Below are 257953 nucleotides of genomic sequence, written 5' to 3' on the forward strand. Positions count from 1 at the left end.
TTGAAAGGCGACAAATTCAGACGTCCCATTCCTCTTTTTCGATGCGTTTGTCTGATCCATTCCAAGCTCCATGTCATAATAACGGTAACTTTCCGCGGTGTTCCTGACTCGACACGTGGACACATTGCTTTGTTTGAGCGCCATCATGGAGCTCCTCCTGTCGGCGGGAATCATTTCGTCGTTCGTTGTCTCGAACAAGCATTTTCGTAAGACCACCTAAAAACGGCGCCGTTTTCTAAAAGCCACAAGAATTCTTCTTTTGGCGCAACAGTAGTAGATTATAGAACCAATAAAATAAAAACCCCACCATGGACCCTCTCCAAAAAATGTGATAATTTAATTCAATTCCATAGAAATTAGAAAACAATTTCTATTTTTTTTTTACATATTTAAAGTGAACATTAACAAAAAAAAAAAAAAAACTTGCTTGAATAATTTCTAGTCAATTGTTTTTTGTTATCATGCAGGGGAAGGTAGTGTTGTGGGATCAGCTGATGATGGAATTTCTGGTCCAACCCGGCAACCTTGGAGCATGAAAGCAACGTCAGACATGGATGGTCGATCAAGAGGATCCGTTGCTGTGCATAGGAGACCAACTTTCACACCCAACAAAAACTCTTCCCATTCCGAAGACTCTGGGTCAAGCTCAAGCAACCCTGGCTCCAACAATTCCGAAATTTGGCCCCTTTGTAACTGCTTCTTCACCCACTTCACTATGTCCTCATCCTCCGTGAACATCACCGGTTTCTTCCCCGTTAGTATCTCCAACAACACAATCCCAAAGCTATACACGTCACCCTCCTTGGTGGCCATCCCACTCGATGCCGCTTCCGGTGAAACATACCCTAAGGACCCAACTGGGGTGGAGGACGATGATGCTTCAGCTGGTGCTGCTATTGTCAACCGCTCCAACCCAAATTCAGACAAATGGGCTTCAAAATCTGCATCAAAGAGAACATTTTGCGGCTTCACGTCTCCATGAACTATTGGCACCGAATGCAAGAAAGCTAGACCGCGAGCTATGCCTAGCGCAATGAGGTGACGCATTGGCCAATTCAGCACATGGCCATCTTGCTGAGAAGCCTCTTGAAGTAGTGTTCCTAAGTTCCCGTTGGGCATGTAGTCATACACAAGAAGTCTCATTTCGGGTGGGCCTGCATAGTAACCACGTAGAACTGTTAAGTTTCTATGCTTCACTTTGCCCAGTGATTCTGCTTCTTTGCGGAAGGTGCTTTCATCTATGAACCCATCAACAAAACGACGAATGGAGAGAACCATTCCGTCTTGGTAGGAGGCTTTGAACACAAGGCCATATCTTCCCCTGCTCAACACGTTCTCTTCGTCGAAGTTTCTCGTTGCTTCCAATGTCTCCGCCAACGTGATCTTGTTGTTGAACATCACTAGTTTTGGTCCCCCGTTTTCCCCACTCCCTCTGCTACCTCTCTCTCCTCCACTACTTGTTGTGGGGCTCCTTTTCTTCTCACCGGTTACCCCTTCTCGAAGCTTCTTGCGCCACCTCAAGAGGCTGTAAACATAGCCACAGCAACACAATGCCAAAAGGCATAAACCAGCCACGGCCACCCCTATGAAGATTATTAGCCTTCTCCTCTTTCTCCTCATTTCATTTGCACATTCTCTGTGCAAGGGCTTCCCGCATAGCCCTTGGTTCATTGCAAACACAGAAGGGTCATTGAATGTAGCACCTAGCATGTGAGGAATCTCACCCTCGAGGTTATTATTAGACACATTGAAATACTCCAAACCAGAAATGCTTGATAGTTCAACCGGAATTTCCCCTATCAATTGATTTGAAGAAAGGTTCAACACTGTCAAATTTGACAATTTTGATAAGGAGCCTGGTATATGACCCGTGAAGTGATTACTATCCAACAAGAGTGAACTCAAAGCAGAACACTCCGATATTTCATCTGGGATATCACCTTTCAACTTGTTGTGTCCCAAATTAAGCTCCTTTAAACGAGAGAGCCGAGAGATATCACCCGGAATGTTACCCTCTAGAAAATTTGACCGCAGCTGAAAAACTTCAAGTTGCGAACAACCACCAATCTCGGGAGGTATTTCACCAGAAACACCATTGTGAGACAAAGAGAGAACCCTCAAAGAACCAAGGAATCCATAAGTTATTGGAATGCTACCAACAAATTCATTTGAGGTGAGGTTAAGATACTGCAAACTAACTATGCTGCTGAAACCCTCAGGAACTTCACCACTCAAACGGTTTTCTTGAAGCGCCACAACTTGCAGACTCGGTAACCCGAAAACCTCAAGGGGCAACTCACCCGAGAGGTTCTGCTTGCTCAAATCCAAAACCGTTAGTCTCATCAAACTCCCCAACGAACTAGGAACCCTTCCTGAAAAGCCACACTGACTCAAATTAAGAACCTGCAAACCCGTCAAGTCCCCAATATTAGACCAAACTTGACCCGAAAAATTGTTATTGCTCAAATTCAAAGCGCTCACGTTCCCCAATTGCATGATCTCCTTAGGCACCACACCGGTTAACTTATTATCACTCAAATTCAGCGTCTCAAGCGCAGAAAGCGTTCCATAACTAGAAGGAACCGAACCGGTAAAAATGTTACCGCCAAGAGACAATTCCTTCAGGTTCGGCAGTTCCCCAAGAAACTCAGGAATTAACCCAGAGAACCGGTTACCCTCAAGATCAAGAACCGTCAACAACCTACAACTCACAATGCTAACCGGAACTTCACCGGATAACAAATTATTCTTCATTCTCAACTCTTGTAACGCGGAAAGGTTCCCAATGTCCACCGGCAGAGAGCCGGCAAAGAAGTTTCCAGAAACATCGAGAAGCTTCAACGACGTGGTCGCAGCGTGGGTCAACCACGTGGGAAACGGCGCGTGAGCAATGCCGTTCTCTTTAACATCCAAAACCTCCAAAACGCTGTCGCATTCACCACTTTGCGGCGTGGAAAAACCCGTGAGGGAATTAAACCCGAGCTTCACGCTTCGCAGGTGCGCGTTGCAGAACACAGACGCGGGGACCGAACCCGAAAGCTGGTTCCGCGAAAGCGAAAGGACTTGAAGCTTGGGCATGGATCCGAGGGTAGGAGGAAGAAGTCCAGTGAGAGCGTTATCCTCTGCGGTCAGGTGCACCAGAGAGGAACAGTTCGCGAGGGCGGAAGGTAGGATTCCGTGAATGTGGTTTGAGTCTAACCATAGGTACTGAAGAAATTGCAGCGTTCCGATGGAGGCAGGTATTCCTCCGGAGAAGCTGTTGTAGGAGAGGTTGATGAGCTGGAGCTGAGATGATTTGGAGCTGAAGTTGGCCGGAATGTCACCGGAGAAGGCGTTGTCGGAGAGGTCGAGGAACCGGAGGGAGGCGGAGAGGTAGCAGGGGACTTTTCCGGTGAGGAGGTTGCGGGCGAGGTTGAGGATTTGGAGGTTGGTGAGGTTTAGAAGCGGAGGAGGAAGGTGGCCGGAGAGTTTGTTGTTGTGGAGGTAAACGGCGCGTAGGAAGACGCAACGCGTGAGAGAAAGGGGGATGGAGGAGTTGAGGTCGTTGGAGTGGAGACTGAGTTTGCGGAGTAGAAGAAGATTGGAGAGAGAAGGAGAGAGTTGACCCGAGAGTTGGAGACGCGGTAAGCGGAGCTGGTGGACTCGGTTGTTGTGGCAGACAATGCCGCGCCAGTCGCAGGGTGCTGAAGGAGTGGAAGGGTCCCAACCGTCCAAGGAACCCAGAGGGTCGTGGAGGCTGCGCTTGAAAGAGGTCAAGGCTTGAATCTCAAACGAGGTGTTGTTGTGTGCCAAGGTTAGGGTGGCGAAGAAGGCGACGAGGGTGAAGCTGAAGAATATAACCGTTGTAGCCATTTGGGAGGATAAACGGTGGTGGTGGTGAACTGGTGATAGTGAGAGCTTAAAGTGGTTTTTGTCTGTTTGTGTGTACTTGTAGAATGGAGAATAGAGAGGAGCGTTTGTATGTTCCTCGCAAATGCAATGGTTTGACGTACAAGTAGAAGAGTGTCTGGTGCCTTTGGGATCTTTACATGAATGAGGTCTGGTTCTGGTCTTTGTGGTCCACGCACTATCTTATTACCTCACCATGTTACTGTTTGTTAGCTGTTTTTCTGCAGTTGAGTTTAACCCTCATTGGTCCTATTACTTATTCAAGGGGGAAGCCAAATTCAAATAACTCATATTTCTCTTCAAACTTAAAATTCAAAATAATAAACATCTTTTTTTATTTCAATTTTTTAATAAGAAAAAAAAATTATACTTTATTTTTATTATCAATTTCTCTCTTTATTTGATGAATCAAATTATTTTGTCAAAAAACTATATTATAAATTTAGTCGATCCATTTTCAAGGTAATCCAGAAAATATGTTGTTGTATTATTATTATTTAATATTTTTATTTTGTAAACAAATAAAATTATTAATTTTCTTAATAATTGTATCGAATTTGGGCTTTTATTTTTTATTATAAAATTTCCTTTTTCCATCTCAAATCTCAAGTACTTAAACTTTCACATTACTTTCTTTTCATTTTATATTAGTTATTTTCTTAACTTTGTCTTTAATTTTAAATAATTTCATTGTGAAAAAAATAATTAATTGAATATCCGGACAATATGATAAAACAAATTTAAACTTAAAAAATTAAAATATACTAACTTATTATTTTTTAAATAGTAATTTTCTTGAAACAGATGGGCTATATACATAAGTAGTGATATTCAGCGAAAAAAATATAAAAATATACATAAGTTGTGATGGTTTCGTGAAGATATGAATTACCATTTAATATTAAGAATGACAATGTTTGCACTAAAGAACAAAAATATAAATGACAATGGGGAGTAGATATGGTTTCGTGAAGATATGAATTAAAATTTAATATCATGAATGAGTGTAGGGTAGAAGGAGGGTGGTAATAACTTGATTAGCTTCCACGACTTCGGTTAGTGAAGGAATGTAGTTTTCATGCTAAAAATTTTATTTTTAAATGAAAGTATTTTAAGATTTTTTTATTAAATTACGTGACTTTTACTCTATTATTTATTTTATTTTATTCTTATTGTTGTTAAATGTTACTATTACTTGAATTTAGTTTATCTCAACTTAAATATAGATAAAAAATTTGAACTTTTACAGATTATTAAATTGAAGGAATTTAGTTTTGTAATAAAATTGAACTTTTTTTTAATGGTGATAAACTTGAGCTTAGTCGATCTCAAATGTAATTATTTAAATTTACCAAACCTTTATTCAAATTTAATATTAAAATTTTAAATTTGGATGTAACATATTAAATTAATAAATATAGAAATGATATGTGTAGTGTGACTCAAATAAAATATTTTCATAATTTCGTTATTAATTTTAATTTTTTATCTCTTTAACTTACGTATAGCAAAATAGTAATTTTTGCATTTTTGACTGATATTTATGAATATACGTGGATATCTATTATTCTATTGAAAAATGAAAATGCAGATTTTCTTAAACAATTGTTTAAATTTATTTAAGTAATTTCAGATATTGAGATAGTGTTTATGGTAACTTTTTTTTAGATCCCAGGAATTAATTTAAAGTTGTAATTAAAAAAAGTTAGTTAAAGTTAGAATTGCTTAGAATTTTTGGAATTTTTAAACTAAAAAAATATTTTAAATTAAAAGTTCTTAAGTAACGTACACTTGAATCATATTATTTAAAATAAATGAGAATGATATGTTCTTAAGTAACATACCCTTTCTTATTATTATTTGTTAAGATGATATTTATGCAAAATATCTACCAATTATATTGTTAACTAATCCCGAAAAATTTGACTAATCAAATTTAATGAAATATTCCCTCTAAATCACTTTTTTTTTTCCTTCCACAAATATCTACCCGTGTCTTATTAAACTAACTTTTAAAATAAAAACTTTTTTTTTCCTTAGAAACTTATTTCGTTCTCTGCTTTATTTTTTCAAAATTTGTTTAACTTATCTTCTCTTTTTAGAGAGAAGAAAATTCAAAATAAGTTGGAATTTAAAATGACCTAAATACCTTATATGTATACAACTTAAACTCGTCCCGTGACCCCCAAAAAAATAACACCCCAAAATTGACATATATCGGATTTACACACTAAGGTGAATAATTTTTCTATCCTTTTTCAATATGTAGTATTCCTTAATAGAAGGACGGAGGGAATTTAGTTTGATAGTTGAAAAGAATTTGAATTGTTATAAATTTTTTAATATTATCTAGATATTTTTGAATTTTAACAAAGATTTGAACTTTGATTTACCGTTAAGTATTAGTCCTTTTTACTGTACCCAACCCTCATGATTATAATAATCTTAATAATAGTATGGATATTTGTAGTTACAATTATACGATTGTTTTCAAAAAAGAAAGGTATGGATATATTGATTTAATTGGAATTAAAGAGCAATGATTATATTCAATTGAATATTTTAATTTTTAATTGAATAAAGATAAATTGCAGAGAAATGAAAAATCATGATGATAAAAATAAATAAATACAAAAATTTAATGAATAAAAGAAAATGCTCAACATATTTAGGTTTTGTTTTTACCAAACACTATTAATCATGTTTAAGAAAGTGTTAACAAAACAAAGAAGGATCAAGTCATTTTAGTAGTAATGTTGAAAGAGTTACTTTAAAAGAAAAACTTTTATTTTTATCATTTATTTCTTTTTAATCTAATGATTATCATGAGTAATTTGTGTGTAGCCATTAGATTAAGAAAAAATAAAAGATAAAATGAAGAATAATTTTTTTAAAATTGTTTTTGAAGTAACTTAATTCCTCTTCTACTAAAGTATCACTGTCATTGAAATAAAAATTTCATTAATTTATGTGAGATTTGTTTTTATAATGTGAGTCTCATTTTATGTTTAATGGGACTTATATAAAATATTTAATAATAAAAAAGCGTATTATAAGAGTTTTTTTTTATGGTTTCCCTTTTAATAATTCTGATATCATTGTCAGTTCACAATCTAGCAGCCTTACGCCCTCTTCAAAATATGAAATTCATGGGAAGTATTTAGGTTAGCAAAAGGATTTTATAATGCTCTAATTTGGGGGAGTGTATAAACAAAAGAAAGAGAACCATATATTACATTATCCATTGTCGATTGACTAAGAAGAAATGATCAACTCCACTTTGTGAAAGATTAAATTCAGCAAATCGGGTGCGATAATAGTGCGTCAATCCATAATAAGTACCCTTTATAAGAAAAAAATGCATTAAAAGTACGGGAAAAGTTTTTTTTTTTCTTTCTAGAAGATGAAAATACGGGAAAAGTTATAAGTATATCTGTATATGCAACGTAATTTATTCATGCTGCTACTCTTTCTGTAAGGTAATTAAAAAGTACAGGATCACATTCAGTTTAAAATCAACTGCAAGATCCCTGCATTTCAAATCCTAACAATTAAACGTAATTTATTCCAGCTGTTACCATTTAATGTATAATCTGTTTTTTTAAATGGTGAAAAATTGTGCAGTTGAATTTTTTTATATAAAATTCGGATACTATCTTTTTTCATAAAAAAAAAGAGGCAGTAAGTTTTTGTCATAAGTTGGTGAATTGACTTTGTTAACCTCTCCTCCAAATAAAGGGAAAATATAACAAGTACTCACGTAGACATATCAAATAGCATTTATAATACATCCGTTATAATTTCATGAACCTATGCATGTTTGCATTGAATAATGTTTGGACTAAATTATAAAAAAAAAATGTTTGGACCACATCCCTTTTTTAGTATCGCATGTATCTTGTAAGGGAAATAATCTTACCTAGATCGAAAATGTTCATAAGAGAATTGTTTTGGTAGTAAAGATTCACAAAATAATAAAGTTGGGGGTTGGGTACATTGTTTTTTACATCCCATGTTATTCTATTTTTATAGTGGGTGTAAAAGAAAATATAGATAAATTAATGTAAAACAATCACGCTCTCTTGCATTTGGTGGTTTAAAATATAAATGACAAATATCACTTTTTGATGTATTATATTTTAGTATTATTTTATTTTGATATATTAAGTTTTAATTTTTTTTTGATTATTCATGTTTTTAAAAATTTTATTTTGATCATTTTTAGGTTTTTAAAAGTTTCCTTTTAGTATACTAAATTTTAAAAAATTTATTTTGATCCTTTATATTTTAAAAAAATTTATTTTAATTATTTCTTCTAATTTATGCTAACAAACATTAATTAACAATCATCACTATCTTTTTAAAATGTATTTAATCATCTATTTCTCTAATCTCTATCATTTTCTTTTACAAATTCTATAACCACTACGACATAAATCATGCAACTAAATTACTGTTCACTCATATATACAAACTTTGCAGCACTATAGTCATCATCAACCAACAAATTACAATCTTCATCCATTCAACAACACCATTACACCACATCACAACCTAATAGTATAGATAAAAAAAAACATTAGGTTACAACAGTGATGAAAAACTTTAAATCTAACATTACAGTAATAATTTTGGATCTTGTTTCAATTTTTAACAATCATTATTTTAAATTAATTAATTTAAAATTTAAAAATTAACAAAAAAATGTTTGCTAAAGAAAATTAATAAAAATATTAAAATAAAACTTTCAAAACATAAAAAATATTAAAATGAAAATTTAAAAAATATAAAAAATCAGAATAAAAATTTTAAAATTTAATATACCAAAATGAAAATTTTAAAAATAAAAATGATCAAAATAATTTTTTTTAAAACTTAATATATTAAAATAAAAAAATATTAAAATATAATGAAATAAAAGTGATATTAAGTAAAATATAAACGAAGGGAGTTCACGGTTCACCCACCCAGGACAGGGAGTTGGTTCTATGCTACTTCTTTCATAAATGGGTGTGTAGGTTAGCCAACATTGTAATCAATGTACGACATCAATTCATGGATCAATGTGAACACAATAAGTAGAGTTGTTATATCAGAGGGTCATATATTTAGTGGGTTTCGTGGCTTGACCTACATGACCGGGGTTGAAATTAATGGTTAGACATAAATAGCGTATTTATTTTTCTTTTTATTCAGGTTTAATTGTATAAAGAAAAGCAAAACTCCTAATTTAATGTTTTTTCCAATTAAATTAAAACTGGTTGTAGTTCATGTTTATCTCTAATGTTAACTTTTAACACTTATATTGTTAAAATGAAATTTCAATTTCAATAGGAAAATACAGCTAAAAGCACTATGATATCTGCACTTATATTTTATCTTATCAGCAAACAATAATTCAATTTAATTGTTTTAAAAAATAATTGATTGAGATATTTGGTTTTCCTAGTATGAGATGTATATTTTACAAGAAAAATGATAGATTTGTATAAATTAAAAAATAAAATAAATAAATAACAATTTTATTATTTACTATATTCAAATCTTTACTTGTTTCCTTTCATTATTTTTTATTTGCATCAATAAAAATCCCTTTATCCTCCTGTATATATTATTAACGCCTAAAGTTACATTATCAACCTATTAGGTCTCTATCTCCCTCTCCGTCAATTTCTTTCATTTGAATATTCTCATCTCATAAAGTGAATTTCACTCTAACATATCTGACATCTTATGTTTTTAAATTTTAATATCATTTGAGTGGTTTAATTTAACATCTTGTGTATTTAATACGCCTTTCAACTTCTTCAATTTCTAATTGAATTTGAGTATTTTTTTTTAAATATCAATAATTAAAAACAACAATATATCCCGATATAAATCATTTATAATAATTCTAAAACATAATTTATATATTAAAAATTATTTATTATAGATTTCAATTATAATATGATTTATATGTATTAAAAAAACGTAAATTCTAAAATGTACGAAAGATAATTAAAAAAAATATAACCTTCTAGATATGAATTTGTGCGTTTCGTGCAAAATAACATTGCTCTAAAAATAAAAAAAAAACCCACAAGTTCTTCTTAGTGGTGACTTGACGGATCGATGCAAACAAATGAATGTTGGTTACGGTAGCAATAACAAAGGCGTTGTTTCACTGAAGCTAAAGTAGTTAATTAGCGCCAACTTTTGGCTGATGCTAATATGCATTTTTCTTATAATAATTTAATAATTTCTCAACTGAGTTAGCATTTTGTGGGACATAATTTAGTAATTTAATAATATGTATTTTTCTCAAGAAAGTATTGAATAAAAAATAAATATATTTAAGTCTTGAAAATGTGAAGATTATTTAATATCCTTTTTATCTGGTAAATACTTTCTTATTAGAGAAGATCAATACTTTCTCCGTTTCATATTGACGTTTAAGGTTTTTTTTATACCTAGATTAAGAAAAATAATTATTTCTTATTAGAGACCAGTTTAATATTTCAATGAAAAGTAAAAGCGTCAATTAATAATAAAAAAATGAATGGTAAAACGAAAATCATATTATGAAACCGAAGATTTTATAAAAAGTTTAAGAATTATTCAATATTTATACAATAAATTAAATAACAATCTATATAACTACAAAAAATATAACAATTTATACAACACTCTTTTTTTCTTTTTTATCTCTTTCCATTATATACTTATCTCATTTTACATTTTTCTTTCTTCCGTTCCTGTCTCTCTTTCTTTTGTATAAATTATTTTATATATTTGTTGTAATAATTCAATTTCCCGTGGTGGAACGAGATATCATATCCGGATTTCTTGGCACAAATTGTCTTTCTTTTGTTTTCTGTTTCCCCCCCTACTGCTAATCTTGGCTGGAGTCTCAACGGAGGGTTTTCTCAGATGGCAAAAAATAGCCTGCAGCCAAAATTATTAGGTTGTTAAAAAAGAAGAAAGAAGGAAGTCCGTAGAAAAAAAATCAATAATCTTATTCACCAAGAAAAAATGAGGATGAAATATGAATTTAGGTATAAAGCATTTACTTTTAATTGGATTAATTATGTTTTTAATTCCTAAATTTTTTAAGAATTTTATTTTTAGTTCTTAAATAAATTTCTGTAACAGAGACTAAAAAGTAAAAAAGTTAAAAAAAACTATTTAAAGATAAAGGTGAAATTTATAAATAGAAAACATAATTAACCCACTTTTAATTAATCACTATCACTGCCATCTTACATTTATTCTCAAATGTACTAATTGAACCAACCTGAATTAGAAGTGAGTGAGTGCGGAAATCAAATGTGTCTGTGTCCTTCGAAGTTCCAAGTATCAGTCTTACTTACGACGGGCTAAGAAGCCAAACCCAAATATTTTCTTTGGGGCATCACCCGAGTTTATAAAACCAACCAGCTTCGCAACAAGTGCTGCACTTTCCCTTACGTGGTTCAAGTCTTCTGTATTCGTCCATAAGCGCCACGCCAACTGCACACTTCTGTGCTTTGACCTCAAATCAATACCCCACTTCACGTAAAGTTCCTCTCTTTCCTTCCTCGTAAACTTCTTATGCACTTGCTTGCTTAGCATTTTCCTCTCACGATTCAGTGACATCAAGCTGTTCAATGAAAAAAGTGTGAATACTGGATATGACAATAATTAGATTAGACACTTTTTGGATTAGTATTTACGTGCCTTGAATTAGGTGTGACATCCGAACCATGTCCTGCAATGTTTGTAGTGCTAAAAAACGTGTCCTTAAGGAAGGACAAACGTCTGAGCTCTACATCAAAGTACACAGAATCTGCAAGTTCACCTTTGATGAGAAGGAAAAAATAGGATCTGTGCACCAACGGTATATTACATGCATCCCAAAGTTGGATTGTATCTCTCTGCTGCCTCTCAAAATTGACACCTATTACTTTGTTCACACGTTTATTGATTCCAGATGTCCTTGCACGTACCTGATAAATAAGTAAAATTATGAATGAGGAGTAGCACAAGAAAGACATGCACAGGAATGCTCATGATTTGAGTATTTATGTAACCATAACCATAACTAATAAATAATTAGATTATAAGTGAATATTATAACTTGTTTTATATAACTAGTTATTATTTTTAAAATATGGGAATATAATTAGTTATGAACAAATTCATTAGTTGATGCCAAAGAGAGGATAATTGGCGGGGGAGATAATCAAACTTGAAAATTGAAATCAAACTGATAAGAATAAATAACAACTACAATATTAATAAAAGTGAAAAAAACAAAAAGCTAATCAAAGTTGTTCTTAGTAAATTATTATTATTGTGGTGATTGTTAATAAACTAATTATATAACAAGATATATCTAAAATCAATTCCATAACCAACCATGAATAAATAAAAAATAAGTTACTTAAAATGATAATTTCTATAAAATTAGTTATAGTTTTATAACTATATCTTATTTTTAAATAAAAATAAATTATTTGAAATAACTACCATAACAATAAAATTGGTTATAGTTTTATAACTATTTTAACTAGTTATAGATATAATTATAATTATTTTTTGAAAACTAAATTCTTTGAGCAGTTCTATATGTGCGTTGGTGCATACCATAATATCATCCATGTCCTTGTTGAATGCCTTTTGCTTAGCCCTTTTATTCATTCTTCCAACAAAATTAAGGACGCTGGCAGTATCCTCCGCATCAGAATCCCAAAGGGATTCTACATCTTCAACTGAAGCATCCCTATAGTGAATTGGAGAATATTTTCGGGAAGAGTTTCTTTTTGCGGCTTGTAACTTCGATTCAGGTAGCTTGTCCTCAAAGCAAACCAAACTAGTAGAATCCGGCTTATCAAGTTGAGGAGGTAACGTAGTTTTAAGCTCTTGCACATCACACCGAGGAGGTGAGGCGGATTCCTGGTCCAGCTTATTAAACCGAGGTGACTCATTCTGCTCCAAGTTACTACTGATCTGAGGATGGGTTGAAGTTTCCTTATCTATTTGAGGAGGAGACATGGCATTCGAAATACGTGGTTCGGATTCAGAGGACCCATTGGATTTCTTAGTGATGTCCACAGCAAGGTCTTTGGTATTTTGAAGGCTCTCCTCAGTTTTTCCCTGCAGAGCACCTTGAGTATTATCTATGGCAACAGGAGTCAACTCTATAGGCTCATTTCCTGAGGATGATTTGGCATTTACATTCACAACTTGTATCATGGGTGTATTTCCTCCATTTTCTTCAGAAACAGGAATGGGGGGCGTATTATTAACATCTGTTTTGTGTTCTGTCTCCACTTCTTTTATTTCAATACATGGAACTTCCTTGTAGTTATCTTCAGATTCTCTGCTTGTGGTCATCTCCTCCCAACCATGACATGGGTCAGGACCAGCAAACGTGGGAGAATTGCCATCCAAGAGAAAGTCCTCTTCAGAATTCGCAGTGTGCAGTAAACTGGATGTTGTTCTGTCCAGACTCTCAGATGCGCTGTCTGTCCTGCGAAGAAGATCGTTAGCAACACCTGTAGATTCTGAGGCGGAATCTTTGTCTGCTCCTCTTAAAAGCCTATCTTTCCCAACAGACTGGACCATATTTTCAGCACGAGATTGAAAGAGATCACGTTGCCGAGTCAATTCTTTTATCTCTTTTTCCATCTGCATGTTTCCGAATTAGACAGAGAGAAAAGGACAAACTGAATACAAATGATCAAAATAAAATGCTCTACACCAAATTTGTCTCCTTTCTATATTCGCATTTTGTAACTATTTTATCTGTGATTGTTAAATTCCTTTCGGCAATGAATGAAAGAAATGATTAAGAGCTAATGACTCATCAAAATTTACAGAATATGAACCCCATCCATATTTCTCACTCTCACCAAGTCGACGATAGAATGCTTTTGATGGGCTATCCATGGTCTGCGTTAGCAGAGAGTACATCTGATTCGAATGCTATAATGAATTAAAGGTCTTGCTAACCGGGGCAAGTGGTTAAAGAATTAAAAAGAAAAAAGAAGTTTTATTAAAAATCATATGAGAATACATTTAAAAATTATAAGATAGTAAATTTTTATGCATCTCAATAAATTTTTTTTATCTTACTTCTTTAACCAAGTGTAGTGGTTAGTATTTGTAATAAATTAAAACAAAAAGAATCCAATTTATTGAATCTGCCCTCACCTGTTGAATCCGAAGTTCTCTCTCCTTAAGTAACATGGTATTTGGGGTGAAGCTCCTCAACTCATTCTCCAATCTAGCCAATTCATTTTGTAGTTGCTTTACCAAAACCTTGTCTGACATCACTAGATTGACCTGAGCATTAGTAGTCACCTGTTTTGCGCAACTAGCAAAAAGCAGAGTATTTCTTGATTGCTCACTCTGGCTCCTTGCAGGACTAATGGTACAAATGATCGCTGTTCTGGCATTACCACCTAAAGAGTTCTGCAGAATGCGAGTAAGCTTTGAGTCCCTGTAAGGTATGTGTTCATTTCTTCCCTTGCTGCATTTAATAATTGTGGTTTAGAATTTAGAGTTTTGTACTATATATGTAATTGATGAAGTAACGAAGGGAAGAAGAAAATAGAAGGAACTAGTATAAAATAAGAGAAATAAGAGAACGTTCATTGATGAAAACGTGGGCTAGAAATATCCAAGAAGTCAAAGATGAACCTAAACAAATAATTTTGGAAGCAGCTGCAGGAAAAGACATACATGCTCCAGTGCCAAATTAAATAAGTCTTGTTTCTCTAGGCCAATCAGTCAAAAGACCGACCAGCATGGACCGTGCTTGGATTAAATTCCCCAAAAATGTCTCTTTATACTAATTGCTAGTTCTAATTTCTTATATTTGTACAAATTTAAATAGGACTAGCATGACTACCAAACAAACTGGGAATCAGGATCTTCAAATGGAGTATTAGTGTCATCAAAATGTCATCGACCACTTCTAAATTTTAGGGGAGCTCAAGTGATGTGATGGATCAAGTTTAGCTTCACCTCCACCCATGTTTGTAATTTTGAAAAATTATTTTGTGATTTTTTATTTTCATTTTAGGAACTAAATTGGGTGAATAATTTTTTCAGAGACTGAATTAAAAATTAAGGAATGCTTAAAAATGTATTTTTCAAAAATAAATCATACTAATATTTATATATTAACATGTATGAAAAGTATTAATTTACGTCAAGATATCTGTTACTTGTGATCAAAATAATTACAATTTTTTAAAATATTTTTGTGGCATTGGTCGATTGAGAAAAACCCGAAGTATGATCTAAACCCCCATCAAAGTTTAATTTCTAGAACCCAAATTCGTTTCAATTGGTCTTGAGCATAATAGATTCCTATCTTCGGAGAATGCAACAAGCATGGGTGTGTAGTGAGTAAGCGAGTTAGTGCGTGAGGTTTCAATCTTCTTGATCCCAATTTACGAGTGGTCATTTTTTGGTACAAAGAAGAAACTAGTGAGTTGTAACATCGCAGCTAAGAAGTCACAAAAAAAAAATCCTAGCTAAGAAACATTAATGTTCTGCAAGAAAGATAATATCAACAAATTGAACGAATTCTGTCGCTTCAAATTTCCTTATCTACCAAAACTACTACACCCACCCATAAACAGAACATTTAAGCAGCAGTTTCAGACTTTCAATGAACTATATCAATATCCTGTCTTTGCAGGGCGAGCAAACTTAAAGAGAATAAGAGACAACGAAATATAAAATTTAAGGGTAATTATATGAACATCTTCACATCACAAGCACTCCATTAATACATATCATTTATTTTTCTCTTTCTTTTTCCCATCAGGTTGTATCACTTATCATATTTACACTTTTCGCTCTTCTCTCTAAGTGTCAATTAGCATGGTGGTGTCCATACATGATTTTTCAACTATGTATGATAGGTGATATAATGTGATACAAAAAGAGATTAAAAAAATGATAACTTTTAATAGAGTGTTTGTGATGTTGAACCCATAATTATCCAAAATTAAACTCAGTACACGGGATGCAACTCTACCTTAGTTTCCGAATTACAGTTCCAAGGCTCAGTAAACTGCGATTTATGTGGCTACCTTCTCTCAATCTTGTGCCTGCTGACATTGCTTGAGAAGCACGCTCACTTCCTGCTAGATCAACAAAATTCTGTACAAAGAAACCAACTCTTCATTTCATCTACGAGTCAATTAACACACAGAAATACTCCTGTATAGGATAAAAAGTGGAAAAGATCATACCACACTGGCAAATAGAGCTCCAGATCTTGCGGTGTCTGCATAATCACGAGGATTACTTTCAACTGTCTGCGGGAATCATCATTTTGAGAAAAGTTAGAAATAAAAAATGAGAAGAATTATCTCAATTACTTAGTAATTTAATGATAAAATAAATACCAATCTAAGAATTTGGTGAGATCTGGAGCTAGTTTCATTCATGGCCGTCTCTTCTGTTGTCCTTTCAGCTACAAGATACATGCATATATGGCTAGAAATCTTACAAAGCTTTAAAATAGTAAAATAGTATAATAGAGCACCCAATACCTGCACATATTGAAAGGAGTTGCTGCAACTGTCTCCTCTCTGTCAGTGTTTCTTCTGTGAGTTTCTCAACAACAGTCCCTTTCTGTTTGAGGCGCACATATGCTCAACCATTCAAAAGAACTAAGCAAGAAACTCTTTAACAGAACAGGGAAATTATGTCACTAAATTTACCTCTGGATCATCTAGAATTCTTAGTGAAGTAGCACCTGCATTGAGAAGGTCTCTGACAGCTTCATTATAGATCTCCATGGCAGAGAATTTTACAACAAATTCTCTGTCTTTATGCTGAAAGCAACAACAAAATGTCAAAATTTCAGCCACAATGAAAGAACATCATCATCCATTTCACTGTAAGGTAAAACCAGGATTTGAATGGTTTTATACCTTCTCTATGTATTCATATATGTCCCTTAAAGCATATTCAGTAATGCCAGACATGGTGTGTGTCTTTCCACTGCTTGTTTGCCCGTATGCAAAAATGCTAGCTGAGATTATGTTTCAGTTTCACCAATGAGAAAGAGAAACCCCTCAAAGCCAACACAGCAATATGCATATCAACACAATCAGGAATTATAGAAAAAGAAGAATACTCACAGTTGATACCCCTAACTACTGAAAGAGCAACTTCCTTAATCCCTTGTTCATAAACCTGCTTTGTATTGCACTTCTCCCCAAATACCCTATCTGTTTCCAATAAAACAGGAATTGTGATATAAATAAATAAAAAATCCATAAAAATACATTAAAGAGAAAACAAATAACCTAGCATTTTGATATTTGTTACGCACCAAAGGCATAGGTATCCATTGAGAGTGGTCGCGGTTCCGCATGGCCGTTGTTCTTGTATCTGATGGTGTTGCCAGAAATGCATTCCCAATCGGAAACATCATGCCTGGCCTTTTCTCTCTCGTTCAAAGGCCTTACTCTTATGGAAACGAAGATTCTCTCTTCCTGGGCATTTGACAGAGCCATGTTTCCCTGCTCCTCTATGACGTCCGTCATTGACGCTGCTGTATCTCTCGTCTTCACCATCACTTAACGCATTATTCGCCTTACACGCACGATTGCGATTGTCGCAACAGCACAATCTGTTTTTGTCTGCCACATTATTCACGTAACACGCTAAACGCAGCGCAGCTTCTCAACCCCTACGGAAAAATGAATCAGAACAATCAAATGATGTCTACGAATTTCGCGCGCGAATGAATGTGTTTAATTAATTAATTAATTAATGCGATGAAGGAATGAATAGAAAAATGTGATACCGTTCTGTGTGCCTCTGTCGCCGGCGGGTGACCGGAGAAAGAGAGAACGGAGAGGAGAATGAGGAAAGGTTAGGTTATGCGGTATGAGGCAAAACCGTTGTTCTTCTTCTGAATTCCGCACCCACCGGCCAGACATAAAACCGTTATCCCCGCTAAAAATTTCAAGTTCATTCACTATTTTGACCCTCAATCTCAACCTTTGTTTTTCCTTCACGTGCCCTATTTCTCTCAACTTTACTACCCCAGTCCTGTTACTGTATAAGAAACAAATACTTATTTGATCAAGACTAACAAAAAAAAAAAAGAAGCTAAATTAGTTGATTTTAATTAATGCTTTCATATATTTAAATTTTATTTTTAAAATATCTATTGAATTAAATGGGTTTAACATGTAAGTCCGAGATATATCTTTAACATTTTAATGAAAAATAAGTGAATATCTAAATAATAGACCTTATGATAAATCAAAGGTATAAAAAAAGTTAACAACTATATATTTGAAAGTAGTACCTGTTTCATATAATTAAGACTACTTTGTACTGTTAAATAAAAGATTCGAATTATGTGATGCAAAAATATCATTGAAACCAAAATCATGACCTCAACAATGTGGAAGTTAAGTAAGATAGCAGTGGTTATGACGATGGCAATATATGCAATATGTACATCGTCAACATTGATACCACCATCCTCAACACCGACGCATGCAAAAGTTAAAGTTAACGGAGGTGATGAATATCATGCAGACGATTATGGTATTTGGAACCCTTCTCCTGGTAACTGGGGAAGAGGCAGGGGCGCCCCCATATTCCTCATCAACTAGAGAAAGAGAAATCATCATGAGTCATGTATGCTTTTTAAATTTGTTATCTTGATAATGATAGTGTGCAAGTGTTCTGTTTATAGAGCTTATTTCTAATGAGCTTTTATACTACACTTAACAGTATTTGCATGGTTCAAAATAAATTATTGTTATACAAATAATGTACCATGTGACGTTTATTAGATCAACAAATAATGCACAACGTTGCATGGTCATAGACCCATACCACTTTGATTTGACCAAGCATTTCACCCTGGATATATAGATCGAACTCCATTTTAAACTCGCATATGATGAAAAGAAGTAAATGAAAGTCGATGAAAAAGTGAGTACTAAGCTCTTTGGGAGTTTTTTGTTGTTGTTGGATAACTGCAAGTTAAAAGAAAAACTGGTAAGAAGGTGCGCATAATGGAACTCCAAATTAACTGTTGGTTTAACTAAGTTTGAAATTGAATTCTTATAAAAGCTGTTGCATTGAGAGAGATCGAGAGAGAGTTTGACCATATATAATGGTATTGTTCCACCAAATATATATATATATAATGGTATTGCATAATTTGATTCGAATTATTCAAAACTCAAGAGAGAGTTAAATCATACATAGTGCTCTTGCATAATTTGTTTGGAATTAGTCAAATATTTAATAGAATATTCCAATAGGGTACGTAATACAACACACTTTAATTTTGAGCATGAATGACACTACTCCTACTGCCGATTCTCCAAGTTGTGGCAATGGGCAGAAAACTAGAAGCCAAGATGATGTGTGTGAAATTATGGAGAGCTCAGCAAGGTTTGAACAACCTTTTGGAGGAGGCGACCCTTATCGGTTACGACAAGAAAATGACAGTTCTTTACGCACAATTCAAGGCAGGGCTATGATGCTCGCCACCATGTGGCTCTGTGGCTGTAGGGCTTGATGTCAAATGGAATGAAATGGTCAGTGTTCTCAGAACACTGACATGAATTTCAAACACCATATGGTATTGTATGTTGCGTTTGTGACGTGTGAATCTTATTTGTTACGTTAGTGATGTGTGAATCTTCACAGAAAAAAGTTTTCTCTCCTTAATGATGTGGTCCAGATAGTTTGTGATGAATGTCTCTGTGGTTTGGTGGTTTTAACAAACTAGTTTTTGGGAAGCTCTCCGTTGCAGAAAGTTTACCTTTATCGTGATATTTTGCAGGAAGCAACGGAGTCTATGGTTGCTTTTTTCTGTAATGAATTCAGTGAGTAAAGAAGGTGCCAAGGAAGAAGAATCTGTAGGTTCTGAAACCAGCTGGGATAAATGGAAGCGTGGAGGTATCATAGGAGTAGCTGCTGTAACTGGACGAACCATAATGGTTATAACTGGTGGTATGTATCTGCTACTTCATCTCTAACTTACAAGTAGATTTATCTAACCCAAGGATGAGATAATATCAATATCTTAAGAAGTATTGAAATGCTTTGACAGGCTTGACTGCCCCAGCTATTGCGCATGGATTGGGTGCATTGGCTCCTACACTAGGCGGCATTGTTCCTGCCTTTGGTGGTGGATTTGCTGCAGCAGCAACTGCTACAGGATCTGCTGGTGGATCTGTGGCTGTTGCTGCATCGTTTGGAGGTGTGGAGGAGTAAATTTGGGTTATATACGTTGTGAAAGCATTCATCATCAATAGAACAACTAGAAATATATACATACAACCTAAATATATTTGTGGCGAGTGGGACTTTGACAGTTATTCAATGTTGGTGAAGTGGGAGAATATTACTAGAAAGAAAGAGACGAAATATCCATCAACCTAAGAAAAGTAAAAGCATCATTTGGAAGCTTCAAATCAATATTTTGAAGACAACTCAAAGATCTTGGTGAAACCGGGAAATATTGCTAGGAAGGGAGAACGAATGCCCATCAACTTAAGTAAATCCAAAGTAAGTTTTGATCTTCTTAAAATCAAGATTTGGAAGCTTCAAACAAAGCGTGGAAACCCAAAATTATTTAAACTGAATAGACAAAATCGTTACAAATAGCTAGCGAAGTGAGAGAAGTCACGACAAATATACCGGAAAAGGACAGCCACAAAATAGGCAACCAAAAAGTTTTATTTTTGTCGTAGGCAGCAGCAGGTGTAGAAGCCATTGGAGAAAATAGGGTGCGCACAAAAAGAACCTGCAACTAAAAAGAAGCAAACAACACCAAGCCTGGAGATGGGGTCCACATGGATCTCGGAACATGGTGAAACTCCTGAGGTGGGGTCGCACGAGGGAGGCGAGATCATAGCAGGAAGCGTTGCCGAAAAGGACGTCGTACGCACTGGCGAAAGGTGTTGTTTGGCGCATCAAAGGGGTCGCGCGTGAGAGCTTTTTCGCCAACGTGGTAGGCCGCCCTACGTAGATCGGTAAAAGGCACGCCAGAAAAAAGGGCGTTAGGCCAGAAACGTCACTGGGAAGTCGCCAAAACACTGCTGGTGGCTGGCCAAAAAATGATGTAGAGTTCGTTGCAAAAGTGCGACGAGTAGAAGGGCTCACCGGAAGAAGGATGGCGAGCGAAATGGCTCACCAGGGATAGTGGGTCGTCGGAAAAGTGACGGCAGTCAGTGGTGACCGAAAAAGTCACTGGAAAAGGAGCAGCAAGTAGAAGGGTCCACTGGAATGCAGAAAACAAAGGGAAGAAGTTCGTCGGAAAAGGTGCGGCGAATATGAATATAAAGTTCCATCAGGAACAATAGGGTCACTCGTGGAGGACTATTTTTTGTTATTCTCTCAACCTGATTCTAGATATCAAACTGAGAAATATTTGTATAAAAATCGTGTGTTGAAGTACATAACAAATACTTTATTACATAATGGTCATCACAATAAATACTAATAATAAGATGAATTTTTAACTAATTCTTACGAGTAGACACAATTTTTTCACAACAATTCTTATAATCTACGACATAGGCAGGAAGAGGAGAGAAAAATGATAAATAATTAAAATGAGTAATACGATGGAGATAAGAGAAAAAAATGAATTAAAAAATATTTGAGAATGTCCTGTAAGTGTAATATAACTCAAATCTTATTATACCTGGAATTAGAACAAGGATAATAACTATTTCACTGAAAGGTGGTAATAGATTCTTACGATATGACAGTCAATGGTTACTATTTACTAAGATGCCCGGTCAGAATTTATTTACTAGCATCGATCGTAGTCTGATATTCTAATCTCACGTCATTAGTTTACATTGTTAAGGACAAAATAGGCAAGTGGGAAATTAGATGAATAATCTGAAAAGAAACTTAATTTACATTGTTTGTTACATCAAAGTAATGAAAATATTCCAAGTATAACTCATTCTCACTCTAGCTCCCTTATCCGAAAACGTGAAACCGGAAGGAAATGCACGACTTTTCATTCATTTTTCACTTCTACAAATCATACTCATTAGAGACCAAAAGCTCGTAAATTTATTTTCAAATATTTTTGCATTCACAGTTTACTCTCTCAAGGATTAGCAGGAATCCAACCTGTACGTTGATCTTCCTGGGATTGAGAATGTAAGCTGTTTTCCATCCTATGCTCAATGCAACAGTTTATTTAGCAATGATTTATTGCTTGAAGGTGCCATCATTTTTTGTTGCTTTGCAGGTTGATGTGACACAACTTATAGAAGGCCATTCTTCCTACTTGCGGATGACAAAAAATCCTGGAGCAGCTTGAATTGGACAACTGTTGTGCTGTTTTCAAAAGTGGACAAGAAAATCAACAGGAAGAAGAGTTAGATTAAAGTAGTTATGAATTGTAAATGTCATAACATATTCGATAGGCTGCCATGTGAAGGATAGTTAACAATAAACCATATAAATACAAGCGTCATAGTGTTTTGTAAATTACTCTCAATTAGTGAATAAAAGAGTTCTCAGTTTTTTATTTTTGTTTTTCTCTTTCTCTCATTCTGTGAAACTTTGTGAGTGAGTATGTATGGGACTACGGGAGTGTTCCAACAAACAATAGTGCTCCAACACCTTGAACTAGCTTCATTTTATTTCCTTTTCTCTTTATTCTTCCACCCTTATCTCCACCTATCTTTGTTTTGCTGAGAGATTATTTTCAAGCTATTTTTCCTCTAGGCTAATGCCTGTTGATTTGTTATAGATACATGCAATACGGTTACGTCTTTTTTGGTAGTGGGTTGGAAACCAAAGTTAAAAAAGAAGAAAAAGACTGGCTTCTAAGGAAAGCCACACCCGAACTATCAACTACCAAAAGATGACTAAGACATGGAGAGGGAAGTGTTGAAGATCTTTATGCTGTCTTCATTATAATTCTTTTTTTTTTCTCTTCTTCAAAAACCAAATGGAATTTTAGAGAAAAAAAAGCTAATTTTTTTTTGTTTTAATATAGAAAACTAAAGGGAAAGAATTTAAAAAAAAACACAATTTTAGGAGTTGACACCAAGATAGTGAATCATTATATAAAAGTTACAAAAGAATGATTAGCTATAACTACATAATCAACTTATTGCATCAACATGGTGTGATCAATTAATAAATAATTTTATTCTTTAAGCATATGATAAAAAATTTCATCTTAAATTTGTGCATATGGACCCTGTTTCATGTAGCGGCATGCAAGGCTCTACGAGAATCAACTTTACCTTATACTGACATATATAAATGGTTAAAATGGACCCAGACACTGTATAATTAAGTAGCAATAACAAAAAACAAAACACTGTATAAGTAGAATTAGATAAAGGTACTCGATCTAGGTATGTGAATTGACTCGCAAAGCACATAATTTGTGATGAGTTGGATCTTAAAAGTGTATGACTCATTTAAATGTTAGCATATAGTAAGAGTTGGTTTGTATAATTCATGAGTTGAGTTTGAAAATGAATTTTAGTCATTCATATAAATAAATTTATTTTTAATGATAAAAAACACAATTGAACACATTTCTTTTCAAACAAAAAGTACACCTTAACCTTGATGGGAAAAAACAGGCCAATACAATAACAACTCTATAATAATAATAATAAATTGTGAAAATAAATTCTCTCAAACTTGCAAGAACATGAGAGAAACACTAATAAAGTATAGAACACAAAATAGATGAAAACATAGATACAATTTGTTTAACGTGACAAATCTCGCTCTCGCTTTCTAGTAGGTATGCGAAAATCACAATAATTTTCAGTCTCATTTTTTATTTTTTTCAATGATTTGTAACTGTTTTGTGCTATTAATTGAGTCTCTCTCACTATATCTCACTATATGTGTTTATCTCTAATCTAACCTCTCTCCACTTAAATAAGTGAAATAAAATGGATCTTTTTATTTAAACCTTTCTCCGCACGGGAAGGGAGAAAAAAACCCAAAAAACCTAAATATAATATTATGGATGGCAGTCTATTATCAGAAACCAACAAGGGATGACCCGTGTGCAGTGTTAGTGGGAGAGGTTTGGGGACAACCGGGGTTGCACTGCCTTCCAAGTACTAAAACATATATTTGCAAGTGGCTCGAGTGGGGACAAAGTGAGTACTAAGGCATCCTATAACATCTTATACTTTTCATTGGGTGGGAACGGATGATGTTGAGTTGTTGATCCGACATAGTAATAAAATTGCCACAACTCACAACTACTACTGCATGCCTATATAAATATATGCTTTAAAAGCGTAGGGGTGCCTATAGTACAAAATATCGTTTTCTGTGGTGTGCTAAATTGAACGATGAAGACTGGCTTGAGAAGAAGTTCTCGGGTACTCTGTCTAATCCTTGCAATTGTTGGGCTTATTAGATGTGACAATGAGGTCATAAATGGCAACGCTTCTTCTAGTCCTAGTCAAGCCAGCAATGCCACATTTCTAACTTTTCCTAGTCAAGTAATAAATGAAGTAGTAAAAGAAAAACACAACAGCTCCTACAACAATAATAATAAAGTCCACGTCAAGAGTACTAGTTGGTATTATGGAGGAAGTGGAGGCGGAGGAGGTGGAGGTGGAAGTGGTGGAGGGTGGAAATGTGGTAAAAGGAAGGGAGGTGGAAGAGGAGTACATCATTATCAATATAAACCATATAATAAGAAAGGGATGTTAGATGAGAAAGAATATAGGGTGGGGGAGTATGCAGAATGAATGGGAAGAACCCGATGCCAGGGCATGAGGTTGGAATGCTCTCTTCATTGTAGTGGACCTCGTTACCATGATTGTCACCATATGTGTAAGGCCTATTGTCGCCGACCCTGAAAATCAATGCTAGCTCAAACCAACAATTCTCAAAATTTGCACCAATCACTCCTCCATGTTTAGTTTCTGTATGTAGGTACCAAAGGCTTTATACAGTTGACAATGATTTCAAAATTTTAGCGCATATCTAGTACTAATTACTAGTAAACCATTTCGTATAAGTTGACATTCCTAATTTTTTTTTATATCCTTTGTTATATATACACTTTTTTTTTCTTCTGTTGTATGATGTATCTCTTTTTTCTGGATATTGATGAGCATTTGGTGTCTAAGGATATTTTTTACACTTTTTTTATATTGCTTGTGTTTCGTTTTCTTTCATTTTCTTAGAAATATTTAGGACAATTTTTTGACAAGGAATTTTTTAAGTTTGCGGTGACTGACCTAGAGTGAGGACACAGGTTTTTAAATTCAAGGAACGTTTACGGAAAATACTTATAATAGTCGTATTATAGTGAATCCTATCAAGCTTGTACTTAATAGATGCTATTCGCTAAACAATAGCATCGTCGTCAGATGTTATAGATGACGATGAACTCTTGCCACTGCATATATTCAAGCTTTTTGGCTTATTTGAAATCTATCAAATCTCACATTGAATCCGTCTATTATAGAGTAAATTGGTATATTAGAGAATACAGGGATCAAGTGGTACGGATTTATTTCGACTTGTGATTTTGAATTAATATTAAATATGTAATTATATTAAATATTTAATTTTTTTATTATCGTCTACAATAATTTTATCTTATTCGAATAAATTATCACGGTAAAAAGTAATTATGGTCTAAAAAAGTATATCTTTGATCGCAATTTTATTGGTAAATTAAAAATCAAAGCTACAAATATGGAATCATACTGTTTTAGTGATTAGTGTGTCAGGTCATCCACTATGTAAAATTGATTAAGACCAAACAAAGTCCACAACCATGTTAGAACATTAGGACTGCAGAATATGTGGAGAACGTAGCAGAGGGTTCCTCTCCATTGGATAATTTTGCAAAGTATATATACATAGTACGTGAATCACCACACTCCGCATGCGGAATCTTTACCTTTTGTGGGGGAAAAAAAAATAGTAATTAAGCTTTTTCTTTTTAAGATAAGATACATTCATTCGCCAAAGCCAAACGAAATATCAATATTTGTTTTACTGAATCAATATATTATTTTATAAATAAAAGGTTCTTTTTTATTTTTAATGTAACTATAAAGTGTAAATGTCTTTTTACATTAAGATTTGGCTTAAATATGAAGATACTTTACGTAAGTTATTGTTTTTTCATTTTACAAATCTGACGTATAGTAAATTTGTTATCTTTAATTTTATAATAATTATTTTTAAAATGCATACAAAAAAATATTTAAGACTTATTAATGGTGTGTAAAAACATTTATATTATATATCTATTAAATTCAATATATTTAAAGACATGATCGCATTAAGTTTAAGGATCTTTTTCATTTACAAGTTATATGTTATTCAACTTCTCTATTAAACTTATCTTCACATTATCAAATTTCATATTTACTCAAAATATAATTAAATCTATTTTTTAAAAAAAATAATGTGATTAGACCATTACTAAATTAACTAGTACGCACTTTCACTAATTACATATTCCAATAAGAAAAAGAGCAAATCCTATTAGAAATAGGAAATTTACCAAGCTATTTGTTATAACCTAATCTCAAATAATTGATAGAGTTAACATAATTTTATTTACTTTAATTAATCGATTTAAAGGTTTGATCTTTAAAATATTTGACTGAAAATTTATTTAAAAAGTTATTTTATAATCAGATCTTCTAACTTTAAGTAAGTCAAGATGATGTATAAATAATTAATGAACTTATACTTTTAAATAAATAAATAATTTCAAATATTGAAGTAAAAATTTAATTTATTATTAATGTAAGTTGATTAACTGAATTTAAATTGCTTTTAATTTGAAATTATTGAAATTAAGTTAAATATGTTTAATTAAATAGTAACTTTTAACCTAACCTAAATAAAGGACAAGGTGATCTTCTTTTTTGGATAGCAAGGACAAGATGATCTGTTTCCAATACTATCATTTATTTGTTAAAAATCCAATCGTCACGTGCACTTTTCGTAAATCAACTCCGTTAATTAAGCACAGAGATTATAATAATGCCAATAGTTGTCAGCATTTATATGCAAAATTGTGAATGTAAAAAGTAATGGAATCATTAAATCACACCATTTAAAATTCAATTCTCAAATAGGTTAAAAATAGGAACAAATTAATATAAAAATAAAAGATAATTCTTGCCTTATAAGTTATGTTAAACTTAAACTTATATTTTAATATAATATCAGATTTTGAGATAGACTCAAATTCATATTTTAAAATAAAATAAAATGAAAAAGCTATTATCATTTAACCTAGCTTGCAACACACTTTGCCCTTCCTTAGTCTATGGAGTGATTCTAATATTTTTTTGGTAGAAATGAGAGAAATAAAATAGATGAAAATAAAAATATAAAAATTAAAAATATGTGAAAGATAAATTGAAAAATAAGGATAAGTAAAAAAAATGAAAAATGGAGATATTTGGTTCGAGAGAAGCAAACAACAAATGAAGAAAAAAATAAAGAGATATGTAAAACAGGTAAAAAATAATATAATGAGAATTCCAACCAATTTCAAAATTATTTGTTCTCTAATTCTCATTTATCAAACACTAACACTTGTTTTCATCTCTCCAAAAGTATTTATCTCTTCTAAACCAAACAATTTGTAAGAGTTTCATGTCAGTTATTTGTTTAGTTTATTGAACTCTGTCTAATGAATTTCTAATCTCTTAAAAATATTATTGAAAATAATGTAAAAGTTTTCAAACATTTTTAATTTTTAATTAAACCTTAAATTTCTTTAGTTAATATTGAATATAATATATTATATGTAAATCAAACTTGTTTGATTTTAAAATTTACTAGTATATTTAAAAACTAAAAACTGAAAACTTTATAACATCCGAATAGAACAAGAATTATAATCTCATCATGTGAAGGAGAGGAAGACAAAGTAGTCGCTTCTGACTTTTTAGAGGTCCACTTTATGCTGATCGATTAGATATATAGTTTCTTAACGCATAGACATTATATTGCAGGATAACTGGAAAAGTTAGGTTCACTGTGTTAGCGACTTTAAGCTGTTGGTAAGGACACGCACGTGCAAACTTCAAGACACAAATTTGACGTTCTGCTATTCATCCTCTAAAATCAGATTCGCCACCGCCAATAACATGTTATATATATGTATATATATCCTAGGGTGAGAGTAGTAAAAGTGTGAGATTCACAAAAAATTTGAAAATTTCTTTTTTATTTGAAGTCAACCAAATCATGCATAACTCTCTCCATGAAGATTCTTTGGTGGCCGGTTATGAACTAATTGAATTAATGTAATCGATCAGATGAAACTACTTAAGATCCAAATATATAGTAATCCTCTAATTAGGCTTAAGGTTGTCTCTTTGTTCTATCATTTTTATAACAAAAGGAAAACAAAAATAACTAGACAAAAGGAAAACATTTGACAGTGCTTTTGTACACTTTCCTGTCGATAATTTATTTTAGTTTTATATTTTCCTTTGTCAAGCCACCACTGTTTTTCTCCTTTCATGAGAACTAGATTTGATACTTTTCTGGCCAATCAAATATCCACAATAATTGTTGACAACGTGATGATCAATAATAGCCTAGTGCTTGATTTAACTAATGCTGTATTTTCATCCGGAACCTTCTCTTTCAAACTATTTTACCTGTTCATGTGGTTTATTGCTGAAGGTCTGAAAAGTCCTTGCCAAAACCAAGTTTAACACTATCATTTTTCACTAATAAATAATCAATTTTAAAACCCAAAAAAAGAAAAAAAAAATGAGGATGGTTGGTTGCAGTTGACCAAGTTCCTAGTTCCTACGTTAAATCAAATCCATTTCCAGGCATTCAATTCTTTTTTCAACCACCATTGGCGTTTAACTCTCTGATAATATTTTATCCCTTTTAACTTAGGATCTGGTAAATGAAAAAGGTGATTAAAAGAAGAAACTCGATCCATTGAAGATAATCCTTTCCCATGACCAAAAGGAATGTCCAGTTAATAGTTTTATTTGATTGATGAACGTTGTTATATACGGATATGTTAAATTATACTAAGTTTTTTACGGCGACTAATTAACCAAGCTTTGTTTTGGCGAATTTTTGTTTCATTCTTTATTTAATTTATTTATTAACCAGTACAAAATTACTCCTTTGAATTTATAAAAATTCGCAAATAAAATTTTCATACCATATAGGATTGCTCTACTATAAATAACAAAGAATCACCAATGATCTCCCCAAAAAATAAAAAGGCATACCTTATGGTTCCTTTTGTTCACTTCTCATTTCTTGGTTTAAAATCTGTTTTCTGAGGCTGTTAAAAAAAACTGTTTTCTGAAACAAGTATTTTAAAAACTAAAAAAATAGTTAATAAGTATTTCTCATCTTTTATATTCATCTTGTTCAATTATTTGGTTTTGCAATTCTCTAACTGAGATTTGAGTTTTAATTTAGCAATTAATCTTAGAATATGAATTTTACGAATTCTACCGTGTACAAGTAATAAAGATCTGACACTATGCCTAAGTTTTTTAAGACCGTGCGATATGATGCCACAAAATTGGATGTATGGGATGTATTATCTTACCATGGGCATGCAGTATCTTAACATGTGGACTTATTTAATTTTTTATTCCGGTTACTTTTTTATTTATTTTATAAACAACAATTTCATGTGGAGGCACAATATTGTGCGAAAATCACTTTCTCACTTCGTGAAGACCTTTTTCTTCCATCTTCTTCTGGCTCCTCCTCTTCTCATCACCCTCAGCGCTTCTACAGGGACAACAATGGTGCCACAACGCCATTTCATGACGACAGTGCGGTGAGGGGAAGGCACAAATCATGAAGGAAAATAAAGTATCACAGATCTATGCAATACGAAGTTTTAATCAACCCACTCATAAATTAACACAAATTTCCCAATAAACAAGATCATCCAACCAACAACTAATGCCGTCAGTTGTTTTTCTTTTTCCCTTTTTCTCTTTCCATCATGACATCCTTAAACCACCGGCAGCCTCCGACCCACGAATCTCCCCATCGAAAATGGACAACAGAAATACCTCCTTTATCTCTATCCTTTTTTTAAGACCAGTCAAACACCACTTAGTCCCCATGATAAGATACCGCATCCACATGGTAAGATAATGCATCTGTACATCCAATTTTTTGGCATCATATCGCACGGCCGTAAAAGACTTACGCATGGTGCCAAACCTGTATTACTTATGCACGGTAGAATCTGCCTACTCAATTCAAGTATAATTCAATCTTTATAAATTTACTTATAAGATAGGAATTATCTTTAATTACTTTTATATTATGATTGATTATATCATTAATTAATGTAAGATTTTCAACACATCCATCTTATTGGACATGTTGAGCATGAAGATTCTATGATTGATCGTTTAGAGATAGTTTAATAATGACAATAAATAGTTTGATAGGTTCAACAACAATCATTAGAACATATTTTAATATCATCTTAAAATATAAATTTAAGTTTAATTCAATCTTCTTATAAAATTGATTTACAAGGTCAAAATTTAGATATATTAGTAATAGATGAAAAATATTCAACAAATCAAGTGTTGATTGATAATGTATATCTTTACTACCTAGATCATTGAAATGAAAATTTTCATATTTAAAAAAAAAAATACTAGTTCTTGTAATACTACCAAAGACCGAAGATGGGGATCAAGGCAAAGGTAATGTTATGGGACCTAACCCAGCTTGAAAGTTGAAAGTGCAAAATGGTGAAGATATCGCCTAAGTCTGCTGCCGGTTCATTTATGCAATGTGAATTAATGAAAAGTGGGATTCTCTTGGAATCGCAATTATGAACAAATATTTTTCCTAATTGGACTAGATTTGCTAGATATTTGTAATTTTGCATGGTCATATGAGAGTTTAGTCCGTCATTGATTTGCCAAGGTTGGCCTCGTGGGTACACAACCCGCAAGCTCTTAATTCGCAGAACTTTGAGTAAAATAAGCTCTCGGAACTTAATTCTGGTTGTTAAGTAAAACTTTAGTTATCTTTTAACATGTAGCAAAAACACAAAAAATCTCAACCCAGAGAGCTCTTAAAACGTTCATATTTACAATTTGGAAGAGATACACCAACTTATCAAGAGAGAAAGTAGCTAGAAGAGTAGTGTAGTTCAGGAAGGGAGAGGGACCAAAAACAAACGAACAAACAAAAATTAAAACAATACCACATAAAAAATACAAAATAAGAGGGGAGAGTGAAATTTAAGTCACACAAAGCCACATAAGGTGGTTAGCTAGTTGTAACTAGCTATATCTGTTTTACCAGAGAAGCCTGGATCTCTTATTAGACACATTGCTGGGAGGACTCATCTGTGGAACTATGAAATTATCATCTCCAAAACTTGATCTAATGCTACCTTCCCTTGTCTCTCTGTACCCACTCTGCCGATCCATTTGTACTGAAGATGGTGGTGCTTGAGGAACCCAGAACCCACCGGGTGAGAAAGAAACCATGTTTCCCTCACCAAACAGCGACAACATGTCATCACTATTCTGTAATTCATCGTCAACGTATTAATCTCAATTCTCAGATCCAATTAAACTATGATCAATTGCTACAAAGAAAAATTAAAATCAGTGAGGAAACAATTTATATGTAAATTTTAAAAAAATTCGTCACTAAAATTTGTGTGATCTCAACGTAAGCAGAAAAAAACAACTTTCGTCACTAAACTTGGTCGCTAATTCGTTAATTGAATAATTGGTGGAAGGCGTTGAATTAGAATAAACTAACCTTGGAGCAAGCAAAGGGAAGAGAATGTGAATCGAGGAAATCTTCGAACTTCATGCCTGGGATAGAGTTTATCAAGTACTCTGAAATGCTGCTACCTGTGAAACCAGGTTCTTCTTCGTTTGTTAGCGAGTTTCCCCCAGGCTTAGGCGGTGACGGTGTTGAAGGAGAATCGAGAACAGGGTTTCTCTTGGGTGGTGGTGGTGGTGGTGGTGGTGGTGATGAATAATCATAAGGCGTGGCAGAAGCAGAGAACTTAATCCCAGTGAGAAGAAACCTGCTATGGTTCTTGGTGAGGTCGTTGGCAGAATGAATGGGCACGTCACACTCTTTGCACAGAATCGCTCTATCTTGCTGACAAAACACGAAGGCTCTTCTCTCCTGCAACAAAGAAACTCATCAAGTCAACGTCACCAACAAAAAAGTACGGACAATTAAATAATGTTTAATGATTGTACGTACCTGGCAAACATCGCAGAGGGGAAAATGTTTCGCAGAGGGGTGGGTGAGGGAGAAGCGTTGGTGTTTGGAGGCGAGCTTGTTGGCGTGGTGGACGCGGTGGTCGCAGCCGTCGCATAGGGCAGCTTCGTCGGCGGTGCAGAAGAAAGAGGCCTGGTGCTTGTTACACACGTCGCAGTGGATCTTCATGACTAGCTCAAAATTGAATTGATTCTGATACTCACTCGATCAGCCACGCTTAAACTAAATACAATACACTCGACACGAGTCAAATCACTCAAGCAAGCAACGCGAGTTAGGGTGTCATGTTTCACGTTCTTACAAAAAGATTAAATATCAAGTGGGGGGTGCTCTATTGACCCAAATACAATACCTTCTTATTCTCATTTTTTAATTTAATTTAGACACACAACTATTTTAATTACACTATTCTCCCCTCCTCCCAAATAACATTTTCTTTCCCTTTATGTTGGTAGAATGCACGAGTTTAGTAGTAATTTTTTTTATCTTATAGAATACATGTATTTTTTTTTTACCAAAAGTAATATTGATTATATTTGGTAAAATATTTTAATTAATTTTTATTTTTTTAATTATAAAATTTGTTTAATTATTTGATAAATAAGTTTTTCAATAATTTTTAATATTTTTTAAAACGTTACTTGAAATAATATTTTATAAAATGTTTGACTTTTAATTTTTATATTTTCTTTCATTTTTATCTTTAATATATTTATTTAATTTTTTTATTATATTTTTAAAATAAATCATGATTTTATTATTTATTTATTATTTTATACTTTTAAATTAATTTAATAATTAATTTTATTAAATATTTATTATTTAATAAGTTAATTTTTTATTTTTTATCAGGTAGTTTTTCAGTTACTTTTGTTAAGCATAATCCTTGTTTAAGCTAGGAAGAATCATTATGGGTGATATTATGGCTATAAATAGATTAAATTATAATAAGGAGAATATTATTGTAAAAGTAAAAGCAGTTCAGTAACACCGAAGAATAAATAAAAAAAATCCACACAAATTCACATGCTTTTAAGCTTTTATTAACTATCACAGTGACGAAGTGTCTAGCGTGAGCATTTGATAAATATATAAATTAATAAACGGAACTTTGGTTTGAGTATACTAGAAAGATGCTGTAAATTTTTTATAATTCCTTCCACGCGTTAGCCATTACATCATGTATTTAATCATATCATATCAGTACTATTAATAAAATAATTATTAACAAGTCATGATTAGATAACATAACAGTAAATCTACACAAATTTTCATGTTTTAAAGTTTTTAACAATCACGGTGACGAAGTCTCCTGCGTAAGCATTTGATATTAATATAAAGGGTTAATGATTAATGTCCTAAAAAAAATTTAACTTTGTTTTAGTTTCCCATTTTAAAAAGGAAAAGGGTTAGTAAACACTTTTCTATTAATTAATATATAAAATGAAAAAGTGATAGAAGAAAGAAAAAGATAAACATGAAAAGTGTTCTTACTCACCTCTTGACTCTGGTTTGATCTCTAAATGATTTTCTTCTTGTTGTGTTGAGCTTCTTTTTCGATGTAAGATACTTGAAAAGAGATTCTAATAGTAAAGTTAGTGTTTGCTCGAGATCTTATATAGTAAATTCAATGTTACTGATCTTTTCTTGTATTGTTCTATGTCTTATAGACGATACTGGCTGAGTTAATAACTCTCATCTAAGGATGACTTGTGTGAAATGGTGGGCGGCTAGATTGTACCAACTACATCTGGGTCCTGTATGATATGATTTGATAATAAGAGTTATAAATAAATAAAAATATCAAATAAGTGTTTATAATATAGTATTTTTATATAATTGCTTTTTATTCTTTGAAAATTTGTTTTTAAACTTTATATTTAATAATCAAGTTCTGGCCCTTAAACTTAAGTCTCTAAATTAATTGTTGACATGCCTAATGAAAGTATATATTAATATTATATATGAGAATATCTTATATGATATAACAAACACATAATTAATATGTATAAGTTACGTAATAACTTATGTGATATAGTTGATATGTGATAATTACCTGAGTGAGTGAGTGATATGTGATATTGATACGACTTTCACGTAATATTTATATATTTGTTATGTGTTATTTTATAATATTTTTTAGAAAAAAATTATACGTTTATTTCAATCTATAAAATGATTAATTTTAGTTTTAACATACATAAAATGACTTTTAATCTCTAAAATTCAAATTTCAAATTCACTTATGTATGAATGTACCAGTAGATAAAAGTGATAGAATATGAAAACATTTCCGATACTATTAATCAAGTGTGAATGTCATGTTGAAATTGCTAGTAAATATTTGTTCAAAAGATGAGCCTAAATTGTCAGAAGTGATAAAATTAATAAAATTAGCCGCTAGTACAAACCTACCCAATAAAATGTAGTACTTAAAATTTTGAACCCAAACTGAATTCAGGTCCTTTTACTCTAGGGTTGTTACTTCCAGTAATTTCAGCTATTTTTTTTTTTTATTCTATTGCATTTTAGAAGTCAAATTCAAAATCTCGTTGCATAAAGTGAGCTTTAATGTTTGGGAACTCTGCTACACGTTGGAGACTTGGAGCGCTTTTTAACTTAGACGGTTGAAGTTTATGAGACACGTGTAGAAATTTATTGAATAACAATAAAAGAGAAATTCAATTTAGACAGCTTAGCTACTCGGTAGCTTGATCCCCTTATCTATTTTTTTTTTAAAAAAAAAAGCTCGATCCCCTTATCACTGCTCTGGAATTAAATTATTAATATTTTTTGTATTATTTATCTAAAAAATAAAATTCTAAGAATAAAAAATAATATTATTATTTTAAAAAAAACTTTCAAATAATATATATATATATATATATATTTTAATTTAATTAACATAAAAAAGAATAAAGACAAGTAACAATTAATTTCAATTACACGAATCCAGACATAACAGTGAAAAGTTTGAATAGATTACATAAAGTCTTAAATGATGTATTTGGACAAAAAATAAATTGAGTTAAAAAGAAAGTAAAATAAAATAACTATTTTGTTTTTTTCTCTCTCTAAAAATCAACCTTTCTCTTTTTCTTCTTTTTATTTTCTCTCACTACTACCATTTCCAGGTGAGTGGATTGGCATTCCATATTTCTGGGGAAACGTGGACACAGAAAGTCCAAGGATCTTTTCGTTTTAAAGCAGGTTTATGGATGTTTTCGTTTTCGATCACAATTGTTATGTAAGAGAAAAAGTTTTTTAAAATAATATTTATTATTTTTTATTTATATTTGTAATAATATTAATGATAAAAAAAATTATAAATAAATTAACAATAATACAAGATTAATTTTATAAAATTAAAATTTTTATTTTATTTTGTTTTTTTGGATAAAATAATTTAGTACGAAAATTATTCACGAACTGGGTGAATATGTTACACGCTATGGTGACCTAATGCATTTATTTATATAAGCGATGCGCCCAACTGTGATATGGTGACAAGTGTTAGAGAATAATTCATAGTCAGCGACCGGTCGACGACGGGGCTGGGAGGTGTGGGACAGGGAGAAATCATAACTTATCAAAATCATATTTATTATTCATTTGAATTAAATATTAAAATTAGTTTATTTTAAGAAAATTGTACCAATAATTTATTTTAATTTGAGATTACATAGACAAGTCCAGTTTTTATGGAATTGGAGCTCGCAAGATAAACACGATCCAAGATCTTGGCTCGACCGATAACCCACGTCGGTTTAAAAAATTGTGCTTAAAGGCATAACTCTGAACACGATGGTTACAGTTAAGGGGGACCGTACATATTCTAATATTTGATGTTGATATAATATAGTTGATGTCTTTCCTTATTGTCTCTTTTTTGGGAAGAATGTGATAATTGATAAGATAATGGCATTTGGCTCTGCTAAAAGACTAGAATTTCCATCGGAATAAGTCATTTGTCTCATTGGCTGCTATTTGTGGGAAGAAAACAGGAATTGAAAATGTTATGGTTGCCTTTTCTTAAAAACAAATACATCTACGTAGACTAGTTGATAACGTTAGATTCGTGGATTAAATATTAAAAATACAGTTTACTAAAACAATTACACATTATTATTCCATGGGATTCTTATGTTTTGTTTGATAGAGAGAAGACAGATAGGATGAACGAAAATAAAATAAAAATGAAAGCATTTAGTTGAATAGAAGTAGAGAAAATAAGGAGAAAAATATAAAATGAGTTAAAATAAATGTGAATAGTACAAGTAGGTTCGAGGATTTTCAAAATTATTTCTACCTTCATTATTTTTACCAAATAAACCTATTCATTTATTTTGTTCTAGTTTCTCGTATTTCTTTCTTCTACCAAACCAAAATAAATATTAACATGACTTATGTCACTACTCAATGTTAATGTTGTTACTTAATAATAAAAACTAAAATTATTAACAAAGAAAAAGTATAAGAACCAAAAGTACTTGTTTAGGTACTAAAGCAATATATTTTTTTTAAAAAAAAGAGATAAAATTAGAGTTAAAAGTGGTGTATTTCAAAATTAAAAGGATTAAAATAAATATTTTTTTACACAAACTAAAATCGAATATTTTAAATTTTAGAGGGGCAAAATCATATTTTTCCTAAAAATTTAAAACAAAAAATATATTAACCGTTAAAAATTGATAACTTTTCTTATTACGCAAAGCTGTCAAAACCCCGAAATTTATATATTCACAATGACTTTCTAATTTTTTATATTGCCCTTTGGCAAAACCTATATATTCCGTACAGGACGAATGTATTCATAAGATATTGTCAATTGTGTTGATCATATGAAGAACAGGAATTGTGGAAAGAAAGTTAAAATATATAACTGCACGTATAAATTTAAATATTTTAGATATTTTTGTGAATAGTTAAGAATGAATCTTGAATATTAAAAGAAGATACACTCTAATGTAATACATTAATTAATTCCGATGACAAATTTTATGCTTCCGAAGCAGTGGTTCAGGCTAGATAAGCTTATCGAGGTTAAAGTTTGTGAGATTTTATTATCGTACAAGCTCTTCAAAAGAACAAATAGTGTAAAAGAAAAAATAACAAATCCATTTACATTTAACATTGCTGTTTTTATTTATGTACCATGGTAAAAAAAATTCTGAAAAACATATTTTAATATACGCAGTTATGATCTCCCAAATAAAATTCAATCAAGAAAAGCAATTAAGATTTTCTTACATTTATATGTTTTCTATTCCCATTTTTATACTAAAAATTAAGACAATTAGGACATTAAGAATTAAAAATTCTAATGTTACAATAGAGCTTTCTTATGTATATAATATAAGTTTGTTTTTTTTTACAAATATCCTTTAATAATAAAACTTTTTTTTAGAAATCAACAGGACAATGGAATTTCTTGTGTATATAAGTGTTTCTTACAAAAATACCCTTTATTAAAATATTTTCATTAGATATATTTCTTTATTCAAATCTTATTACAAATATGACATTCAACTATAAGTTCAAGATATTTTTTAAAATAATCAAATTACTTTTTGAAGACATTGAAAATTTAATTACAAAATATAAAGTAAATAACAATTAAAATTAAAATATAAATAATATTCAAATAGTAAAGAAACTAACAACATTATTTTAATTAGGGGTGTTCACGATTTAAATGAAAACTGATCCGCATATGTTTTTTAAGCTTGGTTCGAGTGACTTTTTGATGAAAAATGGAATCAAATCAAACCAATATTTTATGGTTTGGTTCGGTTCGATTTTTGTAATTTTTACAAAATATTATTTCACTAAAATTTATAATTTTTTTTCATATTTTGAATCAAATTACATTAAAAAAATTATTAATAACAATCTATGAAACTTATTAATATGTTAAACATTCTAAAATAAAAATTTGCAAAAATCTCATCTATTTCTAACATATCTTAAAAAAATCATATGAAAAAAAACTAATATGCATTATATAAGTTTTATATACATGACATTACAAAACATTGTGAAACTCAAATGATATACGTATAAAATATATAACACTAAAGTAATATAAGTATTAGTACAAGTATTGTGGTTTGATTTGGTTTCAAAAACATAAACTGCAAATCGAACTGAACCAATCAATTTGAGAAAAAACATTCAAACAAATCCAAAAAAAGTTGATTTGGTTCGGTTTTCGGTATTTTGTGTGATTTTTTGTTTTTATTTTAGATCGGTTTGGATTTGAATTCTCCTAATTTTAATGGCTATGGTGCTAAAAGTGTTGAGAATCTGCCTGTTCTCCATGAACTTGTCTAGGATTTAGTCTGTTTTTGGATTTTTCCTTTCCTGTTTTTCTTGTTATTTTCCCTCTCTTGTAACCAAATAATATTAACGACGAATGTCAGTGCAAAATCAATCAAATAAATCAGAATGAGGGTAATGAGTGTAGAATCAATCAAATATATTTTTACCTTACACAAAGACACAATGTTGAAAGAAATAAGAGAAAAGGACTTGCATGAAATGTTAGAAACAAGATGTTGTTGTTGCATTCTATTTGTTGAAAATTTTGGATAATGAGGAACTTTAACTAAAAGGGGCATTAATATCTTGCACCTCCCATTTTACATCCTACACCTCCCAAAAGACTATAAAAATACTACTTTACCCTACACCCTCACCTTGAATAGAATACATTTTCAAAATAGCTATTCGAGAATAGTTTTTCATATTACATAATAGTTGTTTTAAAATACAATTTTTTTATTTCAAAATAGTTATTCTGAAAACTATCCTATTCTAATATAGTTGCTTTGGAATAATGGTAGGACCCCCTTTCCTTCTTTAAACTTGAACCCATCACGACACACAAGAGAATGACGATGATCCCAAAAGAGCCCCTCCTGGCTTCGAACCTAGACCGTCCAGCGTCATACAGGTCTTGTTCTCGTCTAAACCTTGTAGAACACTTGGGTGACAGAGGGGAGAGGAAGGAAAGTTATTAGTGCTGAGGGAATTTTTTTACCATTGAAGCTTTTTGAGAGGTAGAGATGAAAATGAGCCAAGCCGCTTGTCGACCTATTTAAGGCTCAGCTTGACTTGGCTTGTTTACTATAAAGGGTCAAGCTCAAGCTTTTTAAGAAGCTTTTTTAGATAAAAAGGCCAAAGTCAAATTATAAAAAAAATTTGTTAAACTTGACAAATCGACTTGTTTAAGTAATAATAATAATATTATTAATAATAATAATAACTATTATCTATACCATTTCTATGGTAGTATGAATGACATAAAGAAGTGACATAAAGTGCTTAGAGAGTTCACTTACAAACAGGAAAAAAAAAAAAAAGACTCAAGTTAAAAAGATAATGCAACCAACCGACAATTTAAATACTTTTATTTGACTATATTAGTATAAATCATCTCTAATCCATATATTTTTTAATATTATGCTCTCTCCTTTTCATTTTCTTTTGATATACTTTGTGTTTTAACAACTTGAATTCAATATAATTTTGTTCATAAATTATTTTTGGATTTGTACATTATTTATACAAAATTTTATAAGTTTCTTTTTTTAGTTAGTATTTCACTAGGTTTTAAAACAATTAATTGGTCAAAGACGTCTTTAAACAGACTTTTAAATAGGCTCGTAAACCAAGCCTTTAAAAAAAGTCTATAACATGTAATGAGCTAAGCTCAAGCCTTGCGTATTCAACTCAAGCCGAGCTCAAACCTAGTAAAACTTGACTTGACTCATGTCCATCCCATTGAGACGGATAAGATTCATATTGGGAGGTGTAGGATACACCTCCCCTAAAAGGGGTGTGTGACCTGTTTACATAATTAACACTTTCCTCCCAAACCAGGAAAGTTGAAAAACTAAGGAGGTGTTTGGTTTGGTTGTTTTCTATTTTCATTTTCACTGAAAACAAAAAATGGTGATGGAAATGTACCTAGTTGGATTTCTGAAAACGTTTTCAGTGGAAATGAAAATAAGAAACAACAAGAAAATGAAAACAATAAAACCTCATTTTCAGTGTTTTCAGTTGAAAACAGAAATCTCATTTCGAGTAAAATGAAATTGCAGTAGCAATGAATGTAATTTTAAGCAAATCAAAAAATACAAAAATACAAAAAGTCAATATATCATACATTTTTAATATTTTTATTTCATGAAAACAGAAAACAAGAAGTCAAACCAAACATGTTTTCAGAATTCTAATCTTTTGAAAATGAAAACAGTTTTCAAAAAATAAAAACAGGAAATGAAAACAAAAAATAAAAATGCAAATCAAACACACCCTAACAAGTTCTACCCGCCAAACACCCTATAAGCCATTATTTTGTTTTAAAAAAAAGATTTCAAGACGATATAGGCAAAATAAAAACACTAATAATTTTACTGTTTTTTATATAACGTTTTTAAAAACAAAGTGATATTTTCGCAATTAAAAGTAAATCAAAAAATAGAAAATAGAAAAAACATTATCTGAACAATAAACAGATGACAAGGTCCACGGCATTTGATTAGAAATGATAATTTTATTACTTGTACAACTACACATTCAAACGCAGTATTTTTTTAACTAAGATCGTAGTTTTCATTTCAGAGGCTAGTGAAGGGCTGAACGGTTCAAAGGTAAACAATAATAAATAGATTAATAGTATGCTGCTTTATAGATTATTTATCATGTGAACCGGGGGCAAAATGCAGGGTTGATAAGATTCAGTGTGCAATTATCTTACCTTCAGGGTTGGATAAATTTACCATGTTACAGAACTTTTGGGTTGAATTATCTTACTTTCGCATGCAAAAGAAAATCGGGAAGAAAGTGCAGAGCGGCAGAAATCCATTCGGGGGAAACACAAGTTCACCAATAAGTGCAATGACATACAACAATAGGATCACTGCTTACCATTTCACCAAAAATCAGAAAGTGCACTAAAAATAAGCACCTTCTGTGTAAGTGGACCCCTTGCTTCATTTACAAATCGACACTAAAAGGTCTGAGAATGGTCAGAAATGTAATCCAGGTACTGCTTCACACGACTTTGATTTATGTCAAATATCAAAGGCATGCCCCTCACCTACAAAATAGACCACTTATAACTACAGAAACTCAACAAAGAATTCACATTTCCAATTAATACTAGTAATCCAACATAGTGCACGTTTGAGCAAAAGCCGGGTAAAAAGAGCAGTGAAATGAAATTCTAAATTCAGTTTATTATTCATTTTATAAAACAAAAATAGACTTGCTACAACAGAGCATATATGGAAGTGAAATAACATTATCTGTATCGTGTCATTTTTGTAACACCAGCTGTATTTTTATATCTCTTTTAAGGATGTCTGGTGAAATTGAAGTAGAAGGTACAAAGAAATCCACGACTCTACGTACTTAATTCAACTAACAAACAAAAGAAAACATTTGCAAGCAGAAGAACACCGTCCAGCTTACATCAACTCCAAAGTTAAATTCTGTAAAACCCAAACACTTGTCTAAGGATCAATGTTATGGCATGCATGAAAAGACTATTCTAGCAGCATTAAATCAAAAGGATTCCAAGTTTGCAACAACACATGGGCATGAACGTACAAAGATGGAAAGAACAAAACTTAACCAATAAGGATAATGATAGACCACAATTACTGAGTTGAATGTTAAAAGGAAAAAGATAAAGTGACAAACACACATGGATGAGGAGGACTGAATAGGATATAAATTATAAAGGAAATAATAATTTTGTTCTGGAACATAAAAAGTGCACAGTGAATAGTAGGAGGTGGGAATTCAGCTAGATAAGAAATGATAATATAAAGAGAAGGATTGGAAGTGCAAGGGGGGCATGAATCAAGAGAACTAAAAGGGAATGGATTTGAACTAAAGGTTGCATGCATCAGCAGAACCTTTGTTTTTATCAGGAAGAGAGAGAGAAACAAGCATTTCCTATCAGATAATTCAAAATGAGACTTGTGCAAATCAATCAAATCTGAAAGGAGCTATATGACCATACCTCAACCAGACAATTGGAATGCAGTCTTTGAGACTGACCAGTGTGCACTTCTTTGCTATTTACAAGGATTGAACTCTTGCCAAAGTTTTTGATGTAGAATGTGCCATCTTTAGCCATCTTTATAATTGCCTACGAGTTAGCAAGGAAAAACAAAATATATTTAAGTCAACTTTATTCGGTAGTGAAGGCAACACCTAACTGTCTATGCCCAACTTATAATATCTCAAACTACACATGACAAAATTAATATTATTCCAACTATTTGAATTTACATCAAGTCAACATCACATTATAAATATAATGACCATTACAACATGCACCAGATGAAGCAGTTTACCCTTATGATCTATCAGATGAATAACCCTGATGCATTAAAGCATACACAGATCCTTCATACACTACATAAATTATATCAAATCACAATGTTTCTCATTAAATTCCTAGCACGGCATTCATTTCTCTTTGAAGCTAAAATTAGGAGAAAAAAGGGGAGAACTGCCGATGTATCAGCAGAACTTTTATTTTCTGCATTTCTCTGATCTAAAACAGCATTACAGCAGTGAGAAAGACCATGCATTATTTTGCTGTTGAAGTATTTCATAAACCATATTGAGGTTATTAGTACAGTGTAACTTATTTTCTGATGTAAACACTGCTATCTAAATTTGAAAATGAGATGTACATTATGCATGTTTTTATCCAAAATCTGTCAAATGCAGCAAAAAGTTGCTGCAGCATTGACATTTAAGTTTAAGTTGGTAAATATAACTAACCTGACGTCGAGATATTGCATTGCCATGCCCTCCTTTGCCCAAGTCAATGTCCACAGGAACACTTTCAGTTGCTCGTCCAAGTAAAACCTGCAGGATGAATTGAGCCATCATTAAAGCATTATCCAATATCTTAAATTCAATTTAAGTATTGAAAAAAAAAATATCCCAGTGCAGCACTCTTTTCAAAGCACATTTATGTTTATCCAACTACTACTTCTTTTAGAGTTTGACTTTCATCACAAAACTCATTCAATAATTTACAAGCAGATTGCTGCCTCAAGTCAGGAACACAATCTGAATAAAACAACCAAATGTGTGTGTGTGTGTAACCATATATATAATGCATGTGAGACTTTTTTAAGAAGTTATTAAAAAATAAATATGAGCTCGTTATGCTTTGAGTGTTTGAAACGGAGTCAGTAAAAAAGATCCCTCAAATGACAAGTTGACCAAGTAACCTGTATACATGCTCAAATACCTCGGGTTTCTTAATATAATGCTTTGAGTGGCGACTGTACAAAATGGCAAATGCTCCATGTGAATCAATGGCTCTTTGAATACAAGAATGGGAACCTTGTTCCAGCCTCATGATAGCTCTCTTACTTTCCACATGTTGATATCTTGATACTAAATTGTAATCAGAATATATATTGTTAGGCTATAATAAAAGAAAGTACACAGTGGTAGTAACAATGAAAAATTAATAAGCTGTCATTGATCTTATAGTGTAAATCTTGTAATCAACCCATTATCAAGGAAAATATATAAACACAATGCATGGAGACACTATGGACATATTTGACAAAATTCCACAAATTCTATATATTATGCAACTGACTTGCAAATCCATTATCACCTTACCAATAAACTGGAGATCATTGGAAAGAGCATTAAAGTATTGCAAGCTCTTGGAATACGAAAATTCCTCAACCCCCCTCTCCCCAAAGTGCCTCACATTTTATCTTTACTTAGCAATTTGTGAAGACATCATGTAAAATATGGGCAACCATAAGGAAGATAAATGAGCCCTAAGAGGCAGTCAACAGCCCAAGTAACTGATGCATGCGCCCCTACCATTTAATTGGGTCATCACTTCATTTTAGGCATCTCCATATCTCTTCTCCAAAGAGAAAAAAACGAAAACAAATAACACAAAGTAACAACAAATAAAATCCATGACTGTGTTATACCTTCCTCATTATAATAAGAATCCTGGTGATCATGAGGATCCAGGTCCATATCAAGTACCTGCAGGAGTGAAGAATGAATAAGTCAGAGAATGGCTATGGGTGCGAAAAAGGCAAAGTTAATTGTTGAGAGAAAGATTGATGCAATAAAACTTACCATTGCCTCTACGTCAGAATAAGAAGGAAGCTCATCGTCACTCTCTATATATTGCTCTTCCTCATCTAATGCTGGAGGATTTGCCACCAGCTCTGACTCAAGAACATCTGAGTATCCCAGTTCAGCACGTTGCAACTCATCTTGAAGTGGCAAGGGTAAATCTTGTTCATTTTTCATGCTAGAACCATTAGGTTGGGGATGATTTCTGAAGTCTTTAGAATCAGCAGCTGATTTCTTCATGAAGGAATTTGCCACATGATTGCTTGGATCCTTTGCCAAGCAAATGCTGGTAGCTTCTTCCTTTTTATTTGCATGCAAAAGAGCATCTGTTGTGTTTGCAGCATCATTTCCACCTAAGCCACCAGAAACAATAACAGAACTCCTAGACACTGTGTGTGCTGCATGATTAGCAGGCAACTCACATTTTACCTTAGAACCACCAACAGGTCCTGGGAAGCAAGGAGATTCCATCATCTGAAAAGATACATGAGGTGCTGCAGGGTTTTTCTTTTCTACATGCATCAAAGTTTTACCTCTTTCACTAGCTCTATGCTTAATAACAGATGAAGAAATTGGTTTATTGGATACTTTGAAAATTAATTTAGATGAAGGGGGAAATATGACAGGAGGCACATCAAATGGTAGAAAAACGTCATCATTTTCTGGAATTTCTTGGTGCTCGGTGTTTATTGAACAGGGCATACTTTCATTAATTAGTTCAGGAAATTGGGGGTCTGTAGTCGAGACAGAAGATGACATTTGGAACTCTAATTTGTGAACTACTTGTAAACCACGAGAGCTTGACCCCGAGTTGTCATCCAATTCTTTGTGACATGAAACTGACTGATTTATAACATGTGCCTGTGAGGCCATTAACGACTCTGTTTCATCCTTTTTAGAGATCTGATCTGAATTAATATCATTTGTAGAATTTTGTAGTAGTGAAGTCAGACCATCAAAGTAAGACTTGTCAATCCCTTCATCTCCATCAACATCCATCAGAATCTGTTCTTCCTCGCTACTGAAGTGGAGGAGAGAATTGGACAGTTCTTCCAAATAAGCATCCCCACAAGCAATAGGATCATTAAAACCATCACATGGCAAATCGTGTTCTTGAATGCTCTCATCTGTCCTCCAGACTGGCATTTCATGAAGTGAAGATAAGTTAAATGATGTTCCACACTCTAACTCTGAATCAAATACATTGTTTTCATCAAACTCAGGACACATATTTCCAGGGTCATTGTTGATATGATCCAATGTGGACAAAGGCATTCTCTCTAAACCATCGTCTCCAATCCACCCATCTATAGCCAATTCATTAGGAACATCCAAATCCTCAACAACTCCATCCAAAGGCACATTGTCTTCAAAAATCTGAGGTTCTTCCTTAAGTACACTCTTTAGCTCGACAGGGAAATTCTCTTCAACTGCATTGTCAACTCCATGGCAAAACACACCAGCAGCAACTCTATCAGAAGCAACATTATCATCCATCAAATTTTCAGGAAAAGCATACTGAGCAGGATCAAGACTTGAAAAATGATTAGAAGTTCCACCTTCAGGCATGCAGTTTCCAGATAAAGGATCACTCCCATGCACTGCATAGTTACCATTTTCCGAATCAACTAGAAAACTTAAGTCCATGGAAGTTAACATGCTATTGCGGATTCTTTTGCACCTGGCATAATACAAATTGCGAACACTCTCGGACTTTCTTGTAGCAGAAACAACTTTCCGTTCTTTCAAGTGTCCAAACCTATAGAACTTTGATGGGAGAGGCGAAGCCGAAAGCTCAAAGTTTGTCATACCGGCCGCGGCTTCAGCAGAAATGACAGGATCATAGAGGAGAGAATACCACCGATCCTGTATCTCTTTAAGACTATATTTTCGAGAAAACTGCACTGCACCTTTCGCAAGCGATTCTAGTGAAGCACCAGCCTGCAATTGTCTCCAAAATGAAAACCAGAAGCAAATAAAATATAGATCTATTCAATATTCAGCATATTTATAAACAGCGTTTTCCCTCGCAAATAATCTAAACATTAAAAAAATGGTTATTATTTTCTCTAATACAGGTCGTACCAAACACGAAATCGATAATGTAGGCGGCGAAAGGGAATATATATATGGAAAAAGGGGGGAAAGGGAAAAGTGAAAGGGAGAACCTCAACGGCGTTCTTGAGAAGAAGATCGTCCTCGGGAATCCAAGAGGCGAATGAAGTGAGAGCTCCCATCGTCGTCTCTCAACAGTGTCTCCGCCTCCGTCGCTCTGAACCCAGCAAAAACCCCTATGTGTGCGTGTGAGAGTGCTTTTAATTGGACTTGCAACGCTATACAAGGGTTTTAGGCTTTTAAGGCGCAAGAAAGAAAAACCCGTCCAACCGCGTTTCTGTTATGATTGACCGGGATTTCTTTTCTTCTTCGGACTCTTTTTTTTGGGGTGAAATTCTAATTTTACTGAAAACAAGATTATGAATGACCGTTCCGTTAAGATCTCAAAATATCTCCTTGTTATTTTTTTTTTTTTACTAACTTATTTATTTGACATTTAGGAGACGTTTGACTGAAAAAAAATCTTTTCATATCCGAAAAACATAAATCCTGATAATCAAGAATCCTGAAATTAAAAAAAAATTAATAAAAATAATATGATGTTTTTATTATAATAAGATAAAAATTAAACTAAAAAAAAGTGAGATTTTTACCTCTTACAGGAAAATGTTCGTGTTAGAAAGTGGATTAAAAGTGTGTATAACGTGAGAAATTAAATTTCTCAAGTTATGAATTTTGGAAAAGTGAAAAATTCTCTCCCACCAAATATTCCTTTAAGTATGTTTGGTAAAAAAAAAAAATTTCCGGAAACCTGAAATTAAGAATTGAGAATATTTATTTCTTATGTTTAATTTATTTTTTAAAGTATAATTTTTTACAAAATTATTCCTATGAAATGTGTAAATCTAACTTTCCTAAATTAAAAAAATATTACAATAAAATATTACGCTATTTTTATTAAATAATTTCATGTAAAAATAATTGAGATTTCTTGTAAAAATATCATGATACTCCATGATTTCAATAAACGTTTATAAAAATAAAAACAAAGAAGAAAAAACATTTATAAGTAATATTTATGATCAATCAAGAAGATTTTATTTGGGATTCTAATTCTCGGTCATGAAAATTATTTCTTTTACCAAACGCCCTTAATAAAAATATAAAGAAAAAAAAAACAAAGAAGAAAATAGCATTTATAAGTATTTCATAGAATATTTATGATCAATCAAGAAGATTTTATTCGGGATTCTAATTCTCGGGTATGAAAATTATTTCTTTTACCAAATTCCCTTAATAAAAATATAAAGAAAAAATTATAATAAATGATGTGATGTCATTAAAAAATAAAAAATAATAATAAATATTAATGAAGTGTTTAAAAAAATAGTGTCCAAGAATATTATTTTTTAAATTAAATAATATCATGAATTTTAGTAAATATTAATCTCTAATCTCTATATTACCAAATTTATATCTTGAGAATTTAATTAAAATATACTAAAAAATTTAAACAAATATATCGACATCCAATTATCAATTAATATGGACAGTAAATTCGTAAACTTTTATATGAATTAAGAATAATTTATGACTAGTTGACATTTTTACATTAAAGGTAAATTTGGTCTAATTGTTTTATTTATTTAAAAACTACTTTATATTAAAGCTAGAAATAAGAATTTAAAAATATAAGTATAAATTATTTGCTATTTTAGATTTTTCATAACTTAAGGGGATTTTAGTATAAAATAAATTGTTTCATACTTGGGAATCATAATTTTTTATGAATTAATAAAATTTATTTGATTGGTAATGAATATTATTAAGAATATTTATTATAAGTTTTTTTTTTTAGAAATCAAAGAGGTACATAATATTTTCATCACTTATTTTAATTATTTATCACATTAAATAATCTAATGAAAGTAACCTGATATGTTAATTATAATATTTTTTTTAAAATTCATGAAAGTTAAATTTTCACCTTCCACGATGGGAATATTGTTGTAAACCTAGTTAAAAACATTTTGAGTGAAACATTCTTTCTTAAGAGTGTTTTTTTAATGGATCTCATATATGAAAAATCAAGATTCTCATTAAATTAAAAACTTCTCTCCTACTGATCAATCTATAAATGTTCATTTACAAGAAAAAACCCAGGTTCATTAATTTGGTGGTCAAGGTATAACATGATAAGATAAGAACATGATACAATAATAGTAATATAAACTTTATCTTACCTAATGCTTGGTGCACACCATGATACGGACCAAATAATGATAAGTGATGGCGGTGGTGACAATGACAAAATGGTGAAATCAATGATGACGATAACAACAATGACAACCTCAATAATGATGATAACAATAATGATAATGATTGTTGTTATGATTGTGATATCGATGATGATGGATAAATGATAGTGAAAACAATGATGTTAATAACAATAGTAACAATGATGATGCGAAGTGGTGGTGGGATGTGGTGGTGGTTGCTACGATAGAGATGACGATGATAATAGAGATAATGAAGGTGAAAGGATGGTGATGATAACTACAATAATAATAATGACAAAGCTAGTTGCAGTGTAGCAATAATAGTAGCAGTGTGAAAGACACAAAGGGATTAATAGAGCAATTATATCATATCATGTTGCTTTCTAACTTAGTTTTCTTTCATAATAAGAAATATACTATACAAAAGGAAGGATTAAAAAGGTAATAAGACAAGTAAATCATATGATTGTTGAGGCACCAAAAAATTTATTATGACAAGATAGGATAAGATAATATTATATGCTGACATGACTCTTTTACTTAAAATATATTGGAATTATAAAATCATTAAAATAATTATATATATATATATATATATATATATTAAATTTCTTAATATCTTTAATCACTACTCAAATATATTTCATCAACCTTAAGCACATGCAATATGAAATTTATTTACAAACTAACTTTTTATTTATGCAAAATAATATTTTATAAATTAATTAAAATAATATTATAATACATATACATTTCATTTTCTTTATATTTATAAGTAGGGATGGGTAAACGGGCCCAGGTTCATGAACTGCCCCGCAGGGTCCACAATCCGCTCGGGTAACAGATCGGTTTTTTTAAACGGTCCATGTTTATATCATATTTTTGGGTCCGTCCCGCTTAACTCGCGGACTATGTGGATTTAGCCTGTGGGTTGTCCGCATTAGGATTTTATTGCTTCAAATATGGAATCATTTGTTGTTGGAGATGTTTAAGTTTCATATTTTAGATTTATTGCTTGGATTTTTTTTGTTAAAATATTATTTATTTTATTGATGAAATTGACTAATTGTTAAGATTTTATTTACATTTGTATTGAACTTAATTTGATTGTGTTGTATTTTTATTAAAATTGAAATTCTTTTAAAACTAAGCCCGCAGACCGACCCGTTTGACCCACGGGGTCCACAGGATGGAGTTGAACTAATTTATTTAGTTTGTGTAAGAATGCGGGACGGGCTGGCCCAGTCTACTGCCAATGTGGACTTATGCAGACGGGCCTTACGCAGGACGGATCGACGTGCTTATCCACCCCTATTATAAATATTTATCCAATTTACTATTTAGGATCGATTGTTTATGAAAGAAACCTGAACGTTCTCTTTTTAATTTCAAACGAAAACACCACGGGGTATATTTAAAGTAGAAAATATATCATAATAAAAATATTTAAAATAGACTTATATATGAAACGCTCTATATAATCATGCATGCTAAACCATTCTCAATAAAAGGAAGCACAACTTCATGTTTATGGTATATGATTAGGCAAAAAGAAAATACAGATAACAGTAGTTGCAATTGAATAATTCACACATGCGTTCCACGGAGAAGATTCGTGAGATTGTTTTGTGGTTAAGTACAAACTGCAACAAGTCATTCTTATTGAAATTTGAGTGAATATGGTATTTCTGGTGGAGAGAGCTTAAGCAATTGCGTACTAGAAAAGTAAAGGGTAAGTGGTAAGATCAGAGCCTGCTCCTCCGCTATGGGCACTAGGATGGCTTGGTTGTATGCTCAATGCGAACATGCGTGGACCTAAATTTGAGAATCCGATCACAGACTCATACTCCCCTCCATTATCTATCAATGCAAAACGTGGATCTTCTGCTTTTGCATCCTTCAAATTAAATACACAATAAAACAATATGCCCATTCAGAATATTATATTTCTTTAATTCAATCTACATACATGCCAGGGATTCGGCTGGAGAGAAGCTGTCAAGTAAATCTGCAATATATATACACACATATCGCATCTACAATACATTTGCTATATATCTTTTACAAAACATGTGATTTTTATTAACTATAACAATCATGTAAATAAGTGTTGAGAGAAGCATTGTTAAAGATTTTACAAGGAAAAAAAAAAACTGTGCGTGATTTATCATGTGGTAATTAGTAGCTAGTGTGGGAATTCCTAGAAATGAGAGTAAACATTTTCCTACAACGGTAGATTTATATCAGGGTACGTTAAGCTTTGTTGAGATATTATTTATTTAATTTAGTTTTGGATGTACTTATCAACAATATACAAAATATTATTCCTAAATACATACTTTCTGTGATAATATAGGTTTGACTGAAGAATCAATGGAAGAGATGATTCACTCTAAATTTAAATTTTAGAGACAAGCATCGAAGGTTTTTGCTGTTGGACGTAAATATCGGAAAAGATACCGTACCACATTTTTTACGTCTAACTATTTACAACAATACTTCCACCATTCTTAATTATAAAATTCTTTTAACTGATTTATATCTCTTAAGAAAAATAATTGGTTTAATTAATTATATTAAATTTATTAATTATTTATACTATCATTTTAAAATTATTTTTTTTATTTCTCTTATTTCTTTATTTACTTAATTATTTCTCATAAATATTTGAAGAGAGAATAATTAAGCAAGGATATGGAGAGAAAAAAATAATTAATATATCTAAAAATTAAAAATTAATTTTATAAAAAGAAATAAATAAATTTTCTGAAAAAAATCTTATAATTAAAGATTGTGAGAATATTATAAAATAACGAGGGAATTATATATTAACAAAGATGTCACGTGGCTGAAAAAAAAAAAAAACAATAACAAAGATGTCACACACGGAATAGAAGCTTTGGTGGTTAAAATGGAAAAGAAAGCATTGGAAATTATTTGTGATTACAAAATACCTAAGTTGAAAAAGAACTTTAATTTTAGTGTAGTACCATATAACCAACTATATTGAACTAACATATCCCCGTATGTCTGAAGGTGAAAAAGTATTGATAAATAAAGTATATTATATAAATTTTAGTCTTGTAAAAAGGAATATACAAAATAAAGAAAGATATTGAAAGAAACATTGGAAGACATCACTAAAAGAAATTTGATTTTGAATAATATGTCTGAGAATTTAGTTTTTAGTCGAGTCCAATAACATTGTGTTATTTATGTATAACTATAACTTTATCAAGTGAAATAACACCATTATTGTTGTTCTTACTGTGTGTGTTTGGGTATGATCTAGGAAGCATTACAAATATTAAAATCAACGAAAACGTATGCTAAAATACGTACCAAGTCATGCAGGAGCCTGTTGTGCACTTCTTTCTCGTTATTAAACTACAAAATTTACAGAAATTTCAATAATCAAATGAAGTGATCGAAAATAACCATCAAATTAAGAAAATAATGAGAGCGGAAACACGTTCACTATTTTTACCTTTTTCCTCTGGGTGTCAATCTGATTTGTTATCACCTTATACTGTCAATAATTGTCAAAATTAAGAAACTTGTTAGCATGGTAAGGTATGGTAAGTTCGAAATCTTCAACCACTAAGGGTTCCTTTAAACAACCAAATTAATTTCTTGAACACGTTTTATTATAAAATTTGCACTAAAATTAATTTAAATATAAACATTTTAATCATGTTCAACAGCATTTTAATATCCTTTGTTAGCAATGCCTTTTTTAGAAAAAAAAAAATGTTTCATACCATCCAATACTTTTATTTTTTCTGCAACATATATACTTGAGACATGTTAACGTGGACAAACAAGCAGATTAAAATTCAGTTATCCAGAGGATCGATATGTCCATAATGATTAAAAATTGAACTGCTCTTGCTCCAAATAAGCGAACTGGAAAAAAGAACACAGATCTACATTTCTTTTTTAATTTTTGATATAAGCAAAAGAATTCATTAATGATAAATATGCTAAATTGAGCAAATTCAATAGAACACAGATCTACATGATACGCCTTCACCGATAGATCGAAAGAAATTCTACCCAGAAAACAAGCAAATTTTGTAGAATATCTAATTTTATATATTTAATTAAAAACATATAGTTTCCAATAATATCTTAGACCCATGTGTTGTTCCTCAAAACCAAACATTATGTGTCACAGGCAATGAATCCTAAAGAACGAAGGGGGGTCCCCAAATTTGAGCAAAAGTTAGACATCGCTAACCAAATAAGTGCTGCAGACACAGCACAAACAAGTTTTTATGTACAAAATTTAAGATCTTTACTCTTGTTTTCAAATAGCATGCACAGGGTAGCTAGCCTGATTGCTCATGTAAAGCAAAAGATAGGAATGTACTAGCTAGTCCTGATACTACTCTTTGAAAAATTTTAAAAAATTATGTTTCCGTAAAAAAATTCCATATTTGCCAGTTAGTTAACCAATTAGTAATGATGTGATGAATGTTAATCCGTTTCATCTTGATATGTCTCTATATCTCAAACAATATCAAGTTCTTAATGCGCTGTACGCATACATATATATATATATATATATACTTGTGAGAGAAAAGCAAAAACTAGTGTATAAATAGGAACATATAATTAATCAAACCTTACGCTCACGAACAACCTTGGCGGCCTTGTCCATTTCTTCCTCAAGGAGCTTGAGATCTTCCATGCCCAGCTCGTTCAGACAATCTCCCATTCTCTGCCTAAGCCATGAACAAACACCAGCAATAAACAAATTAAATAAAACATGTGCATGTGCATATATATAGATCAAGAAAAAAACATTACCAAAGAGATCGATCGAAGTGATGAAAGATATATATACCTAATCTCCTTACGAAGATTCCTATTCACCTCTTTCAGTTTCTTCAAGTTCTCTTGCATATTCTGGGGGACAAATCAACCAATTAAAATAAAATATATTATCAATTACAACTTCCAAAGCAGCAGGCAGAAGTAAATCTGAAGAAAAGAAAAGAGAGAACCTCGTAATGAGAGTTCCAGAGATCAACTCCCAGAGTCATCTGGTATTGATCGAAGAACTGCTTTGTTCTGGAAAAAAGAAAAAGACATAAGAGAGAAGATAGGTAGGTAGGGTTTGTTCGACGAGATAGAGAATAAAAAAAACGTACGAGGTGGAGGGGCTGATGTACTGGTGGAGTTTTCCAGTGCTGGAGAACATAATAATAGAAACCTTGGCATCGCAGAGAACGGTAAGCTCGTTGGCCTTCTTGAAAAGGCCATTCCGTCGTTTAGAGTAAGTGACCTGGCGGTTGGTGTTGTTCTCTATCCTCTTGATCTGGATCTTTCCTCTAGCCATAGCTAATAGCTAGCAGCTTCTTCACTTGCACGATCTGGGGCAGCGATTTCAATTAATGAGGGAAAGAGGAGGTGCATTTGCATTGCCGCAAATGGGAGGCCTCTTTGCCAAATTAGCGAAAGCTATTGCACGCTTTGTCATAAACGTCTTGTGCTCTTTCTAGTTTCATTGTCAACACCAGCTCCCATGTGCACTGTGGGGACCCTTACTTTCCGTCCTACTCCGTCACGGAAACGTAAACCATTCCCCCCCCTCCCCCCAAGTCACCAGTGCCTCACCCCCCCCCCAAGCCTCATACACTTAGGGCAACTTTTCCCTACATCTAATTTCATCACGTATGTTTATCATGGAATAAATGGTTAATTACATTTTCATTTATATTTTATACACTGCTACTTACTTTCAATATACTACATATAGTTTGGTTGTAAGTTAATAGAAATTGCTTTATTATTATAATCTTTGGTTTGAGCATGAAATGGTATTTGGATATGTCACTTTATTTTAAAATGAACCGAATAGATAAGAGAAGATTAATTGAGTGTGTTAAAAGGTGAAAATTATATTTATTTCTCGAAAGAAAAATATTTTCAAGATAGTAATATAATCTTCACTAATTTATTATATTATCAAATAAATGTTTAAAAAGTGAGATATAACATTTATTTTTTATTATGAATTCTTTTTAGTTAAATAAGTAAACTTATAGTTTTTAATTTAATAGAGAATTGTTTAATATTTAATATAAATTATAATTATAATGTCGATAAATATATTCATTTGAATTATAATAAGATTATAATTCATAAGATAATAGAATAATTTTGGATAAAAGTATTTTTTATTTAATGATAATTAGTTTCTAAATAATTTCAATGATAATAAAAGATAAGAATTGAAAAAGTTCAATTTGAGAAGAAATGAAGATGGGAAAGAATAAAGGATTAATGAATGTTCAGTAAAATAAACAAACATGAGTTCCTAAAAGTTACCTATTGAACATTTATTAATTTCTATGATATGAATGTTGGTGTTGTGAGAAAAGTGATTGTGTATTAATCCCAAAATTAACAATGAATTATTTTATTTATAAATTTATAACACCAACGGTGGAATTATATGATGTTGATATGTGTATATAAATATTTTTAAATACATTAATCTAATGTTAATAACTATGTTGGTGTATCTCCCCCGCAACCATATCAAATGGTTACTTCAATTTGTCAAAAATAATTTACTTTCAGTGCTTTACCATCTCACGTGGGAATGAAGTTATGGAAAACAATATTTTTAAACGAAATAAGTTTTTTCAATTACATAATCAAGTTCCCTCGAATTTCTCCTGTCCAATTCCCGTTTGAATGCCTCCAATCCTATCTAAAACAAACAAACTCTGTCACTCATTCCATTTAAAACTGTGATTTCTATAATAAGCGAGTTTCCGTGTTGGCTGCCTCCGCATTGAACACAACGTTATAACCTTGGGATTGAAGATTGATCTGCATGTGATATATATAGCTATATATACCCATGTTATATTGCTCGTAGCTAGGTTTAAGCGTTAAATGAAAGTGAAAGAGCAATTTAAAGTTCAAACATCAAAATGCTTTAGCTTGTCGAGCCCCACTAAATTGGAAAAAAGTTAACGTTGTCGAGGCCTTGTAGTGTTGTCATTTCGAATATTTCAGTACGCCTTAATAGCAAATTTTGAAGTTCTCATTTGCTCTCCTTAATTATCTTTTTAGTTTTTTTTTTTCTTGTTTACCTTAATTAACCATCATACTGGTGTGCGATGTACTCATTAACTTTACCCATGACTAATCACAAAAGTTTTAGGAAATTAATTTATATTAGTATGTCATTTTAAATATTTAAATTGATTATTATTAATTATATTTTATTTTTACTTTATTTTGTACTAGAAACACAAAATATGTTATAATCTTGCATATACAGCAAGTATTTATTATTAATTTTACATTATGAAACTTAATATACGTCACTTTTTCACTTTTAATCTTACATATTTTAAATATTTCAACGCATCAATAATAACTATAATTGATTATTATTAATTATATTTAAAATATGTCATTTTAAAATATGTCATTTTAAATATTTAAATTGATTATTATTAATTATATTTTATTTTTACTTTATTTTGTACTAGTAACACAAAATATGTTATAATCTTGCATATACAATGTCAAGTATTTATTATTAATTTTACATTATGAAACTTAATATACGTCACTTTTTCACTTTTAATCTTACATATTTTAAATATTTCAACGCATCAATAATAACTATAATTGATTTAAGAGAAATGATATTTGTACAACCAACAGAGAAAAAGAGAAAAAAAAAAGAGAAAATTTTGAATTTTAAATATAATAAATGATAAGGTGTGGAAGAGATAAATAAATACAAAAAATAATATTGTATAAATTATTTATAAATTATTATATGTGCAAGAGTGAAATCTGTATCTTAGCCGAAGATATTTTTCTAGGACGATCATCTTAAATTTTAATTACATCTCTCTATGGTCAAATTAATTCTATGCATGTTAATATGGCAAACTTTATAATTCTACGCTGCTATTTAGATATAGCATTATTTTATTCTCTTGATGATATTGAAAAATATATATCTTGTCAATGTCATTTAATGTTTTTCCCTTGCTTTTGTTGGACTTATATTGCAGATAAAGTTTGAGCGTCCGTCGCTCCTATTGTCTAGCTTCCAAGAAAACAATAGAAAAACCCAAGTTTTATATCTGCATTTGAATTAAAACATAAAAAGTCATATACACCTCTACCTAATCCATTTGATTTTGACATGCCAAATTTTGTTTAGATTTTTGGCTGTATTTTCACTCCAGAAGGATTAACCCGACGATGATGCTCTGTGATTTGTCCATCATTTCGCAAGAATAATCAAATAGCATGCACCTTTTGTGCTATTTAATTAAGTATTTATTTCTTTATCGGAAAAATTTGCATTGCTTCCTTTTTTATGTTTAATAAAGATGGTCAGTAAGTGATTAGAACAAATAGTATTTTAAATATGTGACCTTTCAATGGCTATAAGACTATAACTGTTTTCATCTGTCTAGCTTGATTATAAACTAAGGACCTACCCCATCGTTGCTTGATCCGACAAATGAATCGAACGAAAAGATATTTTCATCTAAATTCGAATTAACGAATTAGGCAAAGACATAATTAATTTATAGGAACCAATAAATTATCTCGGAACTTGGTCAACTGGAAGATTCATGAACTTGGTCGTCTTTATATTGAGCTAACACCGTTGTCAAGATGATTCCTTGTTCGAATTCGCTTCCTCCTCGGACTTGCGTGTGTCTTATTATGATATATAAGTTAAAACCTAAATATATCAAAATACATATATAACTCACTTGTTTCACGTTTAGATGAGACTTTTGACATGTTAAAGTTGGATGTCAAAACCAGTATGTTTTACCGTCGTACGACACTGAGAGCATGTTTGGTTTCTCGATATATATATATGGATATTTTTAATGGAAAAACTAATCATACTAAATATAATGTGTTTAAATTCATGCAGCGTATATTCATATAATTAAAAATAACTATGAAGAATTTAAATTGACTATGGTCATTGGCCTAATGGCGGGAGATTTGAGTGAATATTATGAGATTATACGTTTAAATCTCATTTTATGGACCTTGTATGATCTGAAAGTCAAGGGCATATTCTTTGTTTCAAGTGATGCTTCTTTAATTTGGAACAGGAAATTTCTTTATGTTGAAAAGAAATCAATGAGTAAGGTAAGGAAAAACTTCTTGTCCTTAATGACATGGGAATCAAAGAAGAGGTGCTAGAAACATGTAAAAGGTTCAAACGAAAGTTCATCCTAACTTAATCCTAAGAAAATTAAAAACTTATAATAAGGAAAACGAAAACAAATTGGCCCCTATTATATCTAAAATTATAAGGATTAAAATAGATTAAAAAAGTATGTGCAGGAATTAAATTAAACTAAATTAAAAAGTGAGTAGGAACTAACACGAACAATTTCTAGGTATAGGAATTAAAGGGTAAAATTTGTATATCTATAAGAAATAAATGAATGGCTAATTAAACCTATAATATTATATCAGTGTAATGTATATCAATTTTCAATATTATGTATCCAAGTATTGCTTCTATTGGTTTCTTTTCTGGCTTCCTAGTAGTTCTCTGCGTTTCTGTATGGTCTTGGTCTTCCTATGTGCTGTCTATTCCTTTTTCTACACACTATATATATACACGTTTAATTTACGTTTCGACAAAGTGATAGGCAACAAAAATATTCTTTAAGAAAAATGAAAAAAAAAAGAGTGCAAGTTTCAAGAGTGTTGACTGTCTAATGTCTATTGCCTTTTCTCTCGTAGTCTCGTAGCCCAGATAGGGTAAACATAAATGGCTAGAGGTCTGGCTGTTTTTGACGTAACATGAAGCAGAAATCTATAGTCTATATTTATAATTCCCCAAGTAAGAGGTAGCAGTAAGTTTCTGTTGGTTGTGTAGTAGGTCCAGCTGGTAGCAGTAATTCATAGTCATATTTTTCACGTATATATTAATTACGCCCATGTAATATTGTAACATGTTTACGATTGACAACACACACCTAACTAGCTAAGCTTATTTTCTTGTTTGCTCCAACACAGAATAATATAATTACGGACACATGACAGAAATTAAACTATTGCCTTAATATGGAAATTTTGATCGTTGATAATACAGATAGATATAGCGCTTGCATGCACCTAATTATCAATATAATTGTATTACGTACTAAGCGTAATTTGTAATTAAACAATGAAGTTTTGGTGATTCTACTAGTGTTGGTATAACAGATTAACTAATGAGCAAGCTTGCAATAATAGGATCGTTATCTGGTAGAAGCATCTTAGAGTTGAGCAGAGTGAACAACGTTAGAGCAAGGGAGACAAGAACTGAAAGGGCTAACAGAAAGAGCATTAGGATGTGCGAAAATGTTCCTTTGACTTCCTGTGCATAATCCGCTGAAACCAGAGCAAGTGCTGTAATAGGAAAGGAATAAGCCCACCAAGCAACATTGAACCTTCTCATAGATCTCCTGAACAGGGTTGGCCTGCAAATCTGTTCAACACATCCAAATTATGAATATTTCAAGCTAAAGGTTAATAAGAATTGAATATCTTAAAATTAAAAATATAGAAATAATAGGGTATATTATATTAAGAAGTTGAAAATATATAATTATTTTGTTACATTGAAAATATATAATTATTCTTTGACATTAATAAGTAAATATTTTGTATCATAATGTAAAAAAAGTATAAAAAGAAGAAAAATAAGAAATCATGTATTAAATAAATTTTAGTATTAGCTGGCAACGAGGCTCCATGCGCTGCGCACCAGTAAATATGTTTCCCCCGCAACCAATCGGCTGTTGAAATTGAAATTGACGACCACAAATGTTGACTATGAATATATGATAATTAATAAATAAATTTCTCTACCAGTAATCCTGTTTCATTTTCATATGAAAACGCTGGCTACAAGTGAATGAATTCAAATTTCATTTGATAATTAATAAACAAATTTCTCTGCCAGTAAATGTCCAGCTGTACATGTAGGCGTTGTCATTACTTGAAGGATGATCGCAGACAAAGAGATTCGAGATATAGATACCCCTACCATGAGAGAGTATGTATATGATACTACAAATATTTGTTTAATTTATTGCACGTACGGATGAAAACAACCACACTTTAAATTAATTTTACAATGTGAGAAAAATAATTACACACTAGTTATTCAATCATAATTTATTTATTAAAAATTATTAATTTTTAAAATAATTATTTTAATATATTTTTTATCTCTAATAAATATTTAATTTTTAATAAACTTTTATTTTGCATCAAATTTCTAATGAAATAATATTTTTATTTTTGGTCTTTAATATTTTATTGTAGTACATAATAAATTAATAACTTTTTTTTTACTTCCTTATAAATTGATGAATTTTATTTCAATCTTGATTAATAAAAAATGAAAATAATTATTAGAAAATAAATATAAAATTTATTAATTTATCATAGATTTAAAAAAATATTAAAAATTAAAAATAAAATTTTTATTTTATTAGAAACACAGAACAAAAATTTATTACAAAACAAAAATAAAAAATATATATTTATTAGGAATCAAAACACTTATAAATTTAAAATAATTATTTTAAAGTAAGTCAATCATTTGTGATTAAATAAAAATATAAATATGTTTAGACTAGGTCATTTTTCTTTTCTTAACTATACGTAAATCTTTGGAGGCTGTTATAATCGTATACTTAAAATTAATGGAAAGATATTTGAGATATTTATTAAATTATAGTTTTGTATGTTTTTATGATGAAATAAATTACCAGTGACGTGAAGAGGAATAGGGAGAGAAAGAAGAGCATCTTGGAAGCAGTATCAAAGGTGCCAACAATGGATTCCCAAGCCAAGCTTGCCACACTAGGTGCTGCAAAGAACAAGAAGAAAACCGGCCTCAACAACACCGGAAGGCGATCTCCACCGGACAAGCGCTGATAGAGCGTAACAAACAGCACCAAGTAATGCACCATCCCCAGCGAAAACAAGCATACTGCACTCTCTTTCCAACCCATGTTCGCCGCAGCTTGTGCCCCGACCAAGTTCCCTATCACCGACATCTGGCTGGTCGGATTCGCCACCGTCGACAAAAACCTCTTCCCCTTCGTGAACCACTGCCCGTAGATCTTCACGTCCAGCACCACCACCGGCACCGCGAACACCCACCACAGAACCAAGTAGGTTGCTGTTGTTGGCGCCACGAATGGCGCCGATTGAAGCAATAGAAGCCACGAAATCCACGGAGCGAAGAGGTAGTTAACCCCTACGGGATGCAAGAACTCCGCCTTTACCATCTTAAAGTAAAACAAGCACCGTAGGAGGTAAAGAAGAGAGAGCAACACGAGAGCAAAGAGAGCCAACGACCACAGTGCAAGAATAGCTGCTGCGGAAGGAAGCGTGCAAAGAACGCGTCGTAGAGCGGCGCTTGTGTCGTGTGTTGGTGATGATGATGATTCGATCAGTGTCTTCCACAACAAAGCTTGGCCACCGAGGGAGAGGCTTATTCTGAAGTAACCTGCATGGAATTTTGTTAGTATAGAATTCAGGGACGACGTTAAGGACAACGAGGTTGGTTCCTCATTGTTGTTATCGTTGGAGGTGGTCGTGTCTACCACAACCTCAATCTCGGATCGTGAAGCTTGGGTTGCCATGCCGAGATTAAGAAGAGATTTCTCTGATGTGCGCGTTTTGCTTTGTCCACATGCAAGGGTTTTATAGACTAAGGTTAATTAATTAGACCATAAGCGAGCGAGAGAGAGATAGCACAAGTGGGCGTATTAAAAAAAATTATACACTTCCGATTATTTTCAACTTCTTAATATAATATACAAGGTATTTCTCTGATCGATGTGCGCGTTTCTCATTATTTTTTAATTAAACCATAAGGGAAATGTGGTCCTTTCCGATTGCTTTGACACATTTTTTTATTTTATTTCACTTCTATTATACTGTCTATTTTCTCTCTTTTTCTTCTTTGTCGATCTTATTTCTCTTTTCTCACCTGCATACATTCATCCCAAAATAATATGTATATGCATTAGTGCATAACAAGTTACTAAAGTAGATTGATTTCAGCCAACAAGAGTTCTAGGTAATAATCTCAAATTATATCATGTCAAGCCTACTAAACAAATTAACCCTAAAGCAAGACATTATACTTTATCTCATTTTTATCCTAGTCATCAAATGAGCCACAAATAAATAAATAAACAAATATATATATATATATATATATATATATATATATATATATATATATATATATATATATATATATCATCTGTTCAGCAGTGACTTGAAGATGTGTGTTCTATGTTACAATGTTGCGATTTGCGGCACTCTTCTTTTTTAGGAAAAAAAAAAAAACCTCAATGCAGTTCGATCCATTTTCAGCGTTTGAAGGTTTAACAAAATAATAGGCCCAAAGATGCATTTCAAATTGGACCCGAATTGTCAACCCAAGCCTTTGAAGAATTTGATATCTAAAGCCTAGAAAGGATTCCGACCCTGCTCTCCTCATTTATAACACACAGAAAGTGTGTGTTTACATTATATAAATTACTAGATTAATTTATGATTTTTTATCAAAATAATTTATTTTGTAAATGAGTTTATTTTAATATTATAATTTTTTTTTTGCTGCATAAAATAACAGATTAACTTATGATTTATTATAATATTTTTCTTTTACTATTATCCCGTTTACTTTAATAAAATATTTCTTTTATTCTTTTTACTAACCAGCATTTTTATTTATACATTTCATAGGATAATAAGTAATTTAAAAAAATATAAATTATAATAAATAAATATTTATAAATGTAAAAACTATAAACAATATAAAATGTGACATAAGTTTACATTTAATATTATTGAACAATTCTTTTAAAACATTAATTCAATTTTGAGATAGATATAAAAGATAATAGATTAAAGGAGATGGATAAAGATAAAAAGAGTATAGTGTGTAAACTACACTTTCAAATTTCAATTAGATAATTTCATTCTATAAATTGTGTATTTATAATACAAAGGTAAATTTGAAAAAATCTTCAATTTTCACATTCACAACATCTATCTCTTAACTCTCTTCTATCCTTTCCCGTGGCCTCAATTTGGCATGTTGAATTTTGTCTTGTTTAAAAAGTCGATAGACTTTCATAGAAGGCTGCTTTCACAGGATTGGAGCACTTCTCTTCCATATCTACAAGGAAGCCAATGCTTGTGCAGATTTTGCAGCAAACTTGGGCCACCATGGCAGTTTTGATGTCTCTTTGTTTCATGCTTTTGACTCTCAGTTAGTGTCCCTGTTGTCTCTGGATGCTAGGGGAGGCAGTTTTTTTGTCGCGAGTTAGTGTTTTTTTCTTTTCCGTTGATCATAAAAAAAAATCGACAGACTTGGTTACCTTCAAAAGGTTAGAATAAGCTAGGGTGCATGCCATTCAATAAAGTAAAACTAATTAGGAAAATAATTAATATTATAATATTAATAAAATCGTTATAACCCATTTACGTTTTTCTTTATCTTTATAAATAAATACTTTAAACAAGTTTTCAAACTTTACTGAAATAAAAATATAATACCCTTACCAATACGAGATAACAATTTTTTGTAAGGGAGAAAAGAGAAAAAAAGAAAAAAGAAAAAGAATCACGAAAAAAATATAGTAGCCGAATAAAAAACCTTTCGACTAAGTCTCGAGTTTCTTGTTTTTATTTGGAAAATCTAATAATTTGATTATTTGACATTTTATCGTATTTTAATTTAAAGCTTTTCATTTTAATATTTTATTTCTATCTTTAGTTTTTTTATTAATAGTGACAGTTCTTATCACAAAAATTATGTTTTTTTATGTTAACTATAATTATTTTTAACTTTAAATAATAATAATAATTTAATGAAAAAAATAAAATTTTATAAAATAAAAATACTAATTTTACCTATTCTTTTCCTTTTAAGAAAAGTACAAGCATAGAAATATACCTGCAGTGCACACGAAATATCAGTTCCTGCTGCCTGCTGGGGTCACTAGGCAACGAGAGCATAAAAGTTGCGTCAACAAATAAATAATTGTTAACATGGTGTAGTATAATTTACATATAATATCTTTTAGGTATATAGTTAGAGGTTCAATCTATAAGTTTATATGTATGAATGAGTTTGTATTAAAAGAAGTTACTCAATAAATAAATTCTAATATTTCAGGAAATTAATTTTTAACTCTAGAGTAAGAGATACTCTGTCAATCTTTTGAGTAGAAAAAAAAAATGAAAGCAAATATTTTAATGGAGGAAAGGTATGGATGTGTCGTTTTGTTTCTGTTACCTTGAATGAAACATGATGACAATTTATCGGCTGAGAGGCTCCTTAACCTCATAAAGCGAAGCTTATAATCCAGAATTTCCGTTTGAATATATCAAAATTATCAGCGACCATCATTTCACCCACATGCTTGACCCACCCTTATCCTTAGCAATAATAATAACTACTACTACCAACATAGCTAGCCAACCACGTCCAAATAGACTTTATTATTTACAATTAATTAAAACTTTATGGTTTACATATGCTTTTATACCGTAAATTACTTGCTGCGTTTCTGTGTTAGGATATTTCAGACAGACTAATAAGATGCTAATAATAAATAAATAAAAGACTAATAGTTTTATAAAATTAATATTATTAAATAGATGAAAGAGAATTTATTAAAAATATTAGTGGAAAGAATAATTAATGTTACATTAAAAAGTCAAATGCAACATTTATTTTGGTATAATTTTTTTAAAATGTAATACTAATTTTGGAACAAGAATATTAAATAATATACTCTTAGTCAATGATGGAACCTTGATTTTGGGAACAAGAATATTAAAAAAATATAAAAAGATAAACTTAAAGAAATAAAACAAAGAAAGATAAAATAATAATATAGAGTTAAACGAAAAAATTGACAGAACAAACAAACGAGAAAACATACATGAAACTGAAAATACAAGGGATAGATAACACTGGATTTCAAGAACCATTGGTACCAATTGATTGAATCCTGGTATACGGATCGAATTTTTAGTATCAGCAAATTGGGAACCAAGTTGGGACTCTACAAAATTGGGAATTTTTTGACAAGAACCTAAGTAGGTTTCACACAAAAACTAAGAGAGACATTCTGTTAATCGTGTCTAATACGAAATTTCATAAAAACTTTCGAGCAAGGATTTAATGAGTCTATTTATAACTCCTACTAATAATCCTAAATTAGGCCCAAGGCCCAATAACTAATCTACTCATTAAAAGACTTACAAATAATAATAAAAAAAGTAACAACCCATTATAAGTCCAAAAATAGGTCCAAAAATATAATTAAAAACAAAAAATAAATCTTATTCTACAAGTTTGCTAAAATAAATGAACTTCACTCCTTCTTTTTTTTCCTTCGTGAGAGAATTTAGTTTCTTGCCAAGCTCTCCTTGACTTTTCTTACTCCTTGCTCAAGTGATTGTTGTCCCATCTGAGTTTAGATAAGTCAACTCTTTCTCCTTGGATAGTCCTCTATCAGTCAAGGAAGTCTACTTCAAGTGGTTGAACATGATCCATGAATAATTATTATAAATTCTCCGAGTCTTTCTTTTGATTCCCGTAGATAAAAAAAATACTATACTCTTATATAGTTTGGCGTATTATTTTATTTATATTTTGTAAAAACTTTGTTGGCAACTTAATTATAATCAGTGGTGTGCACACTTATAAATATTTGAAAATTTTATGTGGTTTGGAATTATAATCGACTCACAAGTTTAAATATTTTTCTTAAATAATAATATTAGGGACTTAAAATAAAAAAAAATTACTTTGGATTTTGGTAAATTACCAATATTTAACTTTTAAGTGAATGATATAAGTAAAAAGTGTGTTTTTAAGGTATTTTAGTTTTTTTTATGTTTTTTTATTAGTTGAAAAATTTGTTTGATTGTTTGGAAAATAATTTTTTTAGTAATTTTTAATATTTTTTTAGGCGCTACTTGAAGTAATATTTTCTAAAACATTAGTTTTTAATTTTTAATTTTTTATATTTATTTTCTTTTGTCCTTGAACATTTATTAGATTTCCTTTCAATTTTTTTATTTAAGATAAAATTTTATGATTTTTATTTTTTATGTAATTTTATATTTTTCGGCCACTTTAATAAATAATTTTAACAAACACTTATGATTCAATAAAATATATTTTCAAATTTCATCTAAAGTTGTGCAAAATTTGGATTTTTTAAAAAAATTCAAACAAATTTATTTCCGATCCACTTTATAAAATTGATTTGGTTAATCAAACCAGTTTTATAAAGTAGATTAGTTATGCTCTTTTAGGTTTAGCTTCCTTCAGTTCAATTTGGTTATCCATATTTTACCCATATATGAATTGAATTATTTAAAGAACGGAACTAAATTGAAGCGAACTTCTTTTAAAAATGGTTCGATTAACCAACCTACTTTTACAAAAGTGGTTTGATTTGATTTTTTCTTTAAACCAGTTTGAATTTTCAAAAAGGTTTGAATTAGTTCAGTTTAATTTTTTTGAACACCTATATTTTTAACTACTAGTTAAAATTTCAACTTCTTAATAGTTTTTTAACTTTTAATTAACTTTTCAATTAATTTTCACAAAGATATGAGTGAAAATAATATACAATAAGGTTACTTTATCCCCTTAGACAACATACATTATTTTGTACATTCCCTTATACAAATTATGTTATAAATAGTAAAAGGACTATTTATTCCAAAAGATTATATAATAAAATAAAATATAAGTTGTTTTGTCCAATCATATCCTGCCATAACCTGCCATAAAAAGAGTCTTTGGTGTATATGTGAATTATCACCGAAGGGGTCAATGCTTTAGAAAGTCCATGCCAATATGTAATTCGTTTAGATTTCCTTCCATTGATTGAAATTTCATATTAGAGCTTTGAAACACTCCATCAGCAAAATCTTTCACTGGCTTTTTTGTTGTAATGGTGATAACTGAGTCTAAAACCTTGCATATATAATCTAAATCTACCACCACTACACTGAATATAGTGATTTCAAACCTTCAGTTGGTTGCACCTCGTTGGAAAGTTAAATTGGTTAAGTGTAACGGTCAAAACCTTCGACTGAGCCTATCACTACTAGGTTTTGGATATCCAACCCCGTGATCATCCATCATTCGTTTGCTATCATTTCTTAGCATATGGTTATGGACCACACCATGAGCTATATGTATTCTACACTGTCTTCCTACTAGACACCAAGGCTTTTGGGAATTTTCTTCTTTCTAATTGCTGACTGTATTCGAATTCTCTTATGACGAAAGGAATGTTTTTTAAATCATATATTTTTAACTCTTATGAGATCTTCCTAACCATAATTGCTCACCCAACGAGATTTTATCGATGTCAAGAATTGAACCCGTAGCCATTATCCTTTGAAAAGATGAACCCTAACTCCATAAGATTTTCATTTACTATGTACTTACATGTTGTCATTTGCGTTCAAATCCTTGATCAACCACAAGTCAACCATTCACAAACACAATCTGCAAATAAATATGATAACGAATAGATTAAGCCTAAGACGTGTGTTAGACACATTATCATTAACGACTTATTTGCGTAATGTGCAAACCCCCCAAATTTATCAGGCTCCTCCAGAATAATCGGGATATCAGGATATCAGAATGGACTAGTAAAACATGTGAATAGATAACCCAAAAGGAGATAAGAGAATGGATGATACCATCTCACATGGAGGAAGGAGAGAAAGCATCTTGTTATAGATAAAAAAAAGTCATATAATAATAATGTGTAATAAATATAATTAATTAAAATAATGAATAATTATATGTTTAAATGAGGTATTAAAATCAATTTAAAACAAAAATTATGGCTAACTAAAATGGTAATAAGATATGGCATAAAATGTCATTATACCGGAAAATATTCCAAATTAAAATAAAAAATAGTAACCTTTTGAAATATACAAAATATACAACAGCTAGTTTTTTGACATCAATATATAAAATTGCAAATTAGCTGTGGAGAAATTTAAACTATGGCAACCAGGTCTTAATCTTGTTATTAGTTGTGGAATTTTATAAGATGAGAAAACATTAAATTATACTGATGTAATTTTGATAATTATTACATCTTTTTTATGACTTGATATATAATAATTTTTATTGTTCCATTAAATTTTATTTACATTTTACTAAAATTGTCTGTGTCAAATTTTCTCAAAAATTTAATAACAACATCAATAAGATAATCAAATGATCATATTTTAGTATATTTTGGAATATTTATATTACGTCCATTCTAATCTAGATGATCAAGGTAACAAATGATTTTGAATTAATATAAAATTTTGCATATATATGATATATGTGAAAGGAACTTTCAATCTAACAGTGAGTTTTAAGAAAATACCATTAAGTTAAAAATTATAAAATGATGTAATAATTATCAAAGTTACAACCGAATTAATTTAATATTTCTTTTTGGAAGATGAAAAAAACTTTAGTAAAATAATTTAAACTATTAATAGGCACATTTAAAATTTAAACTTTTTTTTCTTTTTTTTTTAAATGTTTGATGGACACACATTATGCTATAATATATCTTGAGATAATAGATATTATAAAATTCATGTTGTGATAAGAAAAAAAAAAGAGAGAAAAAATAATATGTGCTAGTATGATATTTAAAATAAATGAGTATTTGTGTATCATTGATTTTCTGAAAACCTTGAACTCGATCATATGTAATTGTGCTACAAACTTTATTACCGGATATACTATAAATTATATAGCTTACGGTGTATGAATATGAGTCTTTGTTATCGAGTATTTTATTGGGAAAAAAAAATATCTGAAACACTCATTCATAGTTATTCATCATCGAGGTTTATTTCTATTAAAATAAACCAAAGCGCAATATATATTTTTCTATAAAAAAAGAGAGAATATATATAATTTGTGAAACTAATAAAATTATAATTTAACTATCTCTCTCTTAGAAAAAAGAATAAAATTAATTTTGGAGTGAACTGAGAATATCTTTTGATAAAAACTCAATAATTAATCCTTTAAATTACTAAGATTTATTCAAAAGTTTAACTTCTCCCATATCAAATATTTTTCCATAAAAGTAAAACTTTTGATCATATGCATAAAAGATATGATTATTTATCAACTGTATCCTGCTATGTTTGTATAATATAATTAATTTATAATGATGGGAGTGTTAAAATCTCAAAGGAGGAATCACCTAGGTTGCCATTGAAGATTCTTAAGGGTTTAAAAGAAAAGAAGCACGATCGATAATGATGACTACTTAAGCAAGGTAAATTAAATTGTTAGGGCCAGCCCGAACCGACTATCAAGTTGGTCTACAATCCAATCATGATATGGAATCGGACAGATGAAAGAGTATGCGACCGAGAAAGAAAGGGAAAAAAAAAAGAAAAAAAGAACAAGGTTACGTCTTCTCAATCCTTTACCTCTCCTGTTTCCAACAATCATGGCATCATGGGCAATACCTTAAGTACTTAGTTCTTAATCCTCCACTCGATTAGCCAGCAATATATGAGTCAGGATAAACTTTATTATCAATGATTCATTCAATACTTAATCAAGTCTAATCACTTGAGCTTGGGATCTTTAACATAAACCCGTTTGGTTTTGGGATACATTTCTTAATTTAGTGTTGTCGGCCCTGTTGACCAGCTTCAGGGTTCAATTTAATGAAAGGGTCCATCAAAGATTGAGACCTAAGAGAATCATTTTAATTTGTCCACTAATTTGCATAATAATAGTAAAATAGTAGCGAGAGTAGAAAGGCAAGGAGGAAGATATATGATTTGCTTCCTCTGGCCCCAAATAACAAATTAATTTAGAATACAAAGTTTTGTTTTCGGAACGATAGAATAGTACTATCTCTATTTACCATATTGGTTAATTGGGTATAAAAAAAGAAATATAAGATGAATCTAATGATTAAGAAAAAAATAAAATAAAAAATTATAAATTTGATTATCTTTATTAATAAAAATTAATATTTAAACAATTAATATTTATTAATAAAAAAATAACAATTTTTTTTTAAACATGTCAAGACATATCGATTAGCTTAGATTAGACTGTGAAGCAGTGTGTACAGCCGCTCTGCCAGCTTTAGGTCGTGCCTTTACCTCTGTTACCTGGTTTTGTTATATTATTGGGTCAATTATTTACCTGTGTTAAATTAATTACATTGGTGGTTCACGTGATACTGGATCATAGAAGTTTACATTTTATTTTGCATCTAGTACGGTGGACAGAAAGTGCTCCTTTGCTATATTATTTGTTTAGTATTAAAAGTGGATGATGGGAAACTTTTCTAATTTAAAAAATAAGATAAAATAATAATCTTAATTATTAGTAAGAATTGATATAGTTAAATTATAAATCACCTATTGTGAAAGACGAATCAAGTTAGTTATCTTTTTGTGGGTGGAAGTGCATATAGAGGATAGCATTAATCTCATTCGCTATTTTCCCTGTTTCAATTATATATGGTTTTTGAACTAACGAGTTTGTAATGTATATGTGTCTTTTGTTCTTTGTTTTTTTAAAAAAAAAATGACATCTCCCTGAGTTCGAAGCTGTTTAATCCTTAACCTACGCCAAACTTCTTAGTACTCTCTCTCTCTTATTCCAGCATTTGCTGCTATAATTTCGGCGAGAGAAGCAAATTAACAACTACTACTACCATACGACTTGCTACGCACGCAGTAGAAAGTACGACCATCGATTAAGTGGCACGAGGTCCATGAGACAACAAATTTACTCAAGGAAAGGGCAACGTGATTATTGACAACATTGTCAACTCAGAAGAATTATGTGTATAAACTAAAATTATTTTTACTCCAAGTCAACTCAGAAGCATTTCAATGTACTTTTATCAAAGCAATTCCTTTGTTATTTCTCTACTGAGAGTGATTCCATTAATAACTTCACTCTATTTTAAAAATGACATGTTATTCTTATGATTTTTTAATTTAATTTTATGTAAGTATATATATATATATATATATATATATATATATATATATATATATATATATATATTGGTGTTAAAGTTTTTAATCTATATTTTTAAAATTTTATCCAAATTGATTTTTTTATAGGCAAAAGGAATTTATTAAAAGAGAGTACAATGGGGTGCTCAAAATCATATACATCGAGTAGTGAGATTAGGATTTAAAATTGATTATATACATAAATATGTATCTCTTTTACAATTTTAAATTATTTTCTCTTTTTTAAAATTGCATCTAATAATATATCCATTTCCTATACCTGTATATGTTTCTCAATCCATTCAAATTTAGGCACTTAAGTCCTAAACATATTGCAATATGTCAACTATGTATACTATTTTAAAAAAACAATTAAATTAATTAGTTTTTTCTTTTTTATCTTTAAGATATATGTTAGTTTGATTTTTATGAAGTAAGGTGAGTTAATCGTGATTATAGCATGACTCTCGGTATATATATCACCATATGAATATGATCATTAATTTTAATACTAACTCGGTGAAACTTTTTTATGACAAATAACACTGTGAATAAGATGAGAAACGTATGAGGTTAGTTGCTGAGCTAATGGAAGAAACAAAGAGAAATAAATATTTTATCCACCGTTTCATGATATAACAATCATCTATTATATATCAAATGCGAAATAGTCTCACTATTTTTGAGGTTTCGTGTAATGCATGCTCCACGACGGAAGACCTAAATTGGAAGAAAGTTGTTTTAATTAATAATAATACAATTTGGGCAGAAAGTTGGTGCAATCTTAATTTGAACATCATATGCACGTAAATATGCCAAGACACCCAATGAGGAAACAAACGAAGGTGCAACTAGATAAAAAAATATTAATAAACTATCCTCCAAGCACATTAGAATTCAATGCATTTAATTTGCTCCTTTTTAAAATTGCTTAAAATCAACACGCTTCTGGTACCCCACTTGTTACCAAAGCCCGTGTGTGCCAGTTCCATGTAGACGACACGGGATGTATTTCCAGGCTTGTGTCTGGCCAAATTTTGCATCACAGGTGTTGACCTCTCAGCGACGAAACTGTTTTTCTAATGCCCCCATACAAATTTTCCATCAATTAACATATTATTATTGCCACATTGCAAGTCAATCATATAATCATTATGCGAAGAATTTTGAGGTGGAATACGAGGCATGGCCATGGGAAAGATAACAGGTAAACCAAATTATAAATACTCGCCGTAGGTAGGTCACAATACACTACACCCATGACTAATTAACCTCCGCTCATTTCGAAATCAATGTTAAACATTTCAAATTAAGTCAAAAATAAAAATTTACTCCCTCCATCCTATAATCAATTATAATTTTAATCTTTGAAAAAAAAACTAAATTAATTGATATTTTTATTTTTTTTAATGAAATATTCAAATATCTATTTTAATTTTAACATGTAATAAATAATGTTATCTTAGAAAACTTAATAATATATTTATTAAAATTAAGAAAGAAAAGAAAAATATTTATGAAAAAAATCTTAAATATCAGTTTGGCATAGAAGGAATATTGACAATATTTCTAGGGTAAGAATTATGAGAGCCGTTGGATTGGGAGTGAAAGATTTGAGCAGTGATGGAGACGTATGTGGTGAAACGAGCGACGTAGATGCATGTTGATGGTTGAGTGATGCACAGAATTAGTATTAGCATTCCTCAATGGGGAAGACTGCTCCAGAGACGTTAAAAAACAGAAGAAAAAACTATCTTAATTTATGGGGACGGTCAGAGAAAGTACCAGCGGGTTTTCCGGTGCAAGGACGAATAAGCAAAAGCTGGTGATATGACACGTGGAAGAGTAAGGTCCGTTGGATGGTCAAAGCAGAGATGTGGTTCTCTCATCCCGGCCGAGATTTATTGAAACTGAAAGAGAACTGTAGAGAAATGCTGAGTCTTAGTGATAGATTTTCATGTTCCCCCACGCACACATGACACACTCTCTCTCACCCTCATCACATAATCACACTCTCAGTTAGGCATAGCACCATGGCAACAATTACAGAGCCAGCTCGAATTCCTCTTCTGTAGCGTACTAGTACTCTAATTAAGGTCTAAGCAAAGAGGTAGAGAGAGAGAGAGAGATAGTGTTGGATTGGTGAGACCGTATTTCATAAATGAGACTTATACAGTAGAGTAGTGGGTGCAGTTACCATGGCGGCGTAGCAGAGGCTCTAATTCCGTGCCATAATTGCTTCCCAAGAGATTTCAGCCTCACCAACTCTACATCCTCTCTTCTTTTTACTCATTTTTAGTAATTCTTGTTCTTTTTTTTTCAAAAAAAATTACCATTTGTTTTCTTTTTTTGGTTGAGAAACAGTTTCCCCCAAAAGCTGCAAAAACCCAACCCAGCCAGAGAAGATCATATATGAGACACCCAACATAGTAAGCGTGAACAAGACAAAAAAGAAAAAAGACGGTTGGGTCAAAATTACTACTACTAAGCAAATTAACCTAGTAGTGTGTTTGTTTGTTAATTAGTAATCCGAAAATTTACAGCTGTAGCCTGGATCTTTAGGACAAGATTAATTTTAAGATTCGCGAAGGTTCTGTTCTGCTATGGATATTGTGTCTGAATTGGGGAAAATCGTTTTAGCTTGGGGGTGCAACAAATGGCTGGTTTCTTCTCTCTAGGTGGGACACAAAACAAGGAAGAAGAGGAAGTAGAAAAAGGAGACAAGAATAACCTATTGCTGTTGAGGAACGAGGAGATCTACAACAACAAGGGTGGGTTCGAGATATGGCCACAGTCGTCGTCGTCGTATCACTTGAGCAACTACTTTGCGTTTGGAGTGGGTCCTAGTCGCAGGAACAGGTCGGAGGATGTTTCATTGTGCGTGTCGGAGGATGAGTCTACGAGATTTGGATTAAGTGTGATGAGGACTGGAGGAAGCAGCAGCAGCAGCATGAGCATGAACTGTCAGGACTGTGGGAACCAAGCCAAGAAAGACTGCGCGCATCTTAGATGCAGGACTTGCTGTAAGAGCCGAGGGTTTCAGTGTCAGACCCACGTCAAGAGCACTTGGGTTCCCGCAGCCAAGCGCCGCGAACGACACCAACAACTCGCTGAGTTGCAGCTACAACAACAATTCCGTGGAGTAGGAGACAATATTCCTAAACGACATCATCCAGATACTACTACTAGTACTCAACTTGCCTCCGCTCCACAACCCGTTACAGGTTTCAAAATTTCACAATATAATATATGCTTAATGGTTGAATTTTGGTCCATCACTAATTTAATTTCAACCATGTTACTTTTTGAACTAGTCTTCTATATATGACTACATACAGATTCACTGCGATCTCTTCAGGAAACTAATTGTAGTCTCCTATGACTACATACACCTAACTATAGTCTATATTATTTGACTATGAAAATGCAACAACGCCGCTCCATGCTCACCCATCACACGTTTTGGTCTTGTTTTTTCTGTTCCTCACTTTCTTCTTTTTCCATATTCCATCACTGTTTTTAAGTAAAACTGACGAAATTATTTTAGTTCCATCCATGTGAGACGTTGGATATACTATTTTTTTTATAATTATTATTCTGTGATAATATTGGAAAAATAGAGGGCTCAAGTTAGACCTGTCTAGTTTTTTTTTTAATGATTTTAATTCTTTGATGTTGATTAATTTTTTCGATTATTATTACTTAGGGTTAGAGCTGGGACAATTCCCAGCTGAAGTGAGCACTTCGGCGTCGTTTCGGTGTGTGAGAGTGAGCGCAGTGGACGCTTCAGATGAACAGTATGCGTATCAAACCTCTGTCAACATCGGAGGACATGTTTTCAAGGGATTTCTCTACGATCAAGGTCCTGAAAGTTCTTACACTGGTGCAGCAGCTGAGGGTTCCTCCGGTGGTGAACCTCAACAACTTGGTTTTATAACCGCCGCCGCAACCACAGCCACAACAAGTGGGAACAGCCCATTTGACCCTTCACTTTACCCAGCTCCGTTGAATGCTTTCATGGCTGGTACGCAATTCTTCCAACCCCCAAGGTCCTAAAGACGTGTCTATCTATCTATGCGGACAATAATTGAAGAAACCGAGTCTTTTTTTCCTTTTTCTTATTTTTTGGTCATCAATTGAGTCCTGTTAGAATTATTGATTATGGTTGTTCCTCGGTATATTCACTGATCTTAACGCAAGGTGAAGTAGCTAGCTAGCTAGAACGAAAAGCAGTTAAGAATTTGAAAAAAAAATGATTATGGCGATGATTCTAGTGCATGAAATTAAAGGGGCCGGGGGTACTTGTTTTGTGTTATCCGAACGTCAATTCAGATTTTCATCGTTATTTTGATTTATTGGTAAACTCATTGTCACTTTTCAAATCTAGAGCACATATGATACATTTTCATTTTGCCGTGAGTATGTGGGGCTGTGGTGTGTTTTCCATTGACACGGACAGCATTTGGATATGTGTGTGCATTATTATGTTAAGTTTTGTTTTGCTAGTTGATTTGATTTCTTTATAGTATTTTTCTTTTTCTGGGTTAATGTTGAAGGAGCTTTCTGGCTGGTGCTGAACTCGAAGCCGCTTTTTCCCGTTTATCCGTTTGCTTGCCAGATCGAAATAGAACGAAAGTAGGTTTCGTGCTTGGTTAGTTCATCATAGAATTTTAAAAGCTTCTTTTCTCTAATTTAATTTTACAATTTTTTTAAAAACAATATTTACAAGATTTATTGGGAGAAACGGGCCACGCATGGTCCATCTTTTTTTGTCTCCTATGCAATGCTAATTGGTAACTTGGCGTTCTAAAACAATCTAGAGATCGAAAGCACTGGATGGATCACTTTCTATATACCTTTTTCTCCTCGATCAATCGAAATCTGCATAATTATATTACGTATAAATGGAGAATTACAACTAGCATTTACACCAACTACTTCTCTGGAAAACAATAAAATTTAGCCACTGGAATAGACATTGCATGATCCAGGGATGTGACTTCCATATGCTTGAGTTGGAAAAGTGGCCTTCTTTGGCTCATAAACGTTTAATGCTTCTAAAAGTATGTGCATGTGATGTATGTTTATGCATATAAGTGTGTACTGTGCCCAATGATATAGGTCAAGGTACATACGATATGATAGGGCTAATGATACTTTAATAGACTGCTTGTTTTAGTGCACAAGGAAGAATCAGAAACTCGAGAGAAAATTTCCCTAGTTTTGTAATAACTGGCCCATAACATGTGCTACAGAGCCTTCACTTGATTGAGACATACCCGTCTCTTTCATCTACGCTTTCGTTTTGTGTTTATAATAACCTCTTAATTTTTCTTTGTCATGTTCCCCTTCCAACTTCCAATTCATTGATCCTTTTTACCAGTGTTGATTATGTTTGTAGAGAAAGTGATTAAGATAAAGTTGCATGGTTGCGCCTACCCTTTTAATTCTCCCTTCATCCATATATATAGGGAAAATCAACTTTAAAATGTTATGTTTCTGCTAAGATTTCATTGACAATCTCCATGATTATAGTAAGATCTATCGAGTTGACTGAATTTCATGCTTTTTGGAGGAACATCCAGACAGGGAAAAGAAAAAAAGAGTTAAATCTATAATTGTAGCTCAAAGTCTAGTCACTTCTGTTGGCCACATGCATCTATAGAAAAGAAAGAGAGAGAAGAAAACAAAACAAAAGTTGCCTATAAAACCGTTAAATACTCCAGTTTTGCTAAAAGAATTGTATATAAAACGTCAAGTTTTGGCTGAGTTAGCTGATCATGCTCTGAAGCATCACGTAATAAAATCACTCAAAGCCTGAGAATTAGTCTGATAAGGGCAACGCACACGCCACTCATGCACAAATAAAGTAAGATGGAATGATGTTGCATTGATTACAAATCCATTATTCAAATGTCAGGAAAATATTATGTCCAAAATACAACAGTTGTTTTTACTGCATAATTTTATTTTTATTTTTTTCAACAAACTCTTACACAATCTTTTTTAAGAAAAAAAAGGGAAGAAACTCACCTTTCTAATTACTGTCAGTGTATTTGTTTTTCCATTCTCCTAACCCTAAATTCACGTTCACTTAGAAGGAATACTGGAATAGTGCTGCTTCTAACGAAACGCAACTTTGTAATTCGCTCATAAAATTTTAATGCATATACAAAAACACGTTTCTTTTCTTCTTTTTTTCTTCAAAGAAACAAGTGTAGGGCTTAATGATTATACAGTTGTATTTTTTTAATATGTTAGTAAATGCCAGGTGTGTGTGTGTGATATAGAATTGTATCGTTTCTTTTTCATGAGATGATCAAATCCTGTGTCCGGAGTACATAGTTCCATGCTAGCAACGGCTTGCTTTCCCGAATTTATGCATGCACGCAATTCGGACATTCATTTTGGGGTATCTTAATATTTTTTTGGCTCCAATGAAGTAGTTGAAGAAGCCGGGAAAGGGAATAGTAATTGTTGGAAATAATCCAAGCCAGACTCTATTGTTGAGACCTCGCTTCCGGTGTGACTACTCACATTGGTGTTGGATAACTTCACTTAATATCAATTGATTTTAAGAGATCTAACTCAGTCCAAAAATTAGCTCAAGAGGTGAGGGTTGTTCTTCACTTATATATTCTAATGTGAGATTATTTTTAATCGATGTGAAACTTGGATTATTTTCAACAGTAATAAATATCGTCACGTTAATTATCGAAATGTTTTTTATGCATGCTTCCAATAAAGTGACATGCTTTCATACCATGCATTGCTTGCCTTTTTTTCTTTTTCTTTTTCTTTTTTGTAATACTAGATTCTTTAGTGTTAATTTTAAGCAAATCAAAGTAGATATGAGTTTCTTTTTTTTAATTTTTTAATTATTAAAAAAAAGTCATACGAATTGTTGATCTGTATGAGGCAATCCATATGGATCATCAATTCGTATAAGTTTTTTTTAATTTTTAGTTATTTAAAAAAAAACTCATATGGATTGATGATCCATGCAGATCATTAATTCATATGAGTTTTTTTTAAATATAATTAATCTATTTGACTTATACGGATCATCAATTTGTATGAATTTTTTTTTATAAATAAATTTTATTTTTATTTATTTTTTAACATGTTATAGAAATTAATTTTTTTATATGTTAGCAATAGTTTTAACAATTTTATAAATATTGATTTGATAATATTATTTAAAATATACTAAACAACCACCAAACTTCATCGTATATCCTCAACAAAACACGTGCACCATCAACCACAACAAACATGCACCAACGAAAGGTAAAAACAAATTTCAGTTACGAAGTGAGATTTTTTACAAAAACAAAAAGGCTCTATAGAAATGAAAAAAAAGAATATATTATTTATAATCCAAAATGCCTATAACTGTCGGATGTATCGATAAACATACTGGGTGTCCAAAGGAGTTTCCTTAATCACTATTTTTTTCTCTTATGGACCAAGTATGATTTTTTTGTATGTTTTGGTACCTCCGGTACCGGTTTCTATAATATTTTATTCGGCCGATAAAAAAAAATACTTTCTTTCTTAATAACATTGTCTTTTTGGCTATTTAAAACCAGCTTAAGAATTAGTGTTAACAGAGTCATTTGTTCCAAGTGTTTTATGGTTGAATTTAGTAATAAAAATGGTTTAATTTTTGTTTAAAAACTACAAGTATTCTTTATGAACGGCGTCAATCCTGCTGAAGTCATTTGGACTACTATACATTTTAAACAAGTAAAAATAATAATTTTAAATTAACTATGTCCTTAAATGATATGTACTAGGTCAAAAGATAACTTATAAAAAAACCAATAAATATATAATCTTAAAATATTATAATTAAAGTTTACTTAATAATATTATTATGATAATGATACATCATGATTATAATACTAATAATAACTTAATTAAATAAGTTAACTTATGAGACTGAAAAAACTTTTTAAATGGTTTTAAAATATATTTTTAAATAAAATAACTTTATCCTACCTTTTTTTTCAGAGAAACTTTATCCTTACTTATGCCCCTGCTTGGAATAATAAGGATGTTATTAAAAAGTGTGTTATTAATTAATATTTAATATCCGTGCATTAGTTGGGATATTCATTGCCCAGACAAAATTTGTGCCACTTGGAAAACTTCTGAATAACTAACAAAAAAATGTAAATATAATGCTGGCCTGGCCCTGTCTTGTTGTCCACAATTATTTGATGCTTGATACCATGCATGTCTTACAATTGTCAACATGAAATTAACTTCCCTCGTGCCATATAGGAATACTAATATTAATTAAATGTACGCGCCAATACTAAAATAGGACAGTTAATTCGGCAATGACATCTTATGAATCTTAAATAATTATTCACAAATACAGATATATATAGAACTTTATTTAGATGTACTTCTCTGGACTTAATAAACTTCATTGTATCATTCAAATAGTTCAAACTATAAGTAATAGAGTATTTTTAAATCTCTCTATAAAATTTTATTTTATAATAAATATTGAATGTATTTTATATTTTTTAGATGTTAAATATGTTTTTTTTTTTCTAATACTCCCTCCTCCGTTTCTTTTTAATTTTTAGATTTTTTTAACAAAATTGGTTTTTATTTATTTGTTATGTGCAAAATTCTAGATCACACTTAAAAGACAACGGATGGAGAACATTTTTTTTATAAAATGCAGTAAACGAAATACTTTCTTTATAAAATAGTAGAAATATTTACAAAAGATATAATATATATTATTCTAAATAATACTTGTTCTGACTTCTTGTCTACTGTTAGAGTCATCACACACACACACACACACACACATATATATATATATATATATATATATATATATATATATATATATGAAAAAATAAAATAAAAGAGTCATCACATATAAAATATTGTCTACTTTAACTTGCACAGGTCTCACAATTCTGGCTTTAAAAGACACTTTAGTAGGTTAAGGGAAAGATATTTATAAATTATCATTGAACTTCGTTTATTAGCAACGTGAAACTTTTGATAAATCAAAATATTAGTCGATCTCCAATCGAGACTAAGAAGCTAAAGGGCCTTGCAGCCCATTTAATTTTAAGTCTCTCATGATGTTGTCATATGCATGATTGCATCTAATTGAATAAATGTACTTTTCATTAACACTGTCAAAATTAAATTTGTATATTTGTGAGAATTAAGATTTTAGTCATGTTAACGTGTTTATAATGAGTGATTGCGAGATTACTAAGGTGTTTTTCATAAATGGTTTTGTTATTCATATAACATCTCGTCTAATATTTTATATAACAATTTGAAAAAAAAAAAATGTTGCTTTAAAAATAAAAATAAAAATTAAACTCTCCCATCTAAAATCCAAACGTACACAAAAGTTGAAAGGAATACAACTCTCGTATTAATTATATTATCAAGTCAGCCTACAAGTTGCTTTAATCTTAACAGAACTTTTTTTTTTCTAATCTTTGGTGGAGGTTGTTTTTAGACATTTTTGAATTGTGCAATCCATTTGAAGGTGTTGACGTATGATAAAACAAAGAGGATGTAACATATAAAAATAGGTTATGATGATTTATTTCCTTAATAAAAATGTTGAATAATAAAAATTATTTATAATTTATATTAATTACTTTGGAAAAAAATTAATTTTAAAATATTAAATGTCACTTTTAAAATTTTGTATTTTTCTTACATTAACGGTGAGTTTTTAATATTGATTTGATATATCCATATCTTATATCTATATTTGTTTTTATGCCATTATACAAAAACAATCCTAAAATCTCAAATTTTATTTGCACATTTGCTTTTTAGGTTTTATAATTGTGCGATTTCGATCCTTTAGGTTCTAATTATTTGAATTAGGTCCTTCCGATATCAATTATGCACTTATGATTTCTTTATTTATCGTTTGTTAGATATTTAATATTGTTTATTAATGTGGCAGGGAATGATTGTGTGTTGTTTGACACATATATTAACATAACTTAAATACATATTTTTTGATTTTGTAGTATCACAATTGATAACCCATGAGTACCATGGTAATATATATGTCAGTCAACTATCACAATATCATCTAATGTCAGTTTTTTTTAATAATGGTTATAGTTAGATTCGAACCCACATCATTAGGCTCACATTAGTGGTTCTTGTTATTGCTATTTTTAACTACTTCCTCTTAATATTTTATAAGAAACAAATAACTACTTGACACCCTCTACCTTACATAAATATAAACTAATAATAAAAGAAAAAAACCATGCAGAATTAATTAAAAAATTTAAAACACCCTCTACCTTACATAAATACTTTCTTTAATAATGGTTATAAACTAATAATAAATTAAAAAGTTCCTTTATAGTGAGAGTTCTAATAACTTCATCTTATTTTATTTATTTATTTATTTATTCATTTATTTTTTTAAAAGAAAAACCAATGGACTACTGTTACAACTAATCTATCCATTTCTAATTATAAAATATTTTTCAAAAATGTATTTATACCTTTTTATAAGATTATTTTTTAATTTTAGATGTATTAATTATTATTTTTCTTATGTACTCTTATTTAATTATTTTTTCTTCAAACATTAATGAGAAATAATTAAGTGAATAAAAAAAAAAATAATTAACAAATTTAATATGATTAATTAAATTAACTATTTTTTTAAGGAACAATTAATTGAAGGATCTTATAATTCGCAGCAGAAAGAATAATTCATAAAAAACAAGTAGATAAGTCAGTTGAATTATTTAATAGTATCAAAATTTTGAATCTTATGTAAAGAGTACTCATACAAGTAATGATAATATTTAATCACATACATATCATTCAAGGATTAATGTTTTCTCCACCAATGAACATAAATGTGTTGTTAACAGGTCAATCAATAAATACATGCCCTTACACGAAGAATGAATATCTTTGGTAATGAATTGAGGATATAAAAAAAAGATTAACCAACAACATAGTTTAAAGTGAATACATATTTCTTGTAATTAGTAACAAAACAATAGAATCCTTTCTTATTAAGACCTGAGGGAATATTTATTTATTTACTTACTCGTGCGCGCGAGCTTTAGGACGAAAAAAAAGCATTTTAAACCGCGGGTTGGAAGTAGCGGCAAAGATATGATTTGGTAAGATAATTGTAAACGATTTTTTCTTTTTAGTATTTTTCTATAGAACAAGAGCATTTGCCTCACATATATTCAATCATTCCATCTTAGTTATGCATTTTGGAATTCCTGATGGTGAATGAAGGTCGTTTTCTTCCCACGATGAATCTGCTACGGTCGGAGCTCATCGATCCATTTCTTACCTTGGCGATCTCGGCCCCATTCAATTCAAAGATGTGCGACTCCTTTTCAATTCTCATTGTTCTCGTTTTAGATTCTTTTACCATGCTCTGTTTCACTTTTTTCAATGGTGTTTTGATGCCTTCATCCAACTCAATGTTATTTATTTCTTACATTGATAAAATCGATTCACCAGCTCAATGCAGATAAAAGTCCATTCCAGCGAACTTATGCTTCTTAGGTGCCTATCAAATCTCTATCTGCGCTTCCATTTATACTTTACATTGATTTTTTTTTAAAATAAAACCTGTGCCCCAATGCATTTAGCGGGTTCTTGAAGAATTGGAACTCTCTAATAATGCCATAAGATCTGAATAACTTGCGCAATAACTTGGTTTCCCTGCATTACGTGCATGGCCTTATCGAGATTTTTAATTTTTCAATTTACTGTGACCAATTTTTACGATTCATATTTTGTTGAAAACACAACCGAAATTATAGATCTGTTTTTATTTTGATCTCAACATGTTTTAGATGTTCAATGCTCTGTTATGGTGAACCTATGCTGAGAATTTGATTTCTTTTATTGCTATCTTAGGCACATGAAAGAATTCCTTCAAGTAAATATAACTAGGTTCTGTAATAAAAAAAAAAGAAGTAAATATAACTTGGTGACCTTAGGACTTATTTGTATTAAATTAAAATTAAAACAGGGTAAAATTGATTTTGATAGAATTAATTTTGAATTGTTGAACAAATTGGACATGCGCTAAAATCAATTTTAACTACAGATTTGATGTTAGAACATCTGAATGGGAGTTACAATGAGACTGTTCTCTGTCTCGCTCTTTCTCTTTTTTGTGCCAGAGGTATTGGTGAGGCTCAGTGACAAATAGTATTTTTGTCTCTTTAGAAACTTTGAGCTCCAGGAATAGTTTTGTTTTTTCATGCAACATTGAATTGTGAATGTTGCTAAAAAAATATCGCATATTTTGGTACTCCTTGTATTTTGAGCGGTTCAAAAAATTCGTACCATCATATACTAACACTGATATGTCACATTTTATAGTATTGATTTACTGAATTGGAAAACTTATCATTTTATCTTCTAGATTAAAAGATGTGGGGAAATGGCACGTAGGCTACGGTTGTTTAAGGAACAAATGACGAAAGCAGGTGTATCTCCCTCAATGTGGTCAACAAGAGACGATCATTTTGATCTGGAACATTTGGAGGTTGTTGTATGCTCTGAAAACTATCACCCATTCTTCTGTTCAAGAACGCAGTATCATGTAAAGAAAATTTTCTTCATGGTTAGGTTAAACTTGAAGAACTTGAAGGTATGTTTGCTAAGTTCTCCTTTGCACAAATGCCATAATCACTTCTGACACTTGGGTTAACTGTTCATCTTGCTTGTATTTAAATAAAAGTGTATAAGCATTTAAGTTTTGCTATATTATTATGATTTATTTCTGTAGACGTCTTGCTTACGCATACTGTTAGTACAGAATCAAACTTATTCTTGGGCTTGTGGGATGTATCTGATCATAGCTTGGTCTTTTCTTTTCTCTCCTTGGTTGGATAAGAGAACTGCAGTCAAAGTGGTAATTCCTTTTCTGATATATCATTTCAGGTTGGTGAGCTTTTCTCTTCAGCAAAAAATAAGGCTGTAGCTCACCAGAAAGAGCTTGAATTTCAGACAACTGTTGAAGGGTCTATTGACAGTCCATTATTATTGGAACAAGTATAAGTTGCATCTTTGTAGTTTCTGTTTATTACTTTACAGTTTTGTTCTATTTTTCCTGTAGATGACGCTTAGTAAATTTATGTTCAGGAGGAGACGACAACAAAGCAAATTAAGCTGGGGTTTATTGGTGGACTTGTTCATAGGGAAAAATCAATTCCTTTCGAAAGAATTATATTTCGTGCTGCTAGGGGAAATCTGTTTCTCAAACAGGGTGTGATTGAACATCCTGTTCTTGATCCTTTGTCAGGAGAGAAGGTTACTTTAAATTCTTAATTTTTTTTTAAACTGTTGCGGAAATTTAGATATGTAGTTTGAGCACTACATCATTACAGTTCCTCCTTTTATTTTAAAAACTGTGAACTTATAGAGATGAATGACAATGCTACTTTGACAAATTTCTATGTTAAATTATTTTTTTATTCTGGAAATTTACTCTTCTATTGCTACTAGTTACTTCTACTTTCTTAGTCTTTTTTGGTTCATAAAGTCATTGCCTCCCTTTTTACAGGTTCATAAAAACGTATTTGTTGTCTTTTATTCCGGAGAAGAGTTAAAAGTAAAATTCTGAAAATATGTGATGCTTTTGGAGCAAATCGTTATGCTTTCTCAAATGACTCGAGTAAACAATTTCAGACGATAAGAGAGGTATACGTAATTTCTTCTTTTAGGTTTCTGCTTAGCTTTCAGTTGTTGTTAAGCATTAACTAAATGCTTCAGATTGCTGCATCTTGAGAATTTCTTGTCTAATATTAATAAGAGCTGCATATTTAATATGTAGTTTGGGTATTTCAGATGAATGTTTTACATCTTTAACTTTTTTGTAACTTTTGCTAGTTATCTTTCCGTTATGTTTTTCTGGTAACATCTGTCTTGTTTTTGTTCAAAAGGGTAGGTAAAACTTGTAAATTTCAGTGATCTTGATCATCCTTGTTGTTTAGTTGTTAATTGTTAATTTTTTTTGTTTTTATTTTTCTTATCCAAGTTCAATAGTGTCTATACAATGACTTAAGTGAACCATTTTTTCCTAAAGTGCCCTTGCATGTTTGGATGGGATTATTTTGGTGGAAAAAGCATTTCTAAGGGGATTTTTTTAAAATTGATATGTTTGGTAAAATAATCAAAGGAATAAAAAAAACTTCTATGAAAAAATTATCATAAAGAATACTTGGGACAGGATTATAATGGGGATAAAAAGCATTTCTAAGGAGGAAAGTGTTTTTTGTTCTTCAATAACCTATGTATAACTTTGTCAAATCTCAATGATATTGATAAGTCATGTTGTTTATTTGTCGAAATTTTGTTTTTTATTTTCTGTCTAAAAATTGATGATTTTAAATATAAAACCACTTAGTAGGATAAAGTTGACTAACTTAATTGAAATGATTATAAATACAATGAATGAATCCCATTGTTTGGAAAAGATATTCACCATATACGAGAATCTGGATTTATGAAGTGAATTTCTTTCAACTTCCCCACAGTAGTTGATGCACTTTACCCATAGTAGAGTTCTTCATAGACTGATACCGGATAAGGTACAGGAAATAATTATTGCATGAACTTGATAGGTTTCTGGAAGAATTTCAGAATTAAAGGCTACCATTGATGCAGGGTTGATTCACCGGAGCACTCTATTGCAGACAATTGGACATCACCATGGGCAGTGGAGGCTTCTGGTTTGTTTAATTTTAGATCTAGTATTTTCTAAGTATAATTGCTAAAAGACATGCATAGACTATTTGATTGATGTTTCTGTTTTCAGTTTTGCTGCTAAGCTTCTGCAATTAATTTTCATTACAATGCTAACATTTCCTTTCTTCAATTTTAACTGATAGTTGAAGTAGGAATAATCCATTTGTCATACTCTAAATATGCTTAGCATTAATGTGACGAAGAAATGTCTCCTTGCAGAAGGTTGGTGTCCTGTTTTTGCAACAAGTCAGGTTCGTCCTTGAACTATGAATTTAATTTCTGATACATTGTGCATAAACCTACATGTAATGCAGTTTTTACTGGCTGGTATAGCTAATTAGTTTGATTCAATACTTGACAGATTCACAAAGTATTGCAGCGGGCAACTATGGACTGCAGTTCTCAAGTTGGGGCGATATTCCAGGTTTTAGAGACAACGGAATCACCACCTACCTATTTTTGCACAAACAAATTCACTTCTTCTTTCCAAGAAATTGTTGATGCCTATGGGTAATTTACGTAGACCTCAGCATGTGCATTTCAAAATGCATTCCCTTTCATTTGTTTGTTTATTCTGTTATAGCTGAGAATAAATATAGAAAAGTGAAGGCACTTTCTATTAACTTGTGTTGTACCTGGTTATCAGGAATGTTTATTTTGTATTTTTGAAAGGAAAAAAAAGATGTGTCTAGTACAGTCCTTAGCTCTTGAACTTCTTCTCATGTTAATCAAAAGATATAAGAATTTTAAATATTCTTTGCTAGTTTGGTCAAGTTTAAAAGATGTAATTGTATTTTTTTTCACCCTTTTCCAATGCTGTATGATTTATTTTTTCCACTACTTGTGTATATGTTTTTGTTTGGGCCCACTATGTATAGTGGTGGACGGAGAGGGCGACCAACCGGACCATAATCACTTCCAAATTTTTTAAGTGTATTTATGTTGTTAAATAAAAAAAAATAGCCCTTTAACTGTTGTATTGTAAAAAGCAAAAAAATAATAATTTACCAATCCCGTTAACTACTCTATTCCTTCTCTGTCTCAGACATGCTACCCATCTCTACCTCCACTTGGTTTTTTCCTTTGACAGTTTGACACTTCTTTAGTTTTTTCCATCCTTTTTTATTCTCGATCAGATCTCAATTCCTCTTTACTTTCCACTAGATGGATCTCATGTGGCTCTAAATTGTTGATTTGTTGGTGACTATATTGAGTTTATTTTCATTGGTCCACATAAAAAAAATAATGTATGCTGTCTTTCTATTTTCAGGATATGTTGACAGCTATATAAAACCATCAAATTAACCCAACATTATTTCCTACTCCAATGATGTATCTTAAATTTAAAGTAATATACTTTCAGAAAAGCTGGGCACTGGTGTGAGTGTATCTATTCTTGTAGTCAATTCATCCCTAAATATAGGTTTTCAATCCTACAGAGTTTAGAGTGAAGACATGTGAATTATATGAAATTTAGAATATATGTGTTCGGTTAGTTCAATCTAATAATATCTAATATCGTTGAAGTGTTTAGGCCGCAATTATCACATAATCAAAGTCTAATATTGTGGAACAACTTGTACTAGTGGATTTTATATGTTTTCGTTTAGTTGCTTCTTGATTTATTGATAATCTGTCTGAAACTCAAATAATCGCTACTACTTGACAGAATCGCCAAGTACCAGGAAGCAAATCCCGGTGTATACACAGTTGTCACGTTTCCATTCCTTTTTGCCGTAATGTTTGGTGACTGGGGGCATGGCATATGCTTATTACTGGCGGCTTTGTATTTAATGATCAGAGAGAGAAAATTTGCTAGTCAGGTACTTAACTCATGATCATGGGGTATTTGTATTGAATCTGAATGTTCCCTTCTATATTATTTTTAAGCAAGTGTCAGTTTTGTTTAATGTTGTTAATAACAGCAGAAACTTGGAGACATAATGGAAATGGCATTCGGCGGACGCTATATTATTATGATGATGGCCCTCTTCTCAATCTATACCGGGTTGATATAGAATGAGTTCTTCTCTGTTCCATTTGAACTATTTGGACCATCTGCCTATGGATGTCGTGATCCTTCATGTAGGTGGCTATTAGTAGAATTTATTCAACAGGATTAGTCTTCTTTTCTATTAATTGAATTGACTTAAATTATATGTGTGTGCAATATTTATTATTACTGGGATGCTTCTACAACAGGTTTCATTAAAGTGCGTAGCACTTATCCATTTGGCGTGGATCCTAAATGCCATGGTACTGGGAGTGAACTGCCATTTCTTAATTCTTTGAAGATGAAGATGTCAATTCTGCTGGGGGTATCCCAGATGAACCTTGGAATCATAACGAGTTACTTTAATTCAAAATACTTCAAAAACAACATAAATATCTGGTAATAGCAAAAAACAACTTCAGTTTAATGAACGTGGTGTATGGTGTATGGTGTTCATTAATTGGTTTTCCGATGATGCCTCAGGTACCAGTTCGTTCCCCAGATAATATTCTTAAACAGCTTGTTTGGCTATCTTTCACTCCTCATAATTATAAAATGGAGCACTGGGTCGCAGGCTGACCTGTATCATCTGATGATATACACGTTCCTAAGCCCAACTGATGATTTGGGTGAAAACCAGCTTTTCGTTGGTCAAAAGCTCCTTCAAGTAAGAAATTTCAAATTTGATTTGGACACATTTTTCTAATAACACTGAACAGATGCCACATCTGAACTGTCCACTGTTTCATTGATGTTAGCTCGTGTTACTACTGTTGGCAGTTGTTGCTGTGCCATGGATGCTACTACCAAAGCCCTTTCTCCTGAAGAAGCAACATCAAGAAGTAAACTCAACTATTATTTTGATTTTTTTTCATTTTAACTAAATCCCATTCTATTATTTATCACCATGCTTCCTCAGAGGCATCAAGGCCAATCTTACGATTTGCTCTACGGCACCGATGACACTCTTGAATCAGAATCACAAAGTATTGCCCATGACCATGACGAGTTTGACTTCAGCGAGATTTTTGTGCACCAACTTATACATACAATAGAATTTGTGCTTGGAGCTGTTTCTAACACGGCATCGTCTCTACGTTTGTGGGCCCTCAGTTGAAAGCGTTTGATGCGACTCTCTGAATTTTTGTTTTTGGTAATGAAAACAAAATTAACATTGATATGGGCTTCCTGTTTCCCCCCTTCAAATAGGTGATGGCATTGTTAGGAATACAATTTAGGCTTTTTGATAAACTTGCAATTCGTGGATGGCAAGAACTTTGAATAAGATCCCGTGGGCTTTGAAATCCTATGAACTTGCATTTTAAACACTTATTTTTTAAGTAATTACTAATGAGAAGCATTCAGTATATAGTTGATGTTCCTCAATATTTTAGACACTTGTTAGCACAACCCTTTATTATAAAACCGTGCATCTCTAAATGCATCATACCCTTTCATTTTGATTCTTTCTTTGGTTTTTGGTCTTGTTCAGCCTAGCTCATTCGGAGTTGTCCAGTGTTTTCTATGACAAAGTTCTGCTTCTGGCCTGGGGGTAAGTTGTTTAGTTGTGTCAATGTAAATGGTTGGCTATTAAGGTTATTTGATGCATTAACCCTGTATGTTTGTGACTGATGCAGGTATAATAACACTATTGTTCTTATTATTGGCATTTTTGTTTTTATCTGTGCAACTGTTGGTGTGTTACTGTTAATGGAAAGTCTAAGTGCTTTCTTACATGCTTTGAGACTTCACTGGGTAGAGTACCGGAACAAATTTTATGAGGGAGATGGTTACAAGTTCTTCCCGTTTTCATTTGCATTACTCACGGATGAGGATGAACTGTAAGCTGGAAAATACCAGATGACATTTTACATAGAAATATGTCAGTTTTACCTTGAGAACCTGCCATGTATTGTAACTACCCTACATGTCAGCTAAAATCAGGGCAATGGAATATCCATCTTTCCTGTTTGTAGGTCATTACATTTGTAATTGAAACTAAAAAGGCCTGCAGTTTAAGAGAGGAATGAAAGACATTCATTCCATTGCCTGATCAAGTCGGCAACCATTTGAGGTGTTTCCCTAGTGCGGAAGGCATGGCGTGTGCATGCCCTGCACAATCAAGTGCATACTGTACAGTGTAAACTGTAAAGAGATTTTGAAAATAAATTATTTTAAATTGTTTTGACTCGTTAATTCTTTTCCAGACCACATTATCATGTCAAATTACTCTTGTCAACAAGTCAGTTATTCTCACCTGTTCTCTTCTCTGGCAGATTTTTCTTACAATGGCCGTATAGTAGAAGGCATTGGCAATTAATTGTGGGAACACAAATTAATTTTATTCAGGTTACTTGCAATAACTATCGATAACCGTGGGTAATATTTGTAGCTAGACTAGCTAGCATAGAGAATTACAGCATAAAAGCATAAACATGGGCTTAGCAGTTTCCTCCTCCATAACATTATACATCATGTAAATTATTTACATACACACTATACTGGTGCCCCTACCATGTTTAGGCATCCATCCTTATATTTAATGGTTAGAAACATGTATAGCAGCTACAGTTGAGACCATCGAGTCCACCCCACATACATTGCGACCTCTGCAGATCTTGTAATATCCTTCTTCTCCCCAGCTCTCCCCCCATGAATTCTTTATGATCCAGTAAGGCTTTTCCTTAAAACGAATTGGAGCATAAGCACCAGATCCATAGCCCACCAAAAGAACCCCATGATCCAAATGCTTGCCGCAGATGTATGGGCATGAGACGCCACCAATATATGTCTGCATAAAAACTGCATTGATACCAACTGTACCATGCAAAGCAAAAGTCAGTGTTTCTGTAATCAGAGAGAACAATTTATCAATAAATCTTTCGAATAAATCACACTCTCTCTTGTTCTTGGGGGTGGGGACGATCAAAGAATTGAAAGATATTTCAACAATTCCTTTGGGAGCCGTGAAAAAAAAAAGTTACCTGCAAGAGGACCATTCTTGACCAGATTTGCAGCAATTTGTTCTTCATCAAGGGAAACCACACTGAAATTAGCCACGGAAGCAGCGATTTTGCTCTTGTCAAATTTGCAGGGGCCACGGTCTCTTCCAGTGTAGGGATAATCCTCTTCTCGCATTAGTCCACCAGCCTTGAGTGTGTACTCAAATGCAGTGGTCATCAACCCACCGTTACAACCCGAATCACATGCTCCACGCTCTTCCGGATCACACTGAGAAACTTGTACACACATTAATTCACAAATGTTTTCCAAAATCCAAACCAGACCATGAAGCTGGCAAATTTTATTATCTTCCTACCGATGTTACTTGTATTCAAATTCTCAAAAAAGAGACCACAAATTGGTATACATCATGTTGCAATATATCACAAATATAGGTTTGCAAGCGTATGAAGAGCAAATTGGTAAAAAGAGTGTAAACACTAACCTCATGATCGCAATCCACAAGTTGCTGCTCACTGAGGCTCACGAGCCCACCGGTAGAAAGAAAATGGGCACCTTCCAAAGCTCCAACGGCGCTAAATGACCAACACGATCCGCACGAGCCCTGATTCTTGACGCCGGTAACAGCTCCATGGTCGCGCCAATCGAAATCGGTAGGAAGGTCGCTGGTCGGAAGGATCGGAGCCTTCTGAGCGTCGGAGGGAAGGCGGAGCGGCTTCAGGCCGAGGAACTGGCCGCGAAACTCAGCCGGAGTGAGATCGGAGAACCTGGTGACGCCGTGGACGGCGGAGGGGTCCAATTTCTGGTGCGACTTGGCGCGGAGCAAGTTGTTCTTGAAGATACGGAAGCGGTGGTCGTGCTCCTCCTGCGTGGCGTAGGTCTTGGCGAACTTTGTCTTGAAGGCGGAGAAGTGGTGCTCCGCGTTGAGCAGGTGGTGGTCCTCCGCGTCCGGCACCACTTGACGGATCAGAAGGTTGTCTTCATCGTCGATTCGTTCGACGGTGGCTACGGCAGCGGAGAATAGGAGGAGACCGAAGAACAAGAGTGAGAGATTAGCCATCGGAGGAAGAGAAAGGTGCAATGGATATTTTAGCCTTTCGGGAAATTTAATGCACGCTTCCGAGAATATTGTAAACGGATGTAACCAATGAAATATAGACACGTGTTTCTCTGTTATTGGGGTTACAAGAGTTCACTCCTTAGTCTTAGCCCATAAGTTTCAGGCCCACTTATCCTCTTCACATTTTCTCTCCCTCGATAAGTAATAGCAGTTAACAGATAAGACGAAACAGATAATAAATGTCTAAATATTTCAAAATAAATTAAATCTACATCTAATATTGAGCCACTTAATTTAATCTTAAATAAATATTTTTAATTTATTTAATAAGTAAATAATATTTTCTTATTAAAATAAATATAAAAAAATATTTTTAAACAGAAATAATTTAAATAAGCACACTGAAGAAATAAAAATTTACTTATTTCATTAAAATAAATATTTATTTTAATAAATAAATTTAAACAAATTATTTGTATAAATTAACAAAGAAAATTGAAATAAATGAAATTTTACAAAAATTTGTTTTATTTAATTATATGATTATTATTTTTTTTGCAAATCTATTTGAAGTAAGGTCTAACACCTCTTAAGTCATTTTTGCTAACTATCTTTGTGGTTTCATGCCGCTCATATTCTCCAACATTTCTTCTAGGCAAAGTATAGATTGAATTTTCTACAAAGAAATTCATGTTTGTTAATGTTGCTTCAAATAGATTTGCAAATACAAGTTTTCATTTACTTCTTCACGGATCAAAATTCAATTAAAATTTCATCACAATACTTCAAAGTATATACATAATTTATCTATTGTTAACTTTTCATTTACTCCTTCGGTCCCTTTTCATAAGATATTAGTATTTAAATTCATGCACCAGGGATTTATTTAAGTTATATGTTTTTTATATTTGTATTTAGTTTATTTAAAATAAAATATATATGTAATTATCCAACTTATTTTTCTGTGAAATTATATTTGGAACACATGTGTTATACGAGTTTATTTAAATTATATGTTTTTATATTTGTAATTAGTTTTACATAAATAAAATTATCAATTGTTAAAATATTTAATAATATATAGAATATAATTCTTAAAATTAAGAAAGAAGATTAATTAAATTTTATAATAAAAGCACTTTAAGTAACGGTGATCTTTCAGATCTAATAAATCAGTAAAAAAAAATCAGATCCTTATACTAAAAAAAAATCAGATCCTTATGAACGTTAGAATATATTTCATTTATCCAATGGTTGGCAAATTGTGAAGGTAAGATTATACAAAATAAAATGTAATAGTTCTAAAATGTTGAAGTGTTTTTTTTTTTTTTACAAAATTTTGAATTGAATCAAATAAATTGTTGTCAAGCTAATAAAAAAAATATTATGATTCTAAAATGTTCAAGCACTTTTTTTTTACAAAAAATCTACATTAAATCAATTCAATAATTGTTATTAAATTAAAACCCCACAAATATTTAAATATCTTATATATTTTTTGATTAAGTCAACGTTGTTGTCAAATTAAAAGTTCAATCCAATGGTTGACAAAATCTTTAAGTTTCATCTACATACATATTGTTTTAAAATTTTCTTACCTCTTTTTATAAGATTATTTTTTAATTATTTCTTGGATTAACAATTTTTGACCAAAATATCCTTATTTATTTTAGTCTATAAATAATAAATATTATGAATGATCTATTTCTCTTTCTTACGAGGATTGGAGAATGAAAAAGTTTATTTTCAAAAATAAAACTTCATTATTTTTAATAAGCGTGAATTAGTTAATAATGTGTTATAATTAAGAAGATATGGAATGTATCATTCTTTAATTGTATTCGGCCCAAAAAGAGGCTATATTAATATTATTTTGATGAGGTTCAGGTCTAGGTTAAATAAAATTTCTTAGGGCAATGTTAGTTTTTAGACAAGAGTGTGGGTTTTGTGAGGGCATGGAGAAATAGAGAGAGATAGAAATGGATGAGAAGAATTGTTATAGTGGGAGACTCATTCTTCTTCTCAACCTCTCGCTAAGGTTATGCTTTCCCTTTGGAGTGTAGGTTGTCCATATTTTCCATTCGTTATTTCATCTTTTTTTAGCCCTAACTTCATTTGTTTTTGTTTTCTTAATGATCTTATTCTAATATATTCAATGTTGTTTAGATCGATATCACATCTAAGCTTGATACCACATTGATCGTTAAAATTTTAAACTTTTAAGTTTAATTGCTATCAATTTACTTTCGTAATTTTCTCAAAAAATCTTATGCAGTTGTAATTTAAAAAATTACAGTAGGAGTGACCGATCTAACTTGGAGACATTAAAGGCTTATAGATCGCCATGGCTGATGAAGTGCCCTTTGATTGTGGCTTGGTCATGGCAGTGCTCTCCTTCGATCTTCTCCACCCCCAAAGACTATCATTTTGCAATGCAAGTCCTCCCTTTTTTTCCATTCTCTTTTATTGTAGCCTTAATTTTGTTTGCTTTTGTTTTTTTTTTTTCTTGTTTCCTGAAAGCGTTAATACATGCTAACACATTTCGATTTTGTTTGAATCAATGTCACATCTATGTTGGATATACCTAGTCACTCATTAAGATTTTAAAGTTTTAATTTTAGTTGTTATTGATACATTGTCTTAAATTTGTCAAAATCCTATGTGATTGTAATTAATAAAAACACAACAAAGGTTTTGAACCATGGTTGCTATGAAACTCTTTGGATAAATTTTGTATGTATCTATGTTACCAATGTTTTAAATTGCACTTTTTAATGATAATTGTTTTTTTTTTTTAAATCCGTCAGATACGAGTGAGGTGTATCTATGTTACCAAGGTTTTAAATGGTGGTTACAGATTTGTTGCAACTTGAAAATTTATGAAGATAATGGTAGCAAAGACCTAAAAAACTTGTCCACGTCACATTTTAGATGTTAAGAATTTATTCCTATTAAATTCATTATTGAACTTATGCTGAAACATAATTTTTGTTAAAAAGTTTTATACTATTCAATGTTTGAAGTGCACAAGATAATATCTTAAATATTAGAATTATCTTCTCTCAAGTTGTTACCAATGTAATGGCCATAAAATTAGTGATTTTTGAGAGTAACATGCACATACTAAATAACGAAAAAATAAAAAATTTATTTCTCTTTTATATCTTATATCTATAGTTTTTTTGTCTTTATATATTTTCTTTCTTTCTAAATTGTAATTTTATTTTCCTTAATCTTATAAATTCATAATTTTGATTTTTTTAAAATTTAATTGAGACATTTGATCCGACAATTTTATAAATTGACAATTTTAATTACCTGGTTGATACATTTATATTTTGTTGGTTGATAATTAAATGTGATTAATTTAATTATTAAATTAATTATAAATTATAAATTTATTAAAAAAAATATCTTCCTCGTAGTCTTCCATGTTTCTCCGTGTTATTTGTCCCCAAAAATTAATAAGTATCAAGCAATCTTTGCTTCTACCCCTTTTGTTGTAATCTTCCCCATCATAGTCATAACTTACTATCCCTTTAACAACAACAAGCTCCTTGTTGTGTTTGTTGTTCCTCGTAAACTTAGCTACACGAAATTTCTAGAACCAATGTCACGCATAAACTTGTAATGATCACTGTCATGCATGATCGATAAATTCATTCCCAATCCGACACTCATAGTAGATCGACCAATCCTTTTGCTTAATATATAGAAAAGAATAAAAACTTGAAAACTTTGTTGTAACACTCCAACAACAAGCTTGACCCTCACATTATTAAAGATGGAGTGAGGGACATGACGGGCTAAACACAATCTAACATTGACAGTACTTTTGGGTTGCACAAAAACTTCATGTTATCTCTTTGATAGAGACCTTATCACAAAAGCTTGGCAGAGAACTTCATTTCTATCATCTTCTCTTCTTCACAATAAAGCTTTGAATTTATTTTTTTGGTTTTTAATTAACTTAACTATTATACTAATCACAATTAATTGTTAACCGACATAATACAAGTGTATCATATCAGTAATTACTTAGTCAATGCATATAATTTGTGAGTAATCAAAATAGTCAATTTTTCAAAATCATGAAACCAAATATTTTAATTTAAATTTCAAATGATCAAAATTATAGATTTTAAAAGATTAGCAAACAAAAATTACAATTTAAACTTTTTTTGTATTAAGCTGAGAACCTCCTCTGAAGAAAATTTATTTATTAATTGTGGAATATTAGTCAATACAAAATTTTCTTGATTGATCTTAAAAAATAGTATACTAAAAAAATTTGTATATATACTACATTAGTTATAAATTTTAATTTTATAAAATAAATAATTATCCTATACATTACCCAAACTAACATTAATTATTGTATTGATTTAATCTCGCGAAGATGGGAAAGTTCACGGAGTAAACAAAAAAACATGATAGAGCTTTTTGGGCCGAAACATAAGGATCCGGTGTTTTGTTCGGCCCAAGAATAGGTTACAATAATAACGAGGTCGAGGTCGAGGTCAAATATAATTGACTTGGGGGCGGTGTCGGTTTTCAGACACGAGTGGCTTTTGTTACTGCGCTGCGTGCAGAAACAGAGAAGGAGAGAAGAATGGACGAGGAGAATGGTTACAGTGGGAGTAGCAGCTCTAACTTGGAGACTACAAAAGCAGAGAGATCTGTGTGGCTGATGAAGTGCCCTTTGGTGGTGGCTAAGTCATGGCAGGCTCATCCTCCTTCTCAACCTCTCGCCAAGGTTGTGCTCTCCCTTGATCCTCTCCACCCTGAAGAAGACGATCCCTCTGCAGTCCAGGTTCTTCATCTTGTCTAATCAATTTCCATTTTTTTCCCTTAATTTTTTTGCTTTTGTTTTCTTCTTGTTACCCTGAAGGATCAATGCTATTATGTATTCGATGCTGGTTTAATCGCTATCGTATCTAAGTTTCTTTTTTTCGGTAATTTAGGTAAATCACAAAATAAGAGCTAGTTTATTTTTCCTGCGGTGTGTTTGACCAACAAACGACTGCGAAAGTGTGCTTGAAACCACAAATTCTTGGAGTTGATTTGATTCGGAAGTTCATACAATCAGAATTCATTTGTCTCTTAAATCCTTTAGATACGAGTTGTATGTATCTATGTTACCAAGGTATTAAATTTTGGTAGCGATTTTTGTTGCGAATTGCGATCCTTTATATTGCGAAAATTTGTGGTAGTGTAGAACTCAAAAACCTTGAATTTGCGGCTGCAGAATTCAACAATTTGTAATTGCAGATGTTTTCTTAAAACCTTGAATGTTACTGAAGTTCAGTTTCCCTTTGAACTGCGAAATGGTTTGTTTGTTCCACTTTGTTGTTCTGTTGCGTACTCTGCTTCTTGCAAAATGATGTACGCATAGAGAAACTGAGCTTGGATAGATAATAATTGGCAGTGAGGGCATCCAAGACAGGTAATGGGTGGAGCTTGGATCTCAGGATCGATGGTTGGTGGGGGAAGATTTTGTCTCACTGCAACTTCATCACTGACTGGGACATGAGTACATAATCGCCTCTGCCTCCTAGAGTCCTAGTACTACATTCTGTTTTTTTGCCCTCACATTGTGCTCAACTTTGCGCACAGATTGTATTTGCCTCGGGATGAGATTAGAGTCCCAAGTGCAAGATTGTCAAACTTGAGAGTTTACATAAACTCATGGAGCTTCTATAGGCTCAACTAGTAAACTCCTAAGAGTTCACCAAAAAAATCTACAATATGTAGGCATAAGCATAATAATTTTAATGCAAATAATAGTATAATACAAATACACTACATAGATAGATTATACACAACACATTATAATTATAATATAATATACACAACTCAGATTATATCAGAAACCAAAACAGAAACCGGGCAGTTTATTCAATGAAAGTTTATGAGGAAGATGGAAGGGGAAAGAATGGGAAGGGAATTCCCCTTATTTGGGGGTAAAATTTTTACGAAGTTACAGCAAACACTCATATGAAGGAGCTGTTCAGTATGGCACACATGTTTTGATACTGGACATTGGTGCTTGGGATAACAGAGAAAAGTGAATGGAGCTTAATGGACTCACATGAGCAAAATGGATTCACTGATTCAGAACACAAGCTTTGCGTAATTCAGAACAAAGTCTATTCATTTTTAAGGAATTCCAATCATAGTATATGGTTTGCAAATCCATTCATTTTTTTAATAATGAGTTCCATGACATGCCTAATGATTTTAAAGCAAATAAAATCTGTATTTTCATGATTGCTTATTATGCATTTTGTGCTATTTTCCCCTATGAATTTATTGACTGTGCAAGAGGAGCGAAGATTCAGCTTCTAGATTTGTCACAGTATAGATATGTGCTTCTGATTAATATTTGTTGCTTGTATTGATGTAAGAGAGTCATTGATTTATAATTCATAATTATGTCAGTTTACAATGGAGATGGCTGGCTCCGAAGCTGTGAATATGCCAAAAACTTATTCATTGAATATGTTTAAAGACTTTGTTCCTATGTGTGTCTTCTCCGAGACTAGCCAAGGTGAGAATCGTACTCTCAGGTTTATGGTAGTTGTAATTTTTTGTTCATCAATAGCAGTTTCAAAATTATCCACTATTGGAGCAAGGACATGATACATCCATATTAGATATATATCCTCTTGTAGATAATAAAATGTCTATTTAATCTTTTAATTTATATTTTTTAACCACAGCCTTACAAAATAAAAGTTGTATTGCCATCATGATTATGGTTCAAAAATTGTTATTGTTCATTGTGGTGTATTTATGGTAATTAAATTAATTTATTGTTGTCTATTCTATCCGGAGCAGAGCTTGGTAGGGGGGGGGGGGAGCGGGCTTCCCCCGATTAATTAATAAATTTGCAAGATTTTAGAGGTAAATATTATTTGTTATTAACTAGTCCAAAAATTGCTTTAATTTACTTGTATAAATATATATAGCCCATTTTGCAAATCTGATTATGGTCCTTTATTTTCTTTTTTGATTTCACTTTTTCCAAATATGGGATTTTGGTTAAAACTTTTAATCAGTCTACTTCTCTTAGTAAGGTCTTTCTTCAAGCATTCTAGAAACAAAAATTATTATAGCTTTGTGAAGGGTCCCCTTGCAAGTTTGGTTCAAGCTTTGCCACTAATTTTGATTTGAGATTTAAGCCCTGTCGGAGGATGCTTGCTCATTCGGAGTTTGTTAGGAATCAGAAATCAATAAACCAGAAATGTGTTAGGCCCAAGGAGCATGGGCCCAAATTGATACTATGGGTCCAATTGGTACTCTTAACAGGGGGTCTAAAATATGGAAAATATATTCTAGGAGGATGGCATCATGAGGGAGAGGGATTGGTTACGATTCTGTTTTTATCATTCAGCTATTTCTGGGCAGAGGTATTAGTCACCTCTGAAGGAGCTTTGCTCTAGGGATTATAGGAAGATCCTCTTGTAATCAATCATACTTGGTGAATAATACATCATTTCACACTAATTTACCTTTTCGTTCATAACAAAATGAAAATCTGAATAGAATGAAAATACCTCCAGTCCTATATATAAGAAACAATTACCTAATTCATCAAGACCAATAAAAGTGGTTAGATTGGTTATTTTGTCATAAATTTTAATTTTATTCCAATACTACCCATACATTAAATGGTTTTAAGAGGTGATTATTTTTCAAATTCAACCAATGAGTATACCTTGTTTTGTTGATAACTCAATAAAAGCACCCACTTTCATGGGGAAATGAGTGTAATCATTAATAGACATCACAATTAATTAGGGGTAAAAAAGAAATTCAGCAATAAAGTAGTCCTATATTTCTTATAATTAGGACCAAGAAATGTTACCTTTTGTTTATTTTATATAGGACCGGGGTAGTATCAATTGTAAATAGAATAATGCTCCTTACAAGAAAATAGAATTTATGTAAAAGGAAAAATACCAAGACTGCTCTTCCTATTAAGAAACGAGTCTCACCAAGGCCAAAGCCTTCCCAGCACTACCCAATTCTTGCCTACCTCCCATTGACCCACCTCTCCAATATATAGAAATGATTTCCTATCTCTCTCAACCACAAAATCAAATGCCACCTGCTATGTTCTGTTCTTTTATGTCCCCTAACTGTTTCCATCTATCCACTGGCCTCTCAGAGTTTTTTGTTATCATTTTGTTGACAATTATATTAATTTTTCATGTTGAAAGGGTTTTGATATAAACTAGTGAGTATCCCTTGTTTTGTGTGGGGTTTTCCTTTTAAGTATAATTAGAATTAGAATTTAGGGTAAGCATAGTTTAACTGAGACAAAATGTTTGAAACTAAAATGAGGATGTGTGCAGTTAGATTTAATGAGAGTTTGAAAATTTAAAATAGAGTTACAGTAGTTTAAAGGGACATGTGTCAATTTCATTTTCTAAGGGAGATTAAAATCATAATCAATACTCAACAGTGGCAAATAGTGCCACTTAAAAATGACAAGTCCCTAGAATGTTAACAGATAGCCAATTCCTCCACTTCCACGATCTGGCTTGGCAATCCTACCCTTATCTCACCAAAGTGAATCATTGAGTGTGATTGAGATTGCTAGTTGTACAAAAGCACAAGTGAAATCTTCAATGTGTATCTTTACAATTGCAACTTTTTTTTGCAATTCAAATACCTGAGGATAGGTAACATAACCTTTGTTAACTGCTGCAATTAACTATTGTACCAGACATCTTTTATAAAAATAACTTGAATTTGGTATGGCATAATTGAGGCTTCATGTGATTTCAAGATATGATGATTTTTTCTTTGGGATATGACTTGTGAGTATTAACGTTGAATATGTCTTAAGTTTAGAATACTTCTCAAGTATTTAGCATCTGTTATGTATATTAAAAGTTGTTTGCTCTGTATTTGCTATATATGATATAGTGGCTGCTAATCAGTCTGTTATATCACTAAAGTATTTTGGAGTTGGCTGTTCTGAGCCACTATTCAAGACTGATTGTTATGATTAAATCAATAAATTATGCCCCACTGCAAGTAAAAGGACTTAAATGTAATGCAATCAAGAAATTATTTAGGGCTCTGCACCACTATCCCAGATTGACTATTATGATTAAATTAAGAAATTAGGCCACTTTCAAGTAAAGGGGCCCAAATTTAATGGATAGGGGTACATATGAATCAGGTAACCCCATTGTAAATAAGAAAACCCTCCCAATTTAAATCCAAATGAGTAAATGGGGACAGGTACTGGTACTAAATTTAGGTACTGTAATAGGAGAAACCCACGGGTTGGGGACTGAGGTGAGGATAAAGATCTCTTCCCGTATGGGGATGGGGATTATTTTTTCCATACCTGTATCCAGTGCCATCCTTATTGGCAGAACAACATATGAAACCTCCTATATTGTTTTGAAAAATTAATTTCTGTTGTAAATTTGATGTTTATGTTGAGATGGGACTTTTTGGGAAGACAAGTAAATCCAAGATGGAAGGTGCTTGAGTTTAAACAATACAGCCTGTATTTAATTTTAAGCATTAATAAACACCAATGTTTGCTGATAAAAAAAGAACACCAATGTTCTTTTATTTCACAGAAATTTCATTGCGTAATGTACAAATGTTTCTAAGAAGTCATCAATGTGTTATGGTAGTATAATAGAATATGCATGTGAGTTGGTTAAATGAGAGATTTAGGATGAGAAGTGCCAGTACTTTTAAGTTTCATTGGTCTAAAACTCTAAATAATTTGCTTTATCATGACATGGCTAGTGGTAACTGTGAATTGTGATATATTTAATTTAATAATTTAAAATGGATGAATAATACTTGTATATACAGAGTTTTTTCCCCTGTTGTCACATTGAAGCTTAGCTGCCTTGACTTTTAGGTGGCAAGGTTGCAATGGAAGGGAAAGTAGAACATAAGTTTGATATGAAGCCCCATGGTGAAAACATTGAAGAGTATGGTAAATTGTGTCGTGAGAGGACCAACAAATCTATGATTAAAAATCGACAAATACAGGTATTTGTTCATGTTTATTATTTAATTATCCCTTAATGTTTCTTGCTTTCTGTCTATGATTAAATAATTGATTCTTTGGTTCCCTTGATACTATTGGAAGGTTATTGATAATGATCGGGGAGTTCTAATGAGGCCAATGCCTGGAATGATTGGTCTAGTTTCATCCAATTCTAAGGTACATAATGTATAGAATCTCCTATCTCTTGGACATGTTGCTAACATGCTTGTAATTGAGACTCTATCTTTTGCTTTTGCCTGTATGATGTTTTTGGCCAGTCTGGAAGTTTTATTTTAATAACTAGAACATACAAGCATCATGATTCTAAAAAAAAATATGAATTTATGCTATAATAGCACCAGTCATAAGCAATATCTATGATACCATCACAAATACATGTAAATCTCAATGAAAATTCATTGGTGTAAGATGAATAATATTTGTTCCAAGGAGAAAGTTTGATCCCTCAAATGTGTATATGCATGGAATAATTCTGTGAAGTTTTTTTTCTTATTCTTATGATACTCTCACAGGACAAGAAGAAGACACAGCCGGTTAAGCAATCTGATACAAAGAGAACAAGAAGAGATCGGGGAGAGCTGGAGGATATAATGTTCAAGCTATTTGAAAGACAGCCTAATTGGGCCTTGAAACAGCTTGTCCAAGAGACTGATCAACCTGCAGTATGCTTTTCTGCTCTGCCTTTTTTTTTTGGTGTTCTTTTTCACCTGAGTCTAGAGAAATGCTAGCAACACACTCTTTAGAACACTCTACCATTGCTTGAAATTTATTGGAAATCACAAATTTTTACAGGTCTCACTTATTCAATGAGTTTCTCTCAATAGTTTTTAATAAATTTTAATCAATAGTGTAAAGTGTGCTAAAAGTGTGTTAAAGTGAGTTGTTAACACTCTTCTCTTTTTTATCATCTTGGGTTTATCTCAGTGTGTCTTCTTTGACTTCTTAGCTTGATTTTATGGTTGTAGCACACGTGGTCAAACACCACGGCATGTGTGTGCACACACTCCACTCACTGCCCGTCGGCCATCCCCATACACTCAGCCCCCTTTTTCTTTTGCAGCAATTTTTAAAAAAGATCCTGAATGAACTCGTGATTTTTTCTTTTGCAGCAATTCTTGAAAGAGATTCTGAACGAACTTTGTGTTTACAATAAAAGAGGTGCCAATCAAGGAACCTACGAGCTGAAGCTTGAGTACAAGAAATCTGTTGAAGATACGAGTGCTGAATAAGTGCGCTATGTTCTTTTACATTATACTCTAACTCCACTGAGGCACAGACCCTCCCAAAATATTGAAATTCAGTCTCTTTCTCTCTTTGCTGAGAAGAGTCAACGTGTTTAGGTAAATAGGTTGATGGAACAAAGAATCGTTGGACAACAAACAAGCAAACTGTGTATGTGAGCCGTGAAGAAAAATTATCAAAGATGCAGTTGTATACGTTCAAAAAGGAATTTTAGCAACCGAAAAATTAATGATATGTTGCCTGGTTACGTGTAGAATATCTCTGCCCCCTTGTACATAGAGTTGTTCTGTTCTAAAAGCCTACCTAGTAACATGATGCTCTTCCCCTAGTTTATATGATGATTCTTTCGAGCCAATTGAATATATCAGCACCCAGTTAATTATTTTTGGCAAAAAAAAAAGATACATTCTTTTTCTGATCCAACAACACTTAACTTAATTATGCTGCTTAGTTGTGTTCAGTCCTGCATTGGAGGAAAAGAGGTGAGGGATTGAGGGTCAAGTTTACTACTAGGGTTTCTTAAATTGGAGATGAAAGATTAAAGTTTTAAAAAATCTTCGACCCCTTTCCGTGTAATCCTAATGTAATATCATGCCAAATTTGTACAAGCTTAACATGATGGGCTCTTCAATAATAGAAAATGTATTTGCCACTTATTTGATTGAAATGGAAATGATGTTTTGAAGAATCGTTGAATGAAAAATGTATTTGCCACATTGATTGATTAAAATCCATTTCGTTGTACTATATAACTGTTCAATTTGGTCGACCCCAAGAAAAAGCAGAGAATATCCTAAGTAGGAGAAAGTAACATGCTTCCATGCAATTATTCATTTATGGATCGGTTGAAAATTGGATTAGACAATTAAGTGCCAGAAGTAGCTAACTGCCTGTGTCCAGTAGTACTGTAGTAGCTAGTATTAATATAACTAAATAGATATAAGCGATTTGGATTATATATCCCTTTCGAATGTGATAATCAAATACGTAGGCAAAGAATTTCCTCATTAATAAAAATTAATAATTAATATTGACCGATTAAAAAAACAATTAATATCGACTGATTAAAAAAAATGCAGGCACATATCATTAGATCGGAATTTTCTCTATACAGAGTTAGACTGCTATTTTGATATAATAGTAGTAAATTTTCCTTTTGATTCATTTAAATATCACATGTTTCAAATTTGATTTCCTATTTATAGAAATTAAATGAAAAAGTAAACAGAAGGGACCATTTGGTGACAAAAAGCAAAACATTTTATCAAAAACTTGTTAACTTTTTTTAAAAAAAAATTACGAACCTCTTGTTTATTTTATACGAGATTCCGGTCTTTCTGCTAACTGTTTGACACCCAATTTCAAATTCTATACTGAAATTTTATAAATTGTGTTTATAAATTTTATACGATTAAATTGTGTATAATCATTTATAAATCATAGACAAGAAAGAATTCAAATTTTACACACACGCGCATAAGCCAAAGGGCAAAGACAAACATGTAAAGTTAGCTAGTATGTAGTATTATAGTGGTATGTGTCCCAAAAACCAGTTCTTTAATTTGACCAATTAGGCAAAGTCAATACACATAATTCTCTTTCTCTAACTTGTAACTGACTCTCCTAGCTTGTTAATATGGGAGGGTATACCATTCCCTTGTACCCAATTTTAATACATATTTTCTTGGCTGATAAAAAATATAAATACACGTTTTCTATTGATTATAATGTTTTTTCATATATTAGCATAATTCCTAGTATGATTTAGTCCCAGTTGGAACTAAAAAAATCTAAGAAAATACTGATGGTGCTAATAAAATAACTAAAGTTTAAGTTTTAGATCCTTAAAAAAAGAGTAGTATTTGTTAGTATTTACTATTAGCTTTTTGAAGTAAAAGAGATCACATATGTTAACTAAAAGATTTTACATATTAATTTTTTCTTTGAAGTAAATTTTTTTCTTTTTAATTTTAGCTTTAGACCTTACTTTTTCTTGGACAGTCCTGATAAAATTGGGACAATATCCTAAACCACGTGTATATGACATGATTTAGCGTGTTGATTATTTAGCATCCTAAATTACGACGTACAGGCTATATACTGCATCAAGTTGCATGAGGGGGTTTGTCATGACATGATTAGTCATTTAGTTGGTTCTAGTTGATTAGTAACCTTAGGTTGCATTTGGTGTCGAACGCATATATATTTGCATCAAGTGGAGTTTGAATTAATACGTAGGTGAACACCGAGCCGAGAAGATTGGCGATAGCCATTGCGAAACACGATTGGTCACCCCACCATACATCTAATTCAATCATGCAAATCAACAAGGAATCTTCTTTGTCAGCTTTGAAGATTTTTGGAGCAACCTTTCCCCCCCTCTCAAGATTCCAATACCATCTTTCTTACCAGTGTTAAGCGAAAGATCAACTTCATGTAGACCTTGTATTGCATGCATGGCTGTCCCAATTTGCATGGGACCCTTCTCCCACCTTTAAAGAGAATGGTAATTGGAGGACTCTAATTTGTCACTCCCATGAACGTGGATTCCAAAAGTAGCAAGCCTAATAAACGAAGAGAGAGACGCATAGGAGCAGTGGATCAAGAACCGTTTTGATTGGGGAAGTGTCCTTATAGGACAACATTGTCAATGGTCCCTGCCCCGCGCTGCCCTCCCATTCTTTCCATGCATCAGTAGTAAATAAGATAAGAGTACTCATCATTCATTAAACCACGGAAAAATGACGACTACACACTCAAACCCTAGTACACTCCTAGAGAGGCAATTAAAGAGAGAGAAGATATAATAAGTTATACCATATGATAGATAGAAATTAAAAACATAAAACCACTCAGTCGTGAATCAATTGATATGTCAACGGTCTCATGTTAGAATTTTGGATATATAATTATGTTAAATATTTGTAGAATTTTTTTTAATGATTTTATACTATTTGAATAAAATTGTTTAAAAAAAAGAGAAAAAAATTATAAAGTGTTAATATATTATTGCCGTAAACTAGCAAACCACTCTGTTTGTGTTTGGATTTAAGTTAAATGCAATACACATGATTCTATATGAATTCGACGGATAAAAGTAAATTAAAAGTAAAAATAAGAGTGATAATATTTCTACGAACATACCTCAAACATACTTTTTCAACCTTCTACCCAAAACACACGCGACTAAATTTTGCATCCTGCGGGTTGCTTTTCTTTTATATATAAGCGCGCTTACATTACATTCATTACAGGCGAGCATATACGCTTTGATACATGGATATACTCATTGACGATAATAGTCATTTTAAAGTTACGATGTATCTGTATAATACCCAATTCTGGTATCGCTGCTACAAAACATCCAAGAAAAATGTCGACTTAAAAACTTTTTTTTAAAAAAATAATAATTGAATTTTGCAGTTTTTTCAGGGAATCTATTTGCCAGAAATAGTCGAGCTAGATATTTAAATTTTTTGGGCTAAAGAATTAATCCTTTTTTTTTACAGAAGATAAATATTTCAAATTCACTTATGTTTTAAAACAATATTATTTTTACCGAAAAAATCAGTGGAAAACCTCAAATAATGTATTTTTATTGCTCTGTTCTCATTTCAACGTCATCCGTTGCAACACGTCCAGCAACAATGTGTTAAAAGTTATTTCTGAGTTGATATTCCTAAACACGTTCATTGGATCTGTAGAGGAAATGAGAGAATATAAAGAAATAGTTTTCTATTCTTCTATTAATTGTTTAAAAAAAGTACAGTGAAATAAATAGCATGATTAAGATTTCTTTCATTTTCTTTGACTAAAAAAAGGAAAGAAAAAAAATGCAATTATATAAAATAACATGTTTTTAAAGAGGTAATCGTTTTTTTTAAAAGAGAGGTAATAGTTAGCGTATATTTTAATTGATGTATTTTTAATCCATTGCTCTCGTTTCAACGTCATCCATAACAATAAGATAATAAAAGTTAGGATTAACATAGCATCTTGTTGGAGGGCAATATGGAGGAGAGGGGAGGGGAGGAATATATTTATAAACTTTTGTTATTTGATTTAATTTGAATGAGAGAAGGGAAACAAAATTCACTTCATCAATTTTTTGCTCTCCTGTGGATTTTTAAAACAATTCAACTGTTAACGACTCAAAAATTTTATTTATAAAGTTAACAAAAGTTAATTAATATTTAAAGTCACTTTCTTTCTCTCGTGAACTAAACAAAAATAGTTATTTTCGTCTCATCTATTATATATACAAAAGTTCTTACTTTACTAAATTTTTTCCTCCAAAACCTTCACCCCCTTCTCTCATACGAGTACCTTTTTGCTTTTCCATATTCCTCTACCAACATTTAATTAATTATTTATGTCTCCTCATTTTCATCATAATTATTTATTTATAATCAACTATTTTAAATTGTTTCGGTCTCTTTAACTAATTTTTTCAGCTTACCAAAATTATTTATTATTCATGTTCATTAATGCCAATGCATTTATAATCTAAATAAATACTCACAATCATTCAACTTCTTTAATGTTATTATCTTTTCCATGTTTCACTTTATTTCATCTATTCGATTTTCTTCTAACTCTTAATTGATTCTTCAATTTCCATTCCGCATTCAATGATTTTCATCGTATTCCTTCCTTTTTTATGTTTCGTTTTCTCCCCAACAGTCTTACAGTAATTATTAACTTAGTCTTAATTATTAACTTAGTTCATTAGTTCCTATTTTTATGTTATGTTCTAGTGAGTTTTCTCCATCTGCACCCATGGAAGTATAATAGCCATTTTTTCTTCATCCATTACCTCTCTTCAAGTAAATTCTCTGTACCTTTTTCTTCTTCTTTCTTTCAAATAAGCTAGTTACATTGACTTTCAAAAGATTGTCACATCACCAACTGCATCTCAATCCAATATTGCAAGGCATGTTTCAACGTTAGAGTCAATAAGAGGATATAAAAACCACTAGCAACAAGAGGGAGCATGTTGGAATATGAGAAACAAAAGACACTTCTATATTTTTCATGAAGTTATTTTTACCGGTTAAATATATTTAAAATTGGTCTTTTTATCTCACAATAACATTATGTTCCCTATATGGACTCTTATTCTAGATTCCCCTTATTCTACCTCATGTTGCAATTGAATACTATTTTATTTTCCACTTATTATGTGTTTTAATGCAATTTAATTATATCATTTATTTATTGATGATTGATTTGTTTTAATTTTTTTAATTTATATATAGACATTAAGATCAACACTATTAATAGACATTAATTATTAATAGACGTTAATTAGGGTAGTGAAACATGCAGCATTATGTTTCATTTTTCAATGGAAAATTGACCTTTTTTACGCATTTAATGATAATTATGTGACCCTTAATAAATAACAATTATTTCATTTTGCATTTTTATTAGGTAGGCAACGAAATTGCATTCACCATATTCCTATTATATATTAATTGATATTCCAATAAATTCAAATCCAACTTTTCGTTTTTAAATGGGAAATTGCATCGTTTCTTTTTTCTGCAATTAATGAAATCTTGATTAGTACATTTAATTTGCTAATAAAATGTGTCAACTCTTCATTTGATTTGTTGAAAATACATCTATTGTCCTTTTGTTTTCCCTTTTAATTGTATCAATTTATTTTAATTGTTGCATTTGTTGTCCTTTTTTCTATACAAATAGATTACCTTTTTTCCCTTAGTCTTGCTTTCTCTTATATCATTTTCAATTATCAAACAGAAATAGATGAGGATATAGAACACATGTATAACAATAGATATTAGAGTAAATTATATTGACAACCTTCGTTTGTGTGTTTTCTCAAATTGTATTTGATATTTCTTTCTTTTTTTATATTATTTTTATCTCATTCTATTAACGCTGTTAATTAAAGTTAATTGATGTATGTGAGTAGATGAAATTATCTTAACATCTTTATTACACTCGTATCCCTGGTGTTTTTCTCAAATTGCACCAGATATTCTTCCATTTTTTTATATTACTTTTAACCCTCGTTCTGTTAATGTCATTAATTAATATCAATTGAAATGTGCGTAGAAATAAAATTGTCCTACTATTTTTGTTAAATACTCAATAACAAAATAACAATTGATCATGTGAATCAACCTTTCTTTAGGTAATAACAATTTTTTCTTTAATATTTAACTCTTATTTCATTGTTGCTAACATTTGAAGAAGATGAAACTCTTGATTGAAACATTATATCAAACACTTAGTCATAAAAAATAAATATTTCAAAGAAATGAATTAAAAACACAAATGCAAGAGAAAAATACTAAAATTTGAAGTAAAGTACTATATTCAATCAATGAACATTGTTGAGAACACGTTCAACAAAAGCACACCAACTAAATGACCTACCAGGCACAAAAAAATTGAACTAAAAAGAAGAAGAAAAAAAAAAAGGAAGAGTGTTAACACATGCGTACTAACAATATGGGTTCGCGTCCAACAAAAAGTTGAGTTTATGTTCAATTAGAGAAAAAAGAAAAAGAAAGAAGAGTATTAAAATATTTTCAGGTTGGAAATCGTGTCATATTTTTCATGGAGTTAAGAGGAAGAAGATGAAAGTATTTTAAACATAAATTTTCATTAAAAGTCATGCGATTAATATCTGTCTATTTTTTATTAAATTATTAAATTATGTTTAGAAGAGAGAAGGTCTAAGTGTAATATGAGTTAAATAAATAAAAAGTTTTTTTAGGGTGAAAAAAAGGAGTGTGAAATGTAATTTGAAAAAAAAAACAGAATATGCAAGTATAATTTACTCTAGATATTATTTTACAAAATTGTTTTTCTTCGTATTCCTATTCTGCTCGAATAAAGTTACATATATTGTATTGTAATAATGATTTGTTATTTTTTTTTTCATATTACAAACTAATATGTTCCATGTATTCGGCACAATGGATTCATGTTTAGGAAAAAAGTCAATAGTGATTTATTTATTTAATTGAATGAATTCAGCGTCTAAGTATTCAATACACACTTATATTTAACCTTAAACCAGAGGAATTCATAAACCCTTATTAGGACAGTTGTATGTGAATATCAACGTGGTTTTGTATTTTTTTTTAGAAAATATGTTCGTAAGAAATTTTTTTATGGTTTTATATTATTATTATTATTATTCATCATAAGTGGATTGTTTATTTCTTATTTGCCGAGGTCCATTAGATAGCATGGTCTTATTTTCGAAAAATTTCTATGAATAAATCAAAAGATCAAGCCAAGCTTAAAGATCCTATGTTTAATGACTTCGAAGTTCGTGTTAAAAAGGAAAACTGTATGGTTTATTTGACAGAAAGTAGTGAAATAATTGGAGAACTTTATGAAATTTCAATTCATAAATGGTGGTTCATTGACTTTAATATGCTGGGATTGTGATTGTTTCCTTATTAGAGATACGCATCATGAAAAAGTTAAATCCCGTGACAGCTTCTGATATATATAGTTTCGCATAAATTGGCCGGTGAGCAATTTCAATTATTTTTCATTAAATTATATTTCATTCATGTCTCCAGAAGAATTTGATTTTAATACGTTGTCTCTTAATTTATTTGCTTTGTCTCATTGCTTCTGTCAAATTTCACTGTTAAAGACCGTTCAAGTTATTCAATTATGTAATTTTGAAGGTTAAAATAAAATTTCAAATTCAAGTAATTTTTCTTGATTGTGTTTTTCCTAATGTTTCCTTTAATCAAAGTTCAAGGTTAATTTTTCTTTATATTACTAAGAGCTTTACAGGATGTAATGAATAGCGATATAGGTGTCATGAGTCAGTTTTGATATTAGACAACAAATGCAGTTCACAAAATTAATTTATATTATATATTGAAAAACTTTGAATGTAATGAATTTATAATTCTAAAATATTGTGCAAGCACATGCAAATATATTGGTTACAATATAGTATGAGTGTAAAGTGAGAAAAATATGTATTTGACATTTTATGTATTTTGAGAGTCATTTCTTGATAGACTTAATAATAATAATAGTAGTTGAAAATAAAAAATTTGATTTTTTTTTTTTGTTGGGAACAAGTATGTATATACATAATTTGTGTTTTTATACTCTTTTGTAAAATATAATATTATGATTATGTCTATATTTAAATTTTACTTAATGATGATGTATTATGTTACATATTTAATTGTTATGGTAAAATAAATATTAAAAAAATTAGCTTAATTATGAATTGCACGGATAACCTAACTAGCTAACTAGTTCCATTAAAATCCCTTTTCTTCCCTCCTTTCAACTAAATATAATGTTTAATCAAAATCTCTTTGATCTTTTCTCTTTTCCTCTCCTTCTCTCCTTTTCATTGAAATTTTTCTCCTTTTCTCCGCTAGTTGAATCCATTCAATTTTGATAACTCTGATTAAGATACTTTGCAAGTATCTCACTATTACTCGAGCAGTTCGAATAAAGAGTTTGGGTCAAGATACTTTACTTCGGTCATGTTATCTATCTCCTAATTCCAACGGGATGCCAACAAATAAAATTCAAAAAAATAATGTGTCACTCCTTCCAATGGATTTTTAAGCTAAACTTAGTTTTTCATGTTTTCGTATTTGATATATATTTTTAAAAAATAACACTCCTAAAAAAATATATTTTTAAGGATCATTTTTTTAGTTAATTTCCCACAAAAATTTTCAAATAAAAAAGATGAAAATCTTTTTTTTTTAATTTATTTTTTTCTACAATAAAAATATATAGTAAAAATATTATGTTATTTTTTATTAAATTATATGATATGATAAATAATTAAAATAATGGATAAAATATGTGTAAATTTTTTATTCTTAAAAAACTTATCTAAATATTTCTCGTTGATCAAATAAATTTTATTTATTTTCAAAATTTATGATTCTAAAGACTTTCTCCTATCAAATATCCCCTAAAACTAAAAGTTAATTTGTTTATTTTACCCTTTTCTAATCCATCTTACAGATTATTTATATTTCCTTTTCACTATTTATTTGAAATATTTTACTATTTCCACTCTTAGTTTAAATGGCCCCCTCTCTCTCTCTCTCATTATCTACCCTTTTCTAATCCATCTTACACATTATTTATATTTCCTTTTCACTATTTATTTGAAATATTTTACTATTTCCACTCTTAGTTTAAATGGCCCTCTCTCTCTCTCTCATTATCTATATACTAGTGTCCGGTTTGAACCCGGTGTAAAAAACAGTTAAAGACAGGGAAAGGGTGAGATTGGAAAAAAAAGGGTTTTCTGTCCAGATTGACACCGAAGAGTCGAAGACTATGATTTTAATTCCTGCCGTAATCATCACGAAAGATTGTATGGTCAAAAAGGTACAATTGGAAATAATTAGCACCAAAACACATCAATAATGTTTTTATTTCCTTTTAGATTATGGGCTTAGTACACTCCAACTTAATTGCAAGATTTTTGTGTGGAGGCGCTATCTAATCAGATGCACATTCCACTTGTAAATTCACAGTGTTTTCTTTTTCGTTAATACGAAATTTTAAATACATAAATAAAAATAATGACTAATTATTTTTTCACATATATTTTTAACAGAAAATTAAACACATCATAAGAGCAAGTTTAGTACACGTTTTTTTACCCATTAGTTTTCAAGGTTTTTCAAAAAGGTTCAATACTCATAACATTTTTTTATATAAAATTACTTATATCTTTAATTTTTTTTAAATGACTTATATTTTTATGTTATGTTTGACAAAATTAGCTCAAAAATTAGTTAGAAGTTAAAAAGTTAGCTAGTAGCTGAAAGCTGAAAAATAAAATGATAAAAAAATAATAAAATCATGATTTATTTAAAAATGATTACTAGAAAATTAGATAAATATATTGAGAATAAAAATGAAAGAAAATTTCAAAATTTAAAAGTTAGCATTTTAAAACTTATCACTTCAAGCAGTGTTTCAAAAAATAATAGAAGATATTAAGAAACTACTAAAAAATATTTGTTTAACAAACAATCAAATAAATTTTTCAAAAATTAGACTTAAATATGTTTTTCATACATGAAAAATAAGTCGTTTTCAGATTATTACTTTAAATTTATTTTTTGTCAATTAAGTACTTGAAATTTTTTTAATGTAGCACATGTTGTTAGTCTCATTCTGTTAATGATGACGTGACAGACAGATTGTTATGTCATCAAACTTTATCACTAACATGTTATTACTACATCATCTCCTTCTTCCCTTCCTCCATTGGAAACTACCACCATCACTGTCCAACCAGTGTTGCCACCGTCGATCACGACATCCAACAAAAAAATACCAACACACACACCCACCACCCAACCTGCACTTTAACCCGTGACGGAAAAACTCAAAAAACAATGTAAATCAAAATCCTTAGAATTCCCCCACTTTAGTTTTCACCTTATTTATCTCAAAGATTTCTCCTTTCTCTCATTTTCTCTCTCTTTCGCCTTTTGGGTGTTTTCAAAACACGCTTAAAACCGTGATGGGTGCCGTCATCGAGTTTTACCTGCAGCTGCACAAGGTGGTGTTATCCCCGAACACCTTGTTGTTAGGGTTTCTTTATCGGAAGATGGCTCGTAACAAGAACGCCTAATCGATGCTCAACTGCTTCATCACAATGAAGGTGAAGGAGAAGAAGAAGCTGAAGGAGCGTCGCCCCTTCCTTGCCTAACACTGTCGTGACCTCTCAGAGACCAACAAGTCGCGACAATAGATCATACAGGAGATCGGCCGAAAAGTTACTGAGATCTAGAACGAGGGTCTTAGCGAGCACCACCTCTGCGATCTTAACAACGAGATCAACAAGCTCATCAATGAAAAATCCCACTGGAAACACCACATCGTGGAGCTCGGCAAGCCGAATTACTCGAAGCACTCTACAAAGATGACGAACCTCGACGAAAACATCATCGACGTCCCGAACCCAGACAGTCGTGGCTCGAGATACCGCCACTTTGGGGTTGTCAAAAAGCTCCTTGACGTCAAGGAGCTCTTTGTAAACCCCCCAAAGCTTTGAAAGTGGCGTACCCTATATGAAATTTATAAGAGAATTGATGTGAGTTATTATGATTACCATGATAAGGAGAAAGGTGTGTTAGAGCGGTTGGAGGGGCTCACGGCGGAGGACGACGACAACACGGTCAAGAAGAAGGGTAAGGGAAAGAGAAAATAATTTTTTAAATAATAAAAAATAATGTATCACTAATGTGATTTGATGACGTGATATTTCGTTTGTTACATCATCACTTAATATAATAATACTAATATCATCACTTAATAGAATAATACTAATGACAGATATTACGTTGAAACATTTTTTTTTAGATACTTAGTTGATAAAAAATGAATTTGAGATAATAATTTAAAAACAGTCATTTTTTCAGTTATAAAAAACGTATTTAAATCAAAAAATAAAAAATTAAATAAAATGACTTGTGCAAAAATAACCTCAATTGTTTATAGAAGTAACTTCCTTTAATTAAAAATCGACTGGACATTTTTTAAATAAATGTTGTTAGTGGGAAAGCCTGAAAGTGAAGGAGAAAAACACCGTTTTCCGTATGAAGATGGCTTAACCTTTTCGCGCAAAACTCCAAAAGCAAAAAAGCAATAAAGAAAATCACGTGGATTTTATTTTAACTTGCTGCTATAAAATCATCAGCCAAAGCACACGTTGAGGGGGATGAGGGATATTTCCAAAGTTAGGCTATTTCACTATTTCGAGTTCGTTACGTGTAGATTTGAAGGGAAAAAAAATATTTATTATATATAAAACCTTGCAATTGTTTTTAAAACTACATGTATTTTTTTATAAACAAGTGAAGAGCCGATCCAGTTTGGCGCAATTGCATATATTTATATATAACACAAACTCCTTTTCCTCTTTAATGATGCGTTTGGCAAGAATAGAAGAAATATGTAAGAAATAAAGTGGACAAAAATAAAGTAAATATATATATATATATATATATATATATATTAAAGTTATGTTTGATAAAATTAGTTAAAAAATTAGTTGTAAGTTGAAAAGTTAATCAATTAAAAAAATAATTTATTAAATTATAAGTGTTCAATAAAATTTACGGTTGAAGTAGCTGAAAGTGTAAAATGATAAAAAATAATAAAATCATGATTTATTTAAAAAATATAATTAGAAAATTGGATAAATATATTGAGGATAAAAATGAAAGAAAATATAAAAGTTAGAAGTTAATGTTTTAATGTTATTTTAAGTAGCGTTTAAAAAAATTATAAAAACTACTAAGAAGTTACTAAAAAATATTTGTTTATTGAACAATCAAATAAGTTTTTTAGTTAGGAAAAAAACTAAAAATTAGTTGAAATGTCCTATTGAACATAACTTAAATAATAAAAATAAAAGTGTTTGATTTAAGACAAATAAAAAGAAATATAGGAAAGAGAGAAATAAAAATAATTTATTTAATTAAAATAATCATTTTTCAAAAGTTTATAATTAATTACTAGTATATTTGGTTTGGGGGTAGAAAATCGTGATAAATACAAAATAATAGTAAAGTCACCATAAAAATAATTATTTATTGCTTAAAAAATAATGGCAGGTGGAATTCACTTTATTACCGAAAATGCACTATCAATATGAGACAATCACTTGTCAAAATGCCACAAGAGACTATCAACACATTATATACAAACATAACAGATTATTATTATTATTCACGCAACATCATTCTTCGATTTCTCAATTTTTGCATACCCGGGTATATATAAATTGATTACCATTTTATGATAGTCGATTATATACACCAATTTTCCATTTACTCTATGTAGGAGAGAAATAAAAAAAGGTGTGGAATCACATCTTTTTATTTTTCTCCCGTCGTGTCTTATTTTTCCTATAACAAATGCATTTACTTATCTATTTTCCTACCCTTTTCTTCTCCCTCTCACTTATTTCTCAGCCATTTCAATGCACCAACTGAAGTACGTGTAAGGGAATATTCTTTGCAAACCGTATATCCATCCAAACTTTCCATTCTTTGGTCATGGGAATAATTTCTTTTACTTCAAGTTCTACTGTTCTTGCGTAGCCTTCAACTATCTTTGGTTGTTTGAATTTCCAAAGCTAACAGTTTTGCTTTTGCCGTTCCCTGCTGAGTGGGTCATGCACCTATAATAATATCCATCAATTCACATAGATAAAAATGTTCAACCTATGATAAAGCAAACATACTTCTCTAATATCTCTATGATCAATGTGGTTGTCACAGGACCTTAGATACAAATTACAATTGAGGTTTCCTTTTAGGCTCTTCTGCTGAGCATTCCCTTTCAAGTCTCTATTATATATCCACCTACAAACAAAGGTTGAATGTTTGTGCCAATATTACTTTTATGGATCTATCCCAAAAAATAAACATCTTGAGGATTTGGCATTGCTAGCTCATTTTTACAAATAATACTCCAATGTCAACAACTAATGCGGACCGTTGCTTTGGTAAGGTAATATTTTCATTGAAGCATTTGACCGGCCACGCACCACCACTAATGTCACTCTATTATTGATTCATGTCTTGTGCCCCAATTAAAAAAGCAGCTACTACTACTACTAGCTAATAAGTAAGGTATACTATCCAAGACTAGTCCAAGAAAGAGGCTCAATCAACTTTGCATGCAAATGAGATAGTAATCCCTATCAGAACAACTAAAAATCCCCCATATTGAAGATGACTTAACATAAGTGACCAACATGACCAAAATAAAAGTGTACATGCTAATCAGTGGGAACTAAGCAATGAATGCAACCTTGGAAAGCACATCAAGTTTGGTTCTCGTTGCGTCAAAGCTCACGCCTTTCAACATCATGTATGCTCGGGCATGGGGAGGAATAGCGTCGTCCCTCGGATGAATTCAATTGGTAATTGATTTGATTCCATTTTTTATTCCCTCTTTTTTCAACATTTTAATCATCGCTGTTTACCATTGTGTCAAAAAAACTTAAACCAACCAGCATATCGTGCAATTTATAGTCAACGGATATTATGTGTTTCATATAACATTATTATTACGTACTAATAACGTATATTAATTAATGGGCGGCATGCAGCATCTCTTTCATTATTAAATTGGCATAAACTAGCTCATCTGCTAAACAAAGTTAACCTTAACTAACTTTCATCTTTTACTTTTTCATTTATATTTTTATCCCTTTAGATTATTTAATTATATGTTCAATATATATTAAGCAAATTTGATATTTTAAATATGAAATAATTTAAAATTAGAAATGTGATGAAATGTTGATAAAAAAACTTGAAGAGATTTATAGTATATATATGAAATTAAAGTTTTGAGAGGAATTTTTTTAGATGATTTTAATAAAATTTTATGTTTATTTGATAAGTTTCAAATACTAAAATTAATCATACAAAATTTAAATTAAGGAACTAAAAGTGTAATTATTTTTTTAAAAGGGGAATGGTGCCATAAAAAATTGCAAGTTAGAAATTTAGTGAAAAAACTGATAAAGTGGAAAGCAATGTAGTGATATTTTTTTCATAATTTCTTTTTAGATATTATAAAGCAAGAAAGGAAAGAGTAAGAAGTGATTGATAAATAATTGAAATAAATTAATAATGATGATGAATAACAACAAAAAATATGTGTTTTACTAAATCAAGGATTTGAAAAATTATGTGTGTTACTAAATCAAGGATTTGATGAAATCGAGAGCTTATTTTTTAAACAAATAAATGAATAAATATATTTCATAGATTTTGTATATTCAAAATAATAATTTTATTCTTTTGTTTGTTTTAATTAGAGGTAATTTGGCCTGTTGGCCCAACTGAGGGCTAGGCTAAGCCATCAAATTCACATCTTGAAGGAAATTCAAGCTAGCTCGTCTTATCCTGGTTTCACAGTTCTATTATGGTGTACTTGGATCGGGTTGAGTTGCTTGATTTGTCAATTCTAAGATTTGGACTCAACGAGAAAATGCATGAAAATTTCTAATCAGAGTATCAATACATTAATTAATTGGTCCCTATTAAATTGACTTTGGGTTCCATTCATGATTGAAAAACAGAGGAGAAAAATTGAATCTATGAAAGATTTACACAAATTTTTTGCTCTGGGAATTGAGTTTATTGATTATGTGTGTTATGATAAATTATTGCGTTTAATATTTATGTTTGATTGGATTTAATATTATCTGAGGGAATAAAACCAAGATTTGCTCAGGGGTTTCTGTTCAAGGAATCAAGCTTAGTCTTTCCTTGTTATTTCAAACTTCAATTTCAGAACATGTTTGTATTGAACTAGAGTTAAGTACGTATATGAAGAATTGGGAAATTTGATCCCTAGTCATTTTCATGTGTAGATTGTCATCTAGTTACTTCAAAACCTTGAAGGTTTTTAGAAATAGTTTATTGTCGTTAATTAGTTAGAATTCATTCTTTGAGTACTTAATCACTATGATTGGTTCAAATAATCGTTAATTGTGCAAGTTGGTTATTGAATCACAATTCTCGTTAGGATCAACCATCCTAATTTTTACTTTATTATTTGAACAATTAGTTAGGAATGTTTCATATTTTGATTCTTCTATATCAAAGCATATAGTCATTTTCAGATAACAATGAATGAATTATATAATTTATAACGAAACAACAAATTTGTGGGCCGAGCTAGATTTGAACTAGGCATATTGCCAATGAATTGTCCACATTAATTGCTTGGGTATCAATTCATAAACAAGAAAAATCCATTTCAATTTTATTCATGATCAACTTGCTTTAGTAGCCCCTTACCCTTAGGGGAAGTCAAATGATCGTTGCTTCCTTGAAAAAGAGACGTCTTAAACCACTATACGGTGAGGGTATAATTGCTTGAACACCCTTATACTTCCTCACAGCTTATAAATAAGAATGTGATCTTATATATTAGACTTAAATATAAGTATGTTTAACTAATTTTATTATATTTAATATTATTATTTTTAAAATATTTTTTGTCTAATTCTAATTCTATTTTTAATGATTTCTTTTTTTATTTCTGATAACAAGTTTAAAAAAGAATAATTTAAAAATAATCTTATTTTCTATTTGAGAATAATAAAATTAAATAATATTATCTAACTTTTTTAATTACTGCAAACTTAGTTATTTTAACTTCGGTGGCATACCTACAAGAATTTAGATGTTGAAATCAGTATTTGCAGGTGGTGGTTAAAAGTGAAATGTTCCAAAGTATACCTAAGGCCTTTATGACCTATGTATATCAATTTTCCTTAGGTTATAATACTGATTTTTATGTGATATTATTTGGCATGGATGGTGCCTCTGCAACTGAATCTCGTGATATTTGTTATTTGTTACTAATAATTTACGTGTTAGATCCAATTTAGAAGTTATTTCAACTCTTCTCTATTCTTTTCGTTCATTCATAATTAAAAAGAAAAAGGAACAAACATTTGCGATACTATAGTGCAATGCCACTTTGCAAGGATTAGCTAGCCTATGGTGGCAGCGAACGATTGTGCATGAAGGATTTGGACCACAACTGTTGGCTTCTAATTTGCCACTTGTACTCAGTGCACATGCAGTGTTGGCGTCACTCTTTAAAATCAATCCTTCAAGTTACACCTTTTGTGTGCCCGCGCGGTGTGATTCCTTGCAAATTAGTAATTACTACAAAAATATATATATCAGCCTTAACTCCATAAAAAATTTCTAAGTATCACTCCGGCCCGAAGGCTAGAAAAAGAGATGTGGAAAGTTTCAAATTTCAACGAAGGCTATGTAAATATATATTCTTTACCATCTTATAATTTCAAATTAAACTTTATTTAATACTAAAAGCGCTAAGTTATAAAGTTACAATTGTCATTATTTATATACATTATTATTATTTTAATCATATGGGTTGGTATTCGATATAGATCTTCAACACATAATATTTTAATTAAATAATCATTACCTCACTCTCTTGTATTGTTAGACATGATTTATACTTAAATTGTAAGAACAATGGTTTACCAATATACTGTATTATAGTATTGAAATAATAGCATAATCCAATATTGAAATGCCTCTAGTCGTCTCCATAGAGTCCGGCAGAGAATCGAAGAAGGTGGAAATTAGAGGCAAAGGACTTGTTTAGGGAAATTTTCTTAGAAGTACTTTCAAGAGTAGAAAATAAGAAAAAAAAAGATAAAATTTTCAATAAATTAAAATAAATTCTTCATTTGTTAATTTATCGAAACTCTCTCATGTATATTTTTTAAATGAAATGATATTTATAAATTAATTAATGAATAATTTATTTTAATATGAATAAATTCATTTCATATTTTCTTTTGTTGGAGTGTTTTTAAAGGAACTTATCCAAATATTCATCTGAAGTTTTTAGCTGTCAGGTGTGTATAAGTTAGCGGAAACGCAATTAAGACCCCAACGGGCCTCGGTCAGGGTGAGAGCAGTGTATGTCGTTCCTGCTCCACCCAGCTTTTGTCATAGAATGCAATTACTAGTATAGCATGGCTGTCAGATACATATGCAATTAATTACTAAATCTTTATTTTATGCTTCAAAACATCAGATGCCATTAGGTGGTCAAAGGAAGACTCCAAAATTACCTATGCACATCTTCGTCTATCAATTAAGTCATAAGTTTTAACTTTGTGTCATGTATGCCAAAAAATAATTGTTTTGGATAAACATATGCTAAATTTGATTTTGAATTGAAGTAATTTAGACTATATATTAAAGTTTGAAAAGTAATTTTAGAAATTACTTCAAAATCAAATATGTAAAATCAATTTTACTAAGGCCTAAACACACACTAAACAAATTGACACCCCTCTCTTATTCTAAAAGTTAACAATACGCTCGTCCAACACTCTTATTCTAAATTATCTGTGTTTCATCTTTTATTTGATATTTCTCATTCATAATTTAATAATTTTTAACCAATTGCAATTAATGTGTCCTTGTTACAAAAAGAAATCGTATACTATCATATAGTATGTGAGAGTGAACCTGTTAAAGAAATCGTGTTGCTATACTTTGCTTTCACTTATATTATCCACCATTCTCTGATTTTTATCGATCATCTCACGTTTAAAATTTCAAATTAATAAATTAAAGATGTACTATCATATATTCCGGGATTAATTTTTCCCCTTTTAATATTTGAACAGTGGTCTGATTTAAAAAGGGGTAGGAGGGGCTGCATTATGTCTGTTAAAAGCGAAGGGGATCATTTCAGCAACCAATCCGCATATTATGCTAACTTTGGGAGTGGGAACACTTCATTAACTTCATTTTTGATTATAGTGGAGGTAGTAGCTGCAAAATATTTCAGCATATATTATACCTATGGTACGGCTTCGTGAATTATATAATGTGAGTACTAGAAAAAGAAGCTAGCACAAAACCATAGTATACTTTAGAGACGGGTCATCGTAGAATAATAAAATACAGACATTTATAATTTATCATGGTTAAATTACTCATTTGGTTCTTATAGTTTCACAATCTATATCTTTTTAGTCCTTATAGTTTCGAAGTAGTTTTTTTACTCTTTATAATTTACATTTTAATTATCTTTTAATTCTTATAATTTAAAAGTGGTCTTTTAGTTCTTATAATTTGTATTTTAATTCTCTTTTAGTCTCTATAGTTTGAAAATGATCTTTTTAATCTATATAATTTGTATTTTAATTACATTTTAGTTCTTACTATAAAAAAATATATAAAAATAATTAACTATAAATTATCAACTATTTTTTATTACAAATTATCTTGCGATAAATTAGTTACAAATTACTTACTACTATTTTTGTAATTAATTATAATTGATAATATTAGTCATATTTTGATGGTAAGGATTACACGCGAATTAAAATATAAAGTATAAGAAGTAAAAAGATCACTTTCAAACTATAGAGACTAAAAAGGAATTAAAATGCAAATGATAAAGATTAAAAAAATTACTTTCAAACTATGACTAAAACACAATTAAAATGTAAATTATAAAAACTAAAAAAAGAATTAAAATATAAATGATAGTGACTAAAAAAATTACTTTCAAGACTAAAAATATACTAATCATGAGACTATAGGAATTAAATGAGTCATTAAACAATAATTACATATTTCCTCCGTCATAACAAATTGTAGAATAGGAAAAAAGGGAGTAAAAGTAAAGGATTGCAGGGTGGGGGGAGTGTGGTGGGGTTTAGGCTTTCATGGGGATGAGAACGCATGGGGCATCCACCACTCCACTCGTGCGCGCTATCTATCAATGGTGGCTCGGTCATTGCTCAACAATCATCATTATTGGCATGGTGTCAAGAACCATGTTAGTTACATAGTAATTTCTGTTGTTCTTGATGTCCACAATCTCACATCAAATACGAATTACGATTCATCTTTAAATCAATCTCAAACCATAATTCGTTTTTAATTTTCAAACTAATAGCATGATACACAAGTTTCTCAGCATATAACAAACTTATCCGACTAAGGTTGGAGCAACCAAACTAACAATCTCTTCATAAGAAAAACGCAAGATGAGAAAAAAGAGAATAAATTAAACTATACAAAATAAACTTAACACCATATTTAATTCAAGTATCAAGGTTGTTGATTTTCTTTATTTTTACTCAACTTATTTATCATTATTTGTATCTAATGTAAGACTTGGCTTTTATATTTATACTCCAACAATAATTGTTAAAGTAATTATTAAAGGTGATATCAAAGATAACAAACTCAATGCAAAGTCTAACAAAATCAAGTGAAAAAATAAAGTCTAAGTAAAATCTAAATAAAAAAACCCAATTTTGAAAAGCATTGAATAAAATGGATTTTTTTACATTTAATTAACTAAAAACATTAACCTATTACTACTAAGCTATTAACAAAATATACCGCAATCTCTTTGAATTCTCCCTCTCATAATTTCTGACTAGCTAGCTCAAACACACACCTGATCACTCTTTATAATTTTAAATTTTTTCATTTATTGAAATTGAAGTTTAATTGGGGGTTGTCTTGTGAGCGAAGGAGGGAGGAATAGAGCAAAGAATGTGGGAGACAAGCAGAAACATTTGAAGGGTAGCAACAGTTGACATAGCGCCTTTTTAGGGTGAGAGTGGGTCACAGCCTACTTGTTTTCTCCACTCTCCCTTCACTATATTTATATCCTAACTCTTGCATCTCCTCCTCACCACTTTCCTCCCTAGCTCCCTTCTTTTACTATCTTCAATGGCTGATTCAGGCTCAGCCTATTCTTCCAGAATGTGGTGCTCCATCCCCGAACGGGTTCAGCTGCATGCGGCCATGTTGGCCCTGCAGTTTGGCTATGCTGGCTTTCATGTGGTCTCAAGAGCTGCCCTTAACATGGGCATTAGCAAACTTGTTTTCCCAGTCTACCGCAACATTATTGCTTTTCTCCTCCTCCTTCCTTTTGCCTACTTCTTGGAAAAGTAATTAGTGCCATGCTACCTCCCCTAACATATATAACTAATCAATTAATTAATCCCATTTTATAAGAGGATATATATAAAATTCTCTTAAAACTTAAAACTTTCCAGTTACAAGCAGCTGTTTGTTTTGCATTGCTCAACATTTTTTTCTCTTGTCCAGGAAGGAGAGACCTGCCATTACTTTAAACTTCCTCTTACAGTTCTTTCTTCTGGCACTTGTCGGGTATGTTGATTTTTTTATATCACTTCCAATTAATTAGGTTTAGGTGATTGAAAAGAAAAGAAAAAGTAAGGAAAACAATATGTATATATTACTGTTTTTTGTTTTTGTTTTTAAGAAAAAAGAAAAAAAGGTAGAAGTAAAGCTGCAGAGACTATTGACTGGATGGTCCTTTAATCAATATTAATATTTTGCATTACACAGGATTACAGCGAACCAAGGTTTTTACTTGCTTGGCTTGGACAACACATCCCCAACCTTTGCATCAGCGATTCAGAACTCTGTCCCAGCCATTACATTTCTCATGGCAGTCATACTCAGGCAAGCCCTTATAAATTAATTGTTGTTATTCATTTGTTGCACCAGCAAGAAGCATGCACAACATTAAATAGGATATGGTTATAATGTATAATATGCATAGCCTAAGGGCTAACTAGGCTATGATATTTACAAATGAAATGAAATTGAATTTCAGGATAGAGCAAGTGAGGCTGAACAGAAAGGATGGGATAGCGAAGGTGGCGGGAACGATATTCTGTGTGGCTGGGGCGACGGTGATTACACTATACAAGGGTCCAACAATATATAGCCCAAGTCCACCTCTACAGAGTGAGAGCTCAGTAGTAGTTGAGTTTGGGACACTCTCATCACTGGGAGATGCAAAGGGGAAGAACTGGACCCTTGGGTGCCTCTACCTCATAGGGCATTGCTTGTCCTGGTCTGCTTGGCTTGTGCTCCAAGCACCTGTACTCAAGAAGTACCCAGCTCGCCTCTCTGTCACTTCCTATACATGTTTCTTTGGACTCATCCAATTCCTTGTCATTGCTCTCATCGTTGAAAGAGATGCTCAGGCTTGGATTTTCCAATCTGGTGGAGAAGTTTTCACTATTTTATATGCGGTCAGTTACTTTTACTCATTCATAAATTTAATATTATTAGTTTGTTACTATGAGGGATTGATTTCAACCTAGCTTGTTTTCACTTCCTAGTCCTCTCTGTTTTTAGACTTTTGTTTATTACTATTTTATTACTTTTAAGAGGTTTATTGAATTATATTTTGACTTTTACTTTTTGAAGAAGATAAATTGAAAAAAAAAAAAACTGGGGCTGGCTGAAAATTTTCTGCATATTCAAGAGTATATAAAATTATTTATATTGCTATACTAATTTAAGAGTAAAATCTAAAGCGCGTAATGAATTGTTAATATACAAAAGTCTCTCCATATAATTTCATAGAAACTGAACAAATTAAAGTTGGTCGCTTTAATTATAATAAAAAAAAATTCTCTCTATAGTTGTCTGTATGCATGCGTTTGAGTTGTGAAATGATTAATGATATGTGTATTATTCGAAAGCACTTATGCAATAATATAATTCTGGAGATATATATATATAAAGGTGGCTGCACCGGTGTGTATTAGTGTATTAATGTTAATGTTAATATACATTGCAGGGAGTGGTGGCATCTGGAATTGCCTTCGCTGTACAGATATGGTGCATTGACAGAGGTGGCCCTGTGTTCGTTGCGGTGTATCAGCCTGTTCAAACTCTTGTTGTCGCTATTATGGCTTCCCTTGCTTTAGGCGAAGAGTTCTACTTGGGCGGGTTCGTCCTACCTTCCTTATCCTTTTCATTCTCTTTTTTTTTTAATTAATCCCCTTCTTGTTCATATCATTTGCTTTCTTTCTTCTTCTTAAAACTTTTAAAACATATCTATAAATTAGTTTAAGAAAATTATTCATTTCACATGTTAAATTGTGAGTAGTGATATAATAAAGAAAGAAAAGTAACACAAAAGAAGGTGTGAAACGAATGGAAAAAAATAAAGTAATTAATATTTTTTTCTTTGCTTAAAAGCTATGATCATTTAAATATTTTCATAGCAATTTAATAAAAAAATTATGAACGTTAAAATGTGATAATATTTTTTTTATTTAAAAGTATATTTCCAAAATATGTACTTAGACAAATAATTTACAAATAAAAATAATTAATTATATGGAATATCACACTTGCACTTGGAAAATGATAAATAAAACCCACTAAACAACAAGTAAAGCTAGAGCTAAGGCACGGTTAAGAGAACTGACTCAACTGAGAAAAGGCCAAGAAATCCAAATGAACAACTTTTAATGATTCCGCGTTCTAGAATGTTAAAAAAGTTATAAATTTTTTCATAGGAAGTTGAATGTAAGGTGCCGTGTCTCCTTTGATCTTTTTCTCTTTAGACACATACTTACTTTATTACAAAAAAAGAAAAGAAAAGTCCCTTCCAATTAATTTTGATTGATAATGGCTATGTGGATCGAATTTGTGATGTTATTATAGGATCATAGGAGCAGTGTTGATCGTTGTGGGACTGTACTTTGTCTTGTGGGGTAAAAGCGAAGAGAGAAAGTTTGCAAAGGAACATGCTGCAATTACGTCTACTCCAGAGCACAGTGGTATCAGGTCCTCAAGCCATGCCAAAACATTACTCACTCAGCCACTTCTCCCTTCATCTACGGAGAATGTCTGATCAACAAAACCATATATGACTTCAAGCTGGGGCACCATTTTCTCTGAGAGAAAAAGGGAAAAAGAAGATATTAAAAGAAGAAAATGATACCCAGTTATATACATTATTACCACTTTATGTCAGGAAGCTTGTGTGTGTACGAAGGGGTTTTCATCTTTTTTATTTTACTTTATTTTGGTTAATTCACATGCTTTCTTTCTAGGACTTTTAGAATGAGGGTTTTCTATGGGAATCATTACAATGATGGATGCCACGTAAAAGCGGGCTTTAAAGACTGAAATCCCATATGCTTTTATATGTTAATTAATGGTTTGATTTACAAAAGGAGATTTTTAATTTATTTAAGTTCTATGGTCACTTGTCTCGAAGGTAATGCTATTGCTAGAGGTATCATCATGACATAGACGGAAAGGTAAGAGTGACCTACATATATAATTTTCTCTTCTCGATCACCTTGTTTCAAAAGCTGGCTATGCATGAAGATTTTGATAAGCCACAATGGTCACCTTCAAACGGAATCATCATTTCGGTCGGGTTTAATCAATATCTTCAATTTCTCATCATTGCGCAAGTTTATAAACAACGATTACTTAGTGAGGTGCATGCTGGCATAATCCCGAGCACAAATAACTAAAACCACTAGAAATGGCCGACCGTCCTAGCGTGATTGATTTTCTGTAGCATTTTAATTCAAATTTATCACTGACGTGTTCTTATTAAGTTCATAAATAGATGATTAAGTTAATTTGCATCTAATAATTATATATATATCGATCGTGTCAGCTTGGTGTGCATGTTGGCACAGTAGCCCTACTCTACATCGTCTCTATTATGTCGATAGCGTGCATATAATTAATAAGACATAGAAACGTGACAAGCACTAAAGGCAAGGAATTATACATAATGGGTTTAGAAGATAAATCCTTGAGGCTACAAGCCAACAGCACGTCATCGTTAATTCTTGTAAAGACACGGGCAAATTGACAAAGTTCTAGGCATAATTTAAGTACCAGGATCACATATTTAACTAGCAGATCCCCAGGCATCAACATATATAGGGTGCGAATCATTAGGATATCCATGATGATATATATCTAGCTAATTTCCTTTCTTGAAAGTTTACTTTATTGACTCTATCATTTATCCGTCGATGCTTTTCCTTTTCTGATGAAGCAAACGCATCTCTTTACTTTATGTCTTTGTCGATTTGATCAAATATATTTTCATTCCAATAATATATTTCTTTTGACCAACCACAATAAATTAATTAGATATATTTTTGTTCACTTACTAGCAGAGAAAATCAAATTGTGATTGTCGATCAATTCCCCAAAGGAAAAACTTGAAAATATCTTGTTTATTTAACGCTAAAATTATTATTTGAATCACTGATATCCGGAGATTTTCATCACTGAAGCGATCTACATTAGTGACTGAGGAACAAATGCATAAATGAATTTGAAATTATACTTAATTCAAAATCTTTGAGCATTAGATATATATATATGGAACCTTCTTATTTATATACTGTTCAATTTGTCAGTTTCTACTTAATGTATCTGAGAATTTTTTACTTACATTCTTCATTCAAATAAGAATGATAATTATTCTAAGGATTTAATATTTATGTATCGATAATGTAAAGCAAAGAGAAGTTAAAATGTTAACAAAATTTCGTGATAAAATAATTAGATGATAATTGAAATATTTTATTTAAAGTATTTGTTTCCAAAGTAATTTGGAAGGGAAAAAAAAAGAGAACTTAATACTAATTAATTTGGACCAATAGTTTTTACTAAAAAAATTAATGAATCAATATATTTACTAAACATTTGTTCACTATATTTTTCATCTATTTTTGTTCATTGTCTATCCCTTTTATTGTCTTTTATCTATTTCTATTCCACCCAACACTGTTAATTTCTACTCTATTTCTCATATTTTTATTCACTTCATTTTTTTCCTCTCTATCAAATGGATCCTAAAAAAGTCACAACAAACACTATCTAAAAATATTTAATTTTAAACATGCATTTAATACTTTTTAATCAAATAGGTTAACATAAAAAATCATTAGTTTGTGATGTTACTAAAAGGAAGGGCAGATTGAGGAAACTAGTGTAGTTCAAAGAATAAACTGAAAGATTTTGCAATCCATGATGTTCGTAAATGAGTAAAAAATAAGGGAGTTGGAATGTTGGATCCACCCCGCCCCACAATTATTTAGTAGGTTTGCAAAATTTTAAATAGGTTTTTAAATTATTTTTTAAATTGAATTTCTAAACTAAAACAAAAGTCTTTGGAATTACTTTTTGACAGCTTAAAATTGTCACAACAAGACTATTTGCGGTGGTTTTAGAAATCCTAGACACTTAATTAAAAAATATACATAATCAGGAGCTCAATTAAAAAAACAATAGTTTATGGGCCTATTTAAAAATTTGCAAATAGTTTAAGAACACTATCAATAATTTAACCTTCAAATTATGTTGATGAATGATAATAACTTTTGAAACAAAACAATTTAGTGCTTTTAATAAAAGAAACAAATTATCTCTTAAAGCATACAAATCAGTACCTAAGAAGTCGATTAAATACAAAATCAGTGGCAATAGATCATAAACTTCTAGAAAAAGAGGAAAACTGATTGTGAAGAAAAATAACGGTGTCCTTGTAGATTTATTAAACGGGCCAGTCTAAAAAGAATTGACTGCAAATCAAGCCCATGAGTTGATCATCTGACTTTGAACTGGAAGTCTGTCAAAGAAGGCATGCAAAATGGGCCAACTCAAGACTTCGCATGCTTGGCCCTTTACTTTGCAACCCCCTTTTTTTTCATATTCCTTTTGTTTTATTCGACATTTCAAAATGTTAATCATAAAAATTAAAAGACACAAACATTTTCTAAAATATTTCTAATAAAATCTAGACGCAATAGAAAATTATAAAACACTACAAGTATATTAGTAACATTAAAAGTGTGTTATCATCAACCAAAATGTAGGATGATTAAGTATTTAACCTACAAAGGAAAAACAGGTTAAACGAATTGAACCAAAAAAATGTAACTCAATTTATCTCCACTGCCAAGAACTACTATTACTAACGGACAAAATATTTGATATTAATTTAACGTGAAGATTTATTAAATTATAATGTTTTTGATTCCCACATGTCTAAATCAATTGATTGAGTTATTGCAAAATCTATTATACTGTTTTCGATCCTAATGGATAAAACAAAATTAGGATGTTTGAAGAATTTGTGAAGAATTGTGAGATTATAAATATAAAGCAAATTATAGAATAAAATGGTCAGAAAAAGGTACTTGGTAATTCCCCTTCGTGGTTGGCTGAGTTAGACTCAGTGAATTCAACCATGGCCTCATCCATCACCAGTGCTCCTTTCCCTCTGTGGCAATAAGCCACCACCAAATAAACCAAGAAATTGACGTCATTGATAGCCGTCAAAATCTAATAAAAACAGTCCAATCTACTGTTATTAAAATCGTTCCTGAGCCACCCTTTGTGTTGTCCACCACTCGCACCTTCAATTATCTTTACCAACGCAGTGCTCAACCAGCTTCCAATCCCAATCTCACACAGAAACATTAGGAAAAACTCCTCGTCCCATCCGTGGCTTCGTCGTAGAAGAACTCCAACTGCCCCACGTAGGTGAAAACCTCAGCAGCACCCATTAGGAAAAACTGAGGGAGCAACCAGAACACACTCATCTTTAATGACTTGTGGTCCCGTCTTTTCCTTTCCACCAACGCTGCCGAGGCCATGGCGAAGATCAAGACGAATAAACCTACGCCCATTCGCTGCAACGACGTGACGCCTCGGTGGTGGCCGATGATGTTGCGGAGGGAGGGGACAATGAATTTCTCGTAGATGGGTACGAGGATGAGTGTGATGGCGCTGAACACGGGGACAGAACCTGCGGGGATTTTGAAGTGGGTACCGAGTGTTCTGTCCATGATGTTGGCTTGGCTTAGGAAGAAGGTTGAGAGCTGAGCGTAGGACACGGAGAGAGCAATGGTGGAAGCCCACACAGGAAGGACTCGAATGAAGGATTTGAACTCTTCTACTTGCGTCACCGTACATATGCGCCATCGATTGCTCGTCTTCTGCGTTTGTCATAACTGCTGCTGTGTCAAAAAACCTGCAAAACTTGGTTCCGTTAATTTAAGAAAGTTCACCTGTAATGTATTGAAAAAAACCTTAAAAGTTCCATATTGGTCAGTGTCAAGATAAAATATACTTACTCTCGTTCTATGGAAGAAATAAAATGTAATTTTTTTAAATTTTATTATAAAAAAATATAATTATTTTATTATTAAATTTCTTTTTTTATTTTTAATTAATTGTAAATTTTATTAATAATTACATTTATTTTTCAATAAAAGTATATATCTGTATTCAACTGTCATCTAAATAAGATATACTTATTTATTAAAATTTATTTTTTAAAATATAACCACCAATTGAATAATTAATATAATGAATAATCTTAGAATAAAATTAAAATTTATGTGAAATTAATTAATCTAATCAATTTTATTGGTGTTAACAAATTAAATAATTATTTCTTATGTGGATTAGATGTAATATAAATTAAGGTAGTATAGAACTTGTTATAAATTGAAAAAGATCAATATATACCCAAATACTATTATGCACCTAGAAAGATAAAAAGATAGAAAAAAGAAAAATATAGGTAAGATAATTATTATGATTTGATAGAAATAAATAAATGAGGAGAAAAATGAATATCTATTAAGTGTTAGAATCTTAACAATGTCTAAATATTGAAATTCCTCTAAATTTATTCTAGACTAAAGATAATATTAATGTCAAAGAAAAATATAAAAGCGGGAACATCCTTATCTATAAGTGACATTAATGTCTAGTCAGATAATTAACAAACCTGTATTGTGGGGTGTGAGGAAGCTTGCGAGTGGTTTCGACCTCGTAGAGACGAGTTTGGTCATTTTCTAAATGAACCCTATTTAGATGATTCATCGTGGAGGCTACCATAACCTGAAGAAACCTAGTGAAAGGGCTTCCCATTGGCATTTTGAAACGGTAATATCGGAGACCAGCAAGTAGGATAACGATGGAACAAATGGCGGCGGCTGCGTGTATTCCAAAACCCCAACCAAACCCAGCGGCGTCTTGTATGTAAACCAATGGTGTGATTCCAAGGATGGCACCCATGTTGATGGCGAAGAAGAACCAGTTTAAGAAAGAGAACTTCATCTGCACTATCTTTCTCATCTCCCTCGTCAAATTGGTCAGCACCGAAGGAGGACACACAGGGCTTGATTCCTCCGGTGCCCAAAGCAATGTGGGTAAGTGCACCGTATAGGAATGCGGTTTGGCCTTGGCTTGCCCCTTTGCATGGCGGAACAGTGCATTTATGAGGGCGTAGCGTGTCCATTGAAGCCGAAAGTACGTGTCAGCAAAATCATCCCCTACGTCATTCACCACATAACCATCAATGTTCATCCCCAACATAATTCATGAAATAAACATCAATTTTGTTTTATTTAGGTGCCCATTTGGAATTGTGCCAATAATTTAATTCTATACATCATCCCACCAATTAGAACTCAAAGTATATATATTTTTGTAGAGAAATTATTAGTATATTATAGGCTCCGAGGAGTGTAAGCACATAGGCAGCTCCAATCCAGTCTGTGACATGGGTAGCAGCGTCTGGAAGAGATTGATGCATTTCAAAAACCAAGTAAGCCACCATGTTCACTGCAATTGCAAAGAACGCCAACCTCTCCGTCACCTCGTTCACTGCACCCAGAGTACAACATCAATTGGTCATATCATGTTTTACACTTATTAAGCTATAACTCTTTTCATCAGTAAAAATTTGAACATTGAACGCATAATATATTGTCTATCCAATGTCATAACAGTACCTATGATAAAGTGCGACGCTTTCCATCCTCCTGTTGTTCGCTTGTCAGCAATCCTACCATGCAGATCCACGCAACGGTTGCTCACCAATTCCATTTCCTGTTTCAAAAATTAAAAATGCATACTCATATGATTAATTCTGTAAATAATAGTAATTGGTATCAATTCAAGTAAACAAAATATTAATTGCCTTGTGATCTAGATTGCTGGGAGGAGTCTCCATGCATGAATTGAAGGGTGACTAAGTTTCGAACTTGAATTGGTTGTGAGAGTAAACAATGTTACATCCGATTTTGCATTTTATATATGTCGGGGCATTTCGATCAGAGTCTGTTTTGTTTATTGATTTGCGCCTGTAAATTGACAAACGCGGGCGGCCGAAGCTTTAATGCTGAATTATATGGCTAACAAATGGAAGCGCCACACGCATCAGGTTATCAAATGATGATGGTACGAATCTCAGTGACTCAGTCCATCTTCTCGATTTTTATTTCTAATATCTATATATACAAGTAACATAAATATTAAATGTGAAATTTAATATTAATATCACACTTTGTATTCCAACATGTATACTAACAAACAAACCCTCTGTCAAAAAAACAAACACCCAAATTCATTGTTGTCCAACAAAACAAACACACGCAAGAGTGACGGATCTAGGATCATGAGTCAGTGGTAAAGACAATTAATTTAAAAAACAACTTTTTATTTTCATACATATGAAAGTAAAAACATAAATATTAAAATCAAGTGTAATGAGTTGAAAAAAAGAAGGAATGTCTAGTTTAATAAAATGTAAAGTACTAGGTTAACTGAAAGAAGAACAAACTTAAGGGAAAAACCTAGAAAATAAAACAAAATTTGACAACAGTTTGAAAAATTAGGAGCAGTGGGTTCAAATTATAAAAATAGGTGGTGCAAAAAGATAACAATAGTAAATATATGTTTGTATTTCCTCAAAAGGCAGGGATTACATATGCACCTCTCATTTATAGCTAGGTCTGCATATATATATATATATATATATATATATATATATATATATATATATATATATATATATATATATATATATTAATAATGTATTTATTTTATTGAGAATTTTAATATTAATAATTTGGTCTTACGTGCCATCATATTACCTACTATTTTTCATAACTTAATTTCTTAGTTCATTTTTCTTTTTTATAGTTAATTTTTCATTTTTTTAAATAATTAGTATTTTTATTTTTAGTCCACCGAACCCGTCCATTTAACCACAAGTTATGCATGATAGATGTAGAGTATAACTCATTTATTCAACACCATGAGAGAGAAAAAAAAGAAGAAAATAAATATAATGTGATAAATAATATGTGTAATATAGGAATAGAGGAAAGGAGAAAAAGAGAGGTTATTGATGTGTTTAAAATAAAAGTGTTCAAATATCATTATTTTTTATTTTACATATAGGATAAGGAAAAATATATTTAAATACTCACCATGTTATTCAACACTTAATAAGAGAGAAAAAATTATAAGTACAATATACAGATAATATGATGGATAGGAAGAAAAATAAATAAAAATAAAAATTATTAATCAAATATTAAAAACATGAGGTGTTAATTTAAATATTATGGTTATAAGGACAACTTGGTTATTAAAAATGCCAAAAAATCTTAAACGGATCAACCTAACCCATTTGTCTATGTTTGCCACTACTTCACCATATTCTTGACATATAATAATAACTTTCATATAAAACAAAATCTTGCTTATAGCAAGAGCAAGTGAATTTGAACCTTCTTTTCACTTTTCACCTGCGCACACAAAAGTACCCTAAATCATCTAAAATCTTTTTGAATCTCCATGGTAAGAAATTTAAGAAGATCCAATTCACACTGTGATAGTCTTTCTAACCTTAATTTATGCAATTTCTCACATGCTAAGAAAAACTATAATTTTCAGATTTACCAAAATCTCACAAGATCACAAAATCACCTTTGATAGATCTATTCAAATATATCATGATTATTTATCTTTTTAATTAAACATTTAATAATCCAGCCAATTAATCCCCATCAAAATACACGCATCCCTCTCCCCTTCATATGAAAAAGCTGTTTCCTTTAACAACCCTTCCCTGTCAAAAACTCATGTTCCCTATTTTTTTTCTTTCTTTTATGAATAAACAACCACAGTTCTCTGTTCCCCTGGTTACAAAGGTTAAGAAGTTCTTTCATTTTCTATAATTTGCATCATCTTTTGCGGATGACATCGTGTGTGTTGGGATGAAATTGACAAAATTATTTTTAAATTAAATTAATTTTATAAAATTGATTTAGATTAAAATTGATTGTAAAGTGATGCAAATTATGTTTAAGTGTTTTAAAACTAATATAAACCTTTTTATTTAACACAAAAACTATTATAATTTATTTAATTTTATATTCAGAATCAATTCAACAACGCTGAAAAATATACCTAAAATTGCATGCATTAATTGATGTTTCAATGTGATTATGAAAAATCTAAGAAGAAACTGAACACTTTGTTTTTCTTCTGTATTCCTTTGCGGTTGCATATTTTTCATATTCTCTACAATATCTTCTGCTTTTCTATACCTAACTTCTTCCCTTGGTTTTGTTGGTTGTCGTATCATTTCTCTTTGTCCAGTTTTTTTTCCCTAGAGCACTACCTCATCTTCCCATTTATTAATTGGACAGTAGGCTTTTAGTAGGTGGGACGAAAGGAAGACAGCATTAACAGGGGACCACAATCAACTCGTTTATATTAGTTGTTGTATTTCAATCTTAGTTCAGGAGTTGTTGTTTCAGAAGTTCTGGTGTTTCAGAACTTGGTAGTTGATCAAAATCTGAAGTTTGTTTTGTCCAGCTGTCATTTCGGTTAGTTAGTTAGAATGACAGCTGTAGTTTGTTAAAGTTTGTGGCCTATATATAGGGCCTTTGTAATCTACATTTAGTAGTTGTGATCAATAAAATTTTCTTCCTTCTTTAATTCAATTTCTCTTAAAACTTAGTAACAAGTTTTCTCCATTAGCGTTCAAAACTCCAACAGAATTGGTATCAAGAGCCTGGTTCGCTTTCAAGAACCTCAAGAAAGTTGCAGAATCTGTGAAAGATGGCTACAACATCATCAAATAATGGTTTTCCAGCACACCTACCAATATTTGATGGGAAAAACTATGATCAATGGATCGCGAAGATGAAGGTAATATTCAGATTTCAAGATGTGGTTGAAATCGTGAATACTGGAGTTGCTGCATTACCCAGAAACCCAACTGATGATCAAAATGCTGCGCACAAAGAACAAAAGAAAAGGGATGGTAAAGCTTTGTTCATCATTCATCAATGTTTGGATGCAGACATTTTTGAGAAGATTGTGCATTGTGAAAATGCAAAAGAAGCTTGGGATACTTTGGCTAGGAACTATGGTGGAGATGAAAAGTTAAAGAAGGTACGATTGCAAGCTCTGAGAAGGCAATATGAATTGCTGCAGATGACTGAGGGTGAAACTGTTAATCAATACTTTGTGAGGTTAACAAGCTTAACTAATCAAATGGTGAGAAATGGTGAAAAAATCTCTGATTTGATGAAGATTGAGAAGGTGTTGAGAACACTAACTCCTAAGTTTGATCACATAGTAGTAGCTAAAGAAGAGTCAAAGAATCTTGATGAGTTGAAGATTGAAGAACTTCAAGCATCGCTAGAGGCTCATGAACTGAGATTAAATGAAAGAAGCAAGATCAAAGACAAGTCAAATGAAAGTGCAGCTGATCAAGCTCTGCAGGCTCAGCATCAGAAGAAAGGAAAGTATAAGAAAGGCAAAAGAAAGAATCAGAATTCAAAGAACTCAAATGAAGGAACAAGCAAAGGCCATGATCACAGTTCTCAAGAAGGAAATAAAGGTCAGAAGAAGAAGATCAACAAGAAAGATATTCAGTGTTATAATTGTCAGAAGTGGGGTCACTTTGCAGCTGAATGCAAATCTAAGAAGGTACCAAGAGAAGAATCTGATGAAGCTCAATTTGTTCATGACAATGAGGGTTACGATTCAGAAGGAGCTATGTTAATGGCAATCATCAAAGAAGAAGATGATGATGATCAATGGTATCTAGACACAGGTTGTTCAAACCACATGAGTGGGAAGAAAACCTGGTTTTGTGAGCTTGATGAGTCAGTCACAAGGAAGATTAGATTTGCTGATGACAGTGTGGTGAATGCTGAAGGCATAGGCAAGATCAAGATTCAGAGCAAAGATGGTAAAGACTCATTCATTTCTGATGTTCTTTATGTTCCAAATATGAAAAGTAATCTCATTAGTATTGGACAATTGCTTAAGAAGGGTTATACTGTGAGAATGGAAGACAAGATCTTGAGAATTTTTGACAATAAAATGAGAACAATTCTGAAAGTTCAAATGTCAAGACAAAGAACTTTCAAAATTGGAATCAATATTGTTGAAAATCAATGCTTGTTGACAAAAGCTGGTAATGAGAACTGGTTATGGCACCAAAGATTTGGGCATTTGAATTTTGGAGATCTCAATAAGCTTCAGAAGAAGAAAATGGTAATTGGATTGCCTCAGATTACTGAACCTGACAAGGTGTGTGACAAGTGTTGTATTTCAAAGCAGTCAAGGAGTTCTTACAACACTGAGATTCCAACCAGAGCAACAAGAAAGCTGGAGACAATTCACTCTGATGTGTGTGGACCATTTGAAGTAAAATCAATGGGAGGTAATAACTATTTTGTATCATTCATAGATGAGTTTACTAGAAAATTATGGATATACTTGATAGTTAAGAAAAGTGAAGTCCTTGATGTCTTTAAGAAGTTTAGAATAATGGTTCAGAATGAAAGTGGTGAAGTAGTAAGCAAGCTTAGAACTGATGGTGGTGGAGAATACACATCTAATGAGTTCAGGTCATTTTGTGAATCAAATGGCATTAAGCATGAAGTGACTGCACCCTATACTCCACAACACAATGGTATTGCAGAGAGAAAGAATAGAACCATTGTGAATATGGTGAGAAGCATGATTAAAGAAAAGGGTTTACCAACCTATCTGTGGGGTGAAGCAACTGCTACCGCAATTTATTTGTTGAACAGATGTCCAACCAAGAGATTAGAGTATGTTACACCTGAAGAAGCTTGGTCAGGAATCAAACCGTGTGTGAAGCATCTGAGAGTGTTTGGTTCATTGTGTTTTAGGCACATACCTGATCAATTGAGAAGGAAGCTAGATGACAAGGCTCAAGCAGTTGTCATGGTTGGTTATCACTCAACAGGTTCATACAAATTGTATGATCCTATAGAGAAGAAAATAATGTTCAGCAAAGATGTAAAGTTTGATGAAGCAAGTAGCTGGAATTGGGAAGGTAGCTCATCAAGGAAGAATAGTATGGTGTATCTCAATGATACTGAATCACCAGTACAAGAGGTGAACACAAATCAAGGAGGTGCATCTGAAAGACCAACTAGAAATGTACAAGCTCCACAAAGGCTGAATGATTGTGTGAGGTTTCCAGATACTGCAGTGGCTGATGATGGTGAACTAATTCAACTAGCTATGCTAGCTGAATCTGAGCCAGTCAGTCTTGAACAAGCAATGAAGGAAAAGCATTGGAGGAATGCTATGTTAGATGAGTTACAGTCCATAGAAAAGAATGAAACATGGTCTTTGGTTAAGTTACCTACGAGCAAGAAGTGTATTGATGTGAAGTGGGTATACAAGACTAAATTGAAGCCAGATGGTCAAGTTGCAAAATATAAGGCTAGGCTTGTGGCAAGAGGTTTTCTGCAGAGACAAGGCCTAGATTATAATGAGGTTTTTGCCCCTGTAGCTAGAATGGAGACAATAAGATTGATTATTGCAATAGCTAGCTGGAAGAGTTGGAAGATGTTTCAACTAGATGTCAAATCAGCATTTTTGAATGGTGAGCTAGAAGAAGAAGTTTATGTGAGTCAGCCACCTGGATTTGAGATAAAGGGCAAGGAGGATTATGTGTACAGACTGAGGAAAGCTCTATATGGCCTTAAGCAGGCACCCAGAGCTTGGAATAAGAAAATTGACCAATTTCTTATCAGTCAAGGCTTTGAGAAATGCATCACAGAACATGGAATTTACTTTAGAAATTCTGATGACAACCAGAAGTTGATAGTATGTTTGTATGTTGATGATATGATTGTAACTGGAAGTGATACAATGGAAATTGAATGGTTTAAGGAAGCCATGATGAGAAAGTTTGAAATGTCAGATTTGGGTGTGTTATCATATTTTCTAGGAATAGAAATTGTGATGTCCACAGAAGGAGTGCTTATTCATCAGAAGAAGTATGCAAGAGACATATTGAAGAGGTTCAATATGAATAATAGCAAGCCTGTCACCACTCCAATTGATACTGGTACAAAGCTAATCAAGGAAGGCGTAGAAGAACCAGTGGATGCTACTTTGTTCAAGCAGGTTGTAGGTTCACTGAGATATTTGTGCCACACTAGGCCTGATATTACTTATGGTGTTGGATTGATTAGTAGATTCATGGAAAAGCCCATGACTTCACACTTAGTAGCAGCTAAGAGGATACTAAGATATGTGAAGGGTACAGAGGGACTTGGTATTCTATATAGAACTGGAATTGACACACCAGATGCTGAACTATATGGATACTCAGACTCTGACTGGAGTGGAGATGTTAATGACAGAAAGAGTACTGCAGCTTATGTGTTTATGTATGGTAATGCACCATTCTCATGGTGTTCAAAGAAGCAGGCAGTGGTTGCATTATCATCGTGTGAAGCTGAGTACATAGCTGCTTCAATGGCAGCTTGTCAAGCTCAATGGTTATGCATGCTTATGCAGGAATTGGGTTTGAAGTCTGATGATAAGGTTAGAATTATGTTAGATAGCAAGTCTGCTATCGATTTGGCTAAGCATCCTGTAGCTCATGGTAGGAGCAAGCATATAGAGACCAGATATCATTTCTTGAGAGATCAAGTGAACAATGATAAGCTGGAGCTTCTGCACTGCAAGACTGAAGATCAACTTGCAGACATTCTGACTAAGGCTCTGAAGACGAGCACACTTGAAAACCTGAAGATGAAGTTAGAGATGAATTCGACAAGCTAAGATTGTAATAAGGAGGTGTATTAGTTGTTGTATTTCAATCTTAGTTCAGGAGTTGTTGTTTCAGAAGTTCTGGTGTTTCAGAACTTGGTAGTTGATCAGAATCTGAAGTTTGTTTTGTCCAGCTGTCATTTCGGTTAGTTAGTTAGAATGACAGCTGTAGTTTGTTAAAGTTTGTGGCCTATATATAGGGCCTTTGTAATCTACATTTAGTAGTTGTGATCAATAAAATTTTCTTCCTTCTTTAATTCAATTTCTCTTAAAACTTAGTAACAAGTTTTCTCCATTAGCGTTCAAAACTCCAACAGTTTAAAGGTAACGAATGAAGGACATTCAAATTCAATAAACAACGGTGTTAGAGTAGGAATCATCTAATTTTTGTGTCAAAACGTGTCTCTACTCTCTACCCTTGAATCATATCATTTAACACATTTTAATAGCTTAAATGGGTTAACTGATTTTGTGATTCCTACAAACATGTGATGTGAGGTCACTTATGCCTATTTTAGTTGGAATCGGAATCAAGATGAGTATGCGGTGGTGGCTGATCCCATTTGGTTGTACAATAATATTGGACCCACCCAAAACTTCTCTTGCATTATTTCGGTAGTAACTTATAAAAGGTGGTTTTTTTTATTATCAGTTATAAAGAGTAGTTTACGTAATGACTACAAGGTTCCGTTCGATAGTTTCGAAGGAGTTGATGTTAATTTTCTGGTAGTAGTTTTTGTTTCTTTCCTTTATTTGGGACTTTGAACTGGTCGCATGATCCGATTTTTTCAGCTAAATAAGAGAGGAGCAAACAACAAATATTTGAGAAACGAGTCTCTTGCCCAGAAGACAAACCAAACAAGAGGTGAATACAACTAGTTGGTTAATACACCGAGTTGTAGTCGTATAATTCAATAATTTTTATAAAGCAGTATTCCATGCTAACTGTGTGTCTGTATTGATTTTCATCCAACCACCAGAGGGAATGATCAACTAATCACTTTCACCATCATATTTTCCCACCACAAGGATTCTGTCATTAGGTGTTTTTGTTCTGCGAATTTCCAAACAAAATCTGTTTATGAGGCTATGAGCAATTGAGCATAGGCAGGATTTTCAATATGATCCTCGTGAATCGTGATGTTTTTATATTATTTGTAGAATCAGGTGATAACCAAAAGTATGTTGCGAATCAAGCTAGGAGAAAGAAAGCGTTAACTTGGTTGTGAACTGATGTAGGGAGAATGCCATGCTAACATAGTCTGTCTTCGCCTTTAATATTTGAGAAGGGGCCCAATCTCGTATTCTCAGGTCGGCGTGACGTAAGTCCCACATTTTCTAGAATACGGAACAGATAAGTCTTTATAAACCTTGAAGTAAGATTGTAGTTCGCCGAGCTGGGCTATGCTAGTTCGTCAAGCTGCTGGAACAGCTCTTGGGCTTGTTGGGTTGAACTATGTCTGCAATATCTGGCTTGCCCGCTCCAAGTTGGGAGTTGTGTCACGGTGAGTCCATTTGCTTGGACCATGACTTCTTTTAAAATTTTATGAAAAAAGCTTGCATGTGGACCGCGTTAGTTGGGCGTGAAGTTGTAGAAGTTGCAATATCCACTAGTGAGAAATTGATTAGCCTTCTTCTATCTCCCTCACTCATCCACTGTTTCTTCTCCACCAGATGCTCCAGACAATTCTCTAGTCATATAATGTTGAGTGTCTTTAGTGCTTGAAATTCACGTAAAGTTCACTGTGATCTATTAATTTCTTCAAGAACGTTAACATATGAACTACTAGGTATATATATATGGTCTCTTGCCAATCAAACTGTGAACAAGAAAGTGTTGACTTTTTATTAGACTTCATAAGGTTATATTGATCAACTTCTTTTTTCAGAAAAGTCATATTTAAGTTATATTATACTTAAAAATTGAGTCAAGTTTATAATATCTCAGGTAGTTTCAGTGTAAAAGAGATAAAATTATTTAAAATTTCTTGTGAGAATAATAGAATCCCCAAGCTTGAAAGAACGCTTAGAATCTTAGAAGTTTGAGTGGAATCTTTCACGACCCACGTTGATTTCCTAAATGGATCAAATCATAAGAAATTTAAAACGAAATGTTCTAAACATAAACATAGACAGTGAACATAAACTACAATAATACATTTTTATATACACACATATATAATAAGTATACAACTACTAGTTGTACATTTTTATTGACATATAACTCACAAGCTGCTTACATAAAACTCAAACTGCACAAACCTATTAATATCGGGGCGATAGAGCATCACCACCACCATCCCTTAATACTAATATTTACATATAACATAATATTAATATAGGAGGCGTAGAACCATGACGTGCGGAAATAACCACGTCATGGTTTGTTTCCCATACAGTCAAAGGTAGACACCATATATATATATATATATATATATATATATATATATATATGATATATCCTATTTAACTAAATAAGTCTTAATTTTGGGTATCATCTACGTCTTTACAAAGTACTTACTTACCCCTCCTATGTACACTATATATATATATATATATATTAAAAAAAAAACCAGGTGGTAAGATAATTGAGAAGAAAAGCTATAGCTTGTGACTTTCCATTGCCCTTCAGAGTTGTTGTGATGAAATTACATGCACCATGGGGTTTGCAGAGAGTCCCAAACACCAACATCAGCCAAGTTGTTCCCCGACGCGTAAATCGCAGTCTCTGCTGCAATGTGAGGAAAATCTAGAGACATAGCAGCTTCAGCCCAAATGGAATCATCGAAAACCGGCAAACCCTCGTTCATTGTCGCCCACGATGGACGAAACTCGACCTCATTCTCCACAGGCTTGGGATTGGTGTCCAAGGGAAGAGACACGATGGAGTCACTGGTGTAAATTGGTCCAACTCCAACCTGCTGAGAGGCCATGGAAACTTCTGGATTATTGATGTTGTTGAAATTAGAACACGTAGCCATGTCTATGTAATTGTTTTGAATCTGCTGCAGGTTTTCCATTTGAGTGTTGTTGGTAACAGAAGAAGGTGGTGGTGGTGATGGTGGTGGACACTGAGATTGAGATTTGATAGAGAGTTCTGGTAAATTGAGTTTGGCATCAGAGCCATAAAGCTTACGTGCAGCAGCATCATAAGCCAAAGCAGCTTCATGAGAGGTCTCAAAAGTCCCGAGCCAGAGCCGAGCACCTCGATTGGGTTCACGGATTTCAGCAACCCATTTCCCCCATGTTCTCTGTCTCACACCTTTGTAGGTGCAACTAGCATTCTCAGGACCTCCTTTTCCTCTCATGCAACCCTTTCTCGAGCTGGCTTGTGCTGGCTTCTTCAATTGCTTCCTCTCCTCAATTCCAATGCCCGATTTCAGCATTTTGAAAGCCTTGAAATTTGTAATGATGAGGGAAGTTACAACAAAAGTGAGTGAGTAGAGAGATACGCTCAATAGCTTCTTAATTATAAAGAGGGTATGAGGTTGATGGGGGCCTATTTATATTGCCAAAACCAAGAGAGAGTGTAAATACTAAGTACAACACTACAAGTGCATGAAACGTGGCACCATGGTGGGCCCATGATGCTACTTGGCATTGTGAACCAGACAGATCGTGTCCACTATGAGCCTCACTGTTGATTTCTCTGATACACACTTGGCCTTCCCTTTTCTAGGCATATAAGCTAAGCTCATGTGGCAAACAGCCAACACCAAACAGAATTCAAATTGTTACTAAACTTATTTATTATTATTTGGGAAGGAATTTTTGTGATGGATACGATGGGTGCGGAATAAAAGAACAATAAAAAATTAGACCAAAGTGTTAAAGAAAATTAAAGGTGTGGGTGAGAGGAGGCGGTTGTGTGGATAATAGGGATTTTATGCCTTAGATAGAAAATTTGGATTCGGATAAGTCATTTACCATTGGGTGGGAGCGGTGTCATTGGAAGGAAACGGTTCAAGATAAGTGCTTGCGGGGGTTCCAAAACTGCGCACATGAAAATTAGCAACAATCCCAGGTGTTTCATCAAAGGGAAATGACTTGAAAATCAGTGAATAGTAAAAGGCGAAATTCAAGATCCAATGGTGTGAGACACCACACGTACCAAATGGGACACGGGTACGCGTTTACCGAAATTGATCGGCAATGACATTGCACACACCCCTTAATTATTATGGTACATATTCATACTTCATTAGCACTAGTGGAACTAGGTAGTGCCCTTCCTTTTTTTGTCGTTTGTAACACACACTATAAGAAATCATTTGCCGTTACAAACAAATAAGGTGGTAGAGAAGAACTCATCTAGGTGTTTGTCATCACAAAAGACGACCGTTGGTGTTATGGAATATAGCTAGCCCCTTCTTAGCCAAAAGCATTAACAACAAAACAAGCGGTGGATAGAAAAGACTAGATAAGGAGTAACCGAGAACAAGAGATAAGCAGTCTTTAATGTTTACTACTATATGAACTGCGGGATTCGTGATTTATATAGGCAGGGTTCATGTCATAATTTGTGTCACACTTCATTGAGCATCACATTAAATTCAATTAGCAACTTCTTACCAAAAAAAGAAATTCAATAAGCAAGTGGAGCATAGCATCCAATGGGCAGAAACCAACAAGGGGGAAGGTAGAGTCAGCAAGGCAACACGTATCTCTTTCGTTCAAATCAAGGTTTTCAAAATCACAACCTGCGATAAGTTTTGTTGATAACCTAATTTGTAGTTAGTACTTGTTTGTTTTCAATTTATATTGGGTTTGTAAGCTTGAATTTAGATTACCATCCAAGTGTTTTCAATTTTTTCTCCAAATTTTCTCTACCCAAATAAATTTTGGTACCGGTAGTCCTTAGCGTTACGTTATTAGAAGAAGGTCAAGAATGGTATATGCTCATCTCATTGATTAAAAAAAAAAAAACCATCGTATATATCGATCTAATGAATATGCGTTGCTTTTATTGCATGAAAGTGCTAATATTTAGAACAAAACAAAGTACCAAGGCTTATAAGAAGCCTTTTGTATTCTAAACCACTGTTACATGATATCTCGAGCGAAGTCAGCTACATCTCCTAGGAATGTAGAATCAATATATTTAAGTCTCAGTTTTTTCACACGATAATGATGAAATACGTCAAAAATTATATATGTATGTATATATATATATATATATATATATATATATATATATATATATAACAATGTCACATGTCAGTATCTACATAAATTGTCTTTTACATATGCACTGTTGATGAAATTCGTGTAACAAGAAGGGGGCAATTTCATCCGGCATCATGTGTAACTCTAAAAACTAAAGGTTGTGAAAGAGAGAGTACATGAATGAAAGAGAGAGATGCATAAAGAGATTAATTATGATGCACTTTTTTTTACACAATATAATGTAACGTGGAAAGATGTGGAAAGTCTCGGTTGAACCATGGCCATCACCATAATCTCACAGCAAACACAACTCTTTTTTTTTTATTCTTAGAGTTAGGTATGATGCAAAGGATAAAATTATCTACAATGTGTTTAGTTCCACATTTTCGAGCACTCCATGCATGTCAAACAAGAAGCTACGTAGAGTAGCTTTTATGGGGGTTTTTTTTTTTTTTTTCATTTAACATGATAAAACTCCGACATATACATTGTTAATGCTATCTCAAACATGATATTCATCTGTATTTGGACACATCTCAAACACGTAAAATTACATCCATCTTTTTAAATGCGTTGAAGCTGCATCAGGTTATTATTAGAAAGACATGCGTATCATGCACCTAGACATGAGACAAAACACGCTGTTTTACTTATTATGCGTGTACAATCATTTTCGGATATTTAAGATGCAAAATTTATGCAAATAGTGACACACAGGGCACTGCTATCTGCGGTTTTTCATTTACTCTCTGTTCTAAAACTATTGATATCTAACATATATTGACCTATAAAGATTAAGAAGCATTTAATAAATGTAAAATATTAATATATTTGGTCTAGAATATTCTTATTTAATACTACTATAAGATTTAAATGTGATTTTGTAATGAGATTTAGCAGATGCTGCTTGTATTTCTTTCCCTAGAGGCTTCTAGGTGTGAATAAAAAGCATTTCACCAAAAAAAAAGTATATGTGGAAAAAAATGTGACTCTTGAAATTGATAAAATATCAATAGCTATGGAAATAGTAGTAAAAAAAACGCAAAAACATCAAAAGCTAGTGTTTTTTTGCCTATAAGAAGCATACATAAAAAATGATTTGTCACAAGATAACATTAAAATTGTAAAGATATTTTTTTTTTTTGTAAATAATATTAAGTTTTTCTTAAATTGATCAGAAAGTCAAAAGTATAAAAATGAGATGCAAATGGATAAAAACTACCCCCACATGCCCATCATTGTAATGGACTAATTTCATTTAGCGTCAATTTGGTAGTGTGAAAATTGTGGGAAAGAGAAGGGGAGGCAGAGAAATAGGCTAGAAAATAAATTAAAAAAGAATTGGTTTGGTAGATTTGAAACAGTGAGTAGGAAAAATAAAAAGTGATGGATCAGTAAAAAAAACATTTCTAAGCAAAAGATAGCAGAAATTACAAAGAAAAGGGTGAGAATATGGTCCTAATACCTTTGTTCTCATGACTAGAGAGCATGCATTAAAGTGATAATATAATCTATTATGTTATGTTTTACATATAAAATATACCATAATCGATTAAGTGATTTTGAGAAAAACTTGCATCTTTTGGCATAAGTTAGTACATGTTCAAATTAAAATTTGTAAACTTAAATTTAACCTAAACTTAAGTTTACAAAAACAACCTAAGTCTTCTTTCTACAAAAATTGAATTTCCAGACAAAATTTTAATGTACAAACATACTTTTGATAGTAACCTAGTAACCAAAAGTGTTGCAACATTGAGTTTAGAACATCCCAAACGAAAAATCAAGCATAACCCAGTCATCAGCATCACTTGATTCAATCAAATGATTTAACTTCAGAAAATTAAGCGAAATAATGTGACGCTGAACGCATCATTGCTGATCACAAAGAAATATTGATAGGCTCCCACACCAAAATTATAATGATAAATAAAATTAAAAATTCATAAAAGACCAAATAAAAATTTAATTCAGACATGCCTTTTGTACACACCCAACGTTTTGATTGATAACTTGAAACTTACTGACAAAAGAGATTGAAGTCTTCAATCTTCCTTTCATATCCACATACATGTAACCAAAAGATTTTACATCAAATATTTAAACAATATAATATATATATCCTTAATTTTGGCAGCTCAACCTCAATGGATTGAAAATCATCTAAATTAAGGGAAATTATGGTACTTAATTTTGTCTGTCCAACCTTTCAATGGATTGAAAATAACTTAAATTAGTAGAAATTATGGCAGTGGAAATTAGGTCCCAGATGAGGTCAACTGCCTCGGACAGGAGGATCATCTCAATCTTGCATTTTTGGCCATGATCACTCATAGATTACTCATGCCTCGCAAAAGTGCAGCAAGACCAAAAAGAAGAAGATAGCTTGGAAACAAAGAATTTATAGATGAAAAGGCATTCAAAAAACTTTACACTATGATGAAACCGTACACCAATCCAATATGAGACGAGAAAGGTTCAAGGTAAACGAGCTTCATTCCCCAATTGACTCTCCATTTTTTACTGTTTTCCATCAACTTTTGAGAAAATCCTTTAAGGAAAATGGTGGCCCATCCTGCAAAGAGTAATGAAAGAATTAGCTTGAACACTAATATATGCATAATGGTATCTACATCACCTTTTAAGCTTGTGCTAAAATGCTCAGTGAACCGGTCCAAAAAGAGCAGAGCTATCCAAATTTCAAGGCTATCTCACTTAGACATAAATTTGCATCAAATCTTAAATTACATTAGCTACACCCATTACCTTGCCAGCTTCTTGACTTAAGCATTGTCTTACAACTGTAGCCTGCTGTATTAGCCTCTCCATTGCTGTGTAACTGGGAAGATTCAAGTGTGCTGGCGATTACCCACCATCCACAGGAAAAAAGAAATCATATATTTAACATGGATAGAAAAAAGCATCATGATTTGAAACAAAATATATTAAAGAAACATGCAGATATCAAGTTAACCAACCAAGAATGGCTCGATTCAAACTATCTGCAACCTGTTGCCGATACTCTAAGCTAAGGAGATGAAACATTGGGGATTTCTCTGGCTCCTTATAAGCAAGAAGGGCCATAAAGTCCTGCAACATGCAGCTTAATATTTATTCAATCTTAACCACACAAAAACACACACACGACACAAAAAAAAACTATGCAAAATGCGAACATACTTCAAGCTTTTCCATATATTTGGGCTCCTTTCCGAAAGGGCCCAATTTGGTCTGAGCAAACTCCAAAGCTTCTGTGCTGCCAATAAAATGAAATTCTATGAAAGCAGGAAGTTTACAACATGCTTTCCTAGAGAGAAAACTAATCTCTGCTCACCATTTCCTTGAGCAGACAAGCTCAACAAAATGAAGGCTTAGTAGATCAAACTGCAAATCCTTATTGTTCTCTAGAATATCCTTTGCCAGCTGTTCAGTAAGCTCAATAGCCTTGAGTGCATTTCCCTCTAGTGCAAAGTGAAAAATTCCTAGAGACAAATGAAATTTATCATCAAGAAGGTCTTCACAACTTATAACAGGATCCAATAAAAAGGCAATGAACTCCACAGGTGTCAGGAGCATTTCCCAACACCCTCTGTGGTTCTGCCCTGCAGACTGCAGGGAAGAAAATATTACAATGTAAAGAGAAGCCCAGCAGATATCTTAACATAGTAAAGAAGATCCGCCACAAAAAAAAAAAGTATAATCACAACTCAAATGTGTTTTAAGACAAAAGTCAGCAGTCATTTCAAATAACCACAGATGTTTTAAGTGGTATTAAAGCATAAACAGTTCAGCATCCCTCAAGTTGGGGTTGACTTGACTATTCCAATGGGCATTTTTAGATGATGCAAAGAGTGGCTATGAATGAACACTCAGTGAAGTGAGTGAACACAAAACTTCCTAGGCTAAGCAAGAAAATAAAATATGATCAGGTAACAACACTTGAATTAATCTTGTATACCCAAAAATAACCACAAACCTACTTTTCCTTTTATCCATGTCCTCCAAATAATCTGTCGGCTGCTTTGCTCCCGTGCAAGCAATGAATGATTCTACCGATTCTTTGTAGCAATTATGTATAAGATATGACAGAACAATGTTGTGGATGTCATTATCATTTACAGCCTGAAAATTCATGTAGCCAAGAAAAAAATATGGAACCTCATTAACTATGGCAAGAGAATCAATGGAACCAGGAAATCAACAATTTACAATTGGAAACCCAACAAAGCGTACTAAAAGGGTTCAATCTCAGCTCAAATTTTCTTTTGGCAGATAAAATTTAGGAAAAGGAGATGGTGCCTCAATCCAGGAAAAGAAAAGTCTCTGGGCTTAAAGAACACTTACAAAGAAACTTACATTTATTTCACCTCGAGGAGAAGAGCGAGGTTTCAAACCTAAAGACCTGTCTTACTCCACTCAACCAACCCCTTGGGGTTGAATTATGTTCTCTTTCAAAAATAAAAATGAGGGCAAAAAATTGTAATCACCACCACCGGAAACAAAACGCAGATTAGTGGTAATTCATGTGAGAGCTAAATAGAGTATGCAGCAGAGCACGAGAAATATTATATTTTTCATGTGTCCCAATCCCTCCTTTGCTCAATTTTGCCCATCAGAAATTAGGGTTGGGAAATATCTTTGAGGAGAAAATTAATTGAAATAGATGCGACACGGCTAAAGGGTTTCGCTAAGAGTGAGGAATATTTTATCGCAACAACATATTATTAATATCCACCGGCCAATTACGCACGAGGGTCTGCATTCTAGTCGAGTCCTCAATCATCAATCAACAACTTGGTTAAGAAACCAAACGAAAGTGAAAGGAGAAACAAAATAATTGGATAGTTTAGTGGCCTAAGATGGAATCAGGATATGACAAATTCACAACGCAACAGCGCTATCTTTAAAGTTTAATTAAACGTCACAAGAAAAAAAATAAAATAAAGCAGAAACTGGAGTGGCAACAGAAGGGCACGGAGAAGAAAAACGAAAGAGTATTATTATTATTATTATTATTAATGAGATAAGAAATTGAAACATACAAGGTTTTCGTATTGGCGAGGATCCAGGTCCATGGTTGTTTAGTGGGAGATGGGAGAAGCAGAAAGTGAAAGACGGCGCCAGGTAGGAGCGGTGGCTACGACACGATCCGATTCCAATTCATTCCGTGAGTACACCACCGTGTCTCTGTTGTTGTTTCTCAACTTAACCACGTGACGTCAGCGAGCCACCAAGTTAACTAGACCAAATTACAACAACATTCTCTAACCTTTTATCAAATTGTATATAATCTCATTTTTTATTTTATTACATTAATTTTCTTTTAAATTACACCAACATTTATTTATGTTTAAAAATATTATACCACACACCTCGGTATCTTCTCAAATCTTACCTAAGAATAAGAATGATTGGAACATGTATAATATAAAATCCTAAGAATAAATTACATGAATATTTTTTATTACCTTTCAATAAATTTGTGAATATATATTTCTCACAGAGTCAGACCTAACGTTCAGGTGTACCAATCAAATTTGTTATGAAATATTCAAATGTTTCTAAAAATATATAATTATAAATTTATTAAAATATTAATAGAAAATTTATTTAAACATAAAATAAATTAGGGATTTTTTAAAGATCCAATATTATTAATGTTAGCCATCAGTTTTACATGTCAGACAGAAATTTCATGATCAATATATAATTAAAAATAATACTCCTTCTATCCTCAAGTATAAGAACAAATATTTAATTTCACAGTTAATTAATATTTAAGGAAGAGATAATACTCCTTCTAAATATTATTATTTATATATCAAAAAAAATTTAAAAAGCTAAGGGACCAAGCCGCCAACACCCTTGTACGTACCTCCCATCCAATATATATTTGCATTTTTTCTAATTTTGAAAATCAAATAAGTTTTGTAAAACATCTTTCCAATATCAAACAATTCATTAATATCTTTAACTTTTTCTATTTCTCTCCTATCATATCACATTATCTATTATATTTATATTTTTTTCCCGGCTCTTTCTAACACACCTTCTTTGATTAGCATGAAAAAGAGAAAAAAGGAAGGTTTTTTTTTATTCGAAAAAAAATGTTTAGAAGTATAATGAGCATGTGTGTTTACTGGTGTGAAAATTTTTTACTTTCATTGTGAATGACACATTTTTATTTTTTACTTGTCCAATGACTTTAATTTAAATAACTTTTTTTTAGTGTCACTCAAGATAAAAGAATTTGGACATACATTTATTTATTTTTCCCTATTGAAATACTAGCGGTATACACTGCCTTTAATAATGCAAATGATATGCGGGGTATGGTTTACTTGTTCAATTTTGAGACAAACTCATTTATTTATGAAATAAAAAAAGAATTTTAAGTGGATACAGTTACTCATATATATTGAGTGAGTGTGGCGTTGCAGTTGGGACTCCAGATCCATATAGTTCAACCAACCTCACGTCCCTATTTTCTAGGAATCCGAACTCAGCTTTGCTTTCTCCCAAAGCCATGACTCGTTTATATTCCCTTTCTCTTTTACAATTCCTGTCTCTGATTCTCCTTTTCACACTTTTCTTCTTGTCTGCCTCTGACACCTCCGAACTGTTCGAAAAGTGGTGTAAGGAACACAGCAAAACATACTCTTCCGAGGAAGAAAAACTGTACAGGCTCAAAGTGTTCGAGGACAACTATGCCTTTGTCGCCCAACACAACCAAAACGCCAATAATAACAATAATAATCCAAGCTACACTCTTTCCCTCAACGCTTTCGCCGATCTCACCCACCATGAATTCAAAACCACTCGTCTCGGTCTTCCCCCTACCTTGCTTCGATTCAAACGTCCCCAGAATCAACAATCCCGTGACCTTCTGCACATTCCTTCTCAGATCGATTGGAGACAGAGCGGCGCAGTTACACCCGTCAAAGACCAAGCAAGCTGTGGTACCACTTTTCTTCTATTTACTCCCTTTTTCTTAATAATTTTACTTCCTTGATTCTTCAAGATCCCACATCGATCAATGAAATGATTCAAAAATAGTGTGTCTAAGTGAGAAATAGCTTCAACTAACTTTTCGAATTGAGTTAGGTCGAACTTAAAATTTAAGATGGTATGCAAGTTTATTCTAATGGTAGCTTTTAGTCGCTTTGGGTCACTTGTTATGGAACCACCTGGAGTTATGCAGTCTTGCACATTTGATTCTCAAGACGCTTAGTTCTTGGCAAAAGTGTATATAAGTAGGAACCAATCTTTTTTTTTTGTAGAGACCACAGGTATCCTATGGACAACAAAACTCTATGATTATTGAATGCAGTAGAATAGCCATTGTTGGAACCCGAGACGTGATTAAGTTGGAACAATTAGGATTGATTGAGTTAAGCTCAAATCTAAATTTTAATATTAGTATTTATAATCAGTAAATTATTTCAAAGAAATAGTTTTTTATTTTCTAAAAGTTTATTTGACATAAATAGACAAATGTTAGGTGTTAATGGGATACAGAAGGAGCGATATGTGACAAACAACTATATTCTGGTCAGCTGATTTTATGATCTTGCCAATTGGTGGCCTAAGACTTTAAAGGAAAATCCGGTTTAGTAGGAAAACTTTTGATATGAAAAGTTGCTAATGGCAGTTACTGGAAATTGCATTCCATCTTTTCTGTCTCTTGTATCTCTCTTGTATGGTTATGCAAAAAATTCATTGGTTAATTTTGAATTTGTCATTTTTCGTGTCATGCTATTTGTACTTGTTGGACTTTAGTTGCCATTGTAATTTGTAGTGGTAGAGAGTAAATATATGTGTATACGTGATGTAATTCAGTGACAACGTGAGATGTGTTATCTAGGTGCATGTTGGGCGTTCTCAGCTACTGGTGCTATTGAAGGCATAAATAAGATTGTCACAGGGTCTCTTTTAAGCCTTTCTGAACAAGAGCTGATAGATTGTGATACATCCTACAACAGTGGTTGTGGAGGTGGACTCATGGATTTTGCATACCAATTTGTCATCGACAACAAAGGGATTGACACTGAGGAGGATTATCCGTATCAAGCTCGGCAACGGTCCTGCAGTAAGGACAAGGTATTTGCTTCATTTTCTACTCTCCAAAATGTTGAATTGTTAAGTTTTGTAGAATATCAAAATGCTTGTAAATTACCAACACTTGGTGCAAGCACTAAAGAGCATGGTTTCTGTTAAAGTCTTGAGTTTAAGTAAAAAGAAAAAAGATGTTAATGAGTCCACCTAGTTCAACTCAAATTATTCAGTGTTTAATGTGACTTCTGGTACCAAGGGTCTAAGACCGAAAAAAATGTTTGTGAAATTTCTTCTCTTTCCTTTTCTCTATTCCCTGTTTTTGTTTTTCTGGTATCATTAAGTTTATTATCTGTATTCACCCTTTTCTCCTGCATCTATTCTACAGTTAAAAAGGCGTGCTGTTACAATTGAGGATTATGTTGACGTGCCTCCGAGTGAGGAAGAGATACTAAAGGCCGTTGCATCACAACCTGTAAGCGTAGGCATATGTGGTAGTGAAAGAGAATTCCAGTTGTACTCAAAGGTTGGTGGTCCCAGTGGTCAATAGTAGCACTAACTTATTTCATATTATTACTGACTTATCTGTATTATCTATCTTCCAATTAACAATGGCAATAAAATGTTGATGTATTAGGGTATCTTCACTGGGCCATGTTCAACTTTTTTGGATCACGCAGTATTGATAGTAGGATATGGTTCAGAAAATGGAGTTGATTATTGGATTGTAAAGAATTCATGGGGAAAATATTGGGGAATGAATGGCTACATACACATGATACGAAATAGTGGCAATTCCAAAGGAATATGCGGAATTAACACATTAGCTTCATATCCTGTCAAGACCAAGCCTAATCCTCCTATCCCTCCTCCCCCAGGTCCTGTAAGATGTAATTTGTTTACTCACTGTTCAGAAGGAGAAACATGTTGCTGTGCCAAGAGCTTTCTTGGAATATGCTTTTCTTGGAAATGCTGTGGGTTAACTTCTGCCGTGTGCTGCAAAGACAAGCGCCACTGTTGCCCCCAAGATTATCCGATTTGTGATACAAGAAGAGGTCAATGTTTAAAGGTTTGTATGAACTGCTTCTGACCTATGCTCATCACCATTAAATGATCTAATGATGCCCACGAATTGGTGATGAATTTGTTGACGTGTACGTTCTAATCAAATATATTTCGTTATGCATGAGTTTTCAATTCAATTCAATTCAGCAATGTTAATTTTTAAGTTGATTACCATGTTATTGGCTGGAATTGTTTACCAAGAAATACTAGCAACATACTTTATTCATCCAAATAATAGAGAATGTATAAACAAATGTCATTACCGTTGCATTTTTTATTAAAACAAATTTGCTTACTGACTGTCTATATACATGCAGAGAACTGCAAATGGGACGACAACAATCACTTCTGAGAACCAAGATTTTTCCCACAAGTCAAGAGGTTGGAAATCTCAGTGAACATTTATGTGCAACGATATTCATTTGTATGATCGAGTCATTTAGTTGCTATCCTATTTGTATTACTGAGTTATTCTATTACGAGTAGCCGATTAGGGTTCAAAAGAAATCAAGTTTTGTCAAATGGATTATATTCGCTATGGTATGGGGGGATATGGATAGGATAAGTTATGGTATGTGCATATTGATAGGATAAACCAGTAGGGGAATGCACGAACAACCCGAATGTAATACCACTATATTATAAAGGAAACATGTATGCTTTTGTTATGCAGTCCTCTTCTCGGTTCTATGAGCTTATATGCCTCAAACCTCGGTTCGGAGATAACAACTTGAAACGTATCATCAAATATGTTTAACAAAATTGCATTTAGATTTTGTTATGATCGGGTCTCTCCAACAATATTAAACAATGGCTTTTCCATACATAAACATGCCAATAAATAAATGCGACAAAAATGTTTCTATGGACATTAACGTTGATGTAACAAAGCCAATTAGTATGAGTTTGGGTGAGTGTATATAAAATTAATTTTGAATCAAATTAGTTTTGGTTAAAATTCATTGTTCAGTAAGTTAATTTATGTTTGGAAGTTTACATTTTTAAAACAAGTTAGTATTAGAAGTTAAAACCCAATATATATATATATATGAGTTAGGACCAAATACGTGAACATTTGCTTAAAATTATGTTAAGTGATATTTCAAATTTTCGGATGATTGAACATGATATTTACAAATATTTTGAATGTAACCCTTTTTAATATGCACCCCTTCCATTTCTTTACTTGCCAAGATTTCCATTTTTATTTTATTATGTCCATGTATACATCGAAACATGCATTACCAAATCACAGTACGAGTATTTTAAATGTAACCCTTTTGAGGATGTACCCCTTCCATTTCTTTACTTGCCACGATCTCTATTTTTATTTTATTATGTCCATGTATACTTCAAAAATAAACAACCCTCAGTCGTTAGTTAGTCTGTTTCTTTTGGTTTTTATCTATTCCCCTGGACCAAAAAATGAAATAATTTTTTTAACTAAACAGCGATACTCTTTTTTTTTTTCCTTTTTTTTCTTTCTAAGAGACCAATCAAGGTAGAACATGTATGCCACACGCACAGGTATATGCTTTTAAACAACCAAAATAAATAATGAACGAAGGTAAGAGCATCGAGCTATCCCTGTTCCAAAACAAATAAGAGAAACATAAAGGCTCTTGTTGCTTATGAACAAATAAACACTCTCATGGACAACTTTGAATCGTGCATTATTGATAGTAGGGTATGCTTTCAGAAAATGGAGTTCATTATTGGATGGTAAAGAACTCATGAAGAGAATATTGGGTAATGAATGGTTTACATACACAAAAACAGTGGCAATTTCAAAGGGATATGTGGAATCAAAACATTAGCCTCATATCCCACCAGGCTTTTAAGTTCAGTAATAAAGTTAAATTAGAACGTGTATTGAAGGATAAGTGGGATAAATAGCAGTACTCATTTGGATTATTAATTATTAATGAAATGCTTGGATCATAGTTTCCGCACCTCAAAACTCAGTCTGCTGATAAATAATATGTTTAATAAAACTATAGTTAGATTTTGTTAGAATATGATTTTATCTCTCAAACCATATAAAAAGTCTTTTCCATTATATCAAACTATAATTTGCAAAACCTAAATTAAACATGCCAATAGAAAAAAAGTAAGAAGAACGTTTCCTGTGCCCTTTTCATGTTGTCAATATTTACAGAATTACAGAAACTATCAACTGTTTATGTTGCTTGAGCTTGATACTAGCTTTTACAGAAACATGTCTCCTGAGTTGTCACCAAAACAATAGAAACCATCTAAACCCGTATATACAATGTTCAGTAGAAATCAGATATAGGAGACCAATAAAATCAGGTGAAAAATACAACCAGCAACTAATCCAGAACAAAACAGAGAGCCACAGAGCCAGTTTGGTATATTATCTGATGGTCTCAGTGTTAATTCATCCCATAGTTAAAACACTTGCTCCAATCAGCCAGCAAAACCAAGCAAAATATATTTTCGTTCTCATCCTAAACAAATAAGTTGTAGCTCTAGTTTTGGCAACAAAAAAAATTAAAAAAGTACATGAATCCATCGCTCAGACGGACTCAAATCATTTCTATATCCAATCCTTAAACTAAAAATAGTCTCAAACATACCTACATACAATTGCAAGAAAGCAAATCCAAATAAATTTTCCCTAGCTAAAGCTAATTAGCATCTATAACAATTCACATGCACCGATCACTTAAAGAACTAGTTATTAACAAGTATTACTCATCAACATAACACTTCGGTAAAGGATATCAAAATCATGCGGTGTGCATTTTTATTCTAAAACAGAATATGCTTCTAACTGTCAGAATCAGGTAGCAGCAATATTAAACAAATGAAAAGTTTTCAGCAAGTGATTAAGGTTAAAAATAAAAAATAGAATCCTATTAGCCACACCACTATTCGCATTATATCCGCAAAATTGTATGTGTCGGATTTTTTATTTATCAAGTAGCACAGTATATAAAATGTATCACAAATGAAAAAAAAAAACAACAACTAGCGTTTAGGCACAAAAATAATTTACATCTATTTTCTGAATATATTGAGACGAGGTTACACTTAAAAGCAACAATACCTTAGGTAAAGTATAAGCCCCAATCAAGAAGAATTGGAAGAAGAGGGAAAAACGTCTTTAACAGCAGAAGCAGCAGTGAGGTAATTAAGCGTGTTCTTCAACGTTTCCTTCTCCCTCTTCAATCTGGCCGCAGTGTCCTCCAATTCAAGCAGCGCTTGTTGCTCCCTAGGCGCGCCCTCAAAGGTGCTCCCAACGAAAAACGAAAACGGCGTGGGAAAGAGGTTTCGTCTCAAATCCCCAACCTCCTTCTCCGGTTTCCCTCCCAACCGGTTCGATAACCGGATAACGTCTTTCATATAGGTCTCCACTTCGGTGGCGAGACCGTCGAGATCGAGGTCGGTGGAGGGAGAAGGGCGGTCCTCGAGCCACGTCACCTGCGCGACGAGGTAGGGTTTGGTGCGGACAACACCATTCACGCGGAACCGCTCTTGCCCCTTGCAGATGAGGAAGAACCGGTCGTCGACGAGGCGCTCGTGCTTGATGACTTCGCCGACGCAGCCGACCTCGGCGGTTCCAGAGACGGCGTCGGTGTAGATGATGCCGAAGCGTAGGTCGGTGTGGAGGAGCGTGTGCATCATGATGCGGTAGCGGAACTCGAAGATCTGCAAGGGGAGGATGGCGCCAGGGAAGAGGACCAGAGGGAGAGGGAACAGGGGGAGCTCCACCACGTCGTCGGAGTTCGAGGAGTTCGTGTGGTGCTTCTCCGAGAACGAGGAGGCGGAGCACCGAAGAGTGGAATTAGGCCTCCGGCGCCGGTGCCGGAGAATATCGAGATTGAAATGCTGCTGCGGCGGAGAGGTTGGGGATTTAGGGTTTAGGGAGAGTGTGATAGGGTTTAAGGAGGAAGAAGAAGGTGAAGGGATAAGCTGTGTGAAAGCCATGTCCAATGCGAAATTTAGAATAGAATAAAAGAGAAGGAAGAATACAAGTAGTGAATCGGAGAGACGAAGTTTTGGTGTGTGGTTACTATTGGATTTGGACCTGGCTCCGAGCTATTATTATTTTCTGTTATTACTTTTATTATATTCCGTCATAAATCTCTTACGAACTTCACAGTGGCTGTGGCTGTGAAATGAAATGTGCGTAAAATATCAAAGAGACGTAGATAGGAGTTAGATTTTGTTAAATCTGGTGGTTTAAAGCACAAGCAGGGCTTATGTGGATGAGATAATAATAAGGATTAAGGAGAGGACAGAAGAAACTTTTGTTGGTTCGTGGTTCTGGATAATCCACGTCTGAATTCTGGATCAACGGAGATCAGGCCCGGTACCATTCTCTTGGGCCTAACGTAATACTTTGGCCCAATCTTGGGAATGAAAATCTGGCGTCATGCATTATGTTTACAAACCTCAATTTTGGTTAGTGCAGTGCGTCAATGTGGACACGTGAGGCGCATTTTAGTAACAGTCCACAACACCACGTACTATATATATACGCGCAGGGGGGCATTCTCTTTGGCGTGCAGTTCAAAGCGAAAAGAGATTCGAATCCAAGGAAGGGAAAGGAAAGTAAGAGAAGAGAAGAATGGCCGAAGAGGGACAAGTGATTGGTGTCCACAGCGTGGAGGAGTGGGAGGAACATCTCAAGAAGGGACAAGAGTCCAAGAAATTGGTCATTACCCCCTAACTTGCTCTTTCATTTCGTTTTGCCTTTTACCGTCTTGATTTGCATTAGTATAGGCGCACTAGGGTTTCCACATTAGGAAATTCTTTTATCGTTTGTTGCCTCAATGAGCGATTTTGTTCTATCAATGTCAACTCTAGATTCTTTTATGGCATATATATTTGTTAATTTTGTATCTGGACGGTGTGGTTGTGTGCGATGCTAATGCTATGCTATGATGCGGAAAATTTCAAAATAATCGACACAGAATCATATGCTTTTACCCATTGATGGATGAACTTAAAGTTAGACGTGGTACAGAAAATACGTTATTGCTTTTTAAAAAATAGTGGACAAGTGTTGAATTGCATCTTATTATTCTCCGTTGGAATTCTGGGTGGTGCTGCATCGCTTTCAGATTTTCTAGATGAGAGAGTAGGGCTTTGTCTATAATGGTATGGTGACTATGTTTCTTCATGGAAAAGATATCCCTGGATTATCTTTTCATGTAAAAACACTGTTGGTTGGTTAGTTATCTTTGTGTAGTTGTATGCATCCCTTGTGCCCCGTCCCTTCTCTGCAAATTACCCTCTCTGCTAGTCCCATTACCCATACGCATTTGATTCTTGCCCTGTTGCCTCCTTTGTTTGGATTATTAACGTGTGTTGGAATATGATAACATTTTGCTGCTTATTAGCTATTGTAACTAATTGTAACCTTTTTATAGCCAGTGTTTTTTATAGTGATCTAACCTTAAGTTACCTGAATTTTCAATTCTTAGTGATACTGTGTTGATATCTTCAATGAATTGAACTGCCTGCAGTTCAAATTTGAACTGCACGAGCTGCCTTTAAGAAACCCGTCATGTTTCACTTCAATACAGAAATGAAATATTTTCTAAGACTGGGGTGCTTGCTGTTATAAAGTAACTGCAGAGGATGTTGATCCCCTGAAGTTATAACTTTGTTGTTGAAGTTTTTAGCTTCCTCTTTTTGTGATTAAGGGTCTGTTTTGTTTGGAATGAAATGGAGAGGAAATAGGGAGGAGGGAGGGGAAATAGGGGGAAGATAAGAAATGTCTGATGTTGAAGATTGTGTCATTGTTAGCATGATTTGTGATTCCTCTAAATATTTTCTTCCACCGATTTTAAACATTTAATAAATACTGAAATAAAATTACATTAATAGATTGTGGTGGATTTTACTGCTTCTTGGTGCGGCCCATGCCGTTTCATTGCCCCAATTCTTGCGGATATGGCTAAAAAGTTGCCGAATGTCACCTTCCTCAAGGTGGATGTAGATGAATTGGCGGTGAGTATATCTGAAACTACCACATAACATTATCTTATCTTTTTATCCTAGATCCTAAAACGCTATGAGGACTATTTCCTTAACTAAGAGCCTTGCAATTACTTTGGTTTCTTCAGACTGTTTCCAGGGAGTGGGAAGTTGAGGCTATGCCAACCTTCCTATTCTTGAAAGAAGGCAAGCTGGTGAAGAAGCTTGTGGGTGCCAGGAAAGAGGAGCTGCAAGACATAATAGTCAAACTTGCTGCAATTGATGCTGCCTGAAGTGCCATATGAATATGTTGAGAATAATTGACTATTGTCTTCGAGTCGGTTTGCTTTTATAACTATTATTGAGTCTGTTTGAATGATTTCAGAATGGATTTGGAGTTTGTAAAACATGGACGGGTTATGTGTATAAATGAAATTGTTGTACTATCGTACTTGAAACATTTCTGCTGATGAAACTAGCCAAAAAGATTAGTCAGTGCCTTATGTTTATCATTGCCGTGACATTGGATGTGTTTCGTAAAACTTCTGGATAAGATAGCTTTAAGTTTAGAGATAATTACAAGTTTAAAAGCTACAAAACTGGCTAAACACGAGAATTTTATGAATGGAAAAAAAAAAAAAACTCCTCGTTCCTCGCCCCTTCTATAAACAAAACAGTGGCATCTGGTGAAAAGAATCAGTAGTCATATGGAGTTGGACATTAATAAGTTGGGGCGATGGCATTTAGAAACCGATCAAAATAGTTGGAACAAATGATTATTGGAATGTACCGGAAGTATTTAATAATGATATCAACAAATTCGCCTATTCGTTTGATGATATACATGGTAGTGCTTAAAATATGGTCATGAACGATATCCGATATCATCAAGGTAAAGCATATATCAGAAATGAAAGCATCAAAAACCTCTAATCGATGCTTGGCAGCACGACGGCATAATTTATTTTTATAGTTTAAAAGGTAGGTAGTTTCTTTAAAAAAAAAAAAAAGGCAGTTCGACACAAGCGATGGGGCTAAGCGACAGGAGTGCAGTACGATGATTATTATATATTACATGAAAATATTTGGTGCAGTTATCATCCAAAGATTTTTTTTTTTATATTGCACAAGGGGGGAGGGGGATCCATGATCCTATGAATTGGGGGCCTTACAATCACTTCATTCACAAGTACTCTCCAAGTAGATTGGTTCACGTGTCGAAAAGAATATAAAATCATCTAGGTACATCTTTTGTACCAATCACGGTGGTCCATTTCTATAAGAAAAAGAGGTGCTAGGAGTAGGAACCATAGAACTAACAGAAACACTTCATATTGCGAAGTAGATAACTTTATTGTTTCGAAGCTACCTTCGTTCCAACGAAAGCCACAAAATTCACAGTAGACATAGATTCTTATTCAGGTTCTTTGGTTCTCTGAACTGGGTCACTGCCCATGAACTGCCGGAGTATGTGCCACTCTCTTTACCAAAGATATTTTCCAAGGATTTCCACCTAATTCTTCAAACACTACTATCAAGTTCTTTGTTGGCTTCAGCCAGGACCTTGGAACGTGATACCTGCAAAATTCGAAACACAAAACGGGTAAATATCTCTATTCTCTCATCATTGGCCTCTTACATTAAAAAAACAAAAAAAAAAACATATAGTAGCATTGGATCTGGCACACTATACAAAAAAGGTGGTGACATTATCATTACTCATATCAGAGTGCAATGATACTGACACAACCAAAGGTAAATAAAGCCATGTACACCCCTCCCCACACTATTCTTTCACTCTCTGCACGTGATATTTATCTGTCAGATCAGACTACACAAGTTCAACGGTTCTAAATAGTAGTATCATTTTCCTAAAGACATAATAATAAAGTAAGATCTTAGTTATATCCTTTACAGAAAAGCAGTACCATCGTTGAGTGGGTTGTCCACAGCCAAGTTGGCACTTTACAGGCCGAAAGGTCCCAGAATAAGTGCAAGAATTACAGTCACCCTTTGCATAAGCCATCCAATATCTCCCTATGCTCTGCCCGTTTATCCATACTTGACCCTTACCCATGCTTTCAAGGTCCAAAGCCAGTGGTTCCTTTCCCCCGGGTGCATCAAAATATGCCTGGAGGTTCCAAATTGAATAATTAGTGCATGTTTAGATTGAAGTTAGAAATGTTATGCGCGTGTTCCAATATAAATCCAACGGGATAAAAATAAAACGAAAGCAAAAGTAAAGATCTTGATCCTTAGGTAAAATTACTTTTGCTTCAAAAGTACTTTTTCACCTGAAAACCAACCGTGGATGAAAGCATAGACATATCTTATTATTTAACTATACAAGCAAGTGACTGTTCTCTCACCTTGTACCATTTTAATTGTGACCGGCTTTGAGTAGCTTGTGACTCTTGGACCCAGTCAACAGACGAGACTCCATTGGGAGATACCAAATTCATAGCCTCTCCTCTTAGGCCAACCTATTGGAGATCATGTTGTAATTAGAAAACATTTTTTTTCTGGTCTCATTAATTGAAACTTGTATGAATACATATGTTAGATTAATAAAATGATGTACATCAGACCTTATATGACCACTTGTTCCACGTCAAATCTTTCTGTCCTTGGTCAAGACCATGGAGCAAAACTGGACCAGTGATCCCTGCCTCCCATGTTTCATAATGCCGACCAACATTCTTCCAGTGAAAAAAGGGAAAATAAATCAATGGCTAGCAACATAATGATCAAGCAAAGGTACTAAATACTAACTGGTAAATAGAAATATAATAGTCCAGTCCAAGTTGGAGTTACAAGCAAGGTACTAAATACTAACCTGTAATCCAACAGTCACGCTGAGAAGAGCAATTTTATTTGCTCCAGCGCGTAGGTCAACAGGTCCATTATATGTGCAACTTCTCTGCTCCCTTGTCCCGAAAGCCGACCCTGTAAACGAATTCATTCATCTTCGTTTTAACTCGGAATTAATAAACATGCAAAGTTGGAAACAAAAGAAACTACATGTTTAACAGCAATTCTGCAAACCTGAAAATTGCCCATTAACAAACACATGAACAGCATGTCCTGCAGACTGCACATTAATGCTGGGTTTTTGTCCGCCTCGAAGAAAGGATTCTGATGAACTTATGTCAACGCTGCATCATGCCAACCAGAAAACAGTATGATTAAATGCTGAGAACTGACAAGGTAGGATATCAGAATCTATCCGATGAAGAATTTAAATCTGAAATATGCCAAAAATGTTCAGGAACTTCTTGAAAAATAAAACAAGCAAATTTCATCTGGTTGAATCTGATACTGTCACAATAGGCATTGTAGAATTTATTTTGTCATCTATGCAAACGACTCCAAATTCAATTCATTTGATAGCTATTTGAAAATCAAGGCGATAACCTTTACTTTTAAATCAAGCAGCTTACCTGGTTATGTACCATAGATAGTCACTGGTATCTCTAGTAACGTTCAGCTGTTCTAAGAGTCCAGGAGCTGTAATCCTTGAACTTTCGGCCAGAGAAGATAGATCTTCATCATAGCTCTCCCAGGAGAACAACTTTGGTTTGACAGGAAGCATTTTCACCTGTGAAGGTTGAACTCTCACCTTCATGAAAGAAATAACAATCCAGTCAGTTACTTGATGCAAGGGTAAGGCTGACAAGAAATAAATACCAATGGGCAACAAATGTTTCCATCACATTGCTTAGCTTTAAAAGGTCTTGTGTAGAATTCTTACTTTTGCAGTATTAAATACATCAATTTTGCAATCAGGAAGGATGCTTATGGACCAAGGAGGTAAATCATAGTGCCTGTTATTGAATGTCACTGTAGCAGCTGACTGTGCATTATAGTTTGCTAGAAAAGCTGCACATGTTCCAGTTCCTGAAGAGAATACATGAGCCTGGAAAATGCGCATTAAGAGACAAGATTAATAGTTACCACAAAGATTAATTTATCATAAGGAAGCACAAAAAAGAGAGTAATTGCTTCATATCAGAGACAACATGCCTGCAGTAGTGTTCCTAATGACAAAACTGTGGGATCCAAAGACACCAAAGCATGTTCACATCGCTTGATAGCTTTATGAAGCTCCTTCAAATGACTATATTTTGGTTGCCTGATCAAACCTAAACAATAGATAATATTAAGCTATCTTTAAGGCAACATCTGATGGAAACATTATCCAATGCCAATTTGTGCATATTATATGTTCTATATAAGAGAAGGAAATACCAAAATAGTACAACAGTCAATTTGACTTGAAGATCATATGTCTATACTTTTATTGAGGAATTATGATACAATATTTCATAGGCTAGGTTGTCATCCTAAAAACAGTATCTAAATATGGCAGTGAATCGTGGAGCAAACAAAATAACCAAAGAATCTGCTCATTGTAAGCATGGTTTTCTTACCATATTCATCAATTGGAGCATCATAGTCATAGCTTGTAGTTATGAATGGGCCTCCAGCTGATCGTCCAAAGTTAGTTCCTCCATGGTACTAGCATTTTTCATTAAAGCACATAGGTGAAATTCAGATTTTAAAAGTAAGGCAACACGTGTTTCATGACAAGAAGAAGCAGAACCGAGCCTTATCCCAGTAATTGACTTTTTTTTTTTTTTTGTGAAATTTGGAAACAAATCATAGAAAATGACCAACCATGTAATAATTCACATATGAGCCACCCTTTTGTATGAAACGAGCAACTGCAAAGGATAGATCCTCAACTGGTCGCTGGTGAATTGGGCCGCCAAATTCTGTAAACCTTGTGACCATTGGGAATAGAGAAAAGAGATGAGAAGAACAAAAATGGGTAAAAGAAAAATTAGAAAAGTTACAGAAACAACTTCAAATGTAATAGACTATATGGCTTACCAGCCACTCCAAGTCTCGGTCCACATGCTAGGCTTGTATGGTTTATTTGGAGAGAAATCATCACAGTAAAAACCATTACATGAATTTATCTGTAATGGAGAATCGGATAGATCATATTCAACCCTCAATAAAAATATAATGAAGACAAGCAAGAGAATGATAGGACTCACCACAGGATCTGGGGCATCATTTTCCTTGCACATCACCCATGGCACTCCTGTACCCAATCCAACAGCCATACTTGCAGCCCAGTTTACATATGCACGGCCAGCAGCTCCCCTACTCTCTGGCCCGTACTCATTCTCAATCTATAAAACACAGAGAGAGGTAGAGGAAAAACAAATAAAGTTCAAGACTTTCTCTTCAAGTAGTGATTCATTGGTGTGACCTTGGTTTTTGAGTATTTCTTCAATTATGCCATACAATGAAAGGAATTGCATACCTGAGAGAGAATGATTGGACCACCCTGAGATTGAAACAACTTCTCACTCTTCATCATCTGGACAATTTTCTGCGTGAAACCTTGCATTGCCGCCTAAGAACGAAAAACCGCCAATGTCAGATAGATTATCCAAGACTTGAGACAATAAAGAGAAACCATGTCAATGGAATTGTAAGTCCAACCTTGAAAGGCTCATTATCCGTTCTGAAGCTTACGCCAGGAACATACTTCAACCATACAGGAATTCCTCTACAGTACACCATTAAAGAATGCGATTGAGAATCACAACATATTAACACACACACTCAGAGAGAGAGAGAGAGAGAGAGAAATATGGATTATGGAAGCAACATGTACCCAAAGTTCCACTCAGCGCATACATAAGGTCCAATCCGAAGATTGGCATAAAGCCCCACCTTCTGCACCGTCTTAATGAACCGTACTAGATCATACCTTCCTTCAAAATCGTACTGCAAGCCAGCATATTTCAGAAAAATCACAAAGAACCAAAAGTGAGGTTGATTGATGGAAAGAAAGGAAGATCCAGAGTAGTACATTGCCAGGAGAAGGTTCATGGACATCCCAGAAGACATAAGTGTCTATGACATCAAGTCCTCCGTGTTTGGCCTTCCAAATTAGATCCTCCCACATCTGAAGCAAACAAGACAACACAAAGGTTGAAGCTCATTTTAAGGTTGAAACTGATAAAGAGTGAAGAAAGTGAAGCACAAACCTCAGGGGTGCTTCTGGGATAGTGAATGGAGCCAGAGATGAGGATTCTCCTCTGGCCATTGATGAGAAGAGACTTTCTGTCGTAGGTGACATTACAGTGTGTCAGCTCAGAACCCACAAACAAGACCGTGAGAAACAATGTGAGTAGCTTCGAAACTGAATTGGCAATGGTATCCATGTGTTGTTGTGTTGAATGGAGGGAAATATTTTAAAAAGAACAAGGTTAAACCGTTTAGATTCTCTTCTACGGTGTTTTGTGTTTTGTTGTCTATGATCTGAAAAACTCTCTACCACTACCAGCATCAACCATTGGTGTTGGTGGTACTGCTGATTACAGAGGTTCCACTTCACCCTTTTACTCTGCTTCTTTATTAATTATTTGTGTCAGATTCGGGAAGTGTATTCTTAAATGCATTTTTTATTCTCTTCTTATTTTTCATTCACGTTGTTAGTAATTTTCTTTTAGTTGATCTGTCACTCACTTTCTTTTTCCTAAATTATTTTATTATACCAATATTATTTAATTTATTTTGAAAATTTAATGATTGCAATCAACTTTATTTTTTAATAAATTAATCTATTACTCTTTTTATTTTAAAGTAACGGATGTTTAAGTTTTTTTACGTAAATTAAAATATAAGGATTTCAAAACAATAATACTTATTAGTAGACAATTTTACTAAAGTTTTCTTACACTGTTACTTAATTTTAATAAATTAGTATGATCAAGTTTTTCAAGTTTCAACACAATAGTATTAATTGAAAATAAAATTAGAATAAATATTTTAATATTTCAACCAAAACTAAAAATATCAATTAATATCAAACATCAGTTAATTTGAAATTAAGAAAATATCATATTATAAATTTATAGACTTTTGGAATAATTATTTAAAAAGATATTTAATGATGATGTTTTTTTATCAATTGATAATATAACATTTTCACATTGCAGTAAAAAAAATCACATTAATAAAACATATTTATTAAGATTTTAAAAAAATAAAATATTTATTATGTTAAAATATAAAATATACTGTAATAAATAACTTTTTTAATAAAATTTTATAAAGTAAATTATATTGACTTTTTGTAAAATTGTACAAACTTTTTCTTCTTTTTTTAAATGTTTACATTAAGCTTTTTATGTCAGTGTAATATTTTTTTAAAATAATTTAAAAATTTAATGTGACAATAGAAAAAAAATAAAAGAGTTGTGTGTAATTTCATGAGATAATACTATACACTACTATTAATGATTGTGTATGTTTTTTTTAGGAGAAATGGTTGTGTACGTATTCTACTTAGCGGAAAGTCTATGATTTGTCTCTGTTTCAGTGAAAAAAGTCAATATATATTTATGTCGCAGTGGTTGTGGACCGCCTACTACTCTATTCTACCATGTCTCCCTGGCCTCCACTCCTGCCTTGGTTAAATCTGAGTTTTGAACCAATGAATGAAAATTTTAATAGGATTAAATTATTTTAAATTCACTTCCAGTGTCACTCATCAATGTATGAAAGTATCAAATTAAAATAACTCAATTCATACATCAATCTTTATATTTATATATATATATATATATTACTTATATTTAAAATATAATGTGAATTAGAGGATATACATGATTTCAATCTAAAAAGAAGAAGAGATATCTTAATTTATTAATACCTGTGTACAAAAAAAAATATAGTTTTTCTTAACTTTTGAAATGCCTTGAGCGTTATCAACTTCTTTTAAGTGTTTTTATAGAGAGAGAAAAAATAAACAATGAATTTTTTTAGAAAATGATATTCTTAAGTTTTTTTTTTTCTTATGTTTCTTTTAAATGTTTTAATCCCCTACAAAAGCTAAAAAGTACTATCAATTGCTTATTTAGCACAGCTTCAATGGTTGGTTGTCACAATAAAAACTAGGATACCTGAATTTTTCTTTTGCAAGCTTCGTACAACTTTCAAGTCGTCCAAACAATTGAAAAGTGAAAACCCCAATCTTGTTTAATTGTTTATCGACTATCAACGTGTGTACGGGTAAGAGAGTAATGGACAACCTTGCTATCGAAAAGAAAAATGGACAACCTTGATATTTGAAATTCCAATCCTTAAATATAAATAAACTGGAAAATGTACTAGCTACTTTCGGCTTTTTCTTTTATATGAAAGAAATTTCTTATAAAAAGAACAAAATTAACAAAATACAATTATTTCCAGAGTTTAATAGTAATTAGGATAAATTAAAATTGTAAGACTCAAACATTAATAGGGGATGTAGCTCAGATGGTAGAGCGCTCGCTTAGCATGCGAGAGGTACGGGGATCGATACCCCGCATCTCCATTTTTAGAGTATCTTCCCTTTCTTTGTAATTATGATTCTTTTTAATTTAGGGCTTAGTGAATATGTTGCCTCCTTGGTTATCTAGTATCTAGTTATCATTTCCATGCATAGCACAACGATGGTCCATGCTGTTAAAACTTCCATTTTCGTTCTTCACGGTATCACTTTTTTTTTTTTAAATATTCCCAAAATACACTTCTTTCCTATCATATTCATATCTCCTGCATTTTCCTAGATTGTGAACAAAAAAATTACAAAAATTAGTTTTTATCGTGTAATTTTTACGTTACAGAAGCTAATTACTGTATGATCTATGAAAAAATAATTAAGATGGTCTGAGATGGCTTTGAAGAGAAGTAAAGAGAGAGAGAAATGAGAGAGGAGGAGGGTCAAGGGTGTGATGAAGGTGAAAGAAAGAAAGGGGGGTGTATGTATAAAGGGTAAACCAGTGTAAATAGCAACTCCTCACGCCGAGACATCGTCCACCACCTTGCTAAGGAAGATGAAGCCCATAATTTTCTCATATTATGGGCGACATTGGACATGCTGACCTTGGGCCTGTGCATCAAGAATCAATTTCTCATATACTTTGTACAAGTTGATTTTGGTACATATGTACAACAGTACAAGTTGATTTGAACACATCTTAATTACATTCAATAATTTTAAATCAATTCTACTTAACCTTACAACAAACGAACACTTTGTGATGGAGTGTCCACTGGTGTTAAACAAAGCATTGAGGATTTTAACTTATAATGATGATCTTGGGTCAACTTGCTACTGCTCCATCATTCTTAGCACAAACACGAGATAAATCATTCCCACAACAAAAAAAAAATCGAGATAAATAAATTGAATGATATAACATAATGTATTGATGTATAATGAATAAATTAAATTTTGTCTGAATAAGATAACTCGTTTCACAATTACATACATTTATCTCTGATTATATGTGTAAATTATATTTACGATCATTTTGACATTCAAAAAATAATGATACAAAAAAGCAAGAGCAAACATCTTTTAAGTTTTATTGATTTGGTCCAGGAGTGTTTTTTTATTGGATGGTAGGTTTCCATGGTCCAGTTGTGGCAGTCGAAGTGAATGGGCTTCATTCTAATTAAGGTCAACATTGTCCGAAGTGTATCACTAAAAAAAATGAATTGGCTTTTTTAAATATCCCATTCAAACACAGTATTAGGATCCATTTGGAAGTGAAAGTAAAAGAAAAAAATTAAGAGAAAAAAATGCATAACAATATCATTTTCTTTATTTGATTGAAGAAAAAATAAAAATAAAAATCAGAAAAAATTAACCTCAAGAAACAAAAAAATATAATTTTCTTTTCTTTTACTTTACTTTATTTTCAATTTAAATTTCAAAATTTCTTTCCTTCTTTTATTTTCTTTTCTCTCTATCATCCATAGGATTAGAGGGGACTAAGCCTTAAGAAGAACTACAAACCGGCTCAATTAATAATTTAACAAAATGTCATTCACAAAAAAAGAAGTCAGCAATTTCACATTCAGGTAATTCAATATTTGTTTAAAATATCCAGACCTGCTCTTGTCTCGTTAGATTAAAGTTCGTACACACACACACACATAATCTCACTTAAATCTAGAAATACCATATAATGTAAAAAAAAAAAAAAATACTAACACTATGAAAAATAAATTTATTAAGCTGCAAAAAATACTAAGCATTGAAATTGTCACCATTTAAATAAAAGTGGTTGAATAAAAATTAGATTATTAATATAGATATTTTGAGCCTAAATAATAATACAATATATTATACTTGTATTTAATGATTTAATAGTAATTTCCAATTTTTTATACCAAAATATACATATCTAATTTGTAGTATATATATACAATAACAACTTAATTTCCATTAATTAAGAAAGTACCGATAAAAGTTAATCTAATGTCAATCTATTAATACATTGGGGTAAGATGTTAAAATTTATTTATTTTTTATTATTTCCACAAATATTTTTTTAATATGCTTTTTATCTCCCGTGATTTAGTTTCTAAAGTTTTTTAATAAAAAATATAAATTTAAATTGTTGGAAGACTAATTATTGGATAATAACTGCCATATGCAAATTAGTGGATGACGAGTTTAGTGAAAGGGACTAATTTTTCATAATGTGATAAATTATAGATCAAATTTTCACCGAAAGAAGAGTTTACATTTAATATTTGAAGATATAAAAAAATACTTTTAAAAGAAAATGTAAGGAGGTAACTAAAAAATAAAAAAGAAATTGACATATACAAGACAGCAAATTGAAGATTGTTAGTTGCATTTATTTCCTTGAGCCTTACTTTTTTGTCATAATCATATATAAGGTAAACCAAGAGCATTATTAGAATAAATAAATCAATTATCTTATTGACATATGAATATGACATGTTTGTCGAATGATTCAATGTTCACTCATAAATTACGTGTTAATTCTTTTGATGTTATAAGTTAAGTGCTTTTTTACATAAATTAAAAATTAAAAGCCTTATATGATGACAAGGCGTCTTTGATAGCAAAAGACAAATTGCTCCCTTTATTATTACGTCATTTGTTTCAACAAACATGTCACTCAAGGACCTTCCCCAGTGAGAAAAGTTCTAAGCATTATGTGAATATTTCTTTTTATGTTAAAGAGTATTAATGGAGCAAATGAGTCCAAAATTGTGAAGCATAGAAGCAGTACTTCCAAGCATTAACAATATTTGTTTCTGTGTTAAGAGTTTTAGTGGATCAAATAAGTCCAAAATTATCAGCACAGAAGTTCAGAAGGGTTGGCCAACTGCGTGCAGGTAACGACATGTACAGCGTCATAAATTAATTAAGTAAATTTTTTGTGGAAATAATAAATAATGTGAGTTAAGCATGATTTGAATAAGTGTTTCGTTCCTTTCTTTATAAAGACAAACACTAGTCTAATCAATCAATTGGTTTGTTCTCATCCAATTTAGGCAGAGTTGGAATTCATGAGTAATTCTCACCTAGGCACATGGATAATTGCACATGAAGTTTGCAAGTTGATGAAACATTCAAGAACAAGGAAACAGATAAAGCTCCCGTGGTAGGCCTAAGAGACAGTGATTATGGCAGGGGTTGAATTCCATACCACGTAAATCACATTACATATCAGAGAGTGTGACAAGGGGTATGTTTGATTTAAAATTATAAAACTATTTTATACGAATTACAATATAAAATTATGTGTTTTAATGTATAAAATGAGAAGAAAAAACGTGTTGCATTGAAAGTAATGGTGGAGTTATAATTTGAACTAAATTATAACTTTCTCATTATTTTAATCATTAAGTAAAGAAAAAAATTACATTTACTAATTAATAGTTTCACATTGAATTAACTTTTATTGATTGATATAGCTTTCTTATCATTGAAATTAAATTATTAGAATTAATATTAAACAAGTAACAACATAATACATTGTGTTAATAGATAATTTTTTTTTTTTTGAAGGAATATAGTACCTGCTTGCAATGGAAACCATGACGTTTTGTTTGTCGTTCATGGAACTACTCTAGCATCTCTCCCATGTGAGACACTTATTTTGAGCGAAGCAAACATTTTTTTGAATATAATTTACCGAACAAACATTTTTTTGTCAAGTTGCTATACTAATATACTTCTTCACTTGACTGTCCCGAGTTGCATAATGGTAAAAGCTTCTCAGATTATCAAATTATTAACACATAATAATATGAATTTATAAGTTATATATTAATTTAAAATATATTTGTATAAATTAGTTGTAAAATAAATAAATAAATAAATTTATGTTTTAAAATAATTAAATGGTATTTTTATGATTTTAAATTTAAATTTTTAGATTTACTATACATATTTCTATAATATTTATTAACTCGTTGTTTGAAACATGTTTAAGTTAATTATGCATATTATAAAAATTATTTAAATTATTATTTGTGTGTTTATATAAATTTTGTTTAATTTTTAATATACGTATTATTTGAATTTGAAAAACCATTAATATACAATTTAAATGAATCTTTAACGCAATTTTAATTTTTAACAACTTGAGATAGCAACAGATGTAATTATTGGGGTGGTTGAATTCTTATGCTCTTCGTGTAGGTTCTATGAATATTTTTTAAAAAAATATACTTAATGATAAAAAATGTATATCTTTTATATATAAAAATATTTTTTATTTTAAATTATTTTTTAAAATTTTACATTCGAGTACTAAATTTCTTAAATACTTTAAATTTAAAATAATACAATTAACTTTAATAGAATAACATTTTTAAACTTTTAGATTTTAATGTGTTTCTTATAAATTATTTTTTTATAGTTTCAAATGTTTACTCGTTTAGGTTGTTAATTTAAAACATGAGTGGATAAATTTATTATTTTGTGAATGAATTTATAAAATATTTTTTCATTAACATTATATTAGTATTATTGGACAAATAATTGCTTGATGTGTCATGTGTCGTATTATTCTAGTATAAGGCTTTCACTTAACACCTTGTCCTTGCAAGGCGTCAAGTATAGTACAATGAAGAATTTCACGAGAATGGCACATTAGATAGTGCTAAGTGAAGGAGCGAGGTCATTCCACCATTTGCAAAGAGTGAAGTGAAAATGATGGAGATTTAATTTATGTCAACACTTACTACTTACTCCAATTAAATAATTTTTTTTTCAATATGGTATTGATATTCCTTTAAAAAATATTTGTTTTGTCAAAATACCTCCTTCTCCTCCTTTGTTTCTACTTTGATTCCAGACAATATTAAATAAACCATAAGATATTAGTTAGTAATAGTTATTATATTAAATTTTTAATTAAATAAATATAAAAATGAGACCAAACAAATTGAATCCGCTTAGAATGAGAACAAATCTGCCTAATTATCATCCGAGCCTTGTCATTGGCAGAATCATTCGGAAGAAATAAAATAAACCAAAGTACTAGTAATTGTTAAGATACTAGTTAAAGAATATTAAATATATTTTATTATTATAATTATTTTAAAAGGAAAATATTAAAAAAATATTTTTAGAGAAAAAATTAGTATTTATATTTTATTTATTTATTTCGCATCCTTTTAAACGTAATTTTATTGTTATATTGTTATTGAGTGTGAAGTATCTCATTCTTTTAATCATATTTTTTTTCTCACAAGCTACAACATAACTACATAAGACATATTTCCTTCTACAATTACTTTGTCCCAGCTAACAATAATTTAATTCTTTAAAGTTAATTTAAACTTAATTTAAAGTACTAATTAGTTTTTCCCATTAATTATATAATTTATCCTCTTTCCTAATCAGAAAGAAATACGAACTTCATTCATTTATATGATCTATCCCTTCCAACTTTATATGTAAAATTTAATTACTTGATATATACTTATAAAAGTATAACACTTCCCCTTTGATAATATTTGTGTCGATCGACGAATCTAAAGGCTACTTAATTGGGTAAAAAAATGCTTTTTAAAATTTAATAAGTAAACAATAAAAAATAGTTATATGATGATTTCGTATATGCATATTGATCTTGTACAAAGATGAATCTTTATAGAAATGTTAAAGTAAGAAAAAAAGTAACGCTAATTTTTTCTCCCGAGGAAAAGGTAACAACACCAAACATAACAACACATACGGTTGCATAAATAATAGTATATCTATAACGGTACATGGACATAGTGATAATATGTGTAGGATCTATAATGAATTTTACAAATAAATGTCTACACAACAACCACACAAGGATTCTTCTTAGGCACTTGGAACTGAGCTGTAAAGTTATGAAAGCATAAAACAATGATTTCTAATTATGCTTTCTCTTTATATTTTGGTTGCATTGAGAGATTTCTTTTTCAAAACTTTCCAAAGCCTATATGTGGCCAGATCTCGAGTCACGATTCACCGAGACTTTAGAAAAAGCATGCCTAAGTTAATAAACAAATAAAAAGTAAAATGTAAAAAGTGGAAGAACCTAACTCAGTAAGGAATAATAATTTGCATTGATAAGGGAAGAAAAAAAAAGAAGGTGATTCTTCTTTGTACTTTGGACGCACGTTAATAGGTTGTTGCATGGGCATGGCATTAAAAGCAAGGACATTCTAACGAGTATCATGGAAAAGATAGATTGATTTAACTTACAAGTAACAACAAGCTAATAAAGGAAACAATTCTGATTTTTCCACATCCCATTTGAATTTTTTTTTTACCTATTTTACATATTTCTCCATCTTTTCCTTTTCTTTTTTATTTTACATAACTACTTAATTGTCACCTTTTCTTTCCACTCTCTTTCTATTTCTAATCCAAATATACCTATATAAGTGTAAAAAATTCCTAAAAGAAATAACATCGAATAAAAGATAAATAATGCATTATAACGTGTATGCATGTAAAGACCGTACATCTGAAATCTTTCCTGCCACAGCAATTATTAGAGTAGAATTTAAAAGAGGAAAGAATTTGAGATTTTTTAATTTTTGGGAAAATATGATGTTTTAAATTTAATTCGTGGACTTTGGACGGGAGAAACTAGAGAGTTTGAAATAGTTTAATTAATTAGTTTTGTTCAGAAAATACGTTGAGGAAAAATTGAAAATGATTTAAAGGAAGAACAAAAATGGAAAAATAACTTGTTTCACTGTATATTAAAAAAATTGCTAAGTAAATATAAAAAAATGTGTGGTATTAGGATTATTTTCTTTAGTATATAATCTTTTGCCAATCATCTCACTCTTTTCTTCCGTTAATTACTTTTCACTTAATTAATTTAAGTGCGTTAGTCATCTTCTTTAGTCATCACAAGAGAGACAATAATTTTAAGTAATTTAGTATTTATTCTTTTTTTACTATAAAAAATAAAAAATTGTAGATTAGTAAAGACTTTTTGGGTCAATAAAAAATTAATACAAGAGCCAAATTCAAGATAGCCTTATAAAAGGGACGGACAATTTTTTCAAAAGGATCTTATAAATAAGGGTAAAGGTATGTGATATATAATAAGGATTGACATGAATATTTTTCAATATAAATGACACTTATATATTAAAGTCATGCACAATTTATAAACAGGATGGCTCGCAATTTTGAGCATTCAGATCGCAATTAGACAACAGTAGTGTGTCTACTTCTCTTTGCTCGAATGATTAAGCTATACGAAATAAATAAGATAAAGTCGATTTTGATTTCGAACTCCCTTATTTTTCTTGAATATTGTTGATGTATCATAGTGTTTGACCTTCAAATGAAGGATACATGGATGGGATACTATTAGATTACTTTACCTAGAATTTAGAAAGAACGTCAGATTCCAAAAGTTCCAAAGAAATTAGAGCATTCATTTTCCTGAAATTTAGTTAGCTGGCCTAAAGCTATTTTGCATAATTGGCTGGCCTAGTTTAATTGTATCATTTAATTTGTAATTAACGATCTACATTTATAGCAATATGAAAGCTCCATGAAAGAAACATTTAATGGACATTTTATAAATTTTCATAGATTAACACAAATACGGAGTATCCTATTTTTCATAGTCATGAAAATGATTTCCTGTCAATCTTCAAAAAGAAATAAAATAAAATAATTTTTTAATATAAAAAACAAAAATAAAAACGGATAACTTAAAAGATATATTTAATTACATGGAATGCAGTTTTAACATAAGTATTATTAATCTTGAATTGCAAGAGATTGAATTCGAATTTAACATAAAAAATATGTGACCCTATAATAATATTTAATTTAAAAATAAACAGGCGACACAAAATAAATACTAATTTTTTAAAAATACAATATTTAGGCTCATTTTCTTTAGGGGAGGGAGTTTGAAGCGTAAGACTTGAATCTTATCTCTTAATTTTCTATGTTCCTTTCCATTTCTCTAATTAAAAATAAATAATTTAGCAAAAAAATAATATAAGAAAAAGTCTTTTTATGTGGTTTTTTTATTTGAGAAAAAAGAAGATATAAATCATTTTAATCCGTTAAAAATAATATAGAAATAATTGTAAAAAGATGGCAGTAAATATAAAGAATTTAAGACATATTTATAAAATTTTATAAATTATTTTTTTGTATAAAAATAAATAAGTTTTAGAATTTTTACAAAAATATTAAATTCATTCGTTTACTTTCTCCTTTCCACCTAATTTTTAAGACAATTGATATTTAGTTTAGAGCATCTATATAGAATAATCTATAATATAGTTCATTTGAATGTATAAAAGTTGCTTATGATTGTTAGTTATATGCTTTTTTTAGTTTATTACAATGAGTTTCTTGATAAAATTTATGAAATTTGATAAATTTAATAATCAAATTTATAACATAAGATTTTATATTGTAAGAGCTTAACGAAGAAGCATTAATTAAACTATTTAGCTAAACATAGTACATGTTACGTTAAGAAAGGAAAACAATTATCGAGACATGAAACCTGCAAACTGGCCACTTGCATAAAGTGTGTAACAAGAGCTACTTGTTCCTTTCAAGGCTAAAAGGTCACAAGATCTTTAAGAAAGATTTCGGGATAGATTTTACCATTGTTTATTTCTGACCAAAGGTTAAGATGAAAAAGGATCGGAACATGCTGCATGCCCTTTGGTAAACATATAGTGATATGCTATATAGTAATAACTAGCAGTGCAATAACCGAGCATATATTTATTTGAAGAGATAGGATATCAGAAAAATCAACTCAGCAGAATTTGAAATATATATATATATATATATATATATATATATATATATATATATATATATATATATATATATATATATATATATATATAAGAGATAGGATATCAGAAATATATGGTTCAATTATTGACCCACATCTCCGATAGGATTTGTTTCTTATAGCTTTGTCATAAACTGTTTACGAAGGAAATCTTGGTGCATTGATCAGAGGACCAAATGCAGCAACATATTGTATTTGTATGGTATGAAAGATCGTTGGATATATTTCCTACGGACATGACAAGACTCGTTGTGTGTTTTAAGCAGAGAAAGGGAAGGAAAATGCCAATTTTATGTATGCTATTTTCTGGACAAAGCCTGGTCCGAAGGAGTCTATTATATGTATACATATCTCGTCAATAATTAACCTCATGCAGGATCTTGTCCTAGCACATACTTTTTAACTTTTAATAATTATAAATAGTTTATATACTCATGTTTTTTCCTTTTGGAAAAACAATAAATTATATGGGATGAGAATTACCAAAGCGTGCCATTAAATTTAATGAAATTTTTTTAATTAAATTTTAATATTATTGACTAAGATTTATTAAAAATCACAAAAAAGTCACACTTTATATTTAGTAAGCCCCTCTTATAGTTTTATAATTATCAATAAATTTTAAGTAATATTAAATGTATATTAAAAAGAATATGCTTAAACGAATGAGGACTTACAGCATTTATTATCAGCTAAAGAGAATACAAGCACCAAGAGTTAATTATAACTCTTTTAAACCTGCTAACTCAATTAACTTCTCTTACATTCCCATTTATTTATACAATATGAAGTTAAAAGGGAATAAAAATCAAAGTAATTTTAAGAAGTTACAAATGCATACCTTCCAATTTTAAAATGTTAAATATTACTATCTAAATTAAATAAATCCAAGACTTTGAGTTTTAGTGGGATAATTTATTTTGAGAAAATAAATATATTATTATTATTATTAATACGACATATTAAAACATAAAGATACAAATATTAAAATCATAAATTTTTAATAAAATAACGTGTTTTTAATCTCCGTGCTTTCAATCAAAATTCATTTTGTTCTTTGTACTGACAAATCAATGAATTTAGTCCTTTAACATCAAAAAGTATATAAATTTAGTTCATCTTTCAATTTTGTGACGATAAAAATTATTACTAAATGTTAAATTTAAACTTAAAAGATGATTAAATTTACTTATTTTTTAAAATTGAAGAACTGAATTCATCATTTAAAAGTGTAAGGAACAAAATCAAATTTAAGTGACTGTATAGAAACTATTTTTTTTTCATAATATATCATATGTATGGAGAAAAGTCAAAATTTGGCTTTCAAATAAAAAATACTTGAATGCAAAATAATACATGCATGTAAGGAGGATGAGAAACTTAGATAAGTGGGTTTGAATATATACAAATAGAATGAACAAATACATTTGCACGCTCTTATATATATATATATATATATATATATGAAGGTTTTGCTATTGTACGTATGGTAATCTTCTCTATAAGACTATAACTATAAGTATGAAATCGGATGTACTGACTTTAAAAGTAAAGAAAATAAAGTTGAAGACGACTCTAAGTCTTATCATAATAATCCACCCCCCTCCCCCCCCAAAAAAAATGTAATTAATAAAACAAGATAAAAAAACTGTAATTGAAAAGACTGCGAATTTTGAAGCAGGTAAATATTCACAGTTTGCAAATGAAATCAAATTGCAATAATTGGAATTGTCCTTAATTTAGTTAATAACTTTGACTGACAACCAACGACATAAAAATAATTTATAAGCGTGGTCTATATATAAATGGCTTGAGACAAATATTTGAAGAGATGAGGTTTTTGGGGTTCAGAGATCGTAAAAAGGAGAAAGGAATTTGAACTACGTGAGAAGGGAGCACAAACTAGAGTTTGGAGATCTTTTGTAGTAGGTACATCAACTTCTTTATCCATCTTATTAGTAGTAATATCTGAGTCTTATTAGTTTGGTGGCTGATTACCTTCTCTTGTTGAACACTTCCTGTAGTACACGTGTTTCACTTTCATCTTTTATTTTTCCTTGTATATTCAGTAATTATTGCCTTGCTATTTGGTAATTTAATTACAAAGTGTCTAATGTATATCATTGTCATTTCTTACAATTGATCCAAATGAAGAAAACGCGATTGTATTAGTAGAAAACATAGTGTTTCCTACAATTTGTTATTTCGTCTTATTCTCATAGTTTTTCACTCTTTACCATTTTATTGAACAACGTCTTTACTTATTAATTAGTAGGCTTAATTACAAATTTTTCTCCCAAAATTTGACTTTGTTATGAATTTTGCACCCGAGAGTTTTAAAAAGTTGTGAATTTTAACCTTCGAAGGTTAAAATCAGTTTATTGTTTTTCTTAGATTTTGATCTCAAAGTTTCATAATATGTTACACATTTTGATTTCATATTTTCATAATATTACACATTTTACCTCCATATATATTTTCATATGTTAAAAATTTTGCTTCCATATTTTTATGGTCAACTAACAAACTTAAAATGCAATTGATGATGAAAGATTAAGATTTGTTACTTTTTGAAAATCTTGTGAGCAAAATTTGGAAAAAAAAAAAGTGGGGACAAAATTTGTAAGTGAATCCTTGAGGTAAAAATTACAATTAAGCTTAATTATTAAGTGCTGCTTTTATTTTGCCTTTCTAATTTGATAATAATAATTATTATTAAAACTTTGATGAATGAATTAAAATTAACTATGATAATTATAAAGTTTTAACTTTATAAATGTGAGGAGAAATTTTTTTAATTTAGCCAAGTACGTTAATTAAAAGGCCTTTCATAAAATTAGGTCAATTCCTCGATTTATATATTGTTTAATGATTGTTTGATATTTATAATTATAAGCAAATATCTTTTTTAAGTATCTAATTACATTGTTCCATCTAGTAAATAAAATAATTGGTTATAATCCCAAAATCTTATTTTAAATTTTAGTTGCTTCATCGGTGCAGTCCTTCAGCACATCCATGCAGTTGAGACAATTAATTATGATTCAGAAACATCAAAGAGATTAAAATGCTAGATAAATGACACACTAATCTCATGAAACAAACACACACACATACATAACTGTTCTATCTATTAATTTTAAATATTACTTCTAACTTTAAAGAGATGAAATATGAATATTATGTTTTAAAATATATTATTATATATGATTTGAGTACTGGGAGTATACTCAAAATCAGTAGAAGATGAATCCGGATATATAACAAACAAGCTGGTCAAACTTATGTCCCTCAGCCACTGACAATTCCCCCCAATGTTGGATTGCATAAAATCACACACAGACACACGCACTCGCGGCCTCAGTATTATGAAAAATAAAATCTTTCCTATTCCGTTTATTTAACTTTCATCATTAAACTCTTAACGTTTTTTTTTTCTTTTCCATTTGAACATATCACACATGATCGTTAAATCAAATCTGATAAGCATATTCATATATAACTTGAATATAAATAATTTTTATAAAATATGAAATAAAATTATTTAAAATTATATGAAAATATAATTAATTAATATACAAATAAAAATTGCTTAAATCGAGGAATAAGAATAAATTTAAAATAAAAATTAATTGAGAAATATAATTAGACGAGATTTTATATGAAAAAGATATACAAGGTAATTAAAGCTGAAGTTTGACAAAAGAAATCTAACATAAAATAAAAAATTCATAAATAATTAAAATGTGAGGTTTAAAAAAATAACACTAAGCTCTAAATAATAATAAAGCCTATAGTCTCAAGGAAATAGAAAGAATATATAATAGGACATTATTTCATAGTAGTGTTAGAAAATGGGAAAGAGTCGATTAATTAGTCCCTAAAAATGCAAACAAAATGCTATTTATTAAATAATCAACTCAATTAGAAAATAGTAAATTAATTACATAATAAATTTAAAAACTTGTTCGTATATATGTTTTGTGTTAAAACTACATTATCAGACTTAAATATGTTTTTTTAATTCTTATTTACTTTTAGTCTATATATTTAATAAATAATAATAATACGATTTTAATCCCTCAACCAAAAAAGAAGGTTGGACAATTAATGCATTAGATTAAGGCTGTTTTTCGTTTTATCCGAGTGTAGAATTGGCATAAAACAAAACTAGGATAAATATGTTTGATTAACACACACCAACAAGCAGCACCTACGCACACTAGGCTTTACACGCTTTATTAATGTAAATATATATAGATTAATCTCCCAACACCCACTTGCTCCTTTGTGATTGCAAAAGGAAGAGCTTTAATTAACTTAATTAGAATAACATATATAGTCCGTTTAATTAATAAACTCTATAACTACGTACCCCCATGCAATCTAAGCCTTAGATTCTATGATTTTCCTATTTTGGGACCCTTGAGAGTTGGAGATAGCTAGGCTTCATTTGAAATGGGAACATAATTCAGTGATTATGACCTTATGATTTTATATACAGCTAGCAAAGCGGACATATACATCTGCTTATTATGCTGAGTATTGATGACTGCTACAAGTGCCTAATTAAACTAAAATAATAAAGAAAAGGAAAAGAAAGAGCCTAAAAATGAAGAGGGAGTTTGACAAGGATCATCTCAGTCCCAGTGTCTGCACCCACGTGAACCATCCTTCTATCGATGTCCCCACACAGATCCTCCGTATCCATACGTGGACCCTCTAATTAAGCTCTTCTCTTAAGGACACACCGTAGATTATCGGAAATCAATTTGGTATAGTGATCAAATTCACATACTTAAATGTTGTGTTAAATTTTATTTATGAAAATAAAATTTTAGTCATTCAGTTTTTAACTTTATTCAACAATTCTTATTTATTAGCTGATCAAATCCGTGAAAAAAATAAATTATAAGTACGTGAATCTTAGATATTCAACACCTTTGCCTTAATGATGTTTTTCTACTTAAAACTTTTCTGTATCTATCCCCTAGACCTTTCCACATTAAAATTGAACATGGGATCCATATTAAATGAAAGGATTAATTACTGTCCAACTTTTTAACTTTTACCGAATGTTTAATTAGGTTTTTAAACTTTTATTTTTATTTTAATAATAAAAAATACATTTTTTTAAAAATATTTAAAGACTTAATTAAAAATTATTAAATATTTCAGAGATCTATAAATTAATTTAACATAAATGAAAGTGTTATCAAATATGTCTAGCTAATTGAAAAAAAAAAAAACTTAAATAAAAATTTCTTTTTACCTGTCTTATTAGGTGACTAAGGATATAATTGATAAACAAAAGTAACTAATTAATTATAAGATCTTGAACTTTATAAAAAATAAATAAAAAAATCTTTTAAAAAAAATTCGACAATTAAAAAGAAATTAACAGAGGGAGTAACAATTTTTTACATTAAAAAATAAATTTAAAATTTGAGTTTAACGGTCGTATTATCATTTAGTCATAAATTATCGATATAAATTTTAAGATAATTATTATAAAAATTAATAAATTTATTATGATAATTTATAATTAAATCAAAATATAAAATCATTTAACACCACGTGCATAATAATCTAATTCACAAAAAAAAAGAGGTAATTTATATAGTCTCTTTTATTACCTTATTTTTCTGAGTAGTAATAAATAGACACCAAGTGTTAATAATAAAGTTTATCCTTTCTCCTCCTATCCGTCTCTTTATTTATTTTTCATTACAAACTTTATCAAATCTATCAATTTCTCTCTCTTCTATCTTTCTCTTTGTTCTATCCATACAACTTAAAAATGTGGTTGTAGTCTAAAATTTTGCCTCTAATTACTGTCTACCGCGGTGTACTTGACCTGTACAATTACCTTTCAGATGCTATTATAACTAGAGAAATTTAGCTCAAGACTTAAAAACAATGGACCAAGAGATGTGCTGTTTCCACAATGAGGCACGTGTCTCCTCGGTCCAGTCACGTGAAGATCCACGTGCCTTTACTCTGAGCTTGAGCCTTAGTAGTTTTTCGTGGTTCTCTCCCTGTCCTATAAATTTGAGAGCCTGTATCTTACATCCTAGACACACAGTAGTGACTAGCTCATTCATTACAATTCATCACCCCAGCCACCAACCCTTTTTTCATGCCAAACCACGAATTTGCTTCTAATTTTCATGCCAAACCCTTTCTTCTTTCTTTTGAGAGAGACGCAATCCGCTCCTCTATCTTACTGGCTAGATCAATTCCTTTCTATTAATTTGCTTCTTTCTCAATTTGTACATGCCTTCGATCTTATAGACATACATATATCTCCTAAACTGCACATAGAGATTTAAAAAAAAAGAACAAGTTACAAGTAGAATTTTTTTGGCAAGAATCGAAGAAAGTGAGTGAGAGAAAAGAATCTTCATCTTTCTGCATGTTGCGTACAGAATCTTTAAAGCGAAATCCTGCTCACGTTAACCCACGACGCTGTTCCAAGATTTTGTTCTCTTCTCTGGAGCTTCCCAACATTCTTCCTTTCCCTCATCCACCACCCCCACTACCCAATAACTCATCATCATCGTACGCCACACACATGACATGCATGTATCTTCATTAATTCCTTAGCGAAACCACACGTACTCTAGCTTGTGGGGTAGTTTTTAATTAGTTATTCTTATCTTGTTCAATTCATGGCTGTCAACAACAACAAGCTTGTTCTGTTAACATTCGCCATATGCCGTTTAATAGTAACTGTGGGATTAACGGTGGTCCCGGAGCTGCTCGATGTGGGACTCCAGGGTCGTCTCAGCGTGGACACGTGGGAACTGGAGGCGGCTTCGGTGGATTTCGGGAGGCTGAGTCGAGGGGAGCCTTCGGAGGTAGTGCACCCTGCCACGGCGGAGGATGTGGCTAGGGTGGTGAAGGCGGCGTTCGAGTCTCCGTTCGCCGTGTCAGCGAGGGGGCACGGGCATTCGATAAACGGGCAAGCCATGATAAAAGAGAAGAAAGGAGTGGTGATTGAAATGGGAAAAAGTGATAGTGGTGAGGATGGTAGTAGTATTAGAGTGAGTGAGAAAGGAATGTATGTGGACGTGTGGGGTGGGAAGTTGTGGATAGATGTTTTGAGTGCAACATTGGAGTATGGGCTGGCTCCCATGTCTTGGACCGATTACTTGTATTTGTCTGTGGGTGGAACCCTATCCAACGCTGGAATTAGTGGACAAACCTTCAATCACGGTCCTCAGATCACCAATGTTTATGAGCTCGATGTCGTTACAGGTAATTTAATATATAATATAATTTGCATTCACTTTTAACTAATCACAAATATCATTATTGGTATACTTTTTTAAGGTACAATTTTTGCATTCACGGTTAATTTTTACAATAATAGTACTATGTTTAACATTTGACACCTTCAAAGAGAAAAAAAGGAGTTCTACCATTATAAATGATTCTAAAGATGGATTAATATTTTCGAAAATTAATGTTTATTATATACATTTTTAAATAATTTAAATTTGTTGGTGTTATTGTTGCCAAATTTGATTGTTTTACCGTAAGAAATGATGCTTGTGCATGCTAATAACTAGTTGTTCTTGTTCCCCAAGAGGAAAAGTTAATTTTCACTAATTAAACAGAGGTGTCCCACTGGTTTGTCATGGTGCTGAGTACAAACGAATCTCGTTTATCTTTAGCGTGGTTAATCTCGTTGATATCATAATGTGTACTGGTGTGTAACAGGAAAGGGTGAGCTGGTGACATGTTCAGAAGATCGTAACTCGGAGTTGTTCCATGCTGTTCTAGGTGGTCTTGGACAATTTGGAATCATCACAAGGGCTAGAATTGCTCTCGAACCAGCTCCTCACAGAGTATGTGTATCTCTCCCACGTACTTTATCTTTCTTTGTCTCTTTTTCTTACTCACACATATACAGTACCCAATTCCCTCTTTCCTAATTGTATGACTCTCTTTTCGTACTAGCTCGTGACCTCGCACATAATATGCTAACATTTCATGTAATAATTGAAGATAAAGTTATAAAAATGAATAATATTATCTGTTTTCATAATGCATACATATACTTCATTTTTATTTTTTAGAAACAACTCAATGTAAATAAAATTTAAAGTGTAAATATTATTTCTTTTTTTCCATCATGGAAAAAAAAAGTCGGTTGAACATGATTTCCATGAGATGATAGGAGGGGCACACACGATGCGTCTTTTCTTGGAAATCTTTCTTCACATCAGCGACAAAACCTAAAAAAAGGGTCGTTTTCGAAGGGATGGTTTGGGTACTCTTCTAACAATATAAAGCTGGAATAATTATCGTTTGCGTGTCGCCTGCCTGGGACATTCTCTGTTTTAATTCATTTCTCTTAACGAACTAATATCACTATCGATTAAGGGAACTGATATCAATGAGCTATAACAATAGAATATTCTCGTCTAATTAATATTATTAGGGTTTAATTTCTATTTACTGTAAATTAATATTACTATAAGAAATTTTACATTTTCAATCAATCATACATCATCGTGGTGGTATAACTTTTAAAGTGATAATTACTATAAAAAGGAACATATACTTCTCATACATGTTTATTTATAATTGAGAGATTAGATAAAATTTGTTTACACGTTCAATAGATATATTATTTTCTCCAATAAAATTATATTAGAGTTAGATATATGATAAATATTTAAGTGCAGGTTCGGTGGATACGAGTACTGTATTCGAATTTTGCAAGGTTTTGTAAGGACCAGGAGTATCTGATATCTCTGCATGGGAAAGCAGCAAGGGAGAGATTCGACTATGTGGAGGGTTTCGTGATAGTTGATGAAGGGCTGATCAATAATTGGAGGTCTTCGTTCTTTTCAGCTAGTAACCCAGTTAAAATCACTTCCCTCAACGCTGACGGAGGTGTTTTGTACTGCTTGGAGATTACCAAAAATTACGACCAAGGAAACGCAGATTCTGTTGATGAGGTACGTACACACCCAATCCCACGTACATTTTCTCTTCTTTGTCAGTGCCTTCACTTATATATAATATTATTGACTGTTCATACACTTAGTGCGCTGTCACAATAAAATATATTCATTTAACTTTCATTAGTTTAATTATGTGAAGTTACCTTATTTCGTTTACTAATAACGTGTTCATATCTTATTTATTACGTACTCCACTTCGTGTACACATTATAATTGTCATTTTTTATCATTTTACACCAAGAAAATAATAATAAATAAATAAATAAGACTAATAATAATTTTATAAAATTAATCTTTTATTATTATTAATTCATTTATAAATTTTATTATTCATCATTAATATGATAAACGATATAATTAAAAAATAATAATTAATGTTACATTTAAAAATTAGAATGATAATTATTTTGAAATATTTTTTTCTCTTGTATGACAGTTACTTTAATGTTGAAGAAAATTTAGATAGAATTAAACAAAATGATTGGACAAAATAATTAATATATTAAATTTAAAATTAAATTATTCCAGTATTATTTAAGTTTGATATTTAATAAAAATAATTTTTTATTCGATTTTACTTATTTTTTCATTGAATTCTAGATTAGTTGACATTCAATTTTTTTAATGAGTTGGAGGGATAGGAAAAAAATAGTTAGATAGAATTAATTCTTGAAAGAGTGAAAAAAAAAATACATTGAAGCTTTTTTTTATTGAAACGTGTAAGAATCGAGATTCTAACAAAAAATAAAACAGGGCTTAAGTAGTTAAGTTTTTACCAAAATCACTCCACCTAGCTAGCTAATGTTGCCTGTTTAATTTACTTTATGTATTTTTATTTTTTTTCGGTTACATCCATTTGTTTAAAATAATTGTTTCTCAAATATGCTACTTGATATTCATGTTGTTCAAATTCTAAACTCTAGAAAAGACATGAAATATAAGTATGTGTCAGAATAATTAATTAAGTCTTCGGGCTTTTTCGTCCAGTTTTTGTTAGTTGGTCAACACATTTATGCTTCAGAGATTCTATAGGATTTATAGGGAGCAAAATATAAAATTAACAGGCAAACATAAAAGGACAAAATTAATGGCGTTGATTTGAACACCAATTAAAAAGTAACATTGATATTCATAACAAATTAACAGACAAATGTGAAAGAACAAAAATAGCATTATTCAATACCAGTTGTTTTTACCACATTAAATTTGAACGTTTAGTTTTGAGTCATCTGTCCTTTCTCTCTTTATTGTTCTACCCTTGAGAAGATCAACGGAAGAAATATGTCAATTATTCTGACGAATACTCTCATATCATTATGCGATTAATGTCAAGATTTTCTTCGTTCACAAATTCATGCTTACTTTAATAATTCAGTATCTGTCTGTTTTATGTTTGAAGTCTGATTTAATATTGTTAATGGTATCTTTAAGTAATTGGTCAAACAATTCAATTAACAAGAAAAATGATATACGCTGTCCAGAGGTAATCACATTTTATTTAATTTGTTTTGATTTTTTTTCATAATTTATTGAATTAAAACCTTGGTTCTTCCTTCATCGCTGTCCTCGTATATGATTATTCTCTGTACCCAAACATTGACCAGTCTCTAGTTGTAGAACAGAATGCAATAAAACATACAAAAGAAAACATGTGGAAGATCTTGTGCAATCTATCATCTCGATTCAATCGCAAGATTGAATGCAACCTTTACAATAGTTAATTTTCACTGTTTAAAAATGCCGGCAGTCCACCAGAATATTCTCTCACTTGTTTTTAACTTCTCTTAATTAATTCTTGTCAAAGCTATATATAACTGCTCACAATAGTGGGTCTCATATCCCGACAAAAGCACCGGCTACCTTAGCTAGCAACTTTCCTTTTTCATGCATAACTATTTAATTTAAGACCTAGAGAGGAAAAAAGAGATAAATATAGTTTAAATAAGTGATATGATGTTATAGAAAAATAAACATAAAATATGTTACTAGAGTATTTCATTTATATATATATATATATATATATATACACTCCACTTTTATAAATATATTTAAATAAATAGTTATTTGTATTTTGATCTACTAGAATGACGTATGAGAGATTTTTTTTTAATCTTTAATTTTTGTTATTAAGTACTTATGTTTTTAAAGTTAAACAAAGTTAGTCTTTCTATTAATATTCTTTACAAAACGTCAAAACCTTTAAGTTCATTTTCTGTTTAAAATATTTATAAATTATATCTATTACATTATTTAAATACTTTTTATTCGAAGCATACCAACCGAAATTAAACATCAAAAGACATTTTCTTAGATTTCTCTTTGTACGTTTTTATGGTATGCAGGAAATACAAGCTCTATTGAAAAAGTTAAATTTTATACCAACATCGGTTTTCACAACGGACTTGCCTTACGTGGATTTTCTGGATCGTGTACATAAGGCAGAGCTGAAGCTTAGATCCAAGGGTTTATGGGATGTACCTCATCCGTGGCTCAACCTTTTTGTTCCAAAATCAAGGATAGGGGACTTCGACAAGGGTGTGTTCAAGGGCATTCTTGGAAATAAGACAAGTGGACCTATCCTCATATACCCTATGAACAAAAACAAGTAAGTTTATAAATATATATTTCCGCATGCATATCCATTTGTTATACTATCATATTCATCCATGTCCTAGTCATATATATGTAGAATAAAACCACTGCATGTTTGCAGGCATGCACATATCTCCTCATATATAAACCACATGTCTGCTGCTGATAGCCTCATATCGACTGTCAGTGTTTAGGGAAGAAGAAAAGAAAAGAAAAAGTTCAAATGAGTAATGAAATAGAGTATGAAGTTTTGTGATCATATATGAAAGAGAAAAACCTGCAACATAATATATATTTTCTACAACGAATATTCCCAATAATTATGGAACTAGATGAAAATGTGTGAAGATTCTCCACGATTGATGGACAGATAGTACTATTGTCGGAATTAATGGATTAGGGAATAAACAGAATCTAGACGTTTACATTAATCCTAATAATAGATGGCTGAATCTGTTTGTTTCTACTTTCATTGTGTGTATTAATTAATCCAGGTCCTCGATAATTCTTGAATTAAAGAAGATTCTGTTTGATAAATTTGTCTACACTTAATTAAACACTGACAAAAAAACTAAAATGAATTAATTTATTTTTATAAATTAAAATTTACATCTCAATAAAATATTAGCTATAGATAACTTAAATTAAGAATGCTTAATCCAATTAAGTGAAAATAAAAAATATGAAAAGAACAAGAAGCACAGTGAGGTGCATGTAGTGGAAAGACATGGAAGACACACGAGGGTTGTATTGTAGCCAACATAGCAGATGAAAATCTGCATCAAAGCCAGCTAGGAAGTGCCACGTTTATTATTTCTTGACCAGAAGCAAACAAAATGGATGGCCATGATCATCCAACTGGAGAGATTCTGGTGTCAGAAGATCTTCCATAGGGACCCACTCCTCGAATGGTAGGGATGTCTCCTCTCCACTCCTCACCTTTTATACTAACCTAGTTCCATAGACACCGCCATATGCATCAACTTCCAGGTCAATATCAATATAATATGCACAAATAAACAAATAAAAACCATAATAATTGCACTTAGTTATGTTTTTTTTTTTTTCATTTTAAAAATACCAAAAATTAATGATAATGATATCACAAATAAAAATAAAAATGCATGTTTGTTAGAGGGTATATAATATAAGAAAGACAACGCTTGTCCAAAGCATTTATATATAGAGAGAGAGAATAAGATAACAAATTAAATGAATTCTATGTATCTTGCCATGGGTTTCTGAATTATTAATGTTTTTGAATTAGACCAACGAATTAGAAATACTTAAAAAAGTTCTATTGTTATTTCAACATAGTAGTAGTAAGTAAAGTAAATGGTTTCAAGTGTGTAGTATAGATGAATAGAAAAATTCAAAAGATGATTTTGGGCGATGGTGATGTGTAGGTGGGACCAGCGAAGCTCGGTGGTGACACCAGAAGAGGATGTGTTTTACCTGGTGGCATTTCTAAGATCGGCATTGGATACTGAGACGCTGGAGTACCTGACTAATCAGAACCGTCAAATTCTGAAATTCTGCCATGATATAGAGATCAAGGTAAAACAATACCTGCCCCATTACACTACGCAGCAGGAGTGGATGGACCACTTTGGTGATAAGTGGCCCCAGTTCAATGCTAGGAAGATGCAATTCGATCCCCGCCGAATCTTAGCCACAGGCCAGCAAATTTTTCAGTTTCATCCCTCACTCACCCTCAATATGTAGAACAAACATGCAAAATGGATAAATAATCTTGGGTTCATGTTGAGTAGCAAGTGCTGTATTATTGTAATTAGGAAATACAAGGAGGATCATGGCTAAAAAAGAATTAGAAGGATGTAGTTGTAGTGCACTAGTGAAGGATCAAGAGTTGTTGAGGTGTTGTTATCTGAGGGTAATAAAATTGATGATGGAGTTGGATTTTTGTTATGTAATGGGGTCTTGTAGCAAATTAAGTAAGGAACCCAATAAGGATTAGGCCCAAAGAATATAAGGAGTGGTGGGGCCCGCTTTGGAGGAGGAAAAGGGCAATGCGCAAGTGCACATGAGCACCGCCCGTCTGGTTTGGCTGTCTCGTTTTTCAATATAGATATCTTTTATTACCCATCCAAATTCCTCGTACATATAATTCTTCTAGATGTATTAGTCTGTATGTTTATTTCAAATGGAAACATTTAATCAGTGACTCCTTATAAAACATAATCAACGGCATTTATGAATAAAGTTAATAAGTTAAGAGGGAAAGGAAAGAGGAGAGGAAAATATCGCAAGTTCAAATGAATCAAATTTCTCCCATTAACATTTTTAATAAAATTAATATTTATCGATAAAAAAAATATCAACAAGTTAAGAAAATAATAATAATAGACATGTATTGCTAATATAAAAGTTTCCGTACACAATTAATTAATTAGAAACTATCTTAAATATCACTTTTAACAAAGTAATAATATAAATCAATAACATAACTTTTTTTTTATCACTATAATATTAATGTGACATATTTGTCTATTTTATTAATGATTAATTTCTGTTGGAGAACTTAATTTATTACTTTTAATAGGATTTCTTCTTTTAATAATATTTTTTTTCATCCAAAAATATAAACTCAAAATCTTATTTATTTAAAGATATCAAATCTAATACCACTTAAATAAATAAATTACATGTTAATATAACACGTATTAATTTGTGATGAGATGATAATATAAATAAAGCAAGCATATGCCTTGTAAGTTGGGAATTCTTCTTAGTTTCTGAAAGTTAAGGAATTAAAATGTACCAAAAGACAGCACCGGCAAGATCCATTCGACCAACTACGTGTAATGGTACTGCATAAGCAGGCTTAATGCATTTAATGGCTTTTACTCTACTAGCATTTTCCTCCAAGGTGTCATCCCGCTAGAATTCAAGAGCGTGCAACCCCAAAAAAAAGAAGAAAAAGGGCCGTTAGTCAGAACACGATGTTTACTCTACAAAAGGATGTAGGTGTAGTTAAATAAAAATATCATATGAGAACAAGAATTATGCATATTGATTAAGCAAACTATTAACAAAATTCTACAAAACAAAAGCATACTGATAGGTTGCTATTAAGTTTCATAAAGCCCGCTTCTACACTCAAAGCCACAAACGCAAAATCAAACATCCTTAGCATCACCCCTGTTAAAGATTCAATTCAATATTCTTTCAAGTTAAACCCAATATCAGGTATAATAAAAGTAGTAATTTCAAATCCCAAATTCAGGCAGACTAAAGTAACTGTAGTTAATGAATAATTAATTTTTTTTATCAGAACATAAAAGACATTCTTTTCACAAGCAAAATGGAAATAAAAATGTATAACAAGACCCCATCTATGATTAACTTTATTTTATGTATTCCATTGGTGTGGACACATACAGAGTCAAAAATACCAATGGCCCCCTTTGTTCGTATAACTACAAATTAAGTGAAATGTAGTTGCAAAATCAACAACTTCAAAATAATCATAACAGAAATAAGATAATTAACCAATTGAAAGTAATCTGTTCTAGTTTTGTGTTCTTCCTCTCGAAGCTTCCTCTTTCTTTTCTAGATGTGATCTTTCTGTATTGATTTTTCTGCTAAGGTTCCTCATTTCTCTTTGATTAATTGCTCTCTGGTCTCAATCCTCTCACACTTCTCCTACCTCTTTCTTTTCTAGATTGTGCTCTTCCTCTCAAAGCTTCCTCTTTCTTTTCTAGATAAGTGATTTTTCTGCTAAGGTTCCATGTTTCACTTCGAGTTTGAAGTTATAAACCGATGAAACAAGGTTGGCTCTCTGGACTACGTACCCATTGGAGTTATTCCATGTGGTTTAAGGATGAAGCAAGGTTGGCTCTCCACACCCATTGGAGTTGCTCCCATTGATGCAGTGGTTTAAGAGAAATGTCGGATGGTTCATTAACCATCCAATAATAGTATTGACTCAAACTATCCAACCCATTATTTTTTATTTTTTATAATTGGAGTTTGGTTGGATTTATTTATGGATGAACTAGAAAGTTATGGGATAAACAGATCCAAATTGCCGCCCCTACGGAATAATGAGAGTTAAATGCTAAACTTACCTCTTCATGTAACTTAGTCATTTCCCGAGCAATAACACATTGCCTGCAATATCATCGAATTGACGAGTCAACTGATCTGAGTCAATATTCCCAAAAGCCACACTTCTAAAATCCTTAAATATTTCCCAAAGGAACCTCCCAGCATAAAAAAAATGCAAAGCTCACAGAAGGTATTGTTAGTGCAAGTTGTTTGTAGAACATTAATACACAAGACATCAAAATTCATGCTAAGTTTGAATGATAAAATAAACAAACAGATCATGGTTCAGAACCTCAATGATTATATATTGCAAAAAAAAAAAGGATTCTCCAACTGGAAATTTTGAGAGGGGAGACAAAAGCTATAGTGATAAGTGATTAGAAGAAAAGGCCGACAACTGTATAGTACTTTTATCGTGGAAGTAAGCATTATTATATAGCATCGGGGTTTAGGTTAACTCTTAGCACCTTGCATCACCAAAAATTGAAGAACTCTCATCAAGGAACTGAGAAAGCTTGTGAGGAGCAACATAAAATATTTGAGTTGTAGTTTGATCAGCTGAAACCATGAGCCTTTTTCTTCTCAATTCCGAATGTTTAGGAAGAAAACCAACTACAAAATCATACATCACAACAGCCATCTTAGACCCCAAAATGCCATAAATGCCAAAATTCAGTTTAGCCAGCTTATTACCAAATGTAAATTCATCAGTAGTTAAACCCGAGGCAGAAAGAGCTGATACCAAAGCACAGGGACCAGGGATTGGAACAACCAGGATATTCTCACTCACACACAGTTTGGCCTGCATTAAAATTTGAGAAGCTTTCGGGTCATTACAAAATCTCATCACCAAACACGCACTCGGTAAACATATAATATGAGGAGTGCTAGCAATGCCCTCTAACACACTCTTACTAGTTACTAATACACATTCTACTATTGATTAAAATTTATTGAAAAATATGAAATCATGAGAGACTCATTAATTGAGAAACTGGACCAAGCAACAATTGTGATTTCCAATAAATTTCAGTCAATGAGGAAGATTGCTTTAAAAAGTGTATTGCTAGCATTTCCCATAAACATACAGAGATGTTGACAAATGACAATGATAAATTCGCATTGCGAAAACGCACTTACCAACTCCATACCGGGATCACTGATGCCTGGCATTCCAGCATCACTTATGAGAGCCACAATCTCACCCTGCTTCAACCTCCTCAGCACAACCTGTTCCCTTTGCGATTCATTGAACTTGTGATAACTCATCTGAAGAGCTACAAAAGACCATTAGAATAGGCAAATTAGAAAGGAAAAGGAACTATATTACACGTTGCTATTGCGATTGGATAAGGCTTACAAGGGGTGTTTTGATGTGATAGTGATGAAGCAACTTCCCCGAGTGCCTCGTGTCCTCTGAGAGTATGACGTCAGCCGAGTTCAGCACGCGAATAGCCCTGCGCGTGCGTGCGTGCGCGCGAATCAAACAAATGTAATAAACTCAAACACAGAAGTGAAATGAGGAAAATATAGAGTGAGATGTTGGGTACCTCAGAGTGATATCTTCGAGATTTCCGATTGGTGTTCCAACGAGGTAAAGACCGGGTTTCAGAGAGTGCGAGTGAGGTGTATCCTTTTGGTGACCCTACGAGTTGAAAATTGAAATTCAAATTGGGTGAGTGATGCAAGGAATATTATAATTGTTTCTGTCGCCACAAGGTCATGCCTCGAAGAAAGTATAATGTCTCCACTTTTTAGGTCTAGTACGAGTTATATGTTAACTCGTATTGGAATCAGGTGGTTCAACATCCAAGTTAATGGGACTTGGACGAGTGGACCCAACAAGAAGGGAATGGTACACAACTCCTCAGCCTCTTATGGTGGCGCCAAGAGACTAAATATGTACCGAAAGTGAAATGAACCTAGGCATGGCATGAACATGAAATTACAGGTAGCAGAGGGAGCTGGAGCAGAAGAAGGAGAAGAGAGAAGAGGGAAGCTGCTTGCGAATGCTAATGGGAAGTCCATTGGTAGCGCCGAAACGGAAGTGAAGTGCTGCGGCAAAACAAATCGCCGTCCAAGGCAATCGTCGAATCAACATTTTCCCTATGCGGAAAATTCGGAACGCTATCGGTGCAGACACACAGCACACGGATCCTTTTGCCTTTCAATCAGGCCCAATGGATTACACAATCCAACAAGAGATTTGGACCAGTAGAACAGTCCAACAACGGATACTTTGACCAAAAACTTGAAGAAGAAAAAAACAACAATACAAACAGAAAAATATCATCCATAGTCAAGATAGTTGACTTGATTGAATAGAATGTGTTAGTTATTATAAATTAATAAATTATGTATTATTCAAATTTTTATTTTTATATAATTAAAGTCTATATTAAATATATATTTTTAGTATATAATTATATTATAATTACAATTTATAATAAAAAGTATTTTAAATATATTGATTTTTTTTAAAAATCAAAGACAGGTAACATGGTCATAGGAGGTTTAGAGCAACTCAGGTACCTGTTCAAACCAACTGGTAGACCCCCTGGGAAATTGTTTTTGTTTACTTCTCAAACATAGTTCTTCAAAATTTATTTTACAAAATAGTTTAAAATAAAACAACAACGACACAATCAAATTTATTACACAATTAAATATCGTCAACTTACTTAACACAATATCAAGTGAATTATACTAGTGAATTGAATACTACCACATTTAACTTAAAACTTCATGCTTTTAGTGTATGAGTCTTTGTCATTTATAAATTCTTAAATTTGTCCTCAATGCAAAATTTCTTCACTCAACTTTGACGCATTTCATTCAAAAGTAATAACATGACTGACAAGTTAGCAAAGATTAATTGCTTTTCAATTTTGAGGCCCATTGGGTTGAGGATGTTCCACCTGATACAGTGTCTTCCTCTGATTTGATTTAATGAAATTTCATTACTTGGGGAGAGAGAGAAAGAGAGATTAAAGAAAGCTATGAAAAGCTATAAGTGAGATTCATACCCACCTTTGTTTCCTAACAATTAATCTGACTCGCTAACCAATGGAATTATGGGAAACCCTCCGAATCCAACGCCCACCCCACAATGGCCATAACATATTTGAATTGAAACATTTTTTTTTTTTGGTCTTAAAGGAAAAAGGAAAAGGACTGCCACTTAGAAAACTCACCCACTACTTCTCCAAACATTTATTAAGGCGTTTTTACATCAGAATTACAAGACTATTAAAAAATTTCATCAGATAAATAATTAGTGCAATAACTCAGTTACCGAATAATTACAGCAAAAATTCCATCAATTAATTATTAATTCCAGGCTTGCTTGACCAAATAAATTTAATAATAATCTCGAGTTTAAATTTTAAGTATATAATTATATTTGAGTTTTATTTTCTATGATGAGCTTACCCTACTTAAACAGTATTATTTTCTATACAAGATACATGTTATAATTAAGAAAAATATATATTTGAGGCTTGATCAAAGATGATCTGTATATCAATCCATACCATTTTATGAAAGAATTACCCTCAATCACATGAAAGGGAGGGATGGACGCAAAAACTGTATTTTACTGGTTTGGCCTAAACACAGAGACCAGAATGACCTGGATCACACCAGATGGAATCTATTTTGGTAAAAAGGTACCAGTGATACATAGCTAACTGGATTTCTTGCAGGTTGCGACCAACAATATTCATCAACCCCGCTAATTGTAGTTGCAGGTTACTAATTACGCATTTAATCAGAGGAACCCATAAGTCATTTGATTTGCCACTACCATGGATAAACATCACATCCATAGAATAGATCGTTTAACAAATTAAAGCTAACAATAATATCTACTTAAATACTCATTATTTTTGGTTTGGTATGAGGAATACGGGGTCTAAGATCGGCATTATAGCTAGGATTTTGAAACAATTAAATGAATATGTGCGTTTTGAGTTATAAGTTATTATCCTATTACATGCAGTTTTACATCGCTATCTCTGGTTGTTATTCCAGGAACAAAACAAAAGGTCAAGTGCCAGTGAAGATAACATATATAACAGTGGCGGTAAACATAAGTAGATATGTGAAAGCGATATTGAATCTTTATATTAAATGAATGAATACCTAAGTTATAACTTAGTTTGAAATAAAATAAACAAAGGCCGACGAATCGAACAAAAATTAAAATAAGTGCGAGTATTGAAATTCACTAAAACATGAATCTTGCATCAAGTGCTTTTCAAAATTAGAATGTTACTCAATTACAGAAAATCCTAAGAACTACTTTTATATTTTTTTTTTTAAAAAAAAAACAAAGGAGTGTACTGTTCATTTCATGAAAAAAACTAAAAGAAACGTTACGTGAATAAAAAACGACGAAAATAAATTCTCTCTCTCTCTCTCTCTCTCTATATATATATATATATATATACTTAATAATATTATACATGCACATACATATATAACTTTTTTAGTTTATATTCTATCGCTTGAAAATGTTAACAGATTTACATGTAATCTAATAACTTGGTACTTTATTTCTCTCCTGCTCGAAAGGTGTTGGATTCTTAAAAACTAGTGGAAGAGGAACCTAACTCCACTATCGTCAAGAAGAAAGAAGGAAAATACCTCCTTTTTAAACTTCCCTCGAAAGTCAATGAATCATACGAATTCAAGAACACAAAATAAAGCATTAATATGTCAGATATGCGCCCGTGGGGGATTAGATCGAGAGCAAAAGAGAAGAAAGTTTCTCACAAATGAAATATTCTTATCTTGAATGTATATATAATAATAGAGTCAAAAGAACAATAATGGTTAATGTACTGGCTTTTGATGCTTCACTATTAAGCCGATAAAGCTATTTTTTTCAGTTCAAAAGTCTTTTGCTGTATACCATCTTGTCATCCTTGGTTTAATTTAATTTCTTCAAAATATTGACCTTTATATAACCCCGTATTAAAATAAATACTAACTAATACGTGTATAACGTATGCAACATTGGTACATGTTAATGATAAATTGATAATCAGAAATAGTGCATATATAGGATAGGATGAGTATATTATATGTATGGGGTCAGCACATTGAGCACAAATATAAGATATATAAGCGTTGGTCGTATAAAAGGAACGTAATCATTCGTGAGGTGCAGTTGCAATTAGAAGACAAGAAGCATACACGTCGACGCGTGAATTTGTCACTTTCACCTACTCCCGAATAGCGAATCCAGCCAACCTTATATTCTTTCAAATTTCTTACATTGTTTTTTAATTTGGATGGGTTTGTTCTGAGATATTGCGTGTGCAACGTTGTGTTGAGTTCATTGCACCAAGAGAGAGAGAGAGAGAGGGATTATTATGATTTATGCGTTAAGTGGGAGTTTAAGGGAGGGAGGGTTACAAGTTACAGGTCCACCAACTGGTGGTTAGGGTTTGAACCCTTCCAAGCAAACAACCACCACCTTCCATCTTCTACACTCACACACACGATTTTCATGAGGCGTTTGCCACACGTGAGAAACTCGACAATGATTGACGCTGAAATTTACTAATTATTTATTCCTTTTTACCAATATCAATTTTTCTTTTTAGGAAAATGAATAAATAAAGTAGTTGGTGTTGGCGAGTAGACAAGTTCTACCATTTAATATTTAATAATAATAATAATAATAATATATTTTTTTTTGGTTGGTGCCGTTGTTCCAATGATAAGGAGGTCGGTCTTTGTTTGAAATATAATCTCTTGGGATTGCCATTTGTCTGGGATACATACCTCAAAAAACTCAACCTCAATTTATGGATTCTTGTCTATCACTTCTGCTCTGAAACCCACTCTTATTGAATTTTAGTCCCTTGTTACTGCTTCTATCTCTTACTTTCAGGTATTCTTTTTTCTTTCTTTCTAATTTTGTGTTTATAAAAAGTCTACCACAGAGTAGAAAGATTGTCTACTTCAAAAAAATAAAAAAAGTTGTGATGATGATGATTGATGATGTAGTGTTGTTTGAGGTATTAGATGATGCTTGTGATGGTCACTAGAGTGATGGGGGGTTTGAATTTGATGACTAAAAAAATAAAAGCTGAAAATTATAATGTTAAAGTTACTGTGACTGACCGGAGAAAAAATCTATAATTTGAGAAGTGAGATTCAACGAGTGAGGCACTTCGTGCGGGTCGGATTTTTCTTCTCTTGATTTATTGGTGCTTCCCTGTTTGAGTTATATTTTTTTTTTTTTTGTTTTTCACCAATGAAACCATGTTATGTGAGGTGTGTTCCGGACAAGTGGAATTGTGGGATTCTTGTTTCATGGTTGCTTCGTTTCCGTGGTCTTTTTTTGTTATTTGTCAAATTCACATCACTTTATGCTCCCTCCATTTTGTCCGTGTAAGCATAATGAAACTTTGCGCATAAACATCTGCTTCTGTTTCTTCTGTTTGTGTATTTTCTCATTTTTTTTCTTCTTCTGCTTCTTCCATCCCATGAGAATTTGCATACCTGTCATAACTGAGTGCCATATTCGTCAAAGTGATCATGTGAGAATTACGACCTCGTAATAATTACTAGCTTGTTTTCCATTTGTTGGAACCGAAATGTTGGGGGTTAGTTAGTTGGGGTTTGAACTTTGAGACCAAAAATCAATTTTGTTCTTCTACCAGCTGTTTGGTCCCGTTTGGATGTGATTTTTCAAGCAATTAGTTACACCTTCCACGTTTTTAAGCAAAATTGATTATTGGAATTATTATGCTATGCATATCTTGATCGTCAAACAAAACATAGCCATATATTATGATCATGATTATACTATGTATGCATGTATTGATTGAAGTTCCCGTTGATCATCCTCTGTAGTTTCTGCTATACATTTTTAATTCTATGAGCTCTTGATGATTCAACCTTGCTCTTACCTTATTCACCTAACGAAACAGAATAGCAGGGGATTTTTGTTATAAAAGCGATGTGCAGCTGATTCCATTGTGAAGAAGAGAGCAGAAAGAAATCAGCTTATAATAATGTATCCCAACCAAGCCTTTTCTTTAGGGTCCTATGCGGAGATGATGTCTGGGACTTCTCTTTTTCCTCATGACTACAGTGAAACTGTAGGAGGAGGACAAAACGAGGTTAAGTTTATCACAGCAATGGGTGAGACAGTGACTATGCACTCTATTAATGGCCATTCCAATGCTGCAAGTGGTGATCCAGCATGCAACTCTTTTGCTGGGGATTCCCATGTTGTTTCAAGGACACAAATGGGAATGGTAGATAGTGAGCAAAACATCAATTGCCAGGGCCTATCTCTCAGTCTCGGGACACTCATGCCTTCTAATGCATCCGTCTCTCCATTTCAATACCAATATCACGACACGGGTCTCTTACCACTAATGAATGATTTTCCAAATATAAAGGGAACCATGTCTCTCAAAGATGATGAGGCCAATAACCTACATGGAGAGTTTAGAAGTGTTGAATGCATGGCATCTGTGTCCTCTGGAGGCTTTCATGACATGATAAAAAAGGAGGGTTTTTACAACCCCAACCACCCCTCAATGTGTCTTAAAGAAGTCCCCTCTGATCTACCAGGTTACTCAAACAGCATTTTGAACTCCCAATACCTTAAGGCGGCACAGGAGTTACTTGATGAAATAGTTAGTGTCCAAAAGGCTTTGAAGCAATCTGGAATGGAAAAACAAGAGAACAACCGTGACATTGGATTAGATGGCTCTAAAGATGCTGATGGAAAATCTACCAGTCAATCTATGCAAATGTCTTCTGCCCCTAATGGTTCCAGTGCCAATGCTTCTAGTGACCTATCGTCTGCAGAACGCCAGACCTTGTTGGACAAGAAAACAAAGCTTTTGTCCATGTTGGATGAGGTAGAGTCCATGTTATTATTATATTGCATTGTTTCTTTTCATTCCATTGACATAATTGGCTTAGTAATCTGTTTCCCATTTTCCTCGTAGATGTTCATGCTCAATGATAGACTATCAGATGAATAACATAAAAGATTATTATATAAAACAATTTTTTGGATATGATAACTTGTTTTTCCCAACTTTTTTACTCCTACATGAGAGTATGCGTGTGTTTTTGTTTTCTAGTTTATAAACCTCTGAACTTTTACACTGTTTGGAAGAGGTCTGCTGTACCTATGTGTATACTGTGTGGTTTGCAGAGATTCCAATTGCCCAAAACAGTAAACGAAGTAAATTGATTTCGAAATGTTAGCTGTCACGTCAGATTGAACTGGTGCACCACCATAAAGCCATTAATTATATAGTTGATGTTCACAAAGTTTATACGTTTTTAATTCTATTTGAATGAAGATTAATTAAGAGGACATAATATTGCTCTACAGTTATATCTATAATGTTTGTAGAATTCATTTGTTGCTCCAAAGTTTGAACGGTGTGTTTAACTATTGAAAAGACAGTTAGTTATGAATTCATGATAGTGTCGGCCAATGGCGGACTCCATAAAAAATTCCTTGTTTCCACTGGTTATAGGTAGATAAAAGATACAGACAGTACTGCCATCAGATGCAGATTGTGGTGTCATCTTTTGACATGGTTGCCGGGTGTGGAGCAGCAGAACCATATACTACACTTGCTTTAAGAACAATTTCTCGCCACTTTCGGTGTTTGCGTGATGCCATCAGTGGCCAAATTCAAGTGACACAAAGAAGCCTTGGGGAGCAAGAGGGAATACCCCGTCTCCGCTATGTGGATCAGCAACTTAGACAACAAAAGGCCCTTCAGCAACTTGGTGTAATGCGACAAGCTTGGAGGCCTCAGAGGGGGCTTCCTGAAAGCTCTGTTTCAATACTCCGTGCTTGGCTCTTTGAACATTTTCTTCATCCGTATGTCACATGTCACCCTCACCTTGTACTTGTTTTTTTGCAATAAATAACATTAAAATACTTCAACTTACATTTGATAATTGACACCAGTTACCCCAAGGATTCTGAGAAAATTATGCTGGCTAGGCAAACAGGCTTGACCAGAAACCAGGTACATTCTTAAAAACTGTTTCCATTAGAAACTTTGTTTCCTGCTTAAATGTTTTAATTAAACTGACAGTGACAAGCTAAGTTTCAGCTCTGTACCATGGTTGTTAATATTTGTTGAGGCATTCAATGTTGATATCAGGTGGCAAATTGGTTCATCAATGCAAGGGTGCGTCTCTGGAAGCCAATGGTTGAGGAAATGTACAAAGAGGAGTTTGGAGATTCCGAGATGAACTGCAACCTTTCATCTGAGAACAACACGGTCAAAGGTAAAAGAGATGATGTTCAAGAGTCTGATAACATTAACAATAATAATAATAAATGGGAAGAGTCACAGGACAATTTAGTAACTGTTGACAGTGTGCAAGTCCAACCTCAAGCAGAAATGGATAGAGTGGTCAATGTAGAAAATGTGGTGATGAATTCTGGAACTGGGAAATTGCAGGGTGACCAAAACCAACAAAGGCTTGGCTTGAACAACAACAACAACAGCAGCAGCAACTTTTATTCTATCTCAACCAACGAGAATGGTGGGGATGGAGGCCTAATGGGTACTTCTACTCATGCCACATATGATTTATCAGAGTTGGGTAACTTTACTGTGGGTAGCCACGTTTCCCTTGCATTGGAGTTGAGGAACTGTGAAAATGATGGGTTTGCCATGTCTGATGATGCCATACAGAAACGACGTAAGCAAACATTGTCCTCTTCCCCGGAGACTGATTTGCTAGATTATCATTTCACGGATTCAGGAAAGCAACAGCACAGGTTTGGCAATCCCCATTTGCTGCATGAGTTTGTCGTATGAAATCTAGCAAAAAATATTTGATGATTTTAATGGATCTCTGAAGAGGTGTACCTCAACAAAGCTGAAAGAGAAAGCCTATGCGGTGTTGCTGCTGCTGCTGATGCTACCTTTTTTTTTCTTCCTCATTCTTGTTGCCCATTGTTCGTAAAAGTGATGTAAATCACGAAACCGTACAAAATATACAGGTAGACATGTGTAGATATTTTCGCTTGTAATATTTTACAGATGATTGGTTGTATGTATGTGCAGGCAATTTTTGTAAGGATAAAAGAAAAACTCTCGTGCATTATGTTGAATAATAAGGAATCTTGTAAAAGAAAAAAAAACACGGTAACAAGTACGATGTGAATATTGATTCTTGTTAGTAAATTCACGGCATGTCGTGTGTGTGTGTGTGGTCCATATGCGCACCTTAGTCTGTGTCATTGATGAATCATGATGATGATGCTTCATAACTTGCACGGAGGAAAGGAGCAGTACAAATGCGATTCAATTCAATAATATATTAAACCATGTCCTTGCTTTTAAAACAACTGATATTGAAACAGGATTCTTTCACATGAAGGTTTATTTTTATGGTTTGAAAGTGGCACAGACTTGTGGCATTAATAGGATATTAATTTAGAAATTAGATGAGAGGGAGTAGGGGGGTGTTTGATGTAGGTATGCCGGCCTTTTACAGACTAAGGTTACAGAGGGAGAAAGGGACAAGTGAAGGAGTCCAAAGGAACAAAGATCATAATCATTACTAAAGCATCAAAACGGACCAATAGGCTCCTCAAAAACAATCTCAGGCTCAGCACTCAGCAGCACAATACAATGAATGAATGAATGAATGAGTGAATACAGCCACCCTCACCTTTGAGTGGTTTTTTATTTTATTTATTTAAATTTAGAGTTTTTAATATGGTTTGAGAAATTGGGATAATCAGTGTCCTTTCAACATCCCTATGCATGCCCACAACACCAAACGGGAAAAAAGTTAGATATAATTTATACAGGCTCACAAACTGACGATCCTAGAACTGGGAGTGTGCAAAAGATAGCCCACTTTTCTCCTCTTCTTGCAGATCACAACAATACAATGAACAGAACAGTTTCACCTATGGAGGGCTCCCCCCTCCCTGTGGTGAGAGGGAAAGAAAGAGATTTACACTGTTTGGAGCTGCTTTTGAGTCTCCCAAAAAAAAAATACAACTGCAGGGACTAAAGCTGGAAGATTGATGCTTTTGCTTGATGTTTTATAGTCAGGAAAGTTGGGGACCATTTTATTTTATTGTCATTTTCTATGTTTTCTAACATAGCCAATTAACTTGGCTTCTTTAAGAAAGGCCAGAACTGTGCCATAGACCCATAGGGTCTGAGGGTAGATGATAGATAGATATAGATCTGCTGGTAAAGAGACGGGTAAATTATTGTAATATTCATTGAATTAATTTTCGAACGCATATTTTACATCATTGTTGATACTTGAATCGCAGAAACTGCAAGGGCTATAAAGGTGCCTCGGGTCTACTTGAATCTGTACCCTTAACTTTGTGGACAATTAGGAAAACTTGTTAGATAGCTTGGATTATTTTGTGATTACAATTCTAATCAATCGTATTTAAATATTTTAATTTATAAGAAAAAATTAGTAATACTTAATTATATATTATATAGAGATTAACGGAGAGCATAGTTTTGGATCACTTAATATTTTTTCCTAATAAAACATTCTCTATTATTAATTGAAATATATAAGAAATCATGCTTCTTATTTAATAAAAATTATCCAGCACCTTGTCACGTGTCGGCTGCTGCGTGGGAGTTTTCTCACTTTTTTCTTAACAAAATCTCTCACTTTGATTATTTATTTTTTATAAATCCGTGCAAAAGCACGAGTCCACAGCTAGTTTGCTTTAAAATGATTGTTTGTTACCACTGTTGAGTGTTGAGTATATTGAGCAGGAGGAACTTTCTTTCTTTGCATCTTAACTGCGCCAATAAGTAGTTCGAATTAATGGTTTAAACAGTTGTACAACCTTTGTCCTGTTTTCAAGATTGTTAGCTTGTGTTTTAACTTTTAACCTCAGATGCTCTTCACAACAAGGCACAAGCTAGTTCTCTTCTAATAATAAAATCATCTCTTGTCTTGTGTGTGATATTGGCTTGTGTCAGCTCCAAATTTGGTTAGAGTCCTCACTCACATTTTTCTTACTAGAGAAGAGAAGAGAGAGGAGCTGGCTTTCCCCCAACATCAATGGCTTTAGTCTCTCTCCACCTTGAAACTTCGGAGCTGATTGTGACCACTGATTATCCTCGCCAATGAACCCACTGCTCAACCTCGATGGGGCTTCATGCGACGTGGTACGGATTCTCCACTTCTGTCTATTATTTCAGATAGCTTTTTACTCAAATAGTTTCTTCAGTACGTCTAAATACAGTCTCCATTTCCCTTTCCTCATTCTATCTTTTTCACAATTCTGAATCATATGGGGCTCATATTTACTCTTTTTCACTGTAGTGGAGAAAGAAAAAAAAAGCAATTTCCCAATAGCTTCTTCTTCACTTTGTTAGTTAGACTAGGAAAACTTGTTTACAACCAACAACACTAAAACTCTTACCGTTATTATGTCCAACTCTATTACTTATCATCAAAACCAATTTGAGAACCAAGAGCTTGATGCTTATGGCTCTTCTATGAGGCACAACAATGCATTTCCTGAGGCCTTGGGAGCATTTCCTACTAGCATTGGAGTAGTTGCTGAGGGCTCTGAGATAAGCCACACTAGGCATTTGATGGATCTTCTTGGAGCAGCAAATGAGAGCAATCACCACCAAACTGCTCAAGGGCTTTCTCTTTCTTTAGGCTCTCACATGCTTGTTCCTTCTGATGAATACAGGCATCCCCACCAAAGACCCTTAAACCCGGGTCTCATCAACCCCAATTACTTCATGTCTGGACAAGAGGCACGTGAGCCTTGTAACAACCCACCTGTGGAGCAGCATAATATAACCAGTGACTACTTTTACAATACTGGGAGTGGCACTTTTGCTTCTTCTTCCCCTTTGAACAACCGTTCTCCTAATTCCACCAGCTCTTATGCTGCTGTCATTGGGAACTCCAGGTACCTCAAACCGGTTCAGTCCCTTCTTGAAGATCTTGTTGATGTTGGTGGAAATGTGGTTGATAGAATCAATGAGAAGTATGCTGAGAAGTTGTTTCGTGGGAGTAGAGGCAGTGCTAGGACACTTTCCTCAGAGTTGAAGGCAGAGTTGGGGAATAATGGTCATTTATTGGCTGACAAACATGAACATCAAATCAAAATTGCACGGTTGATTACTTTATTGGATGAGGTTGGTTTGCTCTCACTAGCTTGGATATGACTTTGGACTTGAAAGTTGAAACTGATATTTTCTTTTATTTTATTTTTTTGTTGTGCTCAAATTTCAGGTTGAGGGAAGGTGTGAGAAATACTACCATCAAATGGAAGAAGTGGTGTCATCTTTTGAGATGATAGCAGGTTTGGGAGCTGCGAAGTGTTACACTGCTTTGGCACTTCAAGCCATGTCAAGGCATTTCTGCAGCTTGAGAGATGCCATATTGTCACAAATAAATGCTGAGAAAAGAAAACTCTTTCAGGATTTACCTAAGATCAGTAGTGGGTTGTCTCAACTAAGCTTGTTTGATAGAGACAGTAGACAGAGTAGAATGTCTCTCCAACAACTTGGGGTGATCCCAAGCCAACGCCAAGTTTGGAGACCCATCAGAGGGTTGCCTGAAACCTCTGTGGCTATTCTTCGTTCTTGGCTCTTCGAGCACTTTCTCCACCCGTAAGCTATTAAATTAGGTTCTTGTTTTCTTAATCTTATTATGTCACTACCTACCCGCCTTAAAAAAATGTTGATTTGATTTGATATCTGATTCATGCAGTTATCCTAATGATTCTGAAAAGTTAATGCTGGCATCTCAGACAGGTTTAACTAAAAACCAAGTAATTCCTTGTCCAAAACATAACGGTTTCCTAGTTCTTTTAACTATGATGTGATGGTCATGTTGGTGGTGTCTTTATTGTTGCTTCAGGTCTCAAATTGGTTCATAAATGCACGAGTACGGCTATGGAAACCAATGATAGAAGAAATGTACAAAGAGGAGTTTGGAGAGTTTTCTGAAGACTCCAACCCGGCTGGTAACAACTACTTGACGAGGGAAGATACCACGGATTGTGTAGAGGATTGAATCAAAAGCTCCAGTGAACAAAAAACTTATTGTTTGACAAACATGGGCCTTTAAATGCTTGCCTTTTTCCTCCAAAATCGAGAGATAAACATTATGTAACATGACAAGATGATGAGCCAATATGTTCGGGTGAAATTCAAGATTTGTTTTTTTGAATGCTGAAAATTCAAGATTTGGAAAATCATGACTTATGATGTTCCTTAGATCAAGTGACCAGCTTGTAACACATCGTGAGGCTTGTTATGTCAGGTTTGCAATTAATACCAGTTTATAGGATAAAAAAGCTGAGGGCTGTGGATGAGATCATAAGAAGATCGCATTATGAGAAATTCACAATTTGTTTCACAACCCTATCCACCAGTGACACTTGCGTATGAGCACGTTCTTTGTTATCTTGTAATAAATGAGATAGCCAATTTCATGAGATTTGCTCTGAAAAATCAAATTAATAAAGAATAATTTACTTTTCTTTACAAGTAACTAATAATATTAAGTTTTTTTTAATTATTCTTGGATTAATTATGATACAAATTATCTTAATGATAGACACATATTACCTTTTTTAATAGTAACAGAATTAATTGTGGTATAAATTATTTTAAATTTAAATTAATGTTTACACAAGTTATCCTTTTTAATTATAATCAAATTAATTTTGATTAAAATTAGTATCATAATTAATTTGATTATTTTTATAAATGCTAACTTCTATCTAATTAATTAAATTTTAACTTACAAAGATAACCTATAAGATAAATTATATTTTAATTAATTTAATTTCAATTTTTAAAAAATAATTTATATCATCATTATTTTGATTACATTTAAAAAAAAATATAACTTATATCTATAATTACAATTAAAAGATGTAAAAAGTTTTTGTTGTGTAAGAGGAAGAGTATTTTTTTTGCACTCCCTACACAAAATAATTGTTTTTTCTTTGTGTGTTTTTTTTTTTTTTTACATTTCCTCTAACACGAAAGAAACATTATTCCACTGTGTATTTATCAACAAAATCATTTTTCCGGGAAAAGGATATTTTAGGAGCAAAAGTTTTTTGAATGCACGTGGGGGCGAGGATAGCAAAATGGAGTTAGAATAGTAATTCGTATTTATTTGAATGGCATTACAGTATGTTGCAGGCCCATACATTTCTTCGCCCGATCACGGTGAGAACTGAGAAGATAGTGTATGAGACATGAGTTCAGTTGAAGTGTCTGATTGGGGACTAGAAAGTAGAAACACAAAGAGAAGACGAGTCCTCGAGATTCCTAAACCAACTTTGCAATCGCACCTCGAATCAATCGACACTAAGCGGAAACCCTAGAAAGTAATAATAATAATAATAACAATAGAATGCGAATTTATTAGAGATTGCAAAAGGTGGGAAGAGGAATGGCGAAGCATTCGGTGGCAATGGCGAAGAAGCGGTGGCTGATAATGTTGGCGGCATTCCTGTCCGTCTCAACAGTGACGGTGCTCTTAATGAGATCCAACAACTCCGATTCCTGCAACACCAACCATTTTACTATTGCACAAGATAATAACCAGATTCGTTCCCCTGTCCAACTCACTAATGCCGCTTCCAGCCCCCTTAATTTCATGAAGTCCAAGCTAGTTCTCATGGTTTCGCATGAGCTTTCTCTTTCAGGTGCTTTATTACATGCCAAATCCAGTCCCTCTTTTTCCTTTTTTCAGTTTGATGATATGAAAACATACGGATTGGATTCACATTCACTTGCAGGAGGGCCTTTGCTTCTGATGGAGTTGGCGTTTCTGTTGAGAGGCGTTGGTTCCGATGTCGTTTGGATCACTAATCAGAAACCTTCGGAACATGATCAGGTTATTTACAGTTTGGAAAGCAAGATGTTAGACAGAGGAGTGCAGGTGATTTACTCTCTTCAGTCTTCCCTTTTTGTTGTTATTTGGGTGACAGTGGTGTATGCATGGTTTCTTGGTTCAGTATCTATGATATCTGTGTTTTGAGAGAGGAGATTGATGTGATGCGATACCAACTTGGTGTAGCCGCATAAAGTCATAGAGCTCAAAGTAAATAATGGGGCTGCCATAGAAAATCATTGTGTGATTGATTGAATAAGATTGTACAAGGCAATATAACTAAATGGGATGGGAGAGATGAGTGTATTATGTAAGCTAACATGCAACACTAACTGAATGGATATGAGCTTAGCTACTCTAACTGAATCCAAGTGATGTAGGGATTCAGTTATAACCTGCCATCGAAGTCAACTGAACTAATAACTCTAGTTTCTATTATACGATTAGTAAACATGTGTATATTATACAGTCATGTAGCTCCAACATAAATCATGAGGGAGCCATAGTGATTGCTCGATATGAACATTAGTTTACTGCTAGTGAATATTCATCAATCATCACCCCTCCCCCCATTAACTTTAATGGATAATATTCTTCTATTTTTCTACTCACATTTAATTCGTGGCAATTTAGAATCTTGCAATTGAAAGTCCTTTATGGTGAGTGTCAAGTGAATGCTGGATGATTTATTTGTTTTATTTTATTTTTTGTGTTTGCAAATGTAAAGTTGTGTGCATCAATAATCAATAAATGATGAACCTCCAGTGAAAGTAGCTTTAAATATATTTTAGTTGCCCGAAGTTTACCTTGATTTTGGTTTTGGACCCTATATTGTAAAAGGTTGGTTTTTGATTCCTATTGTTTCATTTTGTTTAGATTTTGGTCACTGTAGTTTAGCAACATTGATTTTGATAGTTTTCTCTTGAAGGGTATGGGTGGTGGCGTATTGCTAGCTGTAGAGACCAAAGCTTAAATGGAATGAAATCATAGGAGCCCAAAAACAAGTAGTTTTAAAATATACCAAAAAATAAAATCAAGATAAACTATAGAGACCAAACATGGATTTGAGCAGGGAAAGTATATGACTAATTAATCTGCTATTCCTGTTAACCTAATAACTGAATTTAGACATTTAACCACTGGAGATGCTGGAGGATGAATATGCTATTGCCATAAGCTTGTTGAAATATCTTTCCATGATTTCAATTTTGCATTGATTTCTTAAAAAATAATTGATAAACAGAGGAATTGTTTGTCACCCCTTTCTTCTGTTTCTTGAATTGATTGAGTTGGATATTAGTTCTGATCTGTAAGAAATGGCTACACCAGCATTTTGTATGCATGTGTTATTGAACTTCTAAGTGCGTCCTTTATTTACTTGTTTGGCTCCTGTTAGGTCCTGTCTGCCAAAGGTGAAAAGGCTATAGATACAGCTCTCAAAGCAGATATGGTCATTCTAAATACTGCTGTAGCTGGGAAGTGGCTGGATGCCGTTCTCAAGGAAAAAGTTGCCCATGTTCTTCCAAAGGTTTTATGGTGGATTCATGAAATGCGAGGGCATTATTTCAAAGTGGAATATGTTAAGCACCTCCCTTTTGTTGCAGGTGCCATGATTGATTCACATACAACTGCAGAGTACTGGAAGAATAGGACTAGGGAGCGTTTAGGGTATGCTTCCAACATCATCTGATAGATTTTTACTACTACTTGTTCTGTGTGACTGCTATAATCTGAGTTGTGTTTCTAACTGTATGCTTTGGTCCAACTTTGTAGGATTAAAATGCCTGAAACTTTTGTTGTACATCTTGGAAATAGCAAGGAGCTTATGGAAGTTGCAGAAGATAGTGTGGCAAAGAGAGTTCTTCGTGAGCATGTTCGGGAATCTCTTGGAGTGAGAAATGATGATCTACTTTTTGCCATCATAAATAGTATGATCTCTTCCTTGTTGGGGTCACTACCAATACTCATTAGATATTCATTTGTAGTTCACCGGACTAGTTTTATCCAATCTAATGCATGATTTTCCAGCAAAGTAGCAAGTTTATTGCCTGATTAACATTTTTTTATTGTTAGTTTCTCTCCCTTTTGTTGTGCATGCCAATTCAAACCTTTCCTATGTGTAGTGTTTATAAATTGTATCCTTTTATTCATTTTGACATCCTATTTCCAGTCTATATTTTAAGGCCCGGGATGATATAATTGCAGGTGTTTCTCGTGGTAAAGGGCAGGATCTATTTCTTCACTCCTTTTATGAAAGTTTGCAACTCATTCAGGAGAAGAAACTCCAGTTGCCATCTTTGCATGCTGTGGTAGTAGGGAGTGATATGAATGCTCAGACAAAGTTTGAAATGGAACTTCGCAAATTTGTTGTTGAAAAAAAGATTCAGAATCATGTTCACTTTGTTAACAAAACCCTGGCTGTGGCTCCTTACCTGGCTGCTGTTGATGTTCTTGTTCAGAATTCTCAGGTATCATCTGATATATACTCTGCCAAGCTGATTATGAAACAGAATGTATGTTTCACTCTATTCTTTGGTAAAATGAAAGTTGCTATATGACTGCAACAGGGGAGCAACATCACTCTCGAAATTCTAATAGAAATCTTTAACTTTTTTCAATGAAATATAATTTTTAAGTTCTTTTGAGTTCTGCTTACTGTTTATTTTAGATTTTGGGCTTCATTCATGAATGTGCTTCTCACCATATCAGGCACGGGGAGAATGTTTTGGAAGGATAACCATTGAAGCAATGGCATTTCGGCTGCCTGTACTGGTATCTCCTTTACTATATATATTATAGTTGCCTTGTCAATACGACCTTTCCATTTATAATTTTTAATGGCCACTGAGCATTTCATTTTTGTAAGCTTTTATGGCCTTAATGAATCACCAAATTTTCGTTTTGGATGCTAAAAAAATTCAATTATTTGTGTTTCTTTCCTATGCATGCTCATTAGCTACATCCTTGTGTCCTTGTGGAAATTCCAACTCTTAATTTATTTATCTATCAGTCCATCTGAGTTTTAAGCCCTTGAATTTTCTTTTGTTGTTTTTTTAAAGGAAAAATACTAGGATAACTTTTGGCAACTTGAGTTTCACCCTATGCACTGTTCTTTTGAATATGTCAACCTTTGTCACTTATTTACCTTCCAATTTGCTCAATCCTCTACCTCCACCTTCTAGTTATCCAGGTTGTTTTTAATGTATATTTTCCTGATTATTTAAATCAGGGCAAACTAGCAGAGAAGTATATTTTGGTTTCTATATGTCTTTTTTATCAAGAATATTTATTCATAGGAAGTTACTAATAATATGCAGCCAGTGCTGGGCTAACATGAGTGAGATACAGAATACTGTCTATACTTTGATTCCTGGTGATTTCAATTAGGGCACGAGACATTTTAGTTTGGCTAATTGTTGTACATCTACCCTCCCTAAATCTTACTTGGTGGGATCTCCCTTTTTAGTTGTTGTACATTGACGACACTGATGTTTAATTATGCTTTTTATTTGAAATTTATTATTTATCACACACATAGAAGATTGTTTGTGTCTATCTGTGTTTATCTGCTAAAACAATGCCCTATCGTTTTGCTTTTGGAATGTTTCAATGCTGTTTGGGAATCTATACAATCGCAAACATGTCTGTGCATTTTTCTTTTTGTTTTTTTTTCCTAGTAACTTCTGTGTTCATTACAAATATTACCAGGGAACTGCTGCTGGAGGCACGATGGAGATTGTGGTGAATGGGACAACCGGTTTGCTGCATCCTGTTGGGAAAGAAGGCGTGACACCTCTCGCGGAGAACATTGTGAAATTGGCTAGTCATGTTGAGAAGAGGCTAACAATGGGAAAGAAAGGGTATGAAAGAGTGAAGGAGAGGTTTCTGGAGCACCATATGTCGCAGAGAATTGCATTGGTTCTGAAGGAAGTTTTACAGAAGGCTAGGCAATAGACATTAAATTAACCAGGTTAGGTACTTCACTGTTAAATTGTATATTTATTCCACAGGAAAAAGTGAATGGTTTGGTGAGAATGAATTGTATATCCAATGTCCTTTATACAATACAGGAATGCGAGCAAGTCTGACACTCTTTTTGACACGTACTTCATTATTAGTTGAAATGGATGTAAAACTCGCTAAATAAAGTGGCTATCACTCTATTTGGCAAGTTTAACATAAATTTCAACTAATAATAATTGTGTTTTAGCTAAAGAAAAAATAGAGTATGTTGACAATAGTGCATTGCTAATATTTCTTTGTATCCATTGAGATGAGATACAATTATTTTCCATGTATCGGGGCGCTTCTTGTTTTGTTTGCCAGGAGCATCAAGACAAGGAATTTTTGCGATTGTGGCTGAGTTTATTTTGATAAAACAATTATTTTATTTGTTTTTAGTGGGGTTTTGGGAAAAAATAAAAATGAAAAACACACTAAACCAACTTGGTTTTCTTAGGAATAAGGGGAATCACTTGGTTAGTTAGTTTGTGATTAAATGAATTAACTTATCAACTTATTACGTGGTTTAAAAAAGATGGCCTCTTCCTAAACCTTTATTTATTCTTCTTAATCTTATTATTGCATGCACCAAGTGACAAAACCGGTATATCTCGTAGAAATAGAAACTATACTAAAGTTTATTAACATGTAGAGATCACGAGAATTAAATGTATTTTATTCTAGAACTAAAAAAATTTCTTGAAAACATAATACTAAGACTTACAGATAAATACTTACACCATATTAAAAAATATATATTGAATTACATTAATATTAAATTCACAACAAATATGTACAAAAAAGTATTGATATTTAAATTATTATCACGTCATCAATATGGAAATATATTAATATCTGCAAAAAAAATATAGTTAATATTTAAATTATAGGGTAAAAAATACAAAATATTAAATATTTTACATAAAAAATACATCTATCTATTATATGAAGAAATGTTTTATCACGTCAGGTAATGTCGCATTTCAACTCTTGCTTAATCAATATTTTTTCGAATGAAACCATTATTAACCATTTTCTTAAGTTAAAATATGAAGGATATACGCTTATTTATTACTAACAAGGAATTTTTCTTTTTTATATTTAATTAATAAATTATAAATAATTGATAACAAAATGTTTTATATAAAAAATCGTTTACTGAGACCGGATAGACTTTTTTTATTGTATTTCACCTCATTAATCTGGAATGAGGTTTATAAATTAATATAACTAAAATAATTAGGTCAGTAAATTTTTTAAAATACTATATCGAATTGCATCCTTTTTCATATCATTCTATTGAAATATTTTTTTAATGATTGTTTGAATTATTCTTTCTAAAAAGTAAATAATCCTATTCGACCTTGCTAAGAATGTGTTTTAAAAATCATTTGAAATATTTCAATCTATACAAAATGCTTGTATTGTTTTTATTATAAGAAATCCATCAACATAAGTTGTTTGAGTTATTTAAATATAAATCAACTAATTTTAATCTAATTATATTATATGTACCTGAAAAATTTAAATCTAACTGTATATGAGTTCCATGTAAACCTATTATTATAATCAATCGATCGATATAAGTTATCTAAATTTTAATAAATATAAATCCATTTCTAATTAATATAAATTTATAATTAATTTAATAATTATTCTTTCAAAAGCTAATATATATATATATATATATATGTTGGATTATTAATAAGGATTAAATATGTTTTAGGTCTCTAATAAATTAATAATTTTTTTTGAGTTCCTAATAAAAAAATTATTTATATTGAATCCCTAATAAAATAAAAGTTTTATTTTTCCCTTTTAATATAATATCTATTTTTTATTTTATTTCTTATAATATTTATTTTATTTTATATTGGTCTCTTTAAAAAATATTTGATAGAGACTAATAACATATGATCTACAAATTTTACTTTAAGGTCAAAAATGAAAAAATAAATTTATTATAAATTACTTATTTTATTAAAAAATAATTTAAAAAAAATTAGCTTAAACAAATGAACCCCTATCTTATTAGATTTGAGACGCTCAAAATTAATTAGAAAACTCTTACTGTATTAATTTATATTAGATTAGATTTATTAAAATTTCATTCCTATATTTATTTCGGGTTCAAATTTTAATTCTAACCTGGAGGAGGGGCAATTTGGTGGTTGAGTTAAATACGTAGTGTTAGTGGTAAAATTTTGATACATAGCGTTCTGCTTCGGTTCACAAGGCACCAGCTGCTCCGTTCTGCTTCGGCTTCAGAGTTTGTGTAACATTCTCCTTCCTTCTTCCGATTTCGAAGATGGCTGAAGCAGAGGATGCCGTAAGACGCCGTAATGCGGTCGCCGAGTATCGGAAGAAACTTCTCCAGCACAAGGAATTGGAATCCAGAGTCCGATCCGGTTTGTCTCTCACTTTAATAACGTCCACAATTCCTCCATGCTTTCAGTTTTGACTTATTCTCGAAACTCGCAGTTTTAGGGTTTTGTGATTGTGGTTCCGCTTGGTTTCAGACAACCCTATCATAGTCCTTTGATTGGGTTTTTTGTTTTTTGAGGACAAAAGTTTCTGCGGTCCGGTTGAGTTTAGAGCCGGACCTAGGTTAAATTTGATTTTGATGATTTTACATCTTCTTTTCTACGAATTAGGGTTAGGTTATCAACTGGATCTATTGTTAAAATCAACTGAGATTCTTTTGATGAAACAAGTGAATTCCTAGTTGAGCAATGAAATGTAGTCACAGTTCTTAGTCAGAGAGGACACGATCATTATATTTGAGCATGGTTGTTGATGGATAAGCCACAATTTGTTTTTAGCATGTCCTATGCCATTTCAGAAAACGGGAATTCCTTTTTGCTTATAATTTTTTTTATGATTAGATTCATTAAATTTCTTTTTTACTGTAGCACAATTTTCTTCCGGATTTTATTTATGGACTTCAATTGCTTTAGATGAGACTGGTGACTGACTTTGGATTAAAAACATAAATTGCAGTCAGGGAGAATTTGCGAGCTTCAAAGAAAGAGTTCAATAAAACAGAAGATGATTTGAAATCTCTTCAAAGTGTTGGGCAGATTATTGGCGAAGTTCTCAGGCCTCTTGACAATGAACGCCGTAATTATTCTGTCCTTTTATTTTGATATTTGAATCTCATTGTTCAACTTCACTCTTCTTTAATTGTGTTGCCAACCTAACGTTTTATAAATACTGAGTCGCATGAAGCTTTTTTCTTTTTTGTTCCTTTATCCGTCGAGCTAATTCTGTTACTTGTGAATATAAAACATGCATGTCTTACTGATTCTTGATTATTTTTTCATAATTAAATTTTCCGAGCTAACTACCAAATAAATTATCCCTTCTGTTTCCTGATTGATATGAACATAAGAGTAATCAATGGTTATAGAATTTGTTTGTTATTGTTTTCTCAGTGATTGTTAAAGCAAGCAGTGGTCCCAGGTATGTGGTTGGTTGCCGCAGTAAAGTGGATAAGGAAAAATTGACTTCAGGGACAAGGGTGGTTCTTGATATGACAACACTCACCATAATGCGAGCTCTTCCTCGAGAAGTAAGTCGTAGTATATTATTTTAATATTTTCATTTTATGAACATGTTCTTTTCCTGTTGTGCTAAGATCTGATTTATTGGATCCCTGGTGGTCACTATTGTCTCTAATTCTTTGTCGTTGGAGTTGCCAGGTTGATCCAGTAGTTTACAATATGTTGCATGAAGATCCTGGTAATATCAGCTACTCAGCTGTTGGTGGCTTATCTGATCAGATCAGGGAATTGAGGGAGTCAATTGAACTGCCTCTAATGAATCCTGAGCTCTTCCTTCGAGTTGGAATTAAACCTCCAAAGGTGATTTACCTTTTTACTGCTCTTTCTAGTCTCTGATTTCTATTAGTGTTAATCTATGTTTTAGATTTTTAGTAGCTTTGTTATGTCATTTTTTCTACATATTTTTTTAGTGGAAGCTTATTTGTAATGGCCGTACTTTTGAATTTTACATTTAATCAAAATCTTTTCAATTCTAATTTTCAGGGTGTTCTCCTTTACGGGCCTCCTGGTACTGGTAAAACATTGTTAGCTAGGGCAATTGCAAGTAATATAGATGCAAATTTCCTAAAGGTCAGATTATGTTTCTTTTATAAATTGTGTGCTTTGAAGTCTTCTTCATTGTAAAATTTATTTTACCTTCCCTTCATTCTGATGTAGGTTGTTTCAAGTGCCATAATTGATAAGTACATTGGAGAAAGTGCCAGGTTAATCAGAGAGATGTTTGGTTATGCACGTGATCACCAGGTGAGATACTTGTGTGAAATTGTCTTCCTATAGGTTTACACATACTAATTGAAAGATGTTCTAAATCTATACATTACTTGATTAGCCTTGCATCATTTTTATGGATGAGATCGATGCCATTGGAGGTCGCCGTTTCAGTGAGGGAACAAGTGCAGATCGTGAGATTCAGAGAACGCTAATGGAGCTGCTTAATCAACTTGATGGATTTGATCAACTTGGAAAGGTATATTTAATTCCATAATCCCATTTAACTTAGTTAAAAGCTTGATCCGTTGTAGCAAATTCCTAGGTTAAGGAATTTTTGTCTTTTTATTTTTGTGGAGGTAGTGGGTGGTAGGTCTGTGGTAAGCCTGTACAGAATGCAACTCATTATTTTTATTTTTTTTTAAATGTTATAGACATGGTTATGCATATTAAATAAAAAATATGGAGAATGCAAGCCCTTATGTTCAAAATGTTTCTAATGTGAAAAATGAACTTGCAAATTGTGTTATGAATCATAATGTTTACAAATTGAAAGAGCTGTTATTTCATAATTTGTGAAGTTGAAAATCAATTTTGTACATGCCTTTTAAGGTATGGAATTTTTTTTATTATTTTATTAGACAGTTCATTCCTTTATAAGGTATAATTCAAATGTAATAAATATAGAAGCATTGACCTTTTCTCATTCATGTATTCTTATGGATATTTTGATTTTTTCTACAAATGACTGCTGAACAAAAATTTAATGGTGGATTCATGATGACACTACTGTCTCCATTTCTGCTGTAGGTTAAAATGATAATGGCAACAAACCGACCTGATGTACTTGACCCTGCTCTCCTGCGTCCTGGGAGATTGGATAGAAAAATAGAAATCCCTCTGCCTAATGAACAATCAAGGATGGAAATTCTTAAGATTCATGCTGCTGGTATCGCTAAGCATGGTGAAATAGACTATGAAGCTGTTGTGAAGCTTGCAGAGGTGAGTGCAGTTGGCTTGGGTGGGTTTTATCAACAGTTAGTACATGTCTGATGTATTTGCAATTTTTGTGCAGGGATTTAATGGGGCTGATCTTCGAAATGTCTGCACAGAAGCTGGAATGGCAGCAATTCGTGCAGAGCGTGATTATGTGATCCATGAAGATTTTATGAAGGTGAGTTCCTTGTTTAGGAAGTAAATTTTCTGTGTATTGATGGTCAGGAAGGGTCTACCTCTCCTTGTCACTTTATGGGGATAATAAATTTATTTCTTACTTCGGTTCCAGGCTGTTAGGAAACTGAACGAGGCAAAGAAACTTGAATCCAGTGCGCACTACAGTGCTGATTTTGGTAAAGACTAGAATCTATTGCAAAATTCTTGCGGAGCCATGGATATCTAGGCAGTGCATCTTGAGTTGGAAATACCTCGAGCAAGTTACTCAATTCGTAGAGCTAAGCGTGATGTTCCCTTTGGGTTATGGCTTGTGTTTTCCGAATTCTAAAATTGGAAGGGTAACTTAATCAAACGGTAAAAGGGATGTTCAATTTAATTGTATTATTGTTGCCCCCACCCCACCCAAACCCCTTTTTTTTCTGGACTGTAGAAGGGCAACTCATATTTTATACTGGATCTTGGGATGTGCACAATTTGCTTTATATTTTAAAAAAATTAAAATTGTCTAATTTTACACATTTACATGATTGTCAATTTATTCTTTTTTTTTAAAGAGTAGAATAACCACACCCTGCTAATTATAGCTTTGCTTTTCTGGATATTATGATTGTATGTGGAGACGTTAAAACTATTTCTTTTCGGGAGGAAAGAGGGTTGGCAGTGTTATAATTATTTATTCCACGAATTTAAAAAATGGATAAGTGAAAGTTTGACTGATTTACTTAATGTCCTCATTGTAATACTTTCAGTAATTTCCACACTATTCAAAAATGAATTAGAATTCTTAATATCCTCAATTGTAAACGTTTATATTTAATTAGGGATTTGCTAACGTATTCACGTAAGTACGTTAGCAGATAGCAAATACTTGTGAAGTTTAATAATAAATAAATAAATATATATATATATATATATATTTTATTTTTAGTATATTTATTATAGGAGTGCGTTAATAAATTATAACTAAAGTTTTTCTTTATATTGATGATATAATTTCTTTATACACATTAAAAAAAAAACAAAAAACAAGTGCATGCATTAATTAATCCCATTTAATTATAATAATAGTACAGTACAAAAGCATCTTGAAATAAGCATTTCGGTATTTAAGTGCCCACCGAAATACACGGCACCGAAAGTCACAAGAACCCAAAACTGGTCCGAAAAGTTGTTGCTGCCATCAGAATATAGTGAGAGCAACATTCAACTGTTAATGTCTTATATGGGCAATGACACTGGCGATATTATCCGTCTTAATTTCATATTCTAATTTCTTTCTAAGAATAGCATGTGTTACTCTATTTTTTAAAAATTTGTTTCATTCAAATTAAATTTCAATTTACTATGCAATACATGAATATTTGTTTCAGATAATAATAATAATATCGTTGAGTGAGGGTTTTCTTTCACTTTTAATCTTTTAATCCATCTAGAACTAGAATGAAAAAAATCACTGATCACAGGGTATCATTTTTAAGCCTCAAGCAGGCAGTGCAGCAACCACAGCTAGAGTCAATGTTGAGACACGAGTGAAGCTTGTGTTACAACATTTAATACAGGTGGTGTATTTGTTTCCTTCGCATCCTTGTGTTCGTCATTGCTAAGGCTCTGATTCTGCCAAAAGACGCTTCATCCATACAATTAATATGAACCACGTCAACATGGTTAGAACTTCTGGTGACAAGCTAAAATAAAATTTGAAATAAATCTAAACTATTACTAAAGCTAGACTGCATAGAAAATATTAAATTCTAACTTGGTGTTACTAGTATAATTGAAGAGCTCGTGCGACTAAAAGCTATGGCTAGGGGAGCTCAGTCTTTGCGATATCTTGCCCAAAAGCCCTTCTTCCTGGCAGAATCATTCTCCAATAGGGACCGGCTCCACTTAGATCCCAACGAAAAATGGCGCCTCAAGAAGGGTTTTCCAAATGAACTCGTTGTACTGGAGCTACTGGGCTCCATCTTTGAAACTATATCTTTGAGGCGATCAAAAACATCTATCCCACCATCAACGTAGCTATCAACTACTCGGTTTCTGGATATTTTGTAATTCTTGGCCTTTGTCTCTGATTCAGTCCTAAAACCTTTTTTGGATAACTTTGACATGTGCTTCTCTCCAACCATACAAATTGGACAAGCTGGATCATAACTATCTGCCTCTGGTGTTATAGTCTCCAAGCATTCCGCATGATAAACATGACCACAGACCAGTACAGCAACAACTGAGAGGTCACTGCTGGCAATAAATTTCTGGCTGCCCCATGCAGATCTCTCGGTCAAGAGCTTCGAGCAAGCCCCACAAGATTGTAAATCCATGGAGGGGGAATACGAGAACCTGCTACTAGTTCCACTTATCTTGTGACGTCCTGAACCTGAATACTCGCTATCAAAAGACCACCTTTCCTTTTGAGATGGGGCCACCATTTCAGAAAAGGTGCGCATAGACCAGCCATCAGAGGACCCGCATTGGGATCCTGTTGCCATATCATTGCTACAGTTGGAGAGTACAAATGATGGCCTGCCTTCAGAAATTGAGTTGTCAGGTGATTTAAGACCCAGAATTCGACTATCAGAAATTTGTGTTAACAGTGGGTGTCCGGGAGAACAATGAGCCCATCTGGATGGTGTTGAGTTAGGAAGATTGTGATAATTATGATTAGTCATTGGATCTGTCGTAGGGATTGAGAAAACTGAAGGTACTGAACGATTTGGTATTGAAGATTCTGCAATCTCTGGTGATTCAATCAGATTCTTCACCTAAAGAGAAATATAGATTAAGAGTGAGGCTTGTAGTTCAGATATAGAGCAATTCTTTTGTATCAAATTTAGCAGTTCAAAACTCACCACTGCAGAGCAATTACTTGACATGGATAGATCTGCAACAAGCACAAAGAGGAAGAAGAAAGAAAAATTAACTCTCAAAACAAAAAAACAGGAAACCTAGGAACCAGAGAGCATAATCATATGGCTGTCAGGAAGCAATATATGCCACAAAAATAGAAAACCTTATAGACAGGAAACAAACAGCGGATGAAAGGCAAACATGATACAGAGAATACCAGTTTGAAAGATATCCTCGCATACAAAATAAATAGTGAAAAAATAATCTAGAAATGAGTAAGATTGAAAAGGCAGTTCTTTTTATCTTTTTTTTAAAAGAAAATGAATCTAGAAAGAGCAATGATCTATAAAGGAACTATTAAGCCCTGAAAGTGCCTGAGCAATTTCTAGACACCACTATGCAACATTATTAATAAGTACAGTGAAAGGTACAGAATGGAAAAATAAAGTTGGGTTCAGCCAGAGAGCTTAACCAAAAATTTTCCCATTCCCTCTGTTAGAAAGACAAAAGTGAAGCTTGAGAAAGTGAGCACAATAAATTCAAAGATAATTGCCAAAAGAATTTGTTCATCAGCGTAATCAACTTTCAAACATTGGGGTACTCTATAAACATCAACTGCCTTGTGCTAATGTTATAGTACATTCCACAAAAGAATCGTAGAGTTTATATTTACCTGAAGATGGAGTCATCTGACTTGTAACCAAATGCTCACGAACAGGGGACTTCAGAGACAAAGGTGTTACAGAATTATCCAGGGTGCTTCCCCAATCAGATAAATTGCCTCTTTCAGAACTTAATGACCCTTTTAACTCCATGCTGACATTTCTGCTGACTCTGCGAGATGTGTGAAAGGAAGGATCCTCAATTTCACCAGCAACACGGCCCCAACTATCCCAACGAAAACTCCATGATGGCGAACATACAGCATTTCTATTTAAACTTTCACCTCCAGTTCTGCTAGTGCTGGGAATAGTATGATCCTTTGCAGCAACACAACAAGCTGATCCCATGATAACTGCTGACATTCACAACAGTCAATCTAACTTGCAGATTCAAAACCTAATAAATAATTCTTGTATAGGCAAGTTAAAGAACTGCCAATGAACAGAAACGTCCAATTATATATCAAACGTCACCACAACATTCCAACAAGAAAATCTAATCCTACCTCCTATTGAAGAATAAACAGAATGGAAATTCAATTAAAATTCAGATTACAGGTTACAGGTGTTAAAAACCATCCAGAGGCCAAAGCTCTAAAAGCACAATCTAATAATCTCATTTATATGCAACCGAGCCGGATTTGGTGTATCATAAGGTATTTGCTTTTTCAATTGATTCCTCCAGATTGGGTCAAAAACATTTCTTAATGAGTTATTCAACTCCAGGATGAATTGAAAAATCACTCTTGATTGGTTCTACCTCCTCTTTTTTATGAAGAGAATGAATTTTTTTATCGAAGGATCGTAACACGATCCAGATCTCTTACAGGAATAATTTGAAAGATCCAAAACCTAAAATAGTTGTATTTACTAGCAACAAAATAATGGAGGCAGTCAATCAATATGGATTACAATCAGTGAGCAATGAACATTACATCATAATATATTCAATTGTTAGAAAGCACTTCTAATACATGCACGAAAAGCCAAAAATTTGCGTACCACTAAAACCCTCCTCGAAACTACAAAATAATAAAAACTCTGATGCACATAAATGTGTCCGGTAAAATAATGACAGCCACTGAACATGCTCCCTATACAGACACCAAAACTTTCAAACTGCCACCAATCATAAAAAAAAAAAAAAAGTGATTCCCAAAAAATTAGCAAAAACAGTTACAACCTAACTTGCAAAAAGGAATTTGAACATTCACACTCGCAGAGTTGACAGCGCTACACAGAAATGCACTCTAAAGCTAATACTGAGAATTGCACGGTTAAATTTCATCAAAAATCCATGAAACGCTGAAAAAATAAAAATAAAAAATAAAATAAAATCTCCATTAATAAAACCACCCAGTAATAAATTGTTAGGGGGAAAAAAACGAAAAGGATTGCAATTTTTTCTCCACTGACCCGACCCCCTCATCCGTTAACCGAAAGAACAACGAATCATTCAGCGGCGCACAAAATGAGGCGATATTTTGGGTTTCGGATAAGAGTGAGTTTTTTTAAAAACAAAAAAAAAAAAAAAAACTAGGGTTTTGAAGTGTTGCAAAGACAAGTTTATCAACAGAGAAGTACTAAAAATAGAGAGAAAATGAAGATTAAGGAAGAAGAAGGAATGTTATGTTACCTCTTCAAATGAAAAGTTTTGAGTTTCGGAGAAAAAAATGGGAATTATTTGCAAGTAGTAGTCATTTTCGGCTCCGTCTTCGGTCTTTGGCTTGGAGCAGTGTACGGTATTTGTGTAACGCCGTGTCTGTATAATAAGGCTGAGTCTTTAGCGGCAATCGTCATCACGGAGTTAGGTCATAGCTGCTTCGGGCAGAGGATGTTCAACATTATGTTCCCTCCCCGCCTTTATTTTTGTCTCTTCTGCCTCAGCTACTGTCATGTTTATCTTTTTCGAAAATTATAAAAAAAAAAAAAAAAAAAAAAAAAGTCCTAACCTATATCCTTAGTTATTGGTTAAAAAATAATATATATATATATATATATATATATATATATTACTTAAATCATACAAAAGTATAAAAATTTATGTATAGAACAATTTATTGTCTTTTAATAAAATATTTTTATTTTAAATTTCTTAATCAATATTCTTACAACATTAATTAGCATTTCTCATAATAAGATATTGAACTTCAATCATGATATTTGTGGATTGGATTGTAATATTTTACTACTAGTATTGGTTTTCTATAAGTATTTGAATTTGTCTTTTTTTTTAATATTTATCTCTAAATTGAATTCTAATGTTTTTTTTTAAGGAATCAACAATTATTTAAAAAAATAAAACCTCATATTACCATTTAGAATGTTAGTATAAATTTAAAATATAATTTATATAAGTGTCTAAGTTGCTAGACCAAACACTGGCCTTAAGTCTTCAATTAGCTATGACCTCAATTTTGATCACATTTCTTAATAGATCATTTATTAAAATATAGTTTGATTATTTAGTATGTCTGAAATTAAAAAAAAAACATGGAAACCAAATTTGTTCACTAATCTAACTATATTTTGAGCTATAAAACTTATTTTCTGGGAAAACTAAAGGCGTAAGTTAGTTAACATCTAAAACTGCATTTCTTATAAAGACATGTAAATCAAATCCAATTCTTAGATCTACTTAGAAAGCCCCCTAACTCGCTCAGTAAATTATCTCCCAATACGTGTTCTCAAATTTTATCTAGATTTTGATAAGCGAATCTTAATTTTGTTAGGGGAATTTCTCTTATTCGCCAAGCGGAAAATAAGTTTGCTCAATGAATTTGTTTCAATGACACACCCTTGATTTTGTGCCTATTTTGCTAAGAGAATCCCTTATTCACTCGGCAAATTGCTATCCACAAAACATTGTGATTTAAGTTTTTATGAACTTGACTTTTCCTCAAGGGTTTCCTAAACTCACCAAACACCCTATAGTGTTTTGACAACAATTCCAACACAAAATTAGGTTATAATTGAGTAAATTAAACAATTTAAAGGTTATAATTAATGTAAAACACACTTAAGCAAACATAACTTATTTATTACAGTAATCCCAAAAAAGGACAAAACACCAAGAACAATCAAACAATCAATTTATTGGTTCATGAGAGAAATTAAAGTGTTTTATGATGTTCATAATTTGTCTAATTGAATTGAAACACAATTAAGAACAATAAAAACATACATCATAATTAATTTGAGATCTAGGTCAACCCCGCTACCTCAACTATAATCATATCCATAAGTGACATAATTCATTTTCCTTACCTCAAATAAGTTTTCCACAAGGGATGGAAGCAAAAACCCCAATTCAACATTCCTTTCACTCATTCTCCATTTTTGCAATATAAGCAAGATTAAGGGTTAGGTTTTCTTATTAAAGGTTAGTCGAACAACTCTTGGCACAATTGGGTTATGAACCCAGAGACCCAAACATATTGAAGGGTTTGATTAGCTTGCATACGAATACTAAGACAAGACAAGGGCTCACTACAAAGGTTCTAGAAAATGTATTACTTTAGACCTATCTACAAAAGCCCATTTCAAAATCCATGATTATTCTTCTCAAAATATTTAGCAATCACCAAAATATATATAAAATATAAATAAAGAAGATTTAAGGTTTACAATTGAGCCTCAAAAGATAAGTACAAAACAAATATAATAAGTTATTATATCTAATATTAGTATATTATTTGGTAAATCAATAACACAAATCAACTTATTTTATTTGTTTGTCTTTTTTTATCTTTTGAAATCACAGATAAGTATCAAAAGATTTACAACAACATATGCATCATGCTCAATTAAATGGGTAAAATTCTTTAGTGTTTGCTTATCTTTTCATGTTCATTAGTTAAATAAATTTAAAGGGAAAGTTGTTTTAGGAACAACTAGTGTACTCTCCATTCCACTATCACCAACACTTGCCTAATTATTACTATTGATGGAAGCATTATCATTTGTTGTCACCACTACTATAACCAAGGTTATTAAATTTGAGAGTTTAAGTATACTCGTGGGAGCTTTATAAATTCGACTCGTAAACTCATAAGAGTCTATTTCATATAAATTAATAACAAAATACCTATAAATACCATATTAATTAAGCACTTCAATAACATAATAAAATAAAATAATAAATCATAAATTCTATAATACTTAAATAACCAAGTCTAATAATGTATTACTACTATATCATAACTTGTGAAGTGATAATAGTGGTAGAGCATTCTTATTGAAGGTTTAATGTTATTGGAGAGAACAAGGGTTTCATGATATTAGAGGTGGGTTCTTCGATTTAGAAACAACATATTAAATTGAGGCATGTTGAATCCTAAACGCATAAAAAATATTCCAAAATAACATGAGTTTTAGTTTAATTTTTTTAACTTGCTGACTCGTAGACTTAATGATAAACTCGAGAATCTGTTGAGTTTATATAAAACCTATCTAGAGTCCACTAAAAAAAGTTTACACACACCAGCATAACGTAAGTAGATTCGATATCATTATTATCATTACTATTATCTCCATTATCACTATCAATAATATTACATAATTTATTATTGTTTTTATTAACACTATTGTTATTATTATTATTATCATAAAATATCACTATTATCTTTATTGCTACCACCATCGGTGTATAATTGCCCCATGTACATTGTTTTATTAGTGAGGCGGCATAAATAATTAACGAAGCGCATATAAATTTAATGGTGATAATTTGCAGGCCTGCTAACCAAAAATGTCTAGTTATCAAGCTGCACCTTAAAATTTGACCGTTGAACATGCTAGCAAAAACTTGTGTTAGATTATTTAATAAAACATATCGATCAATCACGGGGAACATAGTACTTAATAAAGAAACTAAACGAGGACAGAAACCAATCAAATTCAATTAATTAAATAATGTCAAGTGATGTTTTCAATTTAATTTTATTTTATATTTGAGTTTTGAGCATTCATATATAAATTAATGAACAAAATTTACAGAAATATCATTAGAATAATATTATTTATGAAAATAATGAGTTTAATTTTTATATACTTTTAATATATATATATATATATATATATATATATATATATATATATATATATATATCGACTAATCAGAAATAACTTATAAAATAGTTGTTATAAAACTTAACAGATTTAGCTTGGGTAACAATATGTAGTTAAATAATGATATAAAAAAATTATTGTAAAAAAAATAAAAAAAATAATGATATAAAAATGTATATTATCCTTTAAAAAATAATCACATTATCAAAAATAAATTTTTACCATTAGGGTTGACCTAATGATTGGGGGTTTAAGATAGGATATATGAGGTTATAAATTCAGACCTTTGTGTGACCATTGTACACAAAAGAAATCATTTCAAACAAAAAAATAATAATTACATTATCAACCATTTTAATTAAATTCAAATAATTTAAATTCAATCCATGTTAACATGTGGCAGTGAGTGATATATTTATACTATTATAATGAATATTTATAGCATGCTACAACACTAGAGGAAGGTCAGTCACCTAAACTCCTTCTTAAACATATATCAATTAAATTAATGGAATTTGCTAATGCATTCATACACTATTTTCAGTATGAGTAAATTAACACCATAAATTTTGAACTAAAAATTCAATTTCCTCTTTTGTTTTAACTCATTTAAATAAGGGTATAATAGTAATATAATATCTATTTTCTAAAGATAATAAAACTCAATTTCTCTCTCCTTTGCCGCTCATCTTCTCTCTCCTCCCTCACTCATTTAGTCATCTCTCTTTGGTCTCTCAAACTCCTGTAATGTCAAGGTCTGACGATGGTGAGTTGTAGTTCGTTTCATAATGTTAATGTGTTGTGAAGAATTGATGCCAATTGCATAGGTTTGCCTTGCAATTAAGGAGCAAATAAGGTTGAACATTGTTATATTAAGTACCAAACAATTAAAGGTTTTAACCTCTTATTTCATGTTAAAGATCAAGTCCTATGATCAGTAGACCAAAAAAAAGATAATTTAATTTAAATAAAATACATTTTCACTGATGACATATGTCGCCATTGGACACAGTTTTGGAAAGCTTCAAGCTAGGCATCAAAAAAAGGATAAGAAATCGATAGGTGTGTGAAATAGTAAATGGAGAGGTCAGAGCTCTATAGATGACTAGCTTGAGAAGGTTGCGGCGGAAAGTGAGGATATGAAAAGGTGGGGAGAAGAGGGACCAAGAGAAAGAAACAAAGTTTTATATATTTTTTTTAAAAAATAAATATTAAATTACTATTATACCCTAAGATAAATGAATTACAACAAAAGAGAAAATTGGACTTTTAGTTTATAATCTATGGAATTGGTTGCTAATGCACTCATGTATTTTTTTAGTGTTAGTGCATTAACAAACCATATATATATATATATATATAAAGGATAACCTTTTTTTATTAGTTTTGGAGGTCTTTTGCGGGATGAGCGTGGCTTTGAATGGTTTTGTGAAACGGAATGTATGGAAGCTTATCGCTTGATATCCAGCCAAGAGATTCTTCGCTATCATCTATATGCTTCTATATCATATATAGTTGATATTCGTAGCTTGTTGGGATAGGATTGGAATATTATAACCCATCATTTTCTTATTGAAGGAAATAAGGATAGAAATGGAGAATGAAAAACACTTCAATTTTGATTTCTTTCTTTGATTTGAATTGACTTAATTTTGCTTATTGTGTAAATACACTGATACATAAGTATTTATATCGTATAAGACATTTCTTCAAACACGAGCTTTAGAAAATATAAATACTTGAATATAAAGAGATACATGCATCAGAAAAATACTATAGACCTAAAAGTATATGAATCAAATTTAAATAAATGTTTGACTATTAAGTAAACGTATATTAGACTACTACCATTATGATTCCATTTTTCTGCATTTCCCTTAAACTTGATTTTTCTAGGTGACTTCAATCATTGCAATCTTTGAAAATTCTCAAATTTGAAGGACTTGAGGAAAGTGTTCGACTTGGTTTTGAGTTTCAATATATTCTTCATGTACTGCTTCTTCAAAGTGTAGGAGCTTGGAGTTAGCAAAAACACAAAATAGAGATGTATTTTCTACTATTTCCATATATTCATAGAGAATCTTTAGACTTCATGTTCTTTTAGAAGTTTTAAGCAACCCATGAGAAGGAGATTCACCTCCGCTAGGATTATGAGAGTGAGGGTGATTATTATCCTATTCATGTAGGGATTTTTCCAGTATGAGAAAGGAAACATCTTTATTTTTCATAGACTTTCATTATAAAGATAAAGGGGTACCTTTCCGGATTACAAGACATATATAAAAAAACAAGTAAAATTCCAACCCAAACAAAATCAGTTTAACCCAAAACAGAGATCATCCCAGTATACTTAGCCGAAAATAAACCACAGTGCGTGACAGCATATATGATATAGCTGCACAAACTTAAGCACCCTTATAACAAATTTTCTTATCAGTGGAATTTAATAGCTTATAGTCATTTAAATTTGAGTTATAATCAATGAAGACGTACTTTCACTTTAGTTATTTAACTTTTGTTGTTTTCATCTGTTTTGGAATATGCATATATATGCACTACTTCCAAAAACTAGCAAATGCAAAATAGTATGATTTTTTACTGCACACAGGATGAGCATACGTAACCATCCAGCTCCTTTTAAAGTTCGTTTTAGACCGAATAAGTTTGATCGGCAAAATAAACGTTCTTCTTTTAATGTCCATATTCGGTTCACGAAAACCTGCGAATAAATTGGTTAATTGTGAGTTCAAATAGTAATTTAAAAAAATATTTTTAAAAAAGTAAAAAAAAAAGTATAAAATTAAAAGAAAACAAAATTAATTTTATTTTTTAAGCTAAAATCAATCTTATTAAAATATACCAATATTATAAAACATAACAAATTAATAATAACAACATAAATTAAAAATCAAAATCTTAATATAATAAATTAATAATACTTATACATTAGACTTAAACAATTTACATGGATTTTTGATAGTGCATGAATTCACGGATAAAGCTCATTGAAATTCACGGACTTAACAGATCAGTCCGAGAATCAAAGTTCATATACCCACATGTGAGTACACACCAAGCTTCTTGAGGAATTATCCCACGAACGCTCCTATGAATATGATGTCAAATATTAATCTCACAATTCACATTTCAATACTTGTTTTCCACGTGAAGGGTAATATGGCTAGAGTGCTCTTTAATTTAAATAGCAAAATCTTAAAAGAGAGATTATGTTTAAGCTACAAAAGGTTTGATTGCTACTGCCTCTATTAGAAGCCGCCTATGTTTACGCTTTGTTAGCCGAATAAAGTGTTTTTTGAGATGTGTAGTATTTTAGTGAAATAAACATATATAGTGATCTAAACCAGCAAGTACAAGAGTTTCCATTATCAACATCTTATGACGTATTTTTTGTGTGTTAATCATTGAAAATTAGAATATTAAAACAATAAAAAATATTTTATCAAAACAATCATTATTTAAATAAAATTTATCTATACTAATTGCAGATACAAATTTATGTTTAATTTAGAATTCAATATTCTTTAAAAATTAAATTATTTAATAAAATGTTAAATCATCCATGAATAGCAATTAAATAATTAAAGACCGGCACCCAGACAAAGCTAGTAAAATACATACAATACACATACACTGAATATAAATCAAATGAAGATCTGGGAAGTAAGAAGTAGTACCTTTATAACATTAAAGCAAACATACCATGGAATAAATACATACAGGTATAATAAATAATAGTAAATTACACTAGCACTGAAATCTGTTTTTCCATGATATTGGACAAGAGTGATCGATTAGTACTAGTGATCTGAAATATAGTTGCAGGCCACTATGTCATTTTCAATAAGCACTTTGCGCAAATTCTGTTTAACAATTAACATAGCCCCACCCTAAGTACTGTACTAATATGAACTTAATTTTTTTTCACTGATTGACATTGATTCCTCCAAGAGAAGATTCACCCAGACGCACACTTTTCCTTTCTTTTATGGTCAAGATCCACAGAGGACGAGGGTGGCAATTCACCACTGAAAAACGGGTTGGTTAAGACAGAGCGTGTTGGTGGTGGTGGTGAAATTTTGTGCGCTTGTTAGATAACAGTCCCTTTCGTAGGTGGTGGTTGTGTTGATGATGATGTCGTGGACGATGTCGTTGAGCGATTGGAGCCGTTGGCTAAGCTCACCCATTTGGGCCCTTAGAATGGAATTCTCTGCCTCAACGTTCAGATAGTGCTGCGTGGTGATGTCTATGGTGGCGAGGATTTCGCCGTTGTTCTTTGCGAGCTGTGAGAGCTGCTTAGTGAGTTGGTCCAAGTGGTTACGCTTTCGCATCCGAGATCTTCTCGCCGATTCACGATTCGATTGCTTCCTCTTGTTCTTCCTCTCGTCTGTTATCACGACCTGCAAATCACCCTCAGACCCTGAGCTCTGAGATTTTGTGCTAATAGAGGAGTTTCCACTTGATGAGGCCATGGACATGGACATGTTATAAAATAAACTAATCCTAATTAGGACGCAGGACCCAGAGACACTGATAACTATATTACTAAGTTATATAATAATAATATGCGATGGGAAACTGGAGATCAACGAGAAAACATAGAACCAGTAGAGGAAGACAACGGAGAAAGATTGAACCAAGTGGGTCATAAACCTAAACCGGGAACCAGGGACTTCACTCATCAAGTTTCAAAACAATATATGCTTTGATTCCTGCAAAGAAACCAATAGCAGAGAGATTAAGAAGAGGAAGTTGAATAGGTAAGTAGGGGTCAATATATAGAACAGGTTGACAGTGAAATAAAATACATGTCAAAATCAAAGGTTGGAAAAGTAAATTAAGGAGGGAAGAAGAAAATGGAGCAAAAAGCAAAAAGCATCGGAATCTCCTCCAAGGTTTGGTGGAACATAAAGATACAAATAACGATTAGTGTTTGCGAGACTATTTTAATGCCATAGCACCAAAATCGAATACAAAACTCAATTAATTACAAATTAAAATAATTTATTTATTTTTCTTAAATTGGATCAGATTTTGAACGTGATTTAAAGATATATGATTTTGGTTCCTATAAAATTAAATCATCTCGATTCTTGTTCTTCAATTTTTATTTTTATTTCCTGTAAAATTTTATACTACCTCCCCCATTTCTTATTATTTGTAGTTTATGTTTATTTTGTAGAAAAAAAAAAGTAATACTTTTTTTTTAATTTTGATAAAATAATTGTAGAGTTACCTATTTCACCCTTTCTTTTTTCACTTCACAATGTGTAATTTAATTAAATATAAGAAAATAAATAAGAATATAATTGATAAAATAATAATTAATATAATCTTAAACTTTATAAAAGATAAATAAATAAGAATAAAAATTCCGCAACAATTAAAAAGAACAAAGGGAGTAATTTTTTGTTTTAAACTTTGTTATCAAGTAATAAATGTTAATTGATAACATAATAAGAATGTTGTTCGCAGACTAATAACTTGCTACCACTTTAACTAGTCTCAACGAATTATTACATATTATTCTTTTAATAAATTATGTTATTAAATCTCATATCGGACATTATGGTGCCAAAATTCCGCTAGGGTTCAATTTTGAACGGTAATAAATATCAGGGCTTTGTAATATTTAATTGATTATAATTCTGTATATTCCACTTATTATAAAAGTTCGTGGAGAATTCATTAAAGGAATGCTTCCAACAAAAATAGTTTGTTTCCTTTCCAAATTAATCCTGCAAATCCATATAATTCAGCAGAATATGTAAACTAGTTTACATCATCTAATATTTTGAATGTATAAGAATTTAGATTTAAACTTACAAATTTTAAAGGGATAAAACCAAATTTTATGTTATGTATATATATACAAATTTATTTATTTTTCTCATAACCTAATTATTTAAATATCGTTTTATCATCAAATGCTTTTGTGAATATTTAGTTAGTTTGGTAAAAAAAAATAGTTAGTTTAAAATTTGTTTTAACTTTTGTTTTATTATTATAATTTAATATTTTAAGTAGTACATGATGTTAGTTTAAAGAATCAAAGAAGTATACAACAAAAATTAAGATATACTGTATTTTAATAAACAACAAAAAAAATTATTAATAATAATGTTACTATTATTAATTCTATAATCTAATATATATATATATATATATATATATATATATATATATATATATATATATATGTGTGTGTGTGAGATATTTATTGATCCATAATTGAGCCACAATTAAATCCAATTAAATCTCTCTGTATATATTTTCGTTTTAGAGAATGATATTATAAAACTAAATTAAATGGTTTTAATCAATGATGATGTCAAAATTAAGTGAAATCATTATGATAATATTTAACTTTAGAAATAATTTTTGACGAGGTTTTACTTACTTTTTGGTTGATTTCGGATTAAGATTTTTTTCCTTGACGAATCAAAGGATTAAAAAAATTAAACAATTTTTAAATTATTATAAAACCAATATATAAATATAATATATTTTATAATGCAAAAATATTAATAAAAATAAATCATAACTATAAATGCTTTAAAATGAATAATCTGATATTAAATCTTTATTTGACTGAAAATTATTTTTAACGAATTTAAAAAAAAAATAATTAGAATAGTTAGGGCCAAACTAACAACTCATTATTTTTAAGATGAACGGACCGAATTTCTGATCAATTTATCATCTTTTTCCAATCAAACTAACCTATGCTGAAAACACTTCATGAACCTTTTTAAAAGTCTTGTGAGTTGGGTCTCAACTCTCAATTCCTTTTAAGCTCAGCAATGGCTTGATTATAAAAGAAAAAGACTCATCAACGAAGTACTCTCGTGTTCCTAGAAGAGTAGAGCTAACATAATTTATCCCTGAAAGAGGTCATCTACAATTCATAAATTCATATTCATCTATCAAACCTTTGCTTTAGTGTCAAAATCGGAGCTTTTTTCATTTAGATATGGTAATGAAAAGGATCGCCGGCGGGATTGAGGTTGGAGAAAGGTGGGTATCGTGAGAGTTTAATGTGTAAAATATTAAACCTAATTATGTATTTATCGAGTTTGAGACAGGTCACAGGAAAAATCCATACGTACCTTTTATGACCGAAAAATAAAAATTTTATTTTTATATATTTTAAATAAATTATATATTAATTATACTTTATTAAAAATATATTTAACAATTAATATTAAATATGTATTTTTTAACTTTATTATTATTTAATAATAATAATAAATTTTATTATTTACATTGTTTAATTATTTTAATAGGTAATTTATATTTTCAATAATTACGAGAAATAATATATATATATATATATATATATATATATATATATATATTATAAAAATTAGAAAAACTATCTTAAATAAGAGTTTTTTTATAAGTTATTCTTCAATGAATGCATTTTTTAAATTTTCTTAACCTTTATTATTTTAATTTTTATTTTCAGATTGAATTTTAATATTTTGTAAAAGAAGCTATCAATAATTAAAATAAATCGTTTATCATAAATCTAAAATATAATTTATATATTCTAAAATATTTATTTACCACGGATTTTAATTTGATATAATTTATATATTCAAAAGTATTTTTCGAGAACCAACTACTTTTTGTAATTATATTTATTTTGTAATTGATTAATCAATCTATATTTAGGGAGAAGTAAAATCTTTTCAATGTTTTTGTATATTTATTTTTGTACAATAGGTGGTAATATGGTTTTTAATTAAAATCTCATGAAAACTACCCAAATCCTCCCACCACTACGTTAACTACTCTAGTGGATTATTATGTGTTTGTATATAAGTGTTGAAATATTGTAATCATAATTAGCTAGGTTCTGTGTTTTGAGAGAGATGAATAAACAATATTGGTCGAGTATAAATTTATTTATGAATGGTCATGATTAATAATTATTAAATAATCACATAACTATTAAAAAAAGCCATCTGATTTATTTTGATATTTTAGCCATTTATAATAAAAATTAATAGCCAAAATATACATCGTCTCATTTCTCATAAAAAATTATATTTTATGTGTGAGCAAAAGAGACAAATATTAACTAGTACAATATCTTATCATCATGATGATTAAAATTAAAATATAGTAGTCTTGAAACATTTTAAGTAACTAGAATTTTTTTTTTTTGAGGAAAAGTAACTATATAATTAATAACTTTTAATGTTGATAAAACACACACTGAAAGGATTATTTTATACATGAGTAAATTAAAGAATAAACATTAATCATTAAGTCATACTTTAATTAAGACTAAAATATAAAAATAACGTATTTCTTTTATAAAAAAATTACCTAACTTTCAACAAGTTATAATTTTAACTATATTATATTTATATAAAGTTGAATGCCAATTTTTTTTTTAAACTTGTCTATGTCTTAAATGTTATGCGAACAATCAAATCAAATTTGATCTATCCATATGTAATCAATCATAATCGTAATTCTTCTTTCTTACCTCTAACATTCAAATTTGACATGTCCCCTGTACATATAAACAACAATTTTCACGTGGGTCGGAAGTGCCACCACAACCAAAAAGAAAGAGAAAACATGGAAGGGAAGCAACACTCAAAATTCAACAATCAACAGTAACCCTAGAAGCACTTATAGCAATCCAGACATAAACAAATTCGACGGAATAACGAATGCTGAGATACTGCCAAAACCGAAAAACATTGGCTGCATTATTAAATAAGGAGGGCAGTCACTATAAAAAAAGATATACCATATATTCGTTAGGTGTGCGAGCAGATGCATGCTAGGAAATAAGGAATGCACTTTGGCCTTCCTAAAAGTAAGAAAAAATAACCTAAATAATTTTAATTATTGATAAAATAAAATTAATGGATAATATTTTAATATATGCATGATTTATAAGTCATTTTTATTAGCTTAAAACTTATTTAATTAACTTACAATTTTTTATAACTAAAATAATGGTTTTTGAAAATGTATTTATGTTCGTTGTTTATATGGTTTCTTCAAAATTACTTAAAGTAATATTGGAATTTATAACTTATACACGTGTATATAGATAGATAATTATATAAAAATAGAAAAATAAAAAAAATTAATATAAATATTATAAGTCGTGTTAATAATATAATACATCAATAATATATATTAATGTTTATGTCATTCAAATTATTTATCAGTATGTTATATTTATTTATTAATATAAAAAAATTAGGTAATATTAATTATACTGAATTAATTTCTAAAACTATATCTGTATATTTCAGCACAATAATGTGATAGGAATGGAATTTGATGAAGTCGACTTTTCATTCATTTACACGGTGTATTTGTGAGACTGTAATAGGATACATGCGATATAAACTTAAAAAAATGTTAAATGAAAATTAAATGACCAATTTAATTTATTGGGACAAAAAAAAATTCTATCTTTATTTGTTATTCTACATTACTAAATGCGTGAAAAAGTGAAAACAATAGTCTTTTTTTTTTCTTTCTAAATTACTTTTAGACACTTTATAGCTTGTGTTTCTCGAAGTGCTTTTCTTTGTCATTCATTGTTAACAATGACTTCAAGGAAAGGCTTAAAAATTTAAAAGCAACATCAAATTATTTCTTATGTGTTTACTTACGGGGGATTTTGTTTAAGAAAATAATAATGACATATGGGCTTGAAACAATTGACCAGTCCAACATTGAGAACCTAATGTATAATAAAGTAAACTATTCTAAATTTTGTCTAAGATGGCTCTTTTAAGTCTAGTTATTTGGAACTCTTTGGCAGAGTAATTTTGCTTCATAGTTTCTTTTTATTGTTTGCAATTCTAGAATAGGATCAGTCAAACAGTTATATAGTGAGCAAGATTTAAAGTAAGTTTTAAAAGAAAGTTGTTTACTTTAAATGAGAAAGTTATATGTTGAATATTTTTGTATAATATATGACCTTTTTGCTTTATAAAATTTAATAATAAATATTTTTTATTGATGAACCTAAAATATAAATTTTAGTTGTTTTAGCTTTGAAAGAATCAAGAGAATTTAGAGGCTCATTGTTTCTTTTCATGCTTGCTTAGCTGATCTTTTAGTTTACTTATTATTGATTTATGCATTTATGTGTATTATTTAAACAAACATATTAACATTATATGTATTAATGTTAAGATTATAATCACAGTTGGAAATATTTATACATTGTTATAATCTCATTATTTTTAAATAAATTCAAGACTTTCAAAATTATTAAAAATTAAATCCATAAATAAACTAAAATGTCATAATTTTGGAGACAAAAAAATATTTAAACTAATTTATAATATATAAAATTTAAATAAAGGTAAAATTATAATTGAAGAATATTTTTATATTTAGTTTTTATCAAGTAATTATAAAAAAAGTTATTTGTTTCCAGTTTTTTTCCAAATAATTTACAGGTTTTTTATATATCATTATTGTATATAGATGCAAAAATTTAATATTGTATTTTGGAATATAAATTTTTAAATAGTATTAACAAATATATCAAAAAAGAAAAAAAATATTTACAATTTTTATATTTTAATAGAATTTAAAATCAAATAAATAAACTATCTTGAAAAAAAAAAAGAGAAGGAAGGAATACACGAACACAGCATGTATATTTTGGCTAAAATTGCAACACATAAAAACACATCTATTTTATCTTATATTATCGTTTCTATCTTATTTCCTTTCCATCTTTTCCACCAATCACTCAATACATGTGTCATTTTTTTCTCTTTCTTTTTTCTATCCTAATGCTAAAAAAAGATGGAGCATATATATAGTATGTAACATTACCGGTAAAACTGTGAAGGGGAGTAGCTAGGAGTTCCTTTTTGCAATGCTTATATTATTGATTGATTGATTGATTTCAACATGGTAGGTGTTTCCATAAATGTGAATAGACGCTCAATTATTGCTGAGAAAGTGTAAAGTGAGGTGGGTGCTTCCGAGATTTTTGTAGTTGGCGACGTGAAAGTGCAAAGTGGCCCCTTGAAGATGGGAAACTCAAAGAAATGCAAGATTTTAAACGTGAAAGTCGAGTCGAGTACGTACCATTTCATGAAATGAAAAGCAACTTGTTAAGGGAGTTTTCTAATGTTTTGAGCCCTTTGATTTATGAATGCTTAAAACGGATGGTTCCAACATCGTCCTTTCCCTTTAGTAGCCACACGCGTGCAACTCTTTCCATGGACATTACATTTCGTATTGTAGCTTTGTCATCAGTGTCCATTTTATTACCAAGGGTTAAGATAATAAATATTGAAAGAAATTGATCATTTATTCTACTCCTAAGCCTTCCCTCCTATTATCATTATCCTATACGAGAATTTTTTTAATCTCAATGTAATTGTCATTTTAATTTTTTAATAATATTAATTAATTTTTTTACTTATATCTCTTATAATATTAAAAATAAACAACAAAATCTGTAAATAAATTAGTAAGATTAATTTTATAATTATTCTCTTTTATTTATTTATTATTGTTTTACCTGTGTGAATCTACCTAAGATGACAATTACAATAGAATCGAGGGAGTTAATAGATATTAATTGATTGATTACAAAATAGCTCAAACTCATCGAGTGACATGGGCAGACTGGAATCAACATTAAAGATTATAATAGGAGAAATTCTATCTTGAAATTCTGGTGGCAAAGATTTAAATGGTGTAATTAATTATGGTGAAAATTGGTTTTGGAATCAAATTAAATTAATCTTTGAAAAGATAACTTCCCGTACTCACAAATAAGTTTTTTTATCCATGAAACTAGCTTAGAATTGAAAATGGTATTTGTTATTTTTATTCGAACTAGCAATATTGTGTCTTTAACTTGACAGTAAAAAAAAAAAGGTTAAAACTCAATTAGTATGTGATCAAAATTTGATACGTGTAAGTATTTTTTTTCAAGAAAATTTTGTATATGAAAGAAACCTAAAGCATTTTTTTCACCCCCACATGTGATAATTTTATACTTTTTAGTAAATTTTAATGCATTAGAGAGAATGTGTTTAAAGAATTGTGGTAAAGAATATACTTCTAACACTCCAACACTAACACTCGTACTCTAACACTAACAATCTTCCCTTTAAATAACATTATACTCACTCACACTCTTTCCTCCAAAAATACAGCATTTTCATGCATTTCAAACGTTATCTTATGACAAAAGATGCAACCCTTGTCTTTCTTTTTTTCATAATGAAAAGTTTAAGTGAATTGAATTCTAAAAGCTCATTAGACTCAAAAGTTGTTTACAAAGATAATTACAGATTACCTCTCAACAATATCCTTACATCAACAACTAGAATTAAACTTTTGAGATATGAATGTATTCATTACCGACTGAACCAATATTTGTTGGCAAGACCCAACTCTTGTTAAGCAAAAGAGAATGTGTATGATTAGATAACCAGTCTGAAAGGAAGTTTAAATAGCAGTCCGTCGAGGAACCAAAGAATATCCTTACAGGGTGCTGCAATTTGCTCAATCAGCCTAATAAGGCACTTTAAATTGGGAAAATCTCATCAGCCTAGTTTGTTTACTTAACGCTGCCCAATTCTGTTGTCTTTCTTTGTATTGTTGTGCTAAATTACTAGCTAATCGGTCCAGATCTATGTTACTATGGTATCAATCAGCATATATAACATTATTTACAGTGAACACCTAACCTTTGAGTCTATAAAAAAGATTAGTGAACACCTTGAGCATCTTTTGCTTCCGGTTCTAATTTTTTTTCCTATTGTTTTCATGCAAATTTGATTTTTCTCAATTTGAAAACTTTTAATCTTTAGAATATAGCAGAAAAAAAATCAGTAGAGTTTTCTACAAACCGAAACATACAGTCACACAAAATGATGGACTCATTGAAAATTAATCAGAGATCGTTTCTCACTGACTAATCCGTCCGCTGCAGTCCAATAATTGCTATGATCTCTTTATGTTTCTTCCAACCTACAACTACAAACTCTTCAATTAAAAAATAATTTGAAAAAAAGGAGATGGAAAGGAATTAGGTGGTCGGGTTTCTGGGTCAGACAAATTCTAATTCCACTTTGGAATAAAAATAGTTAACAAAACTCTGAATAACTGTTATAAGTCTTTCTTACTTTGGAAAATATTTTTTATTTTTACTCATAATTATAAAATATTTATTTTATAATTATTAATACATTTTAAAAAAAAAATGCGTCCTAAAATTTTAGGACTTGGTTTTGTCCCCACACCCCCACTTAATAAAGTAAGCATAGCCCAAACAAATCCTCTCCTTTCACAGTCTTGGATCGAGTTCCTAGTTGTATATTACCATGTTTGGGACCTTTTTTTTACTGAAAAAGAAAGAAAGAGCTACTATATGTGGACAGCCCAGTTGGACTTATCTATTACACCACACTGTGGAAACAATAATTGGTTGTCATTCTGTCTTTTTGCATTCTTTTTTTCTTATTTCCCTCTCAACATCTTTATTTTTTAGAATTTTCAAAATGCTGAAATTGTCCCTTCCTTCTCTCTTTTAATGAAATACACAACTTGCAAAGAGGCCAATCTCAAGACAATACGAGGAAACTGAAGAAAGTAGTTAGTTAGTTCTGGACCAAAAGATAGAAGTAACAAGATATATTAGAAACGAACTGAAATCGAATCTCTAAAGTCCAAAAGTAGTTAGTTAGGTTTCACAGTACCGATCGTTATAAAATTAGAGCTTGTAAAATATATTACTATCTCTCTAATATTATTTGTATTTTAAAGTAATGCATTGTTTTCAAGAAAATTATTACTTACACTAATTATTATGATACAATATTTTTGACAAAAATTTCTTTATAAAAAAGTAAAAAATATAATTGAGTTTATTTAAATACGAGTTTAATTTCTAAGCAAGGTTAATATGAAAGTTTTTACACTTCCAGCTAATTAAAAATCATAATATATATATATATATATATATATATATATAAATTTTAAGATAATTATTATAAAAATTAATAAATTTATCATAAATAATAATTTGTGAATGTGACCGAGTAATAGTGTATAAAAAAATTATATTGTTAGTGTGTATATTCTCCTTAAATATCTAAATGAAATACCAATAAATGAAAGTATGACTAGAAAAAAAAAATGCTCTATCAATTTTTAAAGCAACAATTATTTTAGAATAATTTTTTGTTTTGCTTAAATTGACATATGACTTGAAGAGAGTATAAGTTAGCTTAAGAAGGAAACAACATTTTTTCATCTAACACAAATATGAGGATAGGAATTTCAGGTAGGGTATCCGTGGCTCGGTTTAGTTCCGTTTTTTCATAAAAAAAATCACCCGAACCAAATTTATAAAACATATTTAGTTTGATTTTTATTTAAAATAAAATCTAAATCAAACCAAATCAATGATTTTTAATAAATATTATTTTATTAAAATTTATATACTTTCTTCTTATCTTTTAAATTAAATTACGTTAAAAAATTACTAATAACAATCTATGAGACTTATTAATTTGTTAAATCTTCTACATAAAAATTTATCAAATGTTCATCTATTTTAAACCAAACATATCTTAAAAAAGTCATCTAAAAAAGAAAATGATACACATTGTATAAGTTCATATACATAACACTACAAAATACCGAAAAACTTAAGTAATATATATATATATATAAAATGCATATCACTAAAGTAATATAAGTGTTACAATTTGATTCGGTTTCAAAAATACAAATCGCAAACCGAAACAACTCGATTGGTATGAGAAAAAAATTATCCAAACAAATCCAAAAATAATCAATTTGATTTGATTTTTATTTTTTTTAATGATTTTTTATTTTTATTTTAGATCAGGTTGAATTTGAACACCCAGGAATCATGTATCAAATATTTTTTTATTTTGACTATCAAGGTCAATATTAATTTTTTTATTATTAAGTTTATATTTTTAAAAGAAAGGATTCGGAAAAACCCTTGATTGGTAAAAAGAACTAAAAAAAAGGTTTACAAGTTCATGGGATGTTTTGATAACTGTGATTGAACTTATCTAATTTGCCAAAATTCCTTTCCGGCGGTGCAGCCATGAAAATAAAGGCTCCCATAGTAGTATTAATTAAAGTAAATAATTTGAGATCTATCACATACACGGGCGATGATTGCACAAATTATATATGTTCCGCTTGCAGGAAAAAATAAAATAAAATAACTTCAAAGTTCAAACATTAACACACTATTGATAAACATTAGACTTAATTTACAAAATGGTTTATGAAAGATACAGGAACATGTTTATGTACAGCAAAACGAGGCAACTACAATACAGAGTTCAGTAAAAAATCAATCTCTCAACATGGCAGTTAAAGACTATAATGCATCATCAGCAATAACACAATTTTTTTTAAGATAATATTTTGCTGTTTCTCTCTGCTTTCAATAAATAGAAAACAGGAACATATAATGAGCTCACTGATGACAAAGCCCTCCTAATTATTTGAAGCAAGTTATGATATTAGAACTATCCTGGCACCAACAAAAGGGAACATAACCGTGAAAAGAAGTAAATATCATTAGCACAACCCTGCATTCTCCATCGCAGATTCGGGATGGTAATGAAGCATTTCTTTCCACATCATCTCCCTTATCATCTCTTCCCCTAGATCCTCATCAATGTCAAGATCAATTGGAATGACAGCTGGAGGGTCACAGTTAGGATCATACAGAGGGGCCATGTAAGGGTGTTGAAGTGCTTCAGTGACACTAATCCTCTTTGTTGGATCAAAAACAAGCATCTTTGCAAGAAGATCAATTGCTAATGGATGCGCATTAGGATAAAGTCGCGAAAAGGGGCTTCCAGGAGAATAAGGAAGTGATTTGATATACTTCTTTGCCTTTGGATTATCAATGAATTCAATATCCTCCTCCCTCTGACTACCAAGGATATTGATAATCAACTTCAGCTGGTTGAGACACTCTGAACCAGGGAAAATCGGTTTTCGGCCAAGAAGCTCTGCAAAGATGCATCCAACTGACCAAACATCAATAGATGTCCCATAGTTGTCACAGCAGAGTAGGAGCTCTGGTGCCCTATACCACCGAGTGACAACATACTCGGTCATGAACTGGTTCTTGCTGCAGTTAGTACGTGCTAACCCAAAATCGCATATTTTTAGGTCACAATTTGCATTAATTAGAAGATTCCCAGGTTTCAAGTCACGATGAAGGATGTTAGCTGAGTGAAGATATTTCAAGCCACGGAGCAACTGCAGTCAAGAACTTTCAATTAGTAATTTCAATCAACAGCTAAGCAACACAAATGATTATAATCTGTAACTTCAGAAAGCCCTACAAATGTGCCATGGCATGATTGATGTCGTCAATTCTTCAGGGAAGAACTATAGGTTTGGAAAATCAAAGAGGGTTTAAAAGGCAGGAGGGTAAATGCAACAAAAACAAAAAAAAAAAAATCTTAAAATGATGAAAGCACACAAGTTTGTAATTCTAAAAGACCATGCCATATTGAGTTGAATTTTACCAAAGGTCCTCTCCAAGACTGTAACAAACTTACAAACAAGTTCAACAAGAGTGTTTTCTACTTAGTGTCAACTCTACAGTAATATTAAACACGCATACGGAGTAGACAATATGAACACCATGCTATTCATGATATCAAATTGACATATGTGAAGCAAGGAATATTATTCAGTTTCACCAACCATGGGCCAAAGATTCATACCTGAAAGAGGAAATACTGGCAGTGATCATTAGACAAAGCTTGAGAAGACTTAATAATCTGATGCAAATCCGTGTCCATGAGTTCATAAACTAGATAGACATCCTTGAAACTATTCCTATGAACAGGCATCATGATATCCTTCAAAGCAATCACATTCTCATGGTGAAGGTGGCGAAGAAGCTTGAGTTCGCGCAAAGTCCTCAGTGCATCAACCCGGTTTTCAAAGGCATTCTGTATCTTCTTGATGGCAACCTTCTCATTTGTCTCTCTATTCACAGAAGAGCACACAATCCCATATGCTCCGCGGCCAATTGGCTTGATGGGCACGTATTTTGAATCAAACTCAAACAGGGTTTGCCACATGGAATAATAATGCTTCCCTTCAGTTCTGATCCCGTTAGGAGGCTCAACAGGAGTCGCCATTCCCTACAAAATCAACACCAACAAGTCCGAGATTTTCAACCAATCATCAGAATTAAGAGAAACTTTCAGTGTTCACTGTTGAGTGGTGAGTGAACAGAATCATAAAACATACAGTGGTCTTGGCGTATCATTATTAATAATTTTTTTTTCTTAACACAATTAATTAAGAGACACTTGAAAGCTGCTTTATGACTAACCTACCAAATTAACAACCTAGATCCATATCCAAAATTTTATTTAATTAATCTTGAGTTGAGACCGTGTAGAGATCTGTACCAAACAGAACGTTGTGTTAAGAATTACAGGATTAAAGGAAGAGACACGCTCGAGAGTAATTAATTAATAATTAATAAAAAGAAAAGAAAAGAAAGGGAGCATATTTACAAATGTAGAAAGAACGTAAGAGGAAAGATTACCTTTATTTGGAAAAATAAAACTTTATTATGACTGTGGCGGTGGCGAAGAATCTGATTTCATAGGCCAAAAGATTTATTGAGAGAGAAGGGTGAATCGAGAGGCATGATTTAAACAAGTTGGAATGCAGAGTGTGTGTGTTCGGGGCTGCATAGGTTTTTTCGGCGATCGAGATTCCTAAGGTTGTCGCGAGGGATGTTTGTTTGGAGTTTCTGAATGGAACTGCATCTCTCTCCAACGAAAGTCACACACACCCGCGTTTTGCTCCAGTACTCGCACCTAGCACTAGCTCCTGATATTTCCCTTCTCTTTGTTTCTTTCTTGCATCATCATCCATCCTTTTGCGTGATACTCGTTTTTGGCTACATCATTTCTTTTTTTAAGATAATCTTTTTTTTTTACAGAATTAAAAAGATAATAATTACTCTCTCTGTTGTTTTTTAATTGTGGATTTTTTTTAGAATTTACGTTCCTTTCTATTTATTGTTTGTAGAATTGAAAGTTATATTAATTACTCTTTTATCATTTTTTTTTATTTTATTTGTTTTCTTATCTTTAGTTAATTTATACATATATTTGTGATAGAGTAGAAAGAGAAAGCAATAAAATAAAAAAATATATAATTATTTTATTAAAATCAAGAAAACTAATAACATTTTTTGGTTTCAAAAAAATAACTAAAAAGCAACGGGGTAGCCGTATACAACATAAACAATGTATTTTGTTTGTTCTATTCCGCCACTTGATTTTTATTGTTTGAAAATCTTAGAGCCTAATCGCTAGTAATAAATAAAACAATTCATTAAGATGTACTTATTTGATTGGTCTAGTACATCATAATTAAACGAAATCATTAAAGATTTACTGGTCATTACAGGAAACGTAGCGTGGATATAACGTTAGCATGGCAGGGTTAACCTTTAAAAAGCCTGGGAAGTGTTTTCAGATAATTTTTGCACGTTTTTCATACGGTCTTGATAAATAATGACAAGTTTTCTTTATGTAAAATTAAATTCGTTTTGAATTAAAAATATTTGTAGTCTCTCTTGAAGGTTTCTTTTTTCTTTTTTATTTATGATTATACTGTTTGGGTTCACAAAATTAATTAATATGACCTTAGAATGTACACGTCAATCCTCGATCTAGTCTTGACATCAAAGCACATAGAAATTAAGTTATATTATTGAACCGATAAGTTATTAATAAATATTTATTTATTTGAATCTTAATAATAATGTTATTATTTCTTTGTCAAGTTATATGTACCTACTTATCTACTAACAATGAATTATTTATATGCAATGAATTATTTATAATCCATTGGATTATCTATGAGTGATGAATTATCTACTAATTATTATCTAGAAATTATGAATTATTTATTAATTATTATCTAAAAGTTATGAATTATTTACGACTCACCTAACACTATAGATACAAAATCTATCTCTCCTTTTTTATTCCATACTCAATTCAACTCACTTCCTTACTTAAGCATCAAAATTCTTTTTTTAGGCCCCCTTGTATTCTTCCAACAAAGAGATTTCTAACAATACAATGATGAAGTTAGTTTTTTTTTTTTTTTTTTGTGTTTAGTATAACATGAAATTTGAAACATGTATTATCTAAACTAGTCGACAATTATAATTAAGAGTGATAAACCTTCACTTAAGATGTACTTCTTTTTTTATTTTTTGATGAATTAAAGATGGAATAAGTAATGCATGCATTCAGTGTAAATATTTTTATACTATTATTTATTCATAGATAGTATGTTTATTAGTTTTTATAATAACTACTCAACTTTCATAATAATTATTTTGAAAATTATATTAAGAAGATTTTTATTGATTAATAACGTAAGCAACTAAGCATGTCTATTAAACTCTTAAAAGATGTTATTAACCCACAGTATGAAACTAAAGTTCAACGGTTTCAACTTTTTAATTGAAAATTACTCTAGTTGAAACTAAAACAGAATTTTATTTATTTTAAGAGAAAAAGTTATAATTTAAACGCCTTACTTTATATAATAAAACCTTAAAAAAAATATTTTTCTTTACACAACTTCATATTCGCTTTTTTGTACAAAGAGTTCAATTTTCAGTTACTATTAGTATAGTTTTTTTATACTACTATCAACTCATAAAAATTGCAGTTAAAAAATCAATTCATTAGAGTTGACCATAGATATAACTTTTAAAATAATATAAATTTACCATATATGTAGTAATTTATAAAATTAGGGATTTGCTTAGATCTTGTCCGTCTTATTCTATTCATTCTACAAGAAGGCAAGCTAATTTGGTGAATTAGCTAGAATTTTTTTTATTATTTGTAGGGATTAAAGATAATATAATTTTTTTTATAATAACTCATATACTCTACTGAATCAACTAAGTTAGGCTCTTTAATAGAAAATTTTCCTTTTTTAATGTGATCATATATTTCATGTAATTCTTTTTTGTATTTTTAACACTATATTAATAAAAAGTATTTGATTCGGTTGTCGGAAAAAACAATTTATTATTAACTAATAATGTAAAAATAGTTAATCTCAATTAAAATTTTAAATAAAAATTACAATTTTTTAAATACATTTTATCTTTCCAGATAACTTAACTCTTATTTACTAAATTTAAGCATTTAAAAAATGTTAATAACACATCTTTTTAACACATTCTTTATTATTATCTGAAGTTTATTAAAAAATTATAAATTTTAATGGGTCTCATAACTCATTTAAGATCTCTCCTTTAATTTTATAATTTTCAATTATAATTAATGAAGTGTGCGTTAGAAATAGTGTGTTGCTGACACTTTTTATTAAAACATAAAAGTTACCTAACTTTGACAAGTTGGTTACTATTTTATTCTATTTGGTCTTGAATATAAATAATAAAAAAATCATATTTTTTTGTTTCAAATATAAAAATATTTACATAAAGGTATATTTTATTTGATGAGATTATCTTTTGAAAATTTTTCATTTAATAAAGTTAAAGGTTTTTTTAATGTTTAATATCAAATTCACATGAATGATAGTTTAAGAAAAATGTATATTTTTAATTGAAAATAATAGAATTTATTAAAGTTGACTAATTTTGATAATGCTTATATATATGTATATATATATATATATATATATATATATATATATATATATATATATATATATATATATATAATGGAGACAGGAGGGAGTATTTGTTTTTTTATTGAATGAAAAAAAACGAGGATAGTTACAAAACGACACGAGTCTAAGACGTTGCCAAATTGTGTCTAGGCCATGACTGGTGCGTGGCAAAACGGCAATGCGTTTGTTGCGAAGCGTGGGCAAAGTAAAAAGGAAGGAGGAAGATGACTTGAGTTGAGCTGTTAAGACAGAAAGCTAAAACAGAAGAAGCAAAGATGATATTGCAGTTCTTCGTGCTTTCACAGAGAGGCGATAACATCGTCTACCGCGACTGTGAGTTCCATATTTTCTCACCCTCTCTTTCATTTCCATGATCCATTCTTTTTCATTCAGTTTTTCTTCTGACTGGGAGTGGCAACGCAATTTCATCCACTCTGCACCTTATCAGTATGGTTTAATCTCCCTTTTTTTTTTGTTGAATTAAATGAATGCAGATCGTGGTGAAGCTCAAAAAGGAAGCGCTGAGACATTTTTCCGAAAAGTAAAGTTCTGGAAAGAAGATGCTGAGGGAGATGCTCCACCTGTTTTTGTGGGTATTTCAGTCATTATGTCAATTTACAACTTTTTCTTTTCACATTTCTCTATTATTAATTCTAAAAGTTTCCAATAGATATATATTACTACATGTTCCCGCAAGGGTTTGGTGGTGGTTGTTGTTGTTGTTGTGTTTATTGATAAATTATAGAAACTAATTTTTTAATTAACCATTAATTTCATTCTTAAAGTATTACTCTCTCCTAAATAATCTCTTCAGTAAGCAAATTATGTAACTAATTCTCAAGTATTAGAATTCATACTAAATAGTGCCCAAAGTATTAAAAAATCCTTCAAATTAGTCAAAATATATCAATGTAAAGACTAAATCGATGGATATTATCAATATTTTAGGACTACTTAAATAATTTTAGTATTTTAAGGACTATTTAGGGGAGAGAGTAATATTTGAGGGACTAATTTGATGGTTTACTCAATAATTTTTACACTTTTCCATGTTGTTAACCTGGTTGTTTTGTTTTATGTGTCTTCTTTCTGTTTTTCATAGAATATAGACGGTGTGAACTACTTCCACGTAAAGGTTGCTGGATTGCTATTTGTTGCTACTACTAGAGTCAATGTCTCCCCTTCTCTTGTTTTGGAACTTTTACAAAGAATTGCACGTGTCATCAAAGATTACCTTGGTGTTCTCAATGAAGATTCCTTTAGAAAGAACTTCGTGCTCGTTTATGAATTACTGGATGAAGTCATTGTAAGTATTTTCTATTCTTCCTTGCGTCAACTGATGGTTTGCTTGTGGAAAATAACTGTATAGGCATGTTGGCTACCAAACCATGCTTAACTAAACTTCATTAATCTAACCTAGGTCCTAGCGGCTAGCACCATTGATTGATTTTGGTCATTTATACTTTAATAGAATGTGGTCTACAACTATTCCCATGCCAAGTCTCTCTTCAACAAGTTTCAATTTTCAACTCCTCCATGTATGATATGACAGGTTGATAAGATAAGAAAGTGCACTTTTATAAAATTCCCTTATAATATTTTTTTATGTGCTACATTTTGAGAGGCAGGGAAACTTTGCAATTTGTACAAATGTTCAGTATGTTTAATCTAACCATGTTGTATGGGTTATTTTTTAATTTTTTATTTGATTTGAAGAGAAAACTGAAACTTAATTGGTTACTTGGTTAACGTATTTACAGCTTCTGCAAACCAAATTACAGCTTGTTCATTTTTTTTGTGTGGTTCTAACTACAGCATTTTCTGTTTGATATGTTTATACTAAAGTTCTTTTGTGCCAGGATTTTGGTTATGTGCAAACAACATCCACTGAGGATTTGAAGTCATATGTTTTCAATGAGCCAATAGTGATTGATGCTGCACGGATGCCTCCACTTGGCCCTGCTTCCATTTTTATGGTATGTTGCTAACTATTTGTAGGTTTAGTCAGTTGCTTGCTTAGGCATATTATTGGTTGTCATGCATGATTCTATTGACTAGTTAGACTCCTATTACCTATACTTGCAGCAAGGGACCAAACGAATGCCAGGTACAGCTATTACAAAGTCTGTGGTTGCTAATGAACCCGGTGGAAGGAAGAGGGATGAGATCTTTGTTGATGTAATTGAGAAAATAAGTGTTACATTCAACTCTAGTGTGAGTATTTTGATCATCTTTTTTTATGGTTTTTTCACGATGTCTGTTATCATGTCTTCCTTCCCTTTTCCATACATATACTGCTGCAAAATTTTGAAGCATTTTGATGAGTTTGTTGTTGGAAACAGGGATTTATACTTACTAGTGAGATAGATGGAACCATTCAAATGAAGAGTTATCTTACTGGTAACCCAGAGATTCGACTTGCTCTCAACGAGGACCTGAGTATAGGAACAAGTGGTAGGTCAATCAATGTTATATTTTGTCCCCCTTGAAAGTTAAAATGCTGATAAAAATGTATACGGTTTCTATATCTTGTTATTTTCTTTGTTGTTGTCTAACATATATTCTTGACTATGTATTCTCTTTATTAAATATTTAAATTAAGTTGTACTGAAAATAACTCCATATTTAGTGTTAATAAGGGGATATTTTTAGTTAGGTTTATATATGAGTCTGTTGAATCACTAATGGATGGATAATTTTATTGATGATAATTTTGTTCACTAGTTGATTTTTCGTATCCCAATAAGCTTTTGCTATGACTTTTCATTCTTTCCTGATCCTGTTCTATCATCTTTAACAGATTATAGAGGTTCAGGTGCTGTCATTTTAGATGATTGTAACTTCCATGAGTCTGTACACCTTGATAGTTTTGATGTTGATAGAACTTTGTCATTGGTAAGTACATAGTACACTAGCTTACATATATAGATAATACAGTAGCATGTTGTACTTTTGAGTCCCCTGACTAATTACTGTTTCATTGTTTGATAGGTACCACCAGAAGGTGAATTTCCAGTCATGAATTATCGTATGACTCAACCATTTAAGCCACCCTTTCGTATTAATGCATTAATTGAAGAAACAGGACCCCTAAAGGTGGTTTTGAACACCCCCAAACTTTCCAAGTCTTAAATGTTTTTTAGCATGTTTTGATAGTCTGCATATTTTTTATAGGCTGAAGTGACCATTAAAGTGCGAGCTGAATTCAACTCAAGTATCAATGCTAACACTGTTCTTGTGCAGATGCCTCTGCCATCATTTACATCTCGGTAGTTACATTTTCTTCATGATTATTGTACATGTAATTTTAGTCATAGTTGACAGGAATGATTTAGTGTATAGTTCTCCATAATGAGCTAGCTAGCTAGCTAATTTTCTGGTTGATCTGTTTGATAGTTTGTCAGGATTTAAGTCACCAGAGGTCATATATTAAGTTGGTCAAATGAGATAACCTTCAATTCACCTAAAAAATAAAACAAAAATTAAAAGTATTAGCAAATGACATTTATGTTAGCATAATTGTTGCAACCTTTGATAAGCAGCAGAATCTGTTTCATTTTGCAATCTGCACTACATCAAGCGCAGAAGATAGACATTAGTAATTCAGCACAAAGCTAGAAAATCGTTGGATGACAGGTTTCCTTTCTTGTCTTGCTTGGGTCTTTGTAATATTTTCTTGCTATCTGTAGATTGGATGGACATGAAACTGCAGGAGAGATTATGAAATATATGTGTGTGTGTGTGCGCACGTGTGTGTGAACTAAGCATCAAATATGGCTTATGATATAAATACCAACAGCAGCCAATTTCACCATATTCACTTGTAATACATTTGCCTTTTCATGTTCTAGCAAGCCGTTCCTTTTTCAGCACCCACTATTCCCATGTCTAAGCATTCAAAATGAAAGCTTAATGCCCAATATTGAATGTGTCCAATCATAAATCAGAACTCAACATTCAACTTGCAAAATGAAAAAAGAAAAAAAAAGGAGTGGTTACTAGGGCGCTATGCTACTGGTAGTCATGGGTGACTGACTCATAGATAAGAAAGAGAAAATGACATAATTAGGGAAACCATGCTTGTACATGCAGGAGGCTGAATTATTCTTCTTGATGCAAATGGGGTGGTTGGAATCTGATCTACTAAATATGCTACCTTTTGTCTGTACTTTGCATGTGTGTTTGTTGTATTTTATTGCACAGACCAGGCCAAATGGGTCCTATTCATTTAAATGGTTGAAACATGATACTGATTACTTGATCTTATACCCTGTTTGTAAATTATTTTCAAATTTTCAGTGTTACTTTTGAGTTAGAACCTGGAGCAGTTGGACACACCACTGATTTTAAGGAAGCAAATAAAAGACTGGAATGGGGTCTGAAAAAGGTAATATTGATTGTCCGTTTTTCCACTAATAATCAGTATATTTTTAAACACTGATCTATGGATGTTCATAAAGAATCCTTCAGTTGGGTATTTGAGGCTAATATGAGTCATATTAATAGATGACAATAATGGCTGGTCCATCCTCTTACAGGTTGTTGGTGGATCTGAACATACTTTACGAGCAAAGCTGACATTTTCACAGGAGTTACATGGTACAATGCTGATAATTATGTTTGGGCTTAATGTTTCAAAAGGCATTGTTCTCTGTAATGAATTAATGTGTTTGTTATGAGCACAGGAAATATCATGAAAGAAGCAGGGCCTGTCAGCATGACTTTCACCGTACCTATGTACAATGCTTCAAGGCTTCAGGTAAAATGGGGATTTTCTTGAAGCTATTTTTTTCTGTTACATTTATTAAACAAAGCTTGTATTGGACTTTTATGTGTGTTGGTTGAAAAATGTACCAGATCTTTTCGATGATATATTATAGTGCCTTAATTATACTGCTAATCCAGAAATTATATGTTATCATGTCTTAGTTGATTTTCTTGAAGCTTGTGTTGCTGGACACTAAAATTGACAGTGGTATATAATATAATCAATGCCTTATGATTTTAGATATAGATTCAACTTTCCTCTTTATTATTGCAAAATGATTTTTCTAAGATGCCATTTTTTGGTGCAGGTGAAGTATTTGCAAATAGCAAAGAAATCAAAAGCACATAATCCTTATCGCTGGGTTAGATATGTAACCCAAGCAAACTCATACGTAGCACGGTTATAATTGGAATCTCTGCAAGTCCAAATTCCGAGGTTACTTGCTTTCCAACTCATTGATTTTCATGTATACTGAATTATTCCAGAAATCTACATGTAACATTTTTTAGTTAAAATCGATTGTTTAATTTGCAATTTGCAGTTAAATTTGGGGGGATGGCAGCATATCAGGTGAAAAAATGGCGGGCTCTCTGCCTCTACAAGTGAAGATAATTTTCTCTAGATAATGAATGGCTAAATGGAACTAGAGTTCTTAAAATTTTTCATTTTAAATGAAAATGAAGATGTACACGACAAATCTTAAAATTGTGTAATGTGGAGGGCAGACATCTAAATCTTAAAATTATTAAAGACTTGATGTAATATCAAATATCAATAGTCTTATGATGTGTTTAGCCTCCTCAGTAATGTGTTGGACTAGAGATATTCGTTTGAATGTATATGCCATTGAACCTGAGCTGGTTTTGACGAGAATTCGATTCCCTTGGCCCCGTATGTCTCGAAACTTTAGAGGCAAAGTCATAAAGGAAAAAGAGGGATGAAATCGGAAAGTCGTAGGCAGGGTATAAGGTACACAAAGAAAAGTGCAGTACCAGACCTTTAGATATAATGTTTTATTGAATGGTAGGGTTGTTTGGAAAAAATTGAAACTCCGGTTAAATTGTCATATTAGATTAAAATTGTATATTAGAAGCTCAAAAACACGTTTCCTATATTTGCAAAGCAATGAGACCGTGCTTGAAGGAGGCAAATGCATTTAGGAAGGTGAACCGTATCAAATTCAGAGCTTATGGTTATGGAACACAATTATGAATGGTGTTAGGTTTATTGATTCTGAGACGCTAGAATAAGTTGTTTTGGTGTTATTTATGATAGGTGTTGGTGGATGGTACTGCGTTAATGGAGTGGTGGTTGAAGGTGTAATGAATTTACCCTTTTCGACATAGGATGAGCGAGGCAGACATGGATCTCGTCGCGGGGATATTTGTTTTTTGTTACATTAACAAAAGAATTGAATAAAATTAAAAAGTTTTTTCAAGATTTGCGGTTTGCTCCAACCCCAGAAAAAGGATACGCTTGTTCACACCCCATTGCCACACAAGTAGTGATGGTCCATATCAATAAACATGTTCGACATTATGAGTATGAAATAAGTTATTGTTTTGTTCACATGTGACTGGATTTAGATTAGATTCAAGCAAATGAATTGGAAGATTATATTAGTTCCCAAATTTAATGGACAATGAATGAAGTACCTTTTCGTTGGGTCGATGTTATTTTCTTCTAAAGCATATTGAAAAACACACACCAATAGAATTTTAGGTGTTTGGGAACATGATTGATGTTCTTATCACTCTCGGGGTGTTCCGACCTGTCCTCAGTCTTCCTCGTTTTAGTCCGAGTTTCTTCTCCAATGATGTGATAAGTACCTGAAAAGAGATTCCAACATCCAAGTTAGTGTATATTTTAGGCAAGTTTAATGAGAAATGCATGTAACTTACCTGTCTCTATTACTCTGCTCTTATTAGTAACTGAGGACATTGCCAAGTTGGTAACTGTCCATGTAGCCCACTAAGGCCAATACCAGATAGTGGTGGTCGAAATGTCTTCAAATAATAGGAGTCTATGATCAAATAAAGCTTTTACTGCTGGGCAAGATGCACATGCCAATTTAGAATTTATGTTCACAAGATAGAACATAGCCCCCTCTTGGTGAAATCAAAAATAGAGAGAGCGCCATCAATAATATAATAGAGGAAAAAAGAGTGAAGGGTAAACTTAATTCCTTGGTGCTGGCAGGATTAAGCGTATCCGTTATGAAATCGCTACTTGAAAGAAAACAACTCTGTCCCTTTACAAACATAGGAGGAACAAAAATATTATACCCTTATAACAACTAATGATGGAAGTATTAAAAATGTATACAGTATACTACCTACAGCCGCAGGTCATATTTCACTGTGTATCATACACAAGTTTTATATTTTGCACCTTCCAAAGTCGTAATCTCGTTCTTGAAAACTTAATTCGTCAAAGTTAGGTAAAATAAGGTGTGAAAGTTTTATTGTGGAATCCTACGGTGTTCCATGTTGTTATGTCGCCAATAATGTCTCGCGTGGACATCTTGTTAATATAGTACGTGCCTATTTGTTTGGATTAATATATAGAAAGAATCGCATCTAATCGTGGCAAACAGGTGAAATTAATAATCGATACTAAAAATTTCAAGGTGATGTTCCATATTGATGCACGATATATGATATGATATTCAGATTAATTAGTCCATCCGATGGTTGGTCGGTTTATGATAGATATGAGTTTAAATGAAGAGAAATCCTAGGTCTGAATGTGATTCTCATGCCAAACTAAATCTGTCAACAAAATCCTTTTTATTTATAATCCTTTTTGCACTAGAAAAATAATATTATTTTTGCGGGAAGAAAATAGTAATGGTTGTTGTTATATATTGAATTTGGATTGGATATTACCATATTCTTTTTACTTCCTCACATTTCCTCTTATACGACGAAAGAAAGGTTAACAAACAAACTTAATAGACGCTACATGAATAACAAAGGGTTATATTATCTTTCTAGTTTCTAATAATAGCTAGGGAAGAAATAAGAATGGATGCCAAAGGGCTCTAATATAAATGTTGTAGAAATTTTTTCTTACGTAGTCGAGGAGTAAAAGAAAATATGGCACTGCGGCGACACTACAGTTGTTGGTGGTCCCCACTGGCCAAACTACCAAACAAAAAAGTCAGAACAGAGCGTGGCGTTTCTCCTTCAGGTCCATTAAGAATCTCGCTGCCTCATGTTTCCATTACCACACAAAATTTCACTATTTTTTTTACCATATCATATTTAACGTAAACTAAAAGGATTATATAGGTGTTTGGTTCCGTATTTCAGATGTGATTTTTAGAAGTTATCCATTATAGTTTTTATGTTTTAAATGAGATTTTCTCAACAAGATATATAGACTATTGTAGTCTTATATAGAGGGAAAACTTCTGATCCATACCTAAGTACATTTGCTAAATGCACCTCTCTCTTCTCTCTCTTACTGTGATCTGGATTATATTCATTGCTCTGAGAATATAAAAGCATCCTCTGGAACTATAATAAAGCAAGTGAGAACAATTCATTCTGGACCACTATGAAATGGTACTGTTGTCTGTGGGGAGGGTAGGTGCATCTTGTGATTGATATGTTTCCAGAAGTTCTTAGTCTTGGTGCACTTTTCATATATGCCACAGAACTGCTGATTTTTTTTAAAATGTAATACATAGTTTTTTATGCAATAGTTTAGGAATTTCTTTAACATAAGATGGCTTGATAACTTTGATTATAAATTAAGATATACATGAATTTTGGGTGGAGTTTTATCATATAAAGTTTATTTAAAGTAATATTGGAATATATTATATTATATAAATTATATAAAAGATTTAAAATGTGTTAGACTTTTTTAGTTTTTTTATCTATAAAAATAAAAGATGAGCATAAAAAAACAATTCAAATGGTCCTACAAGATTACGTACCACCTTCAGTTTTTTTTATTGTCTTTTAAAGTTATTATGTAAAAATCAAGAAATTTATTAAGATTCTTGATTCAAATAAACTAGTTGTAGGATTTTTTATATTGTCTCTATTCCTTTCAACTTCACAATAAATATACGTGTGAGTTAATTAAAGATTAAGAGAAAAATAATGATATAATTGATAAAAGAGTAATTAATATAATTTATTGTTTAATCAATTGAGTTACAACTTTTTAGTATAATAATTTTTAAAGAATTTACACACGCACTCAGTTCAACTAATTAAACTAGATCCCATACAAACATCTTATTATCTGTCTTTTCACTTATATATATATATATATATATGAAGGCATTAACGAGTGCGTTACATCTCAATTTGACTTCCTTAATAGAACAACCAAGCCGTAACATATTGAATTATATTACATACGTTTATATATTTACCGTCCAATTAGGGTAGGAATTAGGAAATGTTTTTTTTTATAAATATTAATAGTATATTTAGTTTGAGAAACTATTTACTTTTTGAAAATTATGAAAATATTGCTTGTTTTTCACTTGTAAAAATTGTAAAGAAAACATTTTAAACATAAAAAAATAGATCTTAAAATCTTTTACATTAGATTTTCATTAATTAATGAAATTTAGTAAAGTATAATAAAATTAACAGATTAGTATGTTACAAAATTTAAAAACTGTTAATCTTTGTAGAGCTTGTTATTCAATAATTACCCCGTCCCCAAATTGTGATGCATCATGATATGTGACCAATAACAGGGTCTGTAAGAAAGTAATCAAGTTGTCCAAAATGTGACATGTTTTAGTTTTGCGGCTGGGCGACCTAATTTTAACCGAATCTACATGTGATTTAATAATAGGCATTTTGAGTTTTGTAAGTTTCGAGAAATTATCCACTAAATTCAGCTCAGTGCACACTTATACATTTGATCTCGATCTCTTACGGTGAAAAAAGAATAATTAGAGAATATCAGCTACTAAAAAAAATACAATTTACCTTATCTATATCAAATGTTATTGTTAGTATTAAATCTGTCCAGATATACACAAGTGTTGTTCTCATTTTATTTTTTTCCACTATCAATTTTATTATTATTATTTACATTGAAATTGAGTTATTGCTCTCTCTTTGACCTTTCTAGTAAGAAAGAAAAGTTCATAAATACCCATCCGTGTTAATTTCATGCCATGATTTTAAATGTTTAAGGTGCCGTCTCGAGAATTCTTTTTGCAAAAGTAAAAATAAAAAATTCTAGACTATTGAAGTCCATATACTTGATATCTTAATCAAGTACCACAGGCGTGTTGAACTTCCAAAACGACCACCATTTACCAATTACATACACGTGCTACTCACTTAAATTTTTATATTGAGATATTATTTATTTAGGTATTTGATTGAATGTTAAAAAATAATTTTATTAAATTTTTATAAGATGACTTTTTTTTAAGGGGAGTTTGTAAAATAAATTTATGTAAGTTATTAAAACATGAATTAATGTTTCTTAAAAAAAAACATAAATTTTAATATATTTAAGCTAACGTGTTTCTATAGTAATTTTTATCTAATATTATTTTTAATTTTTTTCTTCTTCTAAAAAGGTAAATAAATAAATAAATAATTTTCATTATCCTATAAATTTCTTATTTATCAAATGCTAGAAAAAAACAAACACCATTATATATTTTTAAAATTTGTTAATTTTGGATATAAATGTCTAAAAAATATAACAAACTCAAAAACATTATTAAGAGAACATGACTTGAATGATATTTTTTGTTTTGCAATTGCAATTACAAAAAATGTTCGGATAATCTTTACTTTACATACATGTTTTTTTATATTTAATTTATTTATTTATCTATTTCTCTTATTTTTATTTTCCACCACATATCATACTTTAAAATATGTAAAAAAAATTCTTAGAATTGAAGTATATATACCCTAAGAGCAAAAATAATTAAAAATCAAAATAAAAAAAAATTTCAAAAGTAACGTAATAATGTTACCATTTTAATATTTTATAAATACATTTATTAAATAGAATAATATTCATATGTGTACCACAAATAATTTAATCAATTTGTATAGATAAATATATATTTACAAACATAATATATTAATATCATAACAAATCAATAGACATAAGTAAAATTATATATATATATATATATATATATATATATATATATATTACAAAATAGATTAAACTAAAATTAATATCCACATCAATTTACATATAATAAGAAATATTATTTTAATATATAAATTTTAGTACAATAAAACATGATAGTGTAACAGAAATGTAAACGCGCAGACATGATAGTGTTCCCGCTGGTTAGTAAAAATGCGAATA

The 257953-nt window shown here is 31.8% G+C and overlaps 27 protein-coding genes, 1 long non-coding RNA gene, 1 other non-coding gene and 3 pseudogenes across 42 annotated transcripts; 16 read left to right on the forward strand and 16 right to left on the reverse strand.

Annotated features, from left to right (window-relative positions):
- Positions 1–406: 406 nt before the first annotated feature.
- On the reverse strand, positions 407–4031 carry LOC114408599 (probable LRR receptor-like serine/threonine-protein kinase At4g36180). The gene has a single exon (XM_028371702.1). It carries the CDS (start codon positions 3850–3852, stop codon positions 460–462), a length of 3393 nt encoding a protein of 1130 aa, XP_028227503.1. The 5' UTR covers positions 3853–4031; the 3' UTR covers positions 407–459.
- Positions 4032–11555: 7524 nt separating this feature from the next.
- LOC114408294 (kinesin-like protein KIN-7F) lies at positions 11556–17780 on the reverse strand. Its single transcript, XM_028371328.1, has 12 exons — positions 17690–17780; positions 17213–17572; positions 17019–17108; positions 16809–16909; positions 16596–16709; positions 16425–16506; positions 16278–16345; positions 16122–16187; positions 15905–16029; positions 14065–14383; positions 12496–13539; positions 11556–11855 (listed from the first exon to the last, which is right to left on the reverse strand). The coding sequence occupies exons 2-12, from the start codon at positions 17454–17456 to the stop codon at positions 11556–11558; spliced, it is 2553 nt and encodes an 850-aa protein (XP_028227129.1). The 5' UTR covers positions 17457–17572; positions 17690–17780.
- Positions 17781–24221: 6441 nt separating this feature from the next.
- LOC114408295 (homeobox protein Hox-B3-like) lies at positions 24222–24626 on the forward strand. The gene has a single exon (XM_028371330.1). The coding sequence runs from the start codon at positions 24222–24224 to the stop codon at positions 24624–24626; it is 405 nt and encodes a 134-aa protein (XP_028227131.1).
- A 6319-nt stretch (positions 24627–30945) lies between these two features.
- LOC114408601 (B-box zinc finger protein 21-like) lies at positions 30946–32467 on the reverse strand. 2 transcript variants are annotated; one of them, XM_028371704.1, is made up of 3 exons: positions 32122–32467; positions 31663–32040; positions 30946–31483 (listed from the first exon to the last, which is right to left on the reverse strand). In XM_028371704.1, exons 1-3 carry the CDS (start codon positions 32305–32307, stop codon positions 31466–31468), a joined length of 582 nt encoding a protein of 193 aa, XP_028227505.1. In that variant the 5' UTR covers positions 32308–32467; the 3' UTR covers positions 30946–31465. The 2 variants fall into 2 exon arrangements, with proteins under 2 accessions (XP_028227505.1, XP_028227504.1); XM_028371703.1 differs by having other exon boundaries at positions 30946–31421; positions 32122–32466.
- An 8471-nt stretch (positions 32468–40938) lies between these two features.
- LOC114408602 lies at positions 40939–46724 on the reverse strand. Its single transcript, XM_028371705.1, has 7 exons — positions 46461–46724; positions 44293–46233; positions 44139–44196; positions 43427–43575; positions 42949–43035; positions 42176–42304; positions 40939–41245 (listed from the first exon to the last, which is right to left on the reverse strand). Exons 1-7 carry the CDS (start codon positions 46527–46529, stop codon positions 41156–41158), a joined length of 2523 nt encoding a protein of 840 aa, XP_028227506.1. The 5' UTR covers positions 46530–46724; the 3' UTR covers positions 40939–41155.
- Positions 46725–50103: 3379 nt separating this feature from the next.
- Positions 50104–54098, reverse strand: LOC114408603 (floral homeotic protein DEFICIENS-like). Its single transcript, XM_028371706.1, has 7 exons — positions 53783–54098; positions 53636–53702; positions 53476–53537; positions 53254–53353; positions 52114–52155; positions 51969–52013; positions 50104–50523 (listed from the first exon to the last, which is right to left on the reverse strand). The coding sequence occupies exons 1-7, from the start codon at positions 53968–53970 to the stop codon at positions 50344–50346; spliced, it is 684 nt and encodes a 227-aa protein (XP_028227507.1). The 5' UTR covers positions 53971–54098; the 3' UTR covers positions 50104–50343.
- A 4596-nt stretch (positions 54099–58694) lies between these two features.
- LOC114408604 (S-type anion channel SLAH4-like) lies at positions 58695–61364 on the reverse strand. Its single transcript, XM_028371707.1, has 2 exons — positions 60419–61364; positions 58695–59127 (listed from the first exon to the last, which is right to left on the reverse strand). The coding sequence occupies exons 1-2, from the start codon at positions 61298–61300 to the stop codon at positions 58864–58866; spliced, it is 1146 nt and encodes a 381-aa protein (XP_028227508.1). The 5' UTR covers positions 61301–61364; the 3' UTR covers positions 58695–58863.
- An 11241-nt stretch (positions 61365–72605) lies between these two features.
- LOC114408605 (protein SHI RELATED SEQUENCE 1-like) lies at positions 72606–75124 on the forward strand. The gene is made up of 2 exons (XM_028371709.1): positions 72606–73966; positions 74449–75124. The coding sequence occupies exons 1-2, from the start codon at positions 73399–73401 to the stop codon at positions 74796–74798; spliced, it is 918 nt and encodes a 305-aa protein (XP_028227510.1). The 5' UTR covers positions 72606–73398; the 3' UTR covers positions 74799–75124.
- Positions 75125–83199: 8075 nt separating this feature from the next.
- LOC114408296 lies at positions 83200–87589 on the forward strand (annotated as a pseudogene).
- A 29-nt stretch (positions 87590–87618) lies between these two features.
- LOC114408607 lies at positions 87619–89691 on the forward strand. The gene is made up of 5 exons (XR_003665912.1): positions 87619–87900; positions 87985–88168; positions 88282–88343; positions 88421–89053; positions 89139–89691. It is a non-coding gene; the product is annotated as an uncharacterized LOC114408607 (long non-coding RNA).
- Positions 89692–89817: 126 nt separating this feature from the next.
- On the reverse strand, positions 89818–91569 carry LOC114408606 (cysteine proteinase 15A-like). Its single transcript, XM_028371710.1, has 3 exons — positions 90950–91569; positions 90486–90732; positions 89818–90318 (listed from the first exon to the last, which is right to left on the reverse strand). The coding sequence occupies exons 1-3, from the start codon at positions 91523–91525 to the stop codon at positions 90041–90043; spliced, it is 1101 nt and encodes a 366-aa protein (XP_028227511.1). The 5' UTR covers positions 91526–91569; the 3' UTR covers positions 89818–90040.
- A 4486-nt stretch (positions 91570–96055) lies between these two features.
- Positions 96056–103159, forward strand: LOC114408608 (transcription initiation factor IIF subunit beta-like). Its single transcript, XM_028371711.1, has 6 exons — positions 96056–96338; positions 97967–98075; positions 101427–101560; positions 101661–101735; positions 102092–102241; positions 102689–103159. Exons 1-6 carry the CDS (start codon positions 96138–96140, stop codon positions 102806–102808), a joined length of 789 nt encoding a protein of 262 aa, XP_028227512.1. The 5' UTR covers positions 96056–96137; the 3' UTR covers positions 102809–103159.
- Positions 103160–113436: 10277 nt separating this feature from the next.
- On the forward strand, positions 113437–114072 carry LOC114408609 (annotated as a pseudogene).
- An 8981-nt stretch (positions 114073–123053) lies between these two features.
- On the forward strand, positions 123054–126428 carry LOC114408610 (protein WALLS ARE THIN 1-like). Its single transcript, XM_028371712.1, has 6 exons — positions 123054–123339; positions 123500–123562; positions 123764–123880; positions 124035–124458; positions 125013–125164; positions 125888–126428. The coding sequence occupies exons 1-6, from the start codon at positions 123119–123121 to the stop codon at positions 126075–126077; spliced, it is 1167 nt and encodes a 388-aa protein (XP_028227513.1). The 5' UTR covers positions 123054–123118; the 3' UTR covers positions 126078–126428.
- Positions 126429–129357: 2929 nt separating this feature from the next.
- Positions 129358–132109, reverse strand: LOC114408297 (annotated as a pseudogene).
- A 9203-nt stretch (positions 132110–141312) lies between these two features.
- LOC114408054 (dehydration-responsive element-binding protein 2D-like) lies at positions 141313–142622 on the reverse strand. The gene has a single exon (XM_028371180.1). The coding sequence runs from the start codon at positions 142519–142521 to the stop codon at positions 141784–141786; it is 738 nt and encodes a 245-aa protein (XP_028226981.1). The 5' UTR covers positions 142522–142622; the 3' UTR covers positions 141313–141783.
- A 3660-nt stretch (positions 142623–146282) lies between these two features.
- On the reverse strand, positions 146283–149545 carry LOC114408611 (glucose-induced degradation protein 8 homolog). The gene is made up of 7 exons (XM_028371713.1): positions 149344–149545; positions 148282–148423; positions 147636–147783; positions 147482–147557; positions 147280–147391; positions 147068–147159; positions 146283–146876 (listed from the first exon to the last, which is right to left on the reverse strand). The coding sequence occupies exons 1-7, from the start codon at positions 149374–149376 to the stop codon at positions 146835–146837; spliced, it is 645 nt and encodes a 214-aa protein (XP_028227514.1). The 5' UTR covers positions 149377–149545; the 3' UTR covers positions 146283–146834.
- Positions 149546–150731: 1186 nt separating this feature from the next.
- LOC114408613 (low-temperature-induced cysteine proteinase) lies at positions 150732–154090 on the forward strand. The gene is made up of 5 exons (XM_028371716.1): positions 150732–151260; positions 152166–152401; positions 152742–152879; positions 152991–153422; positions 153736–154090. Exons 1-5 carry the CDS (start codon positions 150828–150830, stop codon positions 153814–153816), a joined length of 1320 nt encoding a protein of 439 aa, XP_028227517.1. The 5' UTR covers positions 150732–150827; the 3' UTR covers positions 153817–154090.
- Positions 154091–156289: 2199 nt separating this feature from the next.
- On the reverse strand, positions 156290–157597 carry LOC114408614 (lon protease 2-like). The gene has a single exon (XM_028371717.1). The coding sequence runs from the start codon at positions 157370–157372 to the stop codon at positions 156515–156517; it is 858 nt and encodes a 285-aa protein (XP_028227518.1). The 5' UTR covers positions 157373–157597; the 3' UTR covers positions 156290–156514.
- A 282-nt stretch (positions 157598–157879) lies between these two features.
- LOC114408615 (thioredoxin H-type 1-like) lies at positions 157880–159879 on the forward strand. Its single transcript, XM_028371718.1, has 3 exons — positions 157880–158102; positions 159281–159403; positions 159520–159879. Exons 1-3 carry the CDS (start codon positions 158016–158018, stop codon positions 159661–159663), a joined length of 354 nt encoding a protein of 117 aa, XP_028227519.1. The 5' UTR covers positions 157880–158015; the 3' UTR covers positions 159664–159879.
- Positions 159880–160414: 535 nt separating this feature from the next.
- LOC114408612 (beta-galactosidase 5-like) lies at positions 160415–165818 on the reverse strand. The gene is made up of 18 exons (XM_028371715.1): positions 165439–165818; positions 165261–165356; positions 165063–165175; positions 164888–164954; positions 164706–164798; positions 164434–164571; positions 164264–164352; positions 164048–164153; positions 163801–163888; positions 163394–163512; positions 163122–163286; positions 162811–162989; positions 162416–162525; positions 162207–162316; positions 161959–162069; positions 161740–161853; positions 161299–161501; positions 160415–160948 (listed from the first exon to the last, which is right to left on the reverse strand). Exons 1-18 carry the CDS (start codon positions 165613–165615, stop codon positions 160816–160818), a joined length of 2211 nt encoding a protein of 736 aa, XP_028227516.1. The 5' UTR covers positions 165616–165818; the 3' UTR covers positions 160415–160815.
- Positions 165819–167698: 1880 nt separating this feature from the next.
- Positions 167699–167771, forward strand: TRNAA-AGC. Its single transcript has one exon. It is a non-coding gene; the product is annotated as a tRNA-Ala (tRNA).
- A 14731-nt stretch (positions 167772–182502) lies between these two features.
- On the forward strand, positions 182503–190346 carry LOC114408616 (cytokinin dehydrogenase 5). Its single transcript, XM_028371719.1, has 5 exons — positions 182503–183813; positions 184279–184406; positions 185250–185525; positions 187874–188136; positions 189530–190346. The coding sequence occupies exons 1-5, from the start codon at positions 183225–183227 to the stop codon at positions 189846–189848; spliced, it is 1575 nt and encodes a 524-aa protein (XP_028227520.1). The 5' UTR covers positions 182503–183224; the 3' UTR covers positions 189849–190346.
- LOC114408617 (ribosomal RNA small subunit methyltransferase I-like) lies at positions 188691–194342 on the reverse strand. 5 transcript variants are annotated; one of them, XR_003665913.1, is made up of 8 exons: positions 193745–194342; positions 193555–193651; positions 193335–193471; positions 192888–192996; positions 192662–192806; positions 192215–192257; positions 190906–191285; positions 188691–189075 (listed from the first exon to the last, which is right to left on the reverse strand). XR_003665913.1 is itself a non-coding variant. In XM_028371721.1 (8 exons), the coding sequence occupies exons 3-8, from the start codon at positions 193461–193463 to the stop codon at positions 189066–189068; spliced, it is 555 nt and encodes a 184-aa protein (XP_028227522.1). In that variant the 5' UTR covers positions 193464–193471; positions 193555–193651; positions 193745–194342; the 3' UTR covers positions 188691–189065. The 5 variants fall into 5 exon arrangements, 3 of the variants coding, with proteins under 3 accessions (XP_028227522.1, XP_028227521.1, XP_028227524.1); XM_028371721.1 differs by having other exon boundaries at positions 190906–191024; XR_003665914.1 differs by lacking the exon at positions 188691–189075 and having other exon boundaries at positions 190906–191024; positions 191203–191285.
- A 3567-nt stretch (positions 194343–197909) lies between these two features.
- Positions 197910–202376, forward strand: LOC114408618 (BEL1-like homeodomain protein 3). 3 transcript variants are annotated; one of them, XM_028371726.1, is made up of 6 exons: positions 197910–198096; positions 199142–200086; positions 200720–201072; positions 201163–201223; positions 201362–201488; positions 201665–201790. In XM_028371726.1, the coding sequence occupies exons 2-6, from the start codon at positions 199226–199228 to the stop codon at positions 201667–201669; spliced, it is 1407 nt and encodes a 468-aa protein (XP_028227527.1). In that variant the 5' UTR covers positions 197910–198096; positions 199142–199225; the 3' UTR covers positions 201670–201790. The 3 variants fall into 3 exon arrangements, with proteins under 3 accessions (XP_028227527.1, XP_028227525.1, XP_028227526.1); XM_028371724.1 differs by having other exon boundaries at positions 197916–198096; positions 201362–202376; XM_028371725.1 differs by having other exon boundaries at positions 197916–198096; positions 199150–200086; positions 201362–202376.
- A 1559-nt stretch (positions 202377–203935) lies between these two features.
- LOC114408619 (BEL1-like homeodomain protein 11) lies at positions 203936–206673 on the forward strand. Of its 3 annotated transcripts, none has more exons than XM_028371728.1 (5): positions 203936–204376; positions 204534–205366; positions 205464–205843; positions 205944–206004; positions 206094–206673. In XM_028371728.1, exons 2-5 carry the CDS (start codon positions 204641–204643, stop codon positions 206247–206249), a joined length of 1323 nt encoding a protein of 440 aa, XP_028227529.1. In that variant the 5' UTR covers positions 203936–204376; positions 204534–204640; the 3' UTR covers positions 206250–206673. The 3 variants fall into 3 exon arrangements, with proteins under 3 accessions (XP_028227529.1, XP_028227528.1, XP_028227530.1); XM_028371729.1 differs by having other exon boundaries at positions 203939–204376; positions 204913–205366; XM_028371727.1 differs by having other exon boundaries at positions 203936–205366.
- A 725-nt stretch (positions 206674–207398) lies between these two features.
- On the forward strand, positions 207399–212451 carry LOC114408620. 2 transcript variants are annotated; one of them, XM_028371731.1, is made up of 7 exons: positions 207399–207900; positions 207994–208136; positions 209485–209756; positions 209862–210016; positions 210294–210556; positions 210757–210860; positions 211797–211933. In XM_028371731.1, exons 1-6 carry the CDS (start codon positions 207645–207647, stop codon positions 210823–210825), a joined length of 1158 nt encoding a protein of 385 aa, XP_028227532.1. In that variant the 5' UTR covers positions 207399–207644; the 3' UTR covers positions 210826–210860; positions 211797–211933. The 2 variants fall into 2 exon arrangements, with proteins under 2 accessions (XP_028227532.1, XP_028227531.1); XM_028371730.1 differs by having other exon boundaries at positions 207404–207900; positions 210798–210860; positions 211797–212451.
- Positions 212452–214278: 1827 nt separating this feature from the next.
- Positions 214279–218043, forward strand: LOC114408622 (26S proteasome regulatory subunit 10B homolog A). The gene is made up of 10 exons (XM_028371732.1): positions 214279–214498; positions 215091–215210; positions 215525–215661; positions 215792–215953; positions 216137–216223; positions 216311–216397; positions 216483–216620; positions 217172–217363; positions 217437–217535; positions 217647–218043. Exons 1-10 carry the CDS (start codon positions 214399–214401, stop codon positions 217719–217721), a joined length of 1197 nt encoding a protein of 398 aa, XP_028227533.1. The 5' UTR covers positions 214279–214398; the 3' UTR covers positions 217722–218043.
- Positions 218044–218970: 927 nt separating this feature from the next.
- Positions 218971–222899, reverse strand: LOC114408623. Of its 4 annotated transcripts, XM_028371734.1 has the most exons (5): positions 222677–222899; positions 222224–222345; positions 221052–221393; positions 220381–220412; positions 218971–220293 (listed from the first exon to the last, which is right to left on the reverse strand). In XM_028371734.1, the coding sequence occupies exons 3-5, from the start codon at positions 221386–221388 to the stop codon at positions 219349–219351; spliced, it is 1314 nt and encodes a 437-aa protein (XP_028227535.1). In that variant the 5' UTR covers positions 221389–221393; positions 222224–222345; positions 222677–222899; the 3' UTR covers positions 218971–219348. The 4 variants fall into 4 exon arrangements, with proteins under 4 accessions (XP_028227535.1, XP_028227536.1, XP_028227534.1 ...); XM_028371735.1 differs by lacking the exon at positions 222224–222345 and having other exon boundaries at positions 221052–221396; XM_028371733.1 differs by lacking the exon at positions 222224–222345 and having other exon boundaries at positions 222677–222898.
- A 6886-nt stretch (positions 222900–229785) lies between these two features.
- LOC114408624 (bZIP transcription factor 44-like) lies at positions 229786–230993 on the reverse strand. Its single transcript, XM_028371737.1, has one exon. The coding sequence runs from the start codon at positions 230610–230612 to the stop codon at positions 230151–230153; it is 462 nt and encodes a 153-aa protein (XP_028227538.1). The 5' UTR covers positions 230613–230993; the 3' UTR covers positions 229786–230150.
- Positions 230994–241365: 10372 nt separating this feature from the next.
- Positions 241366–244074, reverse strand: LOC114408625 (mitogen-activated protein kinase homolog NTF3). The gene is made up of 3 exons (XM_028371738.1): positions 243728–244074; positions 242889–243314; positions 241366–242415 (listed from the first exon to the last, which is right to left on the reverse strand). Exons 2-3 carry the CDS (start codon positions 243309–243311, stop codon positions 241723–241725), a joined length of 1116 nt encoding a protein of 371 aa, XP_028227539.1. The 5' UTR covers positions 243312–243314; positions 243728–244074; the 3' UTR covers positions 241366–241722.
- Positions 244075–246981: 2907 nt separating this feature from the next.
- Positions 246982–252502, forward strand: LOC114408626 (AP-4 complex subunit mu-like). The gene is made up of 14 exons (XM_028371739.1): positions 246982–247194; positions 247356–247450; positions 247964–248167; positions 248721–248837; positions 248947–249075; positions 249204–249315; positions 249662–249756; positions 249853–249957; positions 250036–250130; positions 251161–251248; positions 251400–251460; positions 251547–251620; positions 251937–252064; positions 252171–252502. The coding sequence occupies exons 1-13, from the start codon at positions 247137–247139 to the stop codon at positions 252033–252035; spliced, it is 1332 nt and encodes a 443-aa protein (XP_028227540.1). The 5' UTR covers positions 246982–247136; the 3' UTR covers positions 252036–252064; positions 252171–252502.
- Positions 252503–257953: the final 5451 nt, after the last annotated feature.

This window comes from Glycine soja, chromosome 4 (genome assembly GCF_004193775.1).
Source record: "Glycine soja cultivar W05 chromosome 4, ASM419377v2, whole genome shotgun sequence".
NCBI classification, from domain to species: Eukaryota; Viridiplantae; Streptophyta; class Magnoliopsida; order Fabales; family Fabaceae; genus Glycine; species Glycine soja.

What these genes read in the sequence shown, in the direction of transcription:
- LOC114408599 (XM_028371702.1), bottom strand. Translation starts at nt 3,852, where the DNA reads ATGGCTACAACGGTTATATTCTTCAGCTTCACCCTCGTCGCCTTCTTC.
- LOC114408294 (XM_028371328.1), bottom strand. Translation starts at nt 17,456, where the DNA reads ATGGTGAAGACGAGAGATACAGCAGCGTCAATGACGGACGTCATAGAG. An exon ending in TATATGAATACATAGAGAAG is followed by an intron (nt 16,710 to 16,808) that starts GTATAAAACCAT and finishes TGTTGCTTTCAG; the next exon opens with CATAAAGACAGAGAATTTGT. An exon ending in AGGACATGGATGATATTATG is followed by an intron (nt 11,856 to 12,495) that starts GTATGCACCAAC and finishes CTTATTTATCAG; the next exon opens with GTACGTGCAAGGACATCTGG.
- LOC114408295 (XM_028371330.1), top strand. Translation starts at nt 24,222, where the DNA reads ATGAAGACTGGCTTGAGAAGAAGTTCTCGGGTACTCTGTCTAATCCTT.
- LOC114408601 (XM_028371703.1), bottom strand. Translation starts at nt 32,307, where the DNA reads ATGAAGATCCACTGCGACGTGTGTAACAAGCACCAGGCCTCTTTCTTC. An exon ending in CCCTCTGCGATGTTTGCCAG is followed by an intron (nt 32,041 to 32,121) that starts GTACGTACAATC and finishes TCTTTGTTGCAG; the next exon opens with GAGAGAAGAGCCTTCGTGTT. An exon ending in TTCCCTTTGCTTGCTCCAAG is followed by an intron (nt 31,422 to 31,662) that starts GTTAGTTTATTC and finishes GATGAATTACAG; the next exon opens with AATAGTGATGACATGTTGTC.
- LOC114408602 (XM_028371705.1), bottom strand. Translation starts at nt 46,529, where the DNA reads ATGGGAGCTCTCACTTCATTCGCCTCTTGGATTCCCGAGGACGATCTT. An exon ending in TTCTCAAGAACGCCGTTGAG is followed by an intron (nt 46,234 to 46,460) that starts GTTCTCCCTTTC and finishes AGACAATTGCAG; the next exon opens with GCTGGTGCTTCACTAGAATC. An exon ending in ATTCTGACGTAGAGGCAATG is followed by an intron (nt 44,197 to 44,292) that starts GTAAGTTTTATT and finishes TCACTCCTGCAG; the next exon opens with GTACTTGATATGGACCTGGA.
- LOC114408603 (XM_028371706.1), bottom strand. Translation starts at nt 53,970, where the DNA reads ATGGCTAGAGGAAAGATCCAGATCAAGAGGATAGAGAACAACACCAAC. An exon ending in TACATCAGCCCCTCCACCTC is followed by an intron (nt 53,703 to 53,782) that starts GTACGTTTTTTT and finishes TCTTTTTTCCAG; the next exon opens with AACAAAGCAGTTCTTCGATC. An exon ending in TCTGGAACTCTCATTACGAG is followed by an intron (nt 53,538 to 53,635) that starts GTTCTCTCTTTT and finishes TTTGTCCCCCAG; the next exon opens with AATATGCAAGAGAACTTGAA.
- LOC114408604 (XM_028371707.1), bottom strand. Translation starts at nt 61,300, where the DNA reads ATGGCAACCCAAGCTTCACGATCCGAGATTGAGGTTGTGGTAGACACG. An exon ending in TATTCCTCTTCACGTCACTG is followed by an intron (nt 59,128 to 60,418) that starts GTAATTTATTTC and finishes TGTGTTGAACAG; the next exon opens with ATTTGCAGGCCAACCCTGTT.
- LOC114408605 (XM_028371709.1), top strand. Translation starts at nt 73,399, where the DNA reads ATGGCTGGTTTCTTCTCTCTAGGTGGGACACAAAACAAGGAAGAAGAG. An exon ending in CGCTCCACAACCCGTTACAG is followed by an intron (nt 73,967 to 74,448) that starts GTTTCAAAATTT and finishes ATTATTACTTAG; the next exon opens with GGTTAGAGCTGGGACAATTC.
- LOC114408606 (XM_028371710.1), bottom strand. Translation starts at nt 91,525, where the DNA reads ATGGCTAATCTCTCACTCTTGTTCTTCGGTCTCCTCCTATTCTCCGCT. An exon ending in TTGTGGATTGCGATCATGAG is followed by an intron (nt 90,733 to 90,949) that starts GTTAGTGTTTAC and finishes CAAGTTTCTCAG; the next exon opens with TGTGATCCGGAAGAGCGTGG. An exon ending in CAAGAATGGTCCTCTTGCAG is followed by an intron (nt 90,319 to 90,485) that starts GTAACTTTTTTT and finishes TGCATGGTACAG; the next exon opens with TTGGTATCAATGCAGTTTTT.
- LOC114408608 (XM_028371711.1), top strand. Translation starts at nt 96,138, where the DNA reads ATGGACGAGGAGAATGGTTACAGTGGGAGTAGCAGCTCTAACTTGGAG. An exon ending in ACGATCCCTCTGCAGTCCAG is followed by an intron (nt 96,339 to 97,966) that starts GTTCTTCATCTT and finishes TAATTATGTCAG; the next exon opens with TTTACAATGGAGATGGCTGG. An exon ending in CTTCTCCGAGACTAGCCAAG is followed by an intron (nt 98,076 to 101,426) that starts GTGAGAATCGTA and finishes CTTGACTTTTAG; the next exon opens with GTGGCAAGGTTGCAATGGAA.
- LOC114408610 (XM_028371712.1), top strand. Translation starts at nt 123,119, where the DNA reads ATGGCTGATTCAGGCTCAGCCTATTCTTCCAGAATGTGGTGCTCCATC. An exon ending in TTTGCCTACTTCTTGGAAAA is followed by an intron (nt 123,340 to 123,499) that starts GTAATTAGTGCC and finishes TCTCTTGTCCAG; the next exon opens with GAAGGAGAGACCTGCCATTA. An exon ending in TTTCTTCTGGCACTTGTCGG is followed by an intron (nt 123,563 to 123,763) that starts GTATGTTGATTT and finishes TGCATTACACAG; the next exon opens with GATTACAGCGAACCAAGGTT.
- LOC114408054 (XM_028371180.1), bottom strand. Translation starts at nt 142,521, where the DNA reads ATGCTGAAATCGGGCATTGGAATTGAGGAGAGGAAGCAATTGAAGAAG.
- LOC114408611 (XM_028371713.1), bottom strand. Translation starts at nt 149,376, where the DNA reads ATGGACCTGGATCCTCGCCAATACGAAAACCTT. An exon ending in AATATATGGAAAAGCTTGAA is followed by an intron (nt 147,392 to 147,481) that starts GTATGTTCGCAT and finishes TGCATGTTGCAG; the next exon opens with GACTTTATGGCCCTTCTTGC. An exon ending in TTTGAATCGAGCCATTCTTG is followed by an intron (nt 147,160 to 147,279) that starts GTTGGTTAACTT and finishes GGTAATCGCCAG; the next exon opens with CACACTTGAATCTTCCCAGT.
- LOC114408613 (XM_028371716.1), top strand. Translation starts at nt 150,828, where the DNA reads ATGACTCGTTTATATTCCCTTTCTCTTTTACAATTCCTGTCTCTGATT. An exon ending in CAAAGACCAAGCAAGCTGTG is followed by an intron (nt 151,261 to 152,165) that starts GTACCACTTTTC and finishes TGTGTTATCTAG; the next exon opens with GTGCATGTTGGGCGTTCTCA. An exon ending in AATTCCAGTTGTACTCAAAG is followed by an intron (nt 152,880 to 152,990) that starts GTTGGTGGTCCC and finishes TTGATGTATTAG; the next exon opens with GGTATCTTCACTGGGCCATG.
- LOC114408614 (XM_028371717.1), bottom strand. Translation starts at nt 157,372, where the DNA reads ATGGCTTTCACACAGCTTATCCCTTCACCTTCTTCTTCCTCCTTAAAC.
- LOC114408615 (XM_028371718.1), top strand. Translation starts at nt 158,016, where the DNA reads ATGGCCGAAGAGGGACAAGTGATTGGTGTCCACAGCGTGGAGGAGTGG. An exon ending in GACAAGAGTCCAAGAAATTG is followed by an intron (nt 158,103 to 159,280) that starts GTCATTACCCCC and finishes TTACATTAATAG; the next exon opens with ATTGTGGTGGATTTTACTGC. An exon ending in TGGATGTAGATGAATTGGCG is followed by an intron (nt 159,404 to 159,519) that starts GTGAGTATATCT and finishes TGGTTTCTTCAG; the next exon opens with ACTGTTTCCAGGGAGTGGGA.
- LOC114408612 (XM_028371715.1), bottom strand. Translation starts at nt 165,615, where the DNA reads ATGGATACCATTGCCAATTCAGTTTCGAAGCTACTCACATTGTTTCTC. An exon ending in ATCCCAGAAGCACCCCTGAG is followed by an intron (nt 165,357 to 165,438) that starts GTTTGTGCTTCA and finishes TGTTTGCTTCAG; the next exon opens with ATGTGGGAGGATCTAATTTG. An exon ending in CACAATTAAAATGGTACAAG is followed by an intron (nt 161,502 to 161,739) that starts GTGAGAGAACAG and finishes TGGAACCTCCAG; the next exon opens with GCATATTTTGATGCACCCGG.
- LOC114408616 (XM_028371719.1), top strand. Translation starts at nt 183,225, where the DNA reads ATGGCTGTCAACAACAACAAGCTTGTTCTGTTAACATTCGCCATATGC. An exon ending in TCGAACCAGCTCCTCACAGA is followed by an intron (nt 184,407 to 185,249) that starts GTATGTGTATCT and finishes ATTTAAGTGCAG; the next exon opens with GTTCGGTGGATACGAGTACT. An exon ending in ACGCAGATTCTGTTGATGAG is followed by an intron (nt 185,526 to 187,873) that starts GTACGTACACAC and finishes TATGGTATGCAG; the next exon opens with GAAATACAAGCTCTATTGAA.
- LOC114408617 (XM_028371720.1), bottom strand. Translation starts at nt 193,463, where the DNA reads ATGAGTTATCACAAGTTCAATGAATCGCAAAGGGAACAGGTTGTGCTG. An exon ending in GTGATCCCGGTATGGAGTTG is followed by an intron (nt 192,997 to 193,334) that starts GTAAGTGCGTTT and finishes ATTTTAATGCAG; the next exon opens with GCCAAACTGTGTGTGAGTGA. An exon ending in TACTGATGAATTTACATTTG is followed by an intron (nt 192,807 to 192,887) that starts GTAATAAGCTGG and finishes ATGATTTTGTAG; the next exon opens with TTGGTTTTCTTCCTAAACAT.
- LOC114408618 (XM_028371724.1), top strand. Translation starts at nt 199,226, where the DNA reads ATGTATCCCAACCAAGCCTTTTCTTTAGGGTCCTATGCGGAGATGATG. An exon ending in TTTTGTCCATGTTGGATGAG is followed by an intron (nt 200,087 to 200,719) that starts GTAGAGTCCATG and finishes CACTGGTTATAG; the next exon opens with GTAGATAAAAGATACAGACA. An exon ending in TTTGAACATTTTCTTCATCC is followed by an intron (nt 201,073 to 201,162) that starts GTATGTCACATG and finishes AATTGACACCAG; the next exon opens with TTACCCCAAGGATTCTGAGA.
- LOC114408619 (XM_028371727.1), top strand. Translation starts at nt 204,641, where the DNA reads ATGTCCAACTCTATTACTTATCATCAAAACCAATTTGAGAACCAAGAG. An exon ending in TGATTACTTTATTGGATGAG is followed by an intron (nt 205,367 to 205,463) that starts GTTGGTTTGCTC and finishes CTCAAATTTCAG; the next exon opens with GTTGAGGGAAGGTGTGAGAA. An exon ending in CAGGTTTAACTAAAAACCAA is followed by an intron (nt 206,005 to 206,093) that starts GTAATTCCTTGT and finishes TTGTTGCTTCAG; the next exon opens with GTCTCAAATTGGTTCATAAA.
- LOC114408620 (XM_028371730.1), top strand. Translation starts at nt 207,645, where the DNA reads ATGGCGAAGCATTCGGTGGCAATGGCGAAGAAGCGGTGGCTGATAATG. An exon ending in TGTTAGACAGAGGAGTGCAG is followed by an intron (nt 208,137 to 209,484) that starts GTGATTTACTCT and finishes GGCTCCTGTTAG; the next exon opens with GTCCTGTCTGCCAAAGGTGA. An exon ending in CATTTCGGCTGCCTGTACTG is followed by an intron (nt 210,861 to 211,796) that starts GTATCTCCTTTA and finishes AAATATTACCAG; the next exon opens with GGAACTGCTGCTGGAGGCAC.
- LOC114408622 (XM_028371732.1), top strand. Translation starts at nt 214,399, where the DNA reads ATGGCTGAAGCAGAGGATGCCGTAAGACGCCGTAATGCGGTCGCCGAG. An exon ending in GGAATCCAGAGTCCGATCCG is followed by an intron (nt 214,499 to 215,090) that starts GTTTGTCTCTCA and finishes CATAAATTGCAG; the next exon opens with TCAGGGAGAATTTGCGAGCT. An exon ending in GCCTCTTGACAATGAACGCC is followed by an intron (nt 215,211 to 215,524) that starts GTAATTATTCTG and finishes TTGTTTTCTCAG; the next exon opens with TGATTGTTAAAGCAAGCAGT.
- LOC114408623 (XM_028371735.1), bottom strand. Translation starts at nt 221,388, where the DNA reads ATGGGATCAGCTTGTTGTGTTGCTGCAAAGGATCATACTATTCCCAGC. An exon ending in TCAGATGACTCCATCTTCAG is followed by an intron (nt 220,413 to 221,051) that starts GTAAATATAAAC and finishes TGCTTGTTGCAG; the next exon opens with ATCTATCCATGTCAAGTAAT. An exon ending in CAAGTAATTGCTCTGCAGTG is followed by an intron (nt 220,294 to 220,380) that starts GTGAGTTTTGAA and finishes ATTTCTCTTTAG; the next exon opens with GTGAAGAATCTGATTGAATC.
- LOC114408624 (XM_028371737.1), bottom strand. Translation starts at nt 230,612, where the DNA reads ATGTCCATGTCCATGGCCTCATCAAGTGGAAACTCCTCTATTAGCACA.
- LOC114408625 (XM_028371738.1), bottom strand. Translation starts at nt 243,311, where the DNA reads ATGGCGACTCCTGTTGAGCCTCCTAACGGGATCAGAACTGAAGGGAAG. An exon ending in GCCAGTATTTCCTCTTTCAG is followed by an intron (nt 242,416 to 242,888) that starts GTATGAATCTTT and finishes TCTTGACTGCAG; the next exon opens with TTGCTCCGTGGCTTGAAATA.
- LOC114408626 (XM_028371739.1), top strand. Translation starts at nt 247,137, where the DNA reads ATGATATTGCAGTTCTTCGTGCTTTCACAGAGAGGCGATAACATCGTC. An exon ending in AATTACTGGATGAAGTCATT is followed by an intron (nt 248,168 to 248,720) that starts GTAAGTATTTTC and finishes CTTTTGTGCCAG; the next exon opens with GATTTTGGTTATGTGCAAAC. An exon ending in ATTTTCACAGGAGTTACATG is followed by an intron (nt 251,461 to 251,546) that starts GTACAATGCTGA and finishes TTATGAGCACAG; the next exon opens with GAAATATCATGAAAGAAGCA.